Raw genomic sequence first — 257,739 nt, 5'->3', positions numbered from 1 at the left:
GTGCCAGCTCCCTGGGTCCTTACCCACACCCCAAAAAGGATGACACTGAAGGGGCTGGTGACTGCAACTTGAGTTGTGGGAAACACCATCACTGGGGAGCCAAATCTAGATGGTAGCTAAGTCGTTTTATATTCTGTAGCTCTATTCTGAGGGGAGTGGTGCAGAAAGCCCCACACTTCATCAGAATCTGGGAGGTGATGAGAAACTATCTGATGACAGCCTTCCGGGGGAGGCAGGAAGACAAGTGGGAGGTGGCCTCCATCCTCTCATGTTCCTGCAGGATCACAGAGTGTTTTGGCTTACATATGCTGCAATCCCAACCTTAGCCTGCATGGATGTGTGCATGTCTGCCAGGAAGCCATGGCAGAGCTGCTCCCCTACAGTAGCTGCCACACCCACAGTTCTCTCCTGGACTAATTTTCACGCCTGATTGCTATCCTTGGCCCCAAACCTTTCTCTCTCAATTAATGGTGGCTACCTAGCTTGGGTGGGAGGACCACACTCTTAACTAGGTCTTTTCCACGCGGATGGGTTGTAATGTACGTTTGTTCTGGAAAACCTCTCTTGGGTTTCTCTCTCACTTTTAGAGTCTAGATGCAGTCAGCTTTTCCAACTTGCAAATCGCCAGTTTTGAACTTTTTAATTCCTTTTATTTTTTGCTTGCAAACAAGCCAGTTCTTCCCTGAGTTTATCACTTTCTTATAATGCCTAATTAAATGCAGCCAATAGCAACCAACACGTGCCGCTAACATTCTATTTTACCTCCTCTTCCCAACACTTCAGACTCAGTAGGCCTATGTTCTACCTTCCAGGTACTGAAGACAACAGTTTAAATAAATATTTTGCCACTGCAAAGACTATTTCTGCAGCAAGAAAGATCATTTACTAATCTCATTTTTTAATTATACATCCCCTTATTTGTACATATTTATTCATTTACAGCACTGGAAACAAATCTAAAACCCTATCACTGAAAAAAAATCTACTTTTAGTTTATGTTTTAGTTTTCAGAAATCTTACGTAGCAAAATATAACAAGAAATACTCATATTCCCACCACCCATATTTTAAAAGTAACTATTTTGTCATATTTGTTTCCTGTATTTTTTCATTTTACAAACAGATAAAGTTGCCTTTAATTCTACTCCAAGCAGGGTCTGCAGTGACAGGCTCTAGCTGACAGAAGTGCCAAGGAAACAGGGAAGTAAGGGGGAAGTTAATGCCCAGACCCCAACTTCAGAGGCAGCTGCCTGAGGACACATCACAACTATTCCCCGCTGTCACCAACATCTTCATGGACCACAACCCATATAACCATTTTCACCTTTTCCTAAGGGATTGCTATTCAAGCAAACGTTAATATGCATCAGAATCATCCCGAGGGCTTGTTAAAACACAGAGCAGCGGCCCCATCCTGGACCCCAGCAGACCTGCGGTCAGACTCAAGAACGCTCGCATCTCACAAGTTCTCAGGCGACGCTGATGCTGCTGGTCCAGACACCGCACTACCTAGAGGACCACTGCTCCAGCCAGTGCCCAAGACTAGGTACCTCAGGGACAGACACAGAACCTCTCTGCCCATGGGGAGACACAGATGGGAAGACTTGTCACCTGGTCTCCTATTCTGAAGAGGAGGTCGACTCCCCAGCTATTCAAAGCCGGCCACTAAAAGCTAAAGGGCTGATTTCATTTTCATCCCCCTCCTCTTCAGCAGCAGCATCTATGACTCCCCTCCTCCTCCTCCGAGGCATCCACTGGGCCCCAGAAGTGTCAGCAACGGGCTCCTGCCCCGGTGCAGAGATGGGTGGCGGTATGTGACAGGGAGCACTGCGGTGGGTCAGGAAGGGCAGGGGGGTTCCAGTCACGGCGCCTCTGCTCAAACCCAGGTGCAGCCACTTCCCGGCTGTGGGGCCCCGGGCAAGTCACACCGTCCCTGAGCCTCACTTTCCCATCGACGTGATGCGGCCAGCGATGTCCGTGTTCTAGAGGACTGCTGAGCGGAGTACGCAGAGGCGGTACAAGCAGGAGCCCTCTGTCCACTGTGACACGCCCCACCATAGACCTGCTCCTTCACGAGGGACTGCGGCAGGGTCATCTCTCTCTCTCTCTCTCTTTTTTTTTTGTTTGTTTAACAAGTCTAATAACTTTGGTTTATTTGTAAGGCTTTCCTCACTCCCTCCCTGACAACAGGCCTTTACCTTTGAGCCCCAGTGTTACTGATTCTGACTCACCTTCCACAGGTGTGTTCACACACTGCCGCTCTTTGCCATCTTGAGACACTAAAAACAACTGAAGGACAGGTCATGAAACTGTCACATTACTCAAGTCCTGATTTTCTCAATCTCAGTAGTTAAGAATAAAATGAGGAAAATCGCTAACTAAGTAGTTTGTCATTGGCCATCAACAAGCGGAGATCCTACAGTCCTATTTCACCTCCTCTCCCCTGACCTGTGCTATTTGAACATTAGGTTCCATCCCAGAACATGCCCAACACTCGGGGAATTACAGAGAAAGAAAATGAGATGCTCACTGAAGGGGGTGGGGTGGCACTCCTGAAGAAGTTGGCAAAGACCCCTTTGCACCAGGTGTGTAATTCACTTCATCCTGACATCTTTCTTCCCTTTAGACCTCTTGGCTGTGGTAGCGGGTGAGTACATTCGGGCTATACTGGAGGAAAAAGAATCCAGTCCGCCAATCCATGGAGTCAAAAAGACTTGGATGCAGTCTTAATTCTACCACTTACTGTGACCTTGAACACTTCATTTACCTTCCCTAAGCCTCAGTTTTTATATCTGTAAAATGGAGATACCACTATTTGCCTCACAGAGTTGTTCTGGATGATAATATATGGTTTCTCAGTATAAAATATTTATTAAGGAAACCTTTTCCCTGCCTATATTTTTTGATATGTTAGGGCCTCCTCTAAGGCACTTCTGGCCTGCGGCCCCACCCGTTAGCCGTGGGCGCTTGTCCAGCTCCCAGCGGAGCACAAGCCCGCGCTTGCAAGCCCTGATCGCGAGGCTCCGACCTCGAGGCTCCGACCTCAACGCTCCTGGTACCCCTCGCCCCCGGCCCATCGCGACATACGCTCCACCCACCTCCGCAGCTTACGCCTCCGCCCTCCTCCCGCAACTGCGGTGGCGTCACTTCCGCCGGAAGGGACGGGCGCGTCCGCGCGGCTGGCGCGAAAGTCGGGTCGCGGTTCGGCAATTTCCGGGTCTGCGCTTGCTAGGGCTGGGGGCGCCGCTGGGGGCGGCGGTTGTGTGCCGGGCTGGCGCCCGACCCCAGCCGCCGTCCCGCGGACCGTGCGGCCTCCCACTCGCCGCCCGGAGACCCCCAGGCTCCACGGAGGTGAGTGAGGCTCGGAGTAAGGACCCAGCTCCCTCCCCCCGCCCCGCTGGGGGGATCGCGATGCTGCCTCTGGCCTTCCGGGCCCTGGTTTCCGGACCTTGTAACCGGCCCCTGGACCGGCGGATAGGACTTAGACGCCGGAGAGGGAGTAACTGCGGCTGGACCGAGAGCCGGGCCTTTCCCTGGGACCTGGGGAGCTAGAGCGTCCGGCCTTTTAGGCACCTGACATTGCTGGCTGGCTTTCATGTTTATATTTGAAGTCCGTTTACTGAGGGCTGAACCTACCTCGAGGGCCGCGGATACCCGCAGGGACCGATTCGTTCTGAGCATCCTTAAGCTTAATGCAATTGAATGACTATTGGCTTCGGGGACTTAGCCCCAGAGCAAAGGTCCTCGATGTATTCAGTTTAGCGACATTAATTTCGTTCTCTGATTTGCAAGGATTGGTGTTGTCATCTTTTTCCTTGATTGTGCCCACATTCCAGTGTTTCTTACAAACCGTAATGGGTGAATTCATGGGCAAGGCCGGAATGTTTGTCCTTTGGCATTCTTGTCTTCGCAGAAAAATAGGTGCTTTAAACATTTAACTTAATATGTAATGTATTTTTGTTCTTGTTAATGGTTCCTTTATTTTGACAGTTCAAAAATGTCCCAAAATGACAAAGAACCGTTATTTGTGAAGTTTTTAAAGTCTTCAGACAATTCTGAATGTTTTTTTAAAGCTCTTGAGGTAAGACTACTTGAAAATGTCTTGTTTGATGCTGTGAATTCATTTTCTTGTTTTTAGTGTTTTTGATTTATTAGGCTTTTTTGTCTTAGTCATAGTTATTTTATTTTCGTAATAGTTTTACTGTAGTCTACATTCGTAGGTATCTCATTGTTACACATTTTTGAATTGATATTAGTATGTCATTATGTATTTTGGGGGGCTTGAAATTTTTAATGACATTTCTATTGAAAGTGATGGACCTACTATTCTTGGAAATTAAATTGTTTTTTTTTGTCTACTAACCATAGACCTTTGTGTGTTGAAAAAATTTGAGTCAGTCCTATATTGTTTACACTTCACTTTTGTTGTTGTTAATTGTTAACTATGTCTCATTATGTACAGTATTATATCATCTAGGTAGTGTAGAGCCTTGCTACTCACAGACCACAGTAGCATCACCATGGCCTGAGAGTTGGACCCCAACTCAGACTTACCAGTTGGAACCTGCTTTTTAACAAGATCCTGTGTACGTTAAAGTTTAAGGAACGCTGTTGCAGCAGGTTTTTCTTTAAAGTTCATTCATTGAGCAAACAGTTATTGAGTGTCCATCATCTAAGAAGCACTGTTCTAGTACTTGGGATACATCAGTGATGAGAGCAGGCAAAGATCCATACTTTCTCAGAGCTTACATTCTATTCTAGCTGGAGGAAATAGACATTAATCAGACATATAAATGAGTAAACTATATAATATGTTAAAGGTGCCAAGTGCAATGGGAAGAGAAAAACAAAACAGGTTAAGGTGTTCTGGAGGTTGTTTGTTGGGGGAGAAGGGAAGGTTACAATTTATTTTAAATGGAGTGTGATCAGGGTAGACTTTATGGAGAAGGTGATATTTGAGTATACTTGAAGGAGGTGAGAACATGAGCCATGTGGATATCTGCAGAGGAAGGTTTCAGGCAGAGGAAATAATCATACACAAGCCCTGGGAAAGTGCTTGCGGTGTCTGTCCTGCTTTAGTGTGGCTGTAGTGTAGTGAACAAGGGATGTGGAAAGAATGCTAAGGTATGCTTTAGAGAGTAAGAGTAAGGAGGTCATGAAGGGCCTTGTGGGCCATGGTAAAGACTTTGGCTTTTTCTTCCGGTGAGATGGAGAGCCACTGGGGGGTTTTAATCGGAAGAGTAACATGATCTGACTTAATCGTTTTAAAAGGATCACCCTAAGTATTTAATGTAAGGACTTCAAAATTTGTTCAGAAAATATTCGAGTGTTTACTGGGAGCCAGGATATTTTGGCAAACAAGATAGATCATGAAATTTTCATTCTTAGAAGGGAGAGAGACAAAAACAGTATGTGTATACGTGTGTGTGTATATATATATATACACACACACGTGTATGTGTGTGTATATATATATATATAATATCTATGCTGTTTTTCTTCATAAAATACACTAGAGGGATAGGGAAAGAGTATTTTAGAAAAGGGTGATAAGGAAAGGCATCTCTGAGGAAGTGACATGTGAGCAGATGTGGTTGAAGTGAGGTAAGTCAGGTGAAGTCCTGGGGGGAAGAGTATTCCAGGCAGCGGGAAAAAGAGTAAAACCTCTAAATGAGGTCACGCTTAGTTTGTTCTAGGTTGCAAAAGAAAGCAGGAGTGGCTAGGGAAGAGTGAGCAAAAGGGATTAGAGGAAGAAGGTAAGTGTGGGGAGACAGGCAGGGGCCAGACTCTATGGTCTTATAGGCAATTGTAAGAAATGTGGATTTTATTCTGAGTGTGGTGGGAAGCTGCTGGAGGTTTTGAGCAGGGTGACATGACCTTTTTTGTATTGTTAAAAAGATTACCAGCTGCTGGGTAGAGAATAGGTTTAGGGCAAGGGAGGGAGAAGGAACCACTTTGGAGACTTCTGCCCAGGTCTAGTGAGACATGACGGTTCCTTTCAATAGGAGAAGGGCTGGGTTTGAGATGGATTTTAAAGATAGAGTTCACAGGACATAAATACAGGTGAATTATTGCATATGCATTCTTAACTTTTTCTTTCAGTCAATAAAAGAGTTCCAATCAGAAGAATATCTTCAGATTATTACAGAAGAAGAGGCATTGAAAATGAAGGAGAATGACAGATCACTTTATATCTGTGACCCTTTTAGTGGCAAAGTCTTTGATCATCTCAAAAAGGTTTGCTAACTTTTAGTGTGTTCTTTCAGGTAGTCTGTTTTTTGGTTTGTTTTTGCTTCAGTAGACGTAAGTTCTTTACTGATCATGAAGTATTTTGCAAATTATGAATGGAGAAGAATCCTTTGGTTTTGGAAGACCAGAATAGTATTTTTCAAGGTTAATCATATTACAGTAGGCTTTGGTTAGTATGTCATTTTTATATTTCAGGAAATTTAACTTCACTTAGAATAATTTAACCCTGTAGTAATGAAGCATTTTATTGATGAAGTTCTACTGTACTTAAACTCAGTTTGATTGCAAGATATATTAGGGAAAAATAGTAGAGTAGGAAAAGACTTCAACATAATCCTTGGTTACTTACTGTCTTTCCTATGTGCTCTTGAATTTTAGTACCTGTACTTTGTATAGGGTCTGAAAAATTATATGCTAAAGGAAGCATTTGGGGGCCGAGCATTGCTAATATACCATTGAGCCATCTTATTTCTTTTTGTTGATTCTAGAGTCTACTGACTCATTACTTTTTTGGTGTCTGGACAAGAGAGAAGCATTGAAATAAAAGTAAACTGGCTGTAATTCCATCCAGATTACAAAGAAGTGATTCTTGTTTGAAGGAGAAGAAAACATAGAAGAGTAGGTAGATGCAGTACTGTCTGTACAGTATATGGAAGGTCTGTGCCCACCTTTGCCAAAAGCATTGTTGGTCTTACCCTCCTTTTGAAAATAACACCGCTTGTAAGATAGAATCAATAGCATCGAAAACTCAGTTTTCTTATGACTGACTAAAAAGATAGCAATAATCATTTACCTTGTAGATGTTTACATCGGTCATGCTTTGGTGACTTTGGCAGCTGTAGGCTTTTTAGTCTGGGTTGGATGTGCTGATGTTGAGCAAGATTGTCAGGTTTCTCAGTTATCAATGAAAGTGATACCTTAGGAGAAGTCTTTGTGTGTCTTCCTTGGAAAGACATTGAGTTGCAAACAAAGTATTTAAAAAACAAATGTAGGAACTGCCTAGGATTATACTTTTTTTGTAGCAGAATAGGTTTTTTAGAGGGGGGTTAGTTGGGCTCTCAACACTTTTTAACTGCTTCATTGGCTGGGTGCTTCATTTGAAAAGTAAATGTAGATATTTCCTAATTATTATGGCATAAGACTGTTACTCATATCCCCTATTGCTAAGATTGTGTTTGTTTCAGAGATTAAAATTTTAATGGCAATTTTGAGTGAGTGTGGCTTTTGGAGCTTATTTCTTTTGATAGCGTGCATTGTTTGATTTGCTTGTGTGTGTATGTTAACGTGTGGTGTGTCTGAGAAATTATATAATGGTTATTTTTTTTTCTTGTAACAATTTGGTGGTTTTTCTGCAGTGGTCATCAACTTCTGTAAAGAATTGGTAAATACAGTATTACAAAATGTAATTTTATAAGACTGGAGGTCTTTTTCTACTTAGTAAACTTTCTCTGTTTTTGTAGCTTGGCTGCAGAATTGTTGGTCCTCAAGTAGTCATATTTTGTATGCACCACCAACGATGTGTCCCAAGAGCTGAACATCCAGTTTATAACATGGTTATGTCTGATGTAACCATATCTTGTACAAGCCTGGAAAATGATAAAAGGGTAGGTGTTGCGGTATTCAGTGGAATATGGTCAATATGTATGTATTATATTTCCACACTTAACTTTTCACTGTGTAGGGGATATTTTGAAAGACCTTGCACTTGGTGTTTATGACCAATAACCAAGTCAAGATGACAGTGTATATCTTATTTTATTTTTTAATAAATTGAATACAGTGGAATCTTTTATTGCAGACTGGCTAGTTGAAGTTTTTTGTTTTGATTTAAAAAGGAAACTCACTTTTTTCCCTGTGTAATTTTCCGTTTGTTTTTGAGTCACATTTTTCCACCATAGTTACTTAATCTTTTAAAAAAGGATTGAGATTTACATGTATGTTTTTATATATTCTATATATAATTTGTATATTTTTAAGTATCAATATGTATGTAGTATATTAAAATATATAGTGTTTACTGTAGAACCAACATAGTTAAATTCATGGAGTTGCAAAAGATAAATGTAGGAAAATAATGTATATAAAGGTAATTATTCTAAAATTTATACTTTATCTTCCAAAAAGTAATTTCATTAATTATTTAACTTTATAGTGGTGAGAAACATTTGTGCATTCAAGCTAACAACAACAAAAGGTGCTTATGGGATATTGTATAAAAAAATGGAAGACATAGTGTTTGTTTCAGCATTAATAATATATTTTCTTTTGGGGCTACAGGAAGAAGTTCATAAATACGTACAAATGATGGGTGGACGCATATACAGAGACCTTAACATATCAGTAACTCACCTTATTGCAGGAGAAGTTGGTAGCAAAAAGTATTTAGTTGCTGCAAACCTGAAGAAACCTATTTTACTTCCTTCTTGGATAAAAACACTTTGGGAGAAGTCACAAGAGAAGTAAAGATATTCAGATATTTTCTAGATTTGAATAAATGATACATTCAATCATTTTGGCACATTGTGGGTTTTCATAGGGGAGGTTTTATGGTATCCTCTTTGGATTTGTTATCTGGGGACAAAAATAGGATCATTACTCTTCTCTCCAATGAAAACAAAAGATAATCTACAAGCTCTTATTATCAAGGTATAAGTTGATAGGTGGAATGGGCTATCGGCTTTAGTATTAGCTACAAGGTAAGAAATGCTTTGATAATAAAATGGTTTTCAGAAGTAAACATTTATAAAATAGTTGAGAAAATCAGTGTGGCAACTGTAGCTTTTATGCTACATTTATCCTTCAGTACTGTGTCAACTTGTTAAGATGGAGAGTAAATTTTAGCCACTTTGGCATTTGTATTCCCTCCCAAAAGGGACATATTTAAGGTTGAATATAAACACATATAAGCCATTAACTGAGATGTGATCATTCAGTAAACATTAACTGAGCCCATTTTATGTACCTGGCCTGAGTTAGGCATCAGATGTAAGTGGAGAGCAAAACAGGGCAGCATCCCTGCCCTCATGGAACTTAGAGCCTATTTCAAAGGATAGAATTGAGTTTCCATTAGAATTAGATTAACAACCAATAAGTCAAGGTACCACTGTTTGAATTAAACAGGCATTTTCCAGTCTTCCTTTCAACACCATCTAGCACATCCTAAACACGTCTCCACGTTGGCACCCTCATTCCTAGCCTGTTTCGTCAGCACATCTGCCTAGCATGGCAACAGAATGATAATGATATTTTTGTTGGCATTCTGCCAAAAATCATTCCTTATTATTTGTATAGTATAATGGAAGAATTACAAGTCTGTTTTTCTAGTAAGCAACCAAAGAACCTTTGGGTTTTTAGGTAGAAATTTAGACTTATAATTTTGGAAAATGAACCACTTTGACCAGCATGGATTTACAGTTAATGAAATACATATTTTCCCGTAAAACAGTTTTATTTGAGAGACTCTGAAACATTAGTTTTTATTAGAGACATGGTTTGAGTTAGATGAGCAGTTAGTATCATTTGAAGTGTGTTTGTCAGTTTCCCTTTTGTTAATAATGATTAAAATCCTAAAAAATGAGGAAAGCATTAGTGATATTTCTGTTGTTTGTCATTATTCTGGTAAAATTTAAACTATCTGGTATATTTAATATGTTAATGTTTTTTCTTTTTTATTGTTTGTTTTCCCCAGAAAAATAGCTAGATATACCGATGTAAACATGGAAGACTTCAAGTGTCCTATTTTTCTTGGTTGTATAATCTGTGTCACTGGCTTACGTAGCTTAGACAGGAAAGCAGTTCAGCAACTCACAGTTAAGCATGGAGGTCAATACATGGGACAGTTGAAAATGAATGAGTGTACACACCTCATTGTGCAAGAACCAAAAGGTAAAACTGTTTCCCAAATGAACAAATGCAACATTTTCTACTATTTAACATTTTAAGATCATTATAGAATACCTTTTACTTCTGACATGTCATAAATCTGCTATGATTTTTTTTCTTGCAAACATAATTTGGTTTATAATCTTCAGAAAAATTACATGACTTCCCAAGTCTTTATCAGGTCATTGAATAAATATTAAAAAACAAAAATTTCCAGTGGTGTTTTATCTAAATTTATTTTCAGATCTTTTGTTTTTGTTTTTGTTTTTAAAGTCCCCACACGGTTACCCAGTACTTAAGAGATGAGAGATTTGGATGAATAACAAGAAAGCTAATAGATGTTGCTAAATTACATTTCTTTCTAATTATAAATTTTAAAGGCTTGGCTTAGTTTTTAATTGAATGAATCAACCTTACTCAATGAACTACAAGTTTTAACTTGAAGATGCACCTTGCAGAACATGAGACAACTAAAAGAAGAAAAATATATTACCAAGAAGAAGAATTCTTTAAAATTGCAGTTAATTTTGGTGTTCTATAACCTTTATTCTGGAGAATATTTTTTTACCAGTACTCTTAAAATATATAAAAATTGATAAGAGCAGAGTTTTATTAATATTTTTATTATCTCTTTTTATATCCATACTGTGTTTTATTAAGCTCCCTAAATAAGTAAAATTAGGGAAAAAAATTAAAATCAATTAATAATTGTCTTTAAGTGAGAACTTTGGGTATGGCCAATTATGATATTGAGTAAAGTTGATAACTGCTATTGGTTTTCTGAATCTGAAGACAGTACATCTCTCAGCTCTCAAGAATGTCAAAGAAACCTTTCTTGTTGTTTACTATATATTGTCCTCAGTTTCTCTATACCATTTCAAAATACATTGTGTTAAAAAGTTTTTGTAAGGTAATAAAAGATACATATTTTTAATATGACTTATTTAACTATTTGCCTCTCTATCCTGGACTTCAAGTAGAATCCTGTTGACATAGGAGTAGTTTCTTGAAAGTTGGTGTTTTTTATATTGCAGACATTTATAATTTTCACGGTTATTTTATACAGTTTATTAAACCGCATAGTTCTGTGAGTTATCCCCCTGTTACAGATTAAGAAAATGGTTTAAAGAATTTAAATGATGGAGGCTGTACTCAAAAATATTGAGTTACCCCACAGTTGCCTCTGTCTCTGTGCAGTTTTGTAAAAGATAAACCCCCTCACATAGCATGTGTATTTAACAACACATAGAAAATATAATTGAGCAATAACCTAATATATTACCTTTTAATACACTGTATAGCATACTGTTAAAAGTAAGAGTAATTGCTGGTAACTTTAATTTTGTCCCAGGTAGATTTTTTTTATAACCTGTCATTTAAATATTTCTGCAAAGATTTTAATGGTTTGCATTTCTCTCTCTCTCTCTCTGTTTCTCTTTCTTAATGAACATAATAGGTCAAAAATATGAATGTGCCAGGAGATGGAATGTACACTGTGTGACTGTGCAGTGGTTTTTTGACAGTGTTGAGAAAGGTTTTTGTCAGGATGAATCCATATATAAGACAGAGCCTAGACCAGAAACAAAGACTATGCCTGATACTTCAACTCCTACTGGCCAGATCAACACAACTGATAGTAAGTCTCTTTCGGATTAAAGTAAACAATCAGTTTTAAGACAGTCAGTTTTCTGTGTAAGAATTGATTTGTTAATAGGATCAGGGAGATACAGTAGGGAATTCCATCTTTTCTTGCTATGCTTCCAGGTATAATTGTATAATAAAATAACCAAATTGTATTAAAAAATTAGTCCAGAACTCCTGATATTTCTTTTTATAATGAATGCGAACTTTCATACTCTCATGTAATGCACAAGATTATTAAAGAAATTAAGAATATTAATAAAGACTTAAGAGAATTAATTTTTTAAAACTTGACTGGCATGCAGGTATTAGTACATTTTCTTTATTAGTTTGCTGCAATTGTTGTAGATCATCTATTCATAAAAATTTAAAACCATTTCTGTTTTGGAGGTATTATGTTGGCAATTTAACAAATGTTATAAATCTTTTTTCAAATGTAACTTTCCTGGACCTTAAAGCCAGCAACTTCAGATTTTTATTGGAAGCAAGTCACTATTAAGAGAATGTATTAAATATATTTTCATTTAAATAAGATATGAGCCTTAATTAGTTTCATTTTCCCTTTTCATACTTTGCCACCAAGATTTCAGTAAAAGCATTTGAATCTTACTTTAGAAATTGTTCATGGCTCTTTTTGTATAAGAAAAGTTCATGTGTAGGAAAATATGTAATCACAATTATTTTATCTCCATAAATTACATCTTTGTTTTTAATATGTAGGTCGTACTCTTTCAGATGTCAGCGATATTTCCAACATCAGTGCAAGTTGCATAAATGAATCGATATGTAGTTCAGTTCTTAATAGCGAAGTGGAGACTACACTTGAAAATCTGGATGTCAGTGCATTTGAGGCACCTGAAGATTTATTAGATGGTTGTCGGGTATGTCTTTATCATGTAATAAATGCAGTAAGTGATAATATACTTTAGTACTTGTAGCTTCACTTTGAAGACCCTTCAGAGTTGGGCTTGTTCCTAATTTACATAAGCCCTCCACTCTAGCTAAGCAGATGCACTCATTAGACCGTGTCTATCTTTTAGCTATTAGGGGCTCTCTGCCTGGGATGTACCTTCATCTCTCATCCATTAAAAGTTCATATCATTTTTTTCAACTCTTCTCTGAACCTTCCTAATAACTACCTTAATCTTTCCATCTACTGTGTTTTGAGAGCATTTAGTTTCTGAACCACTTAATGGATTTTTATTTATAGCTATCATTTATTAAGTGTTTAGAATATGATAGACACTGTGCTAATTATTTCATATACATTGTTGATACGTTTTATATATAATCCCATTTAATTCCCACAAATAACTCTAAAACAGATAATATTGAGACTGATACTTAGAGGATTGAAGTTCCTGTTCACAATCTCACAGACATTAAGTAGCCAGACATCTACTCCAAAGCCTATATTCCTAACCATTAGGTGCACTGCTTTGTTTAATATCTCTTGGGCTATTTTATTTTTTAGTGTCTGAGTAACTATCTTATAAGTGCCTTTGATGAGATCATCATATATATCTTCTAGAACTGAATACTTAATATATTCTTGCTTGTAGAATCAGTAGGCTAAGCATTAATTCTAGAGTAGCAAAGATTTAACTTTATTGTTAAGGAAATTGGGCAAATTACCTTCCTTTCTATACTTTTAAAACTTACCCGTTTACTAGCAGAACAGGAAGTGTGTTGTATAATCTTTTATCTAGACTATACTAATTCTGGATATGACTTAATTATTCTTACAGAAAAACATATGATTCCTCATTTTTGTTAAAGTGTATTCTAGTGATGGAGGTTATTTAGTTTGGGATATAAATGCAGTTAGGAATAGATTGGTCATTAAGAAGTTTTTTAAAGACACGTTATGTAAAATAGAGTTGAAGAAGATTGTTATATTGATTAAATTGGTTTAAATATATACATAACCCCATCCGTGCCTCAAAAAGTGTATATATACATATTGATAGTTAAAAATAAGTTACTGCTTACGTATCATCCTAAGCATTCTGCTTAGCTCTTTGACTTAAATTTTCTTGTTTAATCAACTCTGTGAAAAAGATATCTCAGTATATAAGTAAGAAAATTGGTTTAAAGAGTCTGAGTATCTTGAGGTGGTCATGTGGTTAATCATTGGCAGCTGAACCAAAATTTAAACCTAGCTTTTCTGAATTCAAGTGTTCAACGCCAGTTTATTTCTGTAATTACTTTAAAATTTAAAAGTGGTAAGACCAATTTAAGAAGCTACCTGATTTTAGAAATTGCTATGCCCTAATGTTCAGAAGATAATTGAATTATTCTGGCTTCTATTTTATTTAAAGCCTCAGAATACTTATCAAGTAGTGTCTCCTGTAAAGGGTAATAATGCTATGGGATTGTGAAGAAATGATAAAATTTAAGAATACTTTAAAATTCAAACCTTCAGAATATACTTCACTTCTTAATGTATCTTAAAATGTAAACAAGAGTTGTCTTATTTACACACAATGGATTTAGATACATGCTTTTAGTAAATAGGTTTCTATTGAGAGAAATAAGCCATTTTAAATATATTAATCTAAAGTAAATGTTTTCTTTCTTTGCAGATCTATCTTTGCGGTTTTAGTGGCAGAAAGCTAGATAAACTGAGAAGACTTATTAACAGTGGAGGTGGAGTTCGTTTTAATCAGCTCAATGAAGATGTAACTCATGTTATTGTGGGAGATTATGATGATGAATTGAAGCAGTTTTGGGATAAATCAGCCCACAGGTTTTGTCAGTTTTTAATTCAAAGCAATTTCTACGCTGTAATAATTTTTTTAAAATTGCATGTCCCGGCAATTATGTAAACTGCATGGCAAGTGGGATTGTGGTCTTTATAGTTTAAACTAATATATAACTATGTACTATTTTTGTAGGCCTCATGTAGTGGGAGCAAAATGGTTGCTAGAGTGTTTTAGTAAAGGTAATATGCTTCCTGAAGAGCCATATATCCATGCTAACTACCAGCCAGTGGAAATTCCAGTTTCAGATCAACCTGAAAGTAAAACAGCCCTTTTAAAAAGGAAGAACAGCAGCTTCTCTAAGAAAGACTTTGCTCCTAATGAAAAGCATGAGGAAGCTGATGAAGATCTGCTCTCTCAATATGCGACTAATAACCCAACCATAGGTAAGAAAGAGTGATTTGTGTTTACAGTCATTAAAGTATTTTGATAGCAGAATACATACATATGTGATTTCTGCCAGGTTCTCTAGAATTTACTTAAACTTACGTTTTTCTTCCCTTGAAGTTTTATGTGTGTTACTTCTTTTTTTTAAACAGGCAAGGCTAAGGGATTCTGGACCTTCTGACTCCCTCTTCTCTCTTCAACTCACTTGTTCCTCTTAGATCTGTTTTATACACAGGCATCACTTGGTTTGTGTGAGTTTGTAACACCCTGAGCTTTTATTTTAATCTTGTAACAAATGCCTCTTACTTGGTAATTGTGCTCTTTGATGGGTATAATGCTGCACTGTAGACTACCATCTCAGGATGTAGTCTTCTCAGTGTGGTAAGCAAAATTGCCAGTAAAGAGTTGTGGGCAGCATTTCTTATTTTTTTATTCTTTATACTTTGTTATTCTTCTCTCCTTTTGGCTTGTTCCCGCCCCCAAACCTTTTTTTTTTTTTTTTCTGTTGTGGTTTTATTTTACCTTGTTGCAGTTGTTTCAATTATAGTTTTATTTTTCCTAATATATTTTTTATCTTTCTAATTGTATTTTGTTTTTTATTCTCTGATATTGTACTGCTCCGTCCCTTCCCTTCCCTCCCCTCCCCTCCCCTCCCCTTCCCTCCCATTCCCTCCCCTTCCCTCCCCTTCCCCATGAGGCTTACGGAATCTTGGTTCCCAGGCCGGAGGTCAAGCCCAAACTCCTGTGGTGGGAGCTCTGAGTTCAAACCACTGGACTAACAGAGAACATAAGACCCCAGGGAATATTAATTGGAGTGACACCTCCCGGAGGTCCTCATCTCAGCATCAAGACCCGGCTCTATCCAACTGCCTGCAGACTCCAGTGCTGGACGTCTCAGGCCAAACAACCAGTAAGACAGGAATACAGCACCACCCATCAAAAAAAAAAAAAAAGACACAACAAAAAAACATGTTGCAGATGATGGAGCAAGGTAAAAACCTACAAGACAAATAAATGAAGATGAAATAGGCAACCTACCTGAAAAAGAATGCAGAGTAATGATAGTAAAGATGATTTAAAATCTCAAAAACAGAATGGAGAAAATACAAAAAACATTTATCAAGGATCTAGAAGAACTAAGGAGCAAACAAACAGTGATGAACAACACAATTACTGAAATTAAAAATACTCAAGGAATCAATAGCAGAATAATTGAGGCAGAAGAATGGATAAGTGAGCTGGAAGATAAAATGGTGGAAATAACTGCCAGGGAGCAGAATAAACAAAAAAGAATGAAAAGAATTGAGGACAGTCTCAGAGACCTCTGGGACAACATTAAACGCACCAACATTCGAATTATAGGGGTCCCAGAAGAAGAAGAGAAAAAGAAAGGGACTGAGAAAATATTTGAAGAGATTGTAGTTGAAAACGTCCCTAACATGGGAAAGGACGTAGTCAATCAAGTCCAGGAAGCGCAGAGAGTCCCATACAGGATAAATCCAAGGAGAAACACGCCAAGACACATGTTAATCAAAGTATCAAAAATTAAATGCAAAGAGCAAATATTAAAAGCAGCAAGGGAAAAACAACAGATAACATACAAGGGAATCCCCATAACGTTAACAGCTGATCTTTCAGTAGAAACTCAGCAAGACAGAAGGGAGTGGCAGGACATGTTTAAAGTGATGAAAGGGAAAGACCTACAACCAAGATTACTGTACCCAGCAAGGATGTCATTCAGATTCAACAGAGAAATTAAAACCTTTACAGGCAAGCAAAAACTAAGAATTCATCACCACAAAACCAGCTTGACAACAAATGCTAAAGGAACTTCTCTAGGCAGGAAACACAAGAGAAGGAAAAGACCTACAATAACAAACCCAAAACAATTAAGAAAATGGTAATAGGAACATACATATCGATAATTACCTTAAATGTAAATGGGCTAAATGCTCCAACCAAAAGACATAGACTGGCTGAATGGATACAAAAACAAGACCCGTATATATGCTGTCTTCAAGAGACCCACTTCAGACCTAGGGACACATACAGACTGAAAGTGAGGGGATGGAAAAAGGTATTCCATGCAAATGGAAATCAAAAGAAAGCTGGAGTAGCAATACTCATATCAGACAAAATAGACTTTAAAATAAAGACTATTACAAGAGACCAAGAAGACACTACATAATGATGAAGGGATCAATCCAAGAAGAAGATATAACAATTGTAAGTATTTATGCACCCAACATAGGAGCACCTCAATACATAGGGCAAATGCTAACAGCCATAAAAGGGGAAATCGACGGTAACACAATCATAGTAGGGGACTTTAACACCCCACTTTCACCAATGAACAGATCATCCAAAATGAAAATAAATAAGGAAACACAAGCTTTAAATGACATTAAACAAGATGGACTTAATTGATATTTATAGGACATTCCATCCAAAAGCAGCAGAATACACTTTCTTCTCAAGTGCTCATGGAACATTCTCCAGGATAGACCATATCATAGGTCACAAATCAAGCCTTGGTAAATTTAAGAAAATTGAAATCGTATCAGGTATCTTTTCCAATCACAACGCTATGAAACTAGGTATCAATTACAGGAAAAAATCTGTAAAACATATAAACACATGCAGGTTAAACAACACACTACTAAATCACCAAGAGATCACTGAAGAAATCAAAGAGGAAATCAAAAAATACCTAGAAACAAATGACAATGGAAACACGATGACACAACACCTCTGGGATGCAGCAAAAGCAGTTCTACGGAGGAAGTTTATAGCAATACAATCCTACCTGAAGAAACAAGAAAAATTTCAAACAAACAGCCTAACCTTACACCTAAAGCAATTAGAGAAAGAAGAACAAAAAAACCCCAAAGTTAGTAGAAGGAAAGAAATCATAAAGATCAGATCAGAAATCAGTGAAATAGAAATGAAGGAAACGATAGCAAAGATCAGTAAAACTAAAAGCTAGTTCTTTGAGAAGATAAACAAAATTGATAAACCATTAGCCAGACTCATCAAGAGAAAAAGGGAGAAGACTCAAATCAATAGAATTAGAAATGAAAAAGGAGAAGTAACCACTGACACTGCAGAAATACAAAAGATCATGAGAGATTACTACAAGCAACTCTATGCCAATAAAATGGACAACCTGGAAGAAATGGAAAGATTCTTAGAAATGCACAACCTGCCAAGACTGAACCAGGAAGAAACAGAAAATATGAACAGACCAATCACAAGCACTGAAATTGAAACTGTGATTAAAAACCTTCCAACAAACAAAAGCGCAGGACCAGATGGCTTCACAGGCGAATTCTATCAAACATTTAGAGAAGAGTTAACACCTATCCTTCTCAAATGCTTCCAAAATATAGCAGAGGGAAGAACACTCCCAAACTCATTCTACAAGGCCACCATCACCTTGATACCAAAGCCAAACAATGATGTCACAAAAAAAACTACAGGCCAATATCTCTGATGAACATAGATGCAAAAATCCTCAACAAAATAATAGCAAACAGAATCCAACAGCACACTAAAAGTATCATACACCATGATCAAGTGGGGTTTATCCCAGGAATGCAAGGATTCTTCAGTATACACAAATCAATCAATGTGATACACAGTATTAACAAATTGAAGGATAAAAACCATATGGTAATCTCAGTAGATGCAGAAAACTTTTGACAAAATTCAACACCCATTTATGATAAAAACTCTCCAGAAAGTGGGCACAGAGGGAACCTACCTCAACTTAATAAAGGACATATATGACAAACTGACAGTCAATATCCTTCTCAAAGGTGAAAAACTGAAACCATTTTCTCTAAGATCAGGAACAAGACAAGGGTGCTCAGTCTCACCAGTATTCAACATAGTTTTGGAAGTTTTACCCACAGCAGTCAGAGAAGAAAAAGAAATAAGAGGAATCCAAATCAGAAAAGAAGAAGTAAAACTGGCAGTTTGCAGATGACATGATACTATACATAGAAAATCCTAAAGATGCTACCAGAAAACTACTGGAGCTAATCAATGAATTTGGTAGAGTAGCAGGATACAAAATTAATGCACAGAAATCTCTTGCATTCTTATATACTAACGACAAAAAATGTGAAAGAAATTAAGGAAACACTCCCATTTACCATTGCAACAAAAAGAATAAAATACCTAGGAATAAACCTACCTAAGCAGATAAAAGACCTGTATGCAGAAAACTATGAGACACTGATGAAAGAAATTAAAGATGATACAAACAGATACACCATGTTCTTGCTTTGGAAGAATCAACATTGTGAAAATGACTGTACTACCCAAACCAATCTATGGATTCAGTGCAATCCCTATCAAACTACCAATGGCATTTTTCACAGAACTAGAACAAAAAATTTCACAATTTGTATGGAAACACAAAAGAACCCAAATACCCAACACAATCTTTAGAAAGAAAACCAGAGCTGGAGGAATCAGGCTCCTGGACTTCAGGCTATACTACAAAGCTACAGTAAGCAAAACAGTATGGTGCTAGCACAAACACAGAAATATTGATCAATGGAACAGGATAGAAAGCCCAGAGATAAACCCCTGCCTATAATGGTCACCTTATCTTTCATAAAGGAGACAAGAATATACAATGGAGAAAAGACAACCTCTTCAATAAGTGGTGCTGGGAAAACTGGACAGCTACATGTAAATGAATGAAATTAGAACACTCTGTAATACCATATACAAAAATAAACTCAAAATGGATTAAAGATCTAAATATAAGGCCAGACACTATAAAACTCTTAGAGGAAAACATAGGCAGAACACTCTTATGACATAAATCACAGCAGGATCCTTTTTGACCCCCTCTCCTAGAGAAATGGAAATAAAAACAGAAGTAAACAAATGGGACCTAATGAAACGTAAAGCCTTTTGCACAGCAATAGAAACCATAAACAAGACGAAAAGACAACCCTCAGAGTGGGAGAAAATATTTGCAAATGAAGCAGCTGGCAAAGGATTAATCTCCAAAATATACAAGCAGCTTACGCAGCTCAATATCAAAAAAAAAAACCCAATCCAAAAATGGGCAGAAGACCTAAATAGACATTTCTCCACAGAAGATATATAGATTGCCAACAAGCACATGAAAGGATGCTCAACCTCACTAATCATTAAAGAAATGCAAATCAAAGCTACAATGAGGTATCACCTCACTGGTCAGAATGGCCATCATCAAAAAATCTACAAACAATAAATGCTGGAGAGGGTGTGGAGAAAAGGGAACCCACTTGCACTGTAGGTGGGAAAGTAAATTGGTGCAGCCACTATGGAGAACAGTATGGAGGTTCCTTAAAACACTAAAAATAGAACTACCCTATGACCCAGCAATCCCACTACTGGGCATATACCCTGAGAATACCATAATTCAAAGAGTCATGTACCACAATGTTTATTGCAGCACTATTTACAATAGCCAGGACATGGAAGCAACCTAAGTATCCATGGACAGATGACTGGATAAAGAAGATGTGGCAATGTATACAATGGAATATTACTCAACCATAAAAAGAAGCAAAATTGAGTTATTTGTAGTGAGGTGGGTGGACCTAGAGTCTGTCTTACAGAGTGAAGTAAGTCAGAAAGTGAAAAATACCGTATGGTAACACATATATGGAATCTTAAAAAAAAAAAAAAGGTTCTAATGAACCTAGGGGCAGGACAGGAATAAAGACGCAGACGAAGAGAATGGACTTGAGGACACAGGGAGGGGGAAGGGTAAGCTGGGATGAAGTGAAAGAGTAACATTGACATATTTACACTACCAAATGTAAAATAGATAGCTAGTGGGAAACATCTGCCTAGCACAGGGAGATCAGCTCTGTGCTTTGGGTCCACCTAGAGGGTTGGGATAGGGAGGGTGGGAGGGAGACGCAAGAAGGTGGGGGGTATGGGTACATTCGTATGCATATAGCCTATTCGCTTTGTTATACAGCAGAAGCAAACAATATTGTAAAGCAATTATACTCCGATAAAGGTGTTAAAAAATTTATTATGAAGTATTTAATACATCCAAAAACATAAAGAATAATTTAATGAGTAACCTTATACTACTAATCTAGCTATTAGAAAAAATAAAATATTCTACTTGGTCAAAATTCTCCTGTGAACCCCTTCCCATTTTCTTTGTGGTTTACAATGTGTATATATCTGTAAGTAATATATACACTACTTTGTTTTGTGTGTATTTTAACTTACATAAGTGATACATGGTATGTACTCTTTTGCTATCCTAACCTCAGCATGAGAGATATTCATCTCATCCAAGTAACTGGTTATGAATGTACCACACTGGTATATGAACATACCACAGTTTATCTATTTTCCCACCTAAGGATATTTTTATTGTGTTTTTTTTGGTTTTGCTTTGTTGTTTTGCCGATACAGTACAAACCGTACTGCTGAGATTGTTCTTATGCATGTCTCTGTGCACATGAGTAAGAATTTTTCTAAGGTGGGCATGGCTGATTCCTGGGATATGTACGTCTTCCACTTTCTTACATAATGCATGTTGCTTTCTGAAGTGTTTGTTCTAGTTTACCACTTTATACTAGAACAATAGTAAGGATTCCTATTGCACGTCCTTTCAACATTTCGAATTTCCCATAAGACTTGAAATTCTTATTAATTTGATGGATGTAAAGTGGGATCTCATTGTGGTTTTAATTGTATAACTGATTGCTAATAAGGTAGAGCATCTTTTTGAGTGTTATTTGACGAATATTTTAAAGTAGTTGGATTTTTCAATCTGTTATTTTGTGGTTTGTGGTTTTCTATTTTATACAGGTTTTCCTATCTGAAGGTCATAAAGTTATTTTTATGTATATTTTTTAGAAGTCTTAAAGTTTTGCCTTTCTTTCCACGTTATGTCTTCAATCCACATGGAGTTGATTTTTGTATTTGATAAGAAGCGTTCAGATTATCCATGTGGATAATCACTTGTTTTCAAACTTTTTATTGAATAGGCCATCCTTTCTCTACTGATTTGCACTGCCGCCCCTGTCATTTATTAAGGGTCTGTTAAGTGGGGATCTGTGTTTAAGCTTTTTATTCTGTTCCATTGAGATACCGCACTGATAAACCATCTTATTATAATAGCTTTGTGTAATATGTTTTGATATCTGAAATAAAAGGACTCTCCAATTTTCTTTACAAAAGTGTCATACCCTTTCTTGGACCTTTGCTTCTAATATTTAAAATTAGTTTGTCAGTTTGCATAAATCAGTATGGGAGTTTGGTTGGGATTGTATTGAATTTATAATTTGGAGCAGAATTGACATCTTTACAATGAAAAGATCTTCCTTTCCATGAATATAGAATATCAGCATACAGTTTTATCTTTTTTTAATGTTTTTCAATAAAGTATAACTACATTCATAAGATCTTACACATGCTATGTTAACAACTATTCCTAATTTTTTGTTTTCTATTTATGTTCATTTGTTCTTTTTGATATTTTAATTCTTATGTCTTAAAATTACATTTTTGAACTGTTTGCTGGTATATAAGAATGAAATATTTTTAATATTAGATCTCATATTTAAACTTTTCTATAGAACATTTTGGGTATTGAGTTGTTAAAAATTGTGGTAAAATATGCCTAACATAAAATTTACCATTTTAACTGTTCTTAGGTGTACAATTTAGTGGTACTACATTCACACTTATTGTGCCACCATCATTACCATTCATGACAGAACTTTTTTATCTTCCCAAACTGAAACTTTATAGCCATTAAACAGTAACTCTGTATTCCTCCCTCCGCCCGGTCCCTGGCAACCACGACTCTATTTTCTGTCTCTATGAATTTGACCATTCTAGGTAGCTCATATAAATGGACTCATACAATATCTGTCCTTTTGTGTCTGGCTTATTTCACTTAGCATAATGTCCTCAAGTTTCATCCATGTTTTAGCATGTGTCAGAATTTCATTCCTTATTAAAGTTGAATAATACTTCATTGTATGTTGGAATTGTCTGTTCCTTTCTGTTGATGGACACTTGAGTTTTCTCTGTGGTTGGCTATTGTAAATAATGGTGCTGTGAACGTTGCTGTACAGATATCTGTTCAAGTCCCTGCTTTCATTTCTTTTAGATATAGTCCCAGAAGTGGAATTGATAAGTCATATGGTAATTCTATGTTTAATTTTTTGGGAAACCACCTTGCTGTTTTCCACAGTGGTGTACCACTTTACATTCTCACCAGCAATGCACAAGGGTTCCAGTTTCTCTGCATCCTCACCAACATATTGTATTTTCTGGGGTTTTTTAATAAATATCATCCTAATGGGTATGAAGTGGTATCTCACTGGCGGTTTTGATTTGCATTTCCCTGATGATTAGTGACGTTGAGCATCATTTCATGTTTTTATTGACCATCTATAAATCTTCTTTGGAGAAATGTTTATTCAATTGGGTTGATTTTTTTTGTTCCTGAGTAGTAGGAGTTCTTTATGTATTTTGAATATTGATCCCTTATCAGATATATGATTTGCATATATTTTCACCCATTCTTTGCCTAGCCTTTTCACCCTGTATTCTTTGATGGACAAAAGTTTTAATTGTGATGAAGTCCAATTTATCTATTCTCATTGCCTGTGTTTTTGGTGTCATAATTAAGAAATCATTGCCAAATCTAACATAATGATGCTTTTCTTGTATGTTTTCTTCTAAAAGTTTTGTAGTTTTTATTCTTTAGGGCTTTGATCTGGGTACTATGTACTTTTCCTGTGCTCATTAGAATTATCTTATGGTTTTTTCTCCTTGGTGTGGTAAATTGCATTAGTAGATTTTACATTGTTAAATCAAGTTTAAATTCTTCTGGATATGATACATTCATCTTTTTTTTACTGTGTTCAGTTTACTAATATTTTATTTAGGATTTTATCTATTCAGTGTGATATTGGCCTATAATTTTCCTTTTCCTGTTGTCTTTGTTGGGTTTTGTTATTATTGATAAAATGGATTGGTGAGTTACTTTTTTTTTTTTTTCTTTAATCTCAGTTTGTGTAAGATTGGAGTTCCCTTATACTTGAATGTGTGATGAAACTCATCTGTCTAACGGCCTGGTGTTTTTTTGTAGGAAGATTTTATAGTACAGATTTATTTAATGGATATGAAACTATTTCATTGTTCTGTTTCTTCCTGAATAAATTTTGGTAAGCTATATTTTCTAGGAGACTTAAACACCAGTTTTATTAGTCTTTTTAACAAACCAACTTTGATTTTTGTTTTTATTTCATTAATTTATTGTCTTATTCTTTTTTTCTTCTCTTTTTTCTTCTGATTTCTTAAGTTGCACAATTTGTTTTTTTGTAGTCTTTTTATCTAAGTGTTTATTTATGTCAATAGATTTCTCTGAAAGTACTAACTCAGTTATATTTCAAAAGATCTTTTATGTAGCATTTTTGTACTTGTTCAAGTCTAAATATATTCTAATTTTACCATATCTTTGGTCTATGAGGTGTTTAGGAAGTGGTTTTCATAAATGTTCTTCTGTGCCTCAGAAAAATAAAGTGTACTTGTCATCTCCTTTTGCAGGGTGGACTTGGTGGTAGTGGTGGTTGATTGGGTTTTGCTCGACATTTTCACTGAAGGCATTTCCCTTTAGGGTTTCTGAGTGGTAAGCTATACTCTGCCCCACCTCTAATTTGTGTGAGACCAAAGGATTGACTCTTATCCCTCTATGTGATATCCTTAAATTCTAAGGGTATAGGGTCACTGCCAAAATAGATGGTAATCGTTAGCTTTAGTAATCACTTAGTGATCTGAATTCATGCTACTACTTCATTTTTAGCCCTTGAGAATTTCCCTTGCTTTCTTGCAAACTCAGCTATGTATTTATAAGGATACCTTTAATATTTCATCCTGTATTTCAGGTGTTTTTAGTGAGTGGGTTTTGAATGTCTAGCCTACCATATTTCTAGAAGGGAACTTTCAGTATTCTTATTTTTTTATCCACACTATTTCTCTTCACGGTGTACTGCAGAATTGACTTTTGTCAGACCACTTGCTCATGCTTTAGTAGTGTATAATATCAGATCATCCTAATTTTTTAGGATGTTCTAGTATAAAGAAGCCACAGATTGACTGGAAGTAGTTTTATGCATTATCCTTCAACAAGGGTACTTGCTGGAGGCAGGCAGTTCGTTTCTCAAACCTTCCTTTCTAAAGCAGCTAGTAGTCTACTGACTTTTAAAGGATTTAGTGACAGTAAATCTCAGTGAATCCCCAAGCACCTAATTTAGAAGAATGTAATCAAGTATTTTACAATTACTTCTTAAAACAAAATTACTTTTGATTTGAGAGAGCTTTTTCAATAATAGGCTTGTCAAAAAGCCTATTATTATTCAGTAGTCTGTTGGGCTACCGAATGACATCTATTTGAGAAAGGGTTTTATTTCTAAAATAAATGGGAAGAACTTCTGTAGAACATGTTAATTTATTCTGAGTCTTTAATAACCTCAGGGTTTTACTTATCATTTATAAGAACTTAGTATTTCTAGTTTGTTCTTATAGTAGTCTAAAATTCCCCTGGGCTGCTTCCTTCTTCCCATCTCACCACCTATATATAGACATCAAACAAAGTTGTTTTTTTCCTCCTAGATGTGATTGTGAACAATTTTAATGGCAAAATATTTTGTTTTTACATTTTATATTAGAAATATCTATTTTAAAAACTACTTTCCAAAATGTTTTATAGTATCATGTCACCTTTATTTCCATCTAAGCTTATTCATCCTCATACATCTCTATAAATTATAAATATACTGTTATCCCTTATTCCTTATAATATGAAACTGAGGGTCATAGAGTCTCCTGACCTACTGATCAGTAATGCTCTAGACAAAACTGCTTCTTCAGAGTTGTCAGTAAGAGCAATTTAAATACTTGTATTAAGTAGGAATTAAAGTATATATAAACAGTAATTAGTTTAAAAGTGAAAACGGTCATGTCTATTGGAGATGAAATAGAAATAAGAAGATGGCATTATAACATAATGTTATGGACCCTGGAGTCAGACAGACTTCGGTTTATATCTCATTTCTGCCACCTAATAACTGTATGACTTTAGGTAAGTTACATAACCTCTTTAAGCCTGGTATTCTTCTTGAAGAAAGGGTATAGATACAGCAATAGAACGAGCCTAATAGTATCATGACCATTAATTACATGCATGTAAAGCACTTAGGCACAGTGCCTATGTAAATAAATGTTAAGAATCCTTGAATAGCTTCCAGGCTTGTTGGAATCCCATGAAGCAGGGCTTGGCAAACTGTTTTTGTAAAAGGCCAGACAGTAAATATTCTGGGCTTTGCCAGCCACATTCTCTCTCTGTCACACATTCTATTTTGTTTTGTTCTGTTTTTGCAACCATTTAAAAATGTAAAAACCATTAATACACAGGCCATGGGCCCACTTTGGCCCTTAGGCTGTAGTTTGCCTATCTCTGCTGTAAGGCATTACTCTTCAACACAGCACCACTAGAGTTTTCAAAAACATACTAAGTTTTTACCCCTTAAACTTTTAGCATTGATTTCATAATATTTATTACATATTAGGAACTGCATTTTCTTTTTTTTTTTAAACAGCAAGTCAGTAGAGCAACTGCTCCTAATCTCTTTATTTTTTTTTTAAATTTAATTTTATTTATTTTATTATACAGCAGGTTCTTATTAGTTATCCATTTTATACATATTAGTGTATACATGTCAATCCCAATCTCCCAATTCATCACACCACCACCCCCCGCCACTTTCCCCCCTTGGTGTCCATACGTTTGTTCACTGCATCTGTGTCTCATTTTCTGCCCTGCAAACCGGTTCATCTGTACCATTTTTCTAGATTCCACATATATGCGTTAATATACGATATTTGTTTTTCTCTTTCTGACTTACTTCACTCCGTATGACAGTCTCTAGATCCATCCACATCTCTACAAACGACCCAATTTCGTTCCTTCTTATGGCTGAGTAATATTTCATTGTATATATGTACCACATCTTCTTTATCCATTCATCTGTCACTGGGCATTTAGGTTGCTTCCATGTCCTGGCTATTGTAAATAGTGCTGCAGTGAACACTGGGGTGCATGTGTCTTTTTGAATTATGGTTTTCTCTGGGTGTATGCCCAGTAGTGGGATTGCTGGGTCATATGATAATTCTATTTTTAGTTTTTTAAGGAACCTCCATACTGTTCTCCATAGTGGCTGTACCAATTTACATTCCCACCAACAGTGCAAGAGGGTTCCCTTTTCTCCACACCCTCTCCAGCATTTGTTGTTTGAAGATTTTTTGATGATGCCCATTCTAACTGGTGTGAGGTGTGATACCTCATTGTTTTGATTTGCATTTCTCTAATAATTAGTGATGTTGAGCAGCTTTTCATGTGCTTCTTGGCCGTCTGTATGTCTTCTTTGGAGAAATGTCTATTTAGGTCTTCTGCCCATTTTTGGATTGGGTTTTTTTTTTTTTTAATATTGAGCTATATGAGCTGTTTATATATTTTGGAGATTAATCCTTTGTCCATTGATTCATTTGCAAATATTTTCTCCCATTCTGAGGGTTGTCTTTTCGTCTTGTTTGTAGTTTCCTTTGCTGTGCAAAAACTTAAGTTTCATTAGGTCCCATTTGTTTATTTTTGTTTTTATTTCCATTACTCTAGGAGATGGATCAAAAAAGATCTTGCTGTGATTTATGTCAAAGAATGTTCTTCCTATGTTTTCCTCTAAGAGTTTTATAGTGTCTGGTCTTACATTTAGGTCTCGAATCCATTTTGAGTTTATTTTTGTGTATGGTGTTAGAGAGTGTTCTAATTTCATTCTTTTACATGTAGCTGTCCAGTTTTCCCAGCACCACTTTTTTTTTTTTAATCAGTCATCAATTTTATACACATCACTGTATACATGTCAATCCCAATCGCCCAATTCAGCACACCACCATCCCCACCCCACGGCAGTTTTCCCCCCTTGGTGTCCATACGTTTGTTCTCTACATCTGTGTCTCAACTTCTGCCCTGCAACCCGGTTCTTCTGTACCATTTTTCTAGGTTCCACATACATGCGTTAATATAAGATATTTGTTTTTCTCTTTCTGACTTACTTTACTCTGTATGACAGTCTCTAGATCCATCCACATCTCAACAAATGACTCAATTTCGTTCCTTTTTATGGCTGAGTAATATTCCATTATATATATGTACCACAACTTCTTTATCCATTCGTCTGTCGATGGGCATTTAGGTTGCTTCCATGACCTGGCTATTGTAAATAGTGCTGCAGTGAACATTGGGGTGCATGTGTCTTTTTGAATTATGGTTTTCTCTGGGTGTATGCCCAGTAGTGGAATTGCTGGGTCATATGGTAATTCTATTTTTAGTTTTTTAAGGAACCTCCATACTGTTCTCCGCAGTGGCTGTACCAATTTACATTCCCACCAACAGTGCAAGAGGGTTCCCTTTTCTCCACACCCTCTCCAGCATTTGTTGTTTGTAGATTTTCTGATGATGCCCATTCTAACTGGTGTGAGGTGTTACCTCATTGTAGTTTTGATTTGCATTTCTCTAATAATTAGTGATGTTGAGCATCTTTTCATGTGCTTCTTGGCCATCTGTATGTCTTCTTTGGAGAAATGTCTATTTAGATCTTCTGCCCATTTTTGGATTGCATTGTTTGTTTATTTAATATTGAGCTGAATGAGCTGTTTATATATTTTGGAAATTAATCCTTTGTCCGTTGATTCGTTTGCAAATATTTTCTCCCATTCTGAGGGTTGTCTTTTTGTCTTGTTTGTGGTTTCCTTTGCTGTGCAAAAGCTTTGAAGTTTCATTAGGTCCCATTTGTTTATTTTTGTTTTTATTTCCATTACTCTAGGAGGTGGATCAAAAAAGATCTTGCTGTGATTTATGTCAAAGAATGTTCTTCCTATGTTTTCCTCTAAGAGTTTTATAGTGTCCGGACGTACATTTAGGTCTCGAATCCATTTTGAGTTTATTTTTGTGTAGTGTTAGGGAGTATTCTAATTTCATTCTTTTACATGTAGCTGTCCAGTTTTCCCAGCACCACTTACTGAAGAGACTGTCTTTTCTCCATTGTATATCTTTGCCTCCTTTGTCATAGATTAGTTGACCATAGGTGCGTGGGTTTATCTCTGGGCTTTCTATCTTGTTCCATTGATCTATGTTTCTGTTTTTGTGCCAGTACCATATTGTCTTAATTACCATAGCTTTGTAGTGTAGTCTGAAGTCAGAGAGCCTGATTCCTCCAGCTCCGTTTTTTTCCCTCAAGAGCACTTTGGCTATTCGGGGTGTTTTGTGTCTCCATACAAATTTTAAGATTTTTTGTTCTAGTTCTGTAAAAAATGCCATTGGTAATTTGATAGGGATTGCATTGAATCTGTAGATTGCTTTGGGTAGTATAGTCATTTTCACAATGTTGATTCTTCCAATCCAAAAATGTGGTATATCTCTCCATCTGTTTGTTTCATCTTTAATTTCTTTCATCAGTGTCTTATAGTTTTCTGCATACAGGTCTTTTGTCTCCCTAGGTAGGTTTATTCCTAGCTATTTTATTCTTTTTGTTGCAGTGGTAAATAGGAGTGTTTCCTTATTTTCTCTTTCAGATTTTTCATCATTAGTGTATAGGAATGCAAGAGATTTCTGTACATTAATTTTGTATCCTGCAACTTTACCAAATTCATTGATTAGCTCTAGTAGTTTTCTGGTGGCATCTTTAGGATTCTCTATGTATAGTATCATGTCATCTGCAAACAGTGACAGTTTTACTTCTTCTTTTCCAATTTGTATTTTATTTCTTTTTCTTCTCTGATTGCCGTGGCTAGGACTTCCAAAACTATGTTGAATAATAGTGGTGAGAGTGGACATCCTTGTCTTGTTCCTGTTCTTAGAGGAAATGGTTTCAGTTTTTCACCATTGAGAATAATGTTTGCTGTGGGTTTGTTGTATATGGTCTTTGTTATGTTGAGGTAGGTTCCCTCTATGCCCACTTTCTGGAGAGTTTTTACCATAAATGGGTGTTGAATTTTGTCAAAAGCTTTTTCTGCATCTATTGAGATGATCACATGGTTTTTCTTCTTCAATTTGTTAATGTGGTGTATCACATTGATTGATTTGCATATATTGAAGAATCCTTGCATCCCTGGGATAAATCCCACTTGATCATGGTGTATGATCCTTTTAATGTGTTGTTGGATTGTTTGCTAGTATTTTGTTGAGGATTTTTGCATCTATATTCATCAGTGATATTGGTCTGTAATTTTCTTTTTTTGTAGTATCTTTGTCTGGTTTTGGTATCAGGGTGATGGTGGCTTCATACAATGAGTTTGGAAGTGTTCCTTCCTCTGCAATTTTTTGGAAGAGTTTGAGAAGGATGGGTGTTAGCTCTTCTCTAAATGTTTGATAGAATTCACCTGTGAAGCCATCTGGTCCTGGACTTTTGTTTGTTGGAATATTTTAAGCCAAAGTTTCAATTTCATTACTTGTGATTGGTCTGTTTATATTTTCTATTTCTTCCTGGTTCAGTCTTGGAAGGTTATACCTTTCTAAGAATTTGTCCATTTTTTCCAGGTTGTCCATTTTATTGGCATAGAGTTGCTTGTAATCATCTCTTAGGGTGCTTTGTATTTCTGCAGTGTCTGTTGTAACTTCTCCTTTTTCATTTCTAACTTTATTGATTTGAGTCCTCTCCCTCTTTTTCTTGATGAGCCTGGCTAATGGTTTATCAATTTTGTTTATCTTCTCAAAGAACCAGCTTTTAGTTTTATTGATCTTTGCTATTGTTTTCTTTGTTTCTATTTCATTTATTTCTGCTTTGATCTTTATGATTTCTTTCCTTCTGCTAACTTTGGGTTTTGTTTGTTCTTCTTTCTTAGTTCCTTTAGGTGTAAGGTTAGATTGTTTATTTGAGATTTTTCTTGTTTCTTGAGGTAGGATTGTATAGCTATAAACTTCCCTCTTAGAACTGCTTTTGCTGCATCCCATAGGTTTTGGATCATCGTGTTTTCATTGTCATTTGTCTCTAGGTATTTTTTGATGTCCTCTTTGATTTCTTCAGTGACCTCTTGGTCATTTAGTAGCGTATTGTTTAGCCTCCATGTGTTTGTGGTTTTTACGATTTTTTTCCCTATAATTGATTTCTAATCTCATAGTGTTGTGGTTGGAAAAGATGTTTGATGCGATTTCAGTTTTCTTAAATTTACTGAGGCTTGATTTTTGACCCAAGGTGTGATCCAATATGGAGAATCTTCTGTGCGCTCTTGAGAAGAAAGTGTAATCTGCTGTTTTTGGATGGAATGTCCTATAAATATCAGTTAAATCTATCTGGTATACTGTGTCATTTAAAGCTTGTGTTTCCTTATTAATTTTCTGTTTGGATGATCTGTCCATTGGTGTAAGTGAGGTGTTAAAGTCCCCCACTGTTACTGTTTTTATTAATTTATTTATTTATTGTTGGCTGCATTGGGTCTTCGTTGCTGTGCGCAGGCTTTCTCTAGTTGCGGGGAGCGGGCTACTCTTCGTTGCGGTGCGTGGGCTTCTCATTGCGGTGGCTTCTCTTGTTGTAGAGCATGGGCTCTAGGCGTGCGGGCTTCAGTACTTGTGGCACGTGGGCTCAGTAGTTGTGGCTCGCGGGCTCTAGAGAGCCGGCTCAGTAGTTGTGGCGCGCGGGCTTAGTTGCTCCGCTGCATGTGGGATCTTCCTGGACCAGGGCTGAAACCCGTGTTCCCTGCATTGGCAGGCAGATTCTTAACCACTGCACCACCAGGGAAGTCCCCCCACTATTATTGTGTTACTGTCGGTTTCCTCTTTTATAGCTGTTAGCAGTTGCCTTACGTATTGAGGTGCTCCTATGTTGGGTGCATATATATTTATAATTGTTATATCTTCTTCTTGGATTGATTCCTTGATCATTATGTAGTGTGCTTCCTTGTCTCTTGTAACAGTTTTTGTTTTAAAGTCTATTTTATCGGATATGAGTATTGCTACTCCAGCTTTCTTTTGATTTCCATTTGCATGGAATATCATTTTCCATCCCTTCACTTCCAGTCTGTATGTGTCCCTAGGTCTGAAGTGGGTCTCTTGTAGACAGCATATATATGGGTCTTGTTTTTGCATCCATTCATCAAGCCTGTGTCTTATGGTTGGGGCATTTAATCCATTCACGTTTAAGGTAATTATCGATATGTATGTTCCTATGACCATTTTCTTAATTGTTTTGGGTTTGTTTTTGTAGGTCCTTTTCTTCTCTTGTGTTTCCCACTTAGAGAAGTTCCTTTAGCATTTGTTGTAGAGCTGGTTTGGTGGCGCTGAATTCTCTTTGCTTTTGCTTGTCTGTAAAGCTTTTGATTTCTCCATCGAATCTGAATGAGATCCTTGCTGGGTAGAGTAATCTTCGTTTTAAGTTCTTCCCTTTCATCACTTTAAATATATCATGCCACTCCCTTCTGGCTTTTAGAGTTTCTGCTGAGAAATCAGCTGTTAACCTTATGGGAGTTCCCTTGTATGTTATTTGTCGTTTTTCCCTTGTTGCTTTCAATAATTTTTCTTTGTCTTTAATTTTTGCCAATTTGATTACTGTGTGTCTCAGCGTGTTTCTCCTTGGGTTTATCCTGTATGGGACTCTCTGTGCTTCCTGGACTTGGGTGGCTATTTCCTTTCCCATGTTAGGGAAGTTTTTGACTATAATCTCTTCAAATATTTTCTCGGGTCCTTTCTCTCTCTCTTCTCCTTCTGGGACCCCTATAATGTGAATGTTGTTGCATTTAATGTTGTCCCAGAGGTCTCTTAGTCTGTCTTCATTTCTTTTCATTCTTTTTTCTTTATTCTGTTCCATAGCAGTGAATTCCACCATTCTGTCTTCCAGGTCACTTATCTGTTCTTCTGCCTCAGTTATTCTGCTATTGATTCCTTCTATTGTATTTTTCATTTCAGTTATTGTATTGTTCATCTCTGTTTGTTTGTTCTTTAATTCTCCTAGGTCTTTTTTAAACATTTCTTGCATCTTCTCGATCTTTGCCTCCATTCTTTTTCCGAGGTCCTGGGTCATCTTCACTATCATTATTCTGAATTCTTTTTCTGGAAGGTTGCCTATCTCCACTTCATATAGTTGTTTTTCTGGGGTTTTATCTTGTTCCTTCATCTGGTACATAGCCCTCTGCCTTTTCATCTTGTCTGTCTTTCTGTGAAAGTGGTTTTAGTTCCACAGGCTGCAGAACTGTAGTTCTTCTTGCTTCTGCTGTCTGCCCTCTCCTAATCCCTTTATTTTTAAACCAGGACTTTTCCAGTGTATAACACCCTGCTAGTGTTGGAAGGTCTCCTGCAGAGGCAGGGAGTAGCTATGTCTCACCATGAGGACTAGGACACTGGCAGCAGCTGCATTTTCATTATTGACATTTATATTTTAAAATAGCTATGCTTTGTTCTTCTACTACCCATTTATTAGCCAACTTTATCCTGAAATGAAATAGTTGAGACTGTTGGGTCCTTGATCAGTTGTTGTCTTAAGAATCGATATAGAAGCTAAATAGCTCCAATTTCATTATGAAACTTTTTAGAAATTTTTGAAAGAGAAGTAACCATAATTCTCTTATTATTGCATTTATTCAGTTATTTCCATGTTATGGCCTTGACCACTTAGGCCTGTTGCTTCCATTTTTTCCTTAATGATATTTTCTTAATTCTGTTATGAATTATCTGAACTAGTTTCGGAACTCAAACAGGCCCATGGAGTTACTGGAGCTTCATAATTTTCAACTAATTAGAGTTTTCTAGTACACTAGCAATACTTAGAATAGTAACATGATTGCTATTGTTCTAGGATAGTAATACTGATAACACTCCTGGGAACCCAAAGAATGGGATGGTTCATATTCTTTCTTCATTGTGTACTTATAAAGCCTTAGTTTTATATGTGTAGGCACAGTTCTCAGGTTCCATGTTACCGTAATATCCTTACTAGGAAATAAACTTTATAAAATAAACTACCTGTTAGAAAACATTTCTTTTTCTGTTCCAGTTGAAGTTGCGAAGTCTGAAGTTGGGCCCTTTAATGATTCTGCTCATGTGGAGCCCCCTGTTGTTTCTACTCATATTTCTCTGCAAGAAGAAAACCAGTCTTCCGTCAGTCATTGCCTCCCTGATGCTTCTACAATTACTGAAGAAGGTTTATTTAGCCAAAGGAGTTTTCTTGTTTTAGGTTTTAGTAATGAAAATGAATTTAATATTGCAACTATCATAAGAGAAAATGCTGGAAAAATTGTGTCACTTCAGAGCAGAGTTGTTGCTGATTATGCTGTGGTTCCTCTGCTGGGGTGTGAAGTACAGGCAACTGTGGGAGAAGTTGTTACAAATACGTGGCTGGTAAGAAAACACTGTAGCAGTTGAAATGTAGTATTGAAGGATGTCTGAAACTAAGAGTACACGTTTATTTCTTAGGCAGTTCAGTTTCAGTAAATTGGTATTTGGGTTTGAGCACTGTCTGGATTTTGCTTTTAGCAAAGGAAATTGTAAATAATAAACTATGCAAGCTTCTTGGTCCTAATCCTGGTAGAATAGAGGGGCCACACTAGCAGTGTTCCTTCTTAGGAAGTTACTCCAGGTCATCTCATACTATTATACTATTTCAATTTTCCTAGTTTTCTTACTACCAAAACATGACATACACTTTTGTATTATTCCATCTTGTTGGCTTATCACTAATAATTTCATCATTGATTTTTTTTTCAACTTTCAAAGAGAAAAAATGATAATACTTCGGAAGAAATTAAATTTTAAGCAAAATTCAATAAATTCGATGATAAATCTGACTGATTTTAACATCCTATATAATGGATTGATGTGTATGTATTTCTTTAATGTTATAATTTTAAATGTGTTGAGAATGAGCATATATACACATTTATATGAAAGTAAAATTGCTTTTCATCTAAACCAAAATTACGTTTACTGTAACTGAACCAGTGTTAACCACTAGTCGCTTATTTCAGGTTGATGTTATTGTTTCTCTTGTTTTTAAAAGGTAACTTGTATAGACTATCAGACTTTAATTGATCCAAAGTCAAATCCTCTCTTCACACCAGTCCCAGTAATGGCAGGAATGACTCCTTTAGAGGATTGTGTTCTTTCATTCAGCCAGTGTGCAGGAGCTGAAAAAGATTCATTGACATTCTTAGCAAATCGCCTTGGAGCAAGGTATGTAGTATTTTTAGTGTACCTGCTGTCTTGGTGTACTTTTTATTTGTTTTGACTTATAGAAGAGCATTCAAATTAGGATTTCACTGGGTGTCTTTATAATATTTATGAGGAATGTGTTGCATATCTATGTGATGGCTCAAAGTGGGAGAGGGAGAATGCTGTTAGACGGATGCCTGGCAAATGTTAAGACTCCAGGTATTAATGCTTACCTACCAGGAAAGGGAATATTTAAAGCTGATACATGGGTCGTTATTGAGTGTTGCTTGTCTAAGCATTATTTATTCCCTTCCATGTGCCATATGGATGATTTATTCTTTTTCAGTGTACATTCATTGTTTTTCTGCAGTGCAAATGTTAAGCAGGAATAATGAATACTTTGGGAGAAAGAAAATGAATTTTAAAGTTCCAAAATCCAAATTAGCCCAACCTGTAAGTGAACTTTAATGGTGGCTGTTTAAAAAGGAAGTAGAAAACTCATTATATAAATAAATATAAATGAACTAAACTTTACATTAAAGGAAAAGTTCTTTTAGATTATATCATGAAGCAGCACTTAAAATGCTTTTAAACAAGAGACACATCTAAACCGAAATGATTCGGAACATTCGGGAAGAGACAAAAGATGGGCAAAGATACATCAAAAGAAAGGAGAGTGTTGCAGTTTTAACGTCAGACAAGTTTGGATTCAAATCAAAAGGCATTAAACAGGAAAAAGAAGAGCACTGTAAATAAAGAGTGCTATTCCCACTGAAGGTAAAAAATATGTATATACCAAATAGAGCATGACTACCATTCATAGAACAAAAACAGCAGGAAATTCAATGAGGAATCAGCAGAAACGTTAATTGTAGGAGACTTTAATTCCCACCTTTTACCTCATGACAGGTCAAATGGAAAACTATAAGGATACAGATTTAAACAGCATAGTTAGCTATCCACCCTAAAACAGTGACCATACCATTTCAGGCACCTGTGGAACACTCATAAACATTGCCTGTATAGAAATTGGCCACAAAGAAAACCTCAGTAAGTTCCCTGAAGTAGAAAGAGTGGAGACCATATTCTGTAATCACAGTGCAAAAAAAAAAAAACCAAAAAACTAGAAATGAGTAGTAGAAATAGAAAATGAAAAGACTTTATCAACTGGACATTTTAGAACTTTTTAGTAACTCTTGGTTCAAAGAGGAATTCAAAACCACTTTTAAGCCTAGAAATCATTATCAACCTGATAGTAACAAGCAACACCAGTGCCCACATTGTGACCTTAAAATACCACTTCCCACTAAAAGAAACTAAAGCTTAAAGAAATGATTGGTTCTAGGTCTGGGGCAGAAAAGATACCAGTGAGTCTGGAACATTTTGTCAGAACAGAGAGCAAGTATTGATATATTATTGAAGACTAGTAGGAAGGGTTGTGTCAAAAGGACCTCCACTGGCCAAAGACAGGAAAAGTTATGTGTCACTAGAGATAATAATGGCAGTGGATCCAGACACATTTAAATAATGTTTAAATCATAACTTCATAATGGCACCAAACAAACTAAGCTAATTGGTCATGTTTGAAGGATGCTAGGAAACCAACTCATTATTTTGAAAGCTGGTAAATAAAGAGAAAGGATCAAGTATTTATCCTGCTTTTCCTATACAGTCTGTATCAGAGTACCATAATAATGGATAAGACAGTTTCCCTTTATAGAAGTATTCCAACAAATAAGTGAAAAAGGAACGATAAGATTGTGATTCTTAAATGTGACTAATAAATGAAAGAATCTAGGCATTGAAAATCAACAGTTAATCACATACTAAAGAGAACACCAGACATTATATGCTTCCTTGTGAAGAATACATCACCACCTTGAAGTAGTCTTAGCAAAATAATGAAACCTCAATCTAATAAAACCTAGATTCAACTACTGAATTATAGGAAATACAGGAGAATAACATGTTCTACTACAGCACAGCAATCCAGTCAGCAAAATCCAGACTCTGAGATAACTCTACATTATAGTGTCTTCAGCAAGGGGGCAAGGAAAGAAGAGGGAACCTGCAAGCTAAAAGACATAAAAAATTAAATGTAGTGTTTAAGGATGCACTATGTGATAAAACTAAAGAAAAGTAAGGAAGTGATAATCATAAATATCCAAATAGTGGCTACTGTTAGCAAGGGAGGGAAGGGGGTTAGTAACTGAGAAGAGGCACGTTGGAGAGGTTCTGGAGTGACTGGTAAGATTCTGTCTTCTGACGTGGGTGGTGGATATAAGGGTTTTCATCTCATGATAATTCATTAAATTGTGTATTTCCTTTTTTGCTGTGTTCTGTACTTGGATTATACTAAACAGTAAGATTTTGGAAAAAACTGAAATTGTAGCAAATAACAATAACAAAATATGGCAACAGACTAAAGCGGTGCTCACAGAAAAATTCAGCAAAGTGGTTATGTAGAATATGAATATACAGAAGTCACTGACCTTCATATGTACAACCAGTTAGAAGAGCTAATGAAAACAAAGGTCTCTTACTAAATCTGTAGTAAGAGATAAAACACCTAGCAACATGATGTGGGATCTAAAAAAACAAAACAAATGAACAAACAAAATAAAACCAAAATAGACTCACAGATATAAAGAACAAATTAGTAGTCACCAGAGGGGAAGGGAACGGAAGGTTGGGCAAAATAGGTGAAGGGGATTAAGAGGTACAAAATTCCAGTTATAAAATTAAAAAGTCACGGGGATGTAATATTCAGCATAAGGAAAAAAGTAATACTGTTCTAGCTTTGTATGTTGACAGATGGCTACTAGACTTTTGGTGTTGATCATTTGTAATGCATTTAAATGTTGAGTCACTACGTAGTACACCTGAAACTAATATAATGTTGTATGTCAACTATACTTCAATTTTTACAAAAAATTTAAAGTGAAACTTGGAAGAGCTACAGAAACTTGTAAAATGCTACTGAGGGAAATAAATATGACTTGAACAGTATGAAAGATGTATCTGTTCTTGGACAGGAAGCCTAAACATTGTAAAGAAATTTTTTAGAGAGGGCAATAGCAAACTAATTCTTAAATTCAAAAAAAATATTGGCAAGCAGGAAAGTCATAAAAATTCTGAAATAGAATAGTTATTTAAATATATTTTGTAAACCTCACTAGATAAAATAGTGCGTCTGTAAGTAGCAGAAAGTTCAGTGAACAGGCAGAAAGTCTAGAAATAGACCTAAACACAAACAGGAATTTGGTATATGATAAAAGTGATATTTCAACTTATTGAGGAAGAGATGGTTTATTTAATAAATACGATTCAGTAAAGTTGCAGCAACATCTCATCCCAAAATAAGTACCAAATTAATTGATCAGTGGGTTAAATGTGAAAAATGAATCCATGAAAGTACTAGGAAAAATGTGGGATATTAAAAAAATCTTAAAAGTGGGAATCTAGACCTAAAACCCAGAAGTCCTAAAAGAAAAGACAATTCTGTTTATATCTCATATTCTGTTTTTGCCCCCATATTCTCTTTAATGTTCTGTGATCATGAGGAAGGCGTTTAATTTCTCTGCATCTTTTCCCAGGTCGTATTTTTACAATAATTTGTAAAATATTGGTGTTTCACAAATATTGAGAGGATCGAATGAGATATGTGAAAATACTTGGAGAAGTTGTAGTGGGCTAAAAGATATAATGTGTTATTCATACTCTTCCTTTGCTCCCCTAGTTGTTCCATGCTGCCTCCTTTTGGGAGGAAAGACAAGGTGGATGGGTGATGACTAATTAAATAGATGGTTTTTCTGGTTATTTCTTGTAAGTCTAGTTTAATTTGCTTATGTTTTTATAAAAAAGTTTAATTGTAGCAATATATTTTCATTCTAGAGTAAGCACTTGTAAGGGGATTAGCTTAATTTAAGAAATAGAACCAACTTTTAATCTGTGAGTATTTTCTTGTATTCAGAACTCTAACAAAACCATTGTATTAGAAACTTCATTCTTACTTTGCTGGCTGATTGTGCATATGACATTTGCTTTTCTTTAAATGTAACTTTCAGTGTTCAAGAATTCTTTGTTCGGAAATCCAATGCAAAGAAAGGCATGTTTGCCAGTACACATCTTGTATTGAAAGAACCAGGTGGTTCTAAATATGAAGCTGCCAAGAAGTGGAATTTACCAGCGGTCACTATAGCTTGGCTGTTGGAGACTGCTAGATTGGGAAAGAGAGCAAATGAAAGCCATTTTCTGATCAAAAATTCACCTAAAGAAGGTTAATACTTTTATTTTGTCCTTTTATATATATTTTTTTACAATTTGATGGTTTCTGGGATATGAATGTGCTAAAACTTATTTTTAGGACAGGTCATTAAAATTTCTCCCTTTCACGTGAGCAACTCTTGGGCACTCATTATTGGGGGTGTGGGCAAAATAAATATGCGTTCATAGCACAAATGTTTAATTTGTATCTGTACTATCAAGTGTAGGCACTATCTGAAAGCTAGAGGGTACAGAACAATATAGGAGCATTCTAGGGTCTCAGTGTTTGAAGTCTAATGAGCTTAGATCCCATTTACTGTTCCTTCAGTGGCTCACACTGACACATCTTATGAGTAAAGTGCTCTCTATTCCTCATCTTTGGGCTTTTGCATGTTATCTCTTGCATGTTATCTCTTGCCTGCTTCATGCTTGCCTGTTCCTCCTTATCTTTCATTTCTCAACTTGGATGTCACTTTCCCTGGAAAGCCTTCCTTGACTCACCAAGTATGGCCTTTGTCTTGCCATAACACCCTGGCCTTTTGTAGCTCTCATCCCAGTGTTACCGTTCTAGTTTACTTTCATGTTACCCCGCTAAACCATAAGCTCTGAAAAGGCAAGGAGTACGTGTGTCTTGTGCATTATATATTTTCATTGTCTAGATTAGGCCTGGCACGGAGCAGCCGTCTAATAAGTGTATTTGTTAAATGTTGAAAAAAGGTAGGAGGCAGGGTGGGAGGACACAGTAGCCTCTCTTGTAAGATGATGATGGCATCCCTGGGCAAACTTCAGGGAAGCTTCTCAAAGCTATTACTTACTACTTTTATCTAGACAACCTGGAAATTTTACAATGCAGGCAAAGTAATATCAAAACTTCATTAAGCACTTTCCGAAAACTTGACCGTAGTTGTTAACTCTGAGTACATGTAATTGGGATTTTCTTTTTTACTCTGCCATTGACTAAGATGACATTATTTATATAATTTTGGGCAAATTATGAGGTTTATTGAGAATATTTCAAGTTACAACAAGATGAAACAGGAAATCTAATTTCATTAATTATTTGTTTCAGTTGATGTACTTGTCTAACTCAACACATATTTTAATATATTGTCTGCTTTGTTTCTTTGAAAGTAGGTATATAACTTTGTGGTTTGAAGTATACTTGAGAATTCACATGAAAACTCACAATAAGATGTAAAAACATCACTTCTTGTGTGCCTCTTTAGACACAAAAAGACATTAGTGGCTCACATTTGTTTCTTTTCATTTTAAATCTCTAGAACAAAGTTTGGAAACTGAAACAACAAACGGGGTGAATCTAAATCCAGATACTCCAGAGCATCCTGTCACAGACCTGGAAACTCACAGAAAAACAGCCGTTACACCTTTAGATATGAACCGCTTTCAGAGTAAAGCTTTCCATGCGGTGATCTCACAGCACTCCGGACAGGCTTCGGTCTCCCCTGCAGCAGGACAACCACTTCAGAAGGAGCCCTCATTACGCCTGGATACACCATCAAAGTTTCTGTCCAAGGACAAACTCTTCAAGCCTTCCTTTGATGTGAAGGTAAGGCTTATAGAAAATGGTCCTGGAGATAAACAGTTCTATAGCTTATAAAGTAAAGCACCAAGTTCTCCATCACCTCTGAAGTTTGTAGTAGTAACTTCCAGAAATGTTGGCAAATAGATGCATAGTATTGAGTCCCTACATATATCCAGGGTTGAGGTAACAGCTAGAGATATATAGTGTGAAATCAGGACATCTGGATTCAAGTCCTATATCTGTCATGAACTGTATGACTCACAGATCATTTAACATATCTGAGCATTAGTTCCTTTTGTACAAAGAGCATAGTATCACTTACTCTGAAAACTTACAGGTTTATCATAAGGATTAAGTGAAATTATGTGATGAAATAATTTCATAAACTGTAAAATAACATAAACACATTGCTACTTATGTTTTGATTCTAGGAGTACACCTGGTGCTCTTTCTGAAAATGTTTGTTATCACTTTACTTTTCAATCATTTCCCTTAAAAAGATGAGTTAAGTGTGCATCTTTCTTTGATCTTCTGAGCACTGGAGTATGGCTCCCTTTCTGAAAAATTCATTCACAAATCAAGGGCTAATTCAAGCTTCTCAAATGGTTTCCTTTCATTCCCCAAAGATAATTTCTTCACTATTCCTTTAGTAGTTTGTGGCCTTTCAAATGGCTGTTCAAACCATGTTTTTTTTATCCATGACTTTGCAAAATTATTGTATGGTTTATCTATTGAGGTTTTACTCATAGAGTTTAATAATTTTTACTAGTATGTTTTGGAGCAGACTTAAAGTTTACAGATTGTTCATCTTCAGAAAATAAATGTAAATTGATACCCGGGACAGTTTTCTCCAAGCTAAATCTTTGATCAAATTTCTTCTGAAGTAACATTTTGTGCTGTGATTAACACTGTTCCTTGTGCCTTAAGAAGTAGAGGAAAACCACTGGTTTGGGAACTGCAAGATCTAGAGTCAGGCCTCTCCTTTTCCTCTTGCAGCCTTTTAAGGCGAGTCAACCTCTTTGGGTTTCATTATCCCCGTCTGTAAAATCATGGAGCATATCTAGATGATTTCCAAGGTCTCAAAGCTCATAGACTCTTTGAATAGTAAGTGAAGTAATATTAGGAGACAAGAAGATAGTAGAAGTATTTCTAGTCATTGAGACCATTCTTCTACCTTGCAATGAAAAGCTGATGGTTCTGAAATAGTCTCAGTGAAGGTACAAAACACATTTAAAGGTTTCATTGTTTAGTCATAGTGTATTTAGCAGTGTCTCTCTCTCTTCTGTCTTTTGTGATATATAAAATAGTTCTTCATCTTATAATAAGTGGTTCTTCAAATTGATGTAATATAGTATTTTGAATTTTTTCTCTGAAAACAGAAGGGCGCATGATTCCATATGGATCACAAAATTGAACATACGTTAGGCCTTACAATAAAAAGCACCCCTTATTTAACTTAATTTTTAATTGACACACATCCAGAAAAGTACAACAGATGTGCTGGTAAATGAAACATTAGTGTTAACAGTTGGGAAGACACAATACATATTCAGAAAGAGATCATTGCCAATGGTATAGAATCTTCCTCAAGTCCCCCCTTCCCATCACTTCTTCCTCCTTCCTCCCCAAAGGTAATACTCCTGACGTCTAACACTAGCTTTGTTATGATTGTTTTTCACTTTTAAATAGGTGGAATCATAACATGTATTATGAGTCTGTCTATTTTTGTTCAACCTTTGTTTAGAAGATTTGTCCATGTTGCTACCTCTAACTATAATTCATTGATTTTATTACTGTATAATAATCCAGTGTATGGATATATCACAACTTACATATTCAGTCTACTGTTGATGGGCATTTAGGTGGTTACTAGTTTTTTGCTCTCACAAATAGCACTACTGTGAACATTCTTGTGCATGTCTCTTGGAATATGTATACATGCTTTGCTTTTTGGTATATACCTAGAAGTGAAATTGCTGGGTCATCTTTCACCTTCAGTAGAGACTGACAGGCTGTCCAAATGGTTGTACCAGTTTATACTCCCACCAATAGTGTATTGAGCACCCAGTTTCCCCATCCTTGCCAAAGAAGTATTATAAGTTTTTTTTTTTAATATTATACTTGGAAATAATTCCTAACTTACAAGAAGTTGCAAAATAAAAATAGTATAAGGAATACTCACATAACCTTTTACTCAGATACGTAGAGTTTCCATTAATTTCCAGATGGAAGGATTTTGTTTGTTTCATTTTTAATTTCTAGTTTTATTGCATTGTGATCAGACTTTTGTTTGTAATATTTCTACTTCACAGAACTTACTGATCTTTTCTTTGTACCCTGATATATGAGCAGTTTTTGAGAACATTCTTTGATTTTTGAGAAGATTCTTTGATAAGAAGATATATTCTTTTTTTTTTTTTTTTTTTAAAGATTTATTGATTGATTGATTGATTGATTGCTATGTTGGGTCTTCGTTTCTGTGCTAGGGCTTTCTGTAGTTGCGGCAAGCGGGGGCCACTCTTCATCGCGGTGCGCGGGCCTCTCACGATTGTGGCCTCTCTTGTTGCGGAGCACAGGCTCCAGACGCGCAGGCTCAGTAGTTGTGGCTCACGGGCCTAGTTGGTCCGCGGCATGTGGGATCTTCGCAGACCAGGGCGCGAACCCGTGTCCCCTGCATTAGCAGACAGATTCTCAACCACTGCGCCACCAGGGAAGCCCCGAAGATATATTCTTTATCAGGGTTTTCTCTCTATAGATAAAAGTCTGACATGTTGATTATATTGTTTAGATCTTTTATATCCTTTCCTATTTTTTGTTCATTTAACTCCTCTTATACTAAGCGGTATTTTCAGGTTTCCTAATATTGGTGTGTTTTTTATTTCTCCCTGCATCTGATGTGGTTTTTGTTTTGAATAGATCATTGCTGTATTACTTAGTGCATAGATATTCATAACTGTTATGTAAGTAGGAATGTGTCCTTTGTCTCATTTAATGCTTTTGGCTTGAAGTGTACTTTGGTATCAGGATTTCAATCGCTTCTCTCTTACTCTTTTCATTTCCCTTATAAATCTGTGCATTCCTTCATTTTTAGCCTTCTTGGATTGCTGTGTTTTAAGTGGGTCTCCTGTATACAGCATAGAGTTGGGTTTGCTTTTTGAGCCACTTTGAAAATCTTTCAGTTAGGCAGGTTAAGCCCATTCACATTTAATATGACTTATATTGTATTTTGTCTCATTTCTGTCATATATTGTAATTGCTTTGTGATTATGTTTTATATATGTTTATTATATGTTTCTTCAGTTATTGTGTCCTCTTTGCATTTTTTTTTTCTTTTTGGTATTTAGGAAAGAGTTTGTTTGTTTTATTCTCATGGTTTCTTATAGTGTTCTTAATCCCCCTTCTTCTTAACCTTTTATATGTCAGTTTTAAATTATGTCTAGATCCCCTGCTTACTGCTTCTATTGCAGTCAGTGCTCTTATTCTGTTTCCACCTTTTCTCTCTTCCACTATTTTTAGTTACATTTGTCTACTTTGTCAGAAAATAAAATGTTTATATATTCTTCAACCCGTGGACCTCACCCTTGTTTTAATCTTAACTCTGCATTTAAATATATGAAATGCTCACTGTCTGTCCTTTGTGAAGCTTCCCTGTCCTCTTTTGGTAGGAATGAAGTTCTGCACCTTTAAAACTTTTACTAAGGCCTTGATTCTTCAACAGATTGTTCAGATGTACTATTCTTGGTTTGCTTTTTTTTTTTTTCCCCTTGAGTTTCCTGAAAATGCTGGTCCACTGCTACCTTGCTTTTATGTATGTTGTTTTTGAAAATTGTAATGCCAATCTAATTATGTTGTCTTTGTAAATTATTTCTTTTTTGCCTGAAAGCCATGTGGATTTTTCTTTTATTTTTAAAGTCTAATAGTTTTACAAGGATATGTCTAGATATTGATCATTCTCAATCAATTTTCCCTAATACATGGTGAGTTTTTAAATGTTTAGAATTTGGCTTCTCTGAATTTTGGTCTGAGATTAGAAAAATGGAGCTGCCAATCAACTGAGTTGAATAGAACGCTTTGGGATTGGAGCCTAAAGATCAAGAGCTCGTGTTTTGGACACATAAAGTTTGAGATGCCTGTTAGACATCCAAGTACTTTTGTCAAATAGGCAGTTACACATAAAGCCTGAAGTTTGAGGAATGGTGAGTGGTCTGGGCTAGAGAAAGAAATTTGGAGATCCGAGTTTGTAGGTAATATTTAAAGCCATATGAGAAGAGATGCCAAGAGAGCAGAAGAAGAAAAGAGAAAAGGTCTAAGGAACACCCATAGGGGCTCACATTTAGAGAAGGAAACAGCAAAGGAGACTGAGAGGAGCCACCAGTTAGGGAAGAGAAAGCCTAGAGATTGTCTTAGAGGCCAAGTAAGAAAGTATTGAGGAAGGAGTGGTTCACTGTATCAGATGCTGCTGAAAGATCAACAAAGGTGAGAATAGAAAGTTGACCACGGGATTTGGCATTGTGGACACTGGTGATCTTAACAATAACGGTTATTATGACGTTGTGGAGGTGGAAGCAAGTGGGTTCCTGCAGGAATGTGGGAAGAGTTTGGGACATTGACTATAAACTATGCCTTTGAGGAGTCTTACTGTAAAGGGGAATCAAGAAATGGGGTGCTAGCTGTAGGGCAAAGTATGATCAAAAGAAGGTTGTTTTGTTTTTAAAATGGAAGAAATAACTGTATGCCAATGTGATGGATCAGTAGAGATCCAGTTGATGGTGCAGATGAGAGGGGAGAATTAGTGAGAGGGGTTGGGATCTAATGTTTAAGTGGGGGAAAGTACCAGAAGGAAAGCAGTGCTCATGGCATAGGTGCAGAAGGCAGGTAGACATGGTGTGGGAGCTCTGATTTCTTTTGTATATGAAGAATTCTTTTAAATGCTGCAGAGAAATTTAAAAAACACAAAAAACAAAAACTTGCAAATAGAAAGCCTTACCATGTTCTCAAAAAAAAGATTAAACATCCTAAAGATCTAAAAAGATAATATAGATCCTATTTAAAATGTAAGCAGAAATAGTATAAAAATTCTGAAAAGAATAATTAAGGGAAGGCTCTAGCCCTACTAAATTATTAAAACATAAAGCTTCAGTAATTGAAGCAGTGTGTTATTGTTACATGAATAATCAAATCAATGCAGAAGATTACACCCCATAGATAGAAGAATGCATTATATGATTAAGGGGACATTCAAATCAGACAACTGGGTAGCCATCTGAGAGAACAGTTAGGATAAAACCTCAAACCTTACATCAGAATGAATTTCAGAGGATCCGATACTTAAGTACAAGAAAGGAAGGCATAAAAATACTAGAACAGGCCATGAGAGAGTGAGTTTGTTTTTAAATAATTCCGTTGTGAGGAAGGTCTTTCTAACTATAACATAATATCAAAAGAAATAAAAGATTCATATGAATTTGACAGCATTAAAAAATTCTCTACATTCAACTATGCAGATCTTATAAATATGCAATAAAAGTATTTGTTTTAAAAAAATTTCTCCATGGCAAAAATTTGACAAATGACAAATTGGGAACAAATATGTGCATATCACAGTGGGTATATATGTGCATAAAAATATATACAGATATATTTAGGCAAGTGGATATTTTAAAAAGACTAATAACCTAATGGGAAAATAAGCAAAGGATAGGAAGAGATATCTGTCACAAAAAATTGAATAGAAATATTATACATGCATGAAGATGTTTAATCTCATTCAGTATAAGAGGATGGAAAATTAAAGCATGCAGATATATTTTTTAACCTATCAGATTGGCAAAAAAGAAAAATCTGATTACCCGCTGTGCTGTCAAGCATGTTGGGAAACACTAATGCTTTGCTCATGAGAATGTCAGTGTTGGTGCGCACATTTTGCTTAAATGGTTCCCTTTACTCTTGTGTGTGCAAAATGTGTGTGTACAAGGTTATTCACTACATCGTTATACTGGCAAAAGATTGTTAATCTAAATATTCATCAGTTGAGCACTGGTTAAATACCTTCTGCTGTATGCATGGAATACTATGCAGATGGGAAAGAGAATGAGCACAAGCCCTGGACAGCAGTGGCCTCTGCTCATGAGGGAATTGTGGGTGGCTTGGGAACAGGAATACATTTTGTACCTTTGAAGATTTTTCACAATTCTCAGCTCAATCTAACTTTTTAACCTTCTTTATAGTTCATGTCTTGTTTATATCCATCCTTGCTTACTTGTTTCCGTCTGTGTGTTTTGTTTGTTTACTTGTTCGTTTATTTTGTTTTTTGGTATCATTAATTTTAACCAACTTCAACTCTAAGATCAGACAAATGTGGTAAGTGCTGCTGAAAATGTAAGCTTGTCAGTCTCTTTGAACTAATTTGCTGGACAGTATGAAATTTTTTTTCTTCATAATAGATACTAGTTCAGTCTTTTTATTGTTGTTTAGAGGAAAACTGGAGGAGGTTAAAGCTATAATCCAATTAACATTAAGGATTATTCCCTTTCTCTCTTTACCTCTTTTTCTCTCCCTCTTTCCTTATTCTGTTTACTTCTCTCTCTTCCCTTCTCTCCCCTCTTCTTCCTTTCTCTCTCCTTTTCCTCTCTTCCTTTCTCCCTCTCCCCCTCCATACATACAGGATGCACTTGCAGCCTTGGAAACTCCAGGAGGTCCCAGCCAGCAGAAAAGGAAACTGAGTACACCACTCTCAGAAGTCATTGTCAGAAACTTGAAAGTTGCTTTGGCAAATAGCTCTCGAAATACTGTCGCTCTTTCTGCCAGCCCTCAACTGAAAGGTGCCCAGTCAGAAAAGGTAGAATTAAATCTCTCATTATAAGGAAGTTTTAGATAAAAAACACTTAAAACAATAATGATTGATCTGTTTCTTTTATTTTCCATGGGCAGGAAGAAGCTCCAAAGCCACTTCACAAGGTAGTGGTATGTGTTAGTAAAAAACTCAGTAAGAAGCAGAGTGAACTAAATGGGATTGCAGCCTCTCTAGGTGCAGACTACAGGTAGTTGGTTCATCTTTCTCTTTGGTGGTGATACGGCCTAAATTTATAGGGAAACCTAAAACTGTTGTGAGCATCTACAAAAAACATTATTTTGCCTTTTAGTTTGTCATATTATCTATAAAATCTCTCCAATTGATTTTTAATTTAGCACATCCTTTTAAAATATTCTCTCCCATATCAATTCACTCTTACAAGTTTGTTTTTAGGGCATGTTTAACAAATATATGAGAACTTATTTTGTGCCACTCACTATTCTAAAAACTTGGGATCCATGAATGAGTATAATCTAGAAAAAAATCCTTGTCTTCAAGGAGTTTATAGTCTAGTAATACATTTAGGTCTGACATTAAGCATGTTTCTTAGTGATTTTCAAATTAGAGCCTTTCTGTAAGTAGTACTAAGTACTGCAGCACTCCTGAATTAAAAGTGTCTTTTTGAGGATGTTTGAATTTCTATCATTTTTACTACTTTGGAGGCATAGTTTATCAGATCCACTCTCAACCTTACAGCCAAACTAGAGACAGGTCTCTAGCATAAATGGCATCAGTATCAGGGAATGAGAGACCCTTGCCTATTCTGGCCAATCCTGAATTGATTGTATTCCTCCACTGTCTGTGGTGCTTGCTTTCTTGATCACTTGTTTTCAGCCATTCATAGATAGCATAATGATTGGTTTTACAAGTAACACACAGTTTGAGGAATATGATTAGCTTTATCTTTCCCTTTGGTAAGTCATTTCAGTTATCTTTCTTTTTAATAAAGAAATTAGATCAGGAGAATGTAAAAATAAAATGGGTCTGTGATAGTTATAAGCACCTTAGTGTTTAATTCATCTATTGTCGAAGAGTAAAGCTTTCTTACTTATTATAACTATTATTTGTATTGTCTATTTTATAGATATATTATTCTATAATAATTATTATGTAATTATCTAATATTATACAATTACTATTATATCTATATTACCTATTACTAGTTGCTGAGCGCTTAGTATGAGGCAAGTATTATCTCATTTCATTCTCACAGTAGCCCTATGAGAGTTTTCATATTTGTCAAAATTGAATGCTTCCTTTGGTATTCTGTTTGGATGTGGACTTGATGTAAGATTTAAAAGGAACATATAGGACTTGTGTTTCTATAAGATTTAAAATGCCAGTCCTGGGAATTCCCTGGTGGTCTAGTGGTTAAGACTCTGTGCTTCCACTACTGGGGGCACAGGTTCCATCCCTGGTCAGGGAACTAGGATCCTGCATGCTGTGCAGTGCAGCCAAGAAAAAAGGAAAGAAAGAAAGAAAGAAAAAATTTGCCAACTCCTGATCTATCTACATCTACTGTCTACAACCATTGATGGTCTGTTCTTGAAGGACTAAAAGGCACAGTTTTTGTATTATCACAGTGGAGTCGGGTAGTAGTAAACCAAGATGATTCAGGCAAAAAATATTCCTTTTTTTTAAAATTATCTTGATAATTTATTTACATTTTACTGTTTTACCTCACAGCAGAAATAGAAACAATTATTAGAAAGACTGGCAATTCAATTAGCAAGGGGTTTTTCACTATTATTTTTAAGGACACATGGGCAGTGAGAAATAGAATGTTTATAATATAATTTAGGAGGGAATATTCCTTCTTAATTTGTTTAACTTGGCTATTTAAAAAGTTCAGAAATAGGAGTTCCCTGGTGGTCTAGTGGTTAGGATTCTGGGCTTTCACTGCCGTGGCCAGGATTTAGTCCCTGGTCGGGGAACTGAGATCCCGCAAGCCGAGCGACATGGCCAAAAAAAAAAAGTTCAGAGATATTTCTTATTTAGGAAATGGGAAGTATGTTAGGTATCCATAAAGAGAAACCTCCCTTTATTTTGGTGATTACATTTAGAATTACAATTTTTATTTCCTCCTTGGTTTTTACTTGATCTTTTGAAGGATGACATATTTTACTTTTTTTAGATTATTTTCCTAAAATAATCAAGAAAATAGTAAATGGAAAGAAATCAGGAGCATAATGTAATAGCTAAGAGTGTGAGTTTTGAAGTCGAAACTGGCTCTACCTCTTATTCACTGAATATCCTTGAACAGGTTACTTTAACCATGCCTTTCAGTTTTCTTATCTGTTAAATGAGTAAAATAATACATTGTTTTAGGATTGTTGTGAGGAATGGATGAAATAATGCTCTGTAAAGTACACAGTGTGTTATGGGGCACAGAGCAAATGTACAGTGAATAGTGACTGCCAGCAACTGGAGGACAGATTGGATGCTTTGCCATTTCATTAACTTGAAAATACTTTTATTGTTATATCACCTTTATAAAATGATATTATAAAAGAAAATTGAAACTTTAGAAAAGTATACAAAGGAAAGTAATATTTTCAAGAATATCCTTCTAAACATATCTCTGCATTTATATACCTAGAGATATATGTATAAAATTTGACAATGAAAGTGGAGCCTGTCATTTAATGTTTTTTGCTTACTCTGGTTCTTGAAAGTTTTGTGAAGGTCAGAGTATTCTGTTTATAGACAGTAATGATCATCTTAAACGAATGTAGTTATTTCTCTCAGGTATTCATTTTTTTGTGTGTTTGCTTGTTTCAGGTGGAGTTTTGATGAGACAGTGACTCATTTCATTTATCAAGGGAGACCAAATGACACTAATCGGGAGTATAAATCTGTAAAAGAAAGAGGAATACATATTGTTTCAGAGCACTGGCTTTTAGAAGTAAGCCATACTTTTTTCCCTCCCCTCCCTGTTAAATGAAAATGCATGTAAACAGTATTTCAAGGCACAAACCCATTTCTTTGTATGTAAACAAGTTCGATAACCTTAGTTAATTACACATTTCACATCTTTGGCATCAAAAAATTAAGATCTTTAATCCTTAAATGCTTAATGAGTCTTTAATGGGTACTCTTTCAGATTCTCTGATTCTTTTTGCTAATTAAAAATGGTATGAAAGAAAATTTTATAATAATTTGAGGAGAATTAATTTAGCATGCCAATACAGCTTCTTTTCTTTCCTCTTCTTCCCTTTCCTTTTCTTTCTGGGTATTGCCTGGAATGTGATAGATACCTTGGCAAAAGCATGGAAATAGAATTAGATTTTATACTTTAGTGGACATGACATTTAAAAAGTGAGGACAATTTGCCATTTGATGGAATTTTTAAGTGTCAACTACTTTTCAAAACTTTAATTTTGTGGACTCTTGCCATCTTAGAACATAATGTATTGGCTGTCTTTATTCTACTTAACATCATTTATTTGCTAAGATTTTTTTTTCAGTCCTGTTTTAAAGCACACCATTGTATTGCAGTGTGCCCAAGAGTATAAACATCTTCCTGAATCTCTTTATCCACATACTTATAATCCCAAAATGAGCTTGGATATCAGTGCAGTGCAAGATGGCAGACTTTGTAATAACCGACTACTCTCAGCTGATTTGACAACGAAGGATGATGAGGTAGATGATATGGATGATACATTTACCCCCTCTTTAAGCTGAATGTACAATCATATATTGCTATGAAACCTTATACTGGGTTTGGTTTGAGAAATGGTAATTTTTCTCCTTCAATAGCCAGATCATTTGCCTGTAGAAGAAAATGATATAGACAGTATGACCATCAGTAATAAAGAATCAGCAACATCAAATGGAAATGGAAGGAATGACTCTAAAGGAGGTAAAATATTTTAAATTACGAACAAAAAAAATTTATAAATATGTATCTTTAATATGGAATGCTTCCTTTGCATCAGATGGACAAATAAAAGTTTTTTTCTATGTTGCTGAATACAAGTAAAGCATATATTTGAGGATTGAATTGAGGTTCCATGCCAGTCATTAAGTAATAGTTAACAAAGCTTTAAGTGATTTAAGTGTGAAACCTGTGAAATGTGTGGAACTAGGTATTTTACAGAGTTAGTGTGACACAGCCCTATTCTATTAAAGGTAGGTGGAGTTGGTAATTTTTTAAACATTTGTCCTTTGGTTCAGTTCCTTTCAGTGACTTTCAAAAAGTTTTATTATGTGCACAATATATTTTAACATAAATTCACATGGTTTTAAAGGTACAGAAGGAGGTGTGAAAAGTTTCTCCCACCCTTCTGATGTTATTTTCTTATGGAACCTTCTAGAGCTGTTTTATGCGTACAATCAAACGTGTTTTCTGGGACTTCCCTGGTGGTGCAGTGGTTAAGAATCCACCTGCTAATGCAGGAGACATGGGTTCGAGCCCTGGTCCAGGAAGATCCCACATGCCACAGAGCAGCTAAGCCTGTGTGCCACAACTACTGAAGCCCGCGCGCCTAGAGCCCGTGCTCCGCAACAAGAGAAGCCACTGCGATGAGAAGCCCATGCACCGCAATGAAGAGTAGCCCCCCCTCGCCACAACTAGAGAAAGCCCGTGCGCGGCAATGAAGTCCCAACACAGCCAAAAATAAATAAATAAGCTTTCTCCTTCCCCACTTTTAAAAAAAATATGTAAATACTGAACTATTTTATATTCTGTTTTATACTTTGATCCTGATCTTTTTATTTAACAGTTCTACCTGTGGAGTGTCTATTAGTACATAAGATCTTTTTCAGTCATTTTCCCTTTTTTTTGGCAACTGTATAGTATTCACAGTATGAATGGCCCACTTTATTTAGCCAGTTCCTTTTGATGGGAATGTAGTTTATTTCTAATTTCTTGCTGTTATAAAGAGTGCAGCATTGAATAACCTTATATCTATAGGTGTCCTCTTTTTAATGGATTAATATTTTCTATTTTTCTCACCCTACCATAGCTTTCCCTGTCTATGATTTACCTGTTTAGTTAGTCCTACTCTGTTCATTCCAAAAATGTTTATTTAGTACCTACTTCAATGTTTAGTCTACAAGGAAACCAAAGATAAGTATGTTGTGGTCTGTGTTTTTGAGGACCATAGGGGAAAATCATAAATGACTGTAATGTACCTCGGTGTAGTACAGAACATGAGAGGGTCAGAAGCAGGCAGGGAGCTCTACAAAAGGGTGACGACTGTGGGTCTTAGCACAGTGTCTGCAAAGGGCTTCCTGATTATTTCCTCTACAGTCCTTGTAGTAAGGGTTGCCTTTATGTTCTGCAGGATTCATAGTCTTAGAACATTACTATAGCCTATAGTAAGTATCTGATAAATGTCAAGTTAATAAATTTATGTTCAACCAAATCTAGACAAAATAGTTAATGTGAATAGGGTGTGATAGAAAGGAGAAACTTACCTTGATTGGTGTATTTGTGTTTGTTTCAAGCTCTGACACAGACCTTGGAGATGAGAGAGAACTTTCAAAAGCAGCTGCAGGAGATAATGTCTGCAACTTCACTAGTGAAACCCCAAGGGCAGAGGGCTTCCCTTTCAAGAAGTGGTTGTAACAGTGCTTCTTCAACCCCTGACAGCGCTCGCTCTGCCCGCAGCGGACGAAGTAGAGTCCTAGAGGCACTGAGGTCCGTACCTGTCGCTGATGGCAGAATAGCTTTTCCTTCCTCCCTTCCTTCCTAACTTTTCCTTCTTCCTTCTCTTGTTCCAGGCAGTTCTAGAATTCTTACTTGGGGACAGGAAGCAGAGGTTTATTCCATATGAAGCAACTGCTTCCAGCGAGGCATGATTAATACATTTTATTATCTCCCCTGAGAAAGAAATGATTTTAAGATCCAGTTTGCCTTGTTTGAAATGGATTCAATGGATAGTCCCCTCAGTTCTTAGTATTAGAATTAAATAATATTGTTATTAAACAGTAAGTGCATATATATATGTGTATATATATATTTAAGCAGTTATTTCTTATTGGAACTACATGCGTTTTGTATTCTCTTTATAAATCTATCTTCTAGGGAAGGTGATTACAGATCTTAGTGTGATGTGACGTAAGTTCAGTAGAATAACTTCATCTTTTCCTTGATAGAAAAATCTCTAATTGTTTAATGAATTATGGTACTTATATCTTGAATTAACTGAACTGTGCATTTATCTACATTAACTGTATATTTCATGAGGCTATTTCTTTTATCTGAGTACTGAGCAAAAATGTTTTTTTGTTTAATAGACCAGATCATGTTTTATCATTTTAGAGAGCCTAAATCTTGTGTCAAAGTCAGAGTAAATAAATATGCTCTGAGAATAAAAGGCCATCTTCCTTGTATTTGAGGCAAATGAACACTTTGGGAGTACCATCAGCTTTGGCAAATTATTTTTACTAAGATTCCATATATATATGGAATTGAAATATTCAGTATACACTGAATATATATGGAATTGAAATATTCAGTATACACAGTATTGAAGGAAGATATTGGAATTCTATTTACTTTCCAGTGGAATTGTTACTGTTATACCATAAAACATGTTTCACCCTAGTTCACTGTAAGGCTGTTCTGCCTTAGACTCTGGGAGGTTTGGTTACCAGTAGCCAAAAGGACCTGCTTTTAAGGCAGCCTGTAGATAGTACACTTCCTGTGTAATTATAGTTCTTCCTATTTCCAGTGATAAAAATACAACTATTGACTGGTCAGCAAAGTAACCAGGTTTCTAAACATTACCACGTTACCCTAAGCCTATATAATTAAGAGAAATCCCTTTTTAAAAGCAGTAATCATTTAGAATTTTTTTAAATTTCTTGACAGTAAACTCCCCCTTTGAAGTTTTAAATATATGGACATTCAGTCAAAATATGTGTTTCATTTTCTAGGTAAAACAGATACGTTTCTGGAAGAAACATTTTAAAAGTAAAAAATTTCCCGAAGTTCACTTATTCAATAAGTATTTTCAAGTGCTTACTATGTGCTAGATGGTGGACATATAAAGGTGAACCACCAATTTACAAGACTTACAGAATTTATGAGTGTGGATTTTGTTATGGCTATCCGTTACTAAAATTGTGACTTTTATTCCTTAGGCAGTCTCGTCAAACAGTACCTGATGTCAACACAGAGCCCTCCCAAAATGAACAGATCATTTGGGATGACCCTACAGCCAGGGAAGAGAGAGCAAGACTTGCCAGCAATTTGCAGTGGCCTAGTTGTCCCACACAGTACTCTGAGCTTCAGGTTGACGTTAAAAAATTGGAGGATTCTCCTTTCCAGGAGCCTTTACATGATTCAGAAATTGCTGAACAGGGTAACGAGAAAGAAATCTATTTAGTTGTTTGTATTAGGTACATGTTGACCTCTTGACAATAAACAGATAAGCACCTGTGGTTACTGTGGTTCTCTGAATTGTACATGCAAATGAAAAACTCACTAGATGTTTTAAGTGTAAACCCAAACCTTAGATTTGGGTTTAAACTTTAAGAAGTCAGAAAAATAACTATAAATTGAGGTAATTTATCAGTAAATTGAAAAATATATTTTGATTCTTAAATTTGGAAATTTAGGGTTAGGCATTTTTTTCCCCGTACATTTTTCCAGTCCTTTTTGCATTGTGCAGTTAATGCTTGGTTTTTCTTCCAGTCATCTTATTTTCACTTAAGTCTTCTTCTGAATTCCACCCAGCACATACCTACATTTGGAGTTGTATGTGTTTCTTTCTGAATTCCCTATTTTTTTCTTCCTTGGACTTTACCTTGAAAACAAAATACTTCCCATCTCTCATCGTTGGTCATTTTCCCCCCCTTTCTCTTTCACATGATTATTTCTCTATACTAGATATATAGATTTATCTCTGCTTCTGATTTTCTTCAGGTGTAGAATTGCTCTCATTTTAAAAATTTTGTTTACATTTTACTGGTGAGAGCATGGTACTTAAAGAAAGGGGTAGGGAAACCCACAGATAAGCCATTTGCCCTTTTAAAGCTAACTAATTGCATTTAATTATAAGCTCTAGAAATAGGTTACTTCTTTTGGATGTACTTTTTACATTCCAGAATTTGTGTTTAATTTCATCTTGGCTAAGACAGATGAGAATATTTCCCAGACTTTGTTCTTAGTCGTATTTGGATAATATCACACTGCAGCATTTTATTGCCCTCAGCTGTCTGTGATCCTGAGAACATATGTGTGACTGAAGCCCCAAAACACCCGATCTCTGAAGAACTGGAGACTCCAATAAAAGACAGCCACCTGATCCCTACGCCTCAAGCCCCCAGTATTGCCTTCCCCCTAGCCAACCCACCTGTGGCTCCACACCCTAGAGAAAAGGTTCGTTTATCCTTAGTTTGGTGGTAAGGCTTTTGGATATTGCTCTTATGCTGCATTCAGAATTTATTGATATCAATATCAAGGGTTCGTCGAATGTTGAAAACTGCATTTCTTTGCACTCTATTATTATTTCTATATTTGATAACTCAGAAGACTTAAGTAAAATGTCACTATAAAAGAACCATAGGCCTGATAACTTTTTTAATGTTAATTTTTTCTAAAATAAACTCTTCCATTCCAGATTATAACGATAGAGGAGACTCATGAAGACTTAAAAAAACAGTACATATTTCAGTTGTCATCTCTGAATCCTCAAGAACGTATTGATTATTGTCATCTGATTGAAAAACTAGGTACAAGTATTTTACTTAGGTCAAAAATGTCCCATATGGTAACCTTATTTGGAAGTCAAATGTAGCTAATTATTGATATCATTTGTAAGCTGTAGAAATTGAGATTAAAAAGATGGGTAACTTGCCTCAGGCCATACACTGAGTCACCAGTAGAACTTTGATTTTATAAAGCTCTAATCTAAATCTAAAGTCACTGGGTCATAGCATTTAAATATTTAAAGATTTAAATTGAAACCAACCATTAAGGTTTAAGAATCTTGTGCTGCTTTGAGCATTTGTTCATTGTTGAAACCTTGGACAAAATCAATGGAATTATAGACTTAAAATATGATTAAAACTACATTTTTATGAAGTTGAAGGTACAGTGACATCCAGACAGGAGCTCCTCCTCATGTGACATTCTTATTCCACTAGTTGTCAGGCTCTCCATCTGACACCATTCTGAAAGCAACATAATAGAAAGGTAAACTTTCTAGGAGCTACATTTTAAAGAGAAGAAAGAAAGAGGTGAAATTAATTTTAAATATATATTTCATTTAACCTAGTATATGCAAAATATTATATTCAATGTGTAATTAGTATAAAATATCAGTGAGATAATTTACCTTTTTTTCTTACTAAGTCTTTGAAATCTGGGATATATTTTACACGCACAGCACATCTCAACTTGGGCTGGCTGTGCTTCAGGTGTTCAGTAGCCCCACGTGGCTAGTGGCTACTGTATTGAACAAAGCAGCCCTATAGAGTTAAGAACATTACTGGAAAGAACTTAATATGACAGCTTGACCTAGAGAAAACATTAAGAAATAATGGTTGTTTTTAATAGTGGCCCTGAATCATCAAGAAAAGATTAAATGTCATTAGTGCTATCCTTTTAAGGATGTGGAGAACTATTTATTCTGTCGGTCACAGACTAAATTTGTTATGTAGAGTTAGATATTGATATTAATAACGGAATCTTTACCTATTGTTCTTTTGTCACTGTGATTCTGGGTGAGTTACTCTGTACCTGTGTCCTCATGTGTAAATTGCACATAATAATAGTACGTTCATAGAGTTGTGAGGATTAAATGAGTTAATACTTTCAACTTTCAACAGTCCCTGACATGTATATAGTAAGTGCTCAAAAAGTCTTGTTGCTATTATTATTAGAGTCATCTGTAAAGCATGAGTGGAGCTCCATTGTTTTGTTGAAATCTTAGAAAGTTCTTGATAACCACTCTGCCTAACCTCTAAAGTGTAATCAAAAGCCATGCTTTACATAAGCTTACATTTACTTATGCCTTCTTCTGTCCTCAAAGTCAGACTTCATAATACATATCTGAAAAAAGGGTTCAGCTCCCACCTTCTTCATCTCTATTTACCTAGTGTTTTCCTCCCAAACTTCTGTGTTGGTCTACTGACCTTATTTCCACTAAAAGCAGAAGAAAAATTTTTTCTTCTGCTTTTAGTCTGTAGATTCCCCCTTTGAACAAGGATTTAGTATTGAGATAGCAAAGAATTTTTGTTAATTATATTAGATCTGATAATGGCATTATAGCTGTATGAGAAAATTTCCATGTATTTTAGAGATGCATACTGAATACATAGGGATAGATTAAAATGATATCTGGTATTTGCTTTAAAATTGTTAAGCAAAAAAAGGGGGTAGTTTGAAGTAAGGATAGTGAAATTTTGATAATTTTAGACCCTAGGTAGCCAGTGTATGGCAGGCAGTTCATTTTACTGTTTCATCTACTGTTGGATTTTAAATTTTCATAATAAACATTATTTTATAAAAAAATATATGTAAAGTACGTTAGGGGTTTTGTTTATTGGTGCATTTTGTTCATAAATAATTCCTCTGCATAGTTGAGGTACATTTTCCCTCAGGAAAAGTTAAGAATCAATAAAGGACCTATTTTTTTCTAATCAAGGTGGATTAGTGATTGAGAAGCAGTGCTTTGATCCCAACTGTACACACATTGTTGTGGGACATCCACTTCGAAACGAGAAGTATTTAGCTTCAGTGGCAGCTGGGAAGTGGGTGCTCCATCGCTCCTACCTTGAAGCTTGCAGGACTGCTGGGCGCTTCATGCTGGTGTGTATGCAAATTCATGTGAAGGGTTGTTTTTCTTTAAGAGTAAAGGTCGTAATAACTGATTCCAGCACATAAAATATTAAGCTAATTATTTGAAATATTTTGATTCCTAACTGACCATCGCAGTAATATCTATCATGTACTTTTTGAAGTTTTCCATCAAGATCATTCAGGGATCTCGCCTGTGTAGACAGGTAATCAAGCTGTTAATACATACCTCCTCTGAGACCATGTCCTTCTGTGAAGTTCATCTTACAGTAGGTGAAGCCCAATAATCTATTACCAATTGCTAAGGTATAGTTATCTGTTTCTTAGAAATGTATGCAATATTCTTCTGATTTCTAATTAAAAGCCAGATGTACTTGACTTTCATATGAAGCCAAATTAATCTACATTTCCTCCATGCTCATAAACTGATGCTTACTTAGTATCCTCTGTATTTAGAGGAATGGAATGTATAGCTTGTAACTCTTATTAGATTGTGGATTCTTTGAGGACATATTCTAGGAACTCAAAAGTTTGTTGGACTAATTCTCTAGGAAGAAGACTATGAATGGGGAAGTAGTTCCATACTTGATGTTTTGACTGGAATCAGTGTACAGCAACGAAAACTAGCACTTGCAGCAATGAGATGGAGGAAGAAAATCCAGCAAAGACAAGAATCAGGCATTATTGAGGTATTAACGTATATAATTATGTAGGTAGTATAAATGGCATTCGATGTCATGACTAGTCCAGATTTTTTTTTTCAGAGAATGTGCTTGACAAAATAAGAATAATTCTGTTTGTCTTTTATCCCTTGATTGATATACTTAATTTGGACATTCTAAATTGAGCTTAGTGTTGATTCCTAATTCTTCTAATTGTGATCAACAGTAAGATATATATAATGTTGATAGCTCTCTTAAAAATCATTTATATGTGTAAAATGTGACCCATACTGTATTTCTTCCAAAGAGTCTTTCTAGCATCCAGCTTCAGGGCTTCTCAACTTGGGGTCCACACACTCTCCCAAAGGAGTTTTATAGATCTAATTCAGGAAGGCTATATACACTTTGTTTTTGTTTTGTTTTGTCTTTTATTGGAGTATAGTTACTTTACAATGTTGTGTTAGTTTCTGCTGTACAGCAAAGTGAATCAGCCACGTGTATACATATATCCCCTCTTCCTTGGATTTCCTTCCCATTTAGGTCACCACAGAGCCCTAAGAGTTCCCTGTGCTATACATTCTGTTCTCATTAGTTATCTATTTTATACATAGTAGTGTATATATGTCAATCCCAATCTCCCAATCCATCCCACCCCCTCCCTTCCCCCCTTGGTATCCATACGTTTATTCTCCACATCTGTGTCTCTCTTTCTGCTTTGCAAATAAGTTCATCTATACCATTTTTCTACGTTCCACATATATGCGTTAATATACGGTATTTGTTTTTCTCTTTCTGACTTACTTCACTCTGTGACAGCCTCTTGGTCCATCCACGTCTCTACAAATGACCCAATTTTGTTCCTTTATATGGCTGAGTAATATTCCATTGTATATATGTACCACATCTTCTTTATCCATTCCTCTGTTGGTGGACATTTAGGTTGCTTCCATGTCCTGGCTATTGTAAATAGTGCTACAATGAACATTGGGATCCAGGAAGGCTATACACTTTGGATGGGGGAAGAAATACATCCTTATTTTTACTAACCTCTAATTGAAAGTTAACATTTCCTTCATTGTAAGTCTAGGCAACAAATTGCAACACTATTAACAGTACTATGATTTTGCCCCACAGGAATCAGATATTTTTGCTTGCATTATGATTGCAACTTGAAATACTGTTTATGTTTGTCACAACTTTAAAATAGTACATACAGACCTCCCCAACTTGTCATGGTTCGACTTTATGATGGTGCAAAAGTGATACACATTCAGTAAAAACCATAGTTCAAATTTTGAATGTTGGTCTTTTCTCAGGCTAGCATTATGCAAGTACAGTATTCTCTGGTGATACTGGGCAGCGGCAGCAGCCACAGCTCCCAGTGAGCCACGTGATCATGGGGGTAAACAACCGATACACTTAAAACCATTCTGTTTTTCACTTTCAGTATAGTATTCAATAAATTACATGAGCTATTCAACCACTTTATTATAAAATTGGCTTTGTGTTAGATGAGTTTGCCCAACCACAGACTAATGTAAGTGTTATGAGCATATTTAAGGTAGGCTGGGCTGGTAAGCTATGATGTTCGGTAGGTTAGGTGTATTTAAATGCTTTTTTTTTTTTTTTTTTGGCTGTGTTGGATCTTAGTTGTGGCACATGAGATCTTCGTTGAGGCACGCGGGATCTTTCATTGCAGTGCATGGGCTCTTCGTTGGCGTGCGGGCTTCTCTCTAGTTGTGGCACGCAGGCTCCAGGGCGCATGGGCTCTCTAGTTGTGGTGCGTGAGTTCCAGAGCATGTGGGCTCTGTAGTTTGCAGCACGCAGGCTCTCTCGTTGAGGCATGCGAGCTCAGGAGTTGTGGCACACAGGCTTAGTTGCCCCGTGGCATGTGGGATCCCTGGGACCTGACCAGGGATCGAACCTGCATCCCCTTCATTGGAAGACAGATTCTTTACCACTGGACCACCAGGGAAGTCCCTAAATGCATTTTTGACTAAACCGTATTTTCAACCCTATGATGGGTTTAATATAGAAGCACATCTATTATTATGTCACAAATTTTGAAATATTTTGATACTTTTCAATAAAATGGTTTCTTTTGTAATACTTTGTATTTTATTTTGGACATTTAAAAAACATTCATATGGTATGGAAATTACATCTCAATAAAGCTGTTATTTTTTTTAAAGTTATTTAGAGAACAGATCCATAGGTTTTACTAGACTTCCAAATGGGTCCGTGGCTCACAAAAAGGTTAAGAACCCGAGTTATATCATCTTTTGTGTTATATTCTGAGTTCTCTGCTGCCTCCAAGTCCCTGTTAGCCTTGATTCCCTTTCTGTTAAAGTAATTCCACTGGCTTCTGTTAATTGTTAATTCTGTACTTAAATATTTTATGTTTCAAATTTGTAAACATTTTCAAGAGAAATATTAACTGGAGGCTACATCTAATCTAAGAAGCTGTGCTTTAGGCTCTACCTTTGATTAGTTGTAAGAAAAAAATAGTAGAAAAGACTAAACAAATGTCAAGTTGCTTTGTTTTAATGTTACCTAATCATTAAATCATTTTCCTTCATTCTTCAAGTATTTATTGATGGCCTACTGTGTGCCAGACACCGTGGCTATGTGTTTCAGAGTATTCTGACCAAGATAGTTATCAGTGTGTTCATCAGAAATAAAGGTTATAAGATTATTCATTGGCATAAAACTAAGTCTACAGAGAAAATAATGTATTTTTTGTATTATTTTGTCATTTATTTTTCCAAATAATTTCAACACTGATTATTTTTTTATTTGTAGGGGGCATTTAGTGGATGGAAGGTTATTTTACATGTCGATCAGTCCCGAGAAGCAGGATTCAAACGTCTTCTTCAGTCAGGAGGAGCAAAGGTTTGTATTGACAAGGTTGCTGTGATCAATTCTTGATTTTCTGTGCTTTGTGAGATGGTAATCCTTTATGTGTAGATTATACAGTTGAACTACTTTGAAACACTGATAGATTGTGATGCTTTTTGTTTTTTCCTTAGGTGCTACCTGGTCATTCTGTATCTTTATTTAAAGAAGCTACACATCTCTTTTCTGACTTTAATAAACTAAAACCAGATGACTTGGGAGTTAATATAGCAGAAGCTGCTGCCCAGAATGTGTACTGCTTGAAAACGGAATACATTGCTGATTTTCTTATGCAGGTTTGTAAGATCCTGTCCTTGACCTCCTTGCCACCAGAAATGTGCTTATATGCATAGAGACATAACTACACAACAAAACCCTCGGCTTGTTATTCATAGAATGTTAATCTCTTGTTAGTCTCCCCCATTCAACCCCTTTCAGTTTCAGTCTATTTTTTAAAATAATGAAAACCTATGTAAACATTTAGCCTAGAAGTTAAATATGAAACGGGTATAAAAATCTGGGTACCTCTAAAAGCGCCCTCTAAAATGTTGGAATATAAAGAAAGCAGAAATTGATTCCAGGAGTCCAAGGAGAAACATTTATCCAAGGGTCCTTTTTAAATTTTCTTGACCTTTTGTTTTGATACACTGTAAATACCTGTGTTAGACAGTAAGGGAAATGAAGCACTTACTACATGGAGGGCTCACTATACTCCTGTTCAGAATTGGCCTATGTTGGGTGATTTGAATGGGCAAAGAAAAATCTTCTTGACACCAGAGTGCCTAAAATGCCATCAGGAATCAGCAAGATATGACACATGATTGTAAATGTCTTACAACAAAGGATTTCAAACAGATTAGTGTAGAAATAGGGGGAAACCAAAACTAACCTGCTTTGTGGTTGTTGCTGCTTGTGTTTGGAAGTTGGTCAGCTTTTAATAGGAGTGCCTGAAACATGCATACAAAGCCTCTGTCATAAAGCAGTGGGGTGTATTGATTAGGACTTAGTAAACCAGTACTAGCTCTCCTTGAACATCTAAATAACTTTTTAAAAATCTCTATTTGTTGAGACATGAGGTTTTAAGATATTACCCACTGGGAAAAGGGCAGGGATTGGGGGAATGTAGAGAACCTCCCATACCTCATCCCTCCAGAAATTCCTGGTTGTTTTCAGGGATACAGCTGCCATCTAAGATGGGACCCAACATAGATTAATTGCTTAAACTTGTGCTGTGTTAAATGTTTGTACATGTGCTATAATTTTGGGGTATTTTTTCTTTTTACATAAAAAAGAGTGTATAGAAAATATGTCCTGGTTAAAGAATAGCAAAATGTCATCAGGTGCCCAGGATAAGAAATAGAAGATTGCTAGTCCCATAGGAGTTCCCTGTTGCTCCTTCCCGGTTGTTCATGTCCCTGCCTTTCTCAGGGTTGTAATGTGTGTCAAATACTAGATGTCTGGAGAAACACATTGGGGAGTGAGCTGCTCTGTATTTCTGCATCTGAGCTCATTATTGCCTATCTCTAGCTCTCAGGAGTAGGTCAAAACAGAACACTTCTATAGCGTGAAGCAGCAGGCTAAGGAGGGGAGAGCAGCAGCGTCATGTCAAGTTCATGGCCAAGATAAGCCAAGCACAGATAGGACTCTGAGATAGGCTCACCCCAGTGTTCTGACTTCAGCTTAGAAACTAGGTGTGGTGGCTGCAGGGATCTTGGTGATGACAGCCTTCAGCATGTCTTCAGTCACATTGCTGCAGTCTGGTTGTCACCCTCTGTCTACTTCTGTACACTGCCATCATCCCAGGAGCTCCATTCACCACCATTTGTCTCTTTTCTGTTGAATCTCCTGTTTCTGAATCGCATGTCATCCTGATCTGCTGTCTCATTGTGATGGAGGTCTCTTCTCGTAACTTCTTGAGAGGGAACACATGGAAGGTAAATTGAGACTTTCTATGTGTGGAAATTCTTTTTTCTATGCTCATTCCTATTAGACTGATAGTTTGGCTGGACATCAAATTCTAGGTTGGAAACTGCTTTCTCTTAGACTTTTGATTGTTTGTCTCCTTGCTTCTAGTATTGCCGTTGAGCAGCCTAAAGCCATCTGCTTCTTAATCCCTTATATGTAACTGTAATCTAGTTAGGAAGTTCTTTTGGCCCCAGTTCTATGAAATTTCAAAATGATACACTCTCATGAGGATCTGTTTATATTATGCTGGGCACTTGGGCCCTTTCTGGTCTGGTAACTTCTATCTTTGAGTTCTGGGAAATCTTGAATGATTTCAATGATGAGGGTTTTTTTTTTCCACTTTCTCTTCTCTCCTTCTGTACTTCTGCTATTTGTATATTAGATTTAATTATTTTTCACTTATTTTTATCTTTTTGAGAGATTCTTGCAGTTCAATATTCTATCAACTTCATTTTGCTATCATGTTTTAGACGTGTTTTCATTTTTTGAATTTACATTTTATTGTTTTAATGTTTTCTTGTTTCATCAATTAATACCTTCTGTGAGCTCTCAGAGGATTTATTGATGTATTTTTTTAAGTTTTCTTATCTCTGCATAGTTTCTACTTCCACCAAGGTGTATTTTTCCCTTTATCTGGGTTTTTATCTTCCATGTTAGAAGAATTTATCAGATATCTAGTAATTCTTGGTGTTCTGTCCATGATTAAGAGTAGGGGGTAGGGACTTCCCTGGTGGCGCAGTGGTCAAGAACCCGCCTGACAGTGCAGGGGACACAGGTTCGAGCCCTGGTCCGGGAAGATCCCACATGCTGCAGAACAACTAAGCCCGTGTGCCACAACTACTGAAGCCTGCGCGCCTAGAGCCCATGCTCCACAACAAGAGAAGCCACTGCAATGAGAAGCCCGCGCACCGCAACGAAGAGTAGCCCCCACTTGCCGCAACTAGAGAAAGCCTGCACACAGCAATGAAGACCCAACACAGCCAAACATAAAAATAAATAATTTTTTTAAAAATCACTTTAAAAAAAAATAGGGGGTAAAAAAACTGATTAGAAGTACTGAGCACAGTTGGGTCTTGTCCATTTTGAGCTGGGTGAGATGGTGTGGGTGAACTAGTTATTGGACACCTCTCTTAGATTCATAACTTCATGTGCTTCTTGAATTGTTTCATTTTTATCCAAAGAGGAGTCTTCTGATCTGCCTAAATAATGAGTCTGGCCACCTTTTTTTTTTTTTTTTTGAATTGAGATACAATTGGCATATAACATTAGTTTCAGGTGTACAAAATAATGAATGATTCAGTATATGTATATTTTATGAAATGATCTACACAGTAAGTCTAGTTAACATCCATCACAACACATAATTACAATTTTCTTTAATCTTGTGATGAGAACTTCCAAAATGGAGTCTCAACAACTTTCAAATATACCATACAGTAATATTAACTATAACCATTATGCTGTGTATTATATTCCCACAGCTTATTTATTTTATAACAAATTTGTACCTCTTGACCACCTTTATCCATTTTGCCCACCCCTCACCCCCCTGCCTCTGTCAAGCAACCACCAGTCTGTTCTCTGTATCTATTGAGTTTTGAGGGTTTTGTTTTTTTTAGATTCCACTTACAAGAGATCATACAGTATTTGTATTTCTCTGTCTGACTTTTTTTGCTTAGCATAATGCCCTCAAGGTCAATCCATGTTGGCACAATTGGCAGGATTTCCTCTTTAATGGCTGAAAAATATTCCATTTTGTGTGTGTGTGTGTATACATACCAGTTTTTCTTATCCATTCATTCATTGCTGGACACTCATGCCTTGGCTATTAGATATCTTCGAGTTAGTGTTTTTGTTTCCTTTGGATAAATACCCAGAAGTGGAATTGTTGGACCATATAGTATTTCTGTATTTAATTTTTTGTGGAACCTCCATACTGTTTTCCAGAGTGGCTGTACCATTTACATTCCCACCAATGGCACACAAAGGTTCCATTTTCTCTGCATCCTTGCCAACATGTGTTATCTCTTGTCTTTTTTGTGTTAGTTATCCTAACGGATGTGAGGTGGTATCTCATTGTGGTTTTGATTTGCATTTCTCTGTTGATTAGTGGTGTTGAGCACCATTTCATGTACCTGTTGGCCATCCGTATGTCTTCTTGGGAAAAATGTCTATTCAGATCCTCTGCCCATTTTTTAATCAGATTTTTTTTTGCTGTTGAGTTGTATGAGTTCTCTATATATTTTGGATATTAACCCTTTATGAGATATATAATTTGCAAATATTTTCTCCCATTTGATAAGTTTCCTTTTCATTTCGTTGATGGTTTCCTTCACTGTGCAGAAGTTTTTTGGTTTGATATAGTTTCACTTGTTAATTTTTGCTTTTGTTACCTCTGCTTTTGGTGTCAAATCCAAAAAACTATCACCAAAACCAGTGTCAGGGAGCTTGCTGCCTATGTTTTTTTCTAGGAGTTTTATGGTTTCAGGTCTTATGTTCAAGTCTTTAATCTATTTTGGGTTTATTTTTGTGTATGATGTAAGATAGTGGTCGAGTTTCATTCTCTTGCATGTGGGGGTTCTGTTTTCCCAACACTATTTATCAAAAAGACCATCTTTTCCCTATTGTATATTCTTGGCACCTTTGTCATAAATTAATTGATCATGTATGCATATGTTTACTTCTGGGCTCTCTATTCTGTTCCATTGATCTATTTTTGTGCCAATACCATTATTATTTTGATTACTGTAGCTTTGTAATATAGTTTGAAATCAGGGCACATGTTGCTTCCATCTTTGTTGTTCTTTCTCAACATTGCTTTGGCTATTTGAGATATTTTGTGGTTCCATACAAATTTTAGGTTTGTTTGTTCTGTTTCTCTGAAAAATGCCATTGGAATTTTGATAGGGATTGCATTGAATCTGTAGATTGCTTTGGGTAGTAAGGATATTTTAACAATATTCTTCCAGTCCATGAGCACAGATTATCTTTCATTTATTTGTATCTTTTTCAATTTCTTTCATCAGTGTCTTACAGTTTTCAGTTTACAGATGCTTTACCTCCTTGGTTAAATTTTTTCCCAGGTATTTAATTTCTCTTTTTTTAATTTTTAAATTATTTGTGTCTTTATGTTTAAAACGGCTTTTTTGTAAACAGGATATAGTTGGGCCTTGCTTTTTATTCTCTGGAATGTTTAGTCCATGATGTAATTACTGATACTGTATTTTTTTTTTTGCCATTTGTTTTTGGTTTGTCTCTTCAGTTCTTTGTTCCTCAGTTCTTCTTTTCTTGCTTTTTTTGATATTTAGTATTTTTTAGAATTCCATTTCATCCATTGTCTTTTTTTTTAAAATATTTATTTATTATTTATTTGGCTGTGTTGTGGCATGGGGGATCTTTGTTGCCGTGTGCGGGATCTTTGTTGTGGCTTGCAAGATCTTTAGTTGCTGCACGTGGGATCTAGTTCCCTGACCAGGGATCAAACCCAGGCCCCCTGCATTGGGAGTGTGGAGTCTTAACCACTGGGCCACCAGGGAAGTCCCCTCCATTGTCTCTTTTTTTTTTTTTTTTTAATTTATTTATTTTATTTATTTTTGGCTGTGTCGGGTCTTCGTTGCTGCTCGTGGGCTTTCTCTAGTTGTGGAGAGCAGGAGCTACTCTTCGTTGCAGTGCATGGGCTTCTCATTGCTGTGGCTTCTCTTGCTGCAGAGCATGGGCTCTAGGCACACAGCCTTCAGTAGTTGCAGCACGCAGGCTCAGTAGTTGTGGCTCACAGGCTCTAGAGGACAGGCTCAGTAGTTGTGGCGCATGGGCTTAGTTGCTCCACTGCATGTGGGATCTTCCCTGCCCAGGGCTCGAACCCATGTCCCCTGCATTGGCAGGCAGATTCTCAACCACTGTGCCACCAGGGAAGACCCTCCATTGTCTTTTTTTAAGTATTTGTTTATTTATTTATTTATGGCTGTGTGGGGTCTTCGTTTCTGTGTGAGGGCTTTCTCTAGTTGTGGCAAGCGGGGGCCACTGTTCATCGCGGTGCGCGGGCCTCTCACTATCGCGGCCTCTCTTGTTGCGGAGCACAGGCTCCAGACGCGCAGGCTCAGTAATTGTGGCTCACGGGCCCAGCTGCTCCGTGGCATGTGGGATCTTCCCAGACCAGGGCTCAAACCCATGTCCCCTGCATTAGCAGGCAGATTCTCAACCACTGCGCCACCAGGGAAGCCCCCATTTTCTTTTTAAAGCAAAAACTTCTCTGCTTTTTTTTGGAGGGGCGGGGGTGTTTTGCTCTACAGGTTACAATATACTTCCTTAATTTTTCATAATCTTCCTAGCGTTAATATTGTGCCACTTTGCATAAAATGCAGAAATCTTGAACCATATAGATTCCTTTGCTTCCCCTGTTCTTCAAACCAAGGTCCAGTAAACTATAGCCCACAGGCCAAATCCAGCCCACTGCCTGTTTTATTAATAAAGTTTTATTGAAACCAAGCCACGTTCATACATTTGCATATTCTCTTTGGCTGCTTTTGCACTACAACTGCAGAGTTGAGTAGTCGCAACAGAAATTTGCAACTACTAAATTATTTAATGTCTGGCCCATCTATCTGTTTTAGCCCCACAGTACAGTGTTATACTTTAAGTAAGTTTTGCTTTAAACAATCCAATGTATTTTAAGGAAATCAAAAGGGAAAAAAGTCTTTTATATTTACCCTAATATATACCATTTTGAGTGTTATTTTTTTCTGAAGATCTAAGTTTCCATCTGGTATCATTTTCCTTCAGCGTGAAGAACTTTCTTTAGTTTGTAGTACAAATATGATGGGGACCAATGCTAGTTTTCTTTTCTTTTCTTTTTTTTGAAAATGTCTATTTTACCTTTATTCTTGAAGATTTTTGGCAGGATATAGAATTTGGGGTTGAGTTTTTTTTCTTCTGGTACTTTAATAAAGACTTCATTCTCTCCTGGCCTCCATTGTTTCTTTTTCTTTTTACTTGTTTTAAAAATATTTATTTTTTTAAATAAATAATATTATTTTGGCTGCGTTGGGTCTTAGTTGCGGCACTTGGGATCTTCGTTGAGGCATGCAGGCAGGATCTTTGTGGCATGGACTCTTCATTGTGGCACACAGGCTTCTCTCTTGTTGTGGTGTGTGGGTTTTTCTCTCTCTCTAGTTGTGGCACATGGGCTCCAGAGTGCCTGCGCGCTGTAGTTTTGTGGAATGCGGGCTCTCTCGTTGAGGTGCACGGGCTTAGTTGCCCCAGGGCATGTGGGATCTTAGTTCCCTGACCAGGGATCGAACCTGCGTCCCCTGAATTAGAAGGTGGACTCTTTACCACTGGACACTGAGGAAGTCCTAAGGCCTCCATTGTTTCTGATAAGAAGTTAATGGTAATTTGAATTGTTCCCCTTTATGCAATGTGTCATTTTTCTCCTGGCTGTTCTCAGGATTTTCTCTTCATCTTTGATTTTCAACCATTTATATTTCCAGGTGTGGTTTCTTTGTATGAATCCTGATTGGTATCCGCAAAGCTTGTTTAAACTTATGTGTCTCACCAAGTTTGGGAAATTTGGGGCATTATTTCTTCATTCTGCTATTTTTTCTGCTTCATTCTTTTCTGTCTTGGAATTCAGTTACTCTTGTTACTCTTTTGATATTGTCCCACAGGCCCTTAAGCCTGTATTCACTTATTTGCAATTATTTTTCTCTGTGTTCTTCTGATTGCCCAATTCCTATGTCTCTATCTCCAACTTCACTGATTTTTTTCTGTTATTTTCATCTGCTCTTAATCCTATCCAGTGAGACTTTAAGTCTTATATTTTTGGACTTCCCTGGTGGCTCTGTGGTTAAGAATCTGCCTGCGAATGCAGGGGACGCGGGTTCAATTCCTGGTCTGGGAAGATCCCACATGCCGCGGAGCAACTGAGCCTGTGCACCACAACTACTGAGCCTGTGCTCTAGAGCCCGCACGCCACAACTCCTGAGCCTGTGCGCCACAACTACTGAAGCCCGCGTGCCCTAGAGCCTGCACGCTGCAACTACTGAGCCCACACACCACAACTACTGAAGCCCGTGTGCTCTAGTGCCCGCATGCCGCAACTACTGAGCCCACATGCTGCAACCACTGAAGCCTGCGTGCCTGGAGCCCATGCTCCACAACAAGAAAGCCACTGCAATGAGAAGCCCGCGCACCGAAACGAAGAGTAGCTCCCACTTGCCACAACTAGAGAAAGCCCACACACAGCAGTGAAGACCCAACACGGCCAAAAATAAAATTTTTTAAAAAGTATTATTTGTTTATATCTAAAAATCTCTTTGGTTCTTTTCTGTGGTTTCTGTTTTTGTGCTGAGATTTCCTCTGTTCACTCACTTCAAGCATATTTTCGTTTATATCATTAAGAACAGTTATGATAGCTATGTTGGAATTGTCTACTATTTCCAACATCTGGGTCATGAGCAAGATGTTCTGTTACTTTTTTTTTAATTAAACTTTTTATTTGGAAATAATTGTAGATTTACATGCAGTAGTAAGAAATAATACGGAGAGATTCCACGTACACTTTCTCCAGGTTCCACTAGTGGGTAGCATCTTGCAAAAACTATAGTACAGTATTACAACCAGGATATTGGCTTGATACAATCCAAGCTTATTCAGATTTCCCCAGTTTTACTTCTATTCATGTATATGTGTGTATTTAGATTTCTGCAGTTTTATCATGTGTAAGTTCATGTATCTGTCACCACAGTCAAGATACAGAACAGTTCTATCACTACAAGGATCCCTCATTTTTTAAATCTTAAATAAATGGAATTAATAGTAGTGTGTAAACTTTGGCAGTTGGCTTTTTTCACTCAGTAAAATTCCTTTGAGATTCATCCAGATTGTTGCATTTTTATGCAACAATGAATACTTTTATTACCTTTTATTGCTGAGTAGTACAGATGTACCACAGTTAATCATTAACCTATTGGAGGACATCTGGGTTGTTTCTGTTTATGTACAGCTTCATATGTGAATATAAGATTTCATTGCACTGGGATAAATGCTCGAGTGTGTTTACAAAGTGGGCATATTTTACATTCTCACCATCAATGTCTGAGTGATCCAGTTTCTTTGTATCCTCATCTGCATTTAGTTGTCATTTTTTATTTAGCCATTTCATTTGGTGTATGATCTCTCTTGTGGTTTTAAACTTGCATTTTCCTAATGGCTAATCAAAGTGAACATCTTTTTGTGTGCTTATTTGCCATGTTCATATCCTCTTCCTTGAAATGTCTCTTCATGTCTTTTGTTCACTTTAATTGAATTGTTTTTTTTACGCTTGAGAGTTGTTTGTAATAGATACTAGTCTTTTGTTGGATATGTATTTGCACATATTTTCTCCCAGTCTGTGGCTTATGTATTCATCCATTTACCTTTATCCTTTTTTTTTTTTTTTTTTGGCTTAGCCACACAGCTAGCAGGATCTTAGTTCCCCAACCAGCGATTGAACCCATGCCCCCAGTAGTGGAAGCACTGAGTCCTAACCACTGGACCACCAGGGATCCCCTACCTTTATCCTCTTAACAGGAATTTTTGCAGAACAGAAGTTTTAAAAAAGGTTTTATAGTTTTTACGTTTTATGTCTATGATAATACATAGAGGTGTAAGGTTTAGGTCAAAATTGTTAGGAGTTTGGTTGAGGGGTTTTCTGCCTCAGAATGTCCAGTTGCTCCAGCACCATTTGTTAAAAGAACTATACTCCATTTAGTTGCATTTGCACCTTGGTCAGTATTCAGATGTGCATTTTGTGTGGGTCTATTTCTGCATTCTCTGTTCTGTTCCATCAATCTATGTGTCTTTCCCTCTGCAAGACTCTTAATTACTGTATACATAATAAGTCCTAATATTAGGTAGTGATTCCTTCCTCTTTATTCCTCTTTTTCAAAATTGTTGTTGCTATTCTAGGGCCTGTACTTTTTTTTTTTTTTTTTTTTTTTTTTTGCCTGTGTCTTTATATGTAAATTTTTAAATAAGCCTGTTTGTCTATAAAAATACCTTGCTATGATTTTGATAGGAATTACATTAAACCTACAGATCAGTTTGAGTGTTTGACATCTTTACTATGTTAAGTCTTTTAGTCACTGAGGACAGCTTATCTCTAATTATTTAGGTTGTCTGATTTCTTTCATGGGCATTTTGTAATTTTCAGTATATATATTTTTTTCTTAAGTTGATACCTAAGTATTTCCATTTTGGGGGGTGATTGTTTTTTCTTGAGAATAGTTCATGTTCTGCTTCTTCATGTGTATAGTAATTTTGGTTGTATCCTAGAAATTACAAATCAGTTGTAGAGACTAGATCCTGTCATGTTCTTCTGAAGAGGAACATTTTATTTGTTTAGCAGGCAGTTTACTTGGCTGACCTTCCACAGTGAGTGGCAGCTCAAATCTTAGTTGGGTTCTTTGAGCCTTACCTTGAGTCTCTGCACATACATGATTTAGGGGTCAAGCAAGGATTTGGTCAGCGTTTATAACACAGAGTTTGGAGCTCCTCCCAAACTTTCTGGAATTTCCCACCTCATTTTCTAGTGCTGTGGTTGCCATTCTGTCCTCTGGTTCTTCAAAGTTTTCTGTTAGAGTTTTAGCCAGTGAACATGACACAGACAGGGGCTTCTCCTCAGACTAAAAGCCATAAAAAATGAAAAGGGGAATTCATCCCATTCCACTCAAAGATTTTCAAAGATTTACACTACACATAACATCTCACAGTTAAATGATTAACTGTATTTTACCATATTTTCCATATTCTGTATTTAATCCATATTTTACAGATGAAACCATTAAGATCTGAGCTAGCCCCACTCTGCCTGAGCTATAAACTCATTTTTCTGATAAAAGGTGAAATTTTGTTACACAGGATCTGTTCACTGAAGGTGACAAGTGCTAAACAGCTACCTTAAAAGACAAATGTTTAAGTTTTTTGGTCATAAAGCAGAGTAAAGGAATCTATTACCTAATTAACAGTTTGAAATCTGAAAAAAATGAATAATGTTGGGTTTTTTACCCCCTTTTATAGGAATCCCCTCCTCAAGTAGAAAATTACTGTCTACCAGAAGCTGTTTCATTTCTTCAGAATAATAAGGAACCTGGGCCTGGATTCTCACAAAAGAGGAAAGCTCCTACAGAGAAAAATAAAATCAAACGACCTAGAGTACAGTAATTGTATTTACTCAGTTACCAAACATTAAATGTGTTTTAAATTAATAGCTTGAATGTAACTGTGATGGATTTGTATCGTAATTTAAAGACAAGAACTTGAAGAATTCATCTTCAGTGTAACAATGACCCTGCTTGAAGTTAGTTTTTAACACCTGAAATTTTAATCATTGAAATATTAACTGTTCCTGAATGGAAAGTTACCTAAAATAACAAAGTTCAACTCCTCAGCTAGCTTGTCATTAAACCATATTGACATGTGTGAAGGGCTTTCGTTTATTTATTTTCTTGTAAATATCTGAGTCTGTAGCTTAGTGGAATTTTTAGCAAGGTGACAGATTTTGCCTTAAAATGTCTTTTAATTCATAACAACGAGGAAGTTATCAATTGGGATTTATTCATGTTTTCCATGATTTTTAGCTTCTCACCATTTTACCTCTTTTTAACAGGAGCCTGAGCACAAGGTTTAATGAGGAACTGAGGCTTTAAACTTAAATGTGTGTGTATATATGTATATGCATGTTTATACAAATCTCCATGATGTTTGCCAAGTTTGGGCGCCAAAACTTGGAAAATAAGGACAATAAAGAATAAAAGTAGTGACTCAAAGTAGTTGTTCAAATAAGTTTTTAAAAAGAAAAACATTCTGGTATCCATTCTCTTGTTGAAGCAATAAAAGATTTGTAAAACACCCTTAAAAAGTGAATCTAGTCATGTTTCTGATGTTGTTTATATAGAATATTGTTCTAGTGGGTTGAAAAAAAGGGAACTACAAAATTGCAGTCGCCTCTATTAATCTAAATCTAAACACCAGGTACTACATGTATACCACAATTCTCTAATTATAAAGCTACCTCATTTTGTTTGACTGTAATTTTGATGTAAACTGTTCAATTCCTAATAATTCTTTTAAAGCCAAATTCAAATGGTGATGGATTAAAGTCCTCAACCTGGACATCAAACCCCTGAAGTTTTCATCAGGTTTTCCTCTAAATCGAGTAGGGGTTATCCCTGCCCTTCACAATACGAATTCCTACACCGCCAAACAGGTAGCACTGTTACATAAACGGTACTCCTGTCCCTCCCCCAAGCAAAAAAACACATGGGCCTGGTTTTATTACAGCCATTTTGTGTTAGCTGGGTCCTTTCATTGGCAGTTTGCAGTAAGTTTCTCCCTGAATTTCACTACTTAAAAATTCTTTGAAATAGTTACTCTACAAATCTTCTTGATGAGTGCACTGTTGACAAAACAAATGTTATTCTCCTATTTCTCTATCCCAGAAAAAATTAACTAATGTACCATTTTCTTTTCTGCCAAGATTATGAACTATTTTTTCAGTTCAGGCCTTCAACACACAGTTTACAATTTTAAGGCTCCACATCGGTCTACACCATTCATAAATCATTTCAACTCAGGCTTTGACTCTTACACTGTAAATCTCCTAATGCCAGCAAGTTCTTCTTAACATGCAAATAATTCCAAGCATAGGTAGGTATCTCATTTAAAATGGGAAAAAACCCAAAAATCTTTCCTTGATTATTCTTATTTTCTCCTTAGAATTACTACAGTATTTTAATCTGTGCCACTTAAATTAGCATCTTATATTCCTCCATGAATTTTTCTTGTTCATTAGTCTGATCTCATCACCATTAATTCAACAAATAAGACACCTTAGCTGTAAGGTAGTGCGTGGGCTTCAGGAGCAAACCACTTAGAGCATGTGCTCTCTCAGAGAGCTTACAGAGGCAGCGCCCTCAGTGCAGACACAGCAGTCAGTTATACTCAGTATTTATATTACGGGCTGAATCGTGTCTTCCTCGACCCCCCCAAAAATTTTGTGAATTGAAGCTTAACCCCATACATAACTGTACTTGGAACTTGGGCCATTAAGGGGGTAATTAAGGCTAAATGAGGTCCTGTGAGTGGGGCCCTACTTTGGTAAGACTGGTGGCCTTATGAGGAGAGACCAGGAGTTCATGGGCAGAGAGGAAAGACCAGACCATGTGGGGACACAGAGGCAGCTGTCTGCAAGTTAGGAGGAGATGCCTTACCAGAAGCCACCCATGGCAGCACCTCAGCCTTAGACTTCTAGCCTCCAGAATTGTGAGAAGTTTGTTGTTCAAGCCACCCGCTCTGGTATTCTCTTTTGGCAGCCCCAGCAGACTAATACAATATTACTGTGCAGAGGTTCACAAGCTGCACCATAATGCTCAGGAATGGCATAAGCACACTTTCATAGGGTAGAGCTCAGAGTTTTAGAGTTCATATCCGTGACTTCCCACCCAAAAAAGACACAAACCACTACTCTAGTCCAAACCTGTTAAAAGACAGGAGGGAAAGGGGAGGACAGAACAGCTAGAAAATGAAGGAGGGGCACAGCTGTTGGGATGCAATGAAAACAAGCTGGAACTGGCTGAAACCAAGGAGGCTTCAAGAATAGTCTGGTCATTGACCTTTAGCTCATTATACCTATATTGTAATACAGTGGTCCCCAACCTTTTTGCCACCAGGGACCAGTTTCTAGGAAGACAATTTTTCCACGGATGGGGGGTGGTGGGGTGGGGGGATGGTTCAGGTGGTAATGCGAACAATGGGGAGCGGCAGATGAAGATTTGCTGGCTCATCCGCTGCTCACCTCCTGCTGTGTGGCCCGGGCGTTGGGGACCCCTGTTGTAATACTAAAAATCACTCCCCCTTACGTGGACCAGAAAAGTGAGCAATGGCTGAATACCTGGGAAATACCCACGCTTCACTGAAATAGCAAGAATATTCCTCCCACTCATTAGCCTATGAAATTAGCCCATAAAACCCAAAAACCCCATGCCCTGGGGCCACTCTCACTTTCTGAAGACATCTGCATTCTGCCTATGGAGTGTGTATCCCTCCAAATAAACTCACTTTCACTTTTCTTCCAGGGCCCGAGAGTGGGCTCTTGTCTCACACTCAGACATGAATTGTCCGAGGAGGCACACGTGTTGACAAAGCAAGAGACTTTATTGGGAAGGGGCGCCTGGGCAGAGAGCAGCAGGGTAAGGGAAACCAGGAGAACTGCTCTGCCACGTGGCTTGCAGTGTTGGGTTTTATGGCAATGGGGTTAGTTTCCAGGTTGTCTCTGGCCAATCATTCTAACTCAGGTTCTTTCCTGGTTGTGCGTGCATAGCTCAGCCAAGATGAGTTCCAGTGAGAAGGATTCTGGGAGGTTGGTAGTACTTATGGACTGGCATCTCCTTTTGACCTTTCCTGAATTCTTCCAGTTGGTGGTAGCTTGTTCGTTCCATGTTCCTCACCAGGACCTCCTGCTGTAAGATAACTAACTCATGCAAGTGGTTACTATGGTGCCTGGCCAGGGTGGGTGGTTTCAGTCATTGGTTCACCTAACAGATACACTGCATCCACAGCTGCATACAGAACAATTTCCTCTAAAAGAAACCACAAAACTAGCTAAGTGGCTCCTACCCATCGGGCAAATGAGAAAACCACATCAAAGCAGGTAGGAGGAAGCTGAGACACAATCTCACCATAAACCCCACCCCCAGCACAGCAACCCACAATCAAGGGAACTGGCAGCCCTGAGCTTCTCCCTGAGGAGCAAAGGCTTTGAACCCCACATCTGACACCCCAAATTTTAAGACCTGTACCTAAGAGATAAGCCTCCAAAACATATACCTTTGACAGCCAATGGAGCTTGTGTCCACAAGACCCACAAGGCTACAGCAATCTGAGAACACAGTGCAGAGGCAGACTGAAAAGGGCCGGTCTTTCTGTAGAAGAGGCCCAGCTGGTTATTGTAAAGGTTTGGCGTTTATATTATAAATGGAATATAACTTTTAAAATTGTGGCTCACTGTTTTACCCCTGAAACTTATATAATATCGTACATCAACTATACCTCAATAAAACAAACAAACAAAAGCTTTGGCCTGAGGACCAGACATTTAACACACAAAGAAGGGACCACTGAAACAATCTCCAAAAGACAGAGGCCACCACGCCTGCCTTCTGGGCAGTCTCTTTCTGCCTTGCTCCAGGTCGCCAGTACCTCCAAGAAAGGAGCTTGTGCACTTGTCTGGTGCCCTGATTTTTGCAGCTGCCACCCACAGGACACCATTTGATCACCTGGCTGTGGCAGCCACTGGGGCTTAGGCCAGCAGGTCCCACGGGACTGTAACAAATGGATAGAGTTCTTAAACAGCTACCACTTCCAAGGCAGAGCAGGGAGGCAAAAGACCAAAACACCAATTCTTTCTGTGAAAGAGGCCTAGTACTTACCTTCATTGCTACAGCCTGAGGGGCAGGCTTCTATTTAAACTCACATCAAGAGGCCTCCTGAAATACTTTCTAAAGTCTATAGAGGCTGGTGGGAGCCACCTTCAACCTCTCCCTGTGCCTCACTCCAGGTCACCTGTATCTCCTGGAAAGGAGCGCGTGCACACGCCTGGCACCCAGGTTTTTGTGGCTGCTGCTCAGGGGACACCACTTCATCACCTTGTTCTGGTGGCCAGCAGGGCTTAGGTTCACAGGTCCCAAACTGTAACAAATAGAAAAACTGTTTTTAACCAGCTACCAACCTCAGGGCACATCACAAGGACAGCAAACTAAAACACACCCAGCCTTTCTGTGAAAGAGGTAGATTAGCATGTCTTCATAGCTTTGGCCTGAGGGGCAGGCTTCTAATTATACACACACACAAGGGCTGGCTACAGTCTTCTCTAGAGACCTCAGAAGGTGGACGCCATCTTCCTGCTCCCCCTCTGCCCTGCCCCAGGTCACTGGTATCTCTGAGAAAGTTGCTTGTGTACATGTCTGGTGTCCCAACTTTTGTGGCTACCACCCAGAGGACACACCCCTTGATAGCCCAGCTCTGGTGGTCAGGGGGACTTGTGTTCACAGGTTCAATGGGATGGTAGCAAACAGTTCGTAACTGGTTATCACCCCAGGGCTCAGTGCAGAGGAGTAAACAGAAATGCTCTTTTCCCAGTCTTCCCCTGAAAAAGGCATATTTGCATACTTTAAAAGCTGCTTCCTAAGGGTCTGGCTTCCAATCAGACTGAACCTTAGATGCTGACTGAGATCCTTTAGGACACTGACAGGTCTTGGCACACCCTCAACTACTGGGAGCCACTAAGAATAAATTAGGTTGCTTGGACAATCACAAAGGTTTGAAGGACAACCAAGAGCTAGAGCAAGGTTGAATGATCAGTTTCATCTCCAACACAAACCCACTCCTTCAAGACTAGGAGAGGTGGTTGTTTTATCTAATGTACAGAAACAAATATAGAGAGGCAAGAAAAATGAAGAAACAAGGGAATATGTTCCAAGCAAAAGAATAAGCTAAAACCTCAGAAAAGGACTATAATGAAACAGAGATAAATGATTTAGCTGATAGAGTTCAAAATAACAATCATAAAGATGCTCCCCAAGCTCATGAGAACAATGAATGAACAAAGTGAGAATTTCAACAAAGAGATAGAAAATGTAAATATCAAACTGCAGTCTTAGAACTGAAGAATACAATAACTAAACTTTAAAAAAATACAATAGAGGGGTTCAACATCAGACTAGATGAAGTGGAAGAAAAGATCAATGCATGTGAAGACAGGACAGTGGAACTCATTGAATCAAGCAGCAAAAAGGGAAAAAAGAAAAAGATGAAAAAGAGTAAAGATAGCTTAAGGAACTTATGGAACGACATCAAGCGGACCAACATTCACATTATAGGAGTCCCAGAAGGAGGAGAGAGAGAGGGGGGGGCAGAAAATATTTATGAAGAAATAATGGGTGAAAACTTTCCTAAAGTGGAGAAGGAAAAAGATATACAGATCGAGGAACCCCATAGAGTTCCAAATAAGATGAACCCAAAGAGACACATTACAATTAGGGTGTCAAAAGTTAAAGACAACAAAAGGATCTTAAAAGCAGGAAGAGATAAAACAGCTTGTTATGTACAAAGGAACCCCCATGAAGATTATTAGCAGATTTTTCAACAGAAATTTTGCAGGCCAGAAGGGAGTGGCATGATATATTTAAAGTGCTGAAAGAAAAAAATACTGTGCTGGCAAACTTGTCCTTCAGAATTGAAGGAGAGCTAGAGGGTTTTCCAGACAAGGAAAAGCTAGAGAAGTTCATCAATACTAGACCAGACTTACAAGAAATGTTAAAGGAACTTCTTTAAGCTGAAAGAGGGGTGGGGGCACTAATTAGTAATGAGAAACATGGAAGTATAAATCTCACTGTTAGAGATAAATATACAGTAAAATTCAGAATAATCTAATGTTGTAAAATTGGTGAGTTAATCACATAAAAGTACTAGGAAGGTTAAGACAAGAGTAGTAAAAATAACTACAGTTTGTTAACAGTAATAACAATATTATTAATAATATTAATAATAATAACAATAACAATAACAATTTGTTAATGGATACACAAGATTAAAAGATGTAAATTGTGACATCAATATAAAAGGTGGTGTGGGGAGTAAAAATGCAGAGCTTTAGAATGAGATCAAACTTAAGTTGTTATCAACTTAAAATAAACTGTTATAAATAAAAATATAAGTTGTTTTATGTAAGCTCATGGTAACCACAAAGCACAACCCACACTAGATACATAAAAGACAAAGAGAAAGGAATCAAAGCATACCACTACAGAAAACCATCAAATCAAAAAGTAAGAACAAGAGATGAACAAGGGAACAGAGGAACTACAAAACAGCCAGAAAACAATTAACAAAATGGCAATAACTATGTACCTATCAATAATTATTATAAATGTAAATGGAGTAAATTCTCCAAACAAAAGACCTAGAGTAGCTGAATGGATAAAAAAACAAAGCAAAACAATACATCAACAACAAAAAACATCTATATGGGTCTCAGAAGAGACACACTTCAGATTTAAGGACAGAAAAAGACTGAAAGTGAAGGGATATAAAAAGATATTCCACGAAATGGAACCCAAAGAAAGCTGGAGTAGCTATACTTATAATGGACAAAATAGATTTTAAGTCAAAGAGACAAAGAAAGTCATTATACAAATGATAAAAGGGTCAACCCTACAAAAGAATAAAATATTTGTAAATATTTATGCACCCAACATAGAAGTACCTAAATATATAAAGCAAAAATTAACACACATAAAGGAAGAAACAGACAGCAATATAGTAGTAAGGGATCTTAATATTCTACTTTAATTCATGAGTAGATCATCCACAACGAAAATCAATACAGAATCACTGGCCTTAAATGACACATTAGATCAAATGGACTTAACAGACATATATAGAACATTCCATCCAAGAGCAACAATACACATTCTTCTCAGGTGCACATAAAACATTCTCCAGCATAGATAATATGTTAGGCCACAAAACAAGTCAATAAATTTAAGAAGACTTAAATCATACCGAGCATCTTTTCTGGCCACAGTGATATGAAACTAGAAATCAATTACAAGAAGAAAACTGGAAAATCAACAAATATGTGGAGATTAAACAACATGCTACTGAACAACAAATGGGTCAAAGAAGACATCAAAAGAGAAATAAAAAAATACTTTGAGACAAATGAAAATGGAAATACAACATACCAACACTTATGTGATGCAGCAAAAGCAGTTCTAAGAGGGAAGTTAATAGTGATAAAAGTCTTATTAAGAAACAAGAACGATCTCAAACAACCTAACTTTAGACTTCAAGGAACTACAAAAAGAAGAAAAAGCTAAGTCTAAACTTATAAATTTAGAAGGAAGGAAATAACAAAGATCAGAGCAGAAATGAAGTAGAGACTAAAAGACAATAGAAAAGATCAATGAAACTAAGAGCTGTTTTTGAAAATGAAATATCAAACATAAACTAAAGAAACAAACCTTAGCTAGACTCAGAAGAGGACTCAAAGTCAGAAATGAAAGCAGAGGCATTACGATGTCTACTATGAATAATTATACACCAACAAATTGGACAACCTATAAAAAATGGATAAATTTCTAGAAACATACAGACTACAAAGACTAAGTCATGAGGAAATAAAAAGTTTGATTACACTGATTACTAGTAAGGAGATTGAATCAGTAATCCAAAACTTCTCAACAAACAAAAGTCCAGGACCAGATGATTCTACTGGTAAATTCTAGCAAACATTTAAAGAATTCCAATCCTTCTCAAACTCTTTCAAAAAAACAAGAGGAGGGAACACTTCCAAACCAATTTTATGAGGCCAGCATTACCCTGATACCAAAACCAAAAACACTAGAAGAAAAGAAAATTACAGGCCAACAATGAGCATAGATGCAAAAATCCTCAACAGAATATTAGCAAACTGAATTCAACAATACATTAAAAGGATCAGAAACCATGATTAAGTGGGATTTCTTCCAGGGATGCAAGGGATAGGGGTGGTTCGATATCCACAAGTCAGCCAATGTGATACACCATATTAACAAAATGAAGAATAAAAATCCTATGATCATCTCAGTAGATGCAGAAAAAGCTTTTCACAAAACTCAACATCCATTTAAAAAACTCTCAGAAAAGTGGTTATAGAGAGAATGTACCCCAACATAATAAAAGCCATGCATGACCAGCCAACAGCCAACATCATACTCAACAGTGAATAGCTGAAAGCTTTTCCTCTAAGATCAGGAACAAGACAAAGATACCCACTCTTGCCACTTTTATTCATCATAGTATTGGAAGTCTTAGCCAGAGCAATGAGGCAAGAAAAAGAAATAAAAGACATCCAAATTGAAAAGGAAGAAGTGAAACTGTTACTGTTTGCAGATGACATGGTATTATAGCAAGAAAACCCTAAAGACTCCACCAAAAAACTGTTAGAATTAAATAATGAATTCAGTAACGATGCAGGACACAAAATCAATATGCAAAAATAAATTGCATTTCTGTACACTAATAATGAACTATCAGAAAGTGAAATCAAGAAAACAATCCTAGACCTATATGCTGAGAACCATAAAACATTGATAAGGGAAATTGAAGATGATTCAAAGAAATGGAAAGAGATCCCATGCTCTTGGATTGGAAAAATTAATATTGTTGTAATGGTCCTGCTACCCAAAGAAATCTACAGATTTAATGCAATCCCTATCAAATTACGCATGACATTTTTCCCGAAACTAGAACAAATAATCCTAAAATTATTTGGGACACAGGTTCAATCCCTGGTCCAGGAAGATCCCGCATGCCGTGGAGCAATTAAGCCCATGCACCACAACTACTGAGCCTGTGCTCTAGAGCCCACCAGCCACAATTACTGAGCCCATGTGCTACAGCTACTGAAGCCTGTGCGCCTAGAGCCCATGCTCCACAACAAAGAGAAGCCACTGCAATGAGAAGCTCGCGCACCACAATGAAGAGTAGCCCCCACTCGCCGCAACTACAGAAAGCCCACGTGCAGCAACGAAGACCCAATGCAGCCAAAAATAAATAAATAAAATTATTTTTTTTAAAAAAAGAACACTCCTTCATACCATATACAAAAATAAACTCAAGAAGGTTTAAAGACCTAAATGTAAGACATGACACTGGACTTCCCTGGTGGCGCAGTGGTTAAGAATCTGCCTGCCAATGCAGGGGACATGGGTTTGAGCCCTGGTCTGGGAAGATCTCACATGCCTCAGAGCAACTAAGCCCATGCGCCACAACTACTGAGCCTGCGCTCTAGAGCCCGCCAGCCACAACTACTGAGGCTGCGTGCCACAACTACTGAAGCCCATGTGTCTATAGCCCGTGCTCTGCAACAAGAGAAGACACCACAATGAGAAGCCTGTGCACCACAACGAAGAGTAGCCCCTGCTTGCCGAAACTAGAGAAAGGCTGTGCGCAGCAACAAAGACCCAACGCAGCCAAAAATAAATAAATAAATTTATTTTTTTAAAAAAGACATGACACCATAAAACTCCTAGAAGAGAACATAGGCAAAACATCCTCCGACATAAATCGTAGAAATATATTCTTAGATCAATCTCCCAAGGCAAAAGAAATAAAAGCAAAAATAAACAAATGTGACCTAATCAAACTTATAAGCTTTTGCACAGCAAAAGAAACCATAAACAAAATGAAAAGACAACTTACAGAATGGGAGAAAATATTTGCAAATGATATAATGACAAGGGGTTAATTTCCAAAATATATAAACAGCTCATACAACTTAATATGTAAAAAAAACCCAAACAACACAATCAAAAAGGGCAGAAGACCTAACGAGACATTTCTCCATAGAAGACATACAGATGGCCAACAAGCACATGAAAAGATGCTCAACATCACTAATTATTGGAGAAATGCAAATCAAAACCACAGTGAGCTATCACCTCACATCAGTCAGAATGCCTATCACCAAAAAATCTACAAATAGAATTCCCTGGCAGTCCAGTGGTTAAGACTCCATGCTTCCAATACAGGGGGTGCAGGTTTGATCCCCAGTCAGGGAACTAAGATCCCACATGCTGTGCAACATGACCAAAAAAAAAAAAGAAGTCTACAAATAATAAATGCTGGAGAGGGTGCAGAGAAATAGGAACCCTCCTACACTGTTGGTGGGAATGTAAATTGATGCAACCACTATGAGAAATAGTATGGTGGCTCCTTAAATAACTAAAAATAGAGTTACCATATGATCCAGCAATCCCACTCCTAGGCATATATCCAGAAAAAACAAGACCTCTAATTCAAAAAGATACATGCACCCCAATTATCATAGCAGCACTATTTACAATAGCCAAGATACAGAAACCACACAAGTATCCATGAACAGATGAATGGGTAAAGAAGATGTGTGTGTGTGTGTGTGTGTGTGTGTGTGTGTGTGTAATGGAATATTAGTCAACCATAAAAAAGAGTGAAATAATGCCATTTGCAGCACTGTGGATGGACCTAGAGATTGTCATACTAAGTGAAGTAAGCCAGACAAAGACAAACATCATGTGATATTGCTTATATGTGGAATCTTTTTAAAAAAAAGATGCAAATGAACTTATTTACAAAACAGAAATAGACCCACAAACATACAAAACAAACTTATGGTTACCAAAGGGAAAAGCGGTGGCAGAGGGATAAATTAGGAAGTTAGGATTAACATATACACACTACTATATATAAAATAGATGACCAACAAGGACCTACTATATAGCACAGAGAAATATACTCAATATGTTGTGATAACTTATATGGGAAAATAATCTGAAAAAGAATATATTGTCATATATCTATATATATAGCTATATGACTGAATCACTGTGCTCTACACTTAAACTAACACAACATTGTAAATCAACTATATTTCAATAAAATATATATATAATTATATATATAATTTGATGATTAAAAATAATATATATTATATATATAGTATATATTTTATACATATATATAGTAGTCCTAAAATTTGTATGGAATCACAAAAGACCTGAATAGCCAAAGCAACTTGAGAAAGAATAACACAGCTGGAAGCATCATGTTTCCTGATTTCAAACTATATTACAAAGATACAATAATCAAAATGGTATGGTTCGGGGCTTCCCTGGTGGCTCAGTGGTTAAGAATCTGCCTGTCAATGCAGGGGACACGGGTTCGAGCCCTGGTCTGGGAAGATCCCACATGCAGTGGAGCAGCTGAGCCCATGGGCCACAACTACTGAGCCTGCGCTCTAGAGCCTGCGAGCCACAACTACTGAGCCACGCACCACAGCTACTGAAGCCCATGTGCCTAGAGCCTGTGCTCCACAGCAAGAGAAGCCACCTCAATGAGAAGCCCACCCACCGCAATGAAGAGTAGCCCCTGCTTGCCGCAACTAGAGAAAGCCCGCGCAGCAATGAAGACCCAACACAACCAAAAATAAATAAATTTATAAAAAATATAGTATGGTGCGGACATTAAAAACAGACACATAGATCAATGGAACAGAATAAGCCCACACATACATAGTCAATTAACTTACAAAAAAGGTGTTAAGGATATACAATGGGGGAAAGATAATCTCTTCAATAAATGGTGATGGGAAAACTGAGCAACCACATGCAAAACAATGAAACTGGACCGCTATCTTATTCCATACACAAAAATAAACTCAAAATGGATTAAAGTCCTGAACATAAGACCTAAAACCATAAAACTCCTGGAAGAAAACATAGCAGTGATCTCCTTGACATAGGTCTTGGTGATGATATTTTGGATTTGACACCAAAAGCAAAAATAAACAAGTGGGACTAAATACTTCCGCACAGCAAAGAAAACCATCCACAAAATGAAAAGGCAACCTACTGAATGGGAGAAAATATTTGTAAACCATATAACTGATAAAAGGTTAATATCCAAATTATGTAAGAATTCATGCAACTCAATAGCAAAAAACCAATCTGATTAAAAATTGGGCAGAAGGAACTCCCCTGGTGGTACAGTGGTTAAGAATCCGCCTGCCAATGCAGGGGACACGGGTTCGAGCCCTGGTCCGGGAAGATTCCACATGCCACGGAGCAACTAAGAGCATGCGCCACAACTACTGAGCCTGCGCTCTAGAGCCCGCCAGACATAACTACTGGCATCAAAGAAGTTCTTGAGAATGAGCATGTCTTTGCAAGGCACTCTGACCCAAGTGAAGAATCTCAGGATTTTCAAGAAAAGGTTCGCCTCCTCAGCTAACACAGGAGGGCAAACTATGTCCACTGACAAGGAAGGCTCAGAGAGACTTGACTTTAACACTCTCAGTTTAGTCTGAGTCCAAGCAGAATTTGCCATTCCAAGTTCCCCCATCTCTCCAAGTCAATATCCTAAATTTCACATGAGCAACTTAATGAGGTTGTGAATTCAACTGATGTCATAATTCTGCAACCTGCACAATTAAGTTTTGTTTGATTTTCAGCAACATCAGCTCCCTGGCTCCGTGAAATGATTCTCTTAGGGCTGCCATGGATGCTCTCTGGTCCTTGGACTGTGACTTGAGCTGAGAGTTTAAGGACCTGAGCTTGTCATTTCTTCTTGGAAGCACTCCAGTGCATGGAGAACCAGCCCCACACTAGCCCTTGCAGGCATCATTACTGCCATAAAACTCAAGTGCAGCCCAAGTCCCAGGGGCTCCCAAAGCACTTGCTTCAGCAGACACTTCATCACAAGCAGAGGTGGTAGCTGAACTGTCATGCATGTCGTGGATTATGAGTATCCCATTACCCACTGGCAAGGAGCTCATCATTTGCTTGAGTCCAAAGGTACCACCAAACCAATCCCCAAATCCAATCTTTGAAGATTTGTCTCCTGAGACCATTACTGGTACCATTTCATCAGCCAGCATTCAGTCAGGAAACAAATTAAACCAGCAATTTAGATAGGAAAAATATAAAGAATTATTAACTAGTAAAAGTGGTTAACGATTAAGAAGGGTAAAAGTGTGTGCTTAGGGGTACAGCAGTAGCAACTACAGAAAGCAGCCACTAGCCCTAGAGCTGAGGGAGAGTGAACAAGAAAGGAACTTAGAAACGTAAAGGCAAAGGTCCCTCCCAAGGCTGAGGTTCAAACCTGTGTGGGGAGAGCATGGCTTCCACTGCAACAGCCAACCTGCCAGTGGCAGAGAAACCTGCTGGGGAATATGGGCTGAAGTAACTTCTGGAGGGTGGCTGAACCATGAGGGCTGCTGAGGTGAACATCCCAGGATCCACATGCCAATCCTTCCAGAGGACCTGAAGAACGACACGGTCCTCTTGCTAACTCTACAGTGTTCCTCCGGCGCCCCCTGTTGGCAAAGCAGAGATGTGCACAGGGTCCAGAGTTCTTGAAGCACAAAATAAGGCTATAAATTAATAATGGACACACTACTCATTTATAGGAGACATAGGAAAGTAACCTGCTAAGTTGAGAATGTGGACAATTCTACAAGCCAAATGACCAGAATTGTGGTAAGAAGACAGTGGGAAAATTATAGGAGCCTTAAAGACTAAATGCAATGGGTCATCCTTGTCTGGATTGTTTCAAACAAACCAACTGTAAAGCACCAGGAGAAATCAGAGTAATTTTAACACCAGTAGGATATCTGATATTAAGAAAATGTTAGTTGTCAAGCCTGTGCGCACAACTACTGAGCCTGCGCTCTAGAGCCCGCGAGCCACAACTTCTGAAGCCCACGTGCCTAGAGCCCATGCTCTGCAACAAGAGAAGCCACTGCAATAAGAAGCCCACGCACCACCATGAAGAGCAGCCCCCGCTCGCCACATCTAGAGAAAACCCACGTGCAGCAAAGAAAACCCAATGCAGCCAAAAATAAATAAAATAAAATTAATTAATTTTAAAAAAAGAAAGAAAATGTTAGTTGTTTAGGTGTGATAATGGTGTTATGGTTAGGGATCTCTACCCCTAGGTGAAACATTTATGGATGAAATAAGTCTGGGATTAGCTTTAAATTAATCCGGGAAATGGAGAGGGTGTTCCCAGGTGAAATAAGAGTGGTCCACAGATTGATAATTGTTGAAGTTGGGCTATGGGTTTGAGGACATCTATTATACTATCTCTGTACTAATGTATTTGAATCATAAAACATCCTAAAAAATAAAATCCCACACCCAGAAAAAAATTTAAAGGTAGTACACCTCACCTCAGTATCAGGAACTCTATCTTCTACTCCTTTGAGAGGGAGACTGTAAGGAAGCCAGCCTCTAGGACACCCATGCCGACCTTGGGATGGGAATATGGCAAAAGGCATTTTCAAGCCAAATTTGAAGAAACATTAGTTTCCCACTTTCCTTCTCGAACCTTAAATCTAGCAAGTGGAGTGGAAGCAAAGCCTCATGGTTAAGAACACGCCAGGGCCAAAACACCTGGGGTGGAATCCTGGCTCCTTCATCACCCGCTCTGTGATTCAGGCAAGTTTACCTAACCTTTCAGAACCTATTTTCCCATCTTTAAGGGACTGCCAGGAATTAAATGAGTAACACTTGTTACCTGTTTTGAAGAGTGCCTGGCCCAAGGTTAAATACTATATGAGTAATTTTAAAAAATTCTAACAAATAGGGACTTCCCTGGTGGTCCGGTGGGTAAGACTCCATGCTCCCAATGCAGGGGGCCCGGGTTCAATCCCTGGTCAGGGAAGTAGATCCCACATGCATGCCACAACTAAGAAGTCCACATGCCGCAACTAAAGATCCCGCATGCCACAATGAAGATCCCACGTGCTGCAACTAAGACCTGGTGCAGCCTAAATAAATAAATAAATATTAAAAAAATAATAATTCTCTAAAAAAAAAATTCTAACAAATGATTTGCTATTTAACACTCTTGCCAGACTAGAGCTAAGGTTAAAAAAAGGGAAGGAAGAAGGGAGTCTTAGAGAAGGACACAGGAACATAACAGAAGCTGCAACCTGCTTTCATCCCCATTACACTAACGTGGTGTTACTGAGGTTGGGAGTCCCTGACATGCAAGTTTAATTCAGGTCCTAATTAAAGGCATACGTCTGAACTCTAAAATCAGAGAAACCCAGGAAGACAACTGCATTAGTTCCAGCAATCTAAAGCCAAAGACAAGCCTAAGAGGATTCCTCTCTGTGCCCACACGCCATTCAAAAGGATGCTTCAGTGCAACCCAACAACCCCTAGAAGGTGACTGAAGTCAACCACCGGCCCGGAGTGTGGGCAGTAAAGTGTCTGAGGTTCCAGGGCTGAGTAGGTGAGCCGTAGGATAGTGCAGTTGCTAAAGCCTGTCTCTGGTAAATTTAATCATGTTCATTTCATAGTCACCAGGGAGAACTCAGAATTCCAAAGAAACCCTTAAAGCCGAGAGGTGTTGTCACTGGGCAACATAATGGAAGGACAAATTAAAAGTAGCCAGTGTAAGGCAGATTAACATGTACAGTGAGTAACTTCTGGAATGGTCAGACTTATTGTCAAGACACAAGTCAAACAAATTACTATATGAGAAGGAAAACAAAGTAGCTACGGTAATTATATTGATGGTGAGGCAGTTTTCTGGGAAATATTTAACATAGTCTTTATGCTGATAATTACTGAACTATAAAAAGGTGTATGGAAAAATCAAAAAAACTTAGTATTTCAGCTTACAGGTCTTCCCCCTCCCCGTTTCAGTATCCATTTCCCTCCATTTCACAGTCTCCAATAATGCATTTAGAAATATGATAATCTTTTCTGGGCTAAGAATACAGTAGAAAGGATTTCCTACATAATCTAATGATCTCTGTGACTGTTTTCCCACTCAGTCACAGAGAGATCATTTTTCTCTCACTTCGACATAACCCAGTGGTTCCCATAATTTGCCACACATTAGAATTAACTGAAGAGAAAAAAATCCCTGTGTGCAGGTCACACCCTAAACCAATTAAATCAGAATGCCTGGGAGTAGGAGTCAGACATCAGTACTTTTTTGTTTTGTTTTTTAAAATTTTTTAGTTTAATTTAATTTATTTTTTTATACAGCAGATTCTTATTAGTCATCAATTTTATACACATCAGTGTATACATGTCAATCCCAATCGCCCAATTCATCATACCACCATCCCCACCCCACCACGGCTTTCCCCCTTGGTGTCCATACGTTTGTTCTCTACATCTGTGTCTCAACTTCTGCCCTAAAAACGGTTCATCTGTACCATTTTTCTAGATTCCACATACATGCGTTAGTATACGATATTTGTTTTGCTCTTTCTGATGTACTTCACTCTGTAGACAGTCTCTAGATCCATCCACGTCTCAACATGTGACCCAATTTCATTCCTTTTTATGGCTGAGTAATATTCCATTGTATATATGTACCACATCTTCTTTATCCATTCTTCTGTCGATGGGCATTTAGGTTGCTTCCATGACCTGGCTATTGTAAATAGTGCTGCAATGAACATTGGGGTGCATGCATCTTTTTGAATTATGGTTTTCTCTGGGTATATGCCCAGTAGTCGGATTGCTGGATCATATGGTAATTCTATTTTTAGTTTTTTAAGGAACCTCCATACTGTTCTCCATAGTGGCTGTACCAATTTACATTCCCACCAACAGTGCAAGAGGGTTCCCTTTTCTCCACACCCTCTCCAGCATTTGCTGTTTGTAGATGTTCTGATGATGCCCATTCTAACTGGTGTGAGGTGATACCTCATTACAGTTTTGATTTGCATTTCTCTAATAATTAGTGATGTTGAGCTGCTTTTCATGTACTTCTTGGCCATCTGTATATCTTCTTTGGAGAAATGTCTACTTAGGTGTTCTGCCCATTTTTGGATTGGGTTGTTTCTGTAATATTTAGCTGCGTGAGCTGTTTATATATTTTGGAGATTAATCCTTTGTCCGTTGATTTGTTTGCAAATATTTTCTCCCATTCTGAGGGTTGTCTTTTCATCTTGTTTATGATTTCCTTTGCTGTGCAAAAGCTTTGAAGTTTCATTAGGTCCCATTTGTTTATTTTTGTTTTTATTTCCATTACTCTAGGAGGTGGATCAAAAAAGATCTTGCTGTGATTTATGTCAAAGAGTGTTCTTCCTATGTTTTCCTCTAAGAGTTTTATAGTGTCCGGTCTTACATTTAGGTCTCGAATCCATTTTGAGTTTATTTTTGTGTATGGTGTTAGGGAGTGTTCTAATTTCATTCTTTTACATGTAGCTGTCCAGTTTTCCCAGCACCACTTATTGAAGAGACTGTCTTCTCCATTGTATATCCTTGCCTCCTTTGTCATAGATTAGTTGACCATAGGTGCGTGGGTTTAACTCTGGGCTTTCTTTCTTTTTCCATGGATCTATGTTTCTGTTTTTGTGCCAGTACCATATTGTCTTGATTACTGTAGCTTTGTAGTATAGTCTGAAGTCAGGGAGTCTGATTCCTCCAGCTCCGTTTTTCTTCCCTCAAGACTGTTTTGGCTATTCGGGGTCTTTTGTGTCTCCATACAAATTTTAAGATTTTTTGTTATAGTTCCGTAACAAATGCCATTGGTAATTTGATAGGCATTGCACTGAATCTGTAGATTGCTTTGGGTAGTATAGTCATTTTCACAATATTGATTCTTCCAATCCAAGAACATGGTATATCTCTCCATCTGTTGATATCATCTTTAATTCCTTTCATCAGTGTCTTATAGTTTTCTGCATACAGGTCTTTTGTCTCCCTAGGTAGGTTTATACCTAGGTATTTTATTCTTTTTGCTGCAATGGTAAATGGAAGTGTTTTCCTTAATTTCTCATTCAGATTTTTCATCATTAGTGTATAGGAATGCAAGAGATTTCTGTACATTAATTTTGTATCCTGCAACTTTACCAAATTCATTGATTAGCTCTACTAGTTTTCTGGTGGCATTTTTAGGATTCTCTATGTATAGTATCATGTCATCTGTAAACAGTGACAGTTTTGCTTCTTCTTTTCCAATTTGTATTCCTTTTATTTCTTTTTCTTCTCTGATTGCCGTGGCTAGAACTTCCAAAACTATGTTGAATAATAGTGGTGAGAGGATTTGCATATATTGAAGAATCCTTGCATCCCTGGGATAAATCCCACTTGATCATGGTGTATGATCCTTTTAATGTGTTGTTGGATTCTGTTTTCTAGTATTGTGTTGAGGATTTTTGCATCTATATTCATCAGTCTGTAATTTTCTTTTTTTGTAGTATCTTTGTCTGGTTTTGGTATCAGGGTGATGGTGGCTTCATAGAATGAGTTTGGAAGTGTTCCTTCCTCTGCAATTTTTTGGAAGAGTTTGAGAAGGATGGGTGTTAGCTCTTCTCTAAATGTTTGATGGAATTCACCTGTGAAGCCATCTGGTCCTGGACTTTTGTTTGTTGGAAGATTTTAAATCACAGTTTCAATTTCATTACTTGTGATTGGTCTGTTCATATTTTCTATTTCTTCCTGGTTCAGTCTTGGAAGGTTATACCTTTCTAAGAATTTGTCCATTTTTTCCAGGTTGTCCATTTTATTGGCATAGAGTTCCTTGTAATCATCTCTTAGGGTGCTTTGTATTTCTGCAGTGTCTGTTGTAACTTCTCCTTTTTCATTTCTAACTTTATTGATTTGAGTCCTCTCCCTCTTTTTCTTGATGAGCCTGGCTAATGGTTTATCAATTTTGTTTATCTTCTCAAAGAACCAGCTTTTAGTTTTATTGATCTTTGCTATTGTTTTCTTTGTTTCTATTTCATTTATTTCTGCTTTGATCTTTATGATTTCTTTCCTTCTGCTAACTTTGGGTTTTGTTTGTTCTTCTTTCTTAGTTCCTTTAGGTGTAAGGTTAGATTGTTTATTTGAGATTTTTCTTGTTTCTTGAGGTAGGATTGTATAGCTATAAACTTCCCTCTTAGAACTGCTTTTGCTGCATCCCATAGGTTTTGGATCATTGTGTTTTCATTGTCATTTGTCTCTAGGTATTTTTTGATGTCCTCTTTGATTTCTTCAGTGATCTCTTGGTTATTTAGTAACGTATTGTTTAGCCCCCATGTGTTTGTGTTTTTTACGTTTTTCCCCTGTAATTCATTTCTAATCTCATAGCGTTGTGGTCAGAAAAGATGCTTGATATGATTTCAATTTACTTAAATTTACTGAGGCTTGATTTGTGACCCAAGATGTGATCTATCCTGGAGAATGTTCCATGCGCACTTGAGAAGGGAGTGTAATCTGCTGTTTTTGGATGGAATGTCCTATAAATATCAGTTAAATCTATCTGGTCTATTGTGTCATTTAAAGCTTTATTTTCATTTTGGATGATCTGTCCATTGGAGTGAGGTGTTAAAGTCCCCCACTATTATTGTGTTACTGTCAATTTCCTCTTTTATAGCTGTTAGCAGTTGCCTTATGTATTGAGGTGCTCGTATGTTGTGTGCATATATACTTATAATTGTTATATCTTCTTCTTGGATTGATCCCTTGATCATTATGTAGTGTCCTTCCTTGTCTCTTGTAACATTCTTTACTTATGTCTATTTTATCTGATCTGAGTATTGCTACTTCAGCTTTCTTTTGATTTCCATTTGCATGGAATACCTTTTTCCATCCCCTCACTTTCAGTCTGTATGTGTCCCTAGGTCTGAAGTGGGTCTCTTGTAGACAGCATATATATGGGTCTTGTTTTTGTATCCATTCAGCAAGCCTGTGTCTTTTGGTTGGAGCATTTAATACATTCACATTTAAGGTAATTATCGATATGTATGTTCCTGTTACCATTTTCTTAATTGCTTTGGGTTTGTTTTTGTAGGTCCTTTTCTTCTCTCGTGTTTCCCACTTAGAGAAGTTCCTTTAGCATTTGTTGAAGAGCTCGTTTGGTGGTGCTGAATTCTCTTAGATTTTGCTTGTCTGTAAAACTTTTGATTTCTCCATCAAATCTGAATGAGATCCTTGCCGGGTAGAGTAATCTTGGTTGTAGGTTCTTCCCTTTCATCACTTTAAATATATCATGCCACTCCCTTCTGGCTTGTAGAGTTCCTGCTGAGAAATCAGCTGTTAACCTTATGGGAGTTCCCTTGTATGTTATTTGTCGTTTTTCCCTTGCTGCTTTCAATAAGTTTTCTTTGTCCTTAATTTTTGTCAATTTGATTACTATGTGTCTTGGCATGTTTCTCTTTGGGTTTATCCTGTATGGGACTCGCTGCGCTTCCTGGACTTGGGTGGCTATTTCCTTTCCCATGTTAGGGAAGTTTTCGACTATAATCTCTTCAAATATTTTCTCTGGTCCTTTCTCTCTCTCTCTCTTCTCCTTCTGGGACCCCTATAATGCAAATGTTGTTGCATTTAATGTTGTCCCAGAGGTCTCTTAGTCTGTCTTCATTTCTTTTCATTCTTTTTTCTTTATTCTGTTCCACAGCAGTGAATTCCACCATTCTGTCTTCCAGGTCACTTATCCGTTCTTCTGCCTCAGTTATTCTGCTATTGATTCCTTCTAGTGTATTTTTCATTTCAGTTATTGTATTGTTCATCTCTGTTTGTTTGTTCTTTAATTCTTCTAGGTCTTTGTTAAACATTTCTTGCATCTTCTCGATCTTTGCCTCCATTCTTTTTCTGAGGTCCTGGATCATCTTTACTATAATTATTCTGAATTCTTTTTTGGAAGGATGCCTATCTCCACTTCATTTAGTTGTTTTTCTGGGGTTTTATCTTGTTCCTTCATCTGGTACATAGCCCTCTGCCTTTTCATCTTTTCTATCTTTCTGTGAATGTGGTTTTTGTTCCACAGGCTGCAGGATTGTAGTTCTTCTTGCTTCTGTTGTCTGCCCTCTGATATATTGTTTTGATTGAACTCCTCCCACAGACATCAGTATTTTAAAAAAGATTTCCTGGTTATTCCAAAGTGAAGCAGTTTGAGAACCATGGATGTAACCCATAGAGCTGCCTCACTTCTTCTTTTTTTTTTTTTTTTAAGAGCTATTCTTTTTTTTTTTTAATTTATTTATTTTTTATTTTTTTGGTTGTGTTGGGTCTTCGTTTCTCTGCGAGGGCTTTCTCTAGTTGTGGCAAGCGGGGGCCACTCTTCATCGCAGTGCGCGGGCCTCTCACTATTGTGGCCTCCCTTGTTGCGGAGCACAGGCTCCAGACGCGCAGGCTCAGTAGTTGTGGCTCACGGGCCTAGTTGCTCCGCGGCATGTGGGATCTTCCCAGACCAGGGCTCGAACCTGTGTCCCCTGCATTAGCAGGCAGATTCTCAACCACTGCACCACCAGGGAAGCCCTGCCTCACTTCTTAAGAAGAAAATCGTTACAGGATAAAAACTTCAGCTGCAGTCTTCTTAGGGATGATACACTGGCTGAACTTTGGAGGTGAAAATCAAGGACACAGTATCTGTCCCGAGGTAATGTTATGAGTTTCCATATGCTCACATTCAAAATTACCAATAGTTTATTTTGTACGTTTTGCCTCCTTACACAAAAAAGATTAAAAAATCAAAGTTTGAGTTTTCCGGAGAAAAAAAGGTAAAGTTATACAACAGAAGTTAAGAGATGGTATAGAAAATTATTGCCACTTTGTCATAACAAAGGAAATGTAAATACCCTGGTTTAAGGTTTAAAACCCGAGAGCTTTTGTCAAAACTGCTCAGGTTTAAAGAAAAACAAAAAAAGAAGACCATGTTTCCTTAAATGGCACTGCAAATATGTAGAACATCATACTAAATATTTGCAATAAATTTTTTTTAATAAATTTATTTATTTTTATTTATTTATTATTGGCTCACTGGGGCCTCGTTGCTGCCGGGGGCCCGCGGTGCATGAACCTCTCACTGTGGTGGCCTCTGCTGTTATGGAGAATGGGCTCCAGGTGCACAGGCTTCAGTAGTTGTGGCTGGTGGGCTCTAGAGCCCAGGCTCAGTAGTTGTGGTGCACGGGCCTAGTTTATCCATGGCATGCAGGATCCTCCCTGACCAGGGATCAAACCCGTGTCCTCTGCGTTGGCAGGTGGATTCTCAACCACTGCGCTACCAGGGAAGTCCCTAAATATTTGCAATACATTTTAAAAATCATCCCCTCAGTTGAATCTGCTACCCTTTTTAAGGAGAAAATGGCCACCTCCTTAGATGTTTTCACCTGATATTAAAGCTGTCTGCTCAGGCCTATTACCAATTAAGACAGAGTATGGATGCCGCTTCTTTCATACTTACACACTATCTTCCATCATATTTGGAGACAAAGGATCTTATCCTTACACACAAGTTTCTTGCTGCCTGCTCTGACTGGATCCCTGTGGAGTGCAGTTGCAGGAGGGTGCTCAGTGGGGAGGATATTCACGGGTGAAATAAGAGTTGACAACTTAAGTTCAACCCATATTCTGTTACTATATCCAGTTATTGTCTAAAATGTTAGTTCTCACTTGGGTTATAATTTCAAAAGGCTTAAAATACCTTAATGATTTTATATATATATATATGTTCGAAATCCTTGATGTGGATATAATCCCTTCTCATTGATTTTTAGATTATAAAAACACTTATTTAGAGCAGTTATTTATGTTCTTTGATTAATTTATTCTTCATAATATTCTTTACCTTTATATCAAGCTCTAGAAACAATTCATTGGAATTCCCTGGTGATCCAGGGGTTAGGACTTGGCACTTTCACTGCCAGGGCTGGGTTCAATTCCTGGTTGGGGAACTAAGACCCTGCAAGTTGCACGGCATGGCCAAAAAAAACCAGACAAACAAAAGAAGCAATTCATAACTTGCCTGCATTCTGAAGGCCCCATTATGCCTTGTCAAAGTAGCTGGGTGATAAATTAAAACTATTATACACCTGCAGTTTCAGGACACTGGTTATTAGAGCATCTGTGTATATGATTCTCTACTTCCTTGATTCTCCTTCCTAGCTCTGATTATCCCATTAAATTCTGTCTCCACTGTGTAATACTGATTCTTTTTTTTTTAATTTTTAAAATTTTTTATTAAAAACATTTTTTTTTGGCTGTGTTGGGTCTTCATTGCTGTTTGCGGGCTTTCTCTAGTTGCGGCGAGTGGGGACTATTCTTCGTTATGGGTGTGTGGGCGTCTCATTGAGGTGGCTTCTCTTGTTGCAGAGCACAGGCTCTAGGCGTGCAGGCTTCAGTAGTTGTGGCACGCAGGCTCAGTAGTTGTGGCTCACGGGCTCTAGAGCGCAGGCCCATTAGTTGTGGCGCATGGGCTTAGTTGCTCTGCGGCATGTGGGATCTTCCTGGACCAGGGCTTGAACCCGTGTCCCCTGCATTTCCAGGCAGATTCTTAACCACTGCGCCACCAGGGAAGTCCCTGTAATACAGATTCTGATCACAATCCTTTCATGTCTACCACCCTCCGCCTGACCTCTCTCCCCAAATCCTATGCCACACTCCGAACCTGACATCACTTCCCATATGTTTCTACTCCAATTTCACATTCTAGTGTAGGGAGATAAACAAGATGTTTAATGTGCAAAATAATGGAGGAGTCTTAATGATGGAGGAGTCTTTTTAACAAATGGTGCTGGACAACTGAATATCCACGTGTAAAAGAATGAAGTTAGACTCCTACCTCACACCATATTCAAAAAGTAACTCAAAATGGATCAAAGTTCTAAATGAAAGAGCTAAATTGCAAAACTCTTAGAACAAGTATCTTTGTGATCTTGGTTAGGTAATTTCTTAGATACATCCAAAGCATAAGCAATTTAAAAAAAAAGATAAATCGGGCTTCATCAAAATTAAAAACTTTCGTGCTTCAAAAGACACTATTAAGAAAGTGAAGATGGGAGAAATGTTTGCAAATCATGTATCTGATGAGGGACTAATATCCAGAATATATATATAGAACTCTTATAACTCAATAATAAGAAGCCAAAAAGTCAATTTAAAAATTAGCAAAGGATTTGCATAGACGAATTTTTCCAAAGACGTACCAATGGCCAATAAGCACATAAGCAGATACTCAACATCATTAATCATTACAGAAATGCAATCAAAACCATGAGATATCACTTCACGCCAACTAGGATGACTAGAATTAAAAGCCAGGTAACAAGTAATTATGAGGCTATGAGGAAATCAAAATCCTCAGACACTGCACAGCCATTTTGGAAAAGAGTTTGGTAGTTACTCAAAAAAAGTTACCATGTGACCCAGCAATTTCATTCCTAGATATATATCCAAGAGAATTGAAAAACATGTTGACATAAAAACTTGTAAGTTCATAGCAGCATTATTCATAACAAGGACAAAGTGGAAATGACCCAAATGTTCATTAAATGATGAATGGGTAAATGAAATATGGTATATCCACACAAGTCCGGCAATCAAAAGGAATCAAGTACTGGGACTACCCTGGTGGTCCAGTGATAAAGAATCTGACTTCCAATGCAGGGGATGCAGGTTTGATCCCTGGATGGGGAACTAAGATCCCACATGGCTGTGGGGCAATTAAGCCCTTGCGCCACAACTACTGAGCTCACACGTCTCAATGAGAGAGCCCACCTGCCGCAAACTACAGAGCCCATGCACTCTGGAGCCTGCACACCACAACTACAGAGCCCATGCGCCCTGGAGCCTGCATGCCACAAGTGGAGAGAAGCCCGTGTGCCACAACTAGAGAGATGCACGCATGCTGCAATGAAGACCCAACGCAGCCAAAAATAAGTAAATAAACAAAAACAACAAACATGCCAAATGAAAGAAGCCAGTCAAAAAAGACCACATATTATATAGCCCAGTTTATATGAAATGTCCAGAATAGAGAAATCTATAGAGAAAAAATAATAGTTGGTACCTAGCGTTGGGGATTTGAAGGGAAGTAGGAAAGGACTGCTCATGAGTATGGGGTTTCCTTTGGGGATGATGAAAACATTCCAGAATTAAAAGTAGTGATAGTTGCATAACTTTGAGAATATTTTGAAAACTACTTAATTGTACAATTTAAAATGGTGACTTTTATCTCAGAAAACAAAGTTGGTTAAAAAATCTATGGAGGAACTTAGAGGAGGGAAGAGTGATAGGAAGTGTGTTTTTGTGTCTGTTCTATTTTAAATAGCGCTATTGAGAATAATCTCAATCAAGTACAAAGAATGACCAAATAGTAAATCGTTAACATTAATGGCTGGCAGCAGCCATTCTGGGGAGCTTATTCTATCACAAGGACACTGGTGCTGGCAAGTGCCATTTTGGAATCCTCCTTCTAGATTATTAGCACCAGGACCCCACCCCACCCACCAGTTTGTCATCACCAGTCCTGGGGCTCCCCCAAGCCAAGCAGCTATCTGCATGGGGACACAGCTTTACCCACCAGGAGGCCAACAGCAGCTGTGGGGCCCCCTGAGGCCCCCAGGGTCCCTGGACCTGGCCCCTCATAACATAGAACCCAGGAGCTGGCCCCACCCACTAGAGGGGACCCCAAAGCCCATAAGCCAGCCATGTCAGGACCTGGCCCTGACCACCAGTGGGCTGATACCAGCTCCAGAACCCTGGGCCCCTACAGCCAGAGACCCCAGGACCCAGCTCCACCCCTTAGTGGGCCAGCACTAGCCCTGGACCTGGTCTCACTCACCAGTGTTGGACACCAGCTCCGAGACACCTTGTGCCCCTCAGCCAGCAGCCTGGGGTCTGGCCTCACATACCAGTGGGCTAGCACTAGCCCTGGGCCCTGGCCCCATCCACCGGCAGTCTAACACCAGCTCTGGGACACCTGGGCCTGCAAGCAACCATCCCAGGACTCAGCTTTCTCACCAGCAAGCTGGCACCAGCCCTGCCCACCAGTGGCTGGTGGCCTGTGCACTAAGCAGGTCCTTGTGACCAACTGGACCAGGGACCAGTCATGACTACAAGCATGCCCACGGCAGTCTGCTCCATCACAACAGAAAAGCCCAGAAGTTCACAGAGAGGGCACCCCTAGAGAATATAGGTCTGGTGACCAGAGGGCAGTGTGCTGCTGGGACACATAGGACATCTCCTACATAAGGCCACTTCTCCAAGATCAGGAAACATAACAGACCTACCTAATACGTAGAAATAAATACAGCAAATTAGGCAAAAAGAGGAAATAGAGGAATATGTTCCAAACAAGGAAAAAGATAAAACCCCAGAGGAAGAGCTAAATGAAGTGGAGATAAACAATCTACCCAGTAAAGAGTTCAAGGTAATAATAATAAAGATGCTCAATGAACTCCGAAGAATGGATGAACACAGTGAGAAGTTTAACAAAGAGTTAGAAAATATAAAGATTCAAAAAGATCTGAAGAAAACAGCAACTGAAAAAAAAATACACTAGATGGAATCAACAGGAGATGAGATGATACAGAGGAACAGATCAGCAAACTGGAAGTCAGAGTAGTGGAAATCACCCAAGCTGAACAGAAAAAAGAAAAAAAAAAAAGTGAAGACAGTTTAGGAGACCTCTGGGACAACATCAAGTGTATTAACATTCGCATGATAGAGGTCCCAGGAGAATAAAGAAGCAAAGAACATATTTGAAGATAAGAGTTCAGCACCACTAAACTGGTTCTACAAGAAATGTTAAAGGGACTTATCTAAGTGGAAAAGAAAAGACCACAACTAGAAATGTGAAAATTACTGAAGAAAAATCTCATTGGTAAAGGCAAATATAGTCAAGGTAGTAGATCAACCACTTATGAAGCTACTAGGAATGTTATATGAAAAAGTAGTAAAATCACCTATATCCACGAGTAGTTAAGGGATACATAAAACAAAAAAAAATGTAAAATATGGTGTCAAAAACATTAAGCATTAAAAATGCAGGGTTGTTAAAATGTGTTCAAACTTGAGATCATCAACTTAAAGTAATCACATATATATATAGATTGTTATGTATAAACCTCACAGCAACCACAAACCAAAAATCTATAATAGATACACACACAAGAGAGGAAGCCAAATATAACACGAAAGAGAGTTATCAAATCACAAGGGAAGAGAACAAAAAAAGGAACCAAAAAGAACTACAAAAACAACCAGAAAACAAGACCCAAATTTATGTGCTGCCTATAAGAGATTCACTTTAGATCTAAAGACACACAGAGACTGAAAGTGAGGGGATGGGCAAAGGTATTCCATATAAATGGAAATGAATAGAAAGCCAGGGCAGAAATACTTATATCAGACGAAACAGACTTTAAAACAAAGACTGTAACAAGAGTCAAAGAAAGACATTACATAATGATCAAGGGATCAATCCAAGAAGGTATAATAATTGTAAATAACAACTGTAAATCCAAGAAGATATAACAATTGTAAATATATAACAATTGTAAATGTACATTTACCCAACATAGGAGCACCTCAATATATATGGCAAATTTTAACAGACATAAAGGGAGAAATTGACAGTAACACAATAGTAGGGGACTTTAAATAACACCCCCCTCTCCTTACATCAATGGACAGATCATCCAGACAGAAAATCAACAAACACTGGCCTTAAGTGACACATTAGATCAGATGGACTTAACAGATGCATCTTTTCCAACCGTAATGCCATGAGACTAGAAATTAATTACAAGAAAAAAAACAACTGCAAAAAGTATAAACACATGGAGGCTAAACAATATGCTACTGAACAACCAATAGGTCACTGAAAAAATCAAAGAGGAAATAAAAAGAAACCTGGAGACAAATGAAAACACAATGATCCAAAATCCATGGGACACAGCAAAAGCCATTCTAAGAAGAAAGTTTATAGGTAATACAAACCTCAGAAAATAAGAAAAATCTCAAACAACCTTACACCTAAAGGAAGTAGAAAAAGAACAAACAAAACCCAAAGTTAAGTAGAAGGAAAGAAATAATAAAGATCAGAGCAGAAATAAATGAAACAGAGACTAAAAATACAATAGAAAAAAATCAATGAAACAGCTGATTCTTTTCAAAGATAAACAAAATTGATAAACTTTTAGCCAGATACATCAAGGAAAAGAGAGAAGGCCCAAGTAAGTAAAAATCAGCAATGAAAACAGAGAAGTTACAACCAATGCCACAGAAATATAAGATCATGAGAACACTATGAACATTTATATGCCAATAAACTGGAAAACTTAGAAGAAACGGATACATTCCTAGAAATGTACAATCTCCCAAGACTGATTCAGGAAGGAGAAAACATGAACAGACTAACAGTAATGGAAACTGAATCAGTAATAAAAACAAACAAAAAAACCCAAAAATGTCCAACAAAAGTCCAATACCAGACAGCTTTACAGCTGAATTCTACCAAACATTTAGAGTTAACACCTACCCTTCTCAAACTCCAAAAAATTGTAGAGGAAGAAACACTTCCAAATTCATTCTACAAGGCCACCATCATCCTGATACCCAAACCAAAGATATTGAGAAAATAAGAAAATTACAGGCCAATATCATTGATAAACACAGATGCAAAAATCCTCAAGAAAATATTAGCAAATCAAATTCAACAATACATTAAAAGGATCATACACCATGATAAAGTGGGATTTAACCCAGGGATGCAAGGATGATTCAATATCCCCAAATCGATCAATGTGATACACCATATTAACAAACTGAATAAAAATCATGATCATCTCAATAGATGCAGAAAAGCTTTTGACAAAATTCAAAATCCATTTATGATAAAAATTCTCAACAAAGGGACTTCCCTGGTGGTCCAGTGGGTAAGACTCTGTGCTCCCAATGCAGGGGGCCCAGGTTTGATCCTTGGTCAGGGAGCTAGATCCCGCATGCATGCCACAACTAAGACCTGGAGCCGCCAAAATAAATACATAAATATTAAAAAAAAATTATCAACAAAGTGGGTACAGAAGGGAACATACCTCAGTATAATAAAAGCCATGTGTGGCAAGCCTACAGGTAACATCATATGGTAAAAAGCTGAAAGCATTTCCTCTAAGATCAGGAACAAAACAAGGATGTCCACTCTCACCACTTTTATTCAACATAGTATTGTAAGTCCTAGCCACAGCAATCAGACAAGAAAAAAAATAAGAGGAATTCAAATTTCAAAGGATGAAGTAATGCCGTCACTGTCTGCAGATGACATGATACTATATACAGAAAATCCTAAAGATGCCACCAAAAAACTATTAGAACTTATCAATGAATTCAGTAAAGTTGCAGGATACAAAATTAATATACAGAAATCTGGTGCATTTCTATACACTAACAACTATCAGAAAGAGAAATTCCATTTACAGTTGCATCAAAAAGAATTCCAGGAATAAATCTAAGAAGGTAAAAGACTTGTATTCACTGATGAAAGAAATTGATGACACTAACAAATGTAAAGATGTACTGTGCTCATGGATTGAAGAATATTGTTAAAATGACCATACTCCCCAAGGCAAGCTACAGATTCAATGCAATCCCTATCAAAATACCAATGCTATTTTTCACAGAACTAGAATAATTCTAAAATTTGTATGGAAACACCAAAGACCCCAAAAAGCCAAAACAATCTTGAGAAAGAACGAAGCTAGAGGTAACATGATCCCTGATTTCAAAGTATACTACAAAGGTATAGTAATCAAAACAGAATGGTACCGGCATAAAAACACACATAGATCAATGGAACACAGAGCCCAGAAACAAACCCACACTTATATTATCAATTAATCTATGATAAAGGATATACAACAGAAAAGACAGCATCTTCAATAAATGATTTGGGAAACTGGACAGCTACATGAAAAATAAACTGGACTACTTTCTCACACCATATACAAAAATAAACTCAAAATGGATTAAAGACTTAAATGTAAGACCTGAAACCATAAAGTTTCTAGAAGAAAAAACATAGGCAGGATACTCTTTACCGTTGGTCTTAGTTTTGTGTGTGTGTGTGTATATATATCTGATGTCTTCTCAGGTAAAAGAAACAAACAAACAAAATAAACAAATGGGACTACATAAACCTAAAAAGCTTTTGTGCTTTTGCACAGTGAAGGAAACCACCAAAAAAATAAAAAGGCCACCTACTGAATGGGAGAAGATATTTGCAAAGGATGTATCAAATAAGTGGTTAATATCCAAATATAAAAAGAACTCATACAGGGACGTCACTGGTAGTCCAGTGCTTAAGACTCCACGCTTCCACTGCAGGGGGCATGGGTTCGATCCCCGGTCAGGGAACTAAGATCCTGCATGCCACATGGCATAGCCAAAAAAAAAAAAAAAAAATTTAAAAATGGACAGAGGACCTGAAGGACCTGAGAAGACATTTTCCCACAGAAGTCATACAGATAGATGCTCAACATCACTATCACCAGGGAAACGCAAACCAAAACCACAGTATCACCTCACACCTGTCAGAATGGCTATTATCAAAAAGACAACAAATAACAAGAGTTCTCAAGCATGTGGAGAAAGGGGAACCCTCATGCACTATTTGTGGGAATGTAAATTGGTGCAGCCACTATGGAAAACAGTATGGAGGTTCCTCAAAAAATTAAAAATAGATCTACCATACAACCCAGCAATACCACTCCTGGGTATTCATCCAAGGAAAGTAAAATCACTATTTTGAAAAGACATGTACATCCTTATGTTCAATGCAGCATTATTTACAACAGCCAAGATATGGAAGCAACCTAATGAAGAAAATGTGTTACATAGATACAATGAAATAACAGCCATAAAAGAGAATGAAAACTTGCCATTAGCAACATGGATGGACCTGGTGGGTATTATGCTTAGTGAAATAGTTCAGACAAATAGCGATTTCACTTATATGTGGAATTTATAAAACAAGAACAAACGTAACAGAAACAGTCATAGATACTGAGAACAACACATGCCAGAGGGGAGGGGTGTGTGTGGGGATGGGTGAAATAGATGAGGAACATTAACAGGTATATACTTCCAGTTACAAAATAAATGAGTTGTAGGTATGAAAAAAATACATATACTTACATTCCAAAATGAACAGTTCAGTTAAAAAAACTTGTATTTGATTTTCGGTATTTCAAAAATATTTACACTCCAACCAAAAATGACTGAAAATATACTTCCTCTAGTTTAGAAATTTAGGGACTATAATCCAGACTAAATCCTGAAATTTAAAATGGCTCTCATTTGAGAAATTTGTAAGCTTCTCAGAGGACAAGCCCTGAAATCTTTACATAGTAGAGACTGTAGATTTCCCTACCATGGTCTAAGATAACACAATTTAATATAGCAATGAAGACAAGAGTACATTTCAATGTTTATCTCTGGAAAAGAATATTCATCACAAGTTCACAGCCAATTTCATTCCAGGTCTAGTTTTAACATTAAGAGTACTCTACAAGCACTTCTCAAATGGAAAGGTCACTCGAGATGACATTATCAGCCTCCTAGAGCAAAGGAGGAATGTCATCAATTCTCCATTTTCAAAGATAGAGAATCAGTTACCAGTTAAGAGTAAAAACCACCAGACTCCAAAATCTACATATTTACTTTTTATTGAATTTGTTAATGTTACAGAGTTTTTGCACTGCCAAACCATGCCTGAGAATTCAAAGAAAGAAATGGTACAATGGACAGCCTCATCCACCCATCATACAGCATATTAAAACTTGATTCATGTGCATTTTGATAATTTCACAATCTTTTAAAAAGTTATAACAAGGGTTGGAATTTTTAAATCTCCTGCAGGTCTTCAGATTTCTATGCCATTAAGTAACATTTCCACATATTCATCTCATTCCTCAATAACATAACCCCCAACAAAGTTTTGCTGGAAAAAAATGCATACTTTTTAGGGGAAATATGTGGCTCAAGGTCCAAGAGGTTACTTGTTAAAAGATTTCTGGTTCTCAAATGAAGTCTTCAGATTAACCAAGAATCCTTTCTCACTCATCCAACCTCTCCTTGGCTGGCTCAGCTACTCACCCAAGTACACCAGAACGTAGGCATCCTGCCTGCCACTTCAAATAATGCCAACATTATTGCCCAGATATGGTTTGCATCTGACAGCAGATGACTCTGTAACACTCCTAGGAGTGCGATTCCTGCACTGACACTTATCAAGACTGAACTCCTAGAGGAAAATGCTCCCACATCAGGAGTTTTACTCACCCATTTGCTTCACTCTTGCCAGTAGCAAGTCTGCAACTCCTACATTTGGCAAAGGGATTTTATTATAGAGAAACCCAGACTCTGCATCAAGTGGTCACAAGCCACTTTGAAATATTTCTATTGAACCGAAGATACAAAACTAGGAAATTACCAGACTATCTCATTAGATGGAAAGACTTTTCAGTAATCCTGGGTAGCGTCCTGATGTCCTTTTCCAGGACTAAAAATTACTGGATAGTTTAAGCTGTAATCATTAAAAACAGAAGTGCTACATCACCTGTCTTTCGCCCCCGACTCTCCAAATGAACACCATAAAAAGACACACCAGGAGGTTGATGACAGAGCTAGGCTGGGACAATCACTGCGTCTAATACCTTAAACGTTTGGGCACAAGTGCATCTGGAATTCTTGTCAGAGATCATGCAAGATCCATGAAACTTCAGTGGGTTTTAGGTTGAGGTTCTGCTCTCACTGCTTTGAATTTATAAGGACACATCTGTGACTCCCTTGGCCTGAGCAGAAAATATACTCTTTCCACCAGTTTACTATACAACTTAGACCTGATTAGAGGAAGCTTTAGCAGCACCTGAAGTAGAGCCCCCTGCATCTACTGCCCTTTACATCAAAGGCCATCTGGTTCTGCTCTAGGGATTGGCAAATTCACGAGACGTTTCACAATTCCAATGCATATTTCAGGTTACTTAGCCAAGCAATATGCTCTGTCAAAGAACTATTCCAAGTCAAAGCAAAAAAAAGAAAGAAAAAAAAGAAAGAAAAAAAAAGCCTTAATATGGAACACAGAAAAAGCACTACCCAAATAAAAAATTACTAAAAAAAATAAGATTATTCCCCCCCCACCCCTTTTCCCACTTGGTGACCCGAGTTTGGTTGAATTTAATTTGTGGTTACCTCAGAATACAACTCAAAGTTTAAATTATAAATCACAGCCCTACACAGATTATCTGAACACATCAGTTCTTTTGAGAGCGGCATGTTCCGGGAAGTCTAATACCCACTACAGAGTGTTCCTTATGAATGGGGCACAGGACAGGTTAATTAAGGTCACTTAAATCTTCATCTTTTACAGCAGATCAGAACCCAGATGGCTGACTTTCTGCAGAATTTCTGATAGGAATCCAGTAGAGCTGGTTTCAAGTTTCACATCGACACTTAAAAGCTGTAACCTTCTTATCCAGAAGTTGTGATCCACATGAAGTCCACAATGAATGCAGCAAATCTGAGGTAGTCAACCCTTACGAAGGCTCAGTATCTGAACATAAAAAGATTTTGAAATGACCACTGGCTGCAGTTTTTGATTTTTTTTGTATTTGCAGAGTAACTCTGAAAGAACACTGCTGAATCTAGTTCACCCATTTATATAACAATGAAAATCCCCCTAAATCCAATACACATAAAGAGCAGTTGTGATACTTTAAACTTCCATAGTGCGATAGGGCCGGTCCCATACACCGAGCGGTCTGCATCAGTTGTAGATCCAGCAGAGATCAGATGATGATGGCTGTCCGTGGTGGTTAGCTGTGGTCTAGTTACCTTAGAAGGGTTAGCAAACACCACTGCTTAATTGTACTGTGTGTGGCTGCTTTTCTGATTCTCAAGCACAGCGTACTGGTTGTCTAGCTGAAGTTTAAGGGCCTGGTTTTTTGAACCCTCATCCCTACCTCTAGTTTTGTGTCTTACTACTTCAAAGCTCTTCTCCATTTCTTTATCCCTAAGGGAAAAGAAATGTAATCAGTAAATATTTCTTCTTCACTAGGTTGTTTTGAAAATATCCTTCCTTGAATTTAAAAAAAGCCACCCCTTGGAAAAATCTTGAGGAAGGGACAGGAGGGGGAAACTGGTATATAAATCCTTACCAAAACCATTTTTAAGGCTTCAATTGAACAGAAAATATAGAATACTGTACTGAAGCTCTAGGGTCCTATTTTCTGTGGTAGCAAATCTACTGAATACTATTAACTGAAAACCTATTTTGGGACCAACTTCAAGACAACTGGAAAGTTAAAAAGCTGTCTAATGACATGGTGATTCCTTCTAAGACTCACTGTTACTCTTAGCAAATAATAGACAATACACATCTCTTTCTTTATGCATAAAGTAAGGACAACAATTTCCTCATTCAAGTAAAGTTCTACTCATTATTCAAAGAAGTCTCCAAACATCTACTTTATGGGAGTGGGTCAGATAAAGATGAGTGTGGTGAATCACTGCCTCTTGTGGAGGACAGAGCAGAGGAACAAGTCAAGTGGAGGTTTAAATTCAAGCCAGCTGTGCTCTCAAAGAGGCAAAAACGCTGGGATTTAATTTAAAAGCCACCCCGAAAAATTTCCATCTGATGTCATTTACATTTCTTCCCATTTTATTTACTTTGTAAGAAATTCATGTCCCTAAATAAGATGTGGATGTGCCATATGTGGTCATTTAACTCCAGGTAGCATTCATTTTAAGTACCTGCTGAAATAAGATTATTTTTAATATTAGATTTATAAATGCCAACATCTTTCACCTACTCACATTAACTGGGAATATAATGAAATATTGCTGACTTTTCTAGTTTCTGTATTACAAGGAACACAGAAGCAGCAACAATGTACTTAATATTTATTAAGAATTCTCACTAGATGAGACTTGTCATGGCTACAGAATGACATAAACCAGGGATAAGGGAAACTTGCAGACGAAGTTTGTCTTTCGTGCTCTTCCCCCCCCACCCCAACCAGGGTCCTTCCCCCCTTCTCCCCCCAGTCCTGGGCATATAAGTCCCACCTTAATTCTCAGTTGCCTCTCAGCTGCAGCTTGGGCTTTACTGCAACACCCAGGTGGGTTTTCAAATCCCAAATACCCCACTCCCTGGCCAAAAGATAGGGCTCCAAAACACAATACTGAGAATACTTACTTCCGGCTTTCTACATGCTTGGCAGTGGACTGCAGGGATGGGAACTGTGTATCACTGTAGATTTCTGGTGGTCCTTGGGGGGCTTTCCTTGTTGTGGTCAACCTGGCCCCAGGAGGCCTATACACGCCACTAGTCATTGTCGGTTCTGGGGTTTCTGTAACTAACATTTCAAAACAGTTTAGAGAAACTATTCAAGTGCTTGGCGTTTTAATAAGCTACTCCTGAATTCCTGATCATTTTAACAGTTATGGAAAAAACCAATACTTACATTAAGGGTCTCTGAACAACAGAAGGAAAGCAATCTGAGGAAATGTCCAAAAGCAAAGGCTTATTTTTCTAGGGTAAAAGTAGTCTTCCAACTCTTCCATGTACAATTTTAATTATCTATGTAAATGAGTTCTATTAAGTCAACTTATTGGAAGTGGGAAAGGAATCTGCTGGTCCTGGGAGACAGGCCTCATCAGGGACTACCTTTCAAAGTATGACCACTTTTACACCATCAATGAATTTTTTATTTTCTAGTAAAACAGGACAAAAAATTAAGCAGTCCAAAGTCTTGTACCATGACCAAGATTTTGGGGACACAGCCTTCCAGCTTTTCTTACATACCATTCGCCCCCCCATCCTAAACATGAATTCAGTGTTTTACACGTTTTCTAGTTATCAAAAGCTTCCTTCCAAATGAACATCTCTACATCATTTATCAGCTCAAGTGTAATGCAGCTAGAAAGAAACATGCAAGAACTATACACGGTAGTAATCTGTGATCTTTGGACAGTAACATTTGGGGTGATTTGTTATTCTTTATATTATTCTGTATAAAATGGGTATACATTAGAGCATTATTTCTCAACAGTTTTTCATTATTGCCTTCCTAAAAGAGCCTTTTTAGACAACTTTCTCCTAAACAGTACCATCCCCACGCACGCCCCAAGCAAAAAATGTTAATACCACAGATACACTGTACATATTTTTACATACTCTGGCCCTCTTATGGGCCACAAACCACTGTAAGATCTAAAATTTCTTTACCATTCCCACTCTCCCCCCAGCCAAGAAGCACTTTTCACCCTCTTGGGAGTGATAAAATCCACCCTTCTGAGAATTCATTCTTTAGACAGAGTAAAATGGGGAATGGGAAAAAAAAGACACAGGTACCCAATATTCCTTAGTCAGCCGTCAAACATTGAAAAAAAATGCTTAAACATGTAAATCTGGCAAGCTATAGGACTGCAGTAAGATTTAAGCAGCCTACAGCCTTAACTTCCAAATTTCTTTATTGAGGATATGAAAGTCTTTAGATCAGACACAAATCTCTCTCCTAGGAATGGAAAGAAGACCCTACTCACCCAGTGCAAGCATGCATTTAGTTGAAAGCTGACTGCATATAAAATTATGCACAAATGGACATCTTTATGAAAATGAAATATAAAGATTACCAACTACTGGAGCAGGAGGTGCTTGTACCGAAGCTGTTTTATTCCAGGGACCTGAAGATTTTTCTACACCACCACCACCTCCTCCGCCTTCTTCCCAGTTATCACCTGGATCTTCTCTTTTTTCATTTTCATCTTCTTCCTTTTCACTATTGGAAAATAAACAAGTTAATTCAATTACAGAAACACCAGGAAAACTGTCAGTCCAAATCCTTAATTCTATCAATAATGATCTGTGATTCTGGAGAAGGTACTTAACCTCTTCAAGCCCAAATGCCTCACTTGTTTTAAAAAAAAAAAAAAAAAAAAAAAAAGAGGAAGAATTAGGGGATTTTATCTATTTTATGCATTAGGACTTCATGTAAAAGGATTCATCGCTGGAAAAAGGTTCAGAAAACCTCTCTGTCTGACAGTCTCCATTTCACTTTTTGCAAACTCCATACACTCAAGAACATCTAGAAATATTTAACATACTGACATGCCAGGTTTTTAACAATCTGTGTTGATTATTTATAGCAGCCTCTACTGAGGGAGGGAAGACAGGTCAATCTAACCTGAAATGTAGAGAAAAGGGCAACTTGAAAGATTAAAAGTACAATTACTTGATTTTTTTCTAGGACCAAAGTGTGCAAACAGGCACTTGGTAAGCATATTTTTAGTGATCAAATGAATGGGTTTTAGAAGTTGTGTAATTTCATTTGCTAATCCTTTAGTACATGTAAAAAAAATACTCTCAAAATTAATTCACATTCCAACAGAGGAAAACAAGTTAGCGTTCAGTATTTACATCAGTGCTTCATACTTTATTAGTGTCAGTCTCTACTGTCTAGACATAGGAAATATATAGAACTGATCCCTAACATCAGAGGTGTGTCACCCATTTAAAGAAGAGAATACAAGAATTCAGTCTTTGGCTTACTAGTGATTATAAATACAAAATATATCCTCAGTGGTGACATACCATTCTAAGACTGACTTAACTGTTCTATTTAATGCCTATTTTTAATTATTTTTTTTTAAGATTTGATGTGGACCATTTTTAACATCTTTACTGAATTTGTTATAATATTGCTTCTGTTTTATGTTTTCTTGGTTTTTTGGCCACAAGGCATGTGGCATCTTAGCTCCCCGACCAGGGACTGAACCCACACCCCCTGCATTGGAAGGCAAATTCTTAACCACTGGGCTGCCAGGCAAGTCCCTATTTCTTTATTCTTGAATTGACTTGAGTCAGAAGTCTGTGATCTCTGCAAGGTATCTTTGATTATTTCTCCTTGTGCTGGATTACTTATTACTGTTTTATGTAAGCCTGAATTTGCCAAATTATCAAGTACATGTATCTTGCCTCTCTATACCGCTGGCTTGACAGCACAAAGATAACTGTCAAATCAAACTTCCTTTTTGCAACTCTTTGCCCTTGCAGATGATGCACCTGGCACAGACCACCAACCTTCTCCCCTGGATTATTTTCCATGACAGTGGTGGTGTTTCCTAGGTCTTCAGCTTACCAGTGTCTGTCATCAATCTAACTGTCCTTTCCTCTATTAAAAAAACATGCTGCGGGACTTCCCTGGTGGAGCAGTGGTTAAGAATCCGCCTGCCAATGCAGGGGACACGGGTTTGATCCCTGGTCCAGGAAGATCCCACATGCCACAGAGGAACTAAGCCCGTGCGCCACAACTACTGAGCCTGTGCTCTAGAGCCCGTGTGCCATAACTACTGAAGCCCACGCACTACAACTACTGAGCCCATGTGCCTCAACTACTGAAGTCCACACGCTCTAGGGCCCACATGCTGCAACTACTGAGCCTGCATGCTGCAACTACTGAAGCCCATGTGCCTAGAGCCCATGCTCCTCAACGAGAAGCCAATGCAATGAGAAGCCTGTGCACCGCAACAAAGAGAAAACCCGTGCACAGCTGTGAAGACCCAACGCAACAAAAAGAAAAAAAAAAAAAAAAAGCTACATGCTGCTGCCTAAAGCTCTGTCCCTGGCCTTCCACTCTTTCAGACATTTTCTCCTTTTGATATCTGATCCATGACAATGGCCATAACAATGTATATATGACTCCCACCCTGACTGTGACCTTGGGAACATCAGGGTATATCCTGGTTTCTGCAAAATGACATCTAAGGGTGCTTTCTTTCCATGTCTATTAAAGTAAGTTCTGGCTATATGACAAATTTCTTGAATAGCTAATGGTCTTCTTTAAAGACACTCAGATAATAGTACCATCACATATTGCCCACCAACCAGAAATGATTCCAGAATTTAGAGGCCTAGGGTGGCAACAGAGGCGGACAAGGGAACAAACTTACCTTCAATCTGCATTTAGAGCACGATTTTACTTAAGACTATAGAGTTTGAGAGGAAAAAAGCGTGGGGAGTATGGCTAAGCCAGCCTTCAGTCTTCCTTTTTTGCTAACACATAAGAATCCCATGGAGCCATTTAAAATGATATGTTAGGTCTACACTAACATGGAAGTAATAATCATGTCACATAAACCAACAATGTATCAATACTAAAAATCTCTGCACCTAATATAGGTAGAAAGACAACTAGAATGATTTCTTGGGTAAATGTTAAAAAGTGGGTGCTAGAATGCATGACTTTATTTTCTTCATGGAGCAAGCAGTTATGAGCAGATTTTAAAGCCAAACTGCCTGGTTCAATACACCCAGGCTCTGCCATTTACTAGCCAGGAAGACGAAGTACGGCATCTAACTTCTGTATGCCTCAGTCTCCTCGTGTAAAAAGGGGGTAACAGCCCCAATATGAAGATTGATTAACAGACATAAAGCACTGAGAACAGTGCCTGGCACATGGTAAGTGCCGTAAACATTTGGTATTACATGCTTTTTATTTATTATTTTTTAACATCTTTATTGGAGTATAATTGCTTTACAATGGTGTATTAGTTTCTGCTTTATAACAAAGTGAATCAACTATACATATACATATATCCCCATATCTCCTCCCTTGGCGTCTCCCTCCCACCCTCCCCATCCCACCCCTCTAGGTGGTCACAAAGCACCGAGCTGATCTCCCTGTGCTATGCGGCTGCTTCCCACTAGCTATCTATTTTACATTTGGTAGTGTATATATGTCCATGCCACTCTCTCACTTCGTCCCAGCTTACCCTTCCCCCTCCCCGTGTTCTCAAGTCCATTCTCTACGCCTGTGTCTTTATTCTTGTCCTGCCCCTAGGGTCTTCAGAACCATTTTTTTTTTTTTTTTAGATTCCATACATATGTGTTAGCATATGGTATTTATTTTTCTCTTTCTGACTTACTTCACTCTGTATGACAGTCTCTAGGTCCATCCACCTCACTACAAATAACTCAATTTTGTTTCTTTTTATGGCTGAGTAATATTCCATTGTATATATGTGCCACATCTTCTTTATCCATTCATCTGTCGATGGACACTTAGGTTGCTTCCATGTCCTGGCTATCGTAAATAGAGCTGCAATGAACATTGTGGTACATGACTCTTTTTGAATTATGGTTTTCTCAGGGTATATGCCCAGTAGTGGGATTGCTGGGTCGTATGGTAGTTCTATTTTTAGTTTTTTAAGGAACCTCCATACTGTTCTCCATAGTGGCTGTATCAATTTACATTCCCACCAACAGTGCAAGAGGGTTCCCTTTTCTCCACACCCTCTCCAGCATTTTAATATTTGAGTTTTCATAGAAGCACCACATATACCACCTTTATAATAAGAAAAAACATAGTTTTCATTAAAAAAAAAAAAAGCAACATGAAAACATGTTCTTTTAAAATGGACACTAAGCAGTATGACCTTGCTTCCTAAAGCTTTTAAGTAGAATGATCAGGTAAGAGTATGAAAGTCCTAATTTATCCAGGAGTCTAACAGTGGTATCCAAATGTCAAAATTATCCCAAAAGAAGTTTTTTTAAAAAGTTATCCACCTCTGAAGCCACACCTATGTAATTACACTAAAATGTAATTTGCTTGGTCCATGAGTAAAAAAGCACAGGTGTTACTCACCCAGCTATAATTGACTGTAGTTAGCAATGTTGCAGCAACCCAATCCATGCCAGACAGGGAGATAAGATCCCCACAAAGATTTAAGTGACTTCATGGCACTTTTACACTCTTATATCCCCAAACTGTGATAGCTTTCATTTGGTCAGTTACATTTAGAAATGGTTAATTTCAACAATGCACTGAATTAAAATAGCTTTTCCCTTAAATTATTTTAATATTTAAACTCCAGAATTATCAGCTTGCAATAAACTGAAAACCAAAAAAATTTTAACACTGATTATCCCTAAGCAGAAGGGATTATGAATAATTCTTGCATATTTCTTTATGCTGTTATACTCTTCTAATGTTCTAAAGAACAAAAACATTGTTTTCCTAATCTGCAAAAAAAAAATTTTGAAGAAAAACTCCAATTTGGTCTGATAGAATGCTGAGAGTCTCAAAGAAAAGATTCCTTTACTGTCTAGTGTTCATCACCTTTTCACCCTCAGAGACAAGTGAAGAAATGAATTTAAAAAATCACAAATCTAAAATACCTCTAGATTACAAACTACTACTAGAAAATAAGAGAGATGTTTTAATTAGAGGGATTGTATATAGATAATAGGCACAAGACAAGACAACTTAGTACTTTGCTTCATAAGATTCTGAAATATCAGCTAAACTAAACATTGGAAATTGTCTAGTCAAGACACTTCATCCAACAGAGGGAAATAAGGCCCAGAGATGCTAAGAGCCTTGCCAAAGTGCTATAGTAACAATGGCAGGATAGAAATAATTTAAATAGCCTACTACTCTTTCACATTTACATATTCCAGAAAATGTCAAACCTCCAAACGCCAAAGAACAAAAAACACGTTGCAAAGAATTATTTCCACAGAAGACAACTAGGCTAAAATTTGGCGTTTGACCCAAATATAATATACAACGTCTCATCAGCTAAATTTGATGTTTTAAAAACTACAATGCTTAAAAAATAAATAAGTAAATAAAATAAAAATAAAAACTACAATGCTACTGTAAATTCATTATCACAATCCAAAGTATACCGTCTTAAATATGCATTAGTCTGTAAGGCACTATTTTGGGGTAGGGGGAATGATAATGCTACAAAAAGGAATATTTACTGAGCATCTACTATGCCAGGCAGTGTTGTACCCGTTTTACAAAGTTAAAAATCAAAATAACACTAAGGCAGGGAGAAGACCCATTGTACATATGAGGAGACTGATATTCAGATACTTAAGTACCTTCACCAGGGCTACAAGGTAGCAGAGCCAAGTCAGTGGGACTCCGGAGCCCATATTCTTTCAGGTTGCCTATTACTTCATTTTACTCTCTTTATAGCTCTAAAATATGAAACAAAAATTTTCCCTCTTTTGAGATTTGAGAAATTCACTTTTTTTTTAGTAAGATTGATCAGGATCACACATTCTACAGCAGTGTATTTATAAAGAACAGAACATTCTTACCTCCTTATCTCAAGGGACATTACAGGAGAATTTATGTATCCTAACTCCCCCTTCCCCCAAAGCAGCTAAAACAAAATCCGGACTTGACTGCACTTTTGCCGGAATGCTGGGCAGCTCCACTGATTTGACCCTATTATCCAACCACTGTTACAACAGTAAACCGGGGGGATAGAAATGGCCTGATGAGCCATGGCTGGCAGCTTAAAATGTCACTGTATTTCATCCAAGGACTCTTTCTTGACCCGTTCATGGTAGACCTAAGCGTCTCTCCTGGACTCCACGGCTCCTACACATCACTGAAATGATCTACTAGTGTTCAGTAGAGCATGAGTTATTTTTTTTACAACTCCAAGACCCAGCAGTCGATGCCCAATATCCAGGACACAGCAGTCCCACAAATATTTGCTACAACGAATCCAGCTTGGATGCTGTAATAATTTCTTCTCTTCAAAGGACAACTTAACCAGCTCTACCTAATGGGTTTAAAAGTCTAGATTTCTTAAGATTCCTAGAAAACCACTGGGCTCCAAGGACTCAATTTTTTATTGAAACATGACAAATGCTCACCATTTAGTAATAAGTCGTAAAGGAAATCTTTCTTCCTCAAATCCATTTTAAAGATGGGAAAGGCCTATAGGTCCTACTATCAACCAATAATCTAAGCTCAAGCGCTAGGCCCCTTCTTTTATCACCATCTCAATGGCTTCCCTCTCAGAACTTGTCTGTAAACAATGATGTGATCTTGAATAAGATTTATTAACTTAGACACAAAACTTGACACATGACCTCATAATACCCTTGGTACTTAAATCTTGAGCTAATGGGTAAATGTGAGCTAGGACGTTAATACAGTACGCTTGCTGCTGCTGAAAACTTTCCCCCTTTCAATTGCACACTCACCTTCAACAAACGTCCAGCATGCTAACTTACAACAAGGACTAGTGCCAAGAACTTTTAAGACTGTATGCAGCTAACTAAAGAGAAAGCAAGTGTGGCAAAAATGATTTGTAGATCTACGGCAAGAGTATAAGGGTACTTATTCTACTATTCTTGCAACTTTTCTGAGGTTTGTAATTTTTCAACACAAAAAGTTGGGAGAAAAAAAATTAAGACTATAGATGGAGAATTTCAAGATATCTTTAAGTCAACTTCAAAGTTTCATTTTCCCTTGTTTCATATTGAAATAGCAAGGCTGTCTCTCTCATGGAGAGAAAAGGTAACAAACTAAAGGCATAACCACCCCCCTCCAATTCTAGAGAAGAAAGAGATCTCATTTCTCTCCCCTTCTAAGGGCTTCTGCCCAAAAGGTAAGACCAAGTCATAAAAGACAATCATTCAAGATCTCCAGCAACTCCGAGAAGGATTTTTCTTTGTATGGTTATACTAATGCCAACCTGAACATGTCATGGACTATTAAGTCCATAGTGAACTGACTCACCAGAGTAGGACTTTAGTCATGATAATATTATGTGCCTCCACTACCCCTTCTCCTCAAATATTGGTATTATAGAGCAGGTGCCTCATGGTTAAATAGCAGAGAAATACCCAAGAGTAAGACATTCTAATTTACCCACTAAATAGAGAGGTTGATTAATATTAACCAAGTGGATATATTATGAACATCCTGTTCAAAATCTTCACAAAAATCCTGAGTAGTCATCTCAATTTTGCAGATAACATTCACAAGTAAAGTAACTCGCCCAAGGTCACACATAAGCAGTAGGGCTAAAATGCAAGCCGAGGTTTGTCTTTCCCTGAAGTCCATGTTTTTGCCACATTATCAACTATATACTATTTGTGTGAGTAACCTACTTCCCATTCTATTGAACCAATGTGTAGACTCCCACCCCTACTGAGTTTCAATGTCAAGAACATTTAATACAAAGTTTATAAAGATATTCAGTACATGGCTGACCCTTGAACAACAGGGGTGTTAACATGCCTCACCTGCGGTTCCTCCGTATCGGTACATTCAACCAACCGCAGGTCGTGTAATACAGCACTTACTATTGAAAAATATCTGCATGTAAGTAGACCCATGCAGTTCAAACCCATGTTGTTCAAGGGTCAGCTGTATAAAGTGAAAGTTTTTGTCATTATTATTAACCCTCTGATGGCTTCTCACTCTCAAGCCTTTCCTGGAAGCTGTTAGATTCCCCTCTGTTAATTTATGAAGGCAACGGAGATAGACCCCAGACTCCATAGTGACTGAGAATCCACAAAAGCAGCTTCCTGAAGAAGGTATGTTTCTCAATGTTAGCAGGTAAGAGAAAGATCTCTGGATGGCCACTTAGGGGCAATGACTAGATGCTAAATAATGAAAAATGCAGTATAAAACCTGGTCTACTTCAGGTCAAGCAGACCTTAATGCTCATACTAGCTGAGATTTACTTATGCCCCTGGCAAAGGTGAAGGATATAAGTGATTTAAGAAATGTTTCACCACCTCGGGAGTAGCCGAAAATGAAGAAAAAATAACCTTGAATGGATATGGGATATATATTCAATGACAAAAATAGGTGCAGTTTAAATATCCTCATGAACTTCTAGCATTCAATGAACTTGAAACCTTTCCCTCAGAAAGGGCTGCTATTGCTCAGTAAGTTTGAGTCTTCGAGAACATGCAGTCTAGGGCCTGCAGTCAGGAAAGGCAGAGCAAGAGCCTTATTCTACAACAGAACACAGGAACCAAACACACAGGCAGCTCCACAATCACAAATGGCTGTTCATAACTCCACATCCCTACCTCCCCATTTTTAAAAGTCAAGCCCCAAGGGAAAGAAAATGGATATTTTCTAAACTATGTCTCTTCAAAAACATCTAATATTGGGACTTCCAATGTTAGATGGTAGTGCAGTGGTTAAGAATCCGCCTGCCAATGGATGGGACACGGGTTTGATCCCTGGTCCGGGAAGATCCCACATGCCGCGGAGCAACCAAGCCCGTGCACCGCAACTACTGAAGCCCGCGCGCTCTAGGGCCTGCGTGCCACAACTACTGAGCCTGTGTGCCTAGAGCCCATGCTCCGCAAGAAGAGAAGCCACAGCAATGAGAAGCCCGCGCACCACAACGAAGAGTAGCCCTCACTGCAGCAACAAAGACCCAACAGAGTCAAAAAAAGAAAAAAGGAAAAACAAAAACAAAAAACATCTAACACACGAAGGAAGCCAAGCAGCAGCTGGGAATAAACCTCCAGGCTAATCACCTCTACTTCACACCACCACGGAAGGTATTTCAAATGTGGGGAAGCTGCATTTCCTAAAAGTTTCCCACTACCAATCAGGTTTCACTTTGCTTAAGCTCACACAGCGACGTGAAAGAACCTAGGACATGAATGCCTAGTTGTGGTAAGTATTCAACAAATGTCATAAAAGTTAGCCCTGGTTTTTTAATAAGTTATTTAACACCATAAATGTTACCATCTAGAGAGGTCAAAAGACAGTATTTTGTTAAGGAAAAGTATTTCCTCCACTGTGCCAGGCAGTCACGGGCATATATAAATCACAGACTTCAAACTGGGAGGCAGTGCATCGGGTTCACTTCTTTTTTTTGGCTGTGCTGTGTGGTGTGTGGGACTTTAGCTCCCCGACCAGGGATGGACCCCAGGCCCCTGGTAGTGAGAGTGCTGAGTCCTAACGACTGCCAGGGAATTCCCAGGGATCACTCATTTCTTGAAACTGAGAATAAAGGGTTTTTAATCTAAACCAATGGATTTTCTACTTCACGAGACCCTCAAAAACATGACATTTATTTACATGAATTTAAAGTTCATGTGACTACCATAGACTGGACTTCAGAAAATACGTTAATTTCAAATCCTCTAAGCCAACCAATCCAATTTTCAGAAATTACTGTTTTTTGAACTTTAAAAATGTACTTAGACTATGATTCCATTTCTATAAATTTCTAGGAAAATTAATCTAGTGTTAGCTTAGTGGTTATTTGAGGGGTGAAAACAGTGACTACGAGGGGGCTTTCTTCTCTACCAGTAATGTTCAGTTTCTTGACCTCAGTGATAATTACACAAGTTGGTTTCACTGTGTGAATACGTAAAATCTGTTATTTCCCTCTAACTATGCTTCAATTACGAATACATACATAACTTGTTTGTAAAATCTGTTATTTCCCTCTAACTATGCTTCTATTACGAATACATATATAACTTGTCTGTCAGAGAGGATCTGAAAACCACCCCAGTTATTTTTTGAAACAAAAACTAAGTTCGACCCACCGATATTAAAAGTAAAAATTCTGAAGCCACAAAATCCATTTTAGCTGTCTCAAAAAGGCCTAACCAAGATCTGAAGCAGGCAAGCTCTCACAGGATTTTAGAGCTGGCAGCTAATTTGATCAGCATATAAAAGGGCTGCCATCAGAGGAATAGGCACAATCCATTAGAGTCCTAATAAGCATATCTAAAGCACAAGAGTACTGTGATGCTGTTTTGGGGCTAAAAAAGCCCAAACATACAGTATCTATCCCTTGGGTTATCTAAGCACATCTGTAACCAGACCATACCTTATTTGCATTGCTTGAACTCTTAGGCCGCTGTAATCAACCTCTTTTTGCTCAAATTCTTTCCACTCATCTTCATCCTGTAAAACAGGTACCACTTAGTCAATTAAAGCTATTTGTAAAAACACAACTAACACAACTATCAGACTATGAAAAAGGGATCAAGCGGCTGGAACCTAAAGTGTGGACTCGTTTTCTGGCCAAAGCCCTTGCTCAATCCCAAGGCCAACTAGGCTGGAGGACAAACGTGAGTAAACTTTACTTCCACCGCGTTCCTTCATGAGACCTGTTACTTTAAAAGCAACCAGGAAACGCCAGATGAAATCAACAGTAAGCCCACAACTAAACGTCTAGCTCAATCTTGCCATGAGACTTTTCTTTTACGGGCTTCGAGACCAAGTCGTGCCAGTTAGAGCTGCCACAAATGTGACTGTTAGAAAATTCAGCTCAAACTACTGGTCTGAAATCAGAACGCTAAATTACTCAGAGTAGACGTCATTCGACAGATGCACTTCCGACCCGGGCCGATTCCCCGGGAGGGAGCCGCCGGCGGCCTACGTCCTCGCCCCAGCCAAGCGACGCGGGTCGGGAGCGGGGTGTCGGGGGGTCCAGCGGGGACCGCGAGGCGGCCCGCCGTGGGAAACCCGCGTCACGTGGCAGCCTCCGCGCCCATCAGCCCGCCAGCCGGGGCCCGGCCGCCCCTCCCGGCCGTTTCCCCGGGCAGGCAAGCAGGCAGGCGGGCGGGGGCGGGCACATGGGCGCAAGCGCGCGGCCCGGGCCCCAACTCCCAGTCTCCCTGGCCCCTCACCTTTGTCACAACCTTGGTGGCGGCCCCAGGGCCCGTGGCCCCCGCGCCCGCGGTCCCGCTGTCGCCCGGCCGGGTCCCCGCGCCCGCCCCACCGCCCGCCGCGCCCGCGGCTCCGCTGCTCCCGCCGGCGCCGCCCGCCGAGCCCGCGGCGCTCGCCGCCCGGTTGCTCCGCTCCTTCTTCTTCTTCTTGTCTCTCTTGGCGAAGAAGTTGTCCAGGCTCCGCTCCTCCATCTCAGCCATGGTCGCGGCCTCCTCGGCCCGGATGGGTGGGGCCGGCGGCGGGCGCTGCCCGCGGGGCTCCGAGCTCGGGGTCGAGGCCGGCTCGGCGCTCAAGCTCCCGGGCGCGGCGACGCCTCAGCCCCGCGGGGTCGCCGAGGCGTTTGCGTTGGGGCGAGCGGCTCCCCCCGCGTGCTGGCGAACGGTGGTACGGCCCTCCTCGGGGCTCGCGTGCCGCTGCCGCCGCCCCGCCCGCCCGGGCTGCAGCGACAGCGGTGCAGGATCCCGCCCGCTCCGCAGCCGGAGGGCAAAGGGAACGTGCGGGCCAGAGGTTCCAGTGAGAGTGCTAGGCTAGCGGCGGCGCGTGAAGGAGGAGGACGCGCGCACGCAGGCCCAGAGAGGAGGGGAAGGGGGGTGGGGAGGGGAGGGAGTGGGAGGAGGGCGGGCGGGCCACCAGAAGAGAGAGGCAGCACCCGCGCCTGCGTACTTAGCTCCGCCCGCCACTGTGGGAGCGTGGAGGGGAGGGCGGAGGGAGGAGACGGAGGCGGGGCTGGTAAAGGAGCCAATCAGATGCCAGAACGAAGCGCTTAGGCGACAATCGCTGTCTCGGACGGGGCGGGGCCATGGCTTGGGGGCGGGGAGAGGGTATATGCTAAATAAGTGACGTTATGATGACTCTTGCCTCCCAATTGGTCGAAGGTTTAGCCTTGGGGGCGGGCATTTAGAGGGCTGGTTGGTGACTTGGCTAAAGAGGTCCGGTCGAAGGGGCCGGTAGGCCCCGTCTGGGCGCATGCGTAGGATCCACGTGTGGCTGCTCGTCCGGGGCTAGCTGGGGCCTTGTAGTCGTCTGAACTTTAGCGAGACAGAAAGGCCCTGTGTTAAGCTAGCTGTGTTAAAAGATGGTACCATCCGCTCTGCTGGCCTCTGTACTTTAACCCTCTCTGGTCTGGCAACTATTCATTTTCATCGTACGGGATGATTATTATGAAAGTGGCCTTGAAGTTTAGTTCTCATTTACTAAAAGATCTTAGTAAGCCAGTAGGTAGTTAAAAGGAGATTGGTTTTATTTATACTCCACCCTCTACTAGATATTGATATATCTACCAAGGTCAAGCTAAATAAATCTGACCCTCAAGCTCCTGATCTGTAAAATGGAGATGTTAGCTCTTGCAAGATACTTGGGGAAAGAGTACCTCTTAGTTGCAGCGCTTAATACTTGGATGCGATAAATGATTTTACATTTAAATAGTATCCCCTGCCCTGATGAGATGATGACTGTAATCTATCTTTTTTTTCAATCCCTGATAAGAGGAGGGGAATGGCATACCATAGTAATGGGGACCAAATGTGCCCATGCTATACGTGGTTGTCCCATTTAAGTACCTTCTGGGCCTTGAGAATGAAATGAATCCTTGCATATGAAAAAGGGCCTCTAATGTAAGGTATTAAACTTTCCACTTCCTCCTTCTAAAGACAGAGAACTGTCACAACCACTGAGGAAATGACTCAGACTTATGTTAGTAGCCTTGTGGGGTAGATAGAGCACAGCCAGTAAATGGAGCTACTTCTTTGTCTTTTTCTTTACAGTTTTTCCGTTAAAGTTTGTCTCCCCCATGCCTCCTCCACCTCCACTACTATTAACGAACTAAGTCTAGAATATGTCAAAGAAGCAAATCAAGGGCCTGGCCTTGGCCAACAGCAAGCTTACGTATAACTCCCCAACCATAAACTGACCTCAACCACCTGGGATGGGTCTCTAGGTAACTTCCTTCTGTGACACCAGGTATCTTCTTGTGATGCAGGCCAAGTTCAGTATTGCCCCTCCCCCACCTTCCTTAGCATCTCTGATCAAATTTCTTTTTCTTCCTTTCTCTCCCTCCCTTGCTTTCCTCCTTCCTCCTTCCCTTCCTTCCTTTTGTTCTTTCTTTCCTCATCTGTGAAGGACCTATTTAGCTATATTTAAGGCAATGTGCTTTGTTCTAGGCAGAGTAATTTGTCATTCCTGCCTTCAACTCTGTTATAATCTAGAAGAAAATATCTAGATATGAATAACTGAAATTCAGTCCTCCTTTTCTTAGGTCCTCATCAATGTATCCGTGTCTTGAGAGAATTAATGATGGGAAAAAGCAGAGAAGGTACAGTAGTTGAGGGTTAATGCAGTAAAATTCCCTACTACATCTTTCAGTGTGATTGATGGCATGCTCCCCAAACTTGATCATATGTAAAAAACTCAGGTCAGGCCAGTAGAGAGACCAGGGTCTTTGTGGTTGTGTCATTATCTGTAGTTAATACTCTCCTCCATAAAGCTAGTCTCCTCCACTTTGAATCCCCTGACCTGAAACTAACAGCATATATTCCTACCAGGTTTTCCTCTTAAATCTCCCTTGCTACCCTCCTCCAGATGGGTTACACAGAGCCCTGAATCCTCATCTTCACCCCGTCCTCATCGTGAAGCATCATCCAGTTCTCTCGATGTTTGGACCTTCCCCATCTTCAAAGCAAAACAGACCTTCATTTCTACTTGGTAGATGGAAAGTTGAATAGTGGTGAGCACTTGGAACATTACCAGGTATTTCAGCACATCTTCTAAGGATCCTAATGCTGTCTGAACGTCAAAATTTCTCTCTGAGTCCTCTGAAGTGGTATAATCCAAAGGACATCATTTATGTCCCTCGACAAGGCCCACTGACCTCCAATATTCCATGAGCTCAAGAGCTGGCACAGGGCAGCTGGGCCCAGCCCCATTATCCCTGGGTTCTTTTTTGCTGAGCTATTCATTCCAAGTTCCATTCTGCTACCTAGGCTGGAAATTCCACACACACTCAGCTCAAAGGAATGCAGCTCATGCTGGCCAAAGACTTGCCAGGAAATGGGGAGTAACTTTTCATTTGTGGCTTCCTCTCTCAGATCTGTGAGCTGCTGCCTGGCCTGTTCCACCGACGACCTTTTCCAATTGGGGAGCAGCTACTTTCAGGTCACTTCCTCTGGTGAAACCTCTGCTGACTTCTACAGGCAGCCTGGTTCCTGACCTTTAAAGGCCCAGAGACCTTTTGTTTGGTATGGGTGTTTGATGCTTTCCTGGTATTTGCATGATTTGTTGTTTAACTGTTCATCCACTCATTAACTCATTCATTTATGTAAAACATTTATTTAATGAGCACCTACTGTATGCCAGGCCTGATGTTAGGAGTTAAGTATAAGTCAGATACAGGCCCTTCCCTCACAGAGCTTACTGTATGGTAAACTGGTAGCCAGAAGCACACACGTATACATACAATTATAGCACATTGAAAATGTAATAGGGGCCGGGTGGGTGCGCAGCCCTTAGAGCCTGGGTTAGAGGTCTGCTTCACCAACAGTCAGCCTTGCAGTGGTCCTTGCAGCAGAGAGTGCGGTGAGAGGGGGATCATGGCTTTCTCCCTGGGACCCTCCAGGCCCTCCGGCCTCGTGGCCAGCAGGTGAGCTGGGGGGCCCGGGGACAGGGCTGTGTCCTGCGGGGCTCCAGAGCCCTCGCCACAGGCACCCATTGGCCAGGCCCAGGCCTTGAAGCAACCGAGAACCTCTCCCTCATCCCCACTTCCGTGACCTAATGGCGGCGGCTGTCTTCTGCAGGACCTGGTCCCCGTTTGGGTGGCTTGAGGAGCCTGAGGGCCAGTGGGGTCCTGTGCGCCTTGCCCCCTCAGTGATGAAGGCTGGGCAGGGTCTGGGCACCTGGCCCTGAGGGAGCCACCAGCTGAGATCTGCCTCTTCAGTCCGGCCTGGGCATTGGAGGGAAGACCCAGACTGGGTGCCGGCCAAATGCTCCTGGGCAGGGTAACCGGCCTATGCAGGGACCCCTTCCCCTTAGCCAGGGCCTGGACCTTGGAGGGCAAAAGTTGAGCCTTGGAACCTTGCCTTTTCTAGGTAGAACAGAGGATAACATTTGTTTTGGTGGAGGTTTACAGGAACATGGTGACCTGACCTCAGGAACAAAGGATCTGACACCAAGAAGTTTGCAACAACTAACCACGCCTCTCTCTTACCTTTCCTATAAAAGGGCTTTGCTGAAAGCTTTTGGAGAGTTTGGGTTTTTTAAGGCATGAGCCACCCCTCTCCTTGCATGGCCCCGCAACAAACCTTTCTCTGCTCCAAACTCTGATGTTTTGGTATTGTTTCGCCTCACTATGCATTGGACACACGGCCTTGTGTTCGGTAACAAAAACACTTGAAGGTAGGAATGGTGTTGGGCGTACAGCCTACGTCACAGAGGCCTTTGACCGAAGTTTGTAAAATGTCTCCACTAGTCCCCAGTTTTCCACATTAACAGGGGATTGTACAAACCATGGACTATCTAAGTGTTCCTTAACATCGTTCCTTGTTGGCTTTAGAATACATAGTCAGTCATGTGTAGCCAAAAATTTGACCTTCTTCCTCAACCTCAAGTCCCTCATTAGCTCGTCCCTGACATTAAGGTTCTAGTTGGAGGATAAATGGATAACAAGAGGAATGAGGTCCCAGACACCAGTGGCTACCCAGAGGAGCCTGTTTCTAGAAAGAGGTAAAGGGCTGCCATGCATGACCCTGCACCCCGCCCCCCCCATATATAAACCTACCACCAAGGTTTGTAAAAGGGAGTTGGACTCATTAAGCCCACCCCTAGTGGATCAGGTCTGCTGTTTGTTGAACCACACGAAGTTGCAGCTATCTGTTTTTTAACCTACCAAAATAGCAGTTCCATATGGTTCAACCTAACATATCTGAGAATAAACAAAAACATTCTGTAAATGAATGAAGAGCTTGGGAACAACCAACCCACCCACTAAGGTGACGTCCTTGATGTAATCTTAGGGGGGAAGGGCTGGAATGTGATGACAGTTGAATAATCAGCAATCTAATCAATTGTATTCTGTGGAGAATGCATGAAACAAAGATAAAGAATGAGGCTGGCATATAGAAAGAGGAAGGAAAAAGAAGAAGGGTAAACCCAAGAGGCCAGAAGTTGGCACTTATTACCTACCACTGTCCAGGAAAGAGCAACATGAAATTGGAGCTCACACCGTACCCTGCTGTGAGGTGGAGATGACTCTCCAAACTCCACCCTGACTTGGATTACATCTGCCTCCCTTAACTCACCAACCAGCCTGCTGATGACTGATTTGGCTCCCAGGGATTGCTTATATTGGGAAAAGGGTGCTCTGGTTGAGGGAGGAGACAGCCAGTTACTGAAGGACTAACACCAACTGTTAATGAATACATGGGCATCTGGTTATATACTTCAGCCTCCTATGAGTTGGATTGCTGGGAGTCAGTCTTCTCTAGGCAGGCAAACCTCAGAACACTGACTTGGCTGTGAAACAGTTTCAGCTCTGTGGTAAATTGATCAAGGTAAAACTACCCTAGGTGGCCTCTTTGGGAGCCAGTCACATTGTGACTCTGGCACAATGCAAAACCTTCTGACTCAATCATTTTGATCATAGAGTGCAAGGATATAATTATGTTGGCAAGATACCATTATCCTATCCCTGACCTTAACTCCAGTCCTAATCCTATTTCATGACCCAACAAGTAGATATGAAATTGTCTGACATTTTCTGCTTCTGAATCAGAGCCAGCCCAGTCTTGGTTACCAGGTCAGTAGGTCAATAGTATTGTCATCCTCCTTGGACTAAAAAAGCAGGAAAAGGGTGAGGGTGTAGGGAGTCTAGAGAGAGCTTCCCATACTGAAGGCAAGTCCTTTACATTCTCTCAAGCTCCTTGCTCTTTACTTCATGGTCAAGCGCCTGTTTTCTAGAGTCAGACCTGGACTCAAATCACAACTCTGCCTCTTCCTTGCAAGTCACTTAGCTTCTCTGCATCTCAGGTTTTTTCACCTGTAAAGTAAGGATGATAAACACACCTGCCTTGTGGAGCTATGAGGACTCAATGAGAGGATAGAATTGAAGCCCACCCAGCTCAGTGTCTGACAAATAGTCATCCCAGTTAAGGTTAGTTATTATTATTAATAGTATTCATGTTATTACTAAGGCATGTAACATGATTTATAGTTGCATAGGGGTTTTTGGTGACTGTTCCTTTATCTGTCCTCCCTGACCCTGTGGCTCATTATTGGGTCTTCATTTCCTGCTGAGTGGGTGCCAGCCCCATAGTAAACAATCACTAAACATTTGCTGACAAGTAAAAAAAAAAAAATTTCAGAGGATGGCAGAGTAGAGGGACATGCGCTCACTCCCTCTTGCGAGAACAATGGAATCACAACTAACTGCTGAACAATCTTTGACAGGAAGGCACTGGAACTCACCAGAAAAGATACCCCACATCCAAAGACAAAGGAGAAGCCATAATGAGATGGTAGGAGGGACACAATCACAATAAAATCAAATCCCATAATGGCTGGGTGGGTGACGCACAAACTGGAGAACACATACCACAGAAGTCCACCCACTGGAGTGAAGGTTCTGAACCCCACATCAGGCTTCCCAACCTGGGGGTCTGGCACTGGGAAGAGGAATTCCTAGAGGATCAGACTTTGAAGTCTAGCAGGATCTGATTGCAGGACTTCGACAGGACTGGGGGAAACAGAGACTCCACTCTTGGAGGGCACACACAGAGTAGTGTGCACATTGGGACCCAGGGGAAGGAGCAGGACCACGTGGGAGACTGAACCAGACCTACCTGCTGGTGTTGGAGGGTCTCCTGCAGAGGTGGGGGGTGGCTGTGGCTCACCATGAGGACAAGGACACTGGCAGCAGAGGTTCTGAGAAGTGCTCCTTGACGTGAGTCCTCCCAGAGTCCACCATTAGCCCCACCAAAGAGCCAGGTAGGCTCCAGTGCTGGGTCACCTCAGGCCAAACAACCAACAGGGAGAGAACCCAGCCCCACCCATCAGCAAACAAGCAGATTAAAGTTTTACTGAGCTCTGCCCACCAGAGCAACACCCAGTCTACCCACCACCAGTCCCTCCCATCAGGAAGCTTGCACAAGCCTTTTAGATAGCCTCATCCACCAGAGGGCAGACAGGAGAAGCAAGAAAAACTACAATTCTGCAGCTTGTGGAAGGAAAACCACAATCACAGAAAGAAAGACAAAATGAAAAGGCAGAGGACTTTGTACCAGATGAAGGAACGAAATAAAACCCCCCCAAAAAACTAAATGAAGTGGAGATAGGCAACCCTGCAGAAAAAGAATTCAGAATAATGATAGTGAAGATGATCCAGGACCTCAGAAAAAGAATGGAGGCAAAGATCGAGAAGATGCAAGAAATGTTTAACAAAGACCTAAAAGAATTAAAGAACAAACACTTAGAAGAATTAAAGAACAAACAGAGATGAACAATACAATAACTGAAATGAAAAATACACTAGAAGGAACCAATAGCAGAATAACTGAGGCAGAAGAACAGATAAGTGACCTGGAAGACAGAATGGTAGAATTCACTGCCCTGGAACAGAGTAAAGAAAAAAGAATGAAAAGAAATGAAGACAGCCTAAGAGACCTCTGGGACAACATTAAATGCAACAACATTCATATTATAGGGGTCCCAGAAGGAGAAGAGAGAGAGAAAGGACTGAGAAAATATTTGAAGAGATTATACTTGAAAACTTCCCTAACATGGGGAAAGAAATAGCCACCCAAGTCCAGGAAGCACAGAGAGTCCCAGGCAGGATAAACCCAAGGAGAAACATGCCAAGACACATAGTAATCAAATCGACAAAAATTAAAGACAAAGAAAAATTACAGAAAGCAACATGGGAAAAACGACAAATAACATACAAGGGAACTCCCATAAGGTTAAAAGCTAATTTCTCAGCAGAAACTCTACAAGCCAGAAGGGAGTGGCATGATATATTTAAAGTGATGAAAGGGAAGAACCTACAACCAAGATTACTCTACCCAGCAAGCATCTCATTCAGATTCGATGGAGAAATCAAAAGCTTTACAGACAAGCAAAAGCTAAGAGAATTCAGCACCACCAAATCAGCTCTACAACAAATGCTAAAGGAACTTCTCTAAGTGGGAACACAAGAAAAGGACCTACAAAAACAAACCCATAACAATTAAGAAAATGGAATAGGAACATACATATTGATAATTACCTTAAACGTGAATGGATTAAATGCTCCAACCAAAAGACACAGGCTCGCTGAATGGATACAAAAACAAGACCCATATATATGCTGTCTACAAGAGACCCACTTCAGACCTAGGGACACATACAGACTGAAAGTGAGGGGATGGAAAAAGGTATTCCATGCAAATGGAAATCAAAAGAAAGCTGGAGTAGCAATACTCATATCAGACAAAATAGACTTTAAAATAAAGAATGTTACAGAGACAAGGAAGGACACTACATAATTATCAAAGGATCAATCTGAGAAAAGATATAACAATTTTAAATATATATGCACCCAACATAGGAGCACCTCAATACATAAGGCAACTGCTAACAGCTATAAAAGAGGAAATCAACAGTAACACAATAATAGTGGGGGACTTTAACACCTCACTTACACCAATGGACAGATCATCCAGACAGAAAATGAATAAGGAAACAGAAGCTTTAATTGACACAATTGACCAGATAGATTTAATTGATATTTATAGGACATTCCATCCAAAACCAGCATATTACACTTTCTTCTCAAGTGCACATGGAATATTCTCCAGGATTGATCACATCTTGGGTCACAAATCAAGGCTCAGTAAATTTAAGAAAATTGAAATCATATCAAGCATCTTTTTCAACTACAACGTTATGTGATTAGAAATCAATTACAGGGGGGAAAAAAACCGTAAAAAACACAAACACATGGAGGCTAAACAATACATTACTAAATAACCAAGAGATCACTGAAGAAATCAAAGAAGAAATCAAAAAATACCTATAGACAAATTACAATGAAAACAGGGCGATCCAAAACCTAAGGGATGCAGCAAAAGCAGTTCTAAGAGGGAAGTTTATAGCAGTACAAGCCTAGCTCAACAAATAAGAAAAATCTCAAATAAACAATCTAATATTACACCTAAAGGAACTAGAGAAAGAAGAAGAAACAAAACCCAAAGTTAGTAGAAGGAAAGAAATCATAAAGATCAGAGCAGAAATAAATGAAATAGGGGCTTCCCTGGTGGCACAGTGGTTAAGAATCTGCCTGCCAATGCAGGGGACACGGGTTCAAGCCCTGGTCTGGGAAGATCCCACATGCCACGGAGCAACTAAGCCTGTGCGCCACAACTACTGAGCCTGCGCTCTAGGGCCTGCGAGCCACAACTACTGAGTTCACGTGCCACAACTACCAAAGCCTTTGCACCTAGAGCCTGTGCTCTGCAACAAGAGAAGCCACCACAATGCGAAGCCTGTGCACCGCAACAAAAAGTAGCCCCCGCGCGCCGCAACTAGAGAAAAGCCCACATACAGCAACGAAGACCCAGCACAGCCAAAAATAAAATAAATAAATTTATAAAAACAAAAACAAAAAACTTCAAAAAAAGAAAAAGAAATAAATGAAATAGAAACAAAGAAAATAATAGCAAAGATCAGTAAAACTAAAAGCTGGTTCTTTGAGAAGATAAGCAAAATTTATAAACCTTTAGCCAGACTCATCAAGAAAAAGAGAGAGGGGACTCAAATCAATAAAATTAGAAATGAAAAAGGAGAAGTTACAACAGACACCACAGAAATACAAAGCACCCTAAGAGACTACTACGAGCAACTCTATGCCAATAAAATGGACAACCTGGAAGAAATGGACAAATTCTTAGAAAGGTATAACCTTCCAAGACTGAACCAGGAAGAAATAGAAAATGTGAACAGACCAATCACAAGTAATGAAATTGAAACTGTGATTAAAAATCTTCCAACAAACAAAAGTCCAGGACCAGTTGGCTTCACAGGTGAATTCTATCAAACATTTAGAGAAGAGCTAACACCCATCCTTCTCAAACTCTTCCAAAAAATTGCAGAGGAAGGAACACTCCCAAACTCATTCTATGAGGCCACCATCACCCTGATACCAAAACCAGACAAAGATACTACAAAAAAAGAAAATTACAAACCAATATCACTGATGAATATAGATGCAAAAATCCTCAACAAAATACTAGCAAACAATCCAACAACACATTAAAAGGATCATACACCATGATCAAGTGGGATTTATCCCAGGGATGCTAGGATTCTTCAATATACGTAAATCAATTAATGTGATACACCATATTAACAAATTGAAGAATAAGAGCCATATGATCATCTCAATAGATGCAGAAAAAGCTTTTGACAAAATTCAACACCCATTTATGATAAAAATTCTCCAGAAAGTGGGCATAGAGGGAACCTACCTCAACATAATAAAGGCCATATACGACAAACCCACAGCAAACATCATTCTCAATGGTGAAAAACTGAAACCATTTCCTCTAAGATCAAGAACAAGACAAGGATGTCCACTCTCGCCACTATTATTCAACATAGTTTTGGAAGTCCAACCAAGAAAAAGAAATAAAATGAATACAAATTGGGAAAGAAGAAGTACACTGTCACTGTTTGCAGATGACATGATACTATATATAGAGAATCCTAAAGATGCCATCAGAAAACTACTAGAGCTAATCAATGAATTTGGTAAAGTTGCAGGTTACAAAATTAATGCACAGAAATCTCTTGCATTCCTATACACTAACAACAAAAGATCAGAAAGAGAAATTAAGGAAACAATCCCATTTACCATTGCAACAAAAAGAATAAAATACTTAGGAATAAACCTACCTAAGGAGGTAAAAACCTGTACTCAGAAAACTATAAGACATTGATGAAAGAAATCAAAGATGACACAAACAGATGGAGAGATATACCATGTTCTTGGATTGGAAGAATCAATATTGTGAAAATGACTATACTACCCAAAGCAGTCTACAGATTCAATGCAATCCCTATCAAATTACCAGTGGCATTTTTTTTCAGAACTAGAAGAAAAAATCCTAAAATTTGTATGGAGACATAAAAGACCCCCAATAGCCAAAACAGTCTTGAGGGAAAAAAACAGAGCTGGAGGAATCAGACTCCCTGACTTCAGACTATATTACAAAGCTACAGTAATCAAGACAATATGGTACTGGCACAAAAACAGAAATATAGATCAATGGAACAGGATAGAAAGCCCAGAGATAAACCCACGCAGCTATGGTCAACTAATCTATGACAAAGGAGGCAAGGATATACAATGGCGAAAAGACCGTCTCTTCATTAAGTGGTGCTGGGAAAACTGGACAGCTACATGTAAAAGAATGAAATTAGAATACTCCCTAACACCATACACAAAAATAAACTCAAAATGGATTTGAGACCTAAATGTGAGACCGGACACTATAAAACTCTTGGAGGAAAACATAGGAGGAACACTCTTTGACATAAATCACAGCAAGATCTTTTTTGATCCACTCCTAGAGTAATGTAAATAAAAACAAAAATAAACAAATGGGACCTAATGAAACAAAAGCTTTTGCAAAGCAAAGGAAACTACAAACAAGACAAAAAGGCAACCCTCAGAATGGGAGAAAATATTTGCAAACGAATCAACAGACAAAGGATTAATCTCCAAAATATATAAACAGCTCATGCAGCTCAATATTAAAAAAACAAACAACCAATCAATAAATGGGCAGAACACCTAAATAGACATTTCTCCAAAGAAGACATACAGATGGCCAAGAAGCACATGAAAAGTTGCTCAACATCACTAATTATTAGAGAAATGCAAATCAAAACTGCAATGAGGTATCACCTCACACCAGTTAGAATGGGCATCATCAGAACATCTACAAACAACAAATGCTGGAGAGGGTGTGGAGAAAAGGGAACCCTCTTGCACTATTGGTGGGAATGTAAATTGATACAGCCACTGTGGAGAACAGTATGGAGATTCCTTAAAAAACTAAAAATAAAATTACCATATGATCCAGCAATCCGACTACTGGGCATATACCCAGAGAAAACCATGATTCAAAAAGACACATGCGGGCTTCCCTGGTGGCGCAGTGGTTGAGAGTCTGCCTGCCAATGCAGGGGACACAGGTTCGAGCCCTGGTCTGGGAAGATCCCACATGCCGCACAGCGGCTGGGCCTGTGAGCCACAATTACTGAGCCTGCGCATCTGGAGCCTGTGCTCCGCAACAAGAGAGGCAGCGATAGCGAGAGGCCCGCGCACCGCGATGAAGAGTGGCCCCCGCTTGCCGCAACTGGAGAAAGCCCTAGCACAGAAACAAAGACCCAAAACAGCCATAAATAAATAAATAAATAAATAAATAAAAAATACTAAGACTCTGAGTTTGATAGGACAAGGACTTGTACCTTGTTTAACTCTAAATTTCTAAAAAAAAAAAAAAAAAGACACATGCACCCCAATGTTCATTGCAGCACTAATTACAATAGCCAGGTCATGGAAGCCACCTAAATGCCCATCGACAGACGAATGGATAAAGAAGTTGTGGTACATATATACAATGGAATATTACTCAGCCATAAAAAGGAATGAAATTGGGTCATTTGTAGAGACATGGTTGGATCTAGAGACTGTCATACAGGTGAAGTAAGTCAGAAAGAGAAAAACAAATATCTTATATTAAGGCATATATGTGGAATCTAGAAAAATGGTACAGAGGAACCAGTTTGCAGGGCAGAAATTGAGACACAGATGTAGAGAACAAACGTATGTACACCAAGCGGGGAAAGTGGCGGGGGGTGGGGGTGGTGGTGGGATGAACTGGGCGATTGGGATTGACATGTACACACTGATGTGTATAAAATGGATGACTAATAAGAACCTGCTGTATAAAAAAATAAACAAAATTTTAAAAAAAGACAATTAAAAAAATTAAAGTTTCATGCTGTGTAATTGTAGTTATTAAATATGAAATCACTTGGTATATTGGCCTCTTCTCTCAAATCTCAAAATTACCTGTGACCTCAAAATGGCTGGACAAAAATAGCCACCACAACGTACCCATCTGCCTAGAGCTCCCGTGGCTTCCCCTGAGGACCTCAGTGCTACCTGCCATCCGCTCAGTCTTCTGAGCTGAGGAGGCACCCTCCCTCTCAGCCCAATAGAACTTGACTTGCTGGCCTACTCCCCAGTCTGGGGTTTGAGGGAGGTGCCTGGCGTTGCCTCAAGGAATCATTGATTAGCCCCCAGTCAAATGGTTACACAGAGGAAGAAAGTATTTTGATGAGTTGGACCAACCTCCTGTGTGGAGTTCATCCAGGATGGTATCATTCTGGGGTCTGCACCTCGCTCCTGTCAACCCCAGGGCCCATCCTCAGGCAGACATCTCCATGCAGTGGGATGCCCAGCCTGAGAAATGCCAGAGGGTAGAAACTGGAAAATTTTTGTGAGGCTGCTGGGAGCTTTCACCCTTGTTGGCAAACCTCCTCCTTATGGGTCTCTGTGGGTCTTGGCCCTGGAGGAGCAAAAAGCAAGTCACGTATTTGTAACCAATTGTAAAATAATATAAATCAATAAGATACAATCAAAGGTTATGTATTAAAGCTGCTGCTAAACGCAGCTCAATGAAGAATACCTCTGCTTGTAAGTTCTCAGTAAAATGGCAAAGTTAATTAAAGGTTCTTAGTGATGCTGTGCCCTTCCGTCTCCCCTAGCCCCACATCCATGACAAAGAAGCTCCGATACCAGCTTACCCTGTCCTGCTCTGCCAAACTGCAGCAAATCTGCAATGGCTCCAAGAATGCTTATCACCATATTCCAACTCAATTCCCAGGTCCCTGGGTCCTCACATTCCCCAGGATGGCCTACACAAAAGGGAACCTCATTTCCTGGGTGTGGAAAATGTGCAGCCTGAAAATCTCCTCCCTTTACCTTTGAGTGTGACATTTGGATGAAAACGACCTGGCATTTGGTCTTGCCTGACCAGCCTCGGTGGAAGCTGACTCCAGGTGCATGTCGACTTTGATAACCTTCCGAGGTTCCCGAGGACTTCCTGTATTTCAGTTCCAGTTCACTCAAAGCACTGTCCCCAGAGTCCCCTTCCCAAGCCTACTCCTTCCTGCACTTCATTTAGGGTCCTCTCCTGGACACTTGCTCTGTCTGGCTCCACCCATGAGACTCATGGCCCCTTTGAGATTTGGTGGACATTGGAATGGTTTTGAAAGATATGATTTAGTGTTTTATAGGTTTATTTTTACATACCTTATTTCCTCGTCTAAAGGCAAATAGAAAGAAGGCAAAAGGAAAACTACAGGTAGGAAAGTAAGGCAGGGAGAGATGAAGCTAGTACAAAAAATGCACATCCAAATGCTCTGGAAAGTTGCTTTCGGAGGTGGGGACAGGGCAAGCTCAGAACGAGCTGCCTAGCATTTTTCCCAGATGATGTCACAGGAAATTTTGATTTTAGCCACTGATGATGAAGATGATTTGGGGGCCATGTTTGGATTGTTGCCCCAGACCCTCACAGTCTTGTGAGTCTGAGCTGTATGAACAGCTGTGCCTCCTTGCATCTGGAAAGAATCATGCCACCACAAAGCTTCTCTGTCTCCCGCACGTCCTGTATTTCCCCTCTTTGGACTTTTTCATTGGCCATTGCCTCTTAGAATGTTCTGCCTTCTCCTGTCTACCTGTGGAAGTCAACCTGGTTTTTAGGTCTGCCATCACTTCTTCACCTTCCCAGGTGTCCAGATGGAGTTAAACTCTGCCTTTCCCAGGTCTGCACCTCTCTTAAAGCACTGATCCCAGCCTGTGCTAGTCACCTTGGTATTTGTCACTGGCTGGCTGTAGATCTTTGGGAGGGCAGGGACCCAGGGGATTTTCTTCCTGAGGCTACATCTGAGCTGGTGCTTTCCCTTAGGTATAGAATCAGTCAGAATCTTCAAACTGAAAAGCTCCAGGGACTTGATGACCTCTAGCACAAACAGTCCCTGAAGATGGGGTAGTCCTGGTCCCTTGGTAGAAAGGAGGGGATTAACAGTCTCTGGGTTACTAAGGCCTCATGGACTCAGGGCCTTCCCCAGTGTCCTCAGTTCTTCTGCTGGCCCACCTGTGCCTTCCTAGAACCCCCTGATTCCATGAGCTGGCCTGGCCTATGGGTCCCTCCTTCTGGTCTTCAGTCCCTGTGACCAAGTAGCCAGCCAGCCAGACCCCTGGGGCATAAGCAACTGAAGTCAGCCTGCTTGCCTGCGCCCATCACAGCCTGCCCCAGGCCCTGCCCTCAGGCACACCTAGCTCACCTGGTCCAAGAAAGAACTACTTATCATTCCCTTCCTTTTCTGCTTCTCATCCTACCCACCCAGCTGCCTTGGGCAGAGCCCTAGGGTCATGCTAGAGTACTCCTTGTTCCTCACGGTCCATCCCGTTAATCACTAAACCCTGCCCTCCAAACCAGGGTGTTTTTTTCTGGATCAAAAAATCAGATCAGGTTATCACTCCCCTGTTTAAAACCATTCAGTGGTTACTCATTGCTCTCAGGATACCAGCTAAAATTCTTAACAGGATTTTAAAACCTTTCACCTGGCCCTTTTGAAATAAGAGGATTTATAATCTTCTCAAAACCAACAAGAATCCTGACACAACCTTAATTTTCCAGCTGTCAAAACTAAGATCTATGAGGTCTGCATTAAGTTTAACTCATCTGGCTTGAATGGGTGTGAATTCCAAGGGAATTGTTTTTCCTGCCCCCTTCTCTGCTCTGCCTGTGACACTCTCCTTAGGTGACTGCTGGTGATAAGGTTCATTAAGGCAGTCAGGGTGGAGAGGACTGTGGAGGGGGTTGGAGGTGGAGTCTTGTAAATGAGATTCCTAGTAATACCAAAGAATGGCCCACCCCTCCCTCTAAAATTCCTACTCTATATCAACACTATGCAACTGTCGGAATTCCTTTTAATGGCAAAAGATTTGGAAGGAATTTAAATACTCAACAATAGGGGAATGGTATATAAACTATGGTTGGAATAATATGCTGCCATTTAAAAGGAAGGTTTTGGGCCATTTCCCTGGTGGCAGTGGTTAAGAATCCGCCTGCCAATGCAGGGGACATGGGTTCAAGCCCTGGTCCGGGAAGATCCCACATGCTGCGGAGCAACTAAGCCCGTGCGCCACAACTACTGAGCCTGTGCTCTAGAGCCCGCGAGCCACAGCTACTGAGCCCACGTGCCACAACTACTGAAGCCCTCGTGCCTAGAGCCCATGCTCGGCAACTAGAGAAGCCACCGCAATGAGAAGCCCGCGCACCGCAATGAAGTGTAGCCCCCACTCGCCGCAAGTAGCAACGAAGACCCAACGCAGCCAAAAATAAATAAAATTTTAAAAAAGTAATAAAATTTAAAAAATAAACGGAAGGTTTTGAAGGCTTTGCAACATGAAGAAGCATATATGATGTCACATTAAGTGGAATGTAGATCACAGTCTGAGACAAGAGAGGTGGTGTAGGGATGGGAGATGGTGACAAAAACATGGATTTTTTAGCTGGATGTATAGACTGGCCATTCAATCGCCCCTACTCTCCCCACTCACAAGCTGTGTGATCATCTGCAAGTTAACTTCTCTGGGCTTTGGTTTCTTCTTTTTTAGAAATGTAGATAGTAACACAAGCTAGATTGTCTTGAGTGTTAGATAAGATAATGTATATAAAATTGCCAGGCAGAAATCAAAACAGGAGCTCAGTAAATATTAGTTCCCCTTCTCTAAGTTGTGTGTGTGTATATTTTTAATTTTGTAAAAAGACTTGAAAATAATTAACAAAATTAAAGACTTTTATTTTCTGAACCATTTCAGTTATCTGTTGCTGTGTGACAAAGCAGCCTACAACCTAGTGGCTTAAAACAACAACCTTATTGAAACCGTGCACCTCAGATTGGGACTTGAACCCACGTGCCGGGACTCGAACCCAGCCAAAACCCAGATTGGGACTTGAACCCAAGCGGCTGGGACTCGAACCCAGCCAAAACCCAGTCTTACAACTGAGATCACACACCTGGTTTCAGGACTTAATGAAGCTCAGGTTCTTGATGTCTCTTCACAGAAATAATTCAGTGAGAGACAAAGTGATAGGTAAGAAGTGGATTTATTTAAAGAGAAACAATCCACAGACAGAGTGTGGGCCATCTCAGAAGGTGAGAAAGGCACCAGGGTATGGGGTTGTCAGTTTTTATAGGGGTGGGTAATTTCCTAGGCTAAAGAGTGGGAGGAGTATTCCAGCTATTTCAGGAAGGAACTGGGATTTCCAGGAATTGGGCCACCACCCACTTTTTGATCCTTATGGTCGGTCTTGGAACTGTCATGGTGCCTGTGGATGTGTCATTTAGCTTGCTGTGTTACAGTGAACATATACTGAAGCTCAAGGTCTGGTGGAAGTCGACTTGTCCACCATCTTGGACCCATTTGGTTCTAATCAGTTTATGTCATGTCCTCGGGCTATGTCATTCTTTCAAAGGTTGTGCCCTGCCCCCTTCCCTCCTGTTTCACTATTATCATATCACACAGTTGTCACAAAAGTCAGGAATTTGTGCAAATCTCACCCAGGCAGTTCTTCTGCTTCACATGGCATTAACTGAGGCCACTCCATGGTATTTATCTGGTGACTGGGCTGGTCAGGAGGGTTAAGACAGCTTCCTCATTCACAGGTTAACGCCTTGGTGAAGATGACTTGGCAGGCTGGGCTCAGCCGGACTATTGGCCAGGACAGAAGTGAATCACAGGAGGAGAACTTATAATATGCAAATGTGTGAAGTTGTGAAAGTCCAGAGCAAGTACAGGCAGACCTGGGAGATATTGTGGGTTCAGTCCAGACCACTGCAGTAAAGCAAATACTGCAGTCAAGTGAGTCACATGAATTTTTTTGGTTTTCCAGTGCATATAAAATTTATGTTTACACTATACTGTAATCTATTAAGTGTGCAATGGCTTTATGTCTTTACTGTTAAAAAGTGCTAACCATCATCTGACAACACATGGTTGCCATAAACCTTTGATTTGTAAAAATCACAATACTTGTGAAGCACAATAAATGAGGTATGCCCATACTTCAAAATAACATGGTACTTTGGAGCCTCAAATGAAAGAAAGCTTATATCTGTGTGAGAGATTCTGAAAAGGCCCTCACATGGACCTTTGAGGGTGTGGGAGAGTTCCCAGGCCCAGTTGGGATGGAAGGCATCTTAGAGGAAATAAAAAAGCACCAGCAAATGTGTGAATGTGGGAAGGTAAGGGGCCTGTTTGGGCATGAAGGAGTATATAGATTCGGCATGAGGTATAGTCACAGGGGTAAGTCTCAGTAAGCTGTGCTGTGAAGGATCTTTGAATGCCAGGGTGAGATTAGATCTGTTTCACTTGATAGGCAGAAGGGAAGTCTCACCTGGCCTGAGTGAAAAAGATTCCCACAGGGGTCAGGGCAGGGATGATAAGTGAGTCAAATAGTCTGGGTATAAAAATAATCAACTTGGAGGCAGCCACTACTCAACTTTGTCATAGTTACCATTCAGGGATATGAAGCCACTTGGCCAGAACCTTTGATTTTCCGAAAGAAGTTAAAAAAAAAATCCAGATTCTTAGGGAAAACTTTTCACTTAAAAAAAAAATGTATATATATATATATATATATATATATATATATATATATATATATATATATATATATATATATATATTTATTTATTTAGGCTGTGCCGGGTCTTAGTTGCAGAATGTGGGATCTTCATTGCAGCATGCAGAATCTTTATTTGAGGCATGCAGGATCTTTAGTTGCAGCATGCGGGATCTTTTAGTTGTGGCGTATGGGCTTCTTAGTTGCGGCATGTGGACTTAGTTGTGGCATGCATGTGGGATCTAGTTCCCCGACCAGGGATCAAACCCAGGTCCCCTGCATTGGGATCACGGAGTCTTACCCACTGGACCACCAGCGAAGTCCCAAAACTTCTCACTTTTAAAATGTTTACCACTACAATACGTTAAAAACTATGGGCCAGATGAGGCCTGTGGGTGTCTGCTCTCCATTTGTAGGGCTGAATTGTGTTTGGAAGGGTGGCTGGGGCAGAGGGGGTGGAGGGAAGACCAGGCGACAGCACGGCCAGAGGACTTAGCTACTTTTGTTCTCTTTCTATCCTGCCGAAGAAATCCGAGGGAATTCATCTCCAGAGTTTTTGCATGTGTATTTGGTTTTGTCTTTTGGAATCCTCTCTACCCTAGGGCTGGTTTGCCAGGGAATTTTGGATTGGGCCTGGCAGCTGGTTCTCACTTTTCAGGCCTTCTCACTAAAAAGTCTTATATATTCCATCCTCTTTCAGTGGTTTGTTGCTTTGTCCCGGGGTGAGGCCTCATATAAACATTTGTGTGTGTGTGTGTGTGTGTGTGTGTGTGTGTGTGTGTGTGTGTAAGAGTTCTTCCTTCTGAAGAATTCAGAATTAACAGCAGATCTTCTGCGCTGGGCTTTCTGAACCTGGCAGGAGCTGACCTTTATGGAAACAGAACCCTTTGCCCGCTGTAGACTTGAGGGAGGCCACTGACTGAACTCACAATCTTGGCTGATTACCTTGCATCCAGAGGTTATCAGCAAATCTTCATAGAGGAAAATGTTCTGCTCTATTATGTCTATACGTTGGGATGACGTAACATAGTGGAAGAAATATTAGAAGCAGCAGAGCTAGATGAGAATGTTTTATTTGCTGGGTGACCTTGGTCCAGTCACCTCCCCTCTCTGCGTCTCAGTTCCCTCATCTATAATGTTATAACCACAAGTGTTCACCTCCTCGTGTATTGTGAGGATTCAGTGAGACTATGGATGCAGAAGTGCCTGACACCCAGCTATGCTGCATCAGAGGAATAAATGAAGGTATCAGAGCTAAGGAGATGTGGATTTAAATATTGACTCCACTACTTTTCTTATGATAAGACATCTGTGTTCACTACAAAGCAATCATCACCAAAAGTCTGGTTACCATCCATCACCATACGATTGACCCTCCTTCACCTATTTCACCCACCCCGCAAACACCTTCCCCTCTGGTAACCACTAATTTGTTCTCTGAGTCTGTGAGTCTGTTTTTGTTTTGTTTTGTTTGTTTGTTTAGATTCCACATATGAGTGATATCATATGGTTTTTGTTTTTTACCTTCTATCTTATTTCACTTGACTCTACAACTAACATAACAGCTACCATGAGTTCAGTAATTACTATGTACCAGGCTCGGTGCATCTTTTAAAATCCTTACAACAACTCTATATGGATGGAGGTATGATTGTTGTTATCCTCATTTTACAAATGAGGAAACTGAGGCACAGAAGGATTAAGTAACTTACCCAAGACCTCCCAGCTAAGAGGTGAAACCAGGGTACCTGATTCCAGAGCCTATACTTTCTTTCCAGCTGTGTGAGTAAGGACAAGCCCTGTAATCTTTCTGCTCCTCAGTTTCTGATGTATAAAATTGGGAAATCTTTGGGAGGATTAGAAATAATGTATATAAAATGACTATCATGGCAAGTGCCTGGCATTTCATGGATATTAACTTTTTACTAACTGCTCAGTGTTACGGGTTGAAGTGTATTCCTCCAGAAGATGTTGAAGTCCTAGTACCTGGTGCCTATGAATATGACCTTATTTGGAAATAGGGTTTTTGCAGATGATGAAGTTAAGATGAGGTAATTAGGATGAGAAATTTGGACACAGAGACAGACACAAAGGGAGAGTGCCATCTGAACTTGAAGGTAGAGATCAGGGTGATGCATCAACAAGCCGAGCAATGCCAACGATTGCCAGCAAACCACCAGAAGGTAGAGGATTGGAACAAATTCACCCTCACAGCTCTCAGAAGGAACCAGCCCTGCTGACACCTTAATTTGGACATCTAGCCTCCAGGACTATGAGAGAATACCTTTCTGTTGTTTTCAGCCACCCAGCTTGTGGCACTTTGCTATGGCAGCCCTGGGGATCTAATAGGTCAGTGAATGGTACTTGTACCTTCATTTACTCTGCAATGTGTCTCTGGGTCTCTGGGTGCACACAGTAGCCTGCCGCTGAGCACGCTGGGTGCTCTGCATACGTGCAGCCCTGCAGCCTAACTGTACACAGAGTCAGTCTAACATATTAGGAAGTGGACCAAGGTCAGCTTTTTGAGATCCCACCTGCCTTTTGTGCCTCCCTGGATTAAGTTCCAGCTACTGTACTCTTATGCTATCCCAGGCAGGGCAGAACGTATTCAATAAACTCATTCAGAAGAAGGTGCTAGTGGATAATTTATGCCTCCCAAATGAATTAATCACACTTGAAAGGTGAAATCTCAGATACCTTGGTGCCTGGTTGGAAGAGATTTTAGGTTAAGACCCCTCAGGCCTCCACAGATTATCTGCATGTCTGACAGGCCATGCACCCCATGCACTGCTCTCTGCACACAGATATCCATGGTGCCAGAGATCAAGGGATACTTTCTAGCAGAGAAGGTGATTTAAGCAGCCCAGGTAAGCACCTCAGGCCTTCAGGGAAATCAGGACAGCCTCAGAGAGCATTCAGAAATGGAGAGGCAGGAGGACTTTGTGAGCCCAAGAGATTCATTGTTAAAACTTGGAAAACAATTAAGAGTTGGAAAGAACTGAAGCAGCAGCAACCAGGGGCCCTGCCAGGCACTGTTCTTCAGGAACTCTAGAAGCAGAATTCCCTCAGGTTGATTTTCAGGAAAGGAAAAGAAATCCCCAAACAGAAAGACCATCACAGCTGTTTAAAACAGGGGGAGATCAATATCTGTTAGCCACCCCTGTTCCTGTTATCTATTAGGGGGTAACAGACCACCCGCATAAGTTACCTATTGCTGTTTAAAAAACTACCCCACATTGAGCAGCTTAAAATAATCAATATTTATTATCTCACAGTCTCTGGGGGTCACCTTACCTGGGTGGCTCTGGATCAGGGTCTTTCATGAGGTTGCAGTTGAGCTGTTGGCTGGGGCTGCAGTTGGCCCAAGGCTTGACTGGGGCTGGTAGAGTTGCTCCTGAGATGCCTCCCTCATGTGGCTGTTGGTAGGAGGCCTTGGTTTCTTGCTCCCTGTTGTCCAGAAGTCTCACTTCCTCACCACATAGGCATAGGGTGACCAATCATCCTCGTTTGCCCAGGACTAAGGGCGTTCTCAGGATGTGAGAATTTCAGTCTAAAACTTCAGTCCTGGGCAACCTGGGGACAAGTTGGTCATCCTATGTGGACCTCTCTCCCAGGGGCTGCTCAGAACATGAAGGGTGACTTGAGAGAGTGGCCAAGACAGGAGCCACGAGGTCTTTTATCATCTAATCTTGGAAGTAACCTACCGTGTACATCACTTCTGGTCTATTCTATTGGTCACACAGACGAGCCCTGGTACAGTGTGCAAAGTGACTGTACAAGGTGTAAATATCAAGAGGTGGGGATCAGTGGAGCCATCTTGGAGGACCCCAAACTCATTGGTTTAAAGCAACCACCATGTTAGTATCTCTCATGAGTCTGTGGGTTAACAGGGCTCAGCTGGGTGGTTCTTCTGTCCCACATGATGTCTGTTGGACCTGCAGTCTTCGGGGCTCAACTGGGCTGGAATCCCAAATGACTTATTCCCATGGCTGGCAGTTGGTGCTGGCTGTTGGCTAGGAGCTCACCTAGGGCTGCCAATGGGAACGTCTTGGTTCTGCTTCATGCGACCTTTGCACGTGGCTTGGGCTAGGTTCTGAGAGGGAACATCCCAAGAACAAGTGTGTAAGAGCAAGGAAACAGAAGCTGCCAAATCTCCTAAGACTTGAGATCAGAAGTCCTCGAACAGTTATACTGCATTCCACTGGCAAAGCAGTCACAGGGACAGCCCAGATTCAAGGAGAGGGGAAATAAACCATACTTCTTGATGTGAGGAACAGCATATGTTTATAGAAAGGGGAGAAATTATTAGGGGCTACTACACTGCCTAATGGGGCTACCACTCCCCAAAGATTGTGCTGCAAGGCCTCTCATTGGCAAATGTGCAAAATCCCCAGGGGTGGAGAAGTATTCCAGGCATTCTTAAATTTCTGCATCTATAGCCCTGGCTTTATTTTTTTTTAAATATTCTTAGTTAAAAAATTACACATGTAACTGTAATGAGCTTCATTATAAATAGAAAATACAGGTAAGCATAAGAAAAAACCCTATAATTCCAATACCTAAAGACAATACTGTATAATTTTGGTACATAGCATCTTAGAATTTATTCTATGCAAAAATAACAATTTTGGGACTTCCCTGGTGGTGCAGTGGTTAAGAATCCACCTGCCAATGCAAGGGGACACGGGTTCGATCCCTGGTCCGGGAAGATCCCACATGCCGTGGATCAACTAAGCCCATGCACCACAACTACTGAGCCTGCGCTCTAGAGCCTGTGAGCCACAACTACTGCAGCCCGCACGCCTAGAACCCGTGCTCCGCAACAAGAGAAGCCACCACAGTGAGAAGCACGTGCACCACAACAAAGAGTAACCCCCTCTCACCGCAACTAGAGAAAGCCCGCACGCAGCAGCAAAGACCCAATGCAGCCAAAAATAAATAAATAAAATAAATAAATTTATGAAAAAAGAAAACTAATTTTATTTTACAAAACTGTAACCATTCTGTACCTACTATTTTTGAATCTGCCATTTTCTCTTAAAACTACATTGCGAACATCTTTCTGTGACAGTTAATATAGTGCTACCTCAGCTTAAGGGTTGCATAGTGTTTCATTGTATATCTACCAACTGAGACTGTTGATGGCAACAACAGAAACAAACTGTGGTTAACTTAGTTAGCAAAAAAGGAAATTTTTTGAAGGGTATTGGATAGCCCATAGAATCTATGATATGTCAGTTTAGAGTTCCATTAGCTATTGTTGTGTAACAACCCATAAGACTTAGTGGAATAAAAGAATCACCATTTTAATATATTTATAAATTCTGTGGGTCAAGAATTCCAATAGGGAACAGCAGGGATGATGCCACAATGTCTGGGACCTCGGCTGGGAAAACTCAAACTAGGAGTGAAATGAAAGGCTGGGGTGGGGTGGGGGTGGAATCATCCGGAGGCTTCTTCATGCACATGTTGGAGATTGGGATGGCATGAGTTGGACTATGGGCTGAGTGGGGACTCTTGATCAGAGTGCCTATATGAGGTCTCTCTACATGGCTCGGGCTTCCTCACAGTGTGGCGGCCTCTGGGTAGTCTGACTTCTTACAAGGTGGCTCAGTGCTCCAGGAGCTGGTGTCCCAGCAAGCAGGGAGGAAGCTGTATGGCCTTTCATGACCTAGCCCTGGAAGTCACTTCCACCAAGGTCCATTGATTGAAGTGGTCACAAGCCTGCACAGATTCAAAAGGAGCGGACATACTCTCTACTTCCCAATGGGAGGAGTATCAGAGAATTTGTGGCCATGTTCTAAAATCACCATAATTAGGATAAGCTAAGACATCATAACAAAGAAAGTTCAACTAAGAGTGACTTAATGAATATAGAAGTTTATTTCTCTTGCACATAACAGTTCCAAGGTGAGTAGTCTAGCTCACTGAGGCAGCTCTGCCCCACCAGACACTTACCTCTACGCCACTGGAATCTAGGCTCCACTGCCAACGTGGCAATCTTGAAAAGCACTAACTGTCCCTGTGTCTTTGTGGGCAAAACCTTAGGCAAGAGCATCACACTGGCCACTCAGCTCACATGCTTGTACCTTGCCTTCCAGGGAGCAGGGAGTAGGCATATCTGCCTTCTTCCTGCTTCTGTAGTGGAAAGCAGGGGTGCTTCTTTCTTATTTCAGAATTTTCCCTTAAAAGGAAGGATGATCAGATGCTAGATACCCTAAACGCAACAAATATCCAGTAGAATATGGATGTATCATATTCCATCCCTCATTGATAGATATTTAGGTTGATAAGCTTCTATTGATAAGATGTTATGCACACTGTTGCAAAGAACATTCAAATATCTTTGAATACTTGTAAGATATTTTTTCTCCCTTTAAGGTACATTCCAGGACTTCCCTGGTGGCACGGTGGTTAAGAATCCGCCTGCCATTGCAGGGGACACCAGTTCGAGTCCTTTTCGGGGAAGATCCCACATGTTGCAGAGCAACTAAGCCCGTGTGCCGCAACAACTGAGCCTGCGCTCTAGAGCCCACGAGCCACAACTACTGAGCCTTCGTGCCACAACTACTGAAGCCTGCATGCCTAGAGCCTGTGCTCCACAAGGGAAGCCACTGCAGTGAGAAGCCTGCACACCACAACGAGGAGTAGCCCCCGCTTGCAGCAACTGGAGAAAGCCTGCGCGCAGCAACGAAGACCCAACACGGCCAAAAATAAATAAATAAATGAATAAATTTATTTTAAAAAGGTACATTCCAAGGAGTCATGTCATAGTTTCTGATTTCTTCATCTAGCCCTACAGGACCCCACTAAAGAAGGCAACCTCCTTTTCTTCAAGTCAGGGGTGGCAGCTCAGCAATTTGTATGAACCAGAGAGAAAGAATGGAGAGATTCAGCATGTACTATCAAGGATGCTTCAGGATTAAGTGTTGGTGTGGCCATGATCATAACCCACTCTTGTTTACGGAGCACTGTGTGAAGGACTTTACATATATTGTCTCATTTAGTCTTCACAGTAATCTGATGGGGAAGATATTATCTTCATTTGGAAGATGGAGAAGCTTAGGCTCCAAGAGATTAGGTAATTTATCCAAGGCCTTAGAGCCAAATCAGTGCTTGGAACACTTGTTCTTAGGATACTCCCTCTTCTAGCCCAGCTGCCATATTGTGGGAATCCCAAGCCACATGAAGAGGCTATGTGTCGACATTTCAGCCAACAGCCCCAGCTGAGCTCCCAGCTGCCAGCCAGCATCAGCTCTCAGCCATGTGAGTGAGCCAGCTTGGACCCTACAGCCCAACTCTTCAGCCCAGTCGAGCCCCCAATTGGCTGCAGCCTCAACCAACATCACAAGTAGCAGAACTGCTAAGTTGAGCTCAGCCAATCCAAAGACTGGTGAGAACTAATAATAAAATAGTTTTTGTGTCAAGTCACTGAGTTTTGGCGAGATTTGTTACGTAACAATGGGTAACCAAAGCAGGTGGGGAGCTCCTCATTCTTGGATGAATCCCAGCAGAGCCTGAAGAGGGGGTTCCTCCTCTGGGGGTATAACTGTGGTAGGGGGCCTTTGATGATACTTATGAGCTCAGTGCACTAAACTGGGTCTATATATGACAGTTTTCCTTGTTCCCTGCCCCAGATGGGGAAAACTTCATTGAGTCACAAGTCTGGGAGGAGAAACTGTGTGTAAATGAGTTGACAGAAATCTGGGAAAGATTCCCAAAGTAAATAATGTTGATTCTCAGCACAAAGAAGGCATGGTTTAATGCTGCAAAAACTCACATAAACAGTCATTGCTTTATGACTGATTTGCTATATTTTTAAATTTCAAAAAGTAACCTAATAACCATCATTAAAAAAAATTACCACTTGGAAATGCTTGAACACTCTGCACAGTTCCTGAGGTCATAAGAGCGTCCTTATCTTTTGGAACTTCCCTGTCCTGTGGGCCAGAGGTGGTGCCAATATGACCTTTGGGTAGTCCCAGTCGGCACTTAGATCCCAAAGCAAAATCCAACTTCTCTCTCCCACTCAAAGAGCAGAGGAGGAAGCTCACAACAGTTCAGTAAGATGGTGGCCTTATCAATCTTAGGTGTTTACTCTCCTAACCTTCACCTCTCAGTCCCTTCCAGTTCAGTGGTTCTCAAATTTAGGGGCATCAAAATCATCTAGGAAGTATGTAAAAAAATGCAAAAATCTCGGGTTCTTCCCCAAAGATTCCCATTCTCTAAGTGTGGGATGGGATCCCAGAATTTTTATTTTAACAAGAACCAGCTGGGACTTCCCTGGCGGTCCAGTGGTTACGATTCCGAGCTGCCGATGCAGGGGGCTTGGGTACAATCCCTGGTCAGGAAACTAGGATCCCAAATGCCACGGAGCACGGCCAAAAAAAAAAAAAAAAGGAACCAGCTGATTCCTTCATTGGTGGCCCTATACCACACACTGAAGAGCGCTGTAATCTCAGGCCTTTCCTAAAAGTATAAAATAGAGATGGGGAGAGTCCTCTCTAAGCCAAACCTCCAGAGACCAGGATGGACCTTGGAAGGGGATCAAGATGGGATATTCAGATTCTAAGCCAGGAAGGATATAACAAACCCACCTGGAGCAAATGGTTTTCAAACTGTGTTTCTTCAAACCCTAGGGGGTTCCTCAGATGTACTATTACCTCCACCCCAGCAGTTTCTCTTTGATCTGTTTTACTATAGTAGGTTTCCAAGAAAGATTTCATTAGAAGAAAAGGTTTTACTACTAAATTCCCTTCCTGCTTAAAGATATTATCAGTTTGGTGAGGATGAGGAGCAAATAGAATCCTCAAACCTTGGTAGTGAGAATGAAAAATGATGCAGCCACTGTGGAAAATAGTGTGGTGGTTCTGTAATAAGTTAAGCATAGATTACCATATGTCTTAGTCTGCTCAGGCTGCTGTAACAAAATACCATAGATTAGGTGGCTTAAACAACAGACATTTATTTCTCACAGTTCTGGAGGCTGGGAGTATAAGATCAGGGTTAGGTTCTTGGTGAGGACACCCTTCCTGGCTTACAGATCACTGTGTCCTCACATGGGTGGGCAGGGGTGGGGGGTTGGGAGGGAGACCTCTGGTCTCTTTCTCTTCTTATAAGGACACTAATCCCACCATGGGGGCCCCACCCTCATGACCTCATCTAAACTTAAATTACCTCGCACAGGCCCCACGTCCACATACCATCACATTGGAGGTTAGGACTCCAACACATGAATCTGGGAGGACACAGACATTCAGTCCATAACACCCTATATCCCAGCAATTCTACTCCTGGATATATACCTCCAAAGAATTGGAAACGGATACTCAAATAGATTCTTGTACACATATGTTCATTGAATGTTTGGCTCTTTACAACAGCTCAAAGGTGGAAACAACCCAAGTATCCATAATTGATAACTGATGAATGGATAAAAGTGGTATATCTCTACAATGAAATTATTTAGCCAGAAAAAAGAATGAAGTATTGATACATGGATGAACCTTGAAAACATTACACTAAGTGAAAGAAGCCAGTCACAAAAGACCACATAATTGTATGATTCCATTTATAAGAAATATTCAGAATAGGCAAATCCATAGAGACAGAGACAGATAGCAGATTAGTGGTTGCCAGGGGATAGGGAGAGGGGGTAATGCGGAGTGACTGCTTAATGGGTGGAGGACTTCTTTCTGAGGTGATGAAAATGTCCTGGAACTAGATAGTGGTGACGGTCGCACAACATTGTGAATGTACTAAATGTCAGTAATGACAAGTTTTATGTTATATGAATTTTACAAAATACAACAATTAAAAAAAATCCCAATCAACAGATCTAGAACAACCATCTCATTTTTTTTACTGATAAGGAAGCTGAGGTCAGGAAGAGGAAATGACTTGGTGAGGTCACCCAGCCTGTCAGGGGTAAAGTCAAGGCTGGTGACCCCCAGCCTGCCATAGCAGGCTGCCTCTCTTCCTCAACATCCTTTGTCCCCTACACCCAGGCCCTACCAAAAAAGCTAAGATACAGGGACATGCAAAGTCCTGAGCTACAAGCCACACCATAGTTTTTGCAGCCAGGCCCCCTGCTTCCCAGGCAGTGGTCCACCTTACCCACCCATAGAGCTGGGTCAGCCTTTCTTCTGCTGTCTCCAGTGCCTACTGCCTTCAAGTGTGTTGATGAAAGACGAACCCACTTCTAACTTCATACTTAAGTAAGTAGTCCTAAGGGCCTCGCTGCAGCTGCAGTCTTCAGACGGGGTTGATAGGGCTGGGTGCATCAGATTCCTTACACAGACATTGCTGAGTTTCCCAAACTCCAGCTGAGCAGACAGTCTGGAGGAGCTAGTGGTGGTCCCAGGGCTGGGTTGCATTTATCCCAGCCATATGCATTTGTGCGGTTGGCTCTGCTCTCCAGCTGTTGGACTATATGCATCTATCCCATAGTAGGTGCTTAATAAAGATTCATTGGCACCAGTTGTTCCTGTCTTGTGGTCATCCTGGGACTGTTTTCTTCATTCTAGTTAAAAGAGTTCAGGAAAAAGCCTCAGTTTCCTCAGTGCCCTTGAGAATAAAGGACTCAGGGTAAACTTGTACGTGAAGTGAGAGTCGTTTATCTGATCACCATCTGAGATGGAATTATTTGCCATTCTGGGAGGTGGCAGCAACAGAAGGGTATAACTTATTTGCATTTGCTTTACTGTGAACTTTAGAGGTCAGGTCTTCTGGAACAATCCCTTCAGCCCCTTCCCCAGGGTCTCAAAATATTGCTAAGGCTTTTGTTCTGTCCCAGATCCTGACCTTTTCTTACATCTCTTAGTTACAGCCTCCAAATAGATCATGGATTTTTAAAAAACTGCATAAACATACAAGAGGGCAATTGCAGGACCCAAGAAAGCTGGCTCTCTGGAAATTTACTGAACTCAGATGAGAACCCTGGTTGAGAAGGGATACCTAATTCTGCCCACTTGTGTTCAAGACCTGCTTCAGCGTGGGAGTGGGGAGGGTGAACTCCCTCAATCCTGACAAGGTGACTCTCTTCATTCAGCCTCAGAAGATTATCTAACACCTTGAACTTGAACTTGGGTATTGGCTTCATGCAGCAGGGATGAATGGTGCCATTAAGAAAGATGGCAGAGCAGCAGTGGCTGCAGTTTCTAAGTTGCCATTTGGGATAAAGCAGGAAAGGCGAGAATTGCTACAATGCAGAGGTTTGGGAGTGAATATTTAGAACTCGCAGCTGAGGCTGACTTTGGTGGTTGTATGTGGTTTCCCTGCTGTGTGGACGATGCCTTATGTTTGGATGCAGATTTTCCTTTCCCAGGACAGAGAGGTTTAGGAAACGCTGTTGACTCCATGCCTCATTGGGGATTTCAAAGTGCATAACTCTGCTCAATGCTCTGAGGAGTCCTGCAGAAGAGAAACCTGCTTTGATGTCATTTAACCCAGTGTTTCCCAGTTATTTGACCTCAGAATTCCTCCCTGCTACCCCCACCTTATAGCATTCCTTTATGCCCTGTGAAAGCCAGGTTTCCAAGAAATGCTGGGAAATGCCTCCCTATGACCTGTGGAGCTGGTTCCCCTGATGCCCTATGGTGAGCAACAATGGGGATATTTGGGTGGGACACAGGACAGGGGGCCCTGCTATGATAACCCAGGAAGTAGCATTGTGTGTTGTACCTATCAGGCTCCCTCCCACACTGAGATGTTGTGATTCTCTCCACACTGACCAGGAAACCACTGACATTTGCTGAGCACCATGTGCTAGGAGCTTTTTGTATGTCATCTATGTAATCTTCCCTCAAGTCTGTTGTCCCCATTTTACAATGAGGATATTGAGACTCTAAGAGGTTACGTAAGAAGGTCACCCAGTTGAGTCTGTGGCAGAGCTAAGATTCGGGCTGGGGACTCTGGGACTCCACACTGGTACTCCCTCCTCAGATATCAATTATGGGAATAGAAAACAGTGCAGCCACGTGGAAAATAGTTCCGCCGTTCCTCCATCAGTTAAAGAGAATTGCCAAATGTCTTAGTCTGCTCTTGGGCTGCTCTAACAAAATACCATGGCCTGGGTGGCTTAAACAGCAGGCATTTAGTTCTAACATTTCTGGAGGCTGACGAGTCCCAGAACAGGGTTAGTGTTTGGTGAGGGCTGGCGGGCGGCTGCCTCTCTCTATGGCTGCCCTGTGCTGTGCCACTTCACTAGCAAGGTTCATTTTCGTGTCACTCTTTCCAGAGTGTCTGGTTCCCATGAGGAGCTGTTACTGGTCATGTGACCTTGGGCCTCTGGGCCTCAGTTTCCTCATCTGTAAAATAGGATAATACTCTCATTTTCTTCCTTCTGAACTTTTCCTCTTTTTCTTCTAACTTCCCTCCTTTCCTCTTTCCTTCTCCCTTAATTTCTTTCTCCCTCAATTTGTTTTTCCACATTGTGATAATCCTCAACCTCCTGTATTAATTTTCCCCTGGAAGATCCTTGAAACTGCCCTATGGGCTCCTCCCTAAAGTGGCTTGAGAAGCACTGACGGTTTCTCAGTAACAGAGACCAGAAGAGAAGGCGGCTGCTGATTAATTCCACATCAGTCGGGCGTTCTGTGCTCTGCATCTAGAATAGGGCAGTTTCCAAGGTGACTGAGCCTGGTGTGTGAGGATGAGGTGAGGGCCTGTAGTTATGAGCTGCCAAACTCGTAAACCACGTGGGCTTCCTCTGAGCCACTCGCCGAGCAGTTTAACAACTGACTTGTGGCAAAGTGTTCCAACACTATTTAATGATCAGTGCATCTATAAATAGGGTCGTAAGAACAATCTGGATGGATGTTAATGTATGGGTTCAGTCCTGGAGTGACTAAACCTTGAGTTGTTTTGACCTCAGAGAGCCATCAAAAGTCTGCTGCAAGGAACAATTCTGCAGTTGTCTTGTGGCAGATGTTTTGTTCCTGTTCAACATGTCCTTGTGTGCATAATTTACTAACATGATAATAATGTGTTGCTTGGCACTTGCAGTTTACTAAGTAGTTTACTAAACTACTGCAGTTTACTAAGTGCCTTCACACACATGTTTTCATTTGATCCTGGCATGACAGGAGTTATTGCTGAGGCTCAGGGAGCCAAGTGACTTGCCCAGAGACATCCAGATTGTGGGGTGAATGGGGCTCGGGTGGGGGAGTAGGGATGGTGGTGGTGGTAGCAGAGTCCAGATTTCAGATAAGGAAGACGTGGCTTCCAAATTGATCTTCCTTTCTTATTCCATCAAATCCTATTTCCTGGTTTAAAAGACTTGAAACAATCAATGACTCTCCTGTCCTCAAAGGGGCCAGCACATCAGGGTCCAGCACCCTGATCTCTCCTTTGATTGCTTTGCATTAAAAGTAGGCTTGCCAGATTTAGTAAATAAAAATACAAAACACCCCATTAAATTTAAATTTCAGATTAAACAATGAATAATTTTTTGGTATAAGTATGTCCCATGATATTTGGCAACTGTAATTTAAAGTACTTGTCATTAAAATTTTTTCTTTTAAAAAATAATACGAATTACTTATAGAAATTTTTGAAAAATGATAAGCAAAAGGAAAAAAATATAAATTACTCCTAATTTTACCATCAGGTAATATTAATATTTTAATATTAACTGTTAATACTTTGGTATACTTACTGAGACCTCTTTTTCCATGCATATGTTTATATGCATAAATTCCTTTTTTAAAAATAGAAAAAGAGAATTACTGAATACATTACTTTAGACCTGTCTTTTTTCACTCAATAATATATCATGAACATCTTTCTGTGCCTTTATGTATTCTGTAACATTCAAATGACTGCAAGGCCATTGATGGGATAGCACACAGCCTTCAGCGAATCCCCTATAGGCGAACACTTAAGTTGTGTCCAATGTTACTTATTGTTTTTTTTAAAGGCTAGATTTCTTTTTTTCAATATTTATTTATTTATTTGGTTGCACCAGGTCTAAGTTTCGGCTTGCGGGCTCCTTAGTTGCGGCACGTGGGCTCCTTAGTTGTGGAATGTGAACTCTTAGTTGCGGCATGCAAACTCTTAGTTGCAGCATGCATGTGGGATCTAGTTCCCTGACCAGGGATCGAACCCAGGCCCCCTGCATTGGGAGTGCGGAGTTTTTTCCACTGCGCCACCAGGGAAGTCCCTGTGTCCAATGTTTTATTACTACAGATTTGTCATGAACAACCTTCACTGAGTCTTTCTGCACATCCCTGGGATAAATTTCTGGCAGTAGAATTTCTAGGTTAAAGGATATGCAAATTTTAAGGCTTTTTTACATATTGTCAAATTGTCCTCCCGAAAAATTGTACCAATTTACATTCTCACAAATAGCATCTGAAAGTGCCATTTCCTTGCATATTGTCAACATTGGAAATTATCATTAAAAACGAAAAGAAAAATAACCACTTTGATTCTGAGCCTACCCTGACTCCATAATCACATTCAACACTCTGTCCTTAAGCATGAATGATCTTACTTTTTTCTACTGAGACTTCATTTCTTAAACAAGGGAGTAAATTAGATTAGGAGTAGAAATCGCTACCACTGTCCCATCACATGCCCACATCAGACATCAGTAATCAACCCTGCCATTCTTTCTACTGAATTTCAACAGGGCTTCAGAATCTTATTCATCCCAGCCTTGCTGGTGGCCATTACTAATGTAAAGAACTTGCTCATTAGGGGAAATTTCCCTTTATACAAGAATTCAGTTAATAAATGGAGAAAGAATGGTAGAATTACAATGGCATTGATCATCAGTGGCTGTTTACTTCAGGTGCAGAGAAAATGTTAAACTACACTATGAACATGTAATCAGTGAAATCCAGACTGTGGGAAACTCTATAGTTCAAATGACCTCTTTTCTTTAAAAAAAAAAAAAAAAAAAAGAATGGAGGGGAAACATATAGAGTAAAAGATACCTGAAACACATATCCATCAATCACAATGAATGTATGGACATTATTTGAATCCTTATTTTTAAAAAAGCCTTCAGAAACAGTCCACTTATACCATTTATGAGACAATTAGAAATTTTAACACTGGATATTTGATTACATTAAGAAATAATTATTAATTTAAAAATATGATAGTATTATCATATCCATGTTTTAAAAAAGAGCCCTCATCTTTTACAGCAGTGGTTCTCAGTTTTGAGATTTTGCTCCTCAGGACATTTGGCAATCTCAAGACATTTTTGGTTGTTAAAACTGGGGGGAAGGTGTTACTAGCCTCTAGTGGGTAGAACCCTGGGATACTGCTAAACATCCTACAATGCACTGGGCAGCTCCTCGCAACAAAGAATTATTTGGCTTACAATGTTAATAGTGCTGAGGTTAAGAGGCTCTGTTTTAGAGATACATACTGAAATATTTATGGGTAAAAGGATCCTATGGGTGGGATTTGCTTCAAAATAATACAGTAGCCGGCCCCCCGCCCCCATCGCGGTTTTGCTTTCTGCCCCGTTTCAGTTACCTGTGGTCAGTGCTGGTTCAAGAATATTAAATGGAAAATTCTAGAAATAATTCATAAATTTTAAATTGCACACCATTCTTAGTAGCGTGATGAAATCTCACACCATCCCACTCCATCCTGCCTGGGATGTAAATCATCCCTTTGTCCAGCGTATCTGCCCATTAGCCACTTAGTATCCGTCTAGGTTATCAGGTCGACTGCCATTGTAGTGCAGTTCTCATATTCAAGTAACCCTCATTTTACAGGGACCACATTTACATAACTTTTATTCCAGTATACTGTTATAATTGTTTTATTTTATTGTTGGTTATTGTTGTTAATCTCTTGCAGTGCCTAATTTATAAATTAAACTGTGTCTTAGGTATATATGTATAGGAAAGAACATCATATATATAGGGTTCAGTACTGTCCACAGTTTCAGGCATCCACGGGGGGTCTTGTATCCCCTGCAGACAAGGGGGGACTACTGTATGTGATGGAGGAAATGGATGGAGGTCTGGATGCACAGACTGGTTGATGGTTGTTGGTTGGGGCTGGGTAAGTGGTATGGTACTTCATTATATTCTAACTCCTTTAGATAAGTTTGAAATTCTCTATAATAAAAAGTTTAGGAAATTCCCTGGTGGCCCAGTGGTTAGGACTCTGCACTCTTCCACAGCAGGGGGCCCGGGTTTGATCCCTGATCCGGGAACTAAGGTCCTGTAAGCTGCGTGGTGCTGCCAGAAAAAAAAAACAAAAAAACTTCCCATGAAGTGAACTGCCATCTCCGGAGTCCTTCTCTAAGGACCATCTTTTCTGTTCTCTAGTGACTTCAAACTTTTTCTGACCTCATCCACAGGGAAATTGTGAAATAGCTTATTTTGGGTGTTCTCCTATTTCTGCCTACGACCAGAGGGGAGATGTGTAGGTCAAAGTTTCCCCAACCTATTTCCTTATCTGTGAAGCAGGGACACAAATGAAATTGCTTACTTCCTGGAGCTTTTATGAGACTGAGGATTCCATTTTGCCTGCTATTACCAAAATTGTGATATTTTTTTCTCCCCTTAATATTAAGTACAGTATTTGGCCTTGAAGTAAAGTCTTTGAATTTCAGTGTAATTTTAACTTCATAGTTAGTTGGGAAATAATCCCTCCTCTTCAATTTTCTAAAATAATTTGTATAGAATTCATATTATTTCTTCCTTACATATCTGGTAGAATTTACCTGTGAAGCCATCTGGACCTGGAGTTTTCTTTATGGAAAAGTTTTAAGCTATAAATTCAATTTCTTTAATAGGTATGATAGGCAGGTTATCTGTTTGTTCTTCAGTGAGCTTTGGTAGTTTGTGTCTTTCAAGGAATTCGTCCATTTCATCTAAGTTGTCAAATTTATGGACATAAAGTTAAGTTGGTCAGAAACATCTCTAATCCTTTTTTAAAAAATAAATTTACTTATTTATTTATTTTTGGCTGCATTGGGCCTTCATTGCTGCACGTGGGCTTTCTCTAGTTGTGGTGAGCGGGGGCTACTCTTCGTTGCAGTGCGGGTGCTTCTCATTGCGGTGGCTTCTCTTGTTGCAGAGCATGGGCTCTAGGCGTGTAGGCTTCAGTAGTTGTGGCTCGCAGGCTCTAGAGTGCAGGCTCAGTAGTTGTGACGCATGGGCTTAGTTGCTTTGCGGCATGTGGTGTCTTCCAGGACCAGGGTTCAAACTCGTGTTCCCTGCATTGGCAGGTGGATTCTTAACCACTGCACCACCAGGGAAGTCCCAAATGTCTCTTACCCTTTTAATCTTTGTAGAATCTATAGTGATGTCTTCTCTCTCATTTCTTAAATCGGTAATTTGTGTCTGAATTAAAGTCTTTTTTTTTGGCTGCACCACGCAGCATGCGGGATCTTAGTTCCCCGACCCAGGGTCGAACCCGTGCCCCCTGCATTGGAAGCATGGAGTCTTAACCACTGGACTGCCAGGGATGTCCCTGAATTAAATTCTTTTAGAAGACAAAAATTCAACAGGAAGACAGAATTTCTTTGTTCACATGAGAGAATCTACTTATGTTAGAGGTTTTTGCTTTTACATGTTTTATAGATTTATTCCTTATGCTGAATTAATGCAGCAGGAGGCTTATGGGAAGCAGAAGGGACACAGATGAAAATCTGATTTGTAACCAGGCTCTGTCTTTATGAAAGGAGGAAGCAGGGGTGATGGGTCACCTTGAAGTTTTTTGCATCCTGAGTTGCTTCAAAGAAGCAGGTAGTTTGTTTTGTTTTGTTTTTAGAAGTAGGTAGTTTTGTTCAGGGTCATTGACTCCTACATTCTGGATCCTTACCAAACCCTGTTATTTTGGTAGCATGTGATCCTAAATGATGTCACTGTGCCTGTTTATTCTCAAACGCTGGAGGTTCTGACACCACTGAGCAGCTCAGATAATATTCTAGGTCTGCTTTTCCAGGAAGAGTCTGGGGGAAGTTTGAAATAGTGGGAAAACCATGGGTTTTAGAGCAAGACAGACCTAAATTCAAAGTTTGCCTTTGCCACTCACTAGCTATGGACCCAGGGCAAATTGTGGAACTTCTCTGAGCTCCACTTTCCTCATGGACAAAATGGGGACAATGAGACCTACTTCATAGTGCTCTTGAGGTGTTTAAATGAGATAATATATGGGTCTAGCACATATTATCAACTCTGAGTGGATCTCAAAGTGTGGTCCCTGGACCAGCAGCATCAATAGCACTTGGAAACTTGTTAGAAATGTAAATTCTTGAGCTCAACTCCAGACCTACTGAATCAGAAATTCTGGGGCGGGGCCCAGCAATCTATGTTTTCACAAGTCTCCTAGGGGATCCTGAGGACCTGCCATGTTCAGAACCACTGGATTAACACATTCTTTGGCAGATGGTAGAAGCTCAAGATAAGCTAGTTTTCTGCCCTCATTTATACTTTCTTGATAACTATTCTTTCAGCTTATTCTTGGCTCTCATATTAAGTAAACTCTTCAAGAGTTAAGAGAGTCTTTCTCTGTCTCCTCTTCATTTTTCTTTTTCCAAAGTTCCTGGTGCGTGTTAGCATTCAGTAGGAACTCAGAAAGTTAACTGTATTTCCGTGTGCCACATAAGGACAGAACTGCCCTTGGCTTTCCAGCTCTTTACTTATTTATTTGACTTATATAGCACCTTGGCTCAATCGTGTGTCTGGAAGATGAAGTGTTCCGTGTGCGTCCACAGTGAATACCAATCCATCTCTGACACCAGGGATGTAGGGAATGTAATGTCTTCCTCTCGGTGTCGGCCAATAAACATAAAGGCCTGAGCAATGTCACAGACCATTTGGTCCTGATTAAAGAAGAGATGTCATAAAACCACATCAGTTCATAGCAAGAGGAATGAGAGAGAGAGAGGAGGGCAGGCCAATAAATAAATGAAAAACCTAAGTTATATAGAAAATTCTTTTGTTTAAAAAATACAACTTTATTTGCATGGCACTTTATGGTTTAAGAAGCACCTTAAGCCGAGCCCAGTCACAGCTACCCTACAGGACTGTTGTGAGAAATGAATGTGATAATCCAGTAACATTGGAGGCATGGTGACCTTAATATTTATTAAGCACTCAATAAAGAATATTGCTAAATTATTACTGGTAGTAATAGTAGGTGACAGGTGAATGTTTACTTGATAAATGGCTTACTGAATGAGAGCTTGGTTGAATGATATAATGAACTATCAACTTGTTTGATCACAGATATTTTTTCTTAGTGCAAAAGCAAGCTTCAGGGAAAATTATTCATTCCGTAGCTAGTGAGTCCCATAGCAGCTATTGAACAAGTACAGTTGAAACTCGAAAAAGGAAAGAAAAGTTTTACTTATAATAGCCCCAAACTAGAAACCACCCAAATGTCCATCAAAAGGTGAATGAATAAAGAAATTGTGGTTCATCCACACAATGGAATACTCTTTTTTTTGAATTTTATTTTATTTATTTTTTTATACAGCAGGTTCTTATTAGTCAGCCATTTTATACATATTAGTGTATATATGTCAATCCCCGTCTCCCAATTCATCACACCACCACCCACACCCCTCCGCTGCTTTCCCCTCTTGGTGTCCATACGTTTGTTCTCTACATCTGTGTCTCAATTTCTACCCTGCAAACCGGTTCATCTCTACCATTTTCTAGCTTCCACATATATGTGTTAATATACGATATTTGTTTTTCTCTTTCTGACTTACTTCACTCTATATGACAGTCTCTAGATCCAACCACGTCTCTACAAATGACTCAATTTCATTCCTTTTTACAATGGAATACTCTTAAGCAACAAAAAGAAAAGAACTATTGGCATACACAACTTGGATGAATCTCATAAACATTATACTGAGCAAAAGAAGCCAGACACCAAAGGGTGCATGCTGTATGATTTCATTTCTGTCACACTTTAGAAGAGGCAAACCTAACGTACAGTCAGGAAGTGCATCAGTGGTTGCCTGAGGCTGGGAATGGGGGTTGGGATTGACTACAAAGGGACCTGCAGGAACCTGAAAGGGTGATGGTGAAGTTCTATATCTTGATTACAAGATATATATATATTACAAGTTCTATATCTTGGTTACAAGAGTGTGTATATTTGTCAAAACTCATTGAACTGTACATTTTAAATGGATGGATTTTTTTGGCTCTAAATTATATTTCAACAAAGCTGATTAAAAAAAAAAGATCAGAAAAGAAAATACCAGCTGTCTCTCCTACCAAGGCCTGGAAGCCACTGTGGTGCCAGTGTGGATTCTGAATCCAGAGTGAGATGGAGCCAAGGCTGCACAGTTTGTTCTGCTCTGGCTGGAGAGGCCGTGCCCCATACACCCCGGTGCCACCTACCAGGGCTGATCACCCTGGGGAGGCCAAGGCAGTGGTGTGGGACAGTGTGCCCTAAAATGAAGTAATTGTTGCAAGCAGAGCAGATATTTCAACTTGTTCCTCAGGCCTTCTCTTGTTTTGTTCTTAAACTAAAAGCTAACCTCTAATTTCACCCTGACCTGGCATGTGTCCAAATGCATTTAAACACGATGTTCCAAGCCCTACAGGATTCTTTCAGAGGGCCTCGAAGAATCTTAACAAGTTGTCTTGAAAGGCTATCTTACAAATCATTTTTCAGACTCCTACAATCACAGACATTCTGTGCGGCCCCACTGCAGTGTGTGTTTGGTTACCACATAAGAATCCAGACCAAAGTCTGGGATGAGAGAACAGGCACCAGGGAGGGACTGCTTCCATCTACCCGGCTACCATTCATCTCTCCATCCGCTTAGATATCTTCTCAAGTAATGTTTCACACTCTAAAAACAAAATCTAAATGTGGTCATTTAGCTTACTTAAAGCATAGAAAAAAACACATACAAAATAAAAATTACCACCCATCAGTGATAACCACTGACTAACATTTTGGTTTATATTTTTTATATTTTTAACATTTTGGTAAATATTTTTATATTTATAAAATACACAAATTTATTTAAAATACAAAATAAGATCTTACTGTATGAATTATTTTGTAATCTTCTTTTGCCATCATGTAATTTATTGGGAACATTTCCTCATGTCATGTAATAATGTCAGTCAACCTCCTGTTAGTCAGTTACTGCTGGGTAACAAGTGATCTCAAATTCTCAGTACACACACAGTTAACATTAGTTCTCATTTAAGTGTTTTCAGGTCAGTTGGGGTGACTCTGGTCTGTATGTCTCCATCCTGCCCCTGGGATCAGCAGGCTAGTTCCAACATGTTCTCACGATTATGAGAGAAACACAGGGGACTCACCCCACTGGCACACTTCAAATCTCTACTAATTTCACATCTGCTAACATCCCATTGGCCAGAACAAGTCACATGGGCCAGCCCAAAGTGAAGGGGCAAAGAAACAGACTCCACCATTTGTGGAGGAATTGCAGAGTTACATGGCAAAGGGCCTGGATACAAGGAGGAAGGTAAAATTGGGGCCAATAATGCAATCTACCACAGACCTCATTTTCAATGCCAGACTCATGTGGATGTTCACCAATTTACTTATTTACCACTCATAGTGCTATGTGCCAGCTACTATTCTAAGTACTTTATAAATATTTAATTCTCAAAACAGACCTGTGAGGTAAGTGCTATTATTTTACAGATGAGGAAACTGAGGTACAGGAGGTCAAACAGCTTGCCCAGTCATCCAGCTAGTAAGTGGGGGAGCAAGGAAGTCTACATCCAGAGTCTGTGCACATGAGTACCATACTTTGCTGCCTCTCTTATGATTTGTCTATCAACCCTCTGCTCCCACTCGACTGTGGACAGGCATTCAGCACCCAGTGCAGTACCTGGCCCTGCAAGCTCTCAGTATATATTTGCTGAATGAGTTTAACCATTATCCTATCATTAGATAGGTCAGTTGGTTCTAATGTGTTTAGCTACTATATACTGTTATGGGGTGAACTGTGTCCCCCCAAAATTCATATGTTGAAGCTCTAACCCCCAGTACCTCAGAATGTGATTGTATTTAGAGATAGGCATTTAGAGAAGTGATTAAGTTAAACGTAGCCTGTTAGACTGGGCCCTAATCCAATCTGACTGGTGTACTTAAAAGAAGGGGAAAGTTGGATGCATAAAGAGATACCAGGGAAGCTTGTGCACAGAGAGGAAAGACCATGTGTGGGATGGTGGCCATTTGCAAGCCAAGGAGAGAGGTCTCAGAAGAAACCAAATCTGCTGACAGTTTGATCTTGGAGTTCTCGCTTCCAGAACTGTGAGAAAATAAACTTCTATTGTTTAAGCAATTCGGTCTGTGGGCTTTTGTTATGGCAGCCCTAGCAAACTAATATGTATATCAGGCTGTTACAAACATCCTAGATGTGTCTAAATTTATCTAAATCTGTGCATATATCCATAACTACTTGAGAGATCACTTTAAAATCCCATTTAGCCACGTCTTTGGGGGAAGGGTAGTGTTCTTAATTCCATGGGAATTGAATATCTATTTTCTCCATAAAACTAAGTTATTTGATGACAGGGACTGTGGACTCTTAGTCTGTATGCCCAGTAACACCAGAATATGCAAGACACATCATGGACACTCATTCCCATAAACATCTGTTATGGGAATTCTTGGTCACACTTCCTTCTTTTTTCCTGCCTCAGCCAGAACCAGGGCAAAGAATTTACTAGGAGCTCCTGGTCAGAATGGATGGTGAGAAGTGGGGGAAGGAATTCAGGGCCTGGTCTCATCAGAAGGAGGAAGGGCAGGGTGAGAGAGCGAGACAGAGAAAGACAGAGAGGAGACCTCCTCAGCAGGAAAGGTGAGTTACTGTCAGAGAAATGAAATCTTCCCTGAGATGATGAAGAGGAAGGGCAAACAGCAGAACTTCCGGGGGACCATCTGCCTTTGCTCAGGAATGCGGTACAGGGATAGGAGTCAGGCAACCAGTGGTCTAGCACTCTTTCTGATGAGAGCACTGCATTTCCTTCTGTAGGCTTTCTTTAACAAGGAATGCAAATAAAAGGGCAACAATTATGAATAGTTTTTAGAAAATTACCATCCATGGGCAAGGATTTACAGGATGTGAAGGTTTAAGATTCTTTGCAGCCCAACCCCCCCACCCACGTCTCTTTCCTCCCATATCTACTAACTCATTCATTCATTCAACAAACATTTATTGAGTGTCCACTCTACATGGCACTGTGTGGGGTGCTGGGACACACTGGTGACAGGACAAGAAGCACCGGGCTTGTGTCTAACTCTCACAAGCAGCTGAAAAAAATTTGAAACGTGCAGTGTTGAATGACAGTCATTGAATAATAGTCAAGTGATTTCCCCCCTCATAAATTCATTGTCACACTGTTTCATTCATTCAAAAAGATCTGTATAGCACCTACTAGGTACCAGGTGCTGTTCTAAGCATAAGAGAAGGGGCTTGAAGGGGACACTGTCACTATCATGTGAGGGCTCAAGTCTAGTAGATGAGGAATCAGATGATGCTCATGGGCCCAAGGGCAGTGATAAGAGTGTGACTGTGGTAGTACAGGGGGCCTGTGCAGTGTAGGGGGACGTTGGTTGTATACAGGGGACTGTGGGTGTGTATAGGGGACTGTGGTAATATACAGGGGAACTGTGGTTGTACACAGGGGGACTGTGGTAGTATACAGGGGGACTTTGGTTGTACACAGGGGGACTGTGGTAGTATACAGGGGGACTTTGGTTGTACACAGGGGGACTGTGGTAGTATACAGGGGGACTGTGGTTGTACACAGGGGGACTGTGGTTATATACAGGGGGACTGTTTTAGTGTACAGGGGGACTGTGGTAGTATACAGGGGGACTGTTTTAGTGTACAGGGGGACTGCGGTAGTATACAGGGGGACTGTGGTTGTACACATGGGGACTGTGGTAGTATATAGGGGGACTATGATAGTACAGGAATCCTAAGCAGGAATGGTCACTCTGAGGAAGGGTCAGGGAAGGCATTTCAGAGCAGGGGATATTTGTGCCTAGTGTTAAAGGATAACTGGTGGGCAGGGCAGTAATGTAGGTCTTGGTCAAATGGAAGCTAGGTTAAAACAAATAGTGTAAGTTTTCTAGAGCATACAGGTCTTTCCTGAGACCCACAGGAAACAGAGTCTGCCAAGGCCTTGAACAGGAGCCCTATACACTCTGAGAGCCAAGGTAGAGATCTTACTCAGTCTCCAAAGCTGGGAGTTCTCTGTCTCTCCTCCTCTCTGCACGTCTGTTTCCTGTCTTCCCCTCAGTAGACCAGCTTTCTAGATTTCTCTGCCCACCCACAGCTCCTGAGCTGGCCTATCTTTCAGTCAAGGAACCAACGGAAATGGACTCACTTACTTTAGGCCCAATTTACATTTTTGGGAGAAGACTGACTGATCTTCAGTCAGATGTCCATCCTTGGCCCAGTCAGCTATGGTCAGGGATGGACAGGTCACTGGTGACAAAATGGCTGCCAAGTCCCCTTCCTGAAGGTGGGTGAGGTGGTTCTCAGGGAGGGGTGAGGTGAGCCACACTGACGCTGCAGAAAGCCTCTCCGACAAGGTGCAAAGGTGAGGAATCCATTAAGGCTTCTAATTTTAAAATCATTCAAAAAAACTGGCAGCATATGCTATGAAGAGGAGCAAATACCACAGGTCAAATTCCCAAACCAACAAGAATAACTGAACACAAGGAACTACATAGTAAAGCTTGCATAACAAATACCAGAGGATTAAGTAATAGAATCTCGTGAGATTTCCATAGTCACTGTAATCAAGAGGGAGGAAGTGTACGTGAATTCAGGGGGTCAGGATCTTGAAAGCTGGGAGTAGGAAAAGAGCAGCAAAAAGAGAAAATGAAATCTCCCTAGGTGGGAGTCTATAGCATAGAGGTCCTTACTTCACAGGCTGCTGTGAGGACAAAATGAGATCATGCACAAGAAGAATGCCTGGCCCAATTGTACCTATAATTAGGAACATTAAAGGATACAGGGCATGTTGGGGCTTTTCCTTGGTTAGCTGGCAAATCAGTGAAGGAACTGGGATTCCTAAGCCCAGCCCCAGGAAAGCAGTGCCATCCAATGAAGATGTGAGTATAGGTCCCCATCTCTTTGGGCATGAGGACCTCTTTCTAATGTTAAATTTTCCAAGCTAGGACCTTCAGTGTTCAGATCTGGAAATTCTGAAATTTGAAAGCTGAAAGGAACATTTAATGTCATTGCGTGGAGACACCTCAATTTACTGTTGAGGAAACTAAGGGTCAGAAAAGTGAAGGCTATTGCTACTATCATATTGCAGGCTCGACACCAAGACTGACAGAACTTATGCCCCCTACTTGCCTTCCACTAGGATCCTTCTTGCCTCACCACCCCCACTCTGAGAGATTGGGTTTTACAGCTCCTTGCTCTGAACTTCCTTAATTTGAGGTTGTGCTAACACTCCTGCACTCCTTCATGTAGGTCTTTGTCCATCCATCAGCGACCAGCTGCTATTTGGTACCCAGGGCCAATCTGGACATTGAGTGTACAGCTAGATATCAGAGGGTCTTAGTGAATGAAGGTTCTTCATTATCGAGAAGAGTCCCCAAATGTAGAAAGACAGGAGCACCAGCCCCTCAGTGTCACTTGAGGATTTCTAATTAATACCAGTAGTATTAACATCTTTGTTTAGGGGTTCAGAAGTCCTACAGGCTTCAGAATGATTGAAAATTAGCCCAATAGCTTATTTACATGGCTTCATCTTTATTTTTGATCTAGTTTAGTAACCATTATTTATCCAGCTAGCCAGCTTGAAATTCACATTTTCCCCTAGCACACAGTTAAGGAAACTGGTGAAAGGCTCATGTTTGATGATTCAAGGAGGAAACAGGCATACACAGACACAGGAGAGTGAGCTGTCTCATTTTAGCCCCTGGATTCATGAGTTTTGGGAAGCACATTCTCATGCCCTGTCTTAAGAAGAATGGAATGCTGAGAGTTAAGACTTATTCAAGACAAAGCCATGTAAAATCAAAGCTCTCACCACATTCTTTCTAGGAAGCAGATACTTTAAAATGTTCAGCCACTGGCATTGTGTTTCTAAAATAACACATGTTTCCTTTTCATGTTATTTCAGTTGTTAAAGAGACAGATGAAACTGATAGTTATTTGGCTGAAAATATTTATGTTGGGTGATGTCCTTATTCTGTCTCTACACCCAAGACATTCTTTCTACAAATATTTATTAATGGTATTAGAGAGGAGTGCAGGGTTTTTCAAGCTGTGGGTCACAACATATTGATGGGTCCTGAACTCTGTTGGGCTGCAATTGGCCTTTAAAAAAATGAAATAGAACCAAATAAAATAGAATAGAATAAATCAGCACGAATTATATGCGGTAAGGATAAATATTGTTACATGCACCTTTTGATTCCTCTGTGTGCGTGTGTGTGTGTGTGTGAGAGTGTGAGTACTGCACTGTGCTGTAAAACTTATTTCTTATTCGGAGTCACCAACGAAAATGTTTGAAAACACTGATAGAGCAGTGAAAACCACAGGCTCTGGAGTTAGACAGAATTATTCCAATCCTGGCTCCATAACTTTTCTAGATGTATGATTATTGGGCAATTACTTAAACTCTCTGTGAAATGGGAATTAGGACAGAATATGGCTCAGGGCCAACACATTGTTAGGCCTGGGAGGATGTGGGCACGATGACTGGGGCACATGGTATTTTTAGGAGCCTACTAAAATGTTTGATTTCTTTTAAAATCAGAAGGAAGAAAATGACCCTTTAGACTTGAAGAAAACATTTTACATTTTTTTCTCATATCATAAAAAAATGAACTTTTTAGGGCCCACTAAAATCTACTACGGTGGGAGGGGCCCTCGAAAGCAAAAGTTCCTGGGGCAACGAAAGTCATAATGCAGCCTTGAACTGACCTAATAGGTAAGGTGACCAACTCATCCCAGTTTTAAATAGAAAGTCCTGCATCCCATGAACCCCCTCAGCCCTGGGCAAACAGGACTCTCAGCCTCCATGCTGATAGGCTTGTTGTGAGGCTGAAATTGATGGTTGTTGACAAAGCTTGGCAGATTGCCTAGAACATCAGCGCTCAATAAATGCCTTACCAAGGGTCAGGCGCTGTGCTGGTCTTGGAGAATTGTGAGAGGAATCAGATAAGGCCAGCCCTTGAGAAGCGGTAGAATACTATGGAGGTTGAGAGTGTGAATGCATAGCCAGACGACCTCTGTTCAAATCCCAGTTCTGCTACTTGTCAGCTTCATGATTTAAGGCCAAGTACTCAGCCTTTCTGTGCCTCAGATTCTTATCTGTATGATGGATAAGATCGTAATTGTACCTACTTCACTGGAAAGTTGTGAATATTACATGAATTGGTGCTTAAAAAATACTTAGACCGGTGTCTAGCATATGGCAAGCACTTAGCAAATCTCAGCTATTTAAGCATTATCAACTAGCAGCTGGGGTTGCTATAACAAAATGCCATAGACTTGTTGGCTTAACCAACAGAAATTCATTTTCTCGTAGTTCTGAAGACTGAATGTCCAAGGTCAAGGTTTGGCAGGGTTCAGTTTCTGGTGAGAGTTCTTTTCCTGGCAGGCAGACGGCTGCCTTCCTGCTGTGTCCTACATGGGAGAGAGAGAAAGAAAGAGAGAGAGAGCACATGCTCTGGTATCTCTTCTCTACACCCTAATGACCAGAAATGAGCCACGTGCCCAAGCTTATGTCACTCACTGGCAGAGGACTATGGGATTGCCATGACTGGTTTAGCCTAATCGTAATTTCTCCAAATATGATTGGTCTTCTGTCTGCAAGGAGGGGCATGGCTGTTGGGTAGGCTTCTGACAGTGTCTGCCTTGAGGCACTCACAGCCCACCTGGGAAGCCAGACAAAATGCTAACAGGTAATGGAGTGGAAGCCGTGGCACTAATGGTGCAAACAAAGAAGGAGGGGGGGATGCTTCAGGGATGTGACAGGCATATGAGTGGGGTCTTGAGGCTTGAGGAAGATTTCTTCAGGCAAAGAAGTGGGGCAGAGGAAAGGAAACAGCACGGGGAAGGGTACGGAAGCAGCAGGATCACAGGGTGGTCAGGGACCCTGAGGAAAGTGCTGGAAGGGAGTCTTCAGGAGGTAAGAGTGGGTGCTGAGAGGCAGGAGAAGCGGGTGATCCCAGACCATGGAGGCCTTGAATGCTGGGCTAGGGAGGTTGGACTTGATCCTGAGATCAGTCAGGAGTCTTTGGACGTTTGAAGCAGGGAAGTGGCTGATTAGCTGAGCCACTTTTCAAGGGAAAGCCGATGTTCCTCAGTTTTGGGTATGCACTTCCCAGGGGTTACATGGTGGTGTGGTCGGGGCTTTTGAAGCCACAGGATGAATGCGTGCATCTCCTTGCATGTAAGGGAATGGTTAGAGGAGAAAAAAATTAAGACATGTATCCAGTAAGTAACTTAAAATTTATTTTGATACTGAAACTAGCAAAGTAAGACACAGGATTTGCAGGAATAATAGAGATAAAAGAGAAGACTTTAAATAAATCATGAGTTTGTAGTGGGTTTCTTTGGGCTACGATCCCAGTCCTCCTGAGTCTAGGTTTACTGTCGTATCTGATCAGGGGTTTGGTGATGGAGACGTTGCAAAGCCCTGGAGCAAGTAACGAGGGCAGCAGGAAGCTATCTTATCCCCCAGCCCAGGATGTTCATCACTGGCCTGCCAGTGCCTGAGACCCCTGAAAGCTTCACTGGAAAGTACCCTTCTCAGAGCCGTTCGCAGAGAGTATCAGGCATTTGCGACTCTGTGTGAATTAACCTAAACATACTCTGCTGGATTGTTCTATTGTCAACTTGGTTAACTGGGAACTATGTTTCCAGAATCCCCTTTCCTGTATGGTTTCAGGTTAGAGTTGGCCAATAGAGGAACCTGCACCAAATTTGGGAGGTGGAAGAGAAGCAGAAGGCATTACTCTTGGATGTCATCATGGTTAGAGGCAGTGACAGGTGGAGAGGTGCCAGCGCGTTCTGGCTCGCCCTGGCCCTCCTGAGCTCTGAGACTAGCTCTTCTATCCAAGTGCTGTCCCTGATGACCACCGGCAGCCCCAGGCCCATCACCAGATGCTGTGGACCCACAGCCCACACAGGCTCAGCTTCGTACACGTTTCTCCATCAGCTTCCCCTTCTCATCCCACTTCAACAGCGGATGTACTTCTTTGATTGACATGCTGGCGACTTTCTCATCTCACTCCTCCTTTCTGACCTCCACTTCCAAGCTCCTCCCGTCATTGTATAAGGTCTAATTCCAAATCCGTTATCCCAGAGCTCACTGCGGTTCTGCTTCCCTGATTGAACCTGGATTGATATACATAATTTCCTTTTGTTGCTTCACCCAGCCCTGAAGACAGAGAGAAAATAAAGAGAGGAGGTAATCTCCAACAAGGACCTACTGCATAGTGCAGGGGACTAAACTCAATATTTTGTAATAACCTATAAGGGAAAATAATCTGAAAAAATAGATATATATGTATATATAACTGAATCACTTTGCTGTACACCTGAAACTAACACAACGTTGTAAATCAGCTATACCTCAATGAAAATAAACTAGTTTAAAAAAACAAAGAGAGAGGAGGTAAAGCTGTGGCAATATTTGAGAGGTGAGCCTAGACAGGGATATGGCAGTGGGAAGTTGTAAGTCCAGAGATCAGTGAGGTCCCACCACGGGTGGCAGATATAAGGGCCATGCAGAGGTGAGAGAGCGTCAGTGGAAGAATGGTTCCTGCTTCCTGCTTTCACCATGACCTGCTTCTGACAACAGCTTACTCATTCTCTTCTGGCTGTCAGAATGGTTTGTTGAACAATGGCTTGTAACAGATGAGGCTTTCATGCCCAAGAGAGAAACAGAATCACAGAAAGTGCACAGAGGCAGGAGCAGTGGAAAATAGAACACTGAGTAAGAAGAAAACCGCACAAGGGATTCATTAATCTAGACAGGACTTCGAAGAATTCCTTTTGTGGCATTGACTTTATAAAACTACATCTTTCTTTATTGTCTTCATATCTGGAATCATAGAAGACGTAAGTAGATCTCTCCTTACGTTTTGAGAATGTTGTCTATTCCATTGTTCATGATCCTATACATAAAGATCCATGTAAAAATTGTCCTTTCAGAGTGCAAAGATGGGAAAAATTTGGAGTCTTGCAATAATCTGCAAAACATTCATTTATAAGGCAAAAAGAAGTATGACACCTATTTTATTTTCCTTTTTGTCCTGGCTGCCAGGAAACTCAGAGATACATTTTATGATTGGAGGCAAGAGTGTTCTTTAGTCTGAGTTGGTATTATCATTCTGTATTTGGTTCCCTTGAGAGTCAGTCCTTGAAAAGTTTCTTTGTGAATACTTTAAGGCAATTTTGTGTTTGTTGAATTTGCCAAAGTTCCTGCCTCTTGCCTTCTTCTCTGGTTTTGGAGACAATCTAGAGAGGACATATTTCATTTCTGATACTTGACACCATTCCTTCCCATTCCACCCAAGAAATCAACGTGATTCTTGACTGAGAGGAAGACAAAGGAGAACATGGAAGCTGTATTTCCAGTTTGGACAGAAATGAAATTACACTTGCACATGAATCATAATTATACATATGGTTATTTTTGTGATGAAATACAACCAAGATATGGAATACCTTCAGGATTGCTCAGTCGTTTGGAAAAAAGCTTAGTGGTTTGCTCCTAAAGAGTCAATAAGGGATTTTCAGAGTCATGTAATGCATGTTCTTATAGGTTACCATGGAGACCGTGGGCTCCTTTTGTTGGTTCCTCAGCTTTTTCATTTTTAGGTAATGGTCCAGTTACTAAAACAAACAAACAAACAAAAAACATATAAATTGTTGTCCAATAGAATCATATAGAGGTGGCTTTATTCTTTTCCAACTTTTTGAAAATGCGGTTATATAATTTGTAATTAAGTTTATAAAGAAAAGTTTGTTATGACAACAAACTGAATTCCCATTTGTAAGGTTGAAGTCCATAAATTTAATCGCAACAATTTTATCCTCAGGCTACAGAAAAGTAGATTAAAATCAACATGGATAATTTAATCTGAAGCCCTAAAGGGAATTCAAACCGGTTCCAGAGAACAGGAAAACAATAAATGCCAAGGTAAATTCAATCTCACTTCATTAGAGAAATGAAAGATCTGGGTAGCACAGCCCAGGTTAACTATCAGTAAAATGGCAAAAAATGATGTAGTTATTACATAAACATATCATAGCAAACCCAAATACACAGACACACTCTATGTACACACACAAACACGCCCACACAACAAAAGTACCATGAAAGCAAGAACTTTTTCTGTTTTGTGGTATTGCCAGAGACCAAAACCCTGTCTTACAGTAGTAGGTACTCAAATCTATGTTGAATAAATGATTCAGATATAAACAACATAGAAAGATACCAGCATGGAAGAAAATATCACCCTTAACCTGGGGCGTATTCTCCATAAGTGCTTTGCACTAAAAGAACATGTAGATTCTTAATTTAATATGATAATATCTATGAGATAATCAGCAAGACAGCAGAATGGGTTGAAGAGGATATTGCAGAGCTAAATAAAAGTTAATACTATTAATATGTAATAAATAAACCCAATATAGTTATGAATAGATGTAGCTGAAAGTCAAATTTTGCTGGGGAGTCTTGAGATAATCAGAATAAATGCAGAGAAAAGGAGAAAAAAATTTTTAAAATTAGACAGGAGATGATAGTATTGAAGAGGGCAAAGATGACCCTTTGATGGCTTTGAAGTAGAGACTCTCATAGATGGAACAGAAAAAATATTCAAAGATGTAATACAAAAAAGTTGCCTTGAAATGAAAGAAGAATAAAATTTTTAGTCAGAAAGGGCATATCACATACTTGGAAAAACTGATTAAGAGTGATGGTGATTAAAGCAGATCTACATTCTGATTTATTTAAGAACTTGAAATAATGGAGGAAAATTATTCAGGTGTCCAGGAAGAAGAGGTAGGAGTTAGGCTGGCCTTAGAGTTGTTTTTTTTTTTTTTTTTAAAGACACCAATTGTACTTGAACATTTGTTACTTTTTTAAAAAAATTAATTAATTTATTTATTTATTTTTGGCTGTGTTGGGTCTTCATTTCTGTGCGAGGGCTTTCTCTAGTTGTGGCAAGCGGGGGCCACTCTTCATCGCGGTGCACGGGCCTCTCACTATCGCGGCCTCTCTTGTTGTGGAGCACAGGCTCCAGACGTGCAGGCTCAGTAGTTGTGGCTCACGGGCCTAGTTGGTCCGCGGCATGTGGGATCTACCCAGACCAGGGCTCGAACCCATGTCCCCTGCATTAGCAGGCAGATTCTCAACCACTGCGCCACCAGGGAAGCCCCCTGGCCTTAGACTTTTTCATAACAGTCCAAGCCAAAGACTATGAAGTAAAGTCAGCCAAGTTCTGAGGGAAACAATGTGTGACCCAGAAACACTGTACCTAGTCAATTCTTATCCAAATGTAACAGAATCGGTCAGACATGCTCAAACATGAAGTAAGTCAGGAAGTCAAGTACCCATCAGCCATCAGCACTTTTTGGAAAATTCATTAAAGATAAATCTATTTAACCAGGAGATGAAACACAATAAAGAATCCAAGAATGACAAAGCTGTGGTTAAAGTAATCATAGTTCATTTAAATATAGACAGACCAAGGCTGGACAACAAAAGGAATTATAGTTTCAGAAAAGAATGTGAATTCTACAAACCTTGATTAAGTAAAAATGACGTGAACCAAAAAAAAAAAAAAAAAAAAACTAAGAGGGAAAGAGAAAGAAAAAGAGAAAGGGTGTAGCTGTGCTAACAATTGCATGTTTTCTAGTATAGAGAACTGATACTATATAAAACCAAAGCATGTATTTTAAAGTAATACATAATATTCCAACCAAATGAGTTGAAAACTTATGTCCACACAGAATCTGTACACAGATGTCTGTAGCATATTCATAATTGCCCCAAATTGAAAGCAACCAAGATTTCCTTCAATAGATGAGATAGATGAATGGATAAACAAATTGGTGTACCATATTTCATCCATACAGTGGAATAGTATTCAGTAATAAAAAGAAATGAGCTATCAAGCCATGAAAAAACATGCAGGAACTTTAAATTCATAGTGCTAAGTGAAAGAAAGCAATCTGAAAAGGCTACATGCTGTATGATTCCTACTATATGACATTCGGGTAAAAGCAAAACTATAGAGACAGTAAAAAGATCAGTAGTTGCCAGGGGTGCCAGGAGGGGGAAAGGATGAATAAGTAGAGCACAGAGGAGGATCTTTAGGGAAGTGACACTATTCTGTATGATACTGTTATGGTGGATACATTTATCAAAACCCAAAGAATGTACAACACAAAGAGCAAACCCTAATGTAAATTATGGACTTCAGTTAATAATAATGTATTAATATTGGTTCACCAATTGTAACAAAGGTACCACACTAATGCAAGATGTTAATAATAGAGAACACTATTCTGTGTGGGAGAGAGAGTATACAGGAACTCTCTGTACAATCTGCTCAATTTTTCTGTAAACATAAAACCGTTGTAAAAAATAGTCTACTAATTAGAAATTATTACCTAATTTTATAAATTTTAAATAATAAATCCCAAATTTAAAGTTTTTGTCTCAATGTTTGCCAGTCAGAATTTCTAGAGCTAGATAAGTATACAAGAAATTTTAATACTTTAATTTTAAAATAATTTTTTGTAAGTTTGTAGCATATATACGTCTGAAGTTAGTAAAGCTTAATACTGCATTAAGAATTTTGGGATGGTTATCTATCTATCTATCTTTCTATCTATATCTATCCATCAATCATCTATCTGTCATCATCTATCTAGAATGTTAATATTTGTGGAATCTGAGTGAACGGTATACAGGAATTCTTTGAAATTTATTCTTTCAACTCTTCTGTGTCTGAAATTATGTCAGAATAATAAGTAAAAGAAAACAAATCTTCAAATCCCAAACGTTGTAGCGTATGGGTTACTGAGTTTAGCTTACAGACAAATACACTTTGTGTTGCTTCTGGAAATCTAGCTTTGTGCCCCTTTCCCTGTGGTGGCTGGTGTGTAAAGTACAGCGTGTGTCTCACTTTAGAAGGTCTATCCCAACAACCCCAGACCACTGGACCCTCAGAGGCTTCACCCATGTTCTTAGGGTTTATCTCCCCCATCTGGCATGAAGGTACCATACTGAGGCACCTAGATGCTAGCTCCTTGGGCCCACCAAGTCCCATTAGCATCATGAAAACATGTAATGGATCAGCTTGGTGTTCTTGGGTCCTTCTAGAATACATTATGACCAAGCGCAGGGGAGCAGACATGGCTGGAGGCAAGACAGGAAATGTATACCTTTGTCCCTGCTGGGAGGGACAGGAGAGGATGGGGATAAAAGCATTTTCCAGGTCAATAGAGGCACACCAGGTGCCAGGGCTATGTGGATTTGCTCCAGTGAAAATACCACCCCTACAATCTTGCTGTGATTCCCCTCACCACTTGCTTACTCTGTGATCATTCTCCCTGACCCACCTGACTGTGCGCTGACCACCCAGGTGAGTTAGTTGGGCATAAGGTAGGAACCACCACCCTGCATCTTCAAGTCTTTGGTGGTGGCACTAAACTCTCATGGGGGGCAGAGAAAAGCATTATAAGAAGGCTGGCGCACTGAAGGAGCTTGATAAATGGTACCATCATCATCATCATCATCATCGTTGTCGTTGTTATTGTTTAAGCCAAACCAGGGCCAAAATTTACATTACCACTTTCCTTCATAAGTACCATATTTCACTGGTCCTAAGAAGCACATTGTTTCACACTTTAACATCTCTGAAATCAAGATATGATAACAGTTGATGATGTGTTACTGCTTTCCAGTTGGATTGAAATTGAATTCATTCACAGAGGATTTCTGTTTGCTTCTACCAGTCCCTTGGGGGCAGAAACGGATCTACCTGAAGCCAATGAAACTAAAACTTCAAGCCCCTCACTTGTGTTGCTCTTCCAAGGCCCTGCAAGGGGCCTGAGTCACAGCTTCAAATGTTCATCTGTTTTTGTAAAATTTGCAAGAAAAAGATATTCTTTATTCCTTTCTTAAAGATGGCTCCAAATTGTGTAAGCTTCAGGCTCTGGCTGAAGCTTCTCTTGCTGTCCTACTCTGCTTGTCTTTTTCTTGCTGTCTCTTTTCTGTATATTCTCATTTACCCATAAACTGAGGCCTTTAGTGTCTCAGCTTTATCTGGGGTCTCCTAGTAGCTTCCATTTGGGGTGGTTTTATTTCTTAGGGTTACATCCAGTAATGGTGCATTTTATAATCAATGATACCTTAAGTTCTATGAACATAGTATGTAATAGAGCACTCAGGCTGGGTCCGGCTGAGACCCTGTGGAGTTGGACTGCCCTGTTCCCTAGAGGTCCCTTTTGTGCTCTGGGGAGATTAGCCCCCCTAACTAAAATTGACAGTTCAGGAGTTTCTTAAAACTTAGGAAATATCTGGGGACATTGAAACAGATGCCTGGTCACATACCCTGATTTGCACGGGGCCGAGAAAAGAATATGAATTCAGCCCAGATGTGGGGTTCACATCTGTCTGAGGAACTGAAGTGGTTGGTGGTAAGTCCTGATGTAGCTAGACTGAGGGAGAGGCTGTGGGACCTTGGAGAGAAAGTCACTATGAGGGAGAGGGAACTGGCAGAATGGTTCAGCTGAGCAAGTGGGAGCTAGATGTGAGGTCATGTGAGCCTCTCTTGATTCATTACGCCTTCCAAGAGGCCAAAGAAAGGAGAGGGATGCCCATAAAATGAAAGACCTATGTCACAGGAGGCCAAGCGCTCTGCTAGGGGAACTCCTTCCAAAAGAGCTGGTTATGAGAAGCAGTGCAGTGGAGTAGAAGGATTACCTGGAGGAAGGCTGCAAAACTGTCGGAATGGCAGCCACGTAATTTATACTCAGGATACTATGGGATACCCGCCTGCCAGGCACTTCAGACATAATTGGGGAAGTGAAAGCAGGACTTCTCACAAATAAGCTTGCAAATATGACCTCAGTTGTTTTCATGGTTAAGCCCATTGTACATCCCACCCACCTCTACTCAACTTTAATCTTCACTGTCCAATATGGTAGCCACCATCCACGTGTGGCTATTGAGCTCTTGAAATATGGCTATTGTGGCTGAGGAACTGAAATTTAAAAAAAATTTTTTTTTAATTGGGATATAGTTGTTTTACAATGTTGTGTTTGTTTTTACTGTACAGCAAAGTGTAGTTCCCTGTGCTATACAGCAGGTTCTCATTAGTTATCTATTTTATACGTATTAGTGTATATATGTCAATCCCAATCTCCCAATTCATCCCACCCCCTCTTTCCCCTTGATGTCCATCTGATGTCCATCTTGTTCTTTACATCTGTGTCTCTGTTTCTGCCTTGCAAACTAAAATGTTGTTTAATTTTAATTAAAATTTTAATTTAAAAATTGAAACAGTATAGAATATTTGTCCTACTAGAACTTATAAGAAAAATTTGAAACATGTTTCATTTTTGATATTTATAGATTTAGAATTGATTTTGCAATTTATGTAATATCTCCTTAAACATGATATTAATAATCGGACACAAGAGTGAGTGGATTTACTCAACTTGGGCAGGTGTGGGTTTTGAAATTGACATGCTTTTGCTTCAAAGTTACATGAACTCTTCTGAAAAAGGTGAACATAGGTGGTCAATATAGTTGTAAACATCAAAGGAAAACAATTTTTTGGTCCTCAATTCACTTACTGGAAAACTTTTAAGTATGTTTGGAACAACTTGGATTTGTAAATCTACTTTTTCAACTATAAATTTTATGAGAGCTAAATACAGATCAAGTACTTCTGATGAAAACTTAGTATCCAAATTGAGATGGACTAGAGGGGTAAAATATAAGCCAGATTAGAAGATTTCGTACCCCAAAAGAATGCAAAATTTCTAATTAATAAATTGCATGCTGAAATGATAGGATTTTGGATATAATGAGATTAAGTGAAATGTTATCAAAATTAGTTTGACATATATACACCTGTCCCCCACTCCCTTTTAAAAATGTGACTATTAGAAAATTTTAAATGACATATGTGGCTTACATTCTATTTCTATTGGACAGTGCTGATCTAGATTATTTGAAGGCAAGTCCACATTTTGTACATCTCTGTATCCTTGGCACCTACCATGGTGACATGTAACAGGGCTGCATAAATGGTTATTGAGGAAGAGGATTTAATCTTGGAGTGAGTTTTCCACTACTGAGCATGATGGTTGCTCAGGTAAACTGCTAAGACTGAATTCCCAAAATAATGTGTAAAACCACTCTTTAACTTTCCCAGGACAGTGTATGACCCTATATGTTTCTCTTACCTCTTTTCTCTTGGTCACCAGTAGCTAAATGATGAGATGCTGAACCTACCACTAGTCTATTGATCCCTGCCACCCCCCCACCCGCCCCCCCCATCCTGTGATTGCCTCTTAAAGCATCCAGAGTGCCACTGGTTAGCAAAAACTTGTACGCTTTTTTGCCAAGTACGCTTTTTAGTTTAAAATTGTGAACCTTGTTTATACATTTTTCCGGTCCAGGCCATCAATAAGGAATTTTGCTGCAGAAAACAAAACAAGCCAACAAAGTATCTATGACTTGTCCAAAGAAATTATGTAGTTTGTTGCTCACCCACTTTGCAAAATGCTTTCCTCTAAAATGCAACATGGCTTTTGTGTCCAATCCTAGAACTACACTGAAAGCTTGACTCCCTGTGGTGTGAATTACTTTTCACTCTCAGGAGGAGCTGGAGAAAATGGAGTATTTCCTCTTGTGCATGACCAGGACAATTGGGTTTTCTGTTGACTCTGCAGCACAGCACATCTATGCTGGGATCTACTCTGGTTCCTGCTCAATCTATTGTTCAAAATAACCAGTCTATATGATCTAATTAAGCCAGTCGCTTCCACGGAGAAAATAGTTTTCTTTATTTCATCACTCATCTAGCAGATTAATTTCTTGACCATGACTGGACCTGCTGTGCTATTGTGTCAGGAGACGGAGTTTTCAATCAAGACTGGGCAAGGACATGGCCTGGGTCACCCCTTCCTCTTCTTGTGTGTTGGAATATCCAAGCTAGGAATGCTGGACAAAACTTCATGTATTATTTGAGGTCAGATAACTATTTCGGGGATACGAAGTACGGAGTGTTTCTGTCTGATATGATTAGGGCTGCCAGATAACTTTTTAGTAGATGTATGTCTCAAACAATATGTGGGACATACTTCTATTAAAAATTATTCTTTATTTATCTGAAATTCAGATTTAACTGGGCACCTTGTATTTTTATTTTCTAAGTCCAGCAACCCCAGATAAGATGCTAGACTTGCCCCAAAGAGGCACCATCCTCTTTTACCATTTCTCAAAACAAAAAGATGATGTGTTTATGAAAGGATATCTATAGCACGATAGCATCAAAAACAATAAAATACTTAGGAATACATTTAACCAGGGAGGTGAAAGATCTCTACAGAGAAAACTATAAGACACTGATGTGAGAAATCAAAGAAGACACAAAGAAATGGAAAGGTATTCTGCGTTCATGGATTAGAAGAATTAATATTGTTAAAATGTCTATACTACTCAAAGCCATTTAGAAATTCAATGCAATCCCTATCAAGATTCCAATGGCATTTTTTACAGAAGTAGAAAAAACACTTCTAAAATTTACATGGAACCACAAAAATCCTGAATAGAGAAAGCAATCCTGAGAAAGAAGAACAAAGTGGGAGGCATCACACTTCCCGATTTCAAGCTATAGTAATCAAAACAGTATGATATTGGCATAAAATAGCCACATAGAACAATGGAACAGAACTGAGAGCCCAGAAATAAACCCACACATATATGGTCAACTAGTATTTGACAAGGGAGCCAAAAATACTCAATGAAGAAAACACAGTCTCTTCAATAACTGGCAAAAGTGGATATTCACACATAAAACAATGAAACTAGATTCTTATCTTACACCACTCACACAAATTAACTCAAAATGGATTAAAGACTTAAATGCAAGATGGAAACCCATGAAACTCCTCAAAGAAAACATAGGAAAAAAGCTCTTTGACATGGGTCTTGACAAATGATTTTTTGGATATGACACCTAAAGTACAAGAAACAAAATAAAAAGTAAACAAGTGGGACCACATCAAACTAAAAAGCTTCTGTGCAGCAGAAGAAACAATCAACAAAAGAAAAGACAACCTACGGCTTGGGAACAAATATTTGCAAACTATACATCTGATAAGGGGTTAACATCCAAATCATAATAAGGAACTCACACAACTCAATAACAAAAAAACCAAATAACCCAATTAAAAAATAGGCAAAGGGCATGCAAACATTTTTCCAAAGAAGATATATGAATGGCCAACAGGTAAGTGAAAAGATGCTCAACATCACTAATCGTTAGGAAAATGTAAATCAAAATCACAATGAGATGTCACCTCATGCCTGTTAAAATGGTTAGCATCAAAAAGACAAAAGATAGCAAATGCTGGAGAGGATGTGGAGAAAAGGGAACCCTTGTAGGATTGTAAATTGGGACCATTGCTACGGAAAACAGTGTGGCGTTTCCTCAAAAAATTAAAAATAGAACTGCCACATCATCCAGCATTTCCACTTCTGGGACTATATCCAAAGGAAATGAAAACACTATGTGAAAGAGATATCTGCACCCCCATGTTCATAGCCTCATTATTTACAAAAGCCAAGGTATGGAAACAACCTAAGTGTCCATTGATGGATAATGGATAAAGAAGTTGTGAGATTACACACACACACACACACACACACACACACAGTGAATATTATTCAGCCATTAGAAAGAAAGAAATCTTACCATTTGTGACAACATGAATGGAATTCGAATGCATTATACCAAGTGAAGTAAGTCAGACACAGAAAGACAAATACTGTATGATCTCACTTATATGTGGCACCTTAAAAAAAAAAAAACAACTCATGGAAAAAGAGATCAGATTTGTGGTTACCAGAGGTAGGGGGTGGGGGGAGGGGAAATTGGATGAAGGTGGTCAAAAGGTATAAACTTCTAGTATATGATAAATAAGTACTAGGGACGTAACATACATGATGTTATAGTTAGTATGATGACTATAGTTAGCACTGCTGTACGGTATAGATGAAAGTTATTAAGAGAGTGAATCCTAAGGGTTCTCATCGCAAGGAAGAAAAATATTTTTGCTCTCTATTTAAGATAATGGATGTTAACTTATTGTGGTAATCATTTCACAATATATCAAATCATCATGCTGTATACCTTAAACTTATACAGTGTTGTATGTCAATTTTATCTTAATAAATCTGGAAAAAATATTTGTGTGCTATTTGGAGATAATCAGAGACCAGCATGGTGCTGGATGGTTCCTGCTGAACCATCTCACCGAAACCAGCAGAGATCAGATCTGAATGTCTATGTTCATGTTTCCTACGATAAACTGAATTATGTGAAGGGGTCGTGCAAAGTGTAATGTGCTGCTCTGCCTGCTTTGCTTTGTTTCTCCTTTTATGTGCACATGTGAACTCCTCAAAGAGATTGTAAACCCACCAGGGCAGAAACTGTCTCTTCTTTTTACTGGGATCCCCAAAGTCCAACAAAATGTCTGGGCACCAGCAGGTGCTTGGAAGTGTGATAGATGATAATGAAGGTGAGACTTAAGGACTTTGGTCTGAAATCCAGCGGATGTTCTAGCAATCTCAGTGGGAGTTTACACTGTGCTCCAGGAGCCAGGCCAGAGGCCAGTGGAATTCGTTACCTCATCTGGAAGTAGAGCCTGTCTGCGCTTTCGGAGGAGTCCGTCGGGAGCCCTTCTCTGGTCTGCCCCAGAGCAAGCGCTCTGTCCTTGAGAGCGGCACAAGCAGCGTTCTCCCTGCCACCTGTCAGTGAACTGCCGCCAGAGGGTAATTGTACTGGATGTTGTAAGAGGGAGTCTGAGTTAAATGAGGCCCCAGAGGAGTCAGGGGGGCCCCGCAGTGCCTTTTCTTACCTGTTAATGAAGCCTCATTAGAAGCAGCAAGAAACTGCTGAGAAGTGGAAGCACCAGTCTGCTGGGCTCTCCCTGCCAAAGGATGATTAACTTAATGGTTTAAGGCAGCGGCTCTTTGAGATTACGGAGCCAAGGAGACCGAGTGTGTGCGGCCCTGCACAGCGTGTGTCTGGTGGGAACTCAGGAGGGTGTGCAAATCCATCCTCCCCTTCCTCCCGTGGCTGAGACAGCGTCCAGGTTCTGGAAAATGCACAGCCATTCAGACACAGAAGTACCTCCTTCTGAGGCCCTCCAGCTGTGTTTAGGTTAGGGATTCAGGTCTTGGCTGGGGGGCAAAAATTCATTGTAACAAGTAAAGAAAGAAAAGAAACAGACCTCAGTGAATGGGCATTTGATATAGCCAGGCGCACACTCTCTCTTCTGGGGAGGCCCTGGTACCCAGTGTTTCAGTCATGGGCACCCCTGGGGTGTGCAGCTGCGGAGGGGATTGGTGCTTTGCTGAAATGCAGCTTTGCTGAAATGCAGCGTTAGGTGGTGTCTTGATAATTTCTGTGCCTCAAACAGCAGAGGGAATTGTGCAAAGGTGCCATACAAACTGTAAATAGCTGTCCTGCCCACGGGACTTATTACAATTTCTTTGATCCTGGAAGCCAAAAAGGGAAAGCAGCTGGAGCAATTTCAACCAGGAGACCTAATGTCTTGCCTTGCTTCTCTTTCCAGCTTTCTTAAGGGTAAATAAGATTTCGTTTGTTTTCGTCGGCCCTAGCTATTTGGAAGCCCAGGTACTGAGGGAGGGCGTCTTCCAATGTGCCCATATTGGACACATCGTCCTGTCTGGATTAGCAGCTTACGTGAGGACAGAGACTCAGCTGGGATATTTTGGTCTGCAATTCTGTGTGACAGGTGGACTGACAGAAGCTTGGGGGAAGAACTGAGAAATTAAGTCTGGGCTGCGCGTGTGGTTTTGGAGGCATGCAAGACTGCGCTAGGACACAGGTGGTGGTTTCAGTTTTAATCAGAAGGCAGGCGATTCTTGGCTGGGTATGTGGCGGAATCGTGAACTATATTTGGCTGGCCTGGGCCCTGAGAGGGCTGGGGAAGGACCCTGGAAGTATATTCTGAGGCTGCAAGTGTAGGCAACCACAGCCTAATTCATCCCCCACAGATTTAAACTGAAGTTCCCTTTAAGCTGGTCGAGAAGTGCTCTGCTAACAGCAGTGAACTGGGTGTGTCTGTGCATAACTACCCTCTAAGAGCACGTTAAAGCCACCCAAATGCTTTGTGATGCCTGTGGTTATGATACACACAGACCCCCTCTCTAGCAAGAACGTTGCTTTTGCCTCCAGTGGTGGCAACCTTGCCTGCCATGAGCACAACTCTCGCCCAAGAAGCACATTTATGTTGATAAACCCAAGAGCAGCTGACCCTTGAACAACGAGGAAGATGGTGTCACGCTCAAGGACCCTTCCCGAAGCCTTTAAGAATGGCCCCATGAGGAAAGGCCAGGCAGGTAAAGTGATATCCATCTCCATCCGACAGTGGATTGAACAAGGTGGGCAGACTGGAAGCCACACACGAAGCATTTATTTGGAGAGGGGCAAGGGAGGTTGCTCAAGCTACAGACTATTTGAATTCAGGCAGCAGGACACTCTCCACTTCCAGGAAGCTTTTCAGCTCAAGCTGAGCCAACTGGGGAATCCAGCAGGGAATCCAGCTTGGGATGGGGGTGGGGAGGGTGAGGGAAGATGCGGGTTGGGGGGTGTGAGGGGGTGGGGACTCCTCAAGGAACTTCGTTGGTCACTCGGTGAGGAAGGCAGCATTTTCTTCATGAAAAGAGGGTGTTTCTCCATTAGCTGAAACAAACAAACAAAACCCAAAAAACACGTTTGAGTGAGACAAGCAATGGATGATGAAAATTAGTAAAGAAATCACAGCAGAATTGTATGAAAGGCAGGTGTCTCATGGAAAGAATTTGGCCTTTGGAACAAGACAGTTTGGCTTTCAACTCCCACCTCCCTGGTAATTAGCTGTGTGACCTTGGGCAAATGATTTAAGCTCTCTGAGGTTTTGTTTCCTGTCTGTGAAATGGGGATAATGATGTAATTCTGGCAGGGTTTTGTGGAGAAATGATGATAACATAGAGCTTAAGACTGTGCTGGCACATAGCAGGCACTCACTGGATGGAGTCCTTATATTCTTGAAGTAAATTCAGTCTATCTTGTTACTTTTTGTATTTGTTTAATACGATTTTGTGTACTCAGATATTCATAGGTATCTGAAAAAATTAGCTTTGTTACAAACATCTAGCTTTCATAATCAACAGAAATCAATCCAATAAAAAGACAGCTGGAAAGGAGCTGGATGACATGTTTTTGTTTGAAAGAGCAAGGGTTAGGTTGCTTCCATGTGGCCCTCTTGCCTTCTGAGAAAGGGATGGTACAGAGCACACGGGAGACCCAGGAGACCTAGGCTCTGGTCCAGCTCTGCCTCTTCCTCCTATTTTGATCACTGGCAAATCCTTTTCTGCTCTGGCCTTCTTATTCTCTCTGGAATCAGGAGGGGTTGTACTACGTAATCGATAAGTTGTCTCTTAGAGCTGCTGTTCTACTATGTATTCTCTTCCTCATTCAATGTATGCCACAGAAGGGACCTTGGAGGGCAATATGAAGATATAGAATTGTGATAAAGGCTTCAATTTCCTTAAAAAGCTGGCAAGGAAGCTAAGCCCCAAGACTCATGCATACGCCACAGGAATCCTCACCCATTAAAAAAAGACTACATATATATGTGCATGTGTATACATATATGTATATATACCACATAGACACATATACATACATAGACGTATACATGCCATTCCCAACCTCTTGCCTCTCTCCAGTATGGAGGCTGGAAAAGCTAAATAGTTGCTTTCCCAGCATCCCTTGCAGGTAGGTCTGGTCATGTGAGATAGAAGGAAAAGTCCGTTGGAGCCTTCCCAAAACATTCTTCCTTCACTGAAAAAAGGAGTGAGCCATGCAGGGAAAAGCCTTTCTGCTGTTTCCTCTTGCCTCCCCTTTTCTGGCCATGCATGATGTCTGGTTATGATGTCTGGAGCTGTGGTAGGCATTTGGCAATTGGGGGTGACAAAGATGAAGACAGGGATGGCATATCAGAGGGATGAAATGAGCTTGGGACCTGACTGACATCACGGAGCAGCCTGGCCTACCTCATTTCTGGAACTCTTAGGTAAACATGGTTTATGCCCTTGCTGCTCAAAGTGTGGTCTGTGGACCAGCAGTATAGGCGTCACCTGAGAGTTTTGTCAGAAATGCAGAGTTTCAGGCCCCACCCCAGATCTTCGGAAATAGAATCTGCATTTTAAAAAGGTGCCCAGGCTTGGCATGTTCTGAGTGCATATTGAAGTTTCCGGAGCGTTGGTTTATAGCTCCACTAATTAGGTTTTATTACATGCAGCTGAAAGCATTCCTAACCGCTACCATGTATGGTAGGAAGTATGCATGAACACATATAGGTATGTCTATGGTGTGTGGCTGTATGTCTGCATCTATGAATGCATACAAACATCCACACATATACATATACATGCATAAGTACATAATATATTTTTGTCTATATATTTGCGTATATATGAATAGAAAAATCCTGGAAGGACACAGGCTGTGGGAGTGGGGCTGGGTGTTGGGAAGTTTGGGAGGTGATTTCTCCTTTTTACACTAATTACTTCTATAGTGTTTGAAAAATCGTCTAGTTTAAACCCAAGAGTATCTACTCCTTTCCTAACAAAGCCGAGCAGAGACGCACCCGCTCTCCTCGCGGTCCAGCAGTGCATGGTAGGACGCCACGTCCCGCTGCATCTGGCACTTGTGTGCCAGCAGGTGCTCACGGGCCTGCAGCTGCTGCTCTGCCTCCGTGCGCATCTCCCTGAGCTCCGCCTCCAGCCTGCTGACCACCGCGCCCAGGTTCTGCAGCTCGATGTCGTGCCAGTGCCTGGCGTCGTGCAAGGTGTTCTCCAGGCCTCGTTTCTACAAGAGAGGGAATACGGTCCAGACCCAAGGCCGATGGGCAGGGCCCTGGAAGAGGGAGATGGGCAGAGCAGTGGGAGGGGCTGGCATCGGCCTGGTCTGTCTGTTTCTCCCAGGACGATAACCTTGACGGGCTGATGTGGCTCAGTGGGGAAGTAATGAATCATCCTGGGGAGGCCAGAGTCTTGCTTAGTCTGATTCGCTGATCCTTCTGACAGGGGTGGAGGTGGGGAGGGAGAAGAGGAAGAAGGAGGGGGAGAGAGACAGGAACCGGAGAGCCGTATGAGAGAGAATGATGAGAGAAGAGGCAGATGAGTGAGAGAGAGAATGAGAGAGGACAAGTGAGAGAGAGAGATTCACACACACACACACACACACACACACACACACACAAACGCGCGAGGCAGTTTGCAGGTGTTTTTTCAAAGAAATCTTGCTCCCTGAACCGCCTCGGGGATTTTTTTGCTCCTGACTCCTCACCCCTGGGCCACCTCCCTTCTCAGTGAACTGCCACCCACCTTCCAGCTGGCATGCCGTCTCCTTGTCTCCTCCTGCCTTCCTCCCAGATTCCCACAGTCAGAACGAACGTCTCTGGCCTCTACACACTCACTGTGGTTTTTTATGTTTTAGTAGCACATCTTGCTAGTTCCTCTGCCCCTTGCTGCCCCTTCGCCCCCTCCTCTCCCTGAGCTGTGCTGTGCAGGTTGGTCTCTACTCCACTCGCAGCTTGGTCATCTCTGTGGATGACTCCTGTGTTGATGCGTCCAGCACAGATCTCTCCCCCAAGCAGACTCGGTACTGAGGTTCTTACTGGAAATATATGCAGGCCATGGGCCCCATTCAAATCAAGGTGTCCAAAATGGAGCCATCGGCTTCCTTCGGAACCTGCTGGCCCCTCCTCTCCTGTGCTCCAGCTGGTGAACCCACATGAGCTAGAAACTGGGGAAAGATATGTCCCTGATCCTGCTTCCCTCCCAAATTCAATCATTACTGAGTCCTACCTCTTGTACATTCTGAAACATTTTCCCATACGTGCCCCCTCTTGTCCAGCCACCAATGCCCCAGATCGATTCTTATCACCTCTCACCTGGGGTAACCTCCGTGGCCTCCTAGCTCATCTCCCTGCCTGTGGTTCCTCCCCCTCTACATCCCCCCGCAGCAGCCACAGTGCACTGTCTAAAGTCCAAATCTGGGCTTGTATCTCCCCTTCTCCTCACCTGACTGACTCCTATTCACCCCACTTCCAAGCTCAAGGGTCACCTCTCCTAGGAAGACTTCCTTGATGCCCTCTTGCCTCTGCCACCACCAGGCTGGGTTAGGATGTCCCTCCTCTGGGTTTCACAGCTACCCAAGCACATGCATGCCCTTGACCTTATCATAGCGGGCTGAGCTTCTTAGGGGCATGTCTCCTCTAGCAGATGCTGAGCTCTTTGAGAGCAGAAACCTAGTCTCTGTAACCTCAGCGACAGGACAGGGCCTGGCACAGAATCGGTGTGTGTGTGTGTGTTGCCCAAGTGACAACACTTGTATTATGGTTGCATTTATTGCCCTATCTGTCTCCCCACTGGACTGAAACTTTCTTCTCATCTTCCCATATACCAAGCCCTGCAAACTGTAGGGCTGATCAATAAACACATATAAAAATAAAACATATATATAAATAAACACATATAAGGCATACCTTAAAAAGTGGTATGCCTCTCTCTTTAACATCTTTTAGTAGTAGTAATTATGTAGTTCTATAATTTAGCATCTGGCTTTTTATTTTATATAACACGTAAGAAACAAATAAATATCCTTCTAAATTGGACTGAGTCAAGTCTTGATGAAACAAGTTTCTATATCCTCTTTTGACCACTGTGGCTGAAATCGAAGATTCTTGGTCATGATGTCATCTTGAATCATGACTGCTGTTAAGCAGGGGCCACCATATTATCTTATTTAAATCTTCCCAATTCCATAGGATATGAGGAAGTTGAGTCAGATTCCCATCCTAGGTATGTCTACAGGTGGCAAAATGTGATTAGTGGAAATAAATCTAGATCAGTGTCTGGTCTGGTTATTATTTTGCTGGTGAGATCTGAAAACCCCTCCATGGCAGTGAGGATGCAGAAATGGCCACCTGGACTTTGAGAATCATTTGTTCCAACCTCTCTGGGTTTTCTCCCTTTGTTTATCAGGAAAGTGCTTGGTTTGTGAGCGGTGGTTGTTGACATTGGACCCGTAACACATGTGATTTGGGAAAACCTTTCATGGAATCAGGTTTGGATCACCTGTCTATAGTTTTTGCCCTGTGTACGTGGTGACTTTTCCATGTGGCCTGGGGTTTTTCGCTGAAGACTTAGGACCCACTGCCCAAGGTGGGTTCATGGGAACACGAATCAGAGGTGCTGTGTCTTTTCCATTCCACCTTTAGAATCCAAGTCAAGCTTCTGCACCTATGTCCCTGACATCTTGGCCTGGTTCTCACAGAGATGCCTGTGCTTGAGTCTCTATGATCAGCCACTGCTGTGGGTCTCCTGCCCCAGCCCAATCACGACACAGCACCAGCAAGCAAACTGAGGTCACAAAAGCATGCTTACTCTTGTCTCTAGAGATCTGAAGGGACTTCCTTAAATTGCTAAGCCCTCTGGAAAGTAAAATAGTGACCTTCTGTGATTTCTGGACTGAATTCCATTCCTGGTCTGAGTTGACTGAACACAGAGCTCAGGAGCCCTCAGACACCATTATTGATGCCTGGCTGCCGCTATAAACAGTGCCTTGTTGGCAAAGGAGCTGAAAATGTCACCAGCTCGGCTGTCTGAGGCTTACATAGCTGTGAGGCCCTGTGTGTGCACAGGTTGCTGTGACTGAGGGTAGCAGGATGGCTGGATGAACTCTGCCATGTTGGAAAGCTGTAGACGTGTGTGCTACCTGTTCTGGCTCGCCTGTGTTCCTAACCTTGCCTGCAAGGCCCAGCGACCAGAACTCTGATCTGCTAGAGCCACAGGGGACAGAGGCAGCCCATCCTGGGTTCCGAACCCAGCCAGCACGTCACTGCTCCATCTTCTGGTTGGGGGGTGAGTTCTTGTCCTATTTGTCCCAATAGTCAGGACCATGGGGTTTAAGTGTGGTGATCAGATGATGCCAACCTGGGGCTATTATACTAGTGGTTATAATAATAATTTTATAAGGATAATTAATAACAGATACCATTTATTGACTGCTCACTCTGTGCCGGGCAGGGTGCTAAGGGCTTGACCTGCATTATCTAGTTAATCATGCCAATGACTTTATGAGGAAAATTCTACGATGGTTCAGTGGTTGACCACGTTTCCAAAGGCAGCTGCAACAATGCTCTCCATCCCACCTGCACTTTCTCTCCATAATTTTGCCACTGCCTCATCAAGAGGCAGATTCCTGTGGAATCTGGGCTGGTCTGTGACTGCTTTGACCAACAGAATGCTGCGTAAATGATATTCGGGGACTTTCAAGCCCAGGTGTTAAGAGGCCTGGTACCTTCTGTGCTCACCCTCTGAGGGAAGCCAGATGCCATGTCAGGAGTCCAACAATGTAAGGCTGCCATGATACGAGGAAGTCAAAGCCAGCTATGTGCAGAGGCCACGTGGAGAGAGAAAAAGAGATGCAGAGCTGAGGCAGCGGGCATGTGAGCTGAAGCAGCCATTCTTGGATGTTCCAGCCCCAGCAGATGCCACATGGGATGGAGAAGAGCCATCTCTGCCGAGCGTTCCCTAAATTGCTGAATAAATGAACAAATGATTTCCTGTTGTCCTAAGCCACTAACACAGCAGATGGGTGTGATAACCAAAATAGATCCTCACTGCACAAGGGAGAAAACGGCATCTTAGGGAGGTCACACAGCTAGTGAATAGAGGAGCCAGGATTCAAGACTCCAGGATCTGAGCGCCCGTCCCCAACTCCACAGGACCGCCACCGTCTAGTGCGTGATAGAGCCAGAGAGCTCTGCCTCTCGACTTATGACTCGTGTTAATGGGCAAATCCCTGAACCACAGTTTTCTCTTAGGCAAAATGGGATGCAGTCACAATCCACCCTACTTAATGTTTCCATGAAGCTCTGATGAGAGAATGCAGGTGAGCGTGCTCTTATTATTGTTTCTATCACTTTGAAGAAATTGTGTTTTGGGCACTGTACCAAGTGCTTTGGGGACATAAAACTAATTAGACATGATCCCTGCCCTCAAGGAGTTAATGTGAGTTCAGTGCATGAGCTGATATAACCACATGAACCAGGGGGCTCTGAGTGTGAGTGGGTGGCAGGTGGGAGGGATCACCCCAGCTCTGGAGTCAGGGTCTAGGCTTCACGGTGGGTGTGGCACTTCGGTGAGCTCCACCTCACCTGTGCCCAGGGTGTGGATGACAGGAGCAGGTAGAGGGGGCAGAGTAGGGGGAGGAGTCTCCTTCTAGACATGGGAGAACACATCCAAGGGCTCAAGTGTAGGAAAGCAAAGGATGAGTTCTGGGCATTAAAATGAAGCCTGAGTTGGGTGGTATTGGAAGGTCTGGCAAAGGAAGACTTTCTATTTTACCCACAGGCAATTCCAAGGGGTGGGGACACTGATAATGCAGGAGAGAGGGGATGGTAGATAGAGGAATGTCCCAAATGGTGCAACAGGGGACAGGTGGAGTCTATCGAAGGGAGGAGAGGGTGGATAAAGCTTCAGAGATGTTTTGAGGTGGGAAATGGAAGCCGGAGACCTCAAGCTGGAGGACATTCATCTTCTCTGCAGAACAGTGCGGTGACAGCACCTGCCAAGGGGCAGAGGTAAGGGCGGGCGGGGGGCTTGTGAGGATGGAGACTGCTGGGAGCAACCACTCTGGGGAACACAGGAAGCACCCCTGCTTTGTTCTGTCATTTGTGTACCGGTTTTCTTTTACCAATCAGGTTATGAGCGTTTAGAAGACAGGAAACATTTAATTCTTGACGGCCTCTCCCAAGTCTAAGGGAGGGCTCAGCACGTAGTAGGCTCCCAATACATGAGTGTGGAATATGAGCTGAGTGATGTGCACCAGCTACTTAGGCTGCAATTTCTCCAGGCTTTTTTTTTTGATGATGTGGCTTGAGGATACATCCCTCACCTTTTGCCTGGAACTTTCTATCACCAGAAGAGTGGCAATTTTGGCAGCCACAAGGACATCTGGGGGAGAAATGGCAGCCTCTTAACTGTGTCTAAAGCAACTGCATTCCCAACATGAGGATGTTTATCAAGGGTTATGGCAGGTGAATAAAACTGATTAGCATAAAATCCACATAACACTGAACAACGCAATCTCTTTCAGACAACTTTTTAGTTAAAGTAGCAGTGATTTAGGCTGTAGTTTCCTGATCTTTCTCACCTCAGATCCTTTCCTCACACCCCCTTGCACTGACCCAGATCCCATCAGAGGACGACTAGGAGAAAAGTGGAGCAATGAGACCTGTGTCGTGTTGCAGCAAGACAGCATCTTCCCTGAGCTGACTGGGCACCATGTGACCTTGCTGCTGAGGACAACGGACCAAATGAACCGAAGACCCTTGAAGGAAGGGAACTGGGGGTGATGGGATGACCTTGGCAGTAGGCAGAGGAAAAGTTGTTTCTGAGGGGAACCAACTAGAACAAATACTTGAGCTAACTTCATGGCAGGCTGTGGCTACAGCGGGAGGTGGGGCTGGCGGTTTGTGATGGAGCTGTTATGGGTGGCAATACTGAGATGAGGTGTATGGGGGGTGGTGGAAGAATGGGTACCCAAATAGCCCAGGACTTGAGGCTGATGGGAGAGAGGGGCTTCTTGGGCCTCAACGACGTCCAGACTACCTCAGCTGCACGGGGATTATACAACCCAACCCCTTCATGCACTCTGGTGTGTACGAACTCTTGTGGTTTGATTCAGTACACATGACCCCCTGGAGGCATCCAGGAGGAGCCGTGCTTGACCCTGATAGAACTTCAGTCCATCCCAGAGATCAGAGGGTGGATCACTGTATTATTAATAATGCAAGCAATCCGTCCACAAACTACAGTGAGTCTGAAGAGCTAACTAGCTTACTAGTTTTGCTTGGGTTCCCCAGAAGCAGAGCCAGACACAGGGATCCTGGTACATGCCAATAATTAAGGAGTTCCTTGCAGGAAAAGGGGGAGAAGGAAAGCAGCTCAGGGCAACGTAAAGTGTTAAGCCAGGAGGTGGTCTTGGCTGGACTCTGGCTACAGCCCGACCCCTCGGAGAGCTCTGGAGTGTGGATCACACCACAGAGTGGAGTCCACTTTGCAGCTTTTAAACCCCACTGTCAGTCAGTCATTGGCCGATGGCTGAGGACTGGGGGGGCACGTCTACCATCCTAGGCCAGGTCTTCTTTTTGGCGGAGGGCAAGTCTCTGGGCATCTGTGGCGTCAGCAGCCAACAGTCATGGCGGCAGCCTGGTGAAGGGGATTTCGCTGAGGCACTAACTGTGTCTACTACATTTGTCATTTGGTATCGGATGATCCTTTGCAGCCCTCAAAACTCATGTGCTGTGAGATGGGAAACCCATATGACTACAATTAGACATTTGAGAGTAAAACTTCACGCAGGAAAGGCCAAGGCTGTTCCTGGCCCACTCACCAGGGCCCGTAAGGATTCCGTCTCAGCCTGCAGGCTCTGGATTTGGCAGGAAGTGTTGTGCAACTCCACCCTGAGGGCAGCAGCCAGCTTCTCTTCCTGGGTCTGGGCCCTGCGGGCCACCTCCGTCTGTTGCTGTGGAGAGGCAGGGGTGAGCAGGGGCAGCCAGGGCCTGAACCCGTCCTTCCCTCTTACCTTCTCCCGTCACCACTCTGCGGCCTCTAACGCAGAGGAAACAACCATTTGATTTAAAAATCACTCTTTTTCTATCGGCACCCACACCAGCTTGTATTCCAACATTTATTTAGTTTGAACATATAATGCATGCAAATGGAATAAAATTCAAAAGATTTTCTAAAGGATATATAGTAGAAAGTCTCCTTTTCTTCCTGTACCCTAATTACTTTGTTCTCCTGTTTCTAGTTTCTCATATCTCCTTCCAGAAATATTTCATATATTTATAAATAAATGCGTATGAGCATCCCTCCTTGCTTTGGTACTTAACATATTTTTAGAAATTATTCTATAGCAGTATATACAGATCACTTACATTTTTTTAAGGGCTGCATGGTAATGCCTTGCTTGGAAGTACTATGATTATTTGGAAGTTCCCCACTGATGGACACTTAGCTTGTTTCCAGTCTTGGCCTATTATGAACAATGATGCAATCCCTCATTTTCCATACATGGGAGGATCTCTGAGGGGTAAATTCCTGTAGTGGAACTGCTGAATCAAAAACGTAGGCATTTGTGGACTTCCCTGGTGGCTCGGTAGTTAAGAATCCGCCTGCAATGCAGGGGACACAGGTTTGAGCCCTGGTCCGGGAAGATCCCACATGCCACGGAGCAACTAAGCCCGCGAACCACAACTACTGAGCTTGCGTGCTGCAACTACTGAAGCCCGCGAACCTAGAGCCCGTGCTCCGCAACAAGAGAAGCCATCGCAGTGAGAAGCCCACGCACCGCAGTGAAGAGTAGCCCCCGCTCGCCGCAACTAGAGAAAGCCCGTGCGCAACAACGAAGACCCAATGCAGCCTCCCCTACCAAAAAAAGTAGGCATTTGTAATTTTGACAAACGTTGGGAATTTGTAACCCCCTCCAGTGCTCCAATTGCCCCACACCTTGCTCAAACAAGGAGTGAACAAACTTGACCTGATAGTCCCTGTTTCCTTGTAAAAACCCATCTGACCACACTGTGAATTTAGGGGGAAGGTCTGTGCTTTGAACCTTCTCCCCAGAGCAAGATGGACATATTCTGATTACTCCTCTTTGCTGGGGAAAAGGGAAAACACGAGAGCTCTCCCTCATTTATCTTCAGTGCAGTCTGATAAAATGTCTACAAGGCAGTGATGTAGGAGAAAATAAACTACTTTCTCTCTTAAGTTACTGGCTTTCTGAATTTGCCATCTTTACCACATATGAATACTTATTTACAGAATTATGCGCAAATAGTCCAACCTAACTGACTGGCTAAGAAATCCCAAGTCAAAAGGCTCACATCTCAGTAGTAGTTCTGCCAGTTCTTGCTGTTTGGGGGCTATAAAGAGCTCAACAAAAATGTCCATTAAAGGCTTGGGAGCAGCTGAAGGAGAACATAACCCGTGGACCCTGCTATGACTGGTTGGCCCGTGGCTGTGTGTCTCCGGGCCATCATTCAGCCTCTCTGAGTTCCAGTCTCCGCCCGTAGATGACATTGAGTGGGGAACGATAATCATATGATGACTGCCTCCTGGGATCACTATGAGGCTCCCATCAGGTTATGCATATGGAGGCTTTTAGAACCTTAAAATCATGCAAATATTGGCTATATATATTTTCCATGTGTAACAAGGAATGTAGTACCCAACAAATGAGTTTGTAAAAAGCCACTATGAGTTGAATACTACTAACGATAACTAATATATATTGAGCATTTTGTGCCAAATGCTGTTAACTGTTTTTTTTTTTTTTTTTTTGGCTGTGCTATGAGGCTTGTGGGATCTTAGTTCTCCAGTGGTGAAAGAGCAGAGTCATAACCACCGGACCACCAGGGAATTCCCTTAACTGCTTTAAGTCCATATATCATTTAATCTTTACAACCCTGTGGAGCAAGTGTCATTGTTATTTCCATTTTACATGAGGAAACTGAGGCACAGAGAGATTGAGCTATTTATTCAAGATCAAATGGTCCGGACTTCCCTGGTGGCACTGTGGTTAAGAATCCGCCTGCCAACGCAGGGGACACGGGTTCGAGCCCTGGTCCGGGAAGATCCCACATGCCGCAGAGCAGCTAAGATGGGGGCACCACAATTTCTGAGCCCGGGCAGCTAGAGCCCGTGCTCTGCAACAAGAGAAGCCACCGCAGTGAGAAGCCCACGCACCGCAATGAAGAGTAGCCCCTGCTCGCTGCAACTAGAGAAAGCCCGTGTGCAGCAATGAAGACCCAACACAGCCAAAAATAAATAAATAAATAAAAATTTTAAAAGAAGGAGCATATGGCCCATGAGGGTCAGAGCTGGGATTCAAGCCCAGCAGCTGACCCCAGTGCTGTGCTCTTAACAACCAGTACTTAATGCTGCCAATTCCACCAATGCCTCTACTTAAGACCCTCCAAATTAGAGCTGTCTCCCTCAAAGTGAATGTGGATCCCTCTAAAATACCCTCATGGTTCACCAAGTCCTGTGATCAGTAGCCCGGTTTTTCTTTCTCCCTCTGGTGCTGGGGCCTGGCCAGATGGGCTGCGTGGGAGAGGGGTACCCCGGCAGACAAATGGAGTCAGAGTGGCCAGGGGCAACCATGAGCTGAAGCTGGCTCCTAAAAGCTCACAAAAGCCAAGTGCTAAAGTTTCAGGAATTTTGTGAGCTGGTGCTTATGCAGCCATCATTCAAAATTAGATTATATCAAGTTACAGTCAAATAAGTTATATGAAAAAGGGTAATACATAAACACATCACTGGGGCTTCCCTGGTGGCGCAGTGGTTGAGAGTCTGCCTGCCAGTGCAGGGGACACGGGTTTGGGCCCTGGTCTGGGAGGATCCCACATGCCGCGGAGCGGCTGGGCCCGTGAGCCACAACTACTGAGCCTGCGCGTCTGGAGCCTGTGTTCCGCAAAAAGAGAGGCCGCGATAGTAAGAGGTCCGCGCACCGCGATGAGGAGTGACCCCCACTTGCCACAACTAGAGAAAGCCCTCGCACAGAAACGAAGACCCAACACAGCCATAAATAAATAAATAAATAAATAAAAATTAAAAAAAAAAAAAAAAAAAGAGTTCTCATCACAAAGGAAAAAACTTTAAAAAAAAAAACAAACACATCACTGGCTAATTATTTTGCATTTTATCATTATCTATGCTACTGAGGTAATTTACATCAATGGTACTTGTGTGGTAGAAATAACACATAATGCTGTGCTCCTGCACATCTCTTCCCAACTTTGTGCTCATTTACATCATGTTAGTAGTTTGAAATCAGCCATGGTGAGAGTATTTACACCATGGAAACTGGCAAACACTACAAATCAGGGGTTGAATTATTGTTTTGTTGATTGTCCAGATGTAAGGAAGGGATGCAGAAAATGTTAATAATGCAGATTAAACTTAAAAGTGGGTCATGTCTGTAGCTATTGCACTGGGAATGGCACAAAAATTAGAGGGACTATTCTTCCAGTATCTGAAAATTATCATGTGATTCACAAAGAAGTCACTCACAACGCTGATGAATGCACTCATCCAAATATTAACCAAAATTCATAGCAGAGCTATCCTCATTCATCATTGATGTGAGTGATTATTTGCTTAATCAGATATTAATAATCAAGCATTTTTCTGTAATCTGACTTTGTGACACTATTGTTGATGACAGAATTATAAAAATGGTTGGTGGATTTCGCAAGAAATAGCAAGTCACACTGAAGCTATAGATGCAAATGGAAAAGCAAAGTATTTTATCTTAAAATGTGTCATTTCTAAAATTACATAAAGAAAACATCACTGGAAACTTTTATGTTACCTTTTAGGTAGTGTTATGAATTTGACTGGCACATAAAAACATATGTTTACATTTCCTTGCAGAGAGCAGTTGGGAAACATCCCCAGCACAGGACGGGTAAGAGCCGGGCATGAGGGGAAGTCCAGTCCCATGGAGGCACGTTTCAAAGCCTTGGTGGGCAGGTCTGGGGTAAAGCTGCTGGCCAAGGAACTGTTCCTCCTCTCGACTCAGATAATGTACTCGGTAGTTCAGTGGCACACACTGGTCTCTGGAGAGATGAATCCTCAGGTCTTAGTTTTATTGGCAAAATGCTGTACCCAAGTGTTTCCCAAATATTCTTGGACAACCAGCATGGTTTGTCATATATCTGAATACTAATTCAAACTGTTTTTATTTGAACCAATTCACTTTTTCTTTGTAAATAAATGTCTTTAAAATGTAAACTACAGTTAAGTTCTCAGATTTTAAAGTGTGTCAGCATCATCTGGGGGACCTTGTGAAACTGCAGATTCTTACTCAGGAGATCCTGAGTGGGGCCCAGGAATCTGCATTTAAAACTTCCATGTGATGCCTGGTTCATGGAAGCAAAGTTCTAGATTGCTACAGAAACTGATAAAACTGTATTACTTGCCATAGATAAAAGATAACTGAAAAAAAAATCAATAAAATTAAAGCAAGCCACTGTATTATATTCTAGCAAATGTTGCTTGCCAAGCTGCTGAGTCTCAAAGCTGGCTTTCTCTTTGTTGAAAGGCAAAATTAATAAGTATAAGAGCAGTGTTAATGACGTCCCAGCACCAAATGGAAACTTTCTTGCACCATTTTTTAATTAAGATGGAAAGAGTAAAAGAAATTAATTTGATCACTGTGTGTTTCAATTTTGTTTTATATCACGTCCCAGACCTTCTCAAATCAGCTTGCCACAAATGATACTTGCCCTTCATCTGGGGACAGTTAATTGTTTTAACTCACCTAAAAGTATTACATGTTCTTCTCCAATGGCTTTTTAGATTTATGTTTTCTCGTTATTATAATAACTCTACTTCTGTTTCCATTTCAACCCAACACCTACAGATTTCTCCTCGCAGACCAAATAGGAGGTGTGTGGTTCTAGCTCCTGAGCATGGGAAAGCAGGACTGATCTGTCACTCAGCGCCATTGCTGGGATGTGTGCTGAGGTTCAGATATGTTGGTTCCCAGGCTTGCAAAGCAGCTTGAATTCTGGGCTCCACTACGCACGAGCCGAGCCACCCAGGTTTGCACTCCAGCTGTGTTTCTGGGGCAGGAAAGCATGTTGGCATTTTGAAATACGCTAAAAATTTTCAAATTAAAATTTACAAATTGGCACAGTGTTGCACACGAAGGATGGATGTGACAGACAAAGAGCAGCAGGCTGTCGAGCAAGTCAGAATGCAGAATTGGAGGGTCTCCAAATGGAGGGGAAAAGAGCCATCTCCACACCCCACCCATTTGGCCGATTAGCATTGCCATTCCCCAAAACACCCTCGGCGACTGGAAAAAATGGCCACTTTGTGGTGTGAGGGGAGAGTGAGAGTTTAGGAGGGGGCAGAATGTGGAGAGCAATGATGCTGGTGTGTTCTTAGCAGAACACATGTCCAGGCTGAGCCCTCAAGGGTGGACGCGTGCAGCCTGCCTCTCCCGGAGCAGTTGCTGCGTGGGTTCCAGCAAGTCACAAGCTCTCTGGTTTTTGCAGCTGGGGGACAGCTTTATGAGAGTATTGCTCTGCTGCAGAGCACAGCTAATGGCCTTGCTCTTAAGCTTCTCAGATCCCACAGGATCACACAGACCTCATTATGGTCACTCTCATGGAGAAAGGGAAAGCAGTGGGCTCCTTGGGGACAAAGGGGTTCCCGATCTTGCATGATAGAGGAAGCTTATCCGCAGGGAAGGCACAGATTTGTGGTCTGGAAAGATCCTGACAGAAGTCTGGCCTAACCTTTTGGTCCCTCAAGACAAAGCCCTCCCAACCTCACACAAGATGTCACTTGTGCTCATCCTTAAAAAAGGGGATGAATCAAGGTCCGCCTGCTCCATGAGGTCTGTCTGGGTCAGAGTAGCAGTTAAGAGTGTTGATTCTATAGTCAGAACATGTGGTTTGAATCCCTGCTCTGCCATGGTCTAACTGTGATTTACCTAACCTCTCTGTGCCTCAGTTTCCTCCTGTATAAAATGGATAAAATCACAATACCTATCTCGGGTTGGGAAGGTGAAATGAGAACAGACCTGTCAAGTGCTCAGGACACTGTCGGGCGCTCTGTAAACCTCAATAAATGCACTGCTGGCCCTGCTTTCCCAGCACAGCTCACTCTGCCTGGCGTGGTCTTTCTGTCCGTTGTCTCTCACCTGCACCCCAGCCAACCTCACACTAGACTGTGGCACCTTGTGTGCAGGAACAACTTCTTACTCACCCCTCGACACCCCCGGGCACCTAACATGGTTTTTACCCCTAGAACATGCCCAACGATGTTTATTGGAGGTCTGCAACGTGTTCCAGGTGCAGGCTCGGGACTCCGGAAGAGGAAGATCTACCAGGAATGGAATTAAATCTCCTTTTCATTAGGAGGATCGGCTGTCATTATTGTAATGATTATAAGGCACGTTCCAGTCACCCAGTGTCATATAAATGTTATTTAGCTGAGGATAGATTTTGATAGGCAGCACACACACACCTGAACTACCCCAGCCAGACGTAGGATTCACTTGGGAGAAAGCTGGATGCCATCCAGTCTTCACCAGAACATGGGTCCTCCTTAGTGGGAATTAAAAAGAAGTGCATGTCTCACTCGGTGAAACATCAACATTGGCAGAAGAGCTGGCCTGGCTAGGCTGAGCCATGTCTCTCCTTGAACTTACATGAGAGCTGCTTGGCTGTTGAAGCGGCTCTCTTTAGGGTGTAGGACCAATTCCCAGTCTCGGTCAAAGCTGCCAAAGGAAACACAGAGGAGCGTGTGGCTTGGCAAACTCGTGCCCTTTTGGTCGTGAGTGAGCACACCCTGCTGATGAACGAGGCAGAAGGGGCCCAGCAAGGAGGGGTATTCTGAGGAGAAAAATAAATTCTTCATCCGCAAGTAATTACTGGAGAAGTCTAAGAGACAGCATTTTTGTTCGGGTTCATGGAGATCATCCCATTCCTAAGAAGGCTCGCCTCTGCTCTGTCCCTGCCAGGAGATTAAGTGTTGGATACGAGCCACCTTACCTTAATTTCTCAGGGATTTGGGTTGTTTTGTCTTTGCAGATCTCTTAGTTTTGAAGTAAGATCCCTACGCTTTTCCTGGGAAAGAGTTACTATTAAGAAATATCTAAGACAGCTTTGAGATCGGCAGAATCAGTGGCTGGGGATGAGCAAGAATTGAAGCCAGGGACGTTGTGTCCACAGCACCAAGCATGGGGCCTGCAGCCTGGTTTGTGGTTGACGAATGGAGTGTGAATGAGTGAGTGAAGATTCCTTGGTGGAGGGTATGAGGATGAGGTTGCAATGGTGGATGGGTGTTGACCAGTCGTGGGGTTGGAAACACAATAAAGGAGATGAGGACCTGGCGCCACCCCCCCCCCCCCCGCCATGTGGCTGTGCTGGGTAGTGGGGTAAAGGACTGGCAGTGCCCCCTTGATGAGACAGTCTCTTTATTTTCCTTAGTCTGATACCCTACCTTCCTGCCCCCAGCCACACCAGCTGGGTCACACCACCGTAGCACACAGCTGTACTAACACTTCCTTACGGGCTGACAATATCTTTTGAAAGCCAGCTGGAACTACCATAAATTAAGTAAAAAGACAAGTGACAGGGAGTTCCCTGGTGTCCCAGTGGTTAGGACTCTGAGCTTCCAATGCCAGGGCCTGGGTTCAATACCTGGTCAGGGAATTAGGATCCTGCAAACCTCGCGCTGTGGCCAAAAAAAAAAAAAAGACAAGTGACAAGCTGGGAAGATATTTGCAACTTATATCACGGAGAGAGGACTAATTTCTCTAATTTACAAAGAGCCACCACAAACCAGTAAAAAAGAATCCCAGACCTAATAAAAATGGGCAAAAGATATGATCTGATAGTACACACAAAAGCAAATATGGATGAAATTCAGCATGTAAAAGGATGTTCCACCTTCCTCACTATATGACAAATGCAAGATAAAAGTATACTGAAAAACCATTTTTTACCTATAATATTGGCAAAGATCACAAAGTGATCACAAACTGTGAGAACTCACAGTATCAATGAAGATGCAGGGAGTGGACACTCTCAAACATTTCTGATGAGAATATAAATTGTTATAACCCTTATAGAGGGTAATTTGGCAATGTTTATCAAAATTACTGATGCACATAATTTTTGCCCCAGCAATTCCATGTCTATAAATTTATCCAGCGGATAGATTTCTATATTGGGAAATGAGGGACATACAAAGTCAGTGACTAGTCTTATTTATAATAGCTAAAGATTGGAAGCCACCATTCATCAGCAGGGCACAGGTTAAAGAAACCCTGGGATACCTGTTAGCTGGAACAAGGGTTGGCAACTTTTTCTGTAAAGGGCCAGATAGTAAACGTTTTATAGGCTTAGCAGGCCATAAGGTCTCTGCTGCAACTATTCAGCTCTGCTGGTGTAATGCAAATGCAGCCACAGACAAGCAGCATGGCTATGTTCCAATAAACCTTTATTTGTGAAAAACAGGCAGCAGGTCAGACTTGGCTTGTGGGCCATAGTTTGCTGCCCCCTGTGGTACAATATTGTGCAGCTAAAAAGCAATATGTTCTGAATGCTACTATTTGTGTTAAAAGAGAAAAGATATACATAGTTTCTTGTACATGCATAAAATGTCTCTGAAAGGGCACACAGGAAAAGGAAAACATTGACTGACCCTACGACAAAGACTGGGTGGCTGGGACATGGGTGCGATGACACTTTTCACGGTATATCATTTTGTACATTTTGAATTTCGAACCAAGTGAAGGTATTAGATATTAAAATGCATAAATAAAAAAAGAAATAAAAGCAAGCTGGGGCCCTTTTGCAAAACCCGCTCTGTGACGTATTTTGAGGTTTAGAAATGCTAGGTGACTCATCTTCAGTGCTTGCTGTGAGCGCACCAGGACGAATAAACCAGTGCTTATTTCACAGAAGAGCCATTGAGATTATAGCCAACTCATCAACACACAGGGACCCCTAGATTACAGATGCTCTCAGCATTCTGCTCTCTCAAAGGAACTCTTCCAGTTGGCTATCGTGGCAGGACCATATTAAGCCGTCTTGGAGCCTAGAGCAAGTGACAGTTGAGTGCCAGAAATCCATTTAATCTAATTTCACATATCCTAGAAAATACTGAATCTTCTTGGTAAAAGCAAGCAAAGAAAAGGCATAGACACAGCAGCCCGTATAAAGTATTTGCCTTCACAGAGCAAGTTATTGTTTGTGAATACGGATGACATGGGGACATGTTATCCAAGGATTCTAGTCTCTCATGGGTAGATCTAGACCTGTGCTGTCCAGTATGGTAGCCACTAGCCACATGTAGATATTTATGTAAGAAGTCATAAACATTAAATAACATTAAGAATTCAGTTTCTCAGGTGTATCAGGCACATTTCCAGCACTCAGTAACCACACGTGGCTGAGCTGCCACACTGGACTCTGCACAGATTACAGAACAGCCCTATCACTGTGGAGACTTCCATCAGAGGGCACTGCTCCAGCCCATGTCTGGTGCCTCCTGCAGCTCTAAGACTATCAATAACCAGGAACCTCGCAATTCGTTTCCATCTCTTCACCTCTCTTCTTTCTTAACCATCTCCACAATCTGTCATCCTGACTGTTTGAGGCATGATGGTTACAGCTCAGATAAAGTTTCTGACCACAAATACCTTAAACTGATCTGAGGGAAGTGTGACCTACTGTCAGGGCAGGGAGCATGGGAGCAATCTATTTGCTGTGGAGTTCCTGGCCCCGAGGGACTCATAGGAGCTGCCACCCACCCCCCTCCAGCTCACGCTGGTGATTGAATAAGCCTTTGGTTTCTGTGCACGTCACCCAGCTGCAGTGAACAAGGGACAGAGATTTGGCTTCTGAGAATTGAGGGGAGGGCCTCCAATCTCATCAAGGGGAAACTGAAGTGGGGTAGGTCAACCTTTCGAACCCTAAGCAGCCTGATTCAGAAACTTTGGGAGCCCTTACCCTTGGCCTGCAGGGTGGCCCCGTTTCCAGGAGGACCGCACACTGTAAGGAAAAGGTCAGCTGGAAGAAACATGGGATTATATGTATCATGATGGACTGACACGGACATGGAAGACTACAACTGCGTCATATTTTTGAAAGTGTCTTTTTGGCTACCTGGAACTTCATTTTCCTGTTGATGATATGACACTTGAAATGCTTGCATTTGTGAAAGAAAAACTTAGTAGAAACAGCCTGGCTGCAGGGAAACTAGAAGCTGCTAGCTCTCTCTCCTCCTTCCTTCCCTCCCTTCCTTCCTTCCTGGTAGCAGAAAACACATCTGTGAAATGGGAATAACAAGAGTTCCTGCTTTTGAGGCTGTTGTGAGAATTGAATGAGCAGAAAGGATGTCAGAGGTCTAGCCAGCACAAATGGCCTCGCGTGGCTATCAGTTTTATTTTTTAATTCTAGGTCTTCTAACAGTGACTGACAGATGATTTCGATGTACCCATAAGTTCTGCAAAAGTTTTAGGAAAGAAGGGCACTGAGAGATCTTAATCTAGCCAACGTCAGTGTACAGCGCACTTGCACCTCTCCCTGGGAGCTCTCTCTGAAGTCTTTGAAAGGTCACTCTACCAGCAGATGGCAGATGACTGAGGGGAGAGGGTATTACTACCCCGTCTTCCTTGCCTCTCTCCTCTCCTGTATTCTGTACTGTTCCCTGGGCCCCCATGGGGATGCTCCAGTCTCCCCCAGTGGGAGGTGGTTGGATAACGTGCTCTTTGTGTGTCCGCTTCTCTGCTTCTGGCAACTTCCAAAGAAACCACCTACACTTCAATATTTGTCTCAGGATCAGTTTCCGGGGGAACTTAAATGAAGACAAATTAATCAAGTCAATTAATTTTTAGCCTCTCCAGGCTGAGAGGTAATTAAATACATGTCTGTATTCTCTCTGCAAAATGTTTAGAAAGCAGCGTGTGCTAAACCATTTCACATTCCTGCTTTGCAGCCAAGAAACCTACAAGAGATGTTCAGGCTGGACAAAAGTCAGCCCCCGAGGGCATGACGGCAATCGACAAAACTATTTATTGGAGGACTTCTGGCTGTCAGCTCTGATCTCTGTTGATGATTAGAGGAATTCACTCATTCTGCAAATATTTTCTGAGCTCCGCCTCTCTGCAAGAGGCCCAGGGAGCATCGGCCAAACTGAAACAAGTACTGTCTGTTTTCTCTGAGATGCAGCTTTCAGATTACTCTGTTAAAAAAACACTAATGAATCTGTTCAGAATTAATGTTTGAATGACTGTTGGGCTGGTGATGATTCTCAAGAGGGTGAGGGGTGAATAATAATGAAGTTTTTTTTTTTCTTTTTCACACTATGCAGGATTAATTTCTGTTAATTATAATGCCCCTCCACCCTTTCCCAAAGAGATAATCACTATTGTGTGATGTAGACCCCAGGAGGGTTGGGACAGAAACAAGTCTGCAAATTCCTGGGCCACTGTGATTTAGCTTTGGAAGCAGAGCCAAGGAGAAGTGACAGCCTAATGCAGAGAAAAAAATCCCTGGATCAAGAGCCAGGAGAGCTGAACTGTGGTGTTCCAACCAGCTGTGCGACTCCAGGACATCAACTGCCCTCTCTGGGTCTCAGTTTCCTCACCTCTAAAATGAGGGAATGGGACTGATGGTCTCTAGGGTCATTAATTATAAATATTCATGAGTCCCCTAAGAAGCAATGGACCCAAACCATATCTATCCTTTGGTTTCACTTTCTCTTTGTGTGGTTTTGCCTCTCACTGGTTATGGGGGCTGTATTTCATGGAGTTACTAGGCACTATTTGCCGTGGAAATTGTTTGTAGTGACCTGGCCCACGGATTTGAAGGTTAGAAAGAAGAGCTTTTGAAAAGGGGTAGGGGGTGGAGAATTGGGGAGTGGAAGATGTTTTCTGGGCTGGAGAACATTGGGGGATCCAGACTTGTGAAGACCCTGCGGGGAAGTTTCCTGTTGATACTTGGGGGGGGGGGGCAGGGCTTGAGGAGGGCTAGGAGAAGAAAGGTCCTCCTGGTTTTCTTTTGGGAGTTTTATCAACTCCTGTGGTTCCCAAACTTGACTGTGTATTAGAATCATCAGTGAGCTTAAAAACCATGAAGTCCCTCTCCTCCTTCTGATTTAATTGGTCTTGGGCCTGGGTGTTTTTGAAAGTGCACTGAAATAATTTTGTTTTGCAGTCAGGATTGAGACCCACTCAATGGTCCCCGAGAAATCAGGAGCAGCCCTCTTGCCTTCTTTCAAATTCTACTTTATTTTTCCCATTTCCTTCATGCTTTCCTTCCTCTTCTGCTCTTTCAATCCTCTGCCTCAGAATTCCAGAATCATGAATGGGTGGGAGAAAGGGAAGGGAAGAACAAACCCTGTGCATTCTATTTTCTGGTTAATTCCTTTCTTATTTATGAGGTTTAATAAAAGATGCTTTCCCTCCATGAATATAATTCATACTACTTAAAAAAAACTTAAGAAAAACTCGGAAACAAGAAAGAAAAAACATCACAACATGAAATGGGTCCCACACTTAAAGACAACCACTGCTAATGCTAATACCTTTATAGTTTAGAGTTTTCTTTCTGATTCTTTTTTTAAGGGAGACCTTTTCTTCACAGCTTTATTAAGGTATAATTGAAGTACAATAAACCATGTTCTGACCTTTTCTTGATGCCTAGTTTCTTTGTTTGAATGCTTTACCTACTGTGTATAGCAGGGGTTGGCAACTGCAGCCCGAAGGTCAAATCCAGCCCACCTCCTGTTTCTGTAAATAAAGTTTTATTGGAACACAGCCATGCTCACTGGTTACCTTCTGTCCACAGCTGCTTTCACACCACAGTGGCAGAGCTGAGTATTTCAACAGAGACCATCTTGCCCAGGAAGCCTCAATATTTACTATCTTGTCCTTTACAGAACAAGTTTGCTGACCCCTGGTACATACCATTCTGTACTCTCTTTTTTCTCCCCATTTTACCTTATTGCCTGAGCAGTTCCCATATTGCTATAAATGCTTCATAAATATCATTTCTAATAACTGCCTGATATTTTATTGCATGGTTAGGCTGTGGCTTAGTCTTTCTCCTGTTATTAAATATTTATCCTGTTTTCTTCCCAATTTTTTTCACCCTTATAATAATAAAGGCTTCAGTGGGTATATTTGGATGTACACTTTATCTGTATTTTCAGTTATAACTTTAGGATGGGGTCTAGATTATTCAAGTGGTAGGCAGGAGCATTTTATGATTCTTGGTACATGTCATCAAATCCCTTCCTCAAAGATGTCACATGGGTTTGTGCTCCCCAACAACTCAGGAGAGCACCCACATTTCCACATGCTTGCCAGCACTATTACCATTTTAAACTTTTTCTGCATTTAGACAGGTAAACAAAAAGCTTTGTTTTAAATTGCATTTCTTTTCTAACGAGATTGAAATGGTTGCTTTTCTTCTTTTGCATGTCAGCTGCTACTCATCTTTGCTTGGCCTCCTTCTGCACAGGGCAGAGTGAGCGTGCTGGTCCTGCCTCTTACCTTAGCTTGGAGCAAGGCTCCCGCTTCCGCCCGCTTCTTTTCCACATCTCTCTCCCAGTGAATTCTGATCGTCTCAAGGATGTCATCCAGCCCAGTGCCAATGGGAACATCCAATGGTTCCAGCTCAGACCCTGCCAGCTGTTTGTATAGCATTTTCACATCCTGAAAATGACAACATATACCTCAGTGAGTTCCAGAGGAGAAAGAAAAGACACAGAATTCTAGCCAGCCGAAGCTCAGCTCCGTGGGCAATACTTTGCTTCTCATTTTGCTGCTGCCAAACATGGCGCTTCACAAAGACAGGCAAAGTCCCTGGTCCTCTTCCCAGCATGGGCGCTATATTCTCTTTTCCCCAGGATGCATTTCTTAGGCTACTCTTCACAAACCCATGCCCACCCAAAGCAAAAATCAAAATAAATAAATAACAAAACAACAACACAGAGTAAGCAATAACAGCAAGATGAAATTTATGAATTTCATCAAGTCAGAGGGGGCGGAAAGAGATTTAAAGATAACTGCAGAGTTTTTAAAGCGTTACCTTTGGAGAGTGGTGACAAACTATGGAGCTAAGGACAGGAGGAAGTGGGCTTATTGATTCCTGGTTAGCTTACAGTTGGACAAAAGAAGGAACTTCCCAATGTGAACATGGTTAAATGGGTTTTGACTTTTTCCAACTGCAAGCACTTTTTGGATCTTGGATGTTTGGACCCTGACTGGTGTGAGGTGGTTTAGAATCACTGCAGTTCTGCAGGACACGGGACCACATCACCACAGGCGGTCCCCTTCAGTCCTGTCACTCAACGATCTGACCTAATTTCATTGAGTGTGACTAAACCACAGCCTGGGTCTACTCTTGGAGTTATTTTGTTTGTCCAGTACAGTGTTGAAAAAAAAGTCTGAACTAGAAAGCTTAGGGGATGCTCCCTCCGATTCAACACACGTTCCATCACTCACTACTGCTTGGACCTGCTGCCTCCCCATTTACGTACCGGCCTGGTCCCTGAAGCCATTTGAGTTTGAAACTCAGGGTAACCTCACCCACTACAAGAAGTTGGAAATATTTTACTGGCATTTTGCCTGCAGCCCTGGGCAAGTGACGCGGAACGTCACCTGTGTTGTGAAGCTCAGCCAGACAGAGGAGTGCCCCCACCTACCTCTTCATAGCTCCTTGACAGAAAACCAAGTTCTTCTTTCAGGCTTTCTATTTGACTCTCCAGATCCTTTTTTGTCGAATTTGCTTCATCAATGACTTTGTACAGAGAGTTAATTTCCTCTTCTGCCGCCTTTCGAAACGGCTGCTCATTTTCATATCTGTACGTAAAGGAACTCAATCAGCAGAGCTGGGTGACCCCCAAAGAAAAATAATCAGATTATAAATGTGACCAACAGATCAATTATGGATACTTAGGCAATGAATGTTAAAAGTCACTGTTCCAATGGGTTTGAGGACACTGTTAATGCAATTGCTGCCTGTTGACTTATTAAAATGAAAGCGATTGCAGCCAACTTCTGATAACAGGGCACCTGGATTAATTAGGTGCCATCCTCATGGGGCACTGGAAGCACAGAGCTCTAGGGAAACTTCTCCAAGAGGGCAGATCCAGGTAAGGGGACCAGTGTTGTCATCATTATGCTGATCTGTAATCCTTTTCACCTGGGGATCCTTTAACGAACATTACTGAGAATCTGCTAAGTCCCAGGCTGTGTGCTGGTGATCCCCAAATGAAGAACGTGCATGGTTCCTCTCCCAGAAAGCCCAGGTAAAATTTCAGGACCGTGGCTGCAAACCCAAATGCCTTCAGTGACCAAGTGGGGAAAGTAGATGAGGGATGAGGGCCAGGTCTGGGCAACAGCAAGAGGTGGGGATTGACACGCGTAGTACAGCACATGCTTCACCTAAAGGGGCGCTGCTGCCCAGCCCTCCCCAACACTGCAGCGTGGGAAGGGGTATGCCCTTCTCTTGAGAAACCAGAAACCTGGATTTGCATGCGAAATACGCAAAAACACACAGGCACACATATACACGCAGACACAAGTCTGAAACTGCCCCCTTTGCATTGTTTCAATCTCTGGTTTGCACAGGGCCTTTTTTATAACAACTACCCAACATCTTTGGCAGTTTCTCCCAGTGGCACTCCTTTCTTCCATGGCCTTCCACTCAGCCAAGTTTCACACCTTACCTTCATCCATCCACAGAAGGGAGAAATCTCACACCTCTCATTTCAGAAAGCCTCTTAAAGTCTTGGAATTTTAAAGGATTTTCGTGTTCAACTATCCAAACTCCTGCCTGGTGACAATCCCTTGATGTCATTGTTGATAGGTGATCACGCAGGCTCTGCTTCAATACTTCCAGCGACGGGGACCTCATCATCTCCCAAGGCCATCATGCCATTTTTGGACAGCTCTAACTATTGCAGATTGCTTCCTTCAAGAGCTTTAGTCTCTATTCCTGAAAGAGTCTGAGTTCCACCCACTGGAACACCCAAAGTCAGTCTAATCCTTCCACTGGCAGTCCTACAAATATTTGGAGACACTCTCTTACGTCACTCTCTTGTCCCCCATCTCCATCCCCTACACCCCTCCAAGCCTTTTTGTCCTCAGGTTAAGCATTCCTACTTCCTTCCTCCATTTTTCATGTAAATGGGTTTTCATATTCATCATTATCGAGGGCAGGGACTATGACCCTTTCATTTTTGTTTTTGCAGCAGCAGGTTTAAGATATATTTTTGGAATGACTTGAAATGCTCCAATTGGTCTGTGTCCTTCTTAAAATGTGATACAGAGAATGAAATGCAAAACTCCAGATGTTACCTGATTACTTCAGGGTCTTGTAGGGCTGTCTGCTCCTTTGTTTAAACCCTTTAATTCTATTCATCACGGATCCTAAGATTTGTATTGTGGGTTTTTGTTTGTATGTTTGTTCATTTCATTTTGATTAGCTGTATTTGCTGCTAACTAATATTGAGTCTCCTGCCAAGTAGACGCCCTGAACATTTTTCACAAAAGCTACTTTCAGCCCAATTTCCCTGTCCTCCTGGGTGCAACTGGTATTTGAACCCAGGAATAGGAGTTTATGTTTATCCTCTTTCAATGTCATTGGTCCATTGTTCCAGTGTATTGGGATCAGAACCGTGATTCTGTCATTCTACTCTTCACCACCCCAACTGGCTTTGTATCATCTGCCATTTTGCCACACCTGCTTTCAAGCACCTTGCAGTTAAAAATAGTAAATGAAGGGACTGAGGACAGAGTCCTGTGGCATACCACCAGAGACTTCCCTCAGAGTTGGATTTCTACATTTGAATCAGCACTTGGGGGCTGGTTTCTGAAGCGTTTTTCTGTGCTCTATATGTGGAATTAGATTTTCTACCCAAATTTATTCTTTTTGAAGGATTGCATTCTTATCAACATTTAGTTCTTTTGGAAACAAGTCCTATCCTTCCAGCTGAAATGGAAACTCTCTCATACGACGGGGATTAGTCTCTTTTGACCCAAGCTGGAAGAATACCCCGCGTGCCTCTGGAGTCCTATTTTGCTCACCTCTCCAGGGAGCCTGGTGCCTTTCAGCACATGATCCATTCAGCATTACTGGAGGTTCTGGTCTCCTACAGACCGTTTTCTTGGCAGTCCTCCGAGGGATAACTCTGTGATATCCCCCAAGGCTGCTGTTAACACTTTTAGCATTTTTTTCACTGCCTCATTTTGAATGGTGCTTCAGTTAGAACCCCTGGGTGCTCATGACACCCAGAGCTGTCTTGCCTTGACCTGCAGGCCACTCTAACACAACATTGTCTACGGCATCCCATCACTTCTGCTTGGCTGCTCCACCATCAGCTCAACTCAGCTTCCTCAAAACCAAACTTATTATCAAACCCTGAATTTTAGGTAAGCGTTCCCTCCCCAATTTTCTATTTCATTCAAAGAATCACCTTCTAGATTACCTAAGTTCAAAGTCTGGAACTTACCTTTAACCTTCTCTTTTCAGGCTGTCTATGTAGATAATTTTCAAATCCAGCCGGTTAGTTCTTCAACCCACCCCTCAAGTCTGCCCATTGCTACCATCCCAGGCAGGCCCTGAACTATGCCTCCCGTTGTCTTCCCAGGCCCACAGCATTGCCCCCAGAGTGACTGTCCTTAACCACATGGAGTCACTCCTCTGCTCAGATGCCTTAAGTGTCATCCTCAATAATCTGATCTCAATTTACTTCCCAATCCAGACCTTGCCTCTCCATCAGTTCAAACCCTTCACTCTCATTGTTTCCTGCTCATTTGCCTGTCCTCTCCACCCTACAAAGCTTCCTTTAAAGCTAAAATCTGGTCATGATGAGCCACTGCTTGAACCCCTTCTATGGGTCTCCTCTGCTCTCAGGTAATTTCAAGCCCTTTGGAATGGCTGACATGGTCCTCCAGGATCTGTCTCCCCTTCATTCACTCTATATGCCCCAGGTATCCTGGGGTGCTTGGGATTCCACTAACACACCATGTCTTCTAATGTCCTCCCGCCTTTGCACACGTTGTCCCCTCTGCCTGGAAAGTCATGCCTACTTTATTTGCCGGTTCAACTTCTACATGAGTTTAGGACCCAAATCAGGCATCATCTCTTGTCAACACTCCCTAACCAGGCTAAATGACCCCCCTCATCTGGGCTCATCTCAGTGATGGCACATTTGCTCAGTAATCACTGTCTGTTCACCCTCTGTCTTTGCCACTAACCTGTGGGCTCACGGAGGTCAGGAACCATGCCTGATTCACTTCACTCCAAGCACCTGGCAAGGAGCCTGGCACAAAGCAGACATTCAAACATTTGTTGAATTCATTCATTCACTCATTCGATAAATATTTTTTGAGCATCTATCTTGTGCTGGCACTCTTTTAGGTGCTGGTGATACACTGGGGCACAAAATAGACCAAGCCCCTGCTCTCAGTGAGTTTACATTCTACTCTGTTGAATGGCAGGACAAAGGTATGTATGAATGAATAAACAAATGAATGAATGAATTCATGCCAAAAGGAATAAATGAATGAATGAGTGAAAAACATTTCAGTCAGATGCTACCTTAATCACACTTAATTAAATTCTACCTTAAATTTAGTGTGAATGGTTCGATGTCTATTGGCATCTTTTTTTTTTTAATATTTATTTATCTATTTGGTTGTGCCAGGTCTTAGTTGCAGCACATGGGATCTTTAGTTGCAGCATGCAAGATCTTTTTTAGTTGTGGCATGCGGGATCTTTTAGTTGCAGCATGTGGGATCTTTTTAGTTGTGGCATGTGGGATCTTTTAGTTGCAGCATGCAGGCTCTAGTTCCCTGACCAGGGATCGAACCTGGGCCCCCTGCATTGGGAGTGTGGAGTCTTAAACACTGGACCACCAGGGAAGTCCCAGTTGGCATCTGTCTTTAATCATGCAGAGAGTTGTCAGTGGCTGGATGATGGCTGCACTTCTTTGAGCGCCTCTGACCTTGGCTACCAGTGCTGAGCAAGACGGCAACCCTGGCTGGTTGAGAGTCTCCTTGACTCCAGAGTGGCACGAATGGAGGCCTTTTAGCAGGTGGAGAAGCTTGGTCTCAAAGAAAGGAAATGACTGGGGATCTGAGGAGATGGTGGAGATTCCCTTTTTCATCACAACACCCTTCTTATTCCTAAGATAAGAATGGCCATGGGATCATGGTCTTCCCCATAGACTCCTAACTATATGCCTTTCCTCTTCATCTTTGCTAATTTAGGGAATAACAGTCCTATCATCCACCCATTTGCTCAACTCCCAGGACACCTTCCCTTCAAAATATTCTCAAAATCACTGTGTTCATCCATAAAAGGGGCATCTTCATTTTGCTTCTCCATTAGACCAGTGTTTTACAAACCCCACTCACCTACACTATTTTGCACTAAATGTGTATTTTCTGTATCATTATTTACTTTATGTTGTTCCTTAAATTCATGTACTTAAAGAGTAAATCTTAAATCAATAAACTTTAAAAGCTCTTTATATTAAATAAATTTTAAATTGCTACTATAAATGGTAGTACTATGGTGGAAAAACAGTTTCATGGGCCATAAACGGAAGGTAACTATAAAAATAAATATATGACTGGGACTTCCCTGGTGGCGCAGTGGTTAAGAATCTGCCTGCCAATGCGGGGGACACGGGTTCGATTCCCCGTCTGGGAAGATCCCACATGCCGCAGAGCAACTAAGCCCGTGCGCCACAACGACTGAGCCCTTGTGCCACAACTACTGAAGCCCATGCGCCTAGATAGAGCCTGTGCTCCGGAACAAGAGAAGCCACCGCAATGAGAAGCCCGTGCACTGCAACAAAGAGTAGTCCCTGCTCACCACAACTAGAGAAAGCCTGTGTGCAGCAACAAAGACCCATTGCAGCCAAAAATAAATAAATAAATAGATAAATTTGTAAATAATAAATACATGACTATTAAAATTAAAACGTTTATCTTTATACCGCTTAAAACGATCTTCATCAGCCACATTATAGGAGACACTATTAGACTCCAAAGAGGTGGTTCTCAAGGCTGGATGGACATCAGGAAAGCCTGGTGAACTTTAAAAATACAGAGGCCGGGACCCACCCCCATTAATGTCTGTGGGGCTGTGCACTGGCAGTTTTAAGTGCCCAGGTAACTCTCATATGCAGCCAGGATTGAGAAGCATTGCTCCAAACCAGTAGTTCTCAAAATTTGGTCCCAGGACCAGCAGGATGAGCATCGTTGGGAACCGGTTAGAAATGTAAGCTTTAGGGCCTGCCTGAGGCCTACTGAATCTGAAACTCTGAGGGTGGGCACAGCAATCTGCGTTTTCTATCAGTCCCTCAGGTGGTTCTGATGAACACTAGGTTTTGAGACCTCTGCTCTAAGCCAGGTGACACTGGCAAAATCTCTGAGGCCTTGGGACCTATTTGTGTCTACAAGGAGGGTTTGAGCCAGATATTCTTGGCTCTGGATTCTCCTGGGGATGCTGTTATCCCACCCAGCCTTCCATGAGGCTGGGGTGCATGCTGCAGGCTCTGGGGCCGCATTACCCGAGTGGCCCAGGAGTCTGGGGCACGGAGGGACTGTCCCCTCGGCTGTGGAGCATTACCTCTCCTTAAAGTCGTCCGCGCCCGCCTGGATATTCTCCGTCTGCAGCATGAGCTGTGCGTTTTCCAGGACCGCCTCGCCCACCTAGAACGACCACACACCAAAGGACAAGGTCACTGCGGTGTCTTCCTACTTCAAACTGCGCCTCGCGCTGGGCACAGAGCCTCTGGGGCACTGAGAGCACTTTTCTCATGGCAAATATTTTTAGAATTCAAGTGTCCCTCTCTAAGAAAAGGGGGGCGAGATAGACACTAAAGCATAAAATCTGGGTGTCTTCTAAGGGCTTTTAGGGTTGGATTTTTGGAGCAAAAAGATTACTCAAGGCAGACTTGTCTGTGGCCTCTGTCACAATGATGAGCTTTTGGCCCTCCAGTGAAATTTCTGGCTCCTTAAATGAAGTTGCACTGGCTTGACTTAGTGTCTCTTAACATTTTCTGGTCATGGATGCCTTTGGGAAGCTGATGAAACCTCTGGACCAGTGCTGCCCAATAGAACTTTCGGTGATGGTGGAACTGTTCTACACTGTGTGGTCCAACACAGTGGCCACACGTGGCTACCGAACGCTCAAAACGTAGCAAAGGCAACTGAAGAACGGAACATTTACTTTTATTTAATCTTAACTAATTTACATTTAAATAGCCACAGGTGGCTCTAGAACTGGACAGTTCGGCTCTAGAATTCTGTCCGCCCTCAGAACATACATGTGAACATAAACATGGTACATACAGTTCGGGGGTTTCATGGAGAAGAATGATTTTTCAGACTTGGCCCTCAGCACCCCTCAGGGTTCCCCACAGGTGGGGTTTGGGAGGATAGTCATCTTCTTAACCTGAGAAACTTCTTTTTAAAATAAATATATTTTTTACATATTGGCTTTCGGATAATCTTCAGCTTGGGATGGGGGATAAACTAACTGTTACTTTAAAATAAGGATGCAAATCTGAGGAAATTTTCTGGAGTGATAAAGATGTTCCATATCTGGATCTGGTGATTACATTGATGTATAGGAGGTAACAATTTGTTAAGCTGTACCATTAAGATTTGTGTATTTTACTATATGTAAATTATGTTTAATAAAAATACATAAAACTGAAAAAAAAAAAGGTTGCAAATCACTGTTTTAAGCTCTTATCAGTCCTTTGCTCTTGAAAGTAAATGAGTTGGAAGTTCTTTGCTGACTTGGTGGAGGACTTCCGGCACCAGAGGTCAGAGACCGGAGTAAGATGAGAAAGAACGGGGAGGGGGAGACCCCAGTTGCCTGCTCCAGTGTGCGTCAGGGCAGGGCTGGAGCAGAGAGAAGATGAGGTTGCTGGTGGGAAATTCAATGAAGTGGACAAACAACACAGGATGACCCCACTGGAACAAGGGCGCACCATCCCTTCCACCCAGATCTGGGACTTGGTCCACTCCTGTGCTCCCTCGGTTTCCCCAGCAAAGCCCTCATCCCACTGTGCTGAAGTGGCCCTTCCCGGGGTCAACTCCTTGTTCATTGCTGTGTCTCCAAGCTCTGGTTGTGGTGGACATTCCATCAACACCTGTTGAGTGAATGCCTGCATGAATGAATTGTGTGACCATGGGTGAGCCATTCCCAGTCTTCCCCTGTCCCAGGTCTGGAGGTCATTTTCTGGAAGCCCCCAAGAAGGGTGTTTTAAGATGTACCGGGGATTTTGCTTTTATTCTGGTATGGAGAGGCCAACGGATCAGGAGACAACTGACATTGCAAAGATCATTTGTTACTCACAGTTCCCAAGAGGAGGGGGCAGCCACACCATGTAGGGCTACACAGAGAAGAACCAGGGCTGGTCAGGAAGCAGAAGGGGCGAGGGGAAAGCATGGGCAAAAGGCTTTATTGTGGTTTTCATGGGAAGGAATGGGCACAGCAGTATAAGCAGCTGAGATTGGCTGGTTTGAATAATTTCAGTGGTCTCTGGGCTATAGAGATGGTCCCTTGTTGTCTGGTACCCAGCCCTGGGTGGTCAGAGCAGAGGAATATTGCCTCTTGGAGTGTGAGCCCCAGCAAGGGGAGGCAGGTTGGGGTATTGACTCAGGATGGGTTGGTTTGCATCTCAAAGGCACCGTCACAGGTAAGTGGTTCCTATCTCTAGGATTCACTAGCCCTGCAATGGGGCCGTCTCTCCCTGTCAATGAGGCCCCAGCTGCCACAGCATCAAGAATACAGAAAATAAGAACATAGAGTTAATATCGTTGAATATAGTTCATTCAAAGGCTCTGGCTCTGTGAGGCCTCTGAGGACTGGCTTTGGCTGCTCCGACCCAGCCCTCTATTCGCCCTCCTTTACACGCTGCTGCACCCACATTTAGGAACCCCTTTCCTTGTCTTTGGATGCTCCGTGATGCCATTTTGCAGATGATGAATTTGCAGCCCAGGGCAATTACCCTGCTCGTTTTCTCCCAATGGTGCCCATGGCAAATATTCCACCCTAACATGGGGCCTTGAGTCATAGCAAGTATCCAGACCGCGGGCTCAAAAACCCCAGCTTCAGAGATGATGGCTTCCAAAGTGCTCTAGAGTAGCTGGCCATGCAGGGCCAGATGTGGGCAGATGTGGGCCTGGAGCTTGTACAAGTTGGGAGACTGCCTTTAAGAAAAAAAAAAAAAATTACTAATACAAAGGGAGACGTGCAAGTGAGGGAGCTTGAGGCTTAAACTCTTCATGTGGGTACAGCTCTGTTTTGTTTCTGCTTTGAAAACATGCAATGCAGGGGGTGGACAGAAAAAGTAAAAAACAAAACCCAACCCTGGGGTGTGGGGGGATATACGTGTACCATATTCAGAGGCACACAATTCTGGAAAAGCAGAAAGATGCCTGAGGATGCAGTCACCTATGTCCCACCGTCCAGAACAAACACACTAGCGCTTGCATGTGCTGCCTTTTGACTTGGGCTTTGCTCTGCCCAGCAGCAACTGTCCCCTGTGTGTGAATCGGCGACATCCGCCCAGCGGACTGCAGTCTCTTCATAAGTAAGAGGCTGACGGGAGCAACGGTGCAGGAGTCGGTAGGAGATACAGGCTGATGGGAGGCGAGGCCAGGGCTCTGTCCTTGCTTCTCCTTACTTGGGGTTGAGGACGGGAGGCTGCCTGGGACACTTTGGACGCCGCCCAGCAGATGGGGAGGTTCTGTCCAATGTCTGTCCAAGGAGGCTGGGCAGCTCTGGGCTCAGGGAAGCTGGATGTTCCTGCTTTCGCTGTTGTTTAGTAACAACCAGGGGTTTATTCGAGCCTCAAGTGGAGGCTAATTATAGGCCCTGACTTGCCAAAGCGCAGTTTGCTGGCCGTGCTTCCCCATCTCCACAGACTGTATCCTAAAATAGACCTCCAGGCCATCACTGAGCGCAGAGAGCCTTCCTCTGTCCTCCCGCGGCCCCTCAGTCCCCCAGAGGCCACGTCCTCTGAGTGTCAGGGGTGGCTCAGCGCCCCCAGCCAGGAAAGGGCCAGGCGGCGGGTCCAGGGCTGTGACGTTGGCTGAGGTTTAGCACAGGCTGAGGACTGGGATGGTGGCCAAGGCCAAAAGTAAGTGTGGCGCCTGCACAGTGGGACAGGGACCATCTTTGTCTCTATACCTGGGAAAACCATGAAACCTTCCCCGGGACTGAGGACAGGAAAGGAAGGAGGAGAGAAGTTGGATTTACTGCCTACAGGTGTGGCCCACTCACATGCTGGAGCTGGCTTGTACTGGCTTGTACTGGCTTGTACCTGCTTGCCAGGACAGACTGTTAAATAAATATTTCAGGAGTTTCGTGAGCCGGGTGTTAAACACAGCCATCATGAAAATTTTAATTATGTGAACTTACAATTACATAAATTATACTAAAAACAAAGGTAATAAATACTCAAAATACAAAGGTAACGACTACTCATCATTTCCTAATTGTTTTACTATGTTTGACGGTCATCTCTGCTTTTGAGGTTATTTGCTCCTATCGTATCTGGAATGATGTGTGGACAGGGAACATTGCTTGCCATTCTGGTAAACAAAGAATGTTGCCCACCATTCCAGTTGTACAAGGACCAAGCCATCAGCCACTGTAGCTGCCCCCAGCCCCATGGTGCACCCAGAGAACTCAGGGTGGATAAAAACAGCAAGTCTTCTGTGTTTTGGATACTGGCCCCAGAGAGTTAAGATGCATATTGAAGAAATAATTTCAATGAGCCCAGACTCTGCATCTTCCTTTATATAGAAAAACACTAAAATCATTAACTTGAGATGTCAGTTTCTCGTGATTAGCAGTAATCTTTTGATGTTCGACCACATGTTTTCCAGCAAAAAACTCCAATATATCCTGCCTCTTACCTTACCTCTTCCGAGCAGTTCCTCAGAGCTATTTGAGAGGCTGTCTCTCTGGGGCTATAGTCCTCAGTAAGGTTCCCTAATAAAACTTAACTCTCAACTTTTAAGTTGTGTGTTTTTCTTCAGTCGACAGGTGGGAACACTATGTAACACTGTCCTACAATGCATCTCTTCCCAACTCTGCATTCATGCTGGTAGCTTGATGTCAGCTGTGGTGAGAGTAGCTACACTAGGAAATTGGCGAACACCCTAAAGCAGAGCGTTTCATCCATGGAGAGCCAATTGTTATATAGATCCCAGCTCACTGACTGTTCCCCACCTGCCACCCAATACTCAATATTCATGACTTCACTAAATGCTCACGGCCCTCCTCCAATGCTGATATCAACTCACCCATTTTATGGATGAGAATGCCGAGGCTCAGAGAGCATATGTTAATTGCCCAAATCGCATAGCTGGAATGTGGCAGAGCCAGAAGGCCAAACCAGGTTAATGTGACCTGAAAGTGTGCATATCTTTGTCATCAGTTTTGGAAACTGAAAGGCACATCAGAATCAAGAGAGACTCTGTTGTGGAGGACTGTTTTCTGTCGTTGCTGTAACATAGAATAGTCAGGACTCCTGGTTCCTATTTGGGCTGCATCACAAAGACAAAGAGGCATCTTCCTTACTGGGTGTGAGGACGCTAACCAGTCAAACCAAACCGTCTCTGGAGACATTTCTCCAAAGAAGATGTACAGATGGCCAACAAACGCATGAAAGAATGCTCAACATCACTAATCATTAGAGAAATGCGAATCAAACTACAATGAGATATCATCTCACACTGGTCAGAATGGCCATCATCAGAAATCTAGAAACAATAAATGCTGGAGAGGGTGTGGAGAAAAGGGAACCCTCTTGCACTGTTGGTGGGAATGTAAATTGATACAGCCACTATGGAGAACAGTATGGAGGTTCCTTAAAAAACTAAAAATAGAACTACCATATGACCCAGCAATCCCATTACTGGTCATATACCCTGAGAAAACCATAATTCAAAAAGAGTCATGTACCAAAATGTTCATTGCAGCTCTATTTACAGTAGCCAGGACATGGAAGCAACCTAAGTGTCCATCGACAGATGAATGGATAAAGAAGATGTGGCACATATATACAATGGAATATTACTCAGCCATAAAAAGAAATGAAATGGAGGTATTTGTAATGCGGTGGATGGAGTTAGAGTCTGTCATACAGAGTGAAGTAAGTCAGAAAGAGAAAAACAAATAGAGTATGCTAACACATATATACGGAATCTAAGGAAAAAAAAAAAAAAGGCCATGAAGAACCTAGTGGCAAGACGGGAATAAAGACACAGACCTACTAGAGAATGGACTTGAGGGTATGGGGAGGGGGAAGGGTAAGATGTGACAAAGTGAGAGAGTGTCATGGACATATATACACTGCCAAACGTAAAATAGATAGCTAGTGGGAAGCAACCGCATAGCACAGGGAGATCAGCTCTGTGTTTTGTGACCTCCTAGGAAGGGTGGGAGGGAGGGAGATGCAAGAGGGAAGAGATATGGGAACATATGTATATGTATAACTGATTCACTCTGTTATAAAGCAGAAACTAACACACCATTGTAAAGCAATTATACTCCAATAAAGATGTTAAAAAAAAAAAAACCAAACCGTCTCCCACTCCAAGTCCCTGAGCTTTCATTTCTGAGCCCTGTAAGCTGAGGAGACCTGAGGCAGATCTGCGGTCCAACTCTGAAGGCCCAGGGGGCTTCTGCGGCTGCAAACTTTGCTGTCAGGCCCTAGAGAGGAGAGGGCACTTGTGTTTAAAACTTTGAGAGACGTACATTAGCTATCTGGTCCTCTTGGATTTATGGTTGAAGTGGATGCAAATTAACCTCACTTCTCTGATCACCTTTTCTTTCCAGGGGAGAAGGTCATGAAAATACCAAATGTACAGTCCCTGACTGATGCTGTGAATACAAACATACTTACCCATGACCCTGGGACCACTCCTGCCCACTTTTCTAGTAGGAGAAAAGTATAAATTGATGTAACATTTGCACTCAAGGGCAGACTTAAGGGAGGGCAGGCTAGCAGCTTGCACATGGTGTGCTGGGGACACCAGCAGATGACATCTTCTCCTCTCTGTCCTTCTGCCCAAACAGAGCTGGGACTCCTACCATCAAGGCTACGTAACTTAACACCAGGTCTTCTGTTGAAAAGAGGCACTGTCATAGCAGCAACAGTGCGAATCTCTATGTGAGATTAGCTGGTCTTAAGGGATTAGGACCCATTAATTTTGCTGGAGCCAGAAACAAAATTCACCTTCAAAGCCTAAAATGCTGCGGATGAGAGTAGCGGGGGTTGAGAGGCAGGGGAACGGCAGTCAGAGGTCATGGGGGGCAGGGGTGTGTTCTGTGAGGGATGGTGCAGGGCGGGGCGCTGCCCGCTGGCTGCGGAGGCTCAAGCTGCTCCGGGCTTGGCCGGCAGCCACCTCATCTGACTTCCCTGGAGCTGTCTTCCTTTGCGCCTCCACGTGGACGCTTCCTTAGCAGACTTTACACCAGTGCTTCTCAAAGTGTGGTCCCTGGACCAGTAGCCTCAGCGCCACCTGAAACTTGTGAGAAATGCACATTCTCAGACCCTACCTCAGACGTCTGAGTCAGAATCTCTGGAGTGGGTCCTAATGATCTGTGCTTTAACATGCTTTCCAGGGGCTTACGATGCACACTCGACTTTGAGAGCCTTTGCTTTGCACAGACCTGCTCCGGTCCTGCTCAGGCCGCCCCCAGGCTGCTCCTGGACCTCCTTGCTGTCCTGACCCACACCGTTGCCTCTGCCTAGAACACCTGGTCTTACCACCTGACACTCCCTGGCCCTGGCCACCTGAGAAACCCTTCCCCACTTTAACGCTCCTCTCGAACATGGCTTCCTCTGCGAAGCTTCTTTATTAGCTCATCCTTTACTACCTTCACGTCTTCAGCACGTGATTATTATTTCCTCTGTGCCAGGCTCTGTGCTGGTTTTGGGGAATCAGCAGCTATGGTAGGAGATGCGGTTAGAAAGGCAGGCAAAGACCAGATCCTGGGGGGAAGGCCTTGGGAAGAGCGGGAAGGAAGTGGCATTTGCTGGGATGCCAATGGAAGGCTTTGAGCAGGCACAGGGGTAACCTGTGTGGTAAGTGGATCCCCCTGACTCCTGTGGGACACAGGGGGCCATGCCGAGGGCCCAGCTAGGGGGCTCCTGCACTCATCCAGGGGAGGTGATGGTGGCTTTGACTAGGGCGGTTGAGGGATGGTGGGGATGGAGCAGTCATGGGGAGAGTGAGGGAGAGGAATTGAGGATGGCCCCTAGGCTTTTAGCCGGAGCTACTGGCTGCACATGGGCCCTAGCTGTCTCCCTACCTCCCTCCTTGAATCATCCTGCATCTGAGTCACGTTCCCCCCACAGCGGAGCATGTCCCCGTCTCTCCACGCAGTGTAAACTGTATGCAGGCAATGACCACATTGGCCTATTCTTGACCCCAGCTCCTCCCTCACCAATTTGGGCCAGTTACTGGGATAAGTGACTCTAAGATTCAGTTTCTCATCCTAGAATGTGGATAATGCCACTCCCTGCCCCCTGGGATAGTTGTGAGAAACAAATGAGCCATGCCTGGGAAGCACTCGGCTGACTGCCTGGAGCAGAGTAAACATGAATGGTAGCCATCTTTATTGTTGTTATTCGTCTTAGGACAGAGCAGTTGTTCAGTGATTGTTGAGTGAGTCTGCTGGGTATGGTGGTCTGGCACTGTCCCCACTCTGCTTTTTCTGGATGCACCGGTGGCTGAATGAAGACTTCTATCTAGTGGCTTCATGTTATTTTTCTTTCAGTTTTTCCATCCATAGTCATTTGAAAAGCCCTGGTCCCTGGTACTACGATGATGAGGATTTTACCCTTTCCTACTGCCATCCTCACTGCGGATGCAGTTATAAAAATAAATGGAGCTGGTGGTGGCAGGTGAGGGATTTAACCTTCATTGTGTTTCAAAAAGGCAAGGATGAGCAGCATTTTCAAAAGGGTTATCATTTGGGCCCAAGGGTATAATTAGAGCTTTATTTGGAGTTAATGATATTGGCATCCCAGCAACCAGAGCTGCAGGTGAGGGAGGAGGTGGGTAAGACTGGGCCCTGGGAAATGAGACTCAGCTGGTGCACTGGCAGATGCAAGAGCCCTGGAAGCACTTCTCACATTTGTTGGACTTTCAAGTTTAGGATAAATGCTCAGCATGACTTGCTTCCAGCAATAAATGAACAAGAAATCATCATCTGTCCCTATACCCTGCTCTTACTGCATCTTCACCAGGATGGTGAAGGCCAGCATGTCACCAGCCAGCCAGATGCTTCTCTGTGCTCATCCTGACCTGCCACTACATTCGTCATGAGACACACTTTCCTCTCTTGGCTTCCATGAACCACTCTCCCCTGCTCTTCCTTCTACTTTGTTGGCCATCTTTTGGCTTCCTCCTGCATGAAGTCTGTCTCCCCTGTCTGACCTCTAAATGCTAGAGTTCTCAGGACTGGGTCTTGGGGCTTTCCTCTTTAATCACTGAGTTATCTGATCCATTCACATGGCTTGAAATGTGTGTGCGGATGACTTCTGCATTTATATCTCTAGCTCAGAAGCTTCCTTTCTACTCTAGGCTTGCGTACCATTCTCTCCTTGACATCTTCTCTACTTGACTCAGATGTCTCACACTTAACGTGACCAAAATGGAATTTTTGCCCTCTAAGGCAAACCGCCCCCCCACCTCGCTCCATGCCAGTAAACAGTACTAACAGAAACCAGGGAGTCTTGACATCACGCTTTCTCTCATCTCCCACATCTAATCCAACACCAAGGTTAGTCAACTCCCCGCCCCCCCAACCCGCCCCAATGTATCTCAAATCCATCTACTTCTCACATCTCCACTGACGTCACCCTGGTGCACCCATCACGCTCTCCGACCCCATGGTGACATCCTCCTAATCCCTCTGTCCTCTCCTCCTTGAGTCCATTCTTCATCCTGCTTCCAGAGTGATTTTCTTCAACTCTTCACATCAGATCATGCCACTCTGATTAAATTAAATTAAAACTCTTCTGAGGTGTTTCTTGTGCTTAAGATAAAATCCAAGCTTCTGACAGCGGCCCTCAAGGCCCCGCATGTGTGTCAATCTTCCCACTGCTCACAGGCTCCACCCTGCTGGCGCCGGGTCTTTGTGGACCACGCGGGCCTCTCTCCTGCATTGAGGCTTCAGCCCGTGCGGACTCCTCTGCCTGGACTGCTCTCCCCGCTCCTGTGTTTGGGTGGCTCCCTCATCCTGATCACCCTGCCTAAGGTAGGACCTCCTTCCGCTCTGCCCCTCTCTGCCTTGTTCACTTTCTTTAAAACACTTACCACAGCTTGTAATTATTACCAATTTTTGTTTATTGGTTTAGTAGTTGTTATCTCTGTATTTGCTGCCAGAATATAAACTCCTTGAGGCCAGGCACCGCCTTTCTGTCCTGCTGTTGTTCCATCCCCAGCACAGTGTCTGGTACAGGACATATAGTTGGATTAATGAGCCCAGAAATAGTGCTGCTTCTTCATGGACAACCAGGAAGGGGAGACCCTCCAGGGACACCCAGGTTCCTACCTAGTGCCAACCTGAGAATCATCTTTGCTACCTCCCTCCCTTTCACCCCCAAATCAGAACATATCAATTCCCCCACACTGATGAGCTTCACTCCATTCCCGTCCCTTATCCAGCCTTAGTTCGAGCCCCAGTTGTCTCTTTTCTGGTTCAACCTGATAGTTGTTACCTGAAGATGGAAAATACGAAGCCCACGCAGTGAGTTAAGGTTGCACCTGCAAGTGGAGTTAGGGGACGTGTCACCAGGTAGTGGAGAGGGTGTCATGTCCCAGACAGCTCCCCGCAAGCACAGTCACAGCCACTGTGGGTCCCGGGAGAATCAGGCACACTGAGGGCTAAGGTCGGGTCTTCCGGGCAAGTTCAGGATGGTGGGCACTTCTGAGTTGTACTGCATGTAAGCCTTGACCTCATCATCACGCTGCGCTCTGGCTGAGGGGAGAAGGTCTCAGTAGGAGAGGTCGGGGGAGTGTGGAGTGAGAGGCCAGAACTGGCGGGTGCTGGTGTTCACAGTGCTGGGCGGTCGGGAGCACCTGGTCCCTAGAGGCTGCACTCTGTCTCGAGGAGGACAGAGTTCCCTAGGCTTCACCTTCTGCGGAGGCCTCCCTCATCCTGTTCCCCCGAGTTCTGGCTCTGGGCTCACCCAGCATCCTGCCTGCAGCTACCTTGGATGGATATAGGAGGGCTTGCTTTGGACACTAAAGAGTTTAACTGCCACGGTCCACCAGTATGTAAGCCTGGGTGTATGTGTCAGGACCCGGCCCTTCAGGGCCTAATTTTCTACACATGCCCTAATAAAATCTGTGTTTTGAGCACCAGGCACATCAAGATACAGTGACCCTGGGAGGCTCTGTTTGGGCAGCCCGCTGGTCTCCCTCTGTGATATCTCTGTCTCTCTGTCTCTCCCTGCTTTCTAGATTTGGAGCAACTGCTGTCCAACTTCTCCTTCTCCTTTCTACTGGAATGAACTTACTAAGATGCAATTTGAATTTATTCAAGGGTGTGCTCTTGAATAAACCCTCACAACTTGGCCCTGCTCTTCACTCTGGCTTTATCTCTTCTTCTCTCCCCTGCTATAGGCTGAACTATTTTTCTGAACAGACGTGGGCCTCTCTAGCTTCCAGACCTTGACTCATGTTGCTACCTCTGTGTGTCATGACCTAACTAGGCCATCCAGCCTCCATGCTTTCCTTATCTGCCAGGTGAACTCCTACCCATCCTTCAAAACCCAGCTCAGGAATTAACACAACATTGTAAATCAACTATACTTCCATAAAATAAATTTTAAAAAAACCAACTCAGGCTGCCCTGGTCATCCTCTGTACTTCCCATATTCCCTGTGGGTATACCTCTATCACTGTAGTTGTCATGTTAGACTTTATCCTGATATTTTTCTGTCTTTCCCCACCACTAACATGTGTGTTCCTGAGACAGGTACAGTCTCTCATCTCTGCCCTCGGAATGGGTGCATCTGTATAATTTCCATTATACAGATGGGGAAACTGAGGCCCAGAGAGTTCAGGAACTTGCCCCCAGAACTAAGTGGCCCAGATGAATTTAATCCGTATCAGTCTGACTCACAGCTCATTGCTCTTCTTTTCTTTTTTCAAAAAAACTTTTTATTGTGGGAAATTTCAACTCCATCAAACTACGTATAAGGGTAGAGAGAGACTCACCTCCTTACTTCAACAATGACAATCTCACGGCTAATTTAAAAAAAAAATTTCTATTCCCGCTGACCTCTACTCCTATCTCTGAGATTATTACATACCTATCACTTCATCTATAATTATTTCAGATGCTCTCTTTTGTACCTCTTGTATTTCAATTGAAAAATTATCAAAGCAATACATACATTGGTTTAAAAAATTAAACAATACTAAAAAGAGATGCTTACAAAGGCTTGTAAAGAAAAGCGCTCCCCTTCCCACATTTTTCTCTCCTCATGTCCTAGTCCCCAGCTGTTCACTTGTCCAGAGCTTGCCCCATATTTCTACAAACTTCTTGATTGTTTGAGTTATCAGCCACAGGCATTATTTACTGACTTCCTGGCGGACAAATGAAGATTTAGCTCACTCACACTCCACCTCCCTTTTCCTTTATTTATTGGCTATCTTGGTAACTTTAAACAATAAAACTGTATGTCTTGCTGTATAAATTATGGACAGTTTCTTTCTCACACTCAGTCTTTCTCTTATAATTGCAGATGTTTTATTTTCTAAGGTCAAAAGAGAAGACAGAAAACCAGTTTAATTACTAAACAACTCTACTGATGCCTGTGTGAAATATAGGTCCTTTCTGCTAAGACTTGCGATGGAGGTGCCACTGTCAGAAGCTGTGCGCAGAGAGCCAAGTCGTTGTTTTATTTTCCAACTGAGCATCCTCAGGCCTGCAGAACAATGTCAGTTGTTTGATTTTATGTTCATGGCGCTACCCTCTCCAGGGCATGCCTGCAATACCCACACACGACCATCTTGCCTTACCACCATGTTGGAGCTGTGATTCTCACACTAAGTAGCTCAGTGTTTTCTCTTGTAAAAGGGGCAGCTTGATCTTGATAGTACCAGGCACACAATGATCCCTTAATAGATGTTTGTTGAATGAATAAATGATATGTGTTTAAAGAGCGAAACGTGAAATAAGGATGAGAAACCAGTTCACAAGCATCAGACTGGCAAATCTTTGGGAGGTGAGGATGTGAAGAAAGTGGGGATCTCTCACACTGTTTCCGGGAGGGTAAATTGGTGCGGCCACTTTGGAGAGCCATTTGACAATGCCGTATAAAATCTGGTGATGGGCACAGCCCATTCTGCTCCTAGGTACTAACCTGGAGCCGGGGAAGAAACTTTTTTTTTTTTTTTTTTTTTTGGTCACGTCACGAAGCTTGTGAGATCTTAGTTCCCTGACCAGGGATTGAACCCGGGCACTCTGCAGTGAGAGTGCAGAGTCCTAACCACTGGGCCACCAGGGAATTCCCAGAAACTCTTTCTATAGCGGGCCAGGGAGGAAATACTTTAGGTTTTGTGGTCTTTGTTGCAACTACACAACTCTGCTTGGGAGTATGAAAGCAGCCTTAGACAATTTGTACATGAACGGGTGTGATTGTGTTCCAGTCAAACTTTATTTACAAAAGCAGGCGCCTGGTTAGATTTCTGCCTATAGTTTGCCCACCTTGTAAATCCCATGTGTGCATGAGAAGGTTCATGCCCCTCCTGTTTGTGATAGTGAAACCGAAAGCAACCTCTATCCATCAGCAGAAAAATTCATAACCTATGGTATAAATACAATGAGATGCTCTATGTATAAATATGGATAAATCTCAAAATCAAAATGAGGAGTGAAGAAAGCAAGCTGCTGAAGGAAGTAGTGTGTGATGGTTAATTTTATGTGTCAATTTGGCTGGGCCATGGTGCCCAGAGATTTGGTCAAACATTACTCTGGATGAGATTAACATTTGAATTGGTGACTCTGAGTAAAGTGGATTGTCTTCCACAATGTTGGCGGGGCCTCATCCAGTCAGCTGAAGGCCTGAATAGAACAAACTATTCTAAACTATCCTGAACTGAGGTCCCCAGAGCCGGCAGATGGTCTTTGGACTTGTCCTGGAACAACAGCTCTTTCCCGGATCTCCAACCTGCGGGCACCTTTATTTTGGACTTCTAGCCTCATTATAGTGTGAGCCAATTCCTTAAAATAAATATCTCTCTCTCTCGAAACATCCTATTGGTTCTGTTTTTCTGGAGAACCCTGACTAATACACAGTGTAATACAATTGAATATAAAGTTTAAAATAATGCAAAACAATCCTATAAAGGATTTATATACATATATAGTAAAATTGAAGCAACACTGGTGGGAATGATAAATGCCAAATGTAGAGCAGTGGTGGCCTCTGGGGAGGGGAGTGGAATCAGGACGGAGCAGCACAAAGGGTGTTTCAGTTGTATCTGGAATCTTTGATTTTGTGGTTTTAAAAGAGGTCTGTAGCAAATAACATTAAGGTGGACAATTTTGGATGTTGGGCACCCCTTTATATGTGTTTGACGTATTTCATGATTAAGAAGAATGAGATAACGTCACAAAACAACGAGGGAACGAAAATCAGTGCAGTGACTGGCATGCCCTAGGCCCCTATCATGTAGCGCGAGAGTGGCTGGCACAGTTGGATGGAGAAGGCAGGTCAGTGGTGGTGGGAGACCACTAGGTGGAGGGCAGGGGGACCTCTAGAGCTCCAGAAGAGGCTTCTGGGCAGCGGGCATGAAGATGCAGCGGGTTTCCTGGGTGGACCCGGCGTGGGAGAATGGGGCGGAGCAGCGCGGCCCGTGTGCTGGGGCTGGGAGGTGTCTGCAGAGGCGTGGGCCGACCCCGTGGACATGGCCACGGTCACGTGGGCTCGGAGGGGCACTTTGTGTTTACCGGGAGGAGGCCCTGCAGAAATAGTTATCCTCGACTTCCCTCTGACAAGATTTGTTTCCTGGGCGCTTGCCGACATCAGAGGAATTTGTGTTGCTCAGAAATACGTGGGCTACTTGTTGAGGCTGAAACCGGATTGCGAGCTCCTCTTCCCTATTTCAGGTGCGGCTGCTAGAGCAGACACTGTCAGCGCTCGGCCACATCCCCTTGGATTGTTTTTTCCACCCATTTTGCGCCTGTGGGTTCCCTGTGCTTTCACTTCCCGGGGTCCGCAGTCGGGGCTCTTTTTGGAGCCGTGCCCTCCGGCCAGCAGAGCCCACTTTTCAGTTCCCTGCGCGAGTCCTCTGGAAATGACTGACAGGCATGGGGTGTGAAAGCCCCTTGCTTGGGGTTGGGACAACTCTGAGGTGGAACTTCCCCTCCTGATTCCCCTGAAGCTGGCCCTTGGCCTGAGATGGTTTGCTTGCTCCCTCCTCCCTCACAGGCTTCCCGGGGACACCTCCATAATATGCCACCTGCTAGAGTCCTAGACTTGGGTTCTGCCTCTTGGGAATCCATCTGAGACAAGTGTTCTTCTCATCCCAGAAACTCTCCAGGGTCAGGATGCTGCGAGCCGTCGTCCATCTAGAGGGTTGCTGGGTACACAGGCTCTGGAATCAAACTACCCAAGCTGAAAGTCTTGTCTCTGTCACCTCCTAGCTGTGTGACCTTGCAAAAGTTATTTAACTGCTCTGTGCCTCAGTTTCCTCATCTTTATTTTATTTTTTTTAATTTTATTTTTTTATCGACGTATAGTTGATTTACAATGTGTTCGTTTCAGGTGTACAGCACAGTCGTTCAGTTATGTGTGTGTATATATAATTTTTTTTTCAGATTTTTTTCCCTTATAGGTTATTACAAAATATTGAGTAGAGTTCCCTGTGCTATACAGTAGGTCCTTGTTGGTTATCTATTTTATATATATTAGTGTGTATATGTTAATCCCAAACTCCTAATTTATCCCTCCTTCTCCCCTTCCTTTTTGGTAATCATATATTTGTTTTCTATGTCTGTGAGTTTCCTCATCTTTAAAAAGGGGGTCATAAAATATGGGCCTCATAAAGCTGTTGTGAGGTCAAATGAGTTAAGATATGCAAGAACCTCAGAACAAATCCTGGCATATAGTAAGTGCTCAATAAACGTTACCTTTGTTACCCTTCACTGGAACTTAAGGGACACTTAAGGGCAATCAGGAATTAATATGCTTTACCCCTGAGCCTGTGTCTGCTAATTTAATTTAATTAACCCAGGCTAATTTAATGAAGGGGACAAATAACCTCAATTTATTTCTTATGTGGACACATAACCTCAACTTATTACGACGGTGTAGAATGGACCGGTCAGTAGATTGGCAGGGTGGGTGTGGGGCTAACAGTCTACTGAAAGAACTCTAGAAGAATCCTCACTTTTCCTTTGCCTGAGACTCCACCCCACTTCCCATACCCAAGGCTGGTTGAAGTGCAGGAAGGCGGGTTTGGACACCGTGTCCAGGAATGGGATTGGATAGGGAGACAATTAGGGAAGGGCAGAGAAATGCTCACTCATTCTTGTGTGAACATCAGCAAGAAAGAGGGGACAGAACTCAAAGTATTAGACTTGGAACAGGAAACCGAGTTCCAGTCCTGGCTCTGGTTTTCACTAGACACGGATTTCTCATCTCTGAGCCTCAGTTTCCGCCTCTGTAAAAGGGGGTAATAACACCAGTTCTGTTACTCCACAGAGAGGCTGTGAGGATCTAGGGGGACACAGCAGAGAACATGCAGGGTACTGTGCGCGGCTGTGCTCTGCAGTCCTACAGACGGCGCCAAAGCAATGTGTTAGGAGAACACGGCCAGTGCATGTTCTTGGAAATTATCCTTGGAAATCCCTTAGGAGGGTGCCATCTGGGGGACCCACAGTCAATACATCCAGCACAGACGGGGTTTTTCTTCATATGAAACAGTTGACTTAAAAGAGGAGTCATGCTATCTGGAAAGCTCCTCTCTTGAAACACCTATCATGCTCAGCAAGGCATATCCCTCTCACCAGGAGGGACCCGTGGGAAATGAGCCTGTCTGAAGAGGAAGCAAATTCACGCCTTCCATCTCTTGGGCACAGGGCACATCCTCACTGAGGGAGCAGAACGCCAGCACCAGTTAAATGGTGTCTCTCTCCCCCACGCTTGCTTAAGGTACAGGCCTGTAGGAGACGCAGGGCATCAGAGCAGGAAGTGGAGCGTTGAGCTGCCGGGCTGCCTTCCACGCTGGGGGGTGAGGCCCTGCAGACTTCTCTGCCGTCAGCTTCCAGGAAGCCTCAACTCAGAAATACCATGACGCAGTTTTAGAATGCAAAGGGCTCTCGGAGATCATGCAAGGTGAAGAACCAAGGCACAGAGAGGCGTGACGGCCGACCCCAGGCCTCATAGCAGGCCCTTCTCCCTTTAGCGACTGCAGCAAGGACTCATGGGAGAACCGTGGGCCTTGACCAGAGACGTAGGGTTTCAAACACTGTCTTGGTTAGTTGGGGATGTGTGTGCTCTAAAAGAAGTCCCTGTTTGTGGAACGGGGATGAGGAAACTTTCTCCCCGGAGTAGCAAGATGATTAAAAGATGTGCATGTGTAGCAGAACATTAAATTGCTTGAGCCCAGATGGGGAAGCCACTCACCCCTCTTTCAGTGCCCAAGGGTGCACCCACCCCGGTAGCAAAGGCGGAACCCACAACAGGCATGGCGGCCTGGGATCCGCGGAGCGGGGTCCTGGCGAGAGGGCACCTGTGGGGTGGGGGAGGCCGTGGGGCCCCAGCTGAGGAGTGGCTGGTCCGGCAGGGGAACGGGGCTCTCAGCAGAGCTCACGAAAGTGTCCCCAGGAGAAGGAATCTGGTTAGAACTCCAGCCAGACCCAGACGCTGGGAAGCCACCTTACAGCAGCATGTCTGGAAAGGACTTTGCTGCCCTCCTTTCCACGCCTTCCTTCCTGCTTACACTCTGGCTGCGTTAGAAACAGCAGGGGGAGTGGGGGTGGGAGAGCACTGGTCCCCACCTGGGGGGAGAGAACGAGGGTCCACAGGTTGAATAATAGTTGACTAGCTGTGCTGTTTACTGGATTGAGACAGTGTTTTGTGACTCAGAACGAGCACAGAATTTTTAATTACTTTAAGTGATCAGAAAAATCCTGAGACCATCCATGTTCTCATCCAGGGGCAGGAGACAGTATTTATCTCCCACTGAACACGTTGAAAGGGACCTTGGAAGAAATTCCTTTCAAACCAAAGCTGATTTTGTAAGTGGACCTCATGAGTCCCTCCTGTTCAACACACAGTTGACATCCATCGCACGCCCAGCGCTGTGCTTGGCGTACGGCAGGCTCTCAACAACGTGTGGATTCATTTATTTACTCCTCGTCCCTCTTGGATCTCCAGGTCCTGGAGGCCAAGAATTTTGACTCTTTAATATCTGAATTCCATAGTGCCTGGTGCAGAGTCAACCCATCAATGCCTGAGGAATGAACAGAATAAAAAGGAATTCTGTGCCAGCTCCACAGCAGCCGCCATGACAAAGGTTACACTGTCGAGCCTGCTGGTGAGGAAGGAGGCGGGGCCAGCTCGTACCAACATCACTAAGATCCTGTAGTTACATGTGACATTAATTACACCCACAGGCTGAGGAGCTGCAGCCTGATCCCTGACACTGACAGCACCTTTTCCCACTCATGTTATTCTTAAATTTCAAAAGAGTAGGGGCCATGATGGCAGGTGTAATTATCTCTGTCCTTTTGTAGATGCAGAAGCTGAAGGTGGAGAGATTAGGGACCCAGGCAAAGTCTTTGGTGAGCTGAGACTAGGTAAGACTCAGGACCCCTACTCCAAACTCAAGCTCTCACCTAAAACCCAAAGCCACAGAAAATGCAACTGAAAGAGAAAAGGAGGGGGTGGTTTCTCCCACTACAAACGGAAGCAGGAGAGAATAAGACTTGCTGGATAATGTATGCAAAGTCTCAGGGTAAAGTGTAATTTTATGGTTGATGTATAATCCTCAGGAAATTGGGAGCTGTCGTGGAAATTCTGACATGGATGGAGTGACTGCAGGGCGGCATGAAGTGCGTGGCTGGCCTCACCGGATCAGGGTGGCCCTGGCAGGGAAGGGATGATTCTAGGCATCTAGAACTTGGCACAAACCACATTTTGCAGCTGGGTGACTAGGGGTGCAAGACGGTTCCTGGAGCAGCCAGAAGGTGGCGCCACTTGCCAAGATAACGCAGTCAGAGGCAGCCGCCTGGGGCTCCTCCACCACTCTGATTTGGCCTGGAGGCCATTCTTGGATTTCTGCCACAAGGTGAGATGCTTCCCAAACACCAAGGGTCCATCTCTGATTGCCCCTGTGCAACTGCTAATTCCTTCTCCCTGGGGTACTGCGGAGTTGGCTGAGCAGATGGTAATAATAGGAGGGCCTTGCAATCCAAGCAGTTATTATCATTTTAACCACTGCAAACAGTGACGTCAGTTACAACCACAGTTTATCGAGTGCTTGCCTGGCCAGACGCTAAGCCAAGTGCTCTAAGTGAATTATTTAATTCCCATGACAATCCTGTAGAGTAAACATTATTATTCATATTTTACAGATGAGAATGTTGAAATTCATAGAGGCTAAGAAACTTGTTTTAGGTCACAAATCCAGTCAATGGCAAAGTCAGAATTTGAAGGCAGTTCTTTTGGACTCTGTAGCTTGTGTCATGAATCACTGTGATGCACTGTCTCCGTCTCTCTTCCTCCCTCCCTCCCTCCCATGCTTTCCGTGCACCTGGCATTGTGCCGGGGGTTAGATTCAGGACCCGTTGGACTATACCTCTGCTCTTGGGGATGAATGACAGCAGTGGGCCATGGGAGCATGTTGGAGAACAGGAAAGAAGGTTCACTTGTATCTGGTACCACCTTTAGGTCAGGCATGATGATGGGCACTGTTCAAGTTGGAAATTCCAGGTGTCTGTTGGTTACATTTAATCTGGGTTTTTGTGATCTCAGATCAGGTGTGGGCTCTGGGCTCTCTCAGTCACCCTCTGACTAACAACGTCTCCCTTCACTGACTGTTAGCAAGGCCTGGGATATATTCTGGCAGGTGAGTGTGTTGGGGGGGGGGTCAATAAAACTGCTTCATTAATGCTGGGGCACAGGCCACCACCTGACCCTTGAAAATGAAGGAGGTGGCCAACATGTACTGAACGTTCCTATCGCAGCTGGCCAACTAGCAGAGCCACGAAAAGTTAGGGAACCGGGCTCATGGGAGGACAGTTTCTTCCCTTAGACGTCCTCCACTGCTTGGGAATAACGAGGAACTGTGACAGAAAGGTCTAGGGTCAAGGCTTGGGAGAGCAGAGAATTCCACCCTCTCATTTTATAGGTGAGGAACCTTTTAGAGAAAAGGGTTTGCCTCAGGGCACGCAGCCGGTTAGCAGCACACAGTGAAGACAGACATGGGAGTCAGCTAGCTATATTTGGAATCTTCATGGCCATGGAGAGGGTGGTAAAGTGACCACCTGCTCTAAGGAGTTATGAAAGGGAATCTGGCCTATTCCCTGTGTGTCTGCAAGGAGATGTCAGTTTGACCCAATCTCTTCATTTAACAGTTAAGGGAACTGAGGTTCAGAGAGGTGGAGTAACTTGTCCAAGATCACACAGCAACTTAGTAGCATTTACTGTTTCAACTATATGAATAGTACTTTCTTGGGCTGTCTGTACCATGGCTTTCCTTTCTGAACCCCAAGCTCTGTGTGGTTTATAGGATTTGGGATCTGATTTCAAGTGCAAAAGGAAGCGAGGGTGAGGTGGATTAGGTGCAGAAATATTCGGATTTCTGGAGCCTTTAAAACATTTGAGGAAACAGGATAAAATGTTGGAAATCAGGACTATAAGGTGGTAAAAACAATAGCTATTGTTATGGGTGGGACTGTGTACCACCCAGAAGATATGCTGAAGTCCTAACCCTCACTGAATACCTGTGAATGCAACCTTATTTGGAAATAAGATTTTTGCAGATGTAATCAAGTGGAGACGGGGTCATTAGGGTGGGCCCTAGGCCAGTGTGACTTGGTGTCCTTATTGAGAGGGAAATTTGGACACTGACACACAGGGAGACGGAAGGTGGAGACTGAACTCATACATCTAGGAGCCAAGGAATGCCAAGGAATGCCAAGGAATGCCAAGGAAGGAATGCCAAGGAAGGAATGCCAAGGAATGCCAAGGAATGCCAAGGAATGCCAAGGAAGGAATGCCAAGGAATGCCAAGGAAGGAATGCCAAGGAAGGAATGCCAAGGAAGGAATGCCAAGGAATGCCAAGGAATGCCAAGGAAGGAATGCCAAGGAAGGAATGCCAAGGAAGGAATGCCAAGGAATGCCAAGGAAGGAATGCCAAGGAAGGAATGCCAAGGAATGCCAAGGAAGGAATGCCAAGGAAGGAATGCCAAGGAATGCCAAGGAATGCCAAGGAATGCCAAGGAAGGAATGCCAAGGAATGCCAAGGAAGGAATGCCAAGGAAGGAATGCCATGGAAGGAATGCCAAGGAATGCCAAGGAATGCCAAGGAATGCCAAGGAAGGAATGCCAAGGAAGGAATGCCAAGGAAGGAATGCCAAGGAATGCCAAGGAAGGAATGCCAAGGAATGCCAAGGAAGGAATGCCAAGGAAGGAATGCCAAGGAAGGAATGCCATGGAAGGAATGCCAAGGAAGGAATGCCAAGGAAGGAATGCCAAGGAATGCCAAGGAATGCCAAGGAATGCCAAGGAAGGAATGCCAAGGAATGCCAAGGAAGGAATGCCAAGGAAGGAATGCCATGGAAGGAATGCCAAGGAAGGAATGCCAAGGAAGGAATGCCAAGGAAGGAATGCCAAGGAATGCCAAGGGATGCCAAGGAATGCCAAGGAAGGAATGCCAAGGAATGCCAAGGAAGGAATGCCAAGGAAGGAATGCCAAGGAAGGAATGCCATGGAAGGAATGCCAAGGAATGCCAAGGAATGCCAAGGAATGCCAAGGAAGGAATGCCAAGGAATGCCAAGGAAGGAATGCCAAGGAAGGAATGCCAAGGAAGGAATGCCAAGGAATGCCAAGGAAGGAATGCCAAGGAATGCCAAGGAAGGAATGCCAAGGAATGCCAAGGAAGGAATGCCAAGGAAGGAATGCCAAGGAAGGAATGCCAAGGAAGGAATGCCAAGGAATGCCAAGGAAGGAATGCCAAGGAAGGAATGCCAAGGAATGCCAAGGAAGGAATGCCAAGGAAGGAATGCCAAGGAATGCCAAGGAATGCCAAGGAATGCCAAGGAAGGAATGCCAAGGAATGCCAAGGAAGGAATGCCAAGGAAGGAATGCCAAGGAAGGAATGCCAAGGAATGCCAAGGAATGCCAAGGAAGGAATGCCAAGGAAGGAATGCCAAGGAAGGAATGCCAAGGAATGCCAAGGAAGGAATGCCAAGGAATGCCAAGGAAGGAATGCCAAGGAAGGAATGCCAAGGAATGCCAAGGAAGGAATGCCAAGGAATGCCAAGGAATGCCAAGGAAGGAATGCCAAGGAAGGAATGCCAAGGAAGGAATGCCAAGGAAGGAATGCCAAGGAATGCCAAGGAAGGAATGCCAAGGAATGCCAAGGAAGGAATGCCAAGGAAGGAATGCCAAGGAATGCCAAGGAAGGAATGCCAAGGAATGCCAAGGAATGCCAAGGAATGCCAAGGAAGGAATGCCAAGGAAGGAATGCCAAGGAAGGAATGCCAAGGAATGCCAAGGAAGGAATGCCAAGGAATGCCAAGGAAGGAATGCCAAGGAAGGAATGCCAAGGAAGGAATGCCAAGGAATGCCAAGGAAGGAATGCCAAGGAAGGAATGCCAAGGAAGGAATGCCAAGGAAGGAATGCCAAGGAATGCCAAGGAAGGAATGCCAAGGAAGGAATGCCAAGGAAGGAATGCCAAGGAATGCCAAGGAATGCCAAGGAATGCCAAGGAAGGAATGCCAAGGAAGGAATGCCAAGGAAGGAATGCCAAGGAATGCCAAGGAAGGAATGCCAAGGAATGCCAAGGAAGGAATGCCAAGGAAGGAATGCCAAGGAATGCCAAGGAAGGAATGCCAAGGAATGCCAAGGAATGCCAAGGAAGGAATGCCAAGGAAGGAATGCCAAGGAAGGAATGCCAAGGAAGGAATGCCAAGGAATGCCAAGGAAGGAATGCCAAGGAATGCCAAGGAAGGAATGCCAAGGAAGGAATGCCAAGGAAGGAATGCCAAGGAATGCCAAGGAAGGAATGCCAAGGAATGCCAAGGAAGGAATGCCAAGGAAGGAATGCCAAGGAAGGAATGCCACGGAATGCCAAGGAAGGAATGCCAAGGAAGGAATGCCAAGGAAGGAATGCCAAGGAATGCCAAGGAATGCCAAGGAATGCCAAGGAAGGAATGCCAAGGAAGGAATGCCAAGGAAGGAATGCCAAGGAAGGAATGCCAAGGAATGCCAAGGAAGGAATGCCAAGGAATGCCAAGGAAGGAATGCCAAGGAAGGAATGCCAAGGAATGCCAAGGAATGCCAAGGAATGCCAAGGAATGCCAAGGAAGGAATGCCAAGGAAGGAATGCCAAGGAAGGAATGCCAAGGAAGGAATGCCAAGGAAGGAATGCCAAGGAATGCCAAGGAAGGAATGCCAAGGAAGGAATGCCAAGGATGTGGCCCCCATCAGAAGGTAGAAGAGAGGCCTGGAGCAGATTCTCCCTCAGAACCCTCAGGAGGAACTAACCCTACTGACACCTAGACTTCCAACTTCCAGCCTCCAGGACTGGGAGAGAATCGAGTTCTGTTGTTTAAGCCACACAGTTTGTGATACTTTGTTTCTGTTTAAAAATTATTATTATTATTATTTTGGCCACGCCACAAGGCATGTGGGATCTTAGTTCCCAACCAGGGATCAAACCCACACGCCCTGCAGTGGAAGTGTGGAGTCTTGACCACCGGACCACCAGGGAAGTCCCTGTGATACTTTGCTATGGCAGCCCTAGAAAACAAATATAATAGAAATAGAAAACCTCTTATTAACTAATTACTTTGCTGGGCACATCTTTGTTGATTTAATTTATTTGTTGTGCATCTACTATGTGCCAGGCACTGTCCAGGGCACCAGAGAAAGATTAGGGAGTAGAGAGGCCAAGTTCCTGCCTTCTGGAAGCTTACTTTCTAGTTCCCCTGCATTATCTGCCAGAATCCTCACAGCAATTCTATGAAATAGGGATTACCCCCCTCAGCTTGAGGTAAGGGCCTCCCGTGGGGGAAGGACAAAGCTGGTGGCTCTGTCTGAGGCCACCCCCACCCCCGGCCTTCTCAGTCACTCTGTTCTACCTCATTTACCGCAGAGGCGTGCGACTGACTCTCAGGGGAGAAGGTGACACAGGCAGGCGTGTGGGATCCAGCATTTCCGAGGTCAGAGTGGGTCCTGCTTCCCAAAGAAACTGCACCTCGGTCCCAGCCTGGAGAGCCCTGCGTAGCCACTGTGAGGCAGAGGCCCTGACACGCCAGCTCTGTCCCGAGCCCTCCCTCCTGCCTCTGAGGACGGGGCTCAGGAAGCCCCGTCTGGCTGGAGGAAGCAAATCCCTGGCCCTGACAGCGGGCAGCGGCGGCCAACAGCTGGGCCATGGCACTGTCACCTGCACACGAACGCTCACAGAGTATCAGCGACCACCAGACAGGTACTCTGTGATCCTGGTGCGAGGGCACAGAGACGAGACCACACCGTGATTGCATCTGAACGGAGAGGCAAGGACGCTCTGCAGCCACACAGACTCAACACGCGCCTTCCAGCCAGCTCCGTGAGGGACTGCCGTTTACCCATGACGGCTCTAGGCCTGCTTCACTCCTGCCCACTGGGTACAAACTGTAAGCTACCCAGTCGTCCAAGAGCCCCCGGTCCCTGACAGCATCAAGTGCAGAACAAGTCCTTACTCTTAACTTCCCCCAAATCGCCCAGTACAGGCCCAAACCTCACAACAAGCCCCTTCCAATCCCTCTTCCTGAGATGTCCCAGGTTCCCCCAGAGTGTTTCTCTCCTGCTGCAGCAAGTGATAAACCCGACTTTGTCCCCCTAGCCGTGTGTTCTTGGTGGTCTGCGTGGCTGTAACAGGTGCCTGCCTCACTCCCAGATCCAGGCCCTTGGGGGTCAGCACCGGGGGCCTCCCACTGGGTGTGGCCTCTCACCTCCCAGGAAGACCCCTCAGCTCTTCAAGGGGCTCGTGGATCTAGGTGTGGTGGGAGACGATCACCCCCGCAGGGGACCGGGGCCCCAGCCCCGTGGTCTGTGGGAACCTGTGATGTAGGTGCGCGTTTTCCGAGGGGCACTCCTACCACCCCACGCAGGCACCCACCGCCCATGGGGAGCTGCACCACGGGTTGCTCCTCAGCTCTGCTCAGAGAGGGAGGTTCCGCCTCCAGGGCCGACTGCTCAGCACATTTTTCTGAGCATTAAAAATCACTGAAAAAGGAAAATAGAAATCCCTGGGGGGCTGCACCATTCCTGACAGCCAAGCCATTAAACTTTCAAGTCCCAGTACTGAGCGGTGTGACAGCCGGAAGGCGCCCAGCCTTACGCATCCTCGCTAAAGCCGTTAGTTCCGGTTAGAGTGAGCTTGGGTGAGGATCAATCACTGTTTCTGGCAGTTTCTCCCAAATTGAAAGAGGCAGAGAAACGGAGAAAAAGGAGGCTCATCCCAGAGTTTAAACTCCTCTCAGAGAACGGTCCTGGCTGACCATGACTCTATCTTCTCAAGCAGTGGGCACTCAAGCCATCCCTGGCCCTTTTACCCTTCAGGGTCTGGAGTCTTTCAAATGAGTTTAACAGGAGGGTTTTCATAAGTTTTTGGGGGACAGACAACATACTGAGTTAGTCCTGGCTGGGACACTAACTCAATGAGGAACTTAATCTCTGTGGGCCTCAGTTTCTTTGTCTATAAAATGGGTGTTATGGCCTGCATTGTGTCCCCCATCCCAATCAACATGTTGAAGTCCTAACCCCTAGTACCTCAGAATGTGACTGCATTTGGGGAGAGGGCCTTTAAAGAGGTAAGTTAAAATGAGGTCACCGTAGTCTGATATGACTGGTGACTTTATAAGACACGCAAATTTGGACACGGGTGTAGACGGAAGACCACGAGAAGACACAGGAAGAAGATGGCCACCTATAAGGCAAGGAGTGAGCCCTCAGAGGGAACAATCCTGCAGACACCTTGATCTCAGACTTCCATCCTCCAGGACTGTGAGAAAATAAGTTTCTGTAGTTTAAGCCCTTCGGTATCACCCAGTCTGTGTTACTTGGTTAGGCGACCCTCGCAGACTGATCCAGTGGGCATTCCCCCATCTCCCTGGGTGACATAGACATTGTCGAGAGAATCCATTGAGACAGTGAGCAAAAGTTTCTGTTAATACTTGCAGGTGTCCCGCAGAAATGAGGGTCCTACCGGAGGCCAGCGGCTCATAGTGACAGTGTGCACAGCTCACCTCCATGTGTCTTATCCGAGAGCAGGATTCTGCTAGGAGACACTGGAGGGAACCGTGTAGAGCCCCCAGGGCACCTGTGCCTGCTCCAGAGGGTGGCTGGGACCTGGGTAGAGCGCCCGGGAATTGGGGGTTTGCCCTCTGCAGTGAGGGACTGGCCTGGCTGGCCCTGGGTGTGCTGGGGACCTCCTGGCTCCCTCCCAGGCACCTGTGGGCACTGAAATCCCACCAGGAGCAATTTTCTCTGCAGGCGGTGCTCCTTGGGGCCAGGGCCAGGAACTTTACTCCCTTGTCTCATTCATACCTCCCAGCCACCGATGGGCCAAAAGCTCTTTCCACCTTCATTATGTACATGAACCAGTGCTAGTAAGTTAAGAGACACACCCCTCCCCAAGTAACCGTCAATTCATTCATCAGATAAACTTCCACCTCAGAGTGGCCGGGAGCAGGCTTGAGCAGCGGGCCTGAGGCAGGAGATAGATGGCCCCAGGCTGAGCAGCTGGAGTTGGTGCCCTGTGGACAGATACTCCAAATGCAGACAATAGCAGGAGGGAGGAGGAGCTGAGCCCTGCCCGGATAAGAGACAAAGAGACCACGTATCCCTCATTCTGAGGTCAAGGAGACCTCCCGACTACAACTACACATGCGCAGAAAGGCTCCTCGGGGACCAAAAGGGGAGGGGCATCATCCCGTAGTAGGTGATGTCAACCCACCCATAGGCTTCTTCACTAGAATCCGTCTTGGCTAAGAGATGCGCGCGCACACAGGGGAGGACCCTGAGTTATACCAGATATACCAGATCCGACTCAGAGCCAGGCAAAGCAAGATGACTGGCCAGAGGAAACCCGGAAGAAATGTCCCGTAAAAGTGATTCAAACGACCACGAGGGCACGACTCTCCCTCTGAGCCCGCCCGTGTGAGTCTATTCACACGTACTCTTTCTACTCCTGATAAACACATTACTTGTTTCACTACTTTCCGTCTCTTGATGAAAATTCGTTTCTACAAGGCTGACGGGCCAGGGCCCTGTCACTGGCCACTCTCCCTGGTGCTCTAGCGGCTGGGATTCAGCGCTCTCGCTGCCGAGGCCTGACTTCGTCTCTGGCTGGGAACAGAAATCCTGCTTCAAGCCACTGCAGGCCGAGGCCACCCGAGATCAGGCCCTTACCAGGAGGGGTGGGAGATGATGGAGAGGCGACACAGTTAAAGGCTGGCGGTGAGGCCTTGTGCTCTGGGCAGCCAGGGAGGGCGAGTGAGGGCGGAGCCTCGGGTGCTCTGGGAAGGGGGGTGGTGGGTGGGCAGGGGTGGAGGGTGAGGGTTCTTTGCCTCCAGTGTAACTTTGCCCAGAGTCTGCTGAGAGGGGGCCTTTCTAACTTCATTTCTCTCTCCATGCTGTAGTGTTTTGTTTCCCCTAAGACTTATTTAGATGGTTATTCACTGGTCCCTGAAATAAATAAATAAAAATTACCAGTTTTCCAATAGCAGGTCTGTTTTGTGATGGAGTTTTCCACTCCCTGCACACTGCTTTTCATTACTTACTGATAACGGCTGAAATAACTTCTCATTTCTCCTGAATAATGCATTTGTGACACTCAGCTCTACCAGCTCGTTTACAGCCAGATAAATGAATCTTTATGTGCTTTTCCCCAGCCAGACAACGATAAACTAGGTTTTATTTTCCTAAATTGAGTCCTCACCTTCAGTAGATCAGCATAAGCCCTCTGGGGCAACGCCGGGGGCCCTGGATTACATTCTGCTGGGTTCAGCCATTCTTTCAATAACTCCCCGTACAGAGGCACCACATGCGTCCTCGGCACTTGCCTGGGTTAAGTTTTAACTTAGTTCTTCTGGAGAGTACAGGCCAGGAGGAGGTCCTTCCTATTGCTCTTGTACACGGCTCTTGAACTTTGTAGGGGTTTTGTCTTGAGAGGAGGTTGTGGAGAAGACTCTTCCTCCCCCGCCCCGGCTTGGTGCTTCTGTGAGGCTGTGGGGACTTCAGCGGCCCTGGACCTGGCTGGAACACCCCCTCCCCTCCCTGGCCCTCAGTGACAAGTCATTGGCAGGAGTTTTATTTATAACTTCATTTTCTTTTAAGATAAAACATTCTAACAGTGCAGGAGTCCAAAGTAAGCCTGCTTCTGCCTCTGTCACCCAGCCCCACACTAGAAGCATCCATTGCCACTACTTTGTGTGTGCTCCAGAGACGGTCTGCCCTCCCACTTTCCTTCCTTCCTCCCTCCCTCCCTCCTTTCCTTCCTTCCTTCCTTCCTTCCTTCCTTCCTTCCTCCCTCCCTCCCTCCTTCCCTCCCTCCCTTCCTTCCTTTTTTTTATTAAACACAAACAGTGGCATAGCACAGACAGGTTTTGCAGTCTGCCTTTTTATTCAAAAAAATATAGATTGGTGCTAGCTACCCATCAGTACATAGCGAGCTTCCTTGTTTCTTTCTTACAACTGCAGAGGATTCTGCTGCATTATTTAGCCCATGGGGCATTCGGCCTGTTTCCAGTATTTCTCTTCAGGGTTCTGATTTGAAACCTTGAGCCTGCCTGGTTCTGTATTCAGCCCTCACTGCCCAGCCCCTCTGGGCTGCCTTTTGGGCGCTGTGGTGTACCACTCTTGGAATAGAGAGCTGAGGGAGGTGGGGCACAGACCAGGAGAGCTTGGTGCTTGGAGGTGAGACCTGAAAACTGCATGACACCCTCCAGCCACCCCCTCCCTCCACTAGGGGACCTGACCAGACGCTAGCATGGCTTCCATTTGCTCCAGGCCATGGACCTAGGATGACCCCAGCCCTCTTGAAATGCCTGCCTGAGAAAGCTTAAGCTGCCAAAAGAATTTACTGTTCCAGCCAAAACCTGACAAGAGGCTCCTGACCTACCTTTTCTTAGACGATTACTTTAGGAAACTTGGAACTGTAAATGCCTTCTCTACTCCTTCGAGATATGAATCTCCAACAACCCAGAATGTTTCCTCCAGGAGCTGTGAAATGCAAACTTCTGGGTTCCTGTAGGAGGGTATGATGCTAACTTTGGGGGGCACTTCCTCCAATTTGCTCGTGTCATAAAGATATGAGAAGTGCGTTTCTCATCTGGATAAGCACCAGGTAGCAAACACAGATGGCCAAATTACCTAGACCACCCTCCCTCAACCTCCTTCAGTGTTCTCAGTTCTATTCTGAAGTCTCTCTCCCTACTGCTGTAGGCTGAATAAAACCTGTCTTGCTGATTTTAACAAAGTGTCCAGTGCAGACTTTCCCTTTGACTGCTGGGGTGTCAACCCCACATGACGATTGCCCTGCAGACGGTCATGCCTGGTCCTGACTCCCAACTTGGTCCATGCTGAGCTTCTGGCAGGTTCTTTGGGTCTTACATTTCATCTCCATTTCCTGGGGCACCTCTGAGGGCTGGTTAGTACCCCACTCATTCTCTAAACTCCTGCAGTGTCTGTGGTTTGAACCACTCATGAATTCATGTTGTTTATGAACAACATAAACACAGTTGTTTATGTTACTACCCACTCAATGTCTCTATCTTCTTGTTTATTCAATTCCACAAACTTTAACTGGGTATTGCTTATGCACCCAGCAATTTACATACATTATTTCATTTAATACCTACGGACCAATTCTATGAGGTAGATATTCTATCTTCATTTTTATTATGAAAATTTCAAACATATATAAAAAGAAAGAATGGTATAATGGACCCCCGTATAACCATCACCAGCTTCAATGATTATAAAGGCATGGCCTATTTTCACCAATATCCCCTCACATTTCCTTCCCACCCCAGATTATTTTAAACAAATCCTAGATATCATATTATTTCTTCTTCAGATATTTCAGTATGGTATTGCTAAATTATGAAGATGTTTTTAAAAAACTACATAACTTCTACAAAGCTAAAAATAACATAGCACCTAAAAGTTAATAACAATTCCTCAATATCATCAAATACCCAGTGCCTCTTTCCTCAATTATCTGACGTATTTTTTAACAGTTTCCTTGAATAGTGGTCCAAATAATGTCCATTTCAATGGGTTGATATGTCAGTTTAATCTCTTTTAACTTATAGACACCCCCTCCTCCTTCCCATCTCTCTTTTTTCCCCTCACAATTTTTGCTTGTTGAATAAATTGGGTGTTTAGCCCTGTAGTTTCCCAGTCAGGATTTGCTGATTTCATCCCCGTGGTGTCAATTAACATGTTCATCTGACCTTTTGTATTTCCTGTAAACTAGTAGTTCTATCTTGAGGCTTAATCCCTTGCAAATTTCTTTTCTTCCCCCCACCCCTGCGCCCCCCCCCCCCCCCCCCCCCGCAAGACTACTTCACAGGTGGTGTTGTGAACTCCACCAGGAGGTGCATGTCTGCTGGTCTCTCTTTTTGTGAGATTAGTAGCTATTTGATGATTGTTATTGCCTAGATCCATTATTTTATTATGGTTGCAAAGTGGTGATATTCAAATTCTGTTTTAGGAATTATTTTTAGTGATAAATATAAATAAAATGAATAATTACTTTTTTTTTTTTTAGCTGTAATACTTCTACAAAAAGACACTTTCTCTCTTCTTTTTTTTTATTTTTTGAAACCATGATGTACCTACAGGTCTTATAGGAAAGACAGGAAGAATGCCTGGTTCTTTCTCATTATCTACCAGTTTCCAAAAAATGAGTTGGTGCCCCAGCAGACTCCAAGGTAACAAATTAGTGGGATTTGGCAGGGAGGGGTTTAATACTGAACTCATAGATTTAAACATATTTGATATGTTTCAATCTATTGTAGTTAATATTCCTATTGACCCTTAGCCATCTTTGATTAGTGGGAGCTTATTCAAATTGGCTCTTAAGTCTTTTAATGTGACTCTAGTAGTTCTTTATAGTTTCCTTGGTTTCTCAGACTCATCTTGTACATTTCCTGCCCCCAAACCTGGATCTAGGCATTTCTCTAAGGAGCTTCTGTTCTTGTAGTGAAAGATGGTGGTTAGAGACCAAAATCTGAGGCTAAAAATGCTCAGTACTGCTGCGTTGGACATTGTTTCTAGGTCTTTTCACTGACCAGAGCTAGGAAATGGGTATATGTTTATTTTATGTTGACATACACCATGGTTTTCTACTGATAATTCCAATTCAAATTCAGAACTAAAGAATTGTCACTAAACTTTATCAGTCTTATAACTGTGTCTCCTTTCACCTACACTAAAAGTCTTAGTTCTCAATGACACAAATATGTAATTACTCTTTTGTTTTATCTCACAGTACATGCACCCACACCCCCCCCCCCCCCCCCCCCCCGCGGGGTCACAATAATACCAACCTATCACCGACACCATGATTTCTGAAATGATTTAGGATTCTTTTTGCAGTATTCTCTTGTATCCCCCTTAGGGATGTTCAGTCAAATTACTGTGATTTTAAAAGTCACTTGGAATATTTCTTCCCTGGGTAATTATACCATAAATTTGATACATAGTTGGATTCATTTGTTTCCTTTTCTTTTTGATTTTTAGGGTTTTCTTTTTAAGATTTAATTTTGTTTTATAATTCTGTAAAATATTTGCATGGTTCCAAAGTCATCTCCACACAAAAAGATAAGTTAATACAACTCTAGTGTCTATTCCTTTTCCCTCTACCCTCCTCCTGTAAGTGATCATTTAAAAACATTTATGGTATTTTTTTCCATTATAAGCAAATATGTATGACATGAAGGGACTTATATCCCTTTCTCTTTCTTAGATAAGTGGTAGAATGACATACATATTCTCTCCACCTTGCTTTTTTAACTCAACAATATATCCTGGAAGTGATCATTCCATAATAGTTACAGGGCTATTCCTCATTCCTTTTGTGGATTTATCATTGCTTATTCAACTAGTCCCCTACTGATAGGTATTTGGGTTGTTTCCTGTCTTTTGCCATTATTCGTAGGATTGAAATAAATAGTCTTATGCATACTTCTTGTTCACGTTTTTGCCAATGTGTCATTGGGAGAGATTCTTAGAAGTGGGATTGCTGGATCAAATTCAATATACATAAATGCATATAAATTTGTCTAGAAATTGCCAAATTCTTCTCCACAAGTGGTTGCAACATTTTCTATTCCCATCAGTACTGTATGAACTTCCCTGGAGCTTCACCAACAAAATAGATTGACATATTTGTGGAGTTTTGCCAATCTGATAGGTGAAAATGCTATCTCAGGTAGGTTTTGTTTTGTTTTATTTTTGTATTTCTCTATCATGAGTGAATGAGCAAACTTTTGTATGGTTAAGAACCATTTTCATTTAATTTTTATTTCAAATGTCTCCTTATATCTCTAGCTTATTTAAAAATAAGAGTGTTGCTGGCTCTTTTTTTTAAATCTCAAATTTTAAATGCTGTTTATAGAATAGGGATATTAACACTTTATATTCTAAGCTGCAAATACTTCTTTTTTAGTTTGTCGTTTATCTTTCAGTTTTGCTTATGGTGTTATATGGCAATGTAAAATTAAAAATTTTTTGGTAATCAAATTTATCAATATTTTAAAAAATCAATAAATTCCTTTTAGATTTTGAATTGTATCAAGAACAAATGTTCCCACAGCCAAGTTATAAAGGAATTTAGCTTTGTATGGCTTCTTCTTTTTTTTTTTTTTAATTTATTTGTTTTTGGCTGCACTGGGTCTTCGCTGCTGCACGCAGACTTTCTCTAGTTGCGGCGAGCGGGGGCTACTCTGCATTGCGGTGCACAGTCTTCTCATTGCGGTGGCTCCTGTTGTTGCAGAGCAGGGGCTCTAGGCGTGCGGGCTTCAGTAGTTGTGGCGCATGGGCTTAGTTGCTCCACGGCAGGTGGGATCTGCCTGGACCAGGGCTCAGACCGTGTCCTCTGCATTGGCAGGCAGATTCTTAACCACTGTGCCACCAGGGAAGCCCCACGGCTTCCTCTTTTACATTTTTTTTTTTTAAATTTATTTATTTATGGCTGTGTTAGGTCTTCATTTCTGTGCGAGAGCTTTCTCTAGTTGTGGCAAGCGGGGGCCACTCTTCATCGCGGTGCGCAGGCCTCTCACTATCGCGGCCTTTCTTGTTGTGGAGCACAGGCTCCAGACGCGCAGGCTCAGTAATTGCAGCTCACGGGCCCAGCTGCTCCGTGGCATGTGGGATCTTCCCAGACCAGGGCTCGAGCCCGTGTCCCCTGCATTGGCAGGCAGACTCTCAACCACTGCGCCACCAGGGAAGCCCCCTCTTTTACATTTAAATCTAGGATGCATTTAGAATTGATCCTAGAGTACAGTGAGGGATGGATCCAATTTTATTATTTTCCTTATGACTATCCAGTTTCCTGAATGCCACTTGCTGAAAAGTCCTCCATTGGTTTCAAATGCTGCCTTTATCAATACTAAATTTCCATATACAGTGGGTCCTACTTTTAAATTTTGTTTTAAGTTCCGTTGGCCTTCCTATCCCTCATGTACTTTAATGCTTTAATGATCGAGACTTTCTAGTATGTTTTATTATCTGGGAGTGCTTTCCCTTGCCCTTGCTCTTCTATTTTTAGTTTTTCTTCTTGGCTCTTCTTGCCTTTTTGTTCTTACAAATGAAGTTTATGATAAACCCATCTACTTCTAAGAAAAAACAACTGTGGTATTTTAAAAATTAAGATTGCATTAAATTTATAAATCAATACAGAGAACTGACATCTTTATACTATTGAGTCTTTGTATTTGAGCACATCGTATTTCTTTCCATTTGTATCTTTCAGGAGGGTTTTATTGTGGTCTCATATAGATTTTGGACATTTAAAAAATATTTATTCATTTCTTTTCTTTTTTTAAAAATTCATTTATTTGGCTGCATTGGGTCTTCGTTGCTGGACGAGGGCTTTCTCTAGTTGCAGTGAGCGGGGGTTACTCTTTGTTGTGGTGCGTGGGCTTCTCATTGCAGTGGCTTCTCTTGTTGCAGAGCACAGGCTCTAGGCACGTGGGCTTCAGTAGTTGTGGCACACGGGCTCAGTAGTTGTGGCGCACGGGCTTAGTTGTTCCGCGGCATGTGGGATCTTCCTGGACCCGGGCTAGAACCTGTGTCCCCTACATTGGCAGGCGGATTCTTGACCACTGCCCCACCAGGGAAGTCCCATTTATTTTCTTCTTTATTTTTTTTTGGCTGCATTGGGTCTCAGCTGTGGCACGGGCTCCTGGTTGTGGCATGCAGACTTCTCTCTAGTTGTAGCATGTGGGCTTTTCTCTAGTTGTGGCATGGGAGTTTTCTCTCTCTAGTTGTTGTGCAAGGGCTCCAGGGTGCGTGGGCTCTGCAGTTGTGGCATGCGGGCCCTCCAGTTGAGGCGTGCGAGCTCAGTAGTTGTGGAGCACGGGCTTAGTTGCCCTGCGGCATGTGGGATCTTAGTTCCCTGACCAGGGATCGAACCTGCGTCCCCTGCATTGGAAGGCGGAGTTTTTACCACTGGACCACCAGGGGAGTCCCGGACATGTCGTGTTAACTTTATTTAAAGGTATTTCAATTTATTTTTTGCTATCATGAATGAGTTTTTCTCTTCCATTATATCTTTTTCTGTTGTTTATAGATATGAGGGGCATTGATCTTTATTTCTTTTTATAACCTGCTACTTTACTAAAATCATGTTATTGTTTGTTGTAGAATTGTCACATGGAACCTTTTGGACTCTCCAGAAAGACCAGCATTTTCCCTTTTTTGTTCCAGTTCTTGGTGCTTTCCGATCACTTTCTCTTGTCTGATCGCATTGACTACCTTTGACCAATGTTACATAGAAGTAGAGATAGTACACATCCCTTTCTTTTTAAGTTCTGCAGGAAGGACACTAGTGTTTTCTTCTCAGAGACAACTTATCATTCAAGAAAGTCTCCAAACATCCTCATTATCCAGATGAGGTATCAGGATGCAGAGAGATCAAGGAAGAACTTGCCTCGAGGTCATGTGGGGCCTGAGTTTGACCTCAGGGCTCTCTGGTTTCATAATCCCCAGTCTTTTTGCAGCACACCCTCTATTTTTAATTATCTAGATTCCTCTGTCCCCTTCCTCAACACGGACCTCATATTTTAACAGATCTTAAGAGATTCAAGAGTGGCTGAGCTCGGCGTATGGGAAGGGCACAGAGGCCCCGCGTAACAGGACTCAGTCTCTCCCCTAATTTCTTTAGCAATTCTGCTCCCTCCCAGACACTCCATGCAGCAAAACAAGAGCCCCCAGGAAACCACCTTTCTTAGAAAGCAGCTTACTGACCACCTGTATTACTCAGTCAAGAGCCTCAAGCCTCCTTCCCCTCCCCTGCTCCGTCCAAGGATTTTTTTCAGTCTTTCTTACACAGCACTCTCTCTCAGAGGAATTCTCAATATATTTTTCTCTGTATAGTTACATTTCTAATGATACTTCAGTGTCCCTTATAGACCGGCTAACACAGTAACTATCTTACTGGCCTCCTCTCACTAAAGAAATTGTATTTCTTGAGCAGTAGACTTGGGTAAATGCATTCAAGCTTTTGCAGGCTCTAAAACTGCTCAGTTCTTTCTCCCTCCCCCTTTCAGGGACACCAGGTTGTGAATCACAACAATGACCCTGTTGCCTTTCATTTTATTCAGTGGGGAGGATCCTTCTCGTATCTTTTATTTAAAAACCTGCTAGGACCACAAGTGCTGTGGGGAGAGAAACCTGGCCCAGACCTAGATTGCCTAAGTTTCCAGCTATTTCCCCAAGTAGGTAGATCCCCAGAGCATGGGCTCTCTTTCTCTGCAAGGGACAGAAAGAGGGACTGTGAGAGCAGGGAAAATATTCAGATCAGGCCCACTTAAAATTCTAATCCTCTTGCCTTTCAATAATTTTGATTTCTCCTGTACTCCAGCTGACAGCCTTTGCTGTTGGAGGTGTAAGCCACTGTTTTCTCCCATGGAGACCCGTAAATTCCGTGGAGATTTAAGCCGCCACGTTTCCCTTTCTTCCCCAGGCAGCATCTCCGCGGACCTGGCCTCCTCCCGCTCCCTGTGCTTTGAGACTCTGTGGCTGCACCTCCTCTGTGCCCACTCTCCTTTTATCCGCAGCTCCGAGGAAGGGAGGCTGCTAATTCCAACCTTGTGTTTGGCCTGTTTGAGGATGAAAGGGCCTGATGTTGCTGCCAGAGCTTATTATCAGTATTATTCACTTGGCAAGAAAAGTCAGAGCACTCAGCAAAGCCAGAGGGGGAAAGGACCACCTTTTGCCCAAGCAGTGGGCTGGTGCCCGGGTCCTCCTTGGCCTCTGTGGCCACCACCTGGGAATTCTTCCATCTGTTTTTACTGCTTAGCAGAAGTATCAATAGCTGAGAGGTTCTAACACAGCTGAGTCACAGAGAGAGAGATTTGGACTTGAAAAGGAACTTCATATACATTTAACTCTAACTAGGACCGGCTCCATAATTTGTGGGTCCCAGTACAAAATGAAAATATAGAGCTCTGTGTTCAAAAAGCAGGAGAAAGGAAGCCTTTAAAGGTACTAAAATTTTCCTTTCTTCCTGGTTTTTCTCTTGACCTATCATGGTCATTTTTGCTGCTTAATCTTGCAATCCCTTGCGCACAGGGATAGTCAAGGGGCAGGTGCAACCCTCAAAGGCACCCAGGGGGCTGTGCCCCATGATTTGGGGCACAGTGTGGCCCACTACTAAGGGATTACCCTTCCTGCCAGCCACTGAACTGAGGTGCCAGGCCCTGGCCAGGGATGGGGAAGTCCAGCCAGGCATCTCCCTTTCCCACAGACTGGCCACCCTAACCCATGGAGGACAGGAGACCCCCAAGAGGGGGTAGCACTGAACCTCAGTGCTACTCTGTAGGCACCTGGATCAAGTGTAGGCAAGAGGCTCACCCTTTCCCTGTCAGTTGCCTGCTGAGTGCACCATGGTGCTGCCAGCCCTGGATCTGCGCCCCACCCAACATGCCACCCTGACCCTCCCTGCCCCTGTGACCAGGCCTCTGCTGGGGCTGGGGCAAGGAGGGGAGGTCAGGAGAGGCCTTGGGTTTCCAGGGATCATGGGACCTGACTGTCCCAGGGAGACAGGGACCCCCTTTGAGCCAAGGCTCCAAGTTCCTGACACACGCTTCATTGTGCAATTGGACTTCACTTACAAAATACAAATTCAAAAATACAGCTAGTGAGAGTTTCAAGATGATGGCTACTGAGTCTTAAATCCCAACTTTGGGGGCCTTCAGAGCTCAGGTTCCATAGGGCTGTACTCGGCCCACACTCGTGAAGCTGGCCCTGGCTCTGACCCTAGTTCTTCCAAGGCTCACCAACGTATACAGTGAAAGAGGATGGGGACAATTTCCTCAGGCTGCTTTCCCGACCCTGCTATGGTGTGAACCCCTGAGTCCCCGTTCTGGGCTGCTTTCCATGCTGTGGCTTTTCCCACAGTGGCAACAATCTCTTTCCCCCTCTCAACCCCTTCTTCGTTTTTCTGAATATGTGCCTTTGTCTCCTCATGGTTGGTGGGTGAAAGCTCTTGATGGGGATGGGAGAGGCTATGGGAGAGGCCCCTTCCCAGAAAGGCTCTGGGAGCTCTCAGTTAACACTGTCCTGTCCCCTTCCAACCTTTTGTTCTCTTTTCACCAACAGCTACAGAAGTGTTGGACATAAAAGGAAATCATGCTTGTCACTTGCTCTGAACTTCCCCATGGCTCCTGCAGCCTGGTCTGAGAATGTCCCGCTGAAATGGACTTCCAGCCCAACCTGCTCTTGGGTGATAGAGGTCCCTGTTGGATTCTGTTAGGGGCCCAGGCTAAGGAAGAGGGGACATTTCCCTCTAGGTGCCCAACCACCATTCAGCCCCTTCAGGGCTCAGTAACTGAGAGCTTGATCCCAAGCCTCAAGCACAGTGCTGGTCCTGAGGAGTCAAAGAAGATCAGGGAGGGCTTCACAGTGGAGGTGCCATTGAACTGGACTTGAAGGGTGAGGAGGAATTCTGCTGGGTGCACAAGGGCGGGGAGGTGGTTGCAGATGGAGGAAAATGGGCTTCCCAGGGGCGAGGGTAAGGGAGCGTTGTGAAGGGTAAGGAATGCGGGGGCAGGTGTTTGGAAAGATGGGCAGGAAGCTCCAGGCCAAGAAGTCCAAGTGAGGACAGAGGAACAAGAGTTTTCGGCTTCTGGATCCCAGCAACCCCCAGCACGTGTGGCTGCCTCTGAGACTCCGTGAGGAGAAGGCGGCCCTTCCTGAAATAAATGGACTGTGGAGGTGCGGGGGGCTGAGCTCTAGGCCAGGAACGGGGAGAGGGCCTGGGGGGGCGTTGGGTCCTTCCTGAGCTCTGAGGGGACTGGCTGGTGGGGCGGGGTCTAAGGCTCCTTGACCAGCACCCAGGGAGGCAGTGGGGCCTGCCCCTCAGTGGGAAGGGCGTTGTTTCTCAGTGCCCAGAAGTTGGGCCTACCGTTTGGGGACAGAGAGGGCTTAGGAGGGAGCTGTCTCCCCAGGTTCTTGGGTGACGAGAGGACACTGTTGGTGGGGGGGGGGGGAAGGAGTCCTGCTAAGGCCCTGAAGGGAGCCATGGCTCCAACAGCAAGCCCTTGGCCAGAGGCCCAGCCCCCAGGGGCAAGTGCTCTGAGGATGCCACGTTGCACGTGCACAGCCCCTTTTCACATATTTCATTTCATGCTCATAGTGGCCCATTCTACTGGTGAGGTGTTCGTCCATTTCAAAGACGGGGAAAGGGAGACATGGTGCGGATGAGTGGATGGTCCACGTGAGTGGCAGAACCAGGATTTGAAGGGAGGTCCCGCTCATTATTGCGCATCGATCGTGTACATGGCTCTAGGTATCTGCAGTGCCAGGAATGAAACTTTCTTTCTAGGCTGTTAGTCACTGATTTTACTAAATACATTACATTCAGTTAACCCCCAACAGCCCTGTGTAGTAGATAAAGTGATCCCCAAGTTGCAAATGAGGAAACAAGCTCAGAGAAGTTGTAACTGATGCAGAGCCACCCAGCTAGTATGTAGCAGAGCCAACAGCCAAATGCAGGTTCCCCTGACCCCCAGCTTGTGCCCTTTCCACTTGCCTAAGTGATCCTGGACTGTGAGGGTCTAGACACGCAAATGACACAGGACAACATGGTAACTGCCGCAGTGGATGTATGTGCAGGCTGTCAAGATATCACAGAAGGAGCAGGAAAGCAGCTCAGAGGAGTAGCCAGGCCGAGGGCATGTGGTGTGTTCACGGCCTCCCAGGTGGGTGGTGTGGCTAGGATGGAGGTGGCTTCGGAAGGGCCTTGTGGACTGAGCCCAGGGTTGTGGATTGTGTCCTGTTGGTGAGGAGGAGCCCAGAGGGTTTTGGGCAGGGACATAATGCAGTCAAATCGCGCATGTCCAAACGATCATTCTGGTGACGGGGTGGAGAATACGGGCTGGAGAGCAGGTATCAGCAAAGCCAGCTTAGAGACGAATGTGGGTCAGTTTTGCAACAGCAACAGAAAAAAAAATCATGTGTCTATCTCAGATATGTAGAACTTTCTTTTGTTCTTTTTGATGGAACAGAGCTAAACATGGCTGGAGGACTGGGCTGTGCGATACAGAAATAACTCCATTTTATAGGTTGTTCTAACTGTATCTTCAAGTCCATGTTTTATAAAAGAGGAAAAAGAGAACTCTGTATTCATACCTAGAATCTCACTTAGAGTCACTTGAAAGGAAAATGACCCCCATTGGGGGGCTGACTGTCTTGGCATCCAGCCCACAGCACTGTGCCTATACTGCTCTCACTGTGCACTTTTCTGGTCTGTAGCCTACCTGCAGGCAGGACCTATGCAACTTATTTATCTACGGACTTGCTGGAATACCCACAGCGTTATTATACCCATTTTACAGATAAGGAAACTGAGGCTCAAAGAAGTTGGGTAAGTTGCCCAAACCTCTGGAGCCAGATCAAGTCAGTCTCTGTTGAGTATGGACTAAGTTTTGTGGTCGTACTTTTTGACCTAGAAATTGGAGCCAGATCAAGTCAGTCTCTGTTGAGTATGGACTAAGTTTTGTGGTCGTACTTTTTGACCTAGAAATTGGGATGCCTGACCTCTCGTGAAAAGTCTGTGTGGCATCTGAGTGCAAGAAATTGTCTGGCAGATGCTGAAATATTGGAATATTCCAATATCGAAATATTGGAATAGGGGCGTTCTGGTGGTTTACAGGACACAAATATTTGGAATCAGCACTGTTGGAGAGAACCCTGGAGGAATGGCTGTCTGAGATTTGCCAGCTTTAAGGCCTCGGACTGCTCTAAGATGGTTCTCCTCACAGCATCGATGGATGCAAGCAGAACAGCAGCTCTGGGGAAAAGCCGAGAGGACAGTGTTGGGTGTCATGCGTACTGTGCTGTCAGCTAGGCACCAGCTGGTGGTGGGGGAGAAGCATCCTGGGGTGAAGTGGGAGGCAGAAGGGGCAAATGGGGAGCCCCTGAGTGTGTCTGCCCAGCATCACCCAGCCACACACGAATGAAGGTTCGTGAGCTCCCCCCGTGGGCTGCGTGCTGGGTGCCCCAGGATGCAAGGGGTCTGAGTTGGCAGTTCCTGGCTGGGCTAGAGGCTGATTTAGCTCAGAGGGATGCCAAGGCCAGCATTCGTGGGAGTGGGGGAGGAGAGAAGCCAGCCACCCACAAAGAGACAGATGAGCTGTGCAAAGCTGGCTGCGGCCCCAGCGTCAGAACCACAGGCTGCAGGCAGACGTGACGGATGAGCTTGGCACCCTGCAGAATCACCCTGGACAGCAGGTCCTGACCAAGTGAGGGACAGAGAGGAAACCTCTGTGCCCTGCCCTGGCCAATAAGGCAGCCACTGGCCACATGTGGCTATTTAAATTTAAATGAATGAAAATGAAAGAAAAATGTTAACTCTTCAGTCTCATTAGCCACAGGTCAAGTGCTCAATAGCCAGAGGTGGCTGGTGGCTACCAGACTAGACAGTGAGGATATAGGACATTTCCATCATTGCAGAAGTTCTCTTTGAATGTAAATGATCTCATTAATACTTTTTATATTGATTACATGTTGAAATAACATTTAAAATATATTGAGTTAAATAAGATATACTAATATTAACCTCACCTGTTTCTTTTTACTTTTATTACTGTGGGTATTAATTAAACTTGTCAATTACCTGCGTGGCTCACATTTCTACGGGACAGCCCTGTATAAACGGATACAGGAACACACCTCCATTTAGCTATTGTTTTTAACGTCACATCCATTCAGTGGTATTCCATTTGACGATGGCTGTAAAAACCCGTTCTTAACACAAAGGTTACAGAGTCAGCCCAGGCTGATGGGACAAATGCAAGCTTTGGACCTGGAAAAATTCAGGTTCAAATCTCAGCTCCATCTCCCGACTGGCTGTGTGATTTTGGGCACATAACTTCTTTGTGCCTCAGTTTTTTCATCTAAGGATGCAATCAATGAATGAGCCTCTGCAGAGCATTGCTTTGACCCTAGAGGAGATAGTGCCCGCACGGGGCCTGGCGTGGGCTTGGCCCCGAGGGCACCTCAGTAAATGGTGGTCCCTGTTATTGTTGTTGTTATCGTCATTAACGTTTTTAGCACGGAAGCGTAAGGGGTTAGGGTCAGTCTCTCTGGCCTCAGACCACTCACTTCCCTGCCCCCGGCCTCGGCACCCTTGCTCTCTGATAATGACCCTCCAGAGGTGCAGCAGGCAGCCGTCAGCATCCTCTCCCAGGCACTCACCTGCTGGCAGCTGCTGGTCCATGAGGCCCGGAGGGCACTGCAGCTCTCTGAGCGTGTGGACTTGCTGTCCAGGTGCATCCGCAGCTGTGCCTCCAGCTCCTGGCTGACTTTCTCGAGGGCGTGCACCTTGGCCATGTATTCCACCAGGCAACCCCCCAGGTCCTCGACGGCACTGAGGTCCCTCTCCAGGCCTGGAGTGGGTGCCGTGGCCAGGCCTGAGCTCCGCAGGCCCTGCAGGAAGACGCTGCTGATGCCCAGGGCCCGGCGGGTCACGCGGGCACCCAGGCCACCTGTGCACCCACTGGGTGTCATCCCTACATAGACCCTGGGTGTTCGGGCAAGACCACCCACAGCAATGGTCCTGGAGGCTGGGAGGCTATCCAGGGAGGACGGTGACGGTGCTCCCCTGAAGGGTGCCTTGTGCCTCTGGAGCGGCATGCTGGAGCTGGCCCCCGCGGGCGCTTCCACCACCACTCGCCTTGTGCTCATCACCCCTTCTGCCTCTGCTGTGCCTAGTGGGTTTGCAGAGGCCAGTGGCTTTTGGTTTCCAGCCCCAGCGTCCCCGTGACTTGGCCTCTCTGGCAGCTTCCCTGTGCCAGGGCTGCTTTGTCTGCTGTTTTCCATGAGTTTCCACCATTCACCAAGCTGAAAGGGAAACGGCCCGCCCAGGGTTGTGTGCAGAGAGGCCCTCAGGCGTTCTCCGCAGGGTCATGTGCAGGCTGTGCACATGACCTCCTAGATTTTTCTGCGGGTAGTGGGGAGGCTGGATCAGTGCAGGCTGTGAAGGTGGCTCACCTGGGCTTGTGTATTTCACTACCTGAGAGGGCAAGGCGGCACCCAGCAGCCCCACTTCACAGATGAGTAAACTGAGGCTCAGAGACCTTGGATCACAAGTGCAGCGAGTGGCTGAGCCAGGACTGACTCCAGGTGTTCCAGGGCTGATGTCAGGGCTCTCCAGCCTTACCTGTGTTGTGTGACTGTGGGGGTGTGCCTGGAGATGGCTGTGAACCAGCCTTGGTGGGAGGCAGCCCCAGGGACTCCAGAGAAACAAAGTAAGCCTGTTGCTTCCTTCACGCTCCCTCCCTCAGCAGCAGCTTCAGGTCCCTCCCTGGCACCTTCCTGCCCCCCTCCCCCCCCCCCCCCCCGCCCCTGCACTGTGTTCATCAGCTGCTTGACCTTGGCCACACTGCTTCCCCTCTCTGGACCTTATTTTCCATGCACTGGCCTGGGCTCTAACTCTCTCATGCACTAGACAAGGGGCCGTGGGCAAATTCAGGTCCCACACATGTCGGCCACCTATTATGCTCCAGATGTTCCCCACACCTCTGTTTCCCCAACTGCCAGAAAACTAGTAAATAAAAACAAAGAGGTTTTCTGGTAAGATCGTTAAGGGTGCTCCAAGTTGGGATTGGATGACACCCTCTAGACGTTAATTCATGCCCTCAGTATCCAGAAAGGATCTTGCAGTCCCCCGGATAACAAAATGGACCTAAAACCCACTGCATTTAAGTTTAACCCTAGAGAAATGAAGTATCCAAAACCCAGAGCTGGATATTTACCCCAGATCCTGCGATGTGGGAATGTACCTTGAGGAGAGAAGGGGAAGGGGTCAGCTGAATCCATCCAGCGCTGGCCAGATTTCCATGCTTTACTTCACTGAGTTCTCAATTCGACCTTAGGAGGTAGGTTCAGGGTTGACATGCACTGACATTTGGGCTGCGCAGTGCACAACTCCAGAAGTACCTTCACATGTCCTATGATCACCTATTCTCCCTTGTGTGATGACAACCTGAGAGCTGCAGTGACTCACCCAAGGTCCCCTGTCCAGGAGGTGGCAGAGCTGGGATGAGAAGGCCTCTTCTGACTCCTAGTCCAGTGACTTATCTAGGACCCCCTCTGTCTCCCTAAACACAAAAAACAGGGTACCTCCCAATGTCACACAGGCAGAGTTAAATATTCTGGAATATTCTATGTGCTCCTCCCTTTTTCTTTTTTCCTTCTACTTTTTCTATTTGAAATGACATGGAAGGTACTTTATAAAAAATCATTGTTGGTTATATGATTATGATTATATGATTAAGGAACCAACTTGATCAAGTAAAGGCTGGCAGTGTCCTTTATTTATTTAGATGTGGCTTTCTTGCTGAGAACACCACCTCTGGTGCACCCCGAACGCCCGTGGCTCCCATTAGTCTGTGTTATAATAACATCCTCCTAAAACAGGTGACACTGATGGGTCCCAGGAGCTGCAGGAATTCTAGGATGCATCATCCAAGGCTAAGTGAAGAGCTCAAGCCACTGATTACATTGTTTGCAAAGGTGCCATGTTTAGGCACTGTTACTCTACGGAATGGTGACACTCAGTGGCCAGGTTAACTTCAGATTTCTCTGACCAAAGATATTTACAATACAGTCCTGAGGCCAGGGAAGGGGAGGAGGGTGTGTCTTGACACCAGTATCTCCAAAGACCTGAAGACAAATGACTTTTGGGAGGAGAAATCTCAAACATGTTCTAAAGAATTTGTTTTATCAAATGATAAATGGCTATTAGCTCATCACTCTGATAAAAATCCAACTTACTGTTAAAATAGATTTTAAAATACAGATGGACAGGTAGTGTTGGTACTGAAGGAAGACTTAAAAGTTATTTCAAAATGAAAAGAATGCAAAATGTATTAGCAACTTAATCCTCTGGCTAATAAAATAAGTTTATTTATATATACATGGTAGCTGAATTCTGTGGATACGGAAAAATAAGTCATACATCCCACATATGTATATATAACATATGTATCTCTGATTACATATATTATATATAAATTTTACTTTTCAAACAGATTTCTTTCTCTATATACACACACACATTGATATTTTAAATGCAATCACCGACAGAAATATTATGACAAGGTTGAAAGATCAGACAGCAACACGCTGGGAAATGAATCTCAGAGCAACATGTAACCTGCTTCTTTGTGGGTTGAAGAGTCTTTGAAGACAGACAATCACCAAACTCATGTTAAGTAGGTTCATAGGACATTGAGAACACACACTTTTGAAGGCCATCTTTTTTTTTTTCTAAAGGAAAATGTAGGAAGAAAGGAAAAAGTTATGATAAAGAGACCACAGCAATAACACGAACATAATGACTCAACATTCAAGTTCAGGTCCCAATCTGACTATAAGAACATCTATATTCAAAATATACTATCAAACTATTTTTCTTTTAGAGAAAGGAAGGTCAAAGCAGTTATCTTCTCTCCCAGCCACTATATAGTAGGGATAAAATGGAGAAGCAGCCATCTCTGGAAGCCCCTCTCACATCTCTGGGGGTCTGACCCCTGTTGGCCGTGGGCCCACAGGGCAGCAGGTGACCACCGATGGAGAGAGCAGTGAGGGGAGACGTCCCCGTGACCCCCAGGCAGGCCTGCAGGGCTGAGCAAGAATACAATGACATCTTTCTCCCGAGCCATCCGCTTTGGCAATCTTGTTATTTTAAGATCCTGGGAGGAAGGGTTAGAAAATTACAGCTCCACTGTCCAAGGTTTGTTCCTCAGTGGTGTGATGTGATGGCCTTTTGAGAAAATGAAGGTGAACCCCAAAACGTTGGATCCTTGGATTAGAGCAAGCATTCTGAAGCTCCAGGGCTGGGATCCGCATCCAAACCCTCTCCAGAGAAAGGCACTCTGTCTAATGCATTTGTGGGTGGTGGGAGGATGCAGGGATGTGCTTGGAGGGGAGCCTTCTGTCGCCCGGGAAAGCAGTCCGGCCTGGATGCTCCCTGTATGGGATGTCAGGGGGCGTGGCCTGAGGATGCCTCCGCGATCTCCAGCTCCTGCCTGCTTCCGAATCTTGGATGGAATTACCCTCGACAGCCAACTGTGCCGTCGCGAGGCTCAGAGCGCCTGGGAGGATGAGGTGCTCCCTCTTCCTTGTCCGCCGGTGTCCCTCTAGGCGGAGGCCCAGCTCCGTCACTGGTGTGCGGAGGAGGGGGCGGAAATGGGGTCC

General features: G+C 41.7%; 3 protein-coding genes and 1 non-coding gene across 9 annotated transcripts; 1 reads left to right on the top strand and 3 right to left on the bottom strand.

The window, feature by feature from the left end:
* Window positions 1–3,182: 3,182 nt before the first annotated feature.
* TOPBP1 (DNA topoisomerase II binding protein 1) lies at window positions 3,183–73,981 on the top strand. Of its 2 annotated transcripts, none has more exons than XM_068545934.1 (28): window positions 3,183–3,350; window positions 3,990–4,080; window positions 6,102–6,236; window positions 7,709–7,852; window positions 8,526–8,707; window positions 9,937–10,133; window positions 11,587–11,766; window positions 12,507–12,652; window positions 14,357–14,520; window positions 14,669–14,919; window positions 34,006–34,349; window positions 35,008–35,180; window positions 39,227–39,438; window positions 40,706–40,992; window positions 47,633–47,806; window positions 47,899–48,008; window positions 50,603–50,726; window positions 51,320–51,466; window positions 51,584–51,686; window positions 53,276–53,468; window positions 54,917–55,137; window positions 55,990–56,156; window positions 56,398–56,509; window positions 58,426–58,589; window positions 59,129–59,266; window positions 62,042–62,131; window positions 62,269–62,430; window positions 73,154–73,981. In XM_068545934.1, the coding sequence occupies exons 2-28, from the start codon at window positions 3,997–3,999 to the stop codon at window positions 73,295–73,297; spliced, it is 4,548 nt and encodes a 1,515-aa protein (XP_068402035.1). In that variant the 5' UTR covers window positions 3,183–3,350; window positions 3,990–3,996; the 3' UTR covers window positions 73,298–73,981. The 2 variants fall into 2 exon arrangements, with proteins under 2 accessions (XP_068402035.1, XP_068402034.1); XM_068545933.1 differs by having other exon boundaries at window positions 12,492–12,652.
* Window positions 73,982–105,443: 31,462 nt separating this feature from the next.
* CDV3 (CDV3 homolog) lies at window positions 105,444–121,508 on the bottom strand. 5 transcript variants are annotated; one of them, XM_068545927.1, is made up of 5 exons: window positions 120,881–121,508; window positions 120,076–120,152; window positions 110,080–110,225; window positions 108,641–108,800; window positions 105,444–107,455 (listed from the first exon to the last, which is right to left on the bottom strand). In XM_068545927.1, the coding sequence occupies exons 1-5, from the start codon at window positions 121,118–121,120 to the stop codon at window positions 107,305–107,307; spliced, it is 774 nt and encodes a 257-aa protein (XP_068402028.1). In that variant the 5' UTR covers window positions 121,121–121,508; the 3' UTR covers window positions 105,444–107,304. The 5 variants fall into 5 exon arrangements, with proteins under 5 accessions (XP_068402028.1, XP_068402033.1, XP_068402029.1 ...); XM_068545932.1 differs by having other exon boundaries at window positions 105,444–107,277; XM_068545928.1 differs by having other exon boundaries at window positions 108,641–108,794.
* A 2,947-nt stretch (window positions 121,509–124,455) lies between these two features.
* On the bottom strand, window positions 124,456–254,223 carry BFSP2 (beaded filament structural protein 2). The gene is made up of 11 exons (XM_068545611.1): window positions 253,735–254,223; window positions 212,157–212,239; window positions 206,215–206,371; window positions 205,061–205,222; window positions 191,366–191,497; window positions 184,548–184,768; window positions 180,513–180,666; window positions 143,677–143,744; window positions 142,946–143,098; window positions 134,938–135,058; window positions 124,456–124,995 (listed from the first exon to the last, which is right to left on the bottom strand). The coding sequence occupies exons 1-11, from the start codon at window positions 254,221–254,223 to the stop codon at window positions 124,456–124,458; spliced, it is 2,280 nt and encodes a 759-aa protein (XP_068401712.1).
* TRNAE-CUC (transfer RNA glutamic acid (anticodon CUC)) lies at window positions 225,015–225,087 on the bottom strand. Its single transcript has one exon. It is a non-coding gene; the product is annotated as a tRNA-Glu (tRNA).
* Window positions 254,224–257,739: the final 3,516 nt, after the last annotated feature.

Source organism: Eschrichtius robustus, chromosome 6 (assembly GCF_028021215.1).
Source record: "Eschrichtius robustus isolate mEscRob2 chromosome 6, mEscRob2.pri, whole genome shotgun sequence".
Taxonomy (NCBI): domain Eukaryota; kingdom Metazoa; phylum Chordata; class Mammalia; order Artiodactyla; family Eschrichtiidae; genus Eschrichtius; species Eschrichtius robustus.
Note: the sequence above shows the minus strand (reverse complement) of the source record. Positions and strands in the feature narration are given on the sequence as shown.

Coding starts and splice junctions, on each gene's coding strand:
- BFSP2 (XM_068545611.1), bottom strand. CDS start 254,223: ATGAGCACAAGGCGAGTGGTGGTGGAAGCGCCCGCGGGGGCCAGCTCC. Junction 180,667..184,547: donor CTGGACCGCGAGGAGAGCGG/GTGCGTCTCTGC, acceptor TACAACATCCAG/TACAATTACCCTCTGGCGGC. Junction 143,745..180,512: donor AGGCTCTACTTCCAGATGAG/GTAACGAATTCC, acceptor GTTCCCTCTCAG/AACCTAGCCCAAGCCACGTG.
- CDV3 (XM_068545927.1), bottom strand. CDS start 121,120: ATGGCTGAGATGGAGGAGCGGAGCCTGGACAACTTCTTCGCCAAGAGA. Junction 110,226..120,075: donor GTTCAAGCAATGCAAATAAG/GTATGGTCTGGT, acceptor ATTTTCCAATAG/TGAAAAGGAAGAAGATGAAA. Junction 107,456..108,640: donor AAGCATGTAGAAAGCCGGAA/GTAAGTATTCTC, acceptor CTTTTCCCTTAG/GGATAAAGAAATGGAGAAGA.
- TOPBP1 (XM_068545933.1), top strand. CDS start 3,997: ATGTCCCAAAATGACAAAGAACCGTTATTTGTGAAGTTTTTAAAGTCT. Junction 50,727..51,319: donor CAGAGCACTGGCTTTTAGAA/GTAAGCCATACT, acceptor ATTGTATTGCAG/TGTGCCCAAGAGTATAAACA. Junction 55,138..55,989: donor TTCAGAAATTGCTGAACAGG/GTAACGAGAAAG, acceptor TATTGCCCTCAG/CTGTCTGTGATCCTGAGAAC.